At 48.3% G+C, this 234,390-nt stretch overlaps 11 protein-coding genes across 16 annotated transcripts; 6 read left to right on the top strand and 5 right to left on the bottom strand.

Moving 5' to 3' along the window:
• The first annotated feature begins 7,222 nt into the window (after window positions 1–7,222).
• Ltbp4 (latent transforming growth factor beta binding protein 4) lies at window positions 7,223–29,568 on the top strand. Its single transcript, XM_076839538.2, has 30 exons — window positions 7,223–7,497; window positions 10,795–10,986; window positions 11,163–11,410; window positions 11,487–11,589; window positions 11,955–12,029; window positions 12,117–12,239; window positions 12,770–12,934; window positions 13,610–13,759; window positions 13,878–13,997; window positions 14,698–14,829; window positions 14,915–15,040; window positions 15,766–15,891; window positions 16,367–16,609; window positions 17,071–17,196; window positions 17,285–17,404; window positions 18,217–18,345; window positions 18,765–18,890; window positions 19,280–19,402; window positions 19,593–19,724; window positions 20,743–20,874; window positions 20,956–21,081; window positions 22,424–22,570; window positions 23,729–23,998; window positions 24,287–24,358; window positions 24,656–24,784; window positions 24,996–25,142; window positions 26,276–26,428; window positions 27,211–27,591; window positions 27,942–28,094; window positions 29,160–29,568. Exons 1-30 carry the CDS (start codon window positions 7,248–7,250, stop codon window positions 29,312–29,314), a joined length of 4,674 nt encoding a protein of 1,557 aa, XP_076695653.1. The 5' UTR covers window positions 7,223–7,247; the 3' UTR covers window positions 29,315–29,568.
• A 16,674-nt stretch (window positions 29,569–46,242) lies between these two features.
• Window positions 46,243–71,386, bottom strand: Numbl (NUMB like endocytic adaptor protein). Its single transcript, XM_076838149.2, has 10 exons — window positions 71,311–71,386; window positions 67,803–67,887; window positions 65,765–65,904; window positions 64,512–64,586; window positions 64,349–64,423; window positions 63,159–63,299; window positions 53,753–53,942; window positions 51,513–51,818; window positions 48,283–48,405; window positions 46,243–47,409 (listed from the first exon to the last, which is right to left on the bottom strand). The coding sequence occupies exons 1-10, from the start codon at window positions 71,332–71,334 to the stop codon at window positions 46,766–46,768; spliced, it is 1,803 nt and encodes a 600-aa protein (XP_076694264.2). The 5' UTR covers window positions 71,335–71,386; the 3' UTR covers window positions 46,243–46,765.
• A 944-nt stretch (window positions 71,387–72,330) lies between these two features.
• Window positions 72,331–88,708, bottom strand: Coq8b (coenzyme Q8B). Of its 4 annotated transcripts, none has more exons than XM_076838228.2 (15): window positions 88,546–88,708; window positions 87,070–87,174; window positions 86,713–86,832; window positions 86,514–86,580; window positions 84,788–84,865; window positions 83,804–83,926; window positions 83,580–83,665; window positions 82,506–82,646; window positions 82,340–82,421; window positions 81,235–81,328; window positions 77,560–77,701; window positions 77,343–77,450; window positions 76,361–76,426; window positions 73,758–73,844; window positions 72,331–73,153 (listed from the first exon to the last, which is right to left on the bottom strand). In XM_076838228.2, exons 2-15 carry the CDS (start codon window positions 87,169–87,171, stop codon window positions 72,851–72,853), a joined length of 1,599 nt encoding a protein of 532 aa, XP_076694343.2. In that variant the 5' UTR covers window positions 87,172–87,174; window positions 88,546–88,708; the 3' UTR covers window positions 72,331–72,850. The 4 variants fall into 4 exon arrangements, with proteins under 4 accessions (XP_076694343.2, XP_076694344.2, XP_076694341.2 ...); XM_076838229.2 differs by lacking the exon at window positions 88,546–88,708 and adding an exon at window positions 87,712–87,776; XM_076838226.2 differs by lacking the exon at window positions 88,546–88,708 and adding an exon at window positions 87,732–87,769.
• Window positions 88,709–89,598: 890 nt separating this feature from the next.
• Window positions 89,599–105,590, top strand: Itpkc (inositol-trisphosphate 3-kinase C). The gene is made up of 7 exons (XM_076839463.1): window positions 89,599–90,807; window positions 95,301–95,400; window positions 96,742–96,955; window positions 99,023–99,227; window positions 101,804–101,905; window positions 102,459–102,530; window positions 104,118–105,590. Exons 1-7 carry the CDS (start codon window positions 89,701–89,703, stop codon window positions 104,319–104,321), a joined length of 2,004 nt encoding a protein of 667 aa, XP_076695578.1. The 5' UTR covers window positions 89,599–89,700; the 3' UTR covers window positions 104,322–105,590.
• On the bottom strand, window positions 105,582–112,805 carry Actmap (actin maturation protease). The gene is made up of 6 exons (XM_076839464.1): window positions 111,723–112,805; window positions 110,232–110,300; window positions 109,663–109,787; window positions 109,239–109,368; window positions 109,078–109,148; window positions 105,582–108,217 (listed from the first exon to the last, which is right to left on the bottom strand). The coding sequence occupies exons 1-6, from the start codon at window positions 112,037–112,039 to the stop codon at window positions 107,880–107,882; spliced, it is 1,050 nt and encodes a 349-aa protein (XP_076695579.1). The 5' UTR covers window positions 112,040–112,805; the 3' UTR covers window positions 105,582–107,879.
• On the top strand, window positions 111,951–124,646 carry Snrpa (small nuclear ribonucleoprotein polypeptide A). 2 transcript variants are annotated; one of them, XM_076839465.1, is made up of 8 exons: window positions 111,951–112,288; window positions 113,027–113,129; window positions 113,595–113,689; window positions 117,739–117,911; window positions 119,789–119,968; window positions 122,344–122,517; window positions 123,026–123,114; window positions 124,269–124,646. In XM_076839465.1, the coding sequence occupies exons 3-8, from the start codon at window positions 113,617–113,619 to the stop codon at window positions 124,426–124,428; spliced, it is 849 nt and encodes a 282-aa protein (XP_076695580.1). In that variant the 5' UTR covers window positions 111,951–112,288; window positions 113,027–113,129; window positions 113,595–113,616; the 3' UTR covers window positions 124,429–124,646. The 2 variants fall into 2 exon arrangements, with proteins under 2 accessions (XP_076695580.1, XP_076695581.1); XM_076839466.1 differs by lacking the exon at window positions 111,951–112,288 and adding an exon at window positions 112,719–112,805.
• Window positions 124,647–131,018: 6,372 nt separating this feature from the next.
• Window positions 131,019–132,278, top strand: Mia (MIA SH3 domain containing). Its single transcript, XM_076837520.1, has 4 exons — window positions 131,019–131,147; window positions 131,244–131,377; window positions 131,824–131,934; window positions 132,255–132,278. The coding sequence occupies exons 1-4, from the start codon at window positions 131,021–131,023 to the stop codon at window positions 132,276–132,278; spliced, it is 396 nt and encodes a 131-aa protein (XP_076693635.1). The 5' UTR covers window positions 131,019–131,020.
• Window positions 132,279–133,107: 829 nt separating this feature from the next.
• Rab4b (RAB4B, member RAS oncogene family) lies at window positions 133,108–143,496 on the top strand. Its single transcript, XM_076837830.1, has 8 exons — window positions 133,108–133,248; window positions 135,102–135,182; window positions 135,416–135,530; window positions 137,313–137,375; window positions 137,472–137,626; window positions 139,298–139,393; window positions 139,482–139,612; window positions 143,111–143,496. Exons 1-7 carry the CDS (start codon window positions 133,233–133,235, stop codon window positions 139,595–139,597), a joined length of 642 nt encoding a protein of 213 aa, XP_076693945.1. The 5' UTR covers window positions 133,108–133,232; the 3' UTR covers window positions 139,598–139,612; window positions 143,111–143,496.
• A 1,616-nt stretch (window positions 143,497–145,112) lies between these two features.
• Window positions 145,113–153,902, top strand: Egln2 (egl-9 family hypoxia inducible factor 2). The gene is made up of 6 exons (XM_076837599.1): window positions 145,113–145,191; window positions 146,159–147,243; window positions 151,844–151,963; window positions 152,379–152,515; window positions 152,731–152,798; window positions 153,294–153,902. The coding sequence occupies exons 2-6, from the start codon at window positions 146,389–146,391 to the stop codon at window positions 153,347–153,349; spliced, it is 1,236 nt and encodes a 411-aa protein (XP_076693714.1). The 5' UTR covers window positions 145,113–145,191; window positions 146,159–146,388; the 3' UTR covers window positions 153,350–153,902.
• Window positions 153,903–153,942: 40 nt separating this feature from the next.
• On the bottom strand, window positions 153,943–158,096 carry LOC143383265 (cytochrome P450 2F2-like). 2 transcript variants are annotated; one of them, XM_076837597.1, is made up of 9 exons: window positions 157,816–158,096; window positions 157,362–157,524; window positions 156,290–156,439; window positions 155,805–155,965; window positions 155,455–155,631; window positions 155,228–155,369; window positions 154,952–155,139; window positions 154,282–154,423; window positions 153,943–154,196 (listed from the first exon to the last, which is right to left on the bottom strand). In XM_076837597.1, the coding sequence occupies exons 1-9, from the start codon at window positions 157,996–157,998 to the stop codon at window positions 154,015–154,017; spliced, it is 1,488 nt and encodes a 495-aa protein (XP_076693712.1). In that variant the 5' UTR covers window positions 157,999–158,096; the 3' UTR covers window positions 153,943–154,014. The 2 variants fall into 2 exon arrangements, with proteins under 2 accessions (XP_076693712.1, XP_076693713.1); XM_076837598.1 differs by having other exon boundaries at window positions 156,362–156,439.
• Window positions 158,097–160,994: 2,898 nt separating this feature from the next.
• LOC143383907 (cytochrome P450 2F5) lies at window positions 160,995–172,634 on the bottom strand. Its single transcript, XM_076838915.1, has 9 exons — window positions 172,464–172,634; window positions 172,227–172,389; window positions 168,996–169,145; window positions 165,209–165,369; window positions 164,693–164,869; window positions 164,141–164,282; window positions 163,275–163,462; window positions 162,361–162,502; window positions 160,995–161,176 (listed from the first exon to the last, which is right to left on the bottom strand). Exons 1-9 carry the CDS (start codon window positions 172,632–172,634, stop codon window positions 160,995–160,997), a joined length of 1,476 nt encoding a protein of 491 aa, XP_076695030.1.
• Between the last annotated feature and the right edge of the window lie 61,756 nt (window positions 172,635–234,390).

Genomic DNA, 234,390 nt, shown 5'->3' with positions numbered 1-234,390 from the left:
AATCAGAATCACAGGATAGATTCTTATTGGTTGAATTGAATCAGATAAGTATTCCCAAGCCAATCACCCTGGCCAGTGTGAGGAAGGCCTTCTGTTGTCCCAGCCTGGGTCAAGAACCCTCATGAGCTAGGAGGTGAGATCAGCCCCACGTAAGCAGAGCAGAAAAGCAGTTCCTGAAAAGAGAATTAGGGCAATGTTACTTCAGAAAAGGAAGGATGGCTACAGGCAGTCAGAAACACTGATGGCAGCTGTCATTGCTGTGTCCTTAACATTCGTACCCCAGATCTCGACACTCCAAACATCTTGTCCAACATCCCTGGATGCCCAGTCCCTTTCCTGTGTGGAAGACAGTTTCAGCTCAACCTACCTGATGTTTTTAATTTTCCCTCCAAAATCTTGCCTGTTCCTCTGGTCACATCCTCAGGGAGGTTTTCTGCATCTTAAAGAAGAGAGAATGTGGGCCAGACTAGGAGCAAGGAATTTTAGAATATGCTAATCCAGAATTTCTGGAATATTAGAGTTTCTGAAATATACTGGAGAGAGGTCTAGAATGCTAGGGAATCTAGAACCTAGGGTTATCCTGGAGTGCTAGTGGATTAATATTAACCCTAATATTAGGGTTCTCAACTGCATATTAGGGAATCTAGACTGGTGATGTTTCTGACAAAAAGACCTGGAAGAAAGTCAATGATTCTAGAATAGGAAAGTATCAAGAAATGCCTGTGACTCTCCACTAGTAGAAATATTTCGCTTGGATTCTAGCATGCTATGAATTATTATAGGATACAGAAAAAAGTCTGAGTTAATAGGGCATCTTGAGAATGGGAGAAGCTGTTAAGCCTTCCACAGCATTAGAGCGTTAGTTTGCATTCCAGGAAATCTCTATGGCATGAGGTTCTAGAGTGTCAGAGAATTTAGAACACAAAGGGAGACCTCAAAGGTGAGTGATTCTAAAACCTGGGTGTTCCAGAATGCCTATGCATCTCAAGGTCAACTTTTTTTTTTTTCATGTGCCAGGATATTCAAAACACTGGGAGATGTTTGAATGTTACGAATTTCTTGAGTGTGTGTGTGTGTGTGTGTGTGTGTGTGTGTGTTGGCGGGGGGTGGGGCTTAGAATGTCAGGGAATATCAAATGATGTTTGCAGATCTAGAATATTGAGGTCATTTTTCCCATGCAAGGGAACTCTTGTATTTCCGGAATGCTCGTGATTCTAGAAGTAATAGAGCTATGGAGTGTGGTCAAATATAGAACACTGAAGAGTTTTTTTTTTTTTTTTTAAATATATTAAGGATAAAACAGTGTGTGGATAGGAAGAAGCTTCTGGAATGCCAGGGATGTAGAACTTTGAGGACTTCTAAAGGGTTGAGATCAGATCAGGATCCAGGGACAATATAGACACAAACCCAGGAGATAGTGAGAGATTGGGAAACGGGGACTCCAAATTCTGGGGGGAAGGGAAGCTGATTCCATCCCCGGAAGTTGCAGTGGTGAGCCAGAGGCTGTTGCCTAGCAATGAGCATTGAAGATGCCCTGGATCCCAGGCAGAAGGGAGAAATTTCAGCAGCGCCCCCAGCAAATGCTCCAGCCACAGGGTAGGAGGTGGGGAGGGAGGAAAAGGTGAGGGATACTATGTCCCTCAGGGCCACGTGAGCAGGGATCTTGAGGCCAAACAAAGGCAGGGGAGACGGAGCACAGTCAGTGGGCAGAGCGGAGCACTCCATCATCGCACTGGGTCAGTCCACGAATGACCGTGAGTGAGGCTTGACTGCACCTTTACTGCTCTAGGGGGCTGTGTGTCTGGACGGTGGGTGGGCCCAGATTTCTAGGTGTCAGTGTGGGATGGAGGCGTGGATTGCTGTAGGTGGCAGTGACAGGTCTAAGCGTGGCTATGTGAGTCATGTGTGTGCTGCTTCACGGGGGAGGGGGTGGCAAAGGGATCTCCTGTCCGCGTTGGTCCTGCACACCTTCCATTGGAAGGAGCAGAGTAGCGGGTGGGAGCGAAGCTGAATCATTTTCTGTTATTCTGAGATGAGCCCTGCTGTCAGGGTGTGTGGCCTACTACCTGGTTTGGGCACTGGTGTACCGGGCTAACTCTATAGATGTAGAAACCTTAAAAATTAAACTGCTTTGAAGAAATGAGGCCTGGAACTGAGAAGTGGGACAAACAGGGAAAGGGGGGGGGGCTTGGGATCCTAAGTGTGGGACTGTGTCCCAGTTCTCGGTGAGAAGGGGTGTGGCTTGGAGCTCAAAAAAGGTGACTAGGGGGCGGGGTCTGAACGTCTAGGGCTGTGCCCTGGGGGAAGGGGCGGGGCTTGTAGTTTGGAGAAAAGCGCGCGAGTACCTTGAATTTTATAAAGGAAGGAACTGAACTTGAGACGCTGTGCGTTTGGAGGCTGTGAGCAGGACTTGAAGCCTGTTATTCAACTAAAGAGGGTGTGAACCGGGCCTACGGCTCCTTATGGCTTGGGATTTTCTAACAGTGGAGGTCCTGAGGCCTGGAACTCTGGAAGGAAAAAGTCTGCAATTCTGGGAATGGGAGTATGCTCTTGGGAGACTTTAAGGATTCGGGCAGGAAAGGGGGTCTGGTATCTTCTAGGGGCAGGAATGGAGATGGGTGCAGGAGGGTTCAGAGCTGGGAGTCCCCTGGGAGCAGATTTGTGGGTCAGGGATGGAGTCTGGGTCGACTGAAGAGCAGAGGTTTGGAGGAACAAGTTTTCACGGGTGGTGAGTCTGGAACCACGAAGGATAGGTCCTTGGAAAGGCCCAATGTGGATGTGGACCTGAGCCGTTCATATCAGCCAGACCTGGGGCCTAGTGCAGGATTGGCATTCATTCCCAGAACCTTAAGCGTGGGAGGGGGGCTCACAGGGGAGCTTCTACCCTTTACAGCAGCGAGAGAGCTCAGTTCCGACCAAGTTGCCCCAGAACTGTGAGTGAGGGATGACGCCTGCCAGCAGGAGTGTTGCTTAGGGGTCCTTGCTCCGCCCTCTTACCCCTACCAATTGTAAGCACCCCTCATTTGGGGCCCCTGCTCCAGGAGAAGGTTCACAGAGTCAGTACCTAACTCTTGACTTCCTCCCACCTCCGGGCGAACCCGAGACCGCAGAGCCCCCGCCGGCACCTGTCAGTCTATCCGCTCCCTGGCCACCTCGGGATTGGCGGCGCCGGGAGCGCTAGCAGTGCAGGGTTCTGATTGGCGGGAAGTTCGCAGCCCCCGGCGCGGATTATGGAGAAAGTGAGTCGGCCGGGGGCGGGGGCGGGGGCGGGGCTGCGAGGAGCCGACCCGCTGGACAGATCGCCAGCCAGGACCCGGGACTCCGCGCCGGACAAGATGCGGCGCCCTGGCCTCAGAGGCCGCCGCCCCCTCCTGCTGGTGCTGCTGCTGCCGCTCCTCTCAGCCACCGCTGCCACCGTGGGCCCCAGCCCCAGCCCCAGCCAGGCCGTCCAGGTCCCGTTGGTTTCGAGTCGCCCGGCCGGGTAAGCCGCGCTGCAGACCCTTCTTCCTTGTGGCCCCAGTACTCCAAAGTCTGGTGATCTGGGGGAACCAGAGACTCAGATTTAGGGGAACACGAACCCACTGCTTCAGTGAGAGGATGCGAAGACCGTGATTCTTGGATCTATTTCCGACCCCTATTTTGTAAGAGTGAGGATCCGGAGGGTACTGAGACTCTAAGAGGAGGGTCTCCTCCCATGGTGTGGAGATGGATACGGCTCCAGGGAATCCTGGGTTTATTGGGGAAAGGGAAAATTTTAGAATAAGAGAGATGGGTGGGGCTCTCGAGCTAGAATGGAGTTCCCCAAGGTTTTTTTAGGTGCTCAAAAAGGAAGGGTATTAATTATGAGGTCCCAAAGGTTCTTTATGCGGAGTTGAGATGTTCTGGATTTCTAAGGTGGGGGGCACTGTATTAATTTAAAAGGACCTTTGGATTTTTCTAATAGAGTAAGAAGACGTGGACGCTTGGGTGGATGGCGGAGGGACTTGAGGAGAGGGGTGTGTGTGTGTGTTGGAAGGGGAGTTCTTCAGGTTTTATTAAGGCTGGGGATGCTCTATTTCCCAGAATTAGAGAACTCTAGGTACCAGTGATTTCGCGGCAAGAGATCTGGGTTATCCTGCAGACTGTAGATTGGGGGGATTAGAGTCACCCCTACTGTTTGCGGGTGACGAGTTCGAAGGAAAATCTGCCCAACACCCTCACCCCCCGCCCGGCGGCCTTGCGCTCAGTTACAAAGGCTCTGGGCTCTGCTCCCGCCTAGGTCTCTGCGAATGCGTTTAGTAACCCGAGCCGCGCGGGGGGCGGGGCCGGGAAGGGGTTAACCCGGAGAAAACACGGGAGGGATGACGGCGGGATTGGGGGTCTCGGAGGCTTCCCCCACTCTGGCGGCCTCCACCACCGGGCCCCACTCGTGTAAAAGGATTCCACATGGTGGATATCCCTTTCTCAGAATCCTCCATTGATTTCCCAGGGCCTGAACCGGCTCACTTGTCCCACTCCCCCCCCCTTAGCCTAGGAATAATGGATTTGTCTGGGGGGCCCTGGCGACGCACTTTTGCTGGAGTTGGAGGCTGAGCCACCGAGACGCGCTGCGCGCGGAGATGTTTCCAGGAAAGACCCCTTCTTCCCGGTCAATCAGAAAACAGGCCCAAAGATCAGGAGACGCTGGTTGCAGGACACCCAGCGTGCAAGAACAGGAATGGGCTAGAAGTCGGTTCCTGGGATTCTTAGTCCTGAGCTGTGACTTCTTCAGTATCGCGTTCCACCTCAGCACTCTGATGAACCCACAGTCGAAAGGGATGCCGCTGAGGTCTGTGGACGTGGCGCCACCTGCCGACCAGACTCAGGATGACGGCTGAGTCCCAGCTAGGGACGTAAGGGAGGGAGGAGTTCTAGACCCAGACAGCAGAGGCTTGGAAATGCACTTAGAAACGTTCTTTTGTTATTTTTTTAAAAACATTTAAAAAATATTTTAAAATATATTTCTCAATAAGGCCTAAGTGCCAAACCTACTTCATAAGACACATAAAAGTAAGTTTTCTCCACTGCTGGAGAATCTAAGCCAATATTCCTCTTAACATTGTATAGATGGGAAACTTAGACATGCAGAGAAGTGCCCCATGTTAGTCACAATTATTCTGAGATTCCCTCAAGCCTTGGTTCCCCCCCAGACCTCCTTTGGGGAGTTCTGGGGTGCTAGGAGTCTGAGTAACTTCCATGCCCCTATTGATAGCGTTGCTGCTTGTCGCTGCTGCCTAGGCCAGACACCCAGGAGGAGCCGCTGCAGCCGAGGTGGGTTCTGAATGAGTGGAGTATATCAGGGGGTGAAAGGAGGTAGCAGCAGAGGGGCAGGGGAGGGAGCTCCCTTTTTCAGCCCTCATCCCAGTTGGAGAGCTGGATGCACTTGATGGAGGGAGAGACTCAACCCCCTCTTTCCCACTTAGTCCCTGGCTGTCTCCAAAGCCTCCTGCAGGGTCCGAAGCTGCCCGCCTGAAAAGTGCAGAGACCCTCAGCGGTGCCTCTCCCCAATACCTCCCGTGCCAAGTCCCAGCCCCAGCACAAGGAAGAGACAGGTGTCCCTTAACTGGCAGCCACTGACGTGAGTCTGAGATTCCTCCTCTATTAGATCCTCCCTTAGGAAATGCTAGCTTTGCCACCATTTCCTCTCTCCTTCTCTTCTCCTTCTCTCTTTTCTGTCTTTCATAGTTTTTGTCTCAGTTTCTTCTCCAAGAGTCTGAAGAACACTCAAGGCCTGTTCCCCATAAACCGGTTGCCGGGAGAGTATTGGACAGAGCCGCTACTGGGAGACCTTCTCCTAGTGTGGGATGCCCTTTCCTTGCGGGTGGGGGTCGGCTTAACTGCGGTGACTGTCGCTTCTCCTCCCCTTCCCACCCAGACTGCAGGAGGCCCGAGATCTGCTGAGCCGACGGCGGACAGGGAGCCGGGCACTGCAGAAAAGGAGGCCCCCACAGCGCGCCCCTGCCGGCCAGACCCAGGGTAAGAACATCCGCCCTTCCTCCGCCTAGGGGACTGGGGGTTCCGGGCCAGATAAAGCCGTCTGGTTCCCACGGTCTAGCCGCCGCCTACCCGTACCCCCCCCCCACACACCCTTCAGCATTGTAGCTGAGACCACCCCACCCCCCAGCACGCGGCCACCTCTACGGACCCCCCGCGTCCGGCTGTGCGAGGTGAGCCCGGGACAGGACTAGATTCAGGCCAGAGGTGCTGACCCGTCGGGGTGGAGATGGGTGGGGCCGGGAAGCCAGGCGTCCGGGCTCCCGAAGAGAAGGGCGCTGGCCCAGAAGGGAGCGAGGCCGAACCAGTCCAGACAACAAAAGCGATTGTGCGGGTTGGCGCCTGCCAGAGCACCTAATGCCCAAGCTTGCGGGGAGTCTGGGGGCGACAGGCTCCCCCGCCCCCGCACCTCTTCCCGGGACCCTCCCCTGCTCCTTCTCTGCTTCTTCTATAGCTCCAGACCCCCAGGCTAGAACACACTCTAGTCTCAACCACCCTCAAAAGTCCTCCTCCTGCTGTGGCCTTCAGCCCAGATGTGTCCCCTCCTCCCTAAAGTCTTCCAGATGTGGGCCCCGAGCCAGATGTGAGGACCCGCGCCCACAGCCTCAATCCATGTCTTCCCTTTATCCATTTTCACTTCGTCTACCAGGTGTGGGGGTCTTGGCCAGATTTGGCTGCACCTTCAAGTGTGTCCCACCCTCATAGCTTCCTCTCCAGGATCCGGACTCCTAATTCCTTCACGTGCCCATGTGCACAGACCCTTCTCCCTCAGATGTGCCACCTGGCTGCCCAGATGCGCCATAATAGCCCTCTCTCTAGAGAAGTCTCTCTGTGTGCCTAGGGTAGAGAATCAGCCTTTAGCTGTCTCCCCAGATGCGGCCCCCACTACTCTTCATGAGTTTCCCCTTTATGGATTCAGCTCTGTCTGGGGGGAAAACCTGCCCGCCCCCACCTGTTCCCTTCCCCGCCACTCCCCTGCGGGCCCCATCCACTTGTTGAAGCACGGGTGGGGAGAGAGGGGGGCGCCCCCTCCCCCTTGTGAGTCTAGCGCCCAGCCTTTGCGCCTCTGGCTAAGCGCCCAGCCCCACGCGCCCCCGCGCGGCCGGCGGGGAGGGAGTGGTGGGGAGGGGGGGCCTGAGCGGGGGCGCGGCCGCCCTCCCCCGCGGGCGGGCGGGCGCGGCCGGGCCCCTCGGGCGGGCTGGGGCGGCGTCGCGGCGGAGCGCGGCGCTGCAGCCATGGCGGGCGGCGCGCGGCTGCTCTGGGTGCCGCTATTGGTGCTGCTGGCGCAGCTCGGGCCGCAGCCCGGGCTGGGCCGTCCCCGAGAGCGTCTCCGCGTGCGCTTCACCCCGGCGGTGTGCGGCCTGCGCTGCATCCATGGGCCCACCGGCTCCCACTGTACCCCGACCTGCGCGCCCCGCAACGCCACCAGCGTGGACAGCGGCGCGCCCGGCGGGGCGGCCCCCGGGGGACCGGGCTTCCGCGCCTGTGAGTGCGAGGTGGTGCTCCCCGAGGGAGGGTTTCCTCAAGGGAGAAGGATCCCCAGAGATGGGGAGACAATCCCCCTGGGAGAAGGAGTTCAGACTCCGTGTGCTGTCGTGCTGGGGAAGCTCTGGGAACTTACGGAAGGGGGCTCCTAATTCCTGTCTGGGGGAGTGGGTCCGGAGGGTCCTGCTTTTGCAAGCAATGCGTGTTCTCAGGGACCTGTGGTGTCCCACCTGAGGGGGTAGGGGACAGTTTCCTGCCTTCGAGTCAAAGTGGGGATCTCAGAATTGAGGAACTTAGGAGCTTTGAAAAAGGAGCCCAAATTCTGAGCCTCTGCGTAATGGTACCTCAGAGATCAAAGGAGAGTTTCAGGGTTGCCCGGGGGAGTCTCAGTCTCTTTGTAAGGGTGGGAAGGATTCGGAGAGTCCGCATGGGATGCCTGTGAGGGAAGGACTTGGGGTGAGAAGAGCTGAAAGGGAAAGGGCCCAGGGAAAATGTGTGTGGGAGGGTGTCTCTCAAGACCTGAGTTGCAGGGAACCCACGTGCGACCGAAATCTAGAAAGGAGATCTGTGGAGGGGGCGCCCCCTGGGGGAAGAGGAGACCAGAGAAGTGTGCACCCGGCACCCCTAAACATGGGGAGCCATCAAGAGGTTCAGGTGAGGTGGGGAGGGCGTGCCACCTGTTGTCCCAGTGTGCTGGAGTAGGTAGGCTCTCCAGGATCGGGTCCTCCCTGCCCCCTCCCTACCCCTTAGGCCCTCTGAAGTGGGGAGTAGGGGCCCCTGGCGCCGAGAACTCGCCCAGCCTGGCCCCCAGCCAGCCCAACCTCGGCCCGGCCGGCGTGAGCTCATCTCCCGCCTGAGACCCCGCCCGCTGCCACTCCCTCTCTCCTCCCCTTCCTCCCTCCTTCCTTTACTCCCTCCCGGCCCAGCCCCAACGTGCCCGTGCCAGGCGCCTTGCCCAGGCGTGTGCCAAGCCCTTGGAGGCGCAAGGAGGGGCATGTGAAGGGGGACTGACCTCAGCAGGACCTCAGTGTCCTCAACTCTCTGTTCTTCCAGGGTTTGGGGACATGGTGTTGGCCTGACCATTCTGTTAGCACCCTGGGGTGTGGGCACTCTCAAAGAACTGGGCTAGAGGCCTGCATTCAGGCTAAGAGAAGACAGAGAAATGCCTTCCAAAGCTAGGAAATACTCCTAGACCTGGCTCGGTTGCTACCACCCCATCAGAGACTTTTCCGATTTTAGATTCTTGCTTCCTAGGCCCAGAGCTCCAGGACCCCATTAGAATACCTGAAGTTCTGGTCTGACTCTCCAAACTAGGGGAGCCCAGATCCCAAGCTTCCTCCCCACCGTGTCAGAAGATTCCAGACACCAGTTCCTCCAGTAAAGTTCCCTCCCAGTCTTTTGAGGCAATGTCCCCAAACTGTGCACCTCATCAGACAACCCTAATATTGTTCCTCCACTACTTCTCCCCACCTCCAGGAGAAACTCTACAAGCCTTATGCAGTGATAACTCCACTCCCCAGCAGAATTCTCTTCCTAACAAAAGGCTCCCATTTCCTTATATTTCCAGCTGAGCCTTCCCCAGTTCCATCACATTCCTGATTTCTGTCTAAGTCCTGTACTTTCAGCTGATATTCTCCCCAGGAACTTTAAATCTCATGTATTCTCAAAAGAACCCTAGAATTGGTCTGTATCAGGGATTCTCCCAATAGGACTCCAAACTTTGTGCTTCCCCCATGCAGCCATTAATAAAAAGATTTGGGCATCTAATCCCTTAGCTGTGAGGAGAGGTGGTTTCCCCAGTATCATAGGGTCCCAGCCAGTTGAGTCTTATGTTCTGGAAACATCCAGGAATTCCATTTCTTCATCTAAACCCTGTTCTCAGCACCCTCAAACGCCATCCCCTAGAAGGCACTGGAGTCCTGTTCTCTAGGTGACTCTCCCCAAAAGGACTTGAAAGACTCCTTTGGATGAGAGCCTCAGTTTCCTCTAAGCTAGCCTTTCCCTGATCCATCCCAGAATCCGTGAACCATCTTTGAACCCCAGAGAACTGCCCTCTAGTTGATCTCTTCCAGAACTCCTGTCCCCTGACCCTTCTAAATTGAAGAGTCTTCCCCTGTGTCTTCCTCTCTAGAGTTGTGGCTCAGAATCCCATACTCGCCTCCCTGGACAGCCTGGCCGCCTGCCCCCTCCCCTGCGCACAGCTGTCTCCAGCTGTTTTCGGCAACCCCGGGGGGAGAAAGGGAGGGGGTGCCCTCGAAAGACACGTCCGGCCTCCTTTGGCTCAACGGTCCCGGGGCTCCCCAAGGGTTCGGAATGCGGAGCCGCCGCCCTGCCCCCGCCGCACCCCTCTCTTTGTTTACCCCGCCGCACAGCTGGCAGTGCCCCGCCCAAAGGTGGCCTGGGGCCCAACGAGGACGCGCAGAGGGGAGAGGAGGCGCGTTCCCGCGTGCTGCCCCGCCCGGTGCTACCGGAGGCGGGAAGGCAGAGCTAGAACTTTGGAACCCGAGTCCAAGGGGAAGTGGGCGGAGACAAGGGCGGTGGGAGGGACCAAGACGCCAGCCAGCCTAGAGGTGGAGCGGGAGGGGCGTAAGCGAGCCCGGGCAAATCAGAGTGAGGAAAGGGGGTGGGCGGGGCTAAAGGTATCAGGTTAGACGCCTTGATTAGGCGGGGTTTAGAATCAGGCTGGTGGAAGGTGATGTGGGCGGGATTAGAAGGGGGGCCTGACCAATGGGTATAGCTGGACCCTTGTGCACAGCTTCTGAGAATGGGGGCGGGCATAGAGTGCAAAGGGGACAGAGTTGGAAGCGGGGAATTATGCCAAGGAGTAACTAAAATGAGGTTTGAGTTGATGGAAGATACCAGAACTGGCTTGGAGGGATTGAAATAGCAGAGGACCTAGCCAGACGACGGGAGGCAGGGCTAAATGCTAAGGAAGAGCTAGCGTGGGCTATGGGAGGCTGAGCCAATCGGCGGGAATGGAGCTGTCTGGGCGGAGCTGTAACGCCGTGTACTCCGCTAGGAAGAAAGTGGTTCCGTGGAACTCGAAAACAAATGGAAGGAAAGTGAATGAAGAGCCAGAGGGCGTGGGGATACCACCTACTGGGTGGAGCTATATCATAGATGGACGGAGTTGGGGCGGGACCACAGGACCGCTAAGGCAGAGAGATTTAGAATGAGTGATGTCTTGAGGGACTGCTTATAATGTTGGGGTCTGAGCTAGCTTGGATGCACTGACCTCAGGGGTATCTGCCAGGCATAGTGCTCACTTTGAGTGTCCTCACTTTCTCCCCGTCCCAGTTTTGTGTCCACTAATCTGTCACAACGGCGGCGTATGCGTGAAGCCTGACCGCTGCCTCTGTCCCCCGGACTTCGCTGGCAAATTCTGCCAGTTGCACTCTTCGGGCGCCCGACCCCCGGCCCCAGCCATGCCAGGCCTCACCCGCTCCGTGTACACCATGCCATTGGCCAACCATCGCGACGACGAACACGGTGAGGAGAGTGTGGCCAAAGTCCTCTGGATCCCTCTGTAAACCGTCTCATTCATTGTTCCTCGGACCCAAATCTTGCTGTCTTCTCAAGTACTTTTCACCAGCTCACCCATCCATTTCTAGCCCCAGTCTAAGAACCCTTGTGGACATTCTTTTGCCCGCTCTGACTCCTTCCAGGCGTGGCGTCTATGGTGAGCGTGCATGTGGAACACCCACAAGAGGCCTCAGTGGTGGTGCACCAGGTGGAGCGTGTGTCTGGGCCGTGGGAAGAGACGGACGCCGAAGCGGTGGCTAGGGCTGAGGCGGTGGCGCGAGCGGAGGCGGCGGCGCCCTACACGGTGTTGGCACAGAGCGCGCCACGAGAGGACGGCTACTCCGACGCTTCAGGCTACGGTTACTGTTTTCGGGAGCTGCGCGGAAGCGAAGTGAGAGTAGGCCGGTGGGGAGGGGTCCCAAGCCTGCCACCGCACGGGGGCGCGCTCACCCAACACTTCCCCACAGTGTGCGTCACCGCTTCCCGGACTCCGGACTCAAGAGGTCTGCTGTCGAGAGACCGGCTTGGCCTGGGGGATTCATGACTGTCAGCCTTGCTCAGAGCACCTGGGTAAGCCCCAAGAGGTCTCCGAGGTGCTCGGAACCAAGGAGGGAGGCGAACTTCTCTCTCCTCTCCGTACTCTGCCCATTGATAAATCCTGTTCACAAATTCTAGCTACCTCTAGCCCGTTGTGGGGATCGTTTTAAGTCTAGATCTATCCATACCTTTCTGTGTCAACCACCCCATTTTCTAACTCTGGCAACTTCTTTTCTCAACCTGCTTTTGTCACTATACATTCACCTCTGGAGCCTCGGTATTTACCTTCTCAGTGCCAATTTAAGGCGCTTCAAACTACACCCAACACCCTTCAGTCCCTCCCACCACTTAGGCCCCGCTCACATACCACCCAGCCCACCTCTAGCCTTTTTCCACAGGGAACTCCAACCGAGTTGGTGTCCCAGATGGGCCTTGTCCAGCCGGCTTTGAGAGGGTTAATGGGTCCTGCGAAGGTGAGGAGCATGGGAGAGAGGGTCTTGGCTCTAAGGACGGGGCTGAATCAAGTCCCCGACTTAGGATGATTTCCCCAACCTTTACAGATGTGGATGAGTGCGCCACAGGTGGGCGCTGCCAGCATGGGGAGTGTGCCAACACGCGCGGCGGGTACACGTGTGTGTGCCCCGATGGCTTTCTGCTCGACTCATCCCGCAGCAGTTGCATCTGTAAGCTGCCAGTATGGGGCTGAAGCAGGGTCCCAAACTACCCCCATCCCTGACCTCAAACCACATCTCAGATCATTCCTGAATGCTTAATTCCCTCAGACCCCCCAGGTCCTTCCAACCCATGTCCCTCCTCTATTCGTCTTAGATCACACTCAGAACCTATCAGATTCTCCTATACCTTCAGATGACTTCCTGTGAGTCTTCAAACTCTCCATCAGTTTCTCAAATCCAAAGCTTTTGGATCCAGATCCCTTAAGATTTCCAAACTGTCTTGAGTTCCTCTTAGACCTCCAAATCCAGCCTTTCCCTTCGACTACTACATCACCTTCAGATCCTGAGATCCTTCTCAGATTCTCTCTTTGACCCCTCAAACTCATCCCAGAGCCCCCAGAGCCCTCAGCTTTTCTTCAGACCCTTTAGACTTACCCAAATGCCAAACACCCCCACCTAACCCCTCTTTGGACCAATCCCCTACCTCCCAAATCTGAAGCATTCCCTAGCCCCTGAAGAATTTCCTCCCCCTCCCCCAGCCCAACACGTGATCTCAGAGGCTAAGGGGCCCTGCTTCCGTGTGCTCCGAGAGGGCGGCTGCTCACTGCCCATTCTGCGCAACATCACCAAGCAGATCTGCTGCTGTAGCCGTGTGGGTAAGGCCTGGGGTCGAGGCTGCCAGCTCTGCCCACCTTTTGGCTCAGGTGAGTACCTTCTGATGAGCCTAGCCCCACTCACAGAGTGCTCAGTCTAAGCTCTGCCCTCTAATTCTGAGACTCACTACCATTCTAACCCCACTGGGCCCTATCATTGGCCAGGCCCTCAACCTCTGAGGCCCGCTGGACTCCACTGAGGACTTCCCCTCCATCCTTAGCCACACCTGCTCCGTCACCCTGAGGCTCACCATCCTGCAACTGGACTGTCTCCTGATAGTCATCCTCAGTCCCTGAAATACGCAATCCTACCCCAGAGCTTTGGCCCAGTCCCAGGCTCCTGAGACACTGCCTTCAGCTTGGGCTCCCCTTTTAGGGCCCCCTAAGACATGACCCTTCCTGGCATTCTAACTTCTGCTAAAACAGCCTCACAAGAGCTGTTTTCTGATGTTCAACTTGGTCCCTACAGGCCACAAACCAAACTCTGCCCTCAACCCCACTCCCTGCCTATCCCAAATGGGGAAAAGCTCTCATGGGCCCACCGTAAGCCTCTGAGATGTTGAATTCTTCTGCTAGGGCACCATGCCATTGTAGCATCCAAGCCAAACCCCTGGCGCACTCTCAGACTAAACCCCACACCCAGCCAAGGCCCACCTTTAGATTCCCTCTTTCTCATATACCCACCTCTTGGGCCCTCTTCTAACTCTCCCCCTTTCCTGTTCCCAGAGGGTTTTCGAGAGATCTGTCCAGCTGGCCCTGGTTACCACTACTCAGCCTCTGACCTTCGCTACAACACCAGACCCTTGGGCCAGGAGCCACCTAGAGTGTCCCTCAGCCAACCACGTGCCCCACAAGTCACCCTTCGGCCTCCCATAGGTGAGGTGGCTTCTGAAGGAGGGGGTGTCATTTTCAAGGTGTTTCCTCAGGGAAAGGAAGAGAGAAGCCAGGACACCCAAATTCAGGTCTTCACTTCCTGATATCCCTTCCTTACCAGGCTCTCTGCCCACACATAGACCTGAGCCCCGGCCTGAGCCTCGGCCTGAGCCCCGGCCTATCCCTGAGCTTCCCCTGCCCAGCATTCCTGCCTGGACTGGTCCTGAGATTCCTGAATCAGGTGCGGCAGAAAGATTTGAGGGTGTTGATGGGGATGGGACAGGTGAGATTCTGGGGGAAGAGGCTCCAAGGTAAAGATACTAAGAAAAAAAACAGAGAAATAAGAAATGGGGGGGGGGGGCTGGGGTTGTGACTCAGTGGTAGAGTCTTGCCTAGCACATGTGAGGCACTGGGTTCCATCCTCAGCATCACATAAAAATAAAAATGAATAAAAAAGGAAGAAAAGAAATGGGTCAGAAAGATAAGAATGCAAAGGGTTGGATGGCAGTTAGATCAGGTGCTGGAGTATAAATTGGGCTCAATTCTGTTAGTTGAGCAAGTCATTTAAACCCTGTGTGAGTCAGTTTTTTGTTCTGTAAAATGGGAATCACTGTGAAATTTTCCATGAGAAATTGCTGATGTGTTGGACACATAGTAACTGCCCTGTTACTGTTAAATAAGTCATTATTTTTTGGAAAGTAAACTATTCAAAGATCGAAACCTTTGGGTGGCATTGTGGGCAGAGGATTCTGGCAAGGACCTGATGAGAACGTCCTACGTTAAAGGAGAGCAGATTCCCATCCAACACTGAGCTTGGGGAGGAGACATGCAAGAAGGTGTTTTAGGCAAAAGGACTTGAGGGGATTGTACTGGGATAGAAAGGACAAAGAGTTCAGAATTGCGGGAACCTGGCCTGACTTCGCTTCCCCACCCCCGCCCAGGTCCCTCCTCAATCGTGTGTCAGCGCAATCCCCAGGTCTGTGGCCCAGGACGCTGCATACCACGGCCCAGTGGTTACACTTGCGCGTGTGACACGGGTTTCCGGCTCAGCCCCCAGGGCACCCGCTGCATCGGTAAGCTGGGCTGAAGGGCGGAGGCTGGACCGGGAGGGCGCTCTACCCTGTCACCTCGTGACCAGTCCTCCCTCCGTGCCCTCAGACGTGGATGAATGTCGCCGCATACCCCCGCCTTGTGCTCCCGGGCGCTGCGAGAACACGCCAGGCAGTTTTCGCTGCGTGTGCGGCCCGGGCTTCCGAGCCGGCCCGCGGGCTACGGAGTGCCTGGGTGAGAAATCCGTGCTGCCCAGCTCCAGGCCCCACCCAGCCTGGGTGTGGCTTCTGCTCGCGGTCCAGAACCACCCCCTCCCTCCTTCGCCTCCCCACAGCAGTCTAGTCCTTCTACTGCCCTGTCCTGCCGTGGCCCCAGCCCGCCTTGGATCAGCTCTCTCTTGGCGATACGACAGCCCGGCAGCCAAATGGGCTCTTCCTTTCGAGGCCCAGTCGGGGTTCTACTGCCCAGCCCGGCTCCGCCCCCCGTTGGCTCCGCCCCTTTTCATCTCCTGCGAGCTCCCCGCCCTCAGGCCCCGCCTCTGTCCTACAACTGCTGCATCCAGTTCCCTGACCACGACCCCTGATTCCACCCTTGTCACACCAGAGCCTCATCCCCAAACTGCCGCTCCCTTCTCTTGCTCCGCTCCTGCCTTTCCTTTCTTTGCTGGGTCCCCAAAGCTGCTCTTCCCACCCTTACCTTTCCCAGGCTCCACCCTCCCCCAATTTGCCTCCTCTCCGGTTCTCCCTTTCCGTCTCTGTGCTGGAGGGGTCCCCAGACCGTGCCCTGCCCTCCCGGCTCAATCACGGTCTTAGTTTAAAGCCCGCTCGCCCCAAGCCCCGCCCGCCGCCCTGGCCCGCCCCTATTTTCCCCAACTACCTACGCCTGGCCACACTCCCCTCCCGCCACGCCTCGAGTCTCCGCGGACTGTCTCAGTCCCAGCTGCCCGGTTCTGCCCACAGACGTGGATGAGTGCCAGCGCGTGCCGCCGCCGTGTGACCGCGGGCGCTGCGAGAACACGCCAGGCAGCTTCCTCTGCGTGTGCCCCGCTGGGTACCAGGCAGCACCGCACGGAGCCAGCTGCCAGGGTGAGGAACTGAGAGGGGCAGAAGGAAAGGGGGCCCAAGGAGAAGGGTATAGGGGTAGTAATGAAGATTGGGGAGGCTGAGCAATGGGGCGAAGGGAGGCTGACTACAGGGAGATTGAGGCTGGGTTCTGAGAACCAGACGTGTGGCTTAGAGTGACCCAGGCATGGAAAAGGCCAAGTGATGAGAAACAGAAAGACTGAATCTGGAAGGTGGAGAAGCACAATAGGAGAGATGGAGAGGTCAGTAATTGGGAAGGGGAGCAGAATTATGGAGGCTAGCTAGAGAGGAGGCTGGAGAGGCAGAGTTCTAGGAGCCAGCCAGCCAGCTTAATAGGGATTGATGGAGAATGGAGAGGAGGAACGATGGAGGGTGTAAAGTCAGTGATGGAGGCCAGGTACACTGGGTGGATCATGGGACAGGAAGGGGGCAGGGGACAAAGAAAAGCAGTGATGGGGGGTCCCCTTGCCCCACACAGATGTGGACGAGTGCACGCAGAGCCCAGGCCTATGTGGCCGCGGAGTGTGTGAGAACCTGTCCGGCTCTTTCCGCTGTGTTTGCCCGGCTGGCTTCCGGGGTTCGGCGTGTGAAGAGGATGTGGATGAGTGTGCCCAGGAGCCGCCACCGTGTGGGCCAGGCCGCTGTGACAACACAGCTGGCTCCTTTCACTGTGCCTGCCCAGCTGGCTTCCGCTCCAGAGGGCCTGGGGCCCCCTGCCAAGGTGAGGTGCTAGGTCCAACCCTGCAGCACTGCTACTTGCTGTGGGGACTAGATAGTCATTGTGGGGGGGGGTCAGAGAAACCAAGTGATATACTCTGTGATGGAGGCCGGGGGCAGAAAGGTGGTATACTGAGAAGGCAGGAGGATATGACTCTTGTCTTCTCTTTCTTAAAATAAGAATGCTCCCCATCCCTCTTCCTTTTTGAAGGATATGCTTGTGCTTATGGGAACCCTGAAGAGGGGAAACTGAGGCAGGGAAGGCAACACAGAGGAGCTGGTGCCTTAGCTTCTGTATCAGCCAGAGAGGCCATAAATAGGGAAATAAGGAATGGCTTTGTCCTGAGAGGAGGGGGCAGTCTGGCAACGTTCAGCAGGCTGGGTCAAGACAGGAATGTTGGGGTGGGCAGGGATGGCAGGGGATCCAGGCCCCTTCCCTCCCCTGACTGATCTCCCCTGCCCCAGATGTGGATGAGTGTGCCCGTAGCCCCTCGCCTTGTGCCTATGGCCGGTGTGAGAACACAGAGGGCAGCTTCCAGTGTGTCTGCCCCACAGGCTTCCAACCCAACGCTGCTGGCTCTGAGTGCGAGGGTGAGGCCGGGGAGGGAGGGAGGTATGGGGGTGGGCGAGGTTGGCGTGGGATTGTTCCTTCAAGACCACTTTCTCCCCTGTTCCTCAGATGTGGATGAATGTGAGAACCACCTGGCATGTCCTGGACAGGAGTGTGTGAACTCACCTGGCTCTTTCCAGTGCAGGGCCTGTCCTTCTGGCCACCATCTGCACCGTGGCAGATGCACTGGTAAGATCAGGCCTTGACTGTGACCTGCAACCTGTATCATGACCCCCTGACCCAGATGGTGACCCTGACCTGAGCTGTAACCCCCTGACCAGGAACTCAATCACCTTACCTGGACTACAACTCTCACAACCTGATTGTGACCTGTCTAGACCCCTGAACAGGCTGTAATCCCTTACCTGGTCCATGACTCTCAACCCTGAATGTGATCTCCTGACTCTGAACACTAAACTTGACTGTGACTTTTCATCCTAATCTTTATTGATAACCCATGACAACTTTGATAGCAGTTAATCTCCTGACCCTGACTGACCTCTGACCATGAATGGTACCTGTGACCCTAACCATAACCCTGCCAAGAACCCTGTCCCTTGATCCTGTCTCCCTTACTGCCCCTGTTCTATCTCAGACTCTCTTCCCTGGAACCTAGTTAGGTCATTATCCCTGACCCTGACTCCTGATTTGGGCAGAATCCTGGACTCTCATGGTAGCCTGTGATCCTAATGAATTTTCCAGTCATTCATTGACTCTGATCCATTATTCAGCAGAATCCCATAGATGGTCTTGATTTATGATCCATGTGCCATTTCAGAGTCCCTTTGCCTAACCCCAGAATACTGGCACAGGGAATTTCCAGACACCCAAACCCACAGGAATTGAATCCCAGGCCCCAGGACTGACATCTGTCATAGAGTCCTCATCCTGTTTTCTTACTCAAGGCACTTTCCATCACTTCCCCCAGACCCCTCTGCTCCAAGGGCATGTGTTCAGTGTGCCCCTAGACTGGACCCCTTCTAAAACCCCTGTTCCCACAGATGTGGACGAATGCAGTTCAGGCGCCCCCTGCGGTCTCCATGGTCACTGCACTAACACCGAAGGCTCCTTCCGCTGCAGCTGCGCACCAGGGTACCGGGCGCCATCGGGTCTGCCCGGGCCCTGTGCAGGTGGGCAGGATGGGGACAACAGGAGAGCCTGTCAGTACTGAGATATGCCTACTGGGGACATAGAAGTTGCAGTAAAGGACTGTGGGATCTGGGCGAGATGAGTGCACTCGTGTAATCTCAGCGATTTGGATGCCTGAGGCAGGAGAATCCCAAGTTCAAGATCAGCCTCAGCAATTTTTTTTAATTTTTTGAGACAGGGTCTCAAAATAAAAAATAAAAAGGGATTGGGATGTGGATCAGTGGTAGAGCGCCCCAGGGTTCAATCCCCAGTACCAAATAAATGAACAAACAAAAAAAAGTGGGGCTGTGGGAAGAGTTTAGGCTTGAGTTGTGTGGGGTGCTGTTTGGGGGCGGGGCCTAGTTCTGGAGGACCGGGTCAGGTGACCCCGCAGCCCAGCTGTAGCTCGAGCCTTCCTTAGACGTAAACGAGTGTCTGGAGGGCGACTTCTGCTTCCCCCACGGAGAGTGCCTCAACACCGATGGTTCCTTTGCCTGTACTTGTGCCCCCGGCTACCGGCCCGGACCCCGCGGAGCGTCTTGTCTCGGTCGGTACTCAGGCTGGTCCTGGACAAGGAGTGGGTGGCCTTCTAGCAGGAAGAGGCGGGACAGGGAGAAGAAGGTGGAATCCCGGGGTCTGAACTTTCTGTCCGAGTCTCCCTAAATCGGGGGGCGGGGCTATGGGGAGTCTCCAGGTGGTGACGGGGAGGGGCGGGGCATGGGAAAGGGCGGAGTCTGTGAAGTTGGGCAGTGATTGGAAAGGACTGTCCTAAAGCCCCAGGTTCGGGGCTTGCAGGGAAGGAGGGTGCTTGAGGCGGGTGGGGGAGGGCGTTAAAGGCTTGGGGCGTGGAGGGGCGGGGAAAGGGCGGTGGAGGGGTGTGGCCTGGATGTAGGCAGAGGAGGAGGTGGGTCTGGGTTTTCTATGATTGATCCGCAGATGTGGATGAGTGCAGCGAGGAGGACCTTTGCCAGAGCGGCCTCTGTACCAACACCGACGGCTCCTTCGAGTGCGTCTGTCCTCCGGGACACCGGGCCGGCCCAGACCTCGCCTCCTGCCTTGGTGAGGGGCCGCGCCCCGACTTGATCCCTCCCCACCACTCCTTTGTGCCATGCACCCGGGCCTCTTCCTCACCGCTTCTTCACTGCCCCTCTCCGCTCCCTGGCATTCTCCTTCCTGCTGCTTCCTTGACTCCCTTAACTTGCTTGCCTCCTTTGCTTCTCCGGTCTGACCTCCTTGCCTCCCTCTTCAGATATTGATGAATGTCGTGAGCGGGGCCCCGCCCTGTGCGGATCTCAGCGCTGTGAGAACTCCCCTGGCTCCTACCGCTGTGTCCGGGACTGCGATCCGGGCTATCACGCGGGACCCGAGGGCACCTGTGATGGTGAGACGAATCCCCCATCTCCATCCCCCAAGAGAGGTTCCTGGAATCCACTCCCATGGGGACCGAGGAAGGACATCTTGCCCTATAAACTTGGAGAAAGGGGGCGCTGGGGTTGTGGCTCAGTGGTAGAGCGCTCGCCTAGCATGCTTGAGGCACTGTTTTCAATCCTCAGCACCACATAAAAATAAAATAAAGATATTGTGTCCACCAAAAATTTAAAAATAAATATTGAAAAAAAACTTGGAGAAAGGGAAGGGGCCCCTAACCAATGCACCCTTTACCCCATCTGGCCATATCTCTGGGGGCAGAAATAAGCCACCATTGTGTCCTTGTATTTTCTTATAGAGGCAGGGGATGGAGGAGATACTCCTATCCCCAACCAGGGCAAGCCAGAGCCACCTGTGCCCCCTCTGTAGTTTGAGCCTAGTCTATTTTTTAAGGAAATAACCCACAAAGATATCTCTTGCCAGAACTGTTGGGACCTGCCCCTTCCAGTGGACCTATGGATTAAAACTTCTTCAGGCCACTTTTCCTCCTAACATAAACAGGGACATGCCTTCTTCCCACCCTCTACCACTCTTCCGCTCCTACCTGTCCTTCCAAAAAGGCCCCGCCCTGGCTGTCATCCTTTGCTCATGTGAAATTCCCCCAGATTTCTTCAAGCACTAGGTTTTGCCCCTTTAAGCTCTGGCCCTTCCATCCATCCCTCTTGACTGTTCTTTCCCATTCCACAGACTTCTGCAGCCCTTGGAAACACATAGGCCCACACCTCCCCATCTCTCCTCTGCCTTCAGAACTACCCCTTGAGTACTCTTCTATTTTGCAGGTCTTCCCCCTAACTCTCCTCCACCCCTCATTCCTCTCTGGCTCCCATCCCCCCTTCAGACCCTGGCAGAGGACTGATGGGGGCAGGAGGAGCTGGGCTAATCACATATGTGTGTGTGTGTGTATGTGTGTGTGTATGTGTGTGTGTGTATGTGTGTGTGTGTGTGTCTGATTCCTCCTTGTTTTCTTGCAGATGTGGATGAATGCCAAGAATATGGCCCTGCAATTTGTGGAGCTCAGCGCTGTGAGAACACCCCTGGATCGTACCGCTGCACACCAGCCTGTGACCCCGGCTATCAGCCCATGCCAGGGGGTGGATGCCAGGGTGGGTACCCACCGGATGTTGGCTGAGATGTGTGGAAGGGGTGGAAGGTTCAGAAATGGCCTAACCGTCTGGTGATTACAGATGTGGATGAGTGCCGGAACCGGTCCTTCTGTGGTGCCCATGCTGTGTGCCAGAACCTGCCTGGATCCTTCCAGTGCCTCTGTGACCAGGGCTACGAGGGGGCGCGGGACGGGCGTCACTGCGTGGGTACGGGGCTCCAGGGGGTGGGCACGAGCAAAGGGTAGGGGGAGAGGTAGAGCAGGTCCTGCTCCTGTCTGTGTATCTGGAGAAACATGAACTTAGGGTTGTAGAATTTAGCTCTTGCAACAGAAGATCAGCTCCATATCAGTCAAAACTCTGCTAGTGGCAAGTGACAGAAACTTGTTCATTTTTATTTTTTTCTGAGAACTTTTAAAAAATATATCTTTTTCTAATATGTTACGAAGAAAATTACTAAGCATAACAAATTGAAAGAACTGACAAATGTACACCTGTACGCCTGTGATCTAGATTCTCTTTTTTTAAATCATTTTCTTTATAATTGCTTTCTCACACACCTATCCATGAAGCCATCTTAATTTTGGGGGGCAAATTTGAGTAAATTGTAAACTTGGCATGGTGGTGCACACCTGTAATTGCAGTGACTTAGGAGGCTGAGTCAGGAAGATCACAAGTTCAAGACCAGTGGGCAACTTGGTGGGACCTCAGTCTCAAAATAAAACGAAAAAGGGCTGGGGATGTAGCTCTATGGTAGAGCACTTGCATAGCATGTGCCATGCCCTGGGTTCAATCCCTAGTACCACACACACACACACACACAAAATGATAAACTGTAGGCATCAATACATTTCCTCCTTGATTCTTCAGTCTTCACATCATGAACTAGAGTTCAATGTGTGTTTACGCATATTTTCATTTGAGGTCCAATGTACATACAGAAATGTGCATGAATCTTAATTATATATTCTGTGGGTTTTAAAAAACAGGTTTTATTTCTTTTAAAAAAGAATTAAAATTGCAAAGTTCTGTGATATATTGGAGTATATCTGGGTATAACTGGATCTAAGAATATACCAAGGCTATCTCTGTCTCTGTGTCCCTCTCTCAGCTCTGCTGTCCTCTATGGGGTTTATTTTTAGGCAGACTCTCTCTTCATAGTGACCAGGATGGCCCTAGCAAGTCTGGGCTAGCATCCTTAGTTGAACTGTGCTAGATCTAAAGGGGAAGGTTCCTTTTCAACATTTCCAGTGAAGGTCCCAAAACTGAGTTTAACTGGCCCAGTGTGGGTCTGAACCAGAGAAATGCAGTAATCTGGTTGATTCTGCCTCAGAGTAGAATTAGTCCTATTCAAAATAAATTAGTTGAAATTGGAGAAGCACAGAGTTCCCAAGGGAAAATCAGGATCTGTTACCAAAAGGAAAGTAGAGGTGGGATCTGGGCCGTTAAAGAAATTCATTATATTTATTTGAAAGCTCACACTTTCAAATTTTTTGAACCACAGAAGTTCATAACCATTGATTCTCTTTCCCTTGTTATTTCCTGCTTACAGATGTGAATGAGTGTGAAACACTACAGGGTGTCTGTGGAGCTGCCCTGTGTGAAAATGTTGAAGGTTCCTTCCTCTGTGTCTGTCCTACCAGCCCTGAGGAGTTTGACCCCATGACTGGACGCTGTGTTCCCCCACGGACTTCTGCTGGTAAGACTAACATGTCTATTTAACTGGTGGTAGCTGGTTGTACAGGAAAATTGTTGTACAGCTGCCACCAGTTAAATGCTACCATGATGAACTAGATGAACTAGATTCTGGTCCCAACTCTGTCACATTCCTTCACTCAACAATGTTCACAGGGCATACGCTGTTTTCAGGTCCTATTCTGGGCACTGAGGACAGCAATGACTGAGAAAGATAATTCTCTGTTCATAAGGGGCTCACAATCCAATGGGGCAGAGAGAGAGATCACCAGATAGTGATAATCCAGAGGCATCAGGACTGGGAGAAAGGAAGCAAGGCCAGCAGGAATACACAGGCTGTGATGGGGAAAGCCTAGGGACTTTTGGAGGAGGTGCCTGACCTGAGAAAGGAGGAGGGAGGGCTTCCTGGAGGAGACAATGTCTGAACTGAGAGCAGGAGGACAAGTGGAAAGGAGCAGGTGTGAGAGGGGGTATTGGGCAGAGGACACAGCAAAAGGAAGGGCCTACGAAGGCAGGAAAGGACCTGACATGCTGAAGGAGCAGCAGAAGCTCACATGGCATGAGGTGGAGAGCAAAGGAAGGCGGGGAGACAGGTGCCAGAACACACTGGCTCACCCAGGAGGTTGGACTTTGCCCCAGGGCATAGTGGCACCTGTTTTAAGCAGGAAAGGTGCATAACAGAGGGGTGACACTGGAGGCTGGGACAGGGATCCCGAGAGAAGAGGACAGGGCTGGATCAAGGCAGGGGCCAGGGAAGGGGAGGGAGAGAAGGTGGGAGAGAAACCCAAGAGGCTGTAGGGACAAGCCGTGGGGCTGCCTGGTGGGGCGACTACCCAGGAGGAAGCCTAGGTCTGGGGATGAAGACTGGGAGCCAGTTTGTTAGATGTGCAGAGGGTGGGGCACTCAGACCAGGGGAATGTCCTCCCCCATAGTGATGGGCGAGACACCCGGGGAAGTGTAAGGCCGGGATGCAAAAGATGTAGACACACAGGTGAGAGTGGTAGAAAGAGAACGTTAGGTGGTGAGAGGTGTGGAGTCTGATTCTGCCACTGATGTCTGGCACCCTCTGGGCCTCAGTTTCCCCACCTCTGACATCCGGGGCCTGGGGGTGGGGTACTGAGACTCAACCCATCCTAAGTGAAGCCCCTCGGTGATTCCCCAGGTACATTTCCAGGTTCACAGCCCCAAGCACCTGCCAGCCCTAACCTGCCACCGGCCAGGCCTCCCCCACCATCCCCACCCCGCAGACCCAGCACACCCAGGCAGGGTCCTGTGGGCAGTGGGCGCCGGGAGTGCTACTTTGACACAGCAGCCCCAGATGCATGTGACAACATTCTGGCACGGAACGTGACGTGGCAGGAGTGCTGCTGTACTGTGGGTGAGGGCTGGGGCAGCGGCTGCCGCATCCAGCAGTGCCCAAGCACCGAGACAGGTGAGTGGTAGGCTGGTGGGTGGACACAGGGCAGAAGGGTTGGGTGGGAATAGAGGGGCATGAGAGTAGGAAGGTGGGCACATTTGGACATGCCATTGGGTACTGATACTGCCAGGGAAAAGAATGAACCACCAGCTACCAGGTGGTTGTGGTTGGGCATGCAGCTGAGAAGTGGTCACTAACAGGCAGAGGCCTGAACATATGGGCAGGGGGTAAAGGTAAGCACAGGCGCCCCAGGGCAGGGGCTGGGATTCTGAGGTCCTGGCTCAGCCTTTTCTCTGTTTGCAGCTGAATACCAGTCATTGTGCCCCCACGGCAGGGGCTACCTGGCACCCAGTGGAGACCTAAGTCTACGGAGAGGTGAGGCCATACTTCATCCCCCACCCCCAACAGACCCAGATCTGTCCCACCTTGTCTATGTCTCTTCCTGTTTCTCTCTGTCTTTGGCCTTGTTTCTCTGTATCCATCTCCAACCCCACGCCCATCCCCACCCCCTCCGGTCTCCAGCTCTCCAGGTCTCTACTTCTGGGTTTCTACTGCCCTCTCCTCTGCCTTGGTTTGTCTTTCCTGGTCATACTAAGCTGCTGTCATATACTCCCCTCACCCAGCTGATCCCACACCCGGGCCTTCCCCCATCTCTCCTCACCCTTCCTGCAGATGTGGACGAATGCCAGCTCTTCCGAGACCAAGTATGCAAGAGCGGAGTCTGCGTGAACACAGCCCCAGGCTACTCGTGTTACTGCAGCAACGGATACTACTACCACGCTCAGAGGCTGGAGTGCGTTGGTATGAGCCCCACCTCTACCATCTTCCTCCCTCTCCCCAACCCCTGGCCAAGCCAGCCCCAACTCGGAATGCGGCCATCACAGCGGGAAGTCCTTCCTGGAGTCTAGACTCCCTCTATCACAGTGTCAGTGCCTGGGGAGAAAGAGAAATTGGAAGGGGATGGGTAGGTGGAGAAGGCCGCCTCTTAACCACTCCCTCTGTGGCTCCCTAGATAATGACGAATGCGCCGACGAGGAGCCAGCTTGTGAAGGAGGCCGCTGTGTCAACACGGTGGGCTCTTATCACTGCACATGCGAGCCCCCACTTGTGCTGGACGGCTCGCGGCGCCGCTGCGTCTCCAACGAGAGCCAGAGCCTGGGTAATTCCGTCCCGGCCGCCCCCACGTGTTCCTGCCCCCTGGCTCCGCCCCCGCCCGGGGGCCAATCTCCTTTGGCTCCACCCCACGGGCCACGCCTTCGTCGGGTCACGCCCCTCGCGCTCCTGTAGAAGGCCACGCCCCCTGGGCCCTGCAGGCTGTCTTTGTGTGGATCTGAGAGGCGAGCTTGCCTGGTGGTTAAAGTTTTTAGAGGCAGTCTGCCACTTACTGGCACGTTGCATATCTCCTCTTGAACCTAGTTTCCCGCTTGCGTGTTGGGTGACTAGCTCTTACCTTACAGTGTAGAATTTTATTTTATTTGTAATGACAGAAGGGATCCTAGCCTTACTGAGTGCTAAATGATTGCTACCTGTTAGTATTTTTCTGTGTGTCTGTCTCCAATTCTCTCTGCGTTTCTATCCTTTGGATTTGTAACTTTATTTTTAATATAGTGCTGGGAATTGAACCCAGGGCCTTGTGCATGCGAGGCGAGCACACTACCAACTGAGCTATATCCCCAGCTATCTTTTGGATTTTATATGCATATCTGACACTCTCTCAATCTGTCTTTGTTTCCAGGTCTCTCTTTCTCTTGGTCTCTCTATCTCATTTGGTCCTTTCTTTCTCCCTTTTGATCTCTGTGCATTTCCTCCCTCTCTTTGTAGACCTCTGTCAATCTTTCTTGAGTTTTTCTCGGATAGGCTCTCTGTGTCTCCCCATCTCTGTTTTTGCCCTCTGGCCCAAAGTCTCCTCTCTCATTTTCAAGTGAAACCTGAAAATTCAAACAATTCCTGTGTTGCTACAACATCCCCCTCACCATGAGACTTCAAACAATGCCCAGAGAAGGGAAGCAAGGGCCCCAAGTTCACAAAGCTCTCTAGAGGCTGGAATTGGGTAGCAGCTCTCAGATCCCATCTCCCAGGCCTCTTCTTCTGTCCTCTCCTCCTACACAACAGTCTCCTGCCAAAACAAGTCCTGTCCTTAATGCAGAACCCTGGACCTACCTCAAAGGGCTTCTGAGAGTCACATCACAGCTGAGAAGAATCTGTTGATAGGCAGGAGGTGGCTGGGCTCCAGCAGGGGAGGGGGCTCAGCAAGTGCCTTTCCACCCTGATACATCCTGTCACCACCTGCAGATGACAATCTGGGAGTTTGCTGGCAGGAAGTGGGGCCTGACCTTGTTTGTAGTCGCCCACGGCTGGACCGTCAGGCCACCTACACAGAGTGCTGTTGTCTCTATGGAGAAGCCTGGGGCATGGACTGTGCCCTCTGCCCTGCCCAGGACTCAGGTACTGCCACTGGACTAGGCTGCACTCCGAACCCTGCCCCTTAGGTTTCTAATCCAGCCAGGCCTTTGGACTTCCCAGTCTTGGAACCACAGATCCCCCCAGTTGGCACCTTAACCCCCTTATCACAGCCCATGCCCAAATCTTAGTTCCCAAATAAAATCCCAAAGACTTCCAAGTCTCAGTGACACAAACCCTAAGGCCAGATTCAGCACATCCCAGAAGTTCCAGCACCATAGGCTCCTGGGGTCCGATCTCTTGTACCCTCACCTCCTGGTCTCTAAACCCCAAGGCACAACCGTTGAGTTGCCCCCTCCCAAATCCTGGACCCTAGACCCATACACCAGTTGTACAGACCCCCTAACCCTGGCCCACAGACAGCTAGGTCTTCAGATTTCCAGGTCTCGGTGGCTGAGACCCCTCCCATGCAATCCTGGCCTAATCCACAAAACACCTTTATCTCATTGCTCCCGGTCCCTAGTTCTAACTCCCATGGACCCTCTAAACTCTAGCACCTTGGACTCTAATTCTTAGCTGTAGTATTCAGTACCTGATCCCAGTACCTCGGAATTACAATTTCAGCCTCCAGACCCTCAATCCTGACACCAGAAACCCCTAATCCTACTCCTCCAATCCAGCACCCTCCTTTCAAGTGCTTCCCACCCAGGCCTCAGCCCAGGGCCCTTCCAATCCTCTGGGCTTCTCTTCCCAGGGTCTGGGCTGGGGGGAAGCGGTGGGTGCAGATGCACACAGAGCTGATTGTGTGGCTTTGCTTCTGTTCACAGATGACTTTGAGGCCCTGTGCAATGTGCTGCGTCCCCCTGCATATGGCCCCCCTCGGCCAGGTGGCTTTGGGCTGCCCTATGAGTATGGCCCAGACATAGGCCCCCCTTACCAGGGCCTCCCCTACGGACCTGAGTTGTACCCACCACCTGTGCTACCCTATGACCCCTACCCACCACCCCCTGGACCCTTTGCCCGCCGGGAAGCCCCTTACGGGGCACCACCCTTTGACATGCCGGACTTTGAGGATGATGGTGGCCCCTATGGTGAATCTGAGGCTCCTGCGCCACCCAGCCGGGGCATGGGCTGGCCCTATCGGTCCCGCGACACCCGCGGCTCCTTCCCAGAGCCTGAGGAGTCCTCTGAAGGTCGAGGCTACACGGGTGAGCGCTGTGGGCCAGTGATGAGGAGTGGGGCCAATAGAGGTGAGAGAGACGAGGGAGGGAGGGAGAAGCTGAAAAAGAAGATAGGCGGAGAGACCGGGCAGAGATGGGAGCGATAAAGAGGACCAGAGAAAGACTCCTAGACCAACCGAGGGAAGGGGACGGAAAAGCTAGGAGAGCCAAATGAGGTGGAGCTCATGGCGCCCAGCGCCCCTGAGCTCTGGAGCAGGAGGGACAGTTTAGAATGAGACCCACGGAGGAGCCAGGGGCACCAACACTGGGACATTCAGGTAGAGTGGTTGGGTGGGGGAATGAGGAGACCAAAGCCCCAATTCCTGGGGTCTCCACAGACGCCCTGGCTGAGCCCTATGAGGGGCTGGAGGCCGAGGAGTGTGGGATCCTGGATGGCTGTGCCCACGGCCGCTGCGTGCGTGTTCCTGAAGGCTTCACCTGCGACTGCTTCGATGGCTACCGCCTGGACATAACCCGCATGGCCTGTGTCGGTGAGGGGCGGTGGGGAGAGGCAGGGCTCGCCCAGAGAGGGTGGGGACTCTGGAGGTGGCCAAGAATACCTGAGAAAAACCAGCTCCAAGGGGGTGATTCTTAATTAGGGGTGAGACAGGGCTGGAGGAAGGCAGGACTTGACCACAGGGTGGGTGGGGCTGGGCTTAGAAGCAGAACGAAGAGTAGAGTCCTGCAGATGTGATTTCTAAGGACCACCAATGGTACCTTGGATGATTTGCCTGACCTCTTTGGAAAGCCTAGGTCTTTCCATCTGTAAAATGGGAATATTAATCATGTCTGTCAAGGCAAGGGTAAAGCCAAGTGATGACAATCTGGAACTCTAGGGGACTCTGACAGACCTCAGGCTCAGTCCAGCAACTTGCTTTGTGACCCTTGAGAGGTCACTGTCCCTTGCTTAGCTTTTCTCATCTGGAAAATGGGTATAGTCAAAGAACCCAGTTTACAGAAGAGTTGTGAACATCATCAACACTTTCCTAATAACTGAGACCTATATGTAAACTGAGGCTCAGAGAAGAGAATTGAGTCCTCTGAGGTCTCACAGCCAAGAAATAGCAGGGGGCTGGGCACCCAGAGACTGGGAGACTGGCCTGAGAACCTGCCTGGTGTAGGCTTGCTGTGAGACGCTGGGCAAAGGGATTTCCCACACTGGGCCTTGGTTTATACATCCGGGTCAAACAGGATCACAGGAGCTTCCTCATAGGGGTATTAGGAAGATAAGTTTAATACAGGTGACGTATTTGCAATAATATCTGGTATAAGGTAAGTGTTTACTGTTGTTGATATTATCAGTATTATTTTCCTAGCAAAAATCTAGTGATGTAGCTCCCATACCCATCTTGGAAAGCTCAAATTGAGGCACAGAGCAGTTAAGCCACCTGCCAAGGCTCACACAGCCAGCAGGTGGAAGTGGTCGGATTTAAGTCCAAACCAGACAGGCTCAACATCCCACATCCATACTTCTGCCCCACTGCGTCCCAGGGACCAGGGAGGCCAGATGCTGGGTCCTCAGCCTTGAGCAGCACTCCTTCAACCCCCCTCCCCAGACATCAACGAGTGCGATGAGGCAGAGGCAGCCTCCCCACTCTGTGTCAACGCGCGCTGTGTCAACACCGATGGCTCCTTTCGCTGTATTTGCCGCCCGGGATTTGCACCCACACACCAGCCACACCACTGTGCGCCTGCGCGGCCCCGCGCTTGAATCCTACCCACGCCTGCACTTGGGACGGTGCCCGGCACACCTGCAGCCTGTTAGTGCGCATGCACACGGGGCATCAGCTGGGATTGAGATGATGGACACAGGATTAATAGACTCTAGGAGCAAGGTCTTCACTCTTCCCGCCACCCCCAGCCCCAGCCCCTCTTGCCCGTGCCCTGGGCCTGGTCTATTCCTAGGTTCCCTTCACATTTCCTTTCTGTTTTATAAAATGTTCCATTAAAAACACCTATTTTGTACCTTTGCCTCTGCCTTTCTTTTTCTCAAAATCTGGCTCCAGAGTTTGTTCTTTAGTCACTAAATTACATCCACAAACTGATGACATGTCTGACTCAATTTCCGTGACTCTGAATCTACAATTTGATGTATGTGGTGCTGGAGATTGAACGCAGGGCCTCACACATGCCAGCGAGCCTTCTGCCAACTCAGCCACACCCCCTGCCCTCTGTCTTCTCCCCCACCCCTCTCTCTCCTACCGGGCAGACCCAAGGGCACTGAACCACTCAGCCACATCCCCAGCCCTTGTTTATTTGGAGACAGGGTCTTGCTAAGTTGCTGAGGCTGGCTTTGAACTTAAAGTCTGCCCGCCTCAACCTCCTGAGTGGCCACTACCTGCCATCAGAGCCTCTGTCTCTTGAACTGTCTGGGTCCTTGCCTCTCTCCTAGCTATATTTCTCTCTCTTTTTGCCTCATTTTCTCTGCCCAACTCTCTGACTTTACATCTCTCCCTGTCTATCATTCTCTTTCTTTGTTTCTCCCTAATATCCAGAAAGATCTTGCCTCTGGGTTTTTAGTGCCTCCTCCTGGCCCTGCTGGTAAACCCCCTGGAGCCTCTTCCATGTCTGGAACCTGAGGCAGGGAGAGAAGGGAGCAGCCCCACATCCTGCTTTCTCAATTGGATGAGGGCCCAGATTCCTCTACTCCCCAAGGACATCTGAAGCCATTCTGGGACAAGTGGGGTACAGAGGGGACAGGAGTCCCAGGAGAGGTGAACCTGACCCTCCAGCTGGGAACTGGCTGTGGACAGATGAGGGAGCGGCAGTCCTGGCCTGTGGCCTGTGCTCGGACACGTGGAGGCAGGAAGGAGCTGTGTGTGATGGTCAAGTCCCGGCAGTCCTTGTCCCCTGCCTACTTCTTGTCCATGTGGCGACTCTGAAAAAACAAAAACAGCTTGATCTCTCGAAAGCTCAGGGCAGGGATGGGGGGTATGGGGTAGGGGAGTGCAGGGGCCCCTGGCACGGGGACAGGCTGAACCTAAGAGTTCACCCACCTGTGAGTGCCTCTTTCCCCAAGGTTTCAAACTCAGATGCCTGAGGGTCCTCACAAGTGATATGACCAAGCTGGATGGGAAAATCAAAGTATAATGAAGGACATTCCGCCTAGGGATAGGGGCGGAGCAGAAAGGGAAATCTCATTTTAAATAATAATGTATTTTTTACAACAATCTGGCCTGTGAGGCACCAGTTTTAATGCTAGTGTCTAACTCAGTTTGCATAAGTGGAAAGGGGGCTCCTTCTGAACCCCACCCCCTGCCCACCTCCCCAACTTTTGGGAGGGGTTGAATTCCTAAGAGACCCCAGTGACTACAAAGCTCTACTCTCCAGGATGGTTGGCGATGACTAAATGAATGGTTATATATGTTAAGAGCCCAGAATGTCACCCAGTACAGAGCAAGGGCTCCGTCACTGTTGTAACCCTGGGTGTTGTAACCCTGAGTTCTGCCACTGGTCAGATGGTGAGGGCAGATGGCTAGGTCTTGTTCTTTACCAATTATCCCTCCCAGGGTGGAGGAGGAGGCCAGACTCTATCTCCTCCAACAGAACAGTGAGAAACACCAAGCACAGGGACAGAGGTGGGAGGGGTGTCAGGACACAAGAGCTCAAGGCTCCACAAAGTGGGGTACACAAGCCGGTACTAAAAATCATGGAATCCTACACGTCAAATGAGTGAGTTGTGCCGTGTGTGAATTATAACTCAATAAAACTGGGGAAAGAAAAAAAAAAAAAAAACACTCTACAAAGGGGGCCAGGAAGTGACTGCAGCTGACAGGGGGAAGCCAACCCAAACACTAACCCTCGCTCATTCATTCAACAAATATTTTCCATAATACTTGCTTTGTGAGTGTTGGGAACATAAACAAACTCTAACCCAACCCTAGGGGGTGGGAGCTAGGGAGGGTTCCTGGAGGGGATGTCTGGGCTGAGACCTAAGCAAGGTTGGGAAAGGAGCCAGATGAAGGGGTGGGGGAAGGTGTTCCAGTGGTGTGACCAGAGTCAACAGAGACCTGGAGGTAAGAAAGGCCAATAAATGCCTCTCTTTGGGTGCCTCTGTCCTGGGTTGGACAATGCTGGTAAGTGACATCTGGGATGTCTAAGCCATCCTTGGCCACTGCTTTTATGGAGCTCCAGTTGGGGACGCAGGCACATGGCCACATATAACCTGTGCTGTGAAGGCAGAGGCTCAGGTAGAGAGGTCAGGGCTGTGTGGGGAAGGTCAGAGGCAACTGGTGCTGGGAGGAGGTAGCTGATCTCCTCTGACCCATTTCTTCAGTCTGGGGTCCTTGATTTCTTTGGGAATCCGTGGAAAGCTCTGGACATTCACGGAAGAAAATCTCGAATGAATGTTGTAGGTAATTTCCAAATAAATATTCCCATTCCCTCCCAGGGAAACTCCCGTGGCCATCCCATTTCCCACACAACTTGTTGTATGGATGCCCCAGGAACCGCACCGGTGACCAACGGAGCTAGAAAATTTCTGAGCTCTCATTTCAGCCTCCTGGGGATGGATGCAGAGGTGGGAGCCGACTGCTGAGCCACACATCCCTCACACCCCTCGCTGGGCCTGGAGGTTGTGCCAAGGGTCTAGTTTTTCTCCTGCCTACGTCCCCCACATTAATCTCCAGCCCTGGCCCTGAGGCTTTTGGCACTGGCCGGGATCGACGCGTACTCCTCTGGAATGTCCAAAGGGAACTGGTCCAGCCGGTCACTGCGCCCGCGGGACGAGCTCCACAGCTCCCCCTGATGGTCGCAACACGCTGTGGCATTCCAAGCCCGCAGCGGCCCCTACTGGCCGATGCTCTTACAGTCATCAGCGAGCGTTAAGCTGGACGACCCTTTGGTCTACAGAATGGGGTCCTTCTCGTGGTCGTGGTCATCGTCACCAGCATCTTTAAAAACGAACACATAAAAACGCTTTCTACGTGCCAGGCACTATGCTGCTTTAAAATATCATCTCATTAGGGGCTGGGGTTGTGGCTCGATGGTAGAGCGCTTGCCTAGCATGTGTGAGGCACTGAGTTCGATTCTCAGCATCACATAAAAATAAATAAGATAAAGATATTGTGTCAAACTAAAAGATAAATATTTTAAAAATCATCTCATTTAGTCCTCACATTAGCCATAGGTGAGGGATGATGGTACTCTTGTCATCCCTAGTTTGCTCATTTGGCGCACAGAAAGATAAGGAAATTTACCCAGGGTCACACAGCTACTAAGCAGTAAAGCATGAATTGAACTTAGGCAGAGTCATTTATTGAAATATTCAAAAGTAATCGTGAACAATGGGTGGGGTGCTGCGTATCTGTAGTCCCTGCACTGGAGAGGCTGAGGCAGGAGTGTCTCTTGAGTGGGGGACTGAGTTTAAGACCAGCCTGGGCAACACAGCAACATCTCATCTTTAAAAAGAAAATCCTCTGGAATAGCTGAGCCTCAAGAGAGAAAGAGCCCGAGTCCCTGGATGCCCACATGGCCAGCCTGAATCATTCACCCTGGAGTATCATGGGAGAGAGAAATTAACTTTTTAATTTGACTCATCATGTTTTGAAATCTTTGTTACAGCAGCCGATTCCCTAAATGAGTATACTAGACTCACCTGCAGGACTGTGAAGCCAGATTTTTGGCTCCAACCCCAGTGGCTCCCAGGTGAGGACTGAGAATTTGTATTTCAATAAACTCCCAGGTGTTGGGAGATGATGTGAGAGGCTTGTACTTGACACATGTCATCAGCACCTGTGGGTCCAGCCATCCCCCAGAACTTGTTAGGAATGTGACATTTTTCTTCACATGAAATCCGATAGCAAATTTTGTCAGTATTACCTACAAAAAATCAAGTCCTATGAGACTGTAAATTCGTGCAACCACTCTGGAAAGCAATATGGATTCCTCAGGAAACTGGAAATGGACCCATCGTTTGACTCGGTTATCCCACTCCTTGGTATACACCCAGAGGACTTAAAATCAGCATGCTTGGGCTGGGGATGTGGCTCAAGCAGTAACGCGCTTGCCTGGCATGCGTGCGGCCCAGGTTCGATCCTCAGCACCACATACAAAAAACAAAGATGTTGTGTCTGCTGAAAACTAAAAAATAAATATTAAAATTCTTTCTCTCTCTCTCTTAAAAAAAAAAAAAAATCAGCATACTACAGTGATGCAGCCGCAGGGCACGGTGGTGCATACCTGTAATCCCAGAGACTAGGAGGCTGAGGCAGGAGGATTGCAAGTTCAAAGCCAGCCTCGTCAACTTAGTGAGGCCCTAAGCAACTCAGAGAGACCCTGTCTCTAAATAAAATATTTTAAAAATAGAATAAAAAATAAAATATTAAAAAGGAGCTGGGATGTGGCTCAGAGTGCCCCTGGATTCAATCCCTGGTACCAAAAAAAAAAAAAAAAGAAGAAGTTGTAAAGAAGTTGGGAGTGTGACTCTGTGGGAGAACACTTGCCGAGATGGCCTTGGGTTTGATTCCCAGAACGGCCAAAGAGCAAGCAAGCAAAGAAATAAAAATGATGAGAAATCAAAAAATAAAATATATCACTGATCACATACACTAAACCTGGATTCTGGGTCCAAACACTTCTCACCACCTCTACTGCTTCTACCCTTGTTTGCCCCTCCTCCTGGGCTTCTGGCTGCCACCCCCACCCCTCATGCAGCTAGAAGATGTGCACAGAAGAGCATCCAACTTGAAGCAGTTCCTCCCCTGCTTGGAAACTTCCCATGGCTCCATCTCACTCAGAGAGAAAGCCAAAGTCCCTATAAGACTGCACCATCCCTAGCACTGCCAAAAAAAAAAAAAAAAAAAAGGAAGCAAAGAAAAAGACTGCACCATCTGCTTCTTGTTCCCTCTCTGACCTCATCTCGCCCCACATCCTTCCTTGCTCACTCCTCTCCAGTCACATGGATCTAAAATACCAGACATGTTCCTACCTCAGGACCTTTGCACTAGCTGTTGCCTCTGTGGCAGATGGTGGAGGGACTCTCTTCCCTTGGCTCACTTCCTCACCACCAACAGGAGAATGGATAAATAAGCTGGGTACAGTCCTACTGAAGAATTGCATGAGGCAATGAGAATACCTATAAGAACACACAATAACCAGGATGAATTTTTTCACTTTGTTGAGTTTTGAGAAAAGCCAGACACTATAGAGGACATATTTTCTGATTCTGTTTATATAAAATTCAAAACAGCCACAACCTATGCTGTCAGAAGTCCAAATGACAGTGACCTTGGAGGGAGGAGAGAGGACTCAAAGGAGCCAGGAGGAGAGTTCTGGAAATGTTTCTGGGTCTGGGAACTAGGGTCACAGGTACCTTCAGTGGTCAAGTTCCCTCCAGCGGTAACACGAATGGTCTGTGCTCTTGCATGTGAATTGAACAGTTGCAAAACCAGAAGCTGTTCCCACCAGCTGACAGAACAGTGTGCCTTCCTATCAGTGAGGACCCCATGGGCCTCCCCTCCACATGCTCAGCAGTCACTCCACCTTGCGGATCGCTCCATGGAGGTCCAGGAGAGACCTGGGCGGTGGAAGAACTCAGGCGGCAGCCCTTGGGGTGGGGGGACTGGGCTTCCCCCTGGAACTGGGGCAGGGGATTTATGTGCCCTGAGCTAAGTTCTGATAAGGGGTGGAGAACTGCACAGGCTGCCCTCAAGTGCCCAGGGCCCAGTGTCCGAGGGTCTTACCCTGATCTCTCAAAAAACAAAAACAAAAAACCCTCACAGTGATTTACATAAAGTTTTGTTACATTAGACTATAACCAAAGGCTCCAAGTCCAGACTTTGAAATTTTCAATAAACTTTGGATTTTGATGTTGATGATGATGGTGATGATGATTTGGGTACAGTAATGCTGATTTTAAAATTCTCTTTTACTGGCACAGCTTTGCATCCATGAGGTTCAAGAACAGAAAATGCTCACTGTTTGCCTTTCTCTGCCAGACAGTAATATTGTCCATTTTATTTTCTGGTCATCATGGGAAACGGTTTTGTCATGTAAGGAGGGAGGCACTTGGCAGCCCTCTGGGTCACCCTTTGGGAGACGGAGAATGAAGTCAGATTTGGGAAGCCCAGGCCTGGAGCTAGGTGGGATGGTATTGAAGGCAGAAAAGGTGGAACTGTCAGATTGAGGGTGGGGAAGGGGAGGGGCGGAGCTTGCCCTGAACCAAGAGAGGACGCCACATCAGGGTCGATTAATAAAGAAGGAAATGCACCTGAGACCACCTGCTGCTGTAATCAAGAATTTCCTGGGTGCCTTTCCTGACTCCCCTGGGCCCCACAGCACCCACCTGACAGATGTGGAAACTGAGACTCAGTGAAAGTAAGGCCCCTGCGGCTCCTCCTGCCCAATTCTGGGTTCTTCTGCTGGACTCTGGATCTTGACCCTTCAGGCCCCAAACAATCTGCTGTGATCATTTTTTCTCCCATTGGAAAAAGAAATACAGGGTTAAAAAAAAAAAATACACTTGACTACAAAGCCTGAGGGAATTTTTGAGGCAATAGAACTGCCAGAAACCCTGATGTGGCTGGTGATCGCATAATTCTGTGTGTGTCAAAACTCTAGAACCCGGCATGCACATGGGTGCATGCACACACACACACACTTGAAATGTACTGTTTGTAATAATAATAGTAATAATAATAATAATAATAATGATAATTGAAACCCAGTAAGATGAATGTGCTTTGTCTGGATCCCAATTTAAATAAAACAATTGCAAAAGTTTGTTTCTGAGACAATTGGAAAAATTTGAACACTGACTGGCTGTTAGATGATATTAAGGAATTTCTGTCAGTTTTGTTAGATTTGAGAATGTCTTGTGGTTATGTAAGGAAACAAACCTCTTCTTCTTCTTTTTTTTTTTTTTTCTTAGGTGCTCATTAAAATATTCTGAAACAAAACAGGGGCTGTGGTGTAGTTCAGTGGAAGAATTCTAGCTTAGCATGCATGAGGCCTTGGGTTCAATCCTCAGCTCCACAAAAACAAACGAAGAGAGTTTGGTGTTCATTAAGCACAACTTAGAAACTGCAGGCAACTAAAAAGACAACATGTGCCCTTCTCCCACACCATTCTCCATCTCTATTATTGTTAAAATTTTGATGTATTTCCATTCAGCCTTTTCTATGCTATGTGAGCTTTTTCTATGTGCACGTGTGTGAGTGTGTGTGTGTGCTTTACATAACTGTGAGCCAATTGTTTATAAAACCCTGTTTTTTCCCCTCTTAAAATGTAAGCTGTTCCCGTGTTAAAATCTCTCTGTGTAAACACGAGCTCTAATGTTTGCACTATGTTTACTCAATAGGGCAGCGTTGCCAGACATTGAAGCTGTTCCCAATTTCCTCCCATTATAAATAATGCCCCAATGCACATCCTTGTGGGTCCCAGAGGCGGGATTCATGGGCCAAAGGGTGCGGACGCTTTGGCAGCACAAGACCAAAATCTCAGCAGAGTCTCTGCCTGACCTGAAGCTAAAGTGACCTCATACAGTTAAAGTGAGATTACACTGCTATTTGTTATTTCCATCTTTGATTCATGACTCAGGTTCATGAAAGGATGTCTTTTCTTTTCTTCCTTCCTTCCTTTCTTTCTTTCTGGATGTGCTCAATTGCAAGAAACAGACACTCATTCACACTAGATCATGTCAAAAGGGAGTTGTGTTTATTAGCAAGCAACACTGATACAGTAGAGTCCCTTATCCACTAGGGACAAGTTTTAATTCCTTCCAGAAATGCCTGAAATTGCAGCTAGTAACAGACCCTATATACAATACTGCAATACCAGGACAACTGATTTGATAACAGAGATGGTTACTAAGTGAGTAACGGGCAGGTAGTGTATACAGGGTAGATACATTGGATAGAGGGGGGTGTTACTGTCCAGATTCAAGGGAACATGAGAATTTTGTGAGATTCATTATGCTACTCAGAACATCATGAAGTTTAAAACTTATGAATTGTTTATATCTGGAATTTTTAATATAATATCTTGTTGACCATAGGTAACAAAACCAAGAAAAGTGAAACTGCAGATAAGGGGCAACTCCTGTATTCAGCTTGGATAAGCTATCTTGTCTATGTTGATTACTGAAACATTAAAGTATTCCTGTATTGACTGATGAAACATGCTGGCTCAAACCCTTCACGTGTCTCCCACCATGACCAAGCTATCCTGGTCCCTGTCCCAGGACTTCCCAGCAACCCCCCCACACACACACACACCATTACCACAGTTCAGCGAGAAAAGGGCAAATGTTTGGCACATGGTGAATCATTCTAATTGTTCAATGCCCGAAGTACTCGTTGTTAAATATTTTGATGATTTGTCTAGATGCAAATAACAGAAAAGCTGACTCAAAGGGCTTAAATTGTAAAGGGAGTTTGCAACCGGAAAATCCACACTTAGGCTGACTTCCGCCAAAGTTGACACAACAGCTCAGCAATGTCACTAAACACCCCATTTGTTTTCATCTCTCCGCTTCATCTTTTCCAGTAGGAGCTCTCGGGATGACTGCCACCAGCCTTCTGCCACAGGCAACCTCTTTCGTTCTCCCACAGTCAAAGGAGGGCGTTTGGGGCAAAGATTTGCCCAAGTAATGAGGCTGGCTCTGATTGGGCAGCTGAGGTCACGTGCCCATGCCAGAGCCAATCACCGTGGTCCGGAGTGGACTCCCCTAGTAAGGGGCATAGTTGACCGAGGACTGCTGAAGCCACGCCTGGGTTCCAGTTCCATTCTTGGCCTGTTCCTAGCTGTCCTTTCTGCCCCGTTTCCTGTCAGTAAAGCAGAGATAATGACACTTGCCTTCTGAGTGTCTGTGAGGACAACTGCATTCGTCCAGGCGGAGCACCTAGGATGGTGTTCAGACATGGCCAAGTGTCCAAAGGGTAGCTGCTGCGATCGCCTTATATGGTCATCCTCAGTTCTCCAGGCTACTTTTCTCTGCAAGCTCCTGGTTTTCTGCATCCCACTCTCTTTCTAGATACTTTGTTGGGTAACAGATCACTCCCAAACATGGTAGCCTAAAAGAACCACCACCATCCTGTTCTCTCTCAGCAAGGCTATGATCAGATATTTGGGATGGCCCCAGATGGGAAGTTCAGGCTTGGAATTTTATGATTGCAATTAGTTAGTGGAGGGAACTAGACAAGGAAGAGGCTGGTTTCCGAGTGGACCACCTCCCTCCATGCTGTCTCAGGGTTTCCCCATGTGGTCTCTCCGTGTGGACTGATTCGGGCTCCCTCACATCATGGTGGCCTCTGTCAGGACAGTCAAATTCCTTACTTGGGGCTCAGGCCCCCAGTGCAAGTGGTTCACAAGAAGCAGGGTCATCTCTTCCAATCCAACCTTGGGAACCATCACTTATCACCTCTGCCACATGCGGTTGGGTACAGGCCAGTCACAAGCCCATTTTGACCCAAGGGGAGGGCACACAGACACCACTGCTCTGGAGTAAGGGTGGAGGTTCTAGAAGAAATGAGATGGGAGACGTTGTTCCAGTCATCTTTGGAAACTGCAATCTGGCTCCTGCTTGCACCGATTAAATCTCAGCCATACAATTCAACTCCATCCACCTGGGGCTGAGCCAAGTCCCAACTGTAAAAGGAAAAAGTTTATTGAGCAGTCTGGATTCCTTTGGATCAAAAACATGTTCCCAAGTTTCCTTTTGTTTTTTAGTGATTGCCCTCCCCCTCCCACCTGCCATTCATTCTCATTTCCTTTTTCCTGCTGGATAAAGACTACAGGGAGGGCTGGGATTGTGGCTCAGTGGTAGAGTGCTCACCTAGCATGTGACAGTCCCTGGGAAATAAATGAAATAAAGGTATTGTTTCCAACTACAAAATATGTATATGTTGTAAAGACAATTTCACCAATTTGTCTAATGTCTCTTTCATTATTCATTCATTTAAAAGTACAGTCTGGGGTTGGGTGTACAGCTCAGTGGTAGACTACTTGCCTAGCAGGCATGAGGTCCCAGGAATGAAAAAAAAAAAATCTTAGCTGGTCACCCAGGCCAGGAGTCCCAGCCACTCAGTAAGCTGAGGTAGGAGGATCTCTTGGGGCCAGGAGTTTGAGGGCAACATAATGAGATCCCATTAAAAATTAAAAGACCTGGTGGTTCACACTTGTAATCCCAGTGGCCCAGAAGACTGAGGCAGGAGGATTGAGAGTTCAAGGCCAGTCTCAGCAACTTAGTGAGGCACTTAGCAACTCAGCAAGTCCCTGTTTCTAAATAAAATATTTTAAAAAGGGTGTGGGGATGCGGCTTAGTGGTTAGGTGTTCCTGGGTTCAATCCCAGGTACCAAAAAATAAAATAAATACAAATATAGTCTTGGATACTAGATCATAATGCAGAGCTGCCACTCACTTTTTTTTAAGTGTAATGGTGGTACTGTGGTTCTTTCTATATGAGAATGTCCTGTTGTTATTATTTTGGTACCAGTCCTGGGAAAAACCCAGTTTAACATCTTAGAACAGAAGCCTGAACTCCAGAGTCTGGTGTGTGATTCCCACCCAAGGGCTGTGGCTGGGGCAATATGTAGAAGTGTATGGGGTCCTGGTGATTGTCACAGTGATTTGCAAAAGGACTGCTATCTAGAGGTGACTGTTCTGAACTTTTGGGATGTAGATTGAACCAAGGACCTCATGCCTGCTAGGCAGGTGCTCCACCTACCACAGAACTACAACCTGTACTCAGTTCTAGAACCTTTTGGTCTTTGGAATCTTTTGTTTTGTTTTTGAACACAGGGATGCTTTACCATAGAGACACATCCCCAGCCCTTTTTATTTTGAGACAATGTCTCACTAAATTGATTAGGGCCTCTTTAAGTTTTTGAGGCTGCGCTTGAACTTGCAATTCTCCTGCCTCAGCCTCCAGAGTCACTGGGATTACAGGGGTGCACCATCACGCCTGGCTCTTTTACAACATATCGAGGACTCCAAAGAGCTTTTATTCATATGGGCTAAAACTATTGATATTGAAAATCACTGGTGATTTAATTTTCTTATTTTTATATTTTTAATTTTTTTTGTAGCTGTGGTTTCAACTAGCAGGCCTTTATTTTATTTGTTTATTTTTATGCAGTGCTAAGGATCGGACCCAGGGCCTCACACATGAGAGGCAAATTCTCTGCCACTGAGCCACAACTCCAGCCCCAAACGGGTGATTTTAAATACCAGAATTGACATGACATGTTGCATCAGCCAGTAGAGCAATGACATCATTGCATGTCACGGGGTCTCTGGAAAGCTCCACTGTGCACTTGTGAGAAAATGAGAATGAAATAGGAATTTCAAAAAGTCCTGGTTTTGTTATGAAAAGAGTTTCACCTTTGTGGACAAAGGGTCTTAGTGATCCCCAAGGGAGCCTAGACCAAACTTCAATAGCTTCTGTTAAGACACTTATAACCCTAGGGTAACAGGGCCTGCTCCATGAGTTGGAATGCAGAGGAGAGGGGACAGCACAGCTCCAAAGCTCAAAAGCACAGTGAGTGATATACTTTGGCCCAGTTCCCTGTGGCCTGGAGGGGTCTCTTATGCACAAAGAGGGCTGAGGGTGGGAAAGGAGTGCAGGAATCTGGAGACTCTGGAGCTGCTGCTGGGTTCTGATCCTCATCCATTGCTTTGTAGCTGTGTGACTTTGGTACTCTGAGACTCAGTTTCTTATCTGAAAAGTGGGGAATAAAGTGTCTTAGCTGGGTGTAATGGTGCATGCCTGTAATCCCAGTGACCTGGGAGGCTGAGGCAGAAAAATAGCAAGTTTGAGGCCAGCCTCAGCAACTTAGCAAGACCCTGTCTCAAAATAAAAAGAATTGGGGATGCGGCTCAGTAGTAAAGCTTCTCTGGGTTCAATCCCCAGTACCAAAAAAAAAAAAAAAAAAAAAAAAGAAAGAAAGAAAGAGTAATGTCTACCTCTCTACCTCCCAGGATAGTTGTTACTACATCTTTGCTCTGAGCATTGCTGTCACTTTGGTGCTCACTTAAATCCCAGAGGCCATTGTGGTGAGATGCATAATACTTCTGATCACCAAGAAAGGGAAACCTATCAATTAAACTGTGACACATGATTGTTTATAAAACAGTCCTGATTTCAGGGGTGCTAAAAAGTGGGGGGAATGGGAGCCTAAAAATGGTTTTATTTTGTCTACAGAAGAACTTAGCAACACAATCTCCACCTATATCATTATTATTTTTTATTTGAGATACTGGGGATTGAACTCAGGGGCACTTAACCACTGAGCCACATCCCCAGCCCTATTTTGTATTTTATTTAGAGACAGGGTCTCACTGAGTTGCTTGGCGCCTCACCATTGCTGAGGCTGGCTTTGAACTCGAAATCCTCTTGTGTCAGCCTCCTGAGTCACTGAGGTTACAGGTGTGTGCCACCGCACCTGGCAACCACTATTTCACTCTTATAATAGCAAATCATGCAAAAACCCCAATCATCACGGAGTCATTACACAGGTTATAGTGCAGCCATGAAGTGTTGTAAATGTAGGTATTTTCAAATTGTCTATGAAGATCCTGGAGGTCCTCAAGAATGAATAAGTGAATGAGTTTCTCTCTCGTGTGTGTGGCAGGCGCAAAAACCACATAGTGGGTAGTGAGCAGGAGATGCGTATGAAGAAAGAGCACTGGAAAATATGGCCAACCCCAGCCTAGTGCTTTCTGGCCCCATTGCTCAGAGAATGAAGCCTGTGCTCCACGCTCACCCACTCCTCTGCTGAAACCTTGCCAGGGCTTCTCATTTGTGGATCAGAAGGCAAACCCAGACTCTTACCATGGTGTCCAAGGCCCTACCTGATATGGCTCACTGTGCATGCTCACTTCAACTCTGATTGCCCTCCCTGTCCCTCATGACACTCCAGAACACCGACCTTTTGCTTGTTCCTACCTCAGGCCATTGGCACTGGCTGTTCCCCTGCCAGGGACACCATTTCCCAGACACGGTCTTGACCCCTCACTTCAATCCAGCTTGATTAAATGCATTCTTCTCAGGGACATGCCCACTTACCACCCTGTCTAAAATCTCACTTCGTTCTTTCTCCTTCTTTGTCTTCATAATGTTCATCACAAGCTGTCATTATATTATATATTTTTTCCTTCATTTTCTGTCCTCCTGTTAGAATATCAACTCCAGTTAAACAGAGACTTATCTTTTTTTTATCCCCCACTGCTATATCCTCAAGGCCTAGAATAGTGCCTGGCAGATGGTAAATGCCCTCTCTCTCTCTCATATATATATATATATATGATTTTATTTTATCATATATATATATATATATATATATGAGAGACAGAATTGTGTATATATATGTGTGTGTATATATGTGTATATATGTATATGTGTGTGTATATATATATATATATATATATATATATATATTACACACACACTTTTTTTTGTACCAGGGATTAAGCCCAGGAGTGCTCAACCACTGAACCATATCCCCAGTCCTTTTTATTTTTTGAGATGAGTTGCTTAGGGCTTCGCTAAGTTGAGGAATCTGGTTTTAAATCTGCAATCCTCCTGCCTCAGCCTGTGGAGTAGCTGGGATTGCAGGCTGGGCCACCACCCGTGCCTGGCCCTGTAAATCTTTTTTGAATGAATGAATAAATGAATAAATGAGTTATTGGACATATTTCCCCATTAGCTGTGGCCTCAATCAGAATTTGAGTGCCCTGAGGGGCAAGGTCTGTGTGTCATTGTGTATCCTCAGCACTGAACAGCTGAGAAAAATAAGATTTGGAAAAGGCTTGTAAGAAGAAAAGAACAGTAAGTGAGAGAAAGTGGATCAGCGGTTGCCTGGGGCTGGGGGCGGGAGGGAGAGTGACTGCGCATGGGCAGAAGAGATCTTTTTAGAGCGACGTTAATGTTCTAAAATGAATCATGGTGACGGTTTCTCAACTGTGAAATCACCCAGAGTCGTTCAAAAATGAGAGCATTTTACAAGTAGATCATACCTTAATAAAGCTGTAAACACACAAAATAAAATATGCGATGAGGGGGTCATACTCCCCAGGGTGTGCGCCGCCTCTCCGTGACTGGTGCTGGGAGATGCTGGGGACACAGTGACTGAGACAGCCCTTGCCCCTGTACGCATGGGCCTTGCTATGGCAGGGTGAAGATCCAACTCTTGGTGACAGTGACAGGCTAGAGGCATGGGGGAGGGAGGGCGAGGTCAGGGATGCTGTGGGGAGGCCAGGGCAGGCATGTTGGAACATGAGAGCCCAAAGGAGTCAAATGGGGGGATTTAGGGAGGACTTCCCCGAGGAGGGGACGGCTGAGATAGGGCCTGAAGGATAATGTTCTTCATGGCTCCGATGCCCATCCTGGGTCCCCAGGCCCGGCCGCCCACGATTTTCCGCCTTGGCGGCCTCTGGTGGGGCTCTAGCTCGGAGCCAAGAGCCGGGCGCCTGGGCCACCGCGAGGGGGCGCTGTCCCGTGGCCACCGCGAGCGCCCCAGGAATCACGCGGCCCCGCAAGGCTGGGCGTGCGTGTCGCGGGTGGGATGTCGTCTCCCAATCGCAGCAGCTGGGGTGGGGGTGGCCACGCTGGAGGCGGTGGAAGCGGCGGGTCAGAGGGCGCAGGGGAGGCCAGAAACACAGGCATCGCGCGTAGCTGGGTCCCCGGGACCGAGTCCAAGCAGCCCGCGCAGTCCCTGGCGGCTCCGAGGAGAAGGGGACACGAGGGGAGAGGTTTTCCAAAGAGCCCAGAAACGTTGCCGGACCTGGCCGGGAGAACGTCGCTCCAAGACCATAGGAGGGTGCAGCACCAGGCGTTTGCGGGGCGACGAGGCCATCCTTGTCAGTTGGAGCCTTAAGTCGGGTTTCTTGGTTCTATTCTCAGGGCCTAAGCCTGGAGGGGGCACGGGAGGTTATCCCCAGATCTGCGGCCTCTGCAGAGCTGCGTTGTGAAGAGCGAGGGTCTCTGCCTAGGGCGTGAGGGGCAAGATCAGGAGCACGTGGGAGGTCCTCGGGAAACAGGTCTGTGCGGTGCCCAGCGCTGTCCCCCATCCCTCCTGCACCTGTGGGCTCTGGGAAAGCTCACCCCGCACCCAGGAAGAATGGTTCCTGTGATTAGTGGGGGCCTGATGGCCAGGTGCTGCAGTCCTCCCTTCCCCATCTGGCCCATAGCTCCATTTCTGATCTACTTTTAGGTCCTTTCTAGCCCACCCAGTTCCTAGTGACTGGCATGGGTGTGTACCTGAGACTGCATTTTCTGTGCCTGTCCCTGTGCTGGGACACAGCAGAGACTGGGACAGCCAGGACCCTCCCCTCTCCACAGTCCTGTGGGACAAACCATCAGACAGTGAGGGACAGCCTAGAGTGAGTCAGGTCCTGGATGGGGGAGGTACAAGTAAAGGGGTCACAGTGGGAATGGAGGAAGCACAAGGGAGTGGTCAGTTGGGATGGGGGAGGCACAGGGCCTAAAGGGCACTCCTGATACAGCCTGAAGAGTTAAGGACTGTCTGAACCCAGGCTCAAAGGAGGGGATGGGGCACCAGGCCTTGGAAGAGATATTTGAATTGAGCCTGAAGTGTTTTTTCACAGAAATGGTACAGTGTGGGGAAAGGGTGTCCAGGCAGAGAAAAGAAAGGGTGGGGTGGGGAGGCAAATTCTAAGGCTGCTTCCTTAGTCAAGTGGCTGATGTGCGTCAAGGTCAGCCAGAGGCTGGGTTTGAATTCCAGCTCATGAGACCTTAGGCCACTTACTCCACTTATCTATCTCTCAAATGGGGATAAGATATTGAGTTGCACAATCAATCACCCCATTTTAAAGAGCTATAATTAAACATATAGTTTCATGTTTTTTTTTAATCTATTTTATAGATTATATCAAGGAACCCAGGAGACAAGAGACTTAAAAATAAAAATGCTGCCATGTCAGGTGAAAAGTTTGGCTCTAAGTATGGAAAATGCAACTGACAAAATAAGAATTTGCCAGTAAGATCAAAGAAATATTATTACAAACCAGTTAGTTATTTAGGTGGGTTTTTTTTTTTTTTTTTTTTTTTTTTTTGAGACAGGGTCTCTCTATGTTGCCCAGGCTGAACCTGAACATCGGGCTCAAGGGATCCTCCTGCTTCGGCCTCCCAAGTAATTGGGCCTACAAGGCGGGTGCCACCATGCCCAGCTCTAGAATATTTATACTGAAGCAATTAGCAGTGTTCAGAACTTGTGTTTTTTATACCTTGGTCTAGAAATAGGGTGATTAATTCCGGGCTTCCCTTAGCACCCCCGTGGAGGGTACTGCGTCCGTGGTACCTGATCCCTACCTATGACTGAGAGGCTATTGCTCAGGGAGACCCTTTTCCTCCCTCCTGTTTGACGATGACTCAGGAGGAATGGCTCTGTGGCCACATCATTCCCCTACACACACACCCTGCCTTCCCGAGGGGCACCATTATATTCTTCCTTTATTGGCTGTCCTTGTATAATACAAATCTGCAAGTTTAGATACAAAAAAAATCTGGAAATAAAAGATAGAAAAGTACCCGCCAGGCACCCCTTCCCATTCTTCCAGGACCCCACCCCAGCGGGTACCAACATGAGGTAACTGAGCATCTTCCCTCCCCCCTCCCCCACCTCTGGGCCCCCAGCTTGGCCTTGCCCCCGTGAGACCTTGGCCCCCCTGGAAGACAGATGTGGGCCCCGAGTAGGGGTGAGCACAGCATTGGCAGTGAACGCAGCGAGGGCAGAGGGAAGCCCTTACTTGTGCTGTGTGTGGGGGAGGAGATGAGCAGATTTGGGGTGGGCACTCTTGTGGGGCCTAGGAGAGCCCCTATGAGGGCCTCCCTCCTTCATCCTGCCCAACACTAGAAGGTGAAAGGTCAGCAACAGAAACTGGGGATTGGAACTTGAACCATGGACATCCTTGGGACTGAGGCCGTCCCCCTGTGTCTGGGGCAGGAGAGAGTGCATTGCCAGCCTACATCTGGCAGTGACATGGCTCCCTTAGCCAGGCTGGGTCCGTCCCTGAATTTCGTCCTGTCGCAACCTGGGCTTCACAATGTTGGTTCTGTAGAGGTTTGGGAGTGGCAGAGAGGACTCAGGGGGAATTGAGGGGCGCAGCCCCAAGGAGCAGGACTACGGGAGAGGTTGTGCCTCCATTCCCAGGTGTGGTGCACCTGGGGGTGACAGGGTGATGGGGTGGGCAGGGCAGCTTGAGCTACAGTTCAATCTCGAAGGTCTTCTGCAGGTCTCCGGAGAAGGGATTGGAGGGCTTCTCCACAGTGGGTTTGCCTTCTAATGCTGCCCACTGGGCCTCAAAGGGGTCCAACTCAGGGGCAGGGGCCGGTGCAGGCTCTGGGGGCCAGGAGGCCCCATTGGGGCGTGGACGGGCCTGGCCCCCAGGGGCATTGGGTGCGGCAGGGGGTGGGAAGACCCCAGCTTTCCCAAGTAGGGTGGCAGGCTGGGGCTGGGCAGCTGAGCAGAAGGCGTTGGCCACCATCTGCGAGGGTGTGATGCCCACCACAGGCACCCGGGGCATGGGCGGGTAGCCCAGGCCTGGGTAGGCAGGTATGAATGGGGGTTGCATGTGTGGGGGTGGCAAAAACACGGCCACCTGGGCAGGTGCTGTGTCAAAGGGCCCCATAGGGGCAGGGAAGGGCTGCAGGGCAGGGGGGATGGTGGACACTGGGGGCACTGAGGCCGCTTGCTGCTGCTGCTGCTGCTGCTGCTGCTGCTGCTGCTGGGCCTTGGCCACCTGGGACACCTCCTCCAGCCATCGCTCAGCCTCCGAAGGGGTCCGCTTGTGCCCAGGCTGGAAGGTAGGTGCAGGGGGCACAGAGGGCTCACCCCAGGCAGAAGTCCCTAGAGAGAGGAGAGGAGCAGGTGAGGGACAAAGGCTGCAGTGGAAGAATCGCAGGCTGGGAACAGGGATGGCCTGGGATGAGAGCATGGGTTCTAGAGCCAGTTGTCTGCCTTCGAGTGCCAGCTCAGCTCCTTACTGGCTGTGCTGACATTGGGAAAGTGACTTAACCACTCTGGACCACATAACAGGTCTGTTTCTACATAATTCTGAGGCTCTGTGGCCCCATGCTCACCCAGATCCACTGCTCTTCTCATTGATCAGCGCCATACCTGGTAGTAACTTTGAACATCACCTTGGATTCCAATCATTTGAGAATGTAGTATATATCCTGAGGCTAAGATTCCAAGGTTGCACGGATCTTTCTCAGAGTTTACTGTTCTAACACAGAAGATTCGATTGTTTTAAGTCTGTATTTTCTAAGGGTCTAGAGGTCTACAATTATACTATTTGAAATCCTGAGGTTCTCGCCTGCTTCAAGGAGGAGCCCATGGATTTGAGTGTCAGTGTCACTGGCATCCATGGTTCTAAGACAGTCCTAGAGGACTAAGCTGATCGACGGTTCTAAGCCAATCCCATGGCTCTAAATTGATCCATGGCTCTAAGCTGATCTGTGGCTTTGAGCTGATCCACAGCTCTGAGCTGATCCCATGGCTCCAAGTTGACCCATGGTTCTAAGCTGATCCCATGGTTCTAGGTTGATCCATGGCTCTGAGCTGATCCTTGGCTCTGAGCTGATCCATGGCTCTGAGCTGATTCTAACCCTTGACCATTTCAGGATCCCTGGAGTTTCCAAGGTAGCCCTGAAATGAGAAGAGGAATGCAGGAGGGCACTTTAGGGGATCTGTCCTGATGGAAGACACCAAAGGACTTACCTGTTGTGGCAGATGGGGGCCCTGATGCTGCTGTCCCAGCACTGGCGAAAGATGAGCTGATCTGTGTACACAGAGCATTGATGCCATCGCTGTCACTGACACCAGGAGGCTCCATCTCAGGTACTGGGAAGTCAGGAAGGGCAGAGGTCAACAAATAGCCCTGGGCACTGCTGCAGCCCTGCCCTTTCCCTGCACCAGGGCCACTCTATAGTCACTAGATGACTATGGCCACCAAAATAACTGTGTGGGTGAGAGAGAAACATCTGAGTGGTAAACAGACAGGTCAGTATGTGACATCTGATGACTGGCAGTGGCAGAGACCCCAAACCAAGGACCCAAGAGCTATGAGTGGCCACAAACCACAAGTGATGTTTAAAATGTTTAACAAGCTGGGCACAGTAAAACACCTGTAATCCCAGCTACTCCCAAGTTTGTGGCCAGCCCCAGCAACTTAGTGAGACCCTGTCTCTAAATTAAAAAAATAAAAAGGTCTGGGGATGCAGCTCATAGCAGAATGCCCCTGGGTTCGATCCCCAGTGTGCCTTCCTCCCATGAAATACATAAAATGTTTAAAGACATATTAATTTAGAAAACGCATTCCACTGCCTATATGGCAAGAGCATGGGCTGGTCAGCATGAAGGCGGGCCACACGCTGTTCGTCGGCTGGGGATCATGCATCCTACTTGGGTAAAGATGCGACTCCCCTGCCACCCAAGCAGCCGGCCTATCACATATGTCATGAGGGCAGTGGTGCACCTATGCCGGCAAGACAGGAGGCGTGGAGCAGGCATGGTGGCCTTGTGAGGGCTTGGGAGGAATGCAGGTACCATCCAAATAAGCAAATAGCTGCCATATGTGATGTGTGACAAGCATCTGTGACATTTTAGTAAGTGACTATCTCCAGGGGGGCATGTGGGATGCTCTAGGGAGCATTGGAAAGAAGCGACTGTGGGAGTCAGCATGTGTGACATAGGGTCCCAGGTGGGGGCCGTGTGGTTTCCAGGTCAATGTCCATGAAGACTGTGTGTTCGTGGAAACAGGCATGTGGCGCCTGAGGGTAGAGCCTCTGAGTGGGACTGAAGTTCAAGTGTGAGGCATTCTGACGTGCCATTCCCAAGTGTGAATGTGAGTGATTTCGCTTGTGTGATGGAGAGGTGTGTGTGTGTGTGTGAGAGAGAGAGAGAGAGAGAGAGAGAGAGAGAGAGTGTTTGCACAAATCTACATGGTAGCTACCAAGTTTGTGTGGATTTAGATGTGTATTTGTGTCATCTGGGTATGTGACTTCTGAGCATGTGAGATTTCTGCACATATGTAACTCTAAGTCTGTGACCTCTAAGTGTGTGTGACATTGGTGTCTGAAATTTCTATGGGGCAAGTTCAAGTCAGTGTGCAGCTGGCCGCAGGAGTGTGAGGCTCCTGGACAGAGCCCGGGAGCCTGCTGCTCCTCAGGGCGCCGGTGTGAGGGACCTGGGTGGCGTTTAATGTCAGGCTGTGCGAGGACAGCCTATGTGAGGGTGTGTGACAGTCTGGGAATGCTGCAGGACGTGGAGAAGTGTGCGTCATTCTCAATGTGCGCTGGCATCTGCTCAACAGTGGATACAAATCAACACCCTCCCACACCAATCCCCAAGCCATAAGGGACAGAAGTCCCAGATTTGACATATGGAAGCAAGAGAGTGGGCCAGAGTGCATGGCTTCCCAGACTGCTAGGAGGGCAAGTAGACCGCCTGCCTGTCTCTCTTGAGCAAAAACATGGTACCCTGCCACCTCTCTCCTTTCCCTGGCCCATGGCAGGCAACAACAGAATACAAGGCCATTTTCCCTCACGGAGTTCTTTGTTCACCTTACCTCTTACCTGGCCAGACCTCAAGGCTCCACTGACCAAATTCTGGGAGTTTTTCCTTTGGGCAAAGGCATAACACCCAGCTTCTCTCTCTTCTCCCCTGCCCACGGCAAACTTTGCTAATTAATCATACAGCAAACAGGCCCACTCTCTTTTTCTTGCTCATGGCAGACACTGTCAGGAGTTCATGATGTATGCCACCATGCCTCTATTCTTCCTGCCTCAGGCACACAGTGCAAATCTATCACAATCCTCCTCTGCTGCGATCCTGAGGACCTTTATCCTTCACCTGGCCAGATCTCATGGCTCTACTGGCCACATGCTTGGGAAGGGCATTAGACCATGATGCTTTAGCCTACTCCTGAGCAAAAGAGGACACCTATGCTGCTTCTCTTCTTTCCCTTGCCCATGGTAGACTTCTCTGCCTATAGCAGATTTTTCTTTTTTTTCCCTTTTACACACACACACACACACACACACACACACACATATATATATATATTTTTTTCTTTGTGTGTGTGTGGGTGTGAGTTTTGCTGGAGATCAAACCCAGGGCCTTGTGCATGCAAGGCAAGCACTCTCCCAACTGAGCTATTTCCCCAGTCCCCTTTTTTACATATTTTTATTGATGTATTATATTTGTACATAATGGTGGGATCATGGTTATATATTCATATGTGCACAATATAATTTGGCCAATATAATTCCCCAGTTTTCCCCTTTTCCTTAACCTCCCTCCCTTTCCTCTGGTCTATTGATCTCCATTTAGTTTTCCTCCACTCTACTAATCCCTCTTTATCTTTCTTTTCTTTTTCCTCTCTAGCTTCCACATATGAGGAAAAAAAATAGAATCTTTGACTTTCTGAGTTTGGCTTATTTCACTTAACACAATGTTCTTGAGTTCCATTCATTGTTCTGCAAATGTCATAATTTCATTTTTCTTTATGGTTGAATACAACTCCGTTGGGTATATGTACCACGTTTTCTTTATCCATTTACCCATTGACAGACATCTAGGCTAGTTCCACAGTTTAGCTATTGTGAATGTGCTCTAGCTGATTTTCTAACCAATCGTGGTTGCGCCATTTTGCTCCCTTCCCTTAACCACAGCAGACACCGCTAACTGATCATGACCGGTGATACCTCTTTGCTACCCCTTCCCATAGCAGCTATGTCTAAACAATCATGATCTGTGCTACGCATCTTCTGTTCCTTGCCCATGGCAGACACTGTTAATTGATCATGATGCGTTCCACCTGCCTAGCCGTTTGCTTCTGGCAGACAGTGCTAATCAGGAAGGAACGATGAGTACCACTTCTCCTCTAGCCCTGCCCACACCAAATACTGCTGATGCTGAAGCCCCTTTCCACTGAGCCCAGGGCTCACCTGTGCCCTTCACCTGGAAGTCAGTGCGGCGCTGCAGCGTGGATGGCAGCTCATTCAGGCGTAGGCTCAGCTGCCGTTTGAAAGGCGAGTTCTTCTGACTGAGCGCTGGGAACCCACGAAAGGAGCCCTGGCGAACCAGCTGCTCCAGAGGGGCGTGGCGCCGGGGGATGGCAGCTGCAGTGGTGCCTGTGGCCACAGGGGTGCCTGCCTCACCCTTCTCACCAGGGGATGTGGTGGCTGGTGTCGGGGACACATGCCCAGGCTGGGCAGGGCCGGGAGCCACAGTGGGGGCAGCTGCTGCCTCTGCTGGAGACATGGGAAGACAGCAGGTTAGACATCTCACCTTGCAGCTCGGACCTCTCCCGCCAGTCCTCTTGACCATTCCCCGGGATCTATTCTGCCCTCAAGACAGAGCCCTGAAACGTCCCTAACCCCCACCCAAGTTAAGATCACCTTTCCTAGGAGGCCCTTGGAGAACTGTCCCCCACATAGTGACTCTCTGGGTCTCTCCAGATTTCTGTCCCTGATGTGTTTTCTTCCCCTGCTCTGGCCATTTCTCCCTCGGAGTTATCTTCCTTTTTAATAACTTACAAACACTTATTTGGTGTGCAAACAACCTATCAGGCATTGTTCCTGGGGCTCCACAAGAATTAATTTGCTCCACCCACATGACCACCCACCAGGTTAAGACCATTGTCATTTTACAGAGATGGAAACCGAGGTCCAACGAAAGCCAGTGATTTGCCCGAGTGACACCACCATGACAGGGCAGGCTGCCCCTGGAGTCTGTTTCACCTGCCTGCCCTCACGGGCCATTGCATGTCTGGGCTTGGTCTGTCCTCAGTTTGCTGTTTTTCTGTCCCTCTCCCTGTTTCCCTACTTCCCACCATTCTTCCCACTTCAAGGGACCCTCTTCCTTCCCTCAGTCGTGACCAGTCATTCTAGTCAGGGTTTGGCAGGATTCATCCTCTGGGAAGCTTTCCAGGTTGTTCCAGCCCCTCCCCCTGAGCTCCCTCTACTCTGGGATTGTCGTTTGGGGACACCTGGCTTCCCACTTGGCACCACAGGCAGTGTTCTCGGGGCAGGTTCCCACTCTCCACACCAATCCACAGACACATACTCTTCCTCCAAATACGACCCCATCAGAGCTATGTCCCCTGGAGGGATGTCACCCAGGGCATTTCTTCCATCATGAGGTGACAAGCCTACCCAGACAGGGCCCAGGGCCATGGAAACAGCCCAGGACAGGTTGGACTGGGAATCCACCTCTCTTCACCATCTCACTCTATGACCTCAGGAAGTCCCTTCCCCTCTCTGGGCTCCAGTTTCCCGACTAGAAACCTGGGATAAACATCCCTAGGCTACCTCCCCAAGCCTCCTGGAAAGGTCAGTTAAGGTAGTGAATGTTCAGTGCTCTGGAATCCGACAAAAGCTTCATAAACAACTCTGCTGTGGCCAGTGCATTGCTCCCCAGCGCTGAGAAAACGTAGTGCCTCCAGGCTGTGATTCAGCGCAGCCGCAAAAGCAGCAGCAGCAGCACACTGTGAGATGTGCAGCAAATCAGACTTCACTGTAAACTCCTATTTGGCTGTGCAAACAGTGAAGTGCCTTCAGCAATGCAAAGTCCTTGAAAATTAGCATATCCTTTGGGAACAAACTCTCTGCAAATTCAAAAGCACTTGTAACAGAGTTTGCACCTGACAACATTCTTTGTTAAGTTCTAACATCCTATGTAAATGCTAAGAGAAATGTTGGTAAATGGAAGCACTGCATACTTGATCATTGCTTTTATTATTTTTGTCACATGCCCTGCCCTCATTCTTTCTGGATAGCAGCTCCAAATAAGATGCATCTTTTAAGTGTGAAGCCATCACACACACACTGAAATAAATGTATCATTATATTATACTTCACAGTCAATGTACTCTGATATTTTCTATTCTATTTCATTTTTTAAAATCCTGGCCATAATTCGGCCAACCATCTTTGCAAGTCTTGATACACAGGGCAGAAAACCCTGGGGCACCCGGACTTGGTGAACTTTGTCTGGTTCCTGGCCGGCAGCACTTTGCTCCAATAAACTCTTTATAGACTGAAGATTTTTGGTTTTATAAACTAAAACCAAACTCTGCAGCCAGCAGCAGGGTCTCTGTGTCCCTGTGTTTCATTACTCACCCTCACCCAATCGCCCGCAAAATGGGGAGCCCACTTGCATCCGCCGAATGTCAGGCAGCACCCACCTTTCTTCTTGTCCGCAGCCTCGCGCTCTGTGGGTCGCCCGCTCCCCGACAGGCGGAAGGAGCCCTCGCGCGCGAAGCTGGTGCGACTGGCATCGAAGGCGGCTGTGACCCCACATTCCTTCTCTCGTCGCTGTTTGCGCTCCAGGCATGCAGCGAAAGCGCAACCCACTGCGTGGCTCAGCCTCTCACCCTGTGCGGAGAGGTCCCAGGGTTAGAGATACTATCCCACAGGCTGAAGGACTGGAAGCCAGGAGTAGAGTTCCTGCCACTAGGTGCTGGAGCTCATCTGCCCCTCACATAAGTCCCTCTCCCTCTCTGGGCCCCGTGCTCAACTGCACCAGGATTACAAACAGCAGTCCTTTGGGTTGGCGGTTTAGATCATTGGTAGAACACTAGCCTAATGCTTGTCAAGGCGCTGGGTTCCATCCCCAGCACCACAAAAAGAATAAAAGAAAAAAAAAATGTTGGAGAGGGTAGTCCCAGCGACTCAGGAGGCTGAGGCAGGAAGATCACTTGAGCCTGGGAATTCCAGACCAGCTTGAGCAACAGAGAAACCACCTCTAAAAATCAAAGAACAGCCAGGGCATGTCTGTAATCCCAGCGGCTGGGGAGGCTGAGGCAGGAGGAAGGTGAGTTCAAAGCCAGCCTCAGCAATGCAAGGTGCTAAGCAACTCAGTGAGACCCTGACTTTAAATAAAACACAAAATAGGGCTGGGGGTGTGGCTCAGAGGTCAAGTACCCCTGAGTTCAATCACCATACCCCCTAAACTTTTTTTAAAAGCGGGGGGTGGTGCTGGAAATGCAGCTCAGTGCTGAAGCACCCCCTGGGTTTAATCCCTGGTATCCCCCAATATCAAACAAACAACAAAAACATTAGGTGGGGCTGGGGTTATGGCTCAGTGGCAGAGCACTTGCCTGGCATGTGTGAGGCACTGGGTTGGATCCTCAGCACCACATAAAAATAAATAAATAAAATAAAGGTGTTGTGTCCAACTTCAACTAAAAAATATTAAAAAAAAAAAACATATTGAGTATATCCCAGGTACTCTGGTGTCTATGCTATCTTAAGTTCAAGGCCAGCCTCAGCTCAAAATAATAATAAAACAAGTGCTGGGGGTGTAGTTCAATGGTAGAGTGCCAAATGACAGGGGCCCCTTCCAGAGCCGGCAGGGGCAGGAGCATTTGTTCTGGGTGGTGGCAGTGTTCTAGACCTTGTAGGGGCTGGAGTTTCACAGATGTATGCAGTTGTCAGAACTCAGCAAATATGCACAGTGTTGCTATGAACTGATGTCTGTGTTCCCTTCCAGATTCATCTGTTGAAGCCCTAATACCTCAATGCAATGGTACTTGGAGGTGGGGTCCCTGTGATAAGATTAGTGGCCTTAGAAAAAGAAAAAGAGATACAAGATCCACCCACCCCCTCGGAGCGGGGACATAGCAAGGAGTCCATGTGCAAACCAGGAATAGAACCCTCACCACACTGGCACTCTGATCTGGGCTTCCAGGCTCCAGGCCTGTGAGAAATAAAAGCTTGTTTTTTTAAGCCACCCAGTCTGTGGTATTGGGTTACAGCAGCCTGAACTTATCAAGACGAACATGAATTTTACTTTGAAAGAAAAATATGAATTCTACAATATGGAACACATGCCAAAGTGTTTAGGGTGAAGATTTTGATGTCTGCAACATTCAAATGCATCCTCCAAATAAGACGGATAGATATGTGGTAAAGCAAGCCCAGGCAAATGTTAACAGTAATATTTGGGGTGAGCCAGCCACGGTAGTGCATGCCTGTAATTCCAGTGGCTCAGGAGGCTGAGGCAGGTGGATAGTGAATTCAAAGCCAGCCTCAGCAACTTAGCAAGGTGCTAAGCATCTCAGTGAGACCCTATTAAAAAAAAAAAAAAAAGATCTGGGTATGTGGTTCATTGGTTAAGTAAGTGCCCCTGAGTTCAATCCCTGGTATCAAAAAAAAAAAAAAAAAAAAAGATCTGGGGGATGGGTGACTGTACAAGTCCATCAACTTTGTTGCATGCTTGGAAAAACTTTACAATAAAATATTGGGGAGAGACGATGACCACTGTTCTTGAGAACCATTTGTAGGGCTGGGGATGTGGCTCAAGCGGTAGCGCGCTTGCCTGGCATGCGTGTGGCCCGGGTTCGATCCTCAGCACCACATACAAACAAAGATGTTGTGTCTGTCGAAAACTAAAAAATAAATAAAAAATTTAAAAAAAAAAAAGAGAACCATTTGTGAGGTTCTAAGCCCAGCGGCCTGGGATTGACACTGGCTTCCCACTTCCCAAGATTTTCTCAAGGAAATCACTTCACCTTCCAATATTGGAGTCTCCTTCTGGTAAAATGTGGGTGCTAACAGTACCTATTCCACAGGGTTGCAGCAAGAATTAGGTGAACTAATATATGTCAGGCATTCAGAACAAAGCTGGGCACAGAAAGTATCATACATATGTCAGCATCAATCTTTCCAGCCCTGGGTTGAACCCCGATATGCATCCTCTCATGGGATCCTCCCAACAGTGCCAGGCAGGGAACCCTCTTGTGAACCCACTTTACACAGGAGGAAACTGGGGCTCAGATGGGACATCAACACATCCTTGCAATTACTACAGTGGCAGAGTTGGGGTTCACATGCATTTTATCTGACTTTGATTTCCTAACTAAGAGGCTCAGCCATCTCTGAAAGTTAAATTTGAAAACAAAATCCTCAACAAAATAATAGTAAATTGGACCCAGCAGCATATTAAAAGGGGGGTTTATCCTGGCAATGCAAGGTTAGTTCAACATGAGAAAGTCCATCAATGTAATGCGCCACATTAAGAGGAAGAAAACCACATGAGGGGAAAGAAAGGTAACTATCTCAATTGATGAGGAAAAAAAAAAAAACACTTGACAAAACTCAATGTCCTTTTATGATAGACACTCAACAAGGTAGGAATAGAAGGAAACTTCCTCAACCCCATGAGGGATATCTATAAAAAACTCACAGCCAGATGCGGTGGCCCCGCCTGTAATCCCAGCAGCTCAGGAGGCTGAGATAGGAGGATCTTGAGTTCAAAGCCAGCCATCAGCAATGGCTTAGTGCTAAGCAACTCAATGAGACCCTGTCTTTAAATGAAATACATAATGGGGCTGGGGATGTGGCTCAGTGGTTGAGTGCCTCTGAGTTCAATCTGTGGTATAAACAAAACAAAACAAAATAAAAAACCCAACTGACAATATATATCACACTCCAGGGTGAAAGACTAAGAACTTTCTATCTGGGCTGGGGACATGGCTCAGTTGGTAGAGTGCGTGCCTAGCATGCACAAGGCCCTGGGCTCAATCCCCAGCATCACATGAAAAAAAAAAAAAATAGACCTGCACCTGGGGTGGACTCAGCAAACATTAAAAAGGCAATAAATGCTTTAAAAAAAAATCCTTTCCATCTAAGATTGAGAACAAGACTAGATGCCCTCTCCCAACCCACTTTTTAAAGGTCTCACGGACTGGCCGTGAACTCCTGGGCTCAAGTGGTTCTCTGACTCAGCCCCTGGAGTAGCTTGGACTATAATCGCTTGCCACCCACCATGCCCAGCTCTGATTTTCTCACTCTATTTGTTATTAAGTTCTGCTAAGAGCAATTAGAGGGAGCCATGAGTAGTTAATCCCAGTGACTTGGGAGGTTAAGGCAGGAGGATCACAAGTTTGAGGCTAACCTGAGCATCTTAGTGAGACCCTATCTCAAAAATAAAGCTTAAAAAGGCTGCGGATGTAGCCTAGTGGTAAGTACTCGTCCAGCATGTGTGAAGCACTGGGCTCAGTCTCCAGTACTGCAAGGGGGGGAATAAAGAAGAGTAACTTGATAAGAAAAGGAAAAGGCATCCAAACTGGAAAGGGAGAAGTAAAATGATCCCCGTTTGCAGATGACATGGTATTATACAGAAAATCCTGAAAATTCCATAATTATTGCTAATAAATTTAGCAACACTGCAGAATATAAGATCTACACACAAAACTCAGTTGTGTCTCTACATTAGCAATGAACAATCCAAAAATGAAATTAAGACAATTTCATTTATAATAATATTTAAAAGAATAAAATGGTTATGAATAAATATATTTTCAATGTATATGTTTTTCACTTGAAAACTATAAAACATTGCTGAAAGAAACTAAAGATGATCTAAATAAATAGAAAAATATCCTATGCTCATAAATTAAAAGGTTTAATATGGTTAAGATGGCAATATTCCCCAAAGTGATCTACAGATTTAATGAAATCTCTATCAAAATTCCAATGGGAGCTGGGCACGGTGGCACATGCCTGTAATCCCACTGGGTCAGGAGGCTGAGGCGGGAGGATTGCAAGGTCAAAGCCAGTCTCACAGCACCTTATCAAGGCCCTAAGCAATAGTGAGACTCTGTCTCAAAATAAAAAATAAAAATGGGGCCAGGAGATGGCTCAGTGGTTAAGTGTCCCTGGGTTCACTCCTCAGTACCAGAAACAAAAACACCTCAATCGTCTCTTTTCAGAAATGGAAAAGTTGATTCTAAAGTTCATATGGAATTCCAAAGAATCCAGAATAGCCAAAATAATTTGGAAAAAAAATAAAGCAGAAGAATCACACTTCCTGATTTCAAAACTTACTACATAGAACTATCTTAGGCAAACAGTACAGACTGGCATCAGGACAGACACACAAACAAATGAAATAGAGTTGAGAGCCCAGAAATAAGCCCATCTGTGTATGGTCAATTGATTTTCAACAGGAGTACCAAGACCATTCAATGGGGAAAAAAATAGTTTCTTCAACAAATGGTGCTTGGAAAATTGGATATCCATATGAAAAAAAAAATGAAGTTGAACCCATAACTGACATCATATGCAAAAATTAATTCTAAGGGCTAGAGATATAGCTGAGTGGTAGAGCGTTTGCCTAGCACGCATGAGGCCCTGAGTTCAATCCCCAGTGCAAAACAAAAATGAACTCAAAATGGATCACAGACCTAAATGTAAGAAAACAACAGACAAGTTTTAATTTGAGCAATATTAAAAACCTTTATGTATTAAAGGATACTCAAGGAAGTAAAAATAAAATGGCAAAATGGGGTGAAATATTTGCAAGTCATATGTCTGATAAGGGTCTAGTATCCAAATATATAAAGAACTCTTACAATTGAACGGCAAAATGAAATTGACCCAGGCTGGGGTTGTGGCTCAGCGGTAGAGCGCTTGCCTAGCACATGTGAGGTGCTGGGTTTAATCCTTAGCACCATATAAAAATAAATATAATAAAGGTATTGTGTCCAATTACAACTAAAATTATTTTTTAAAAAATGAAATCGACCCAATTTAAAAATGAGTGAAGGACTGCAATAGACCCTTCTCCAGAGAAGATATGATAGCCAATAAACACACAAAAAAGATGCTCAACATCATTAACCATCATAGAAATGCAAATCAAACTACAATGAGATGCTACTTCACACCTCGTAGAATGGTTATAATTTTTAATTTTTTGTAGTTGTTGATAGACTTTTATTTTATTTATTTATACATGGTGCTGAGAGTCGAACCCAGTGCCTCACACATGCCAGGCAAATGCGCTACCGCTCAGCCCCAGCCCCAGCCCTGAATGGTTATAATTTTATAAAAGGAAAATAACAAGTATCAGCGAGGATGCAGAGAAACTGGAACTCTCATTTACTGTAAATGTGGATGCAAAATGGTGTAGCTACTGTGGAAAATAATTTGACCATTTCTCGAGAAGTTACACAGGGAGTTCTCATATAACCATCAATTCCACTACTAGGTACATACCCAAAAGACCTGAACAGATATTCAAACAAATACTCGCACACAAATGTCCAGAGCGGCAATGCTCACAATAGTCAAAAGGCAAAGGCACACACAATGTCCATGGAGGGATGAATCAATAAACAAAATGGGTCCATATACACACAATGCAATGTTACTTAGCAATAAAAGGACTGGGCTCTTGACTCATACCATAACATGGATGAACCTGGAAACCGTGCTAAGTGAAGGAAGCCAGGCTCAAAAGGTCACATGGTACATGATTCCACTAAATGGCATAACCTGAATAGGTAAATCCACAGAGGAAGCCAGCAGATGAGCAGTTTCCAGGGGCTTCATCGGTAGGTGTGGGGACAGGAAGTAAGTATTTAATGGGCATGGGGTCTCCCTCAGGGGTGAGGAAAATGTTTTGGAACTAGACAGAGTTGACAGTTAAACATCATTGTGAATGTGCTAAATGCCACTGCACTGTACAATTTTAAATGACTGGCTTTATATGAATTTCACCTAAAAAAAAAAATAAGTTGAACTTGAGGAATCTTGGGGATTCCACTGCTAATATTTAAAACCTGAAGCTTGGAAGTAGGAAGAATTCGCCCACAGTCACATTCTCTACCCACAGCAGATGGCCCCGCTCTTCTCCAGCTTTGACTCTCATCCCCAAATAGCTTGAGTCTCATTGCTAAACAATTCCAACTTATTGAACACTTGCTTCTGGACTCTGCTTAGAACTTTCTGCGTGTGATCTTAACGAAGGCTTCCACAGTGAACCCGTGAGGAACCACGGCTGTTATCCCCAGAGGGGAGACGTCATTTGTGCCCATTGTCCCACGCATGGCCAGGTGCTTGGACACTGAATGCACACCACTAACATGTGGCAGTGGGTTTTCCAAAAATAGCCATGACAAATTTCTGGCTTCACATGTTCTTCCAGAACCTTTCACTCCCCCATCAGAAGTGAAGTCTGTGTCCTTTTCCCCTTAACCTGGGAAGACCTCTGTGATTGACTGGACGAATGGAGTACCATGGGAGCCATGCCAGGTGATGTCCAAGACGGGGTCCAGTGGCCACTTGGCTTCCTCCTCATGCTCTCTAAGTCTCTCTCTCCCCCAACCTCCTCTCTCCCACCCACTTCCTCTTTCTCCCTCTCTTGAGACTCACATTGGAGCCCTGAGCTCTTCTGAATGCTCCATGCTGGAAAGACTCCCTGGCCCACCAATGATCCTAACAACTCAGGAGGCTGAGGTAGGAGGACCACAAGTTCAAGTCCAGCCCAGGCAACTAAGCAAGATCTTGTCTCAAAAAGGGCTGGGAATGTAGCTCAGTGGTAGAGCATCCCTGGATTCAAAAAAGGAAAAGAAAAGGAAGACCTGTGGAAAAGTCCTGAGAACACAGGAAGAGAGAAAAATGTCTGGTATTACAGCCCCAGACACTGTCTGAAACAGTGACCTCAGAGAGCCTGGATCCAGAGCCACCCAGCTGGACTTTCCCCCAAATTCCTGACCTATCAGGTATTCAAGCAAATATTTGTCCCTAAATGTCCATAGCAGCATTGTTCGCAAAGGCCAAAAGGCAAAAACAATCCAAATGTCCATGGAGGGCTGAAAAGATCAATAAAACATAGTACGTGTCCATTCAATGGAATATTATTCAGCTATAAAAAGGATGGAAGCTCTGACTCATGCCACAGGACGGATGAACTTTGAAAACACTATATGAAGTAAAAGAAGCCAGACATGAAAGGTCACATACTCATGATTCCATTAAGTGAAATATCCAGAATAGGTGAATCCACAGTGAAAGATGCAGATTAGCAGCTGCCAGGGGCTTCGGGGGTGGGGGTGGGGACAAGGAGTGAGAACTTGATGGGTATGGGATTTCTCTTAGGGGTGAGGAAAATGTTTTGGAATGAGATTTATTTCAGAAACCATGAAAGATAACAACTGAGTGTAAGTTTAAGCCATAATGTTTCCAAGCAATCAATAGCTGATATGACCACTATTTGCTCTGCTGGGCTCAGCAAATAGCAGTTGCCATGGTCTCTGGGTTTCTGATATCTCCATACCAGCCCCCAGTAGGCACCACTCCATACCAATACCAACTAATCAATACTGATATTCTCAAATTTGTTTTCCACTCTGATTTCAGTGCTGAACTTATGTGCGTATCTGGGAGGGCAGGGGCTTAAAGCTATTTAGGTTGGAGATTTCTAAAATATGAAGGGAAGGAAAACGGAGAATACTTGAGTGGAGAGTGCTAGGGTCTGTGATGGGCGGGTGTTGCATCACTCAGCAGCATCCACTCCTCGGCTTTTGGTAACAGCTCCCAGTTTCCCTTTGGGGACCTCCTCTTCACACTGTATATGCCAATCCAGGTGCTCCACCCTCCCTGGGCCAAAGGGAAGACTATAACCCAAGCTAGGCCAATTCCAAGTTCTCTCATTAGAATTAGAACCCAGAATGTTGTAGATTTCTTTCACCATGGCACCCTGAAGGAACTTCCCGCTGGGACAGCATCCCTCTGCTCTCTACCTTTCTGACACGTGCTGCTTCTGAGTATCCTTCAATTTTGTGTGGTTCCTCATACCCTTCCATGAATCTCATTCTGGGTTTTAATTAGCCAGATTAGTTTTTATTGCTAGCAACCAAGTAATACTGGCTAATGTAGGAGAAAGAGAGTGGGGCTTCTTACAAGGATTGTGTAGGGTTTGAAGTCAGGGACCAGGGGATAGGATATAATAAAGACTAAATTTTCCACCATCTTTTGCAGCTAGGAATTTCCACGTGACCAGGTACTGTCCAGTGGGATGTCATTGGAAGGGCTATGCCTCCTACAAAGAAGAAGGCGTGCCATCCTCAGGCCCCTCTCCTTTGTGCTGACTGGAATGAAGATGTGAAGGCTGGAGCATATGTATCCACCTTGGATCACAAAGCAGGAGCCACACTCTGGAGGAGCAGCAAGATGAGCCCAGAGAAGCCATATCAGTGCTGCTCTCCCCGTGTGGGGATGTCCCTCACGTGACACAGAAACAAACGTCTATTTGCTGAAATCATAGTATCTGAGAGTCTTCTGTCATAAGCCTCAGTAGCCTAACTCTGGAGAATACTTCTAAAAAGAGGATTCATTTCTTGCTGTCATCAAATTTTCAGAGGGGACTTAAAATATGAAGAATCCCAGGGTGAATGTATTGAGGCTGAATGAAGAGCAGATGCCCTGGGGTATTGTTTGAGAAGGACCCAAGAGAGCGTCTGGGGGCAGGAAACTATAACTTGATCTGGGCCAGGTTTATACATAAGCAAAAATCCACAGCTGTGCACCGGCCATCTGTGCACTTCACGACATACATAAAGAACTAGTGATGACAAGGGTGATGATAATGTTTTCCTAGGCACTTGGATGTGCTAGGCACTGTTCCCAGTGCTTTGTATTAACCCACTCAAGTCCCACAAGAATCCTCTAAAACTGTGAGGACACCCCAACTCCAGATGAGGGAACCTGGCACAGAGCGAATTGGCTGTCCTGGCTGCCTGCTGGGACTCCAGGACACCCCAGAGCAAAGGGGGAGGAGTCGACGGCCTTGGCCATACTCACGGAGTCCTTGAGCGCCAAGAAACAGTGGCAGATCCAGCGGCGGGTGGTGCCATCCCGGCAGATATAGGAGAAGGCCTTGTCCAGGTTGCGGTCAGGAGCACAAAAGGAGACCTTCTCAATGGTCTGGTCTACCAGCAGATCCTAGGAGGGACCGGGAGGCCCGGAGAGGGTGTGAACTGTCTTTCACATATTCGTTCAAAACTCCCTTAGCGTCTGCACTGAATCATCCTGAACAGGGTGGGGGGACCCAGCAGTCACTGAGATAGCTGTGGGCCCTGCCAGGTGGAGACTCGCACTTCAGTGGGGAAGTCAGATGGAGATGGCCCGGCCCACAGTTACAGCCAAACTATAATGAGGGAGGCACAGACAGGTGGGTCAGCCCGGATGGGAGGCACAGGGTCCTGCAGGAGCCAAGAACAGGTGCTTGTGGGGAGTTAGGCAGAATTTCCTGGGGGAGGTATTAATGAGGCAAAAAGGCAGGGAACAGTATTCAGTCTGTGCAAAACTGTTCTGTCAGTAACTCAACTCCCAGAATATCCTGGGTACCTCCCCGGTAGTCTTTGGCCTGGAAGCAGTGGATTCAATGGAAAGCAAAAGATACCCAGGACTAGGGGTGGAGCTCAGTGGTAGAGCCCTTGTCTAGCATACAAGAGGCCCTGGGTTCTACCCCCAGCTCCATAAAAACAGTGAAAAAGAAACAAAGCCAGATACCGAGTTCCTGGCCCCATGATGCTCCTGTCTGGCTGGGCAGACTGACAACACATAGCAGCTAACATTTATGGGCATGAGCAGTTACAGAGCACCAGGCAGTGTTTTAAACAGTTTGCACATACTTCTCATTTGAAGGAGGGGTCTGTTAGGAGCCCCACTTTTGAGATGAGGCAATGGAGGCCCAGAACAGTTCAATCTCCTGCCCAGGGTCCCCCAGCTGGTGCGTGGGAGGTCTGGTGCTGAGGTGGCTGCTCTGGTCCATGCTCTCACCCACTCTGGATACCAACTCACAAATAACCATAGCCCTCATTCCTAAATTAGGACTGTGACGAGAGCCAAGTCGTTGCAGGAACACATGGTGTAGTCTAGGAGACTCCTGAGGGAGGGACATCCCAGAGTGGGTGGGAAGGTGTCCTCAGCCCCAATATGAGCAGGAGAGGTGCCCACTGGTGCCCACTCGACCCCCACGGGCCTCCTACCTTGGTCTTGTCATCCACCACTCGTAGTCCATCGGCGGACACCCACAGGACAGACTTCACGGACTTCCGGCCCATCTGGAGTGGGGTGGGGGACAGAGGGGCCTGGTTAGGTCTGCCTCTTCCCATCAGGCTGTCCCCTCCCTGGCTCCAGCCCCTCACTCACCGCCTTCAGCTTCTTCACAGCATCTTCACACACGTGCATCCCCCGGGACTCCTCCACCTCCACGTGGCCCAGGTACTTGGGTGGGGGATGGGAGAACATGAGATAAGCACAGTAATCAATAATTCCCAGTGTTCGCTGAGCATCTGCCACGCATCAGGCAGTGTTCTAAGCACGTCACAAGTTAATTCACTCTGTACTTCAACTCTACAAGGAGGACATCCTATTCCTACCCAGATAAGCAGACCAGAAACTATAGCACCTTTTATGGTCATGGTTCCTGTCCTTGTATGTCCCTGGGCCTTAACACTTCAGTGTTGAACTGAGTGTAAGTATTTGCATCTCTGTGCCTGAGGACATCAGGCTGCTGGCCCCTGGCCGGTCAGGCAGGTGGAAAGAGCCTGGGCCAGTGCCCTCTCCCTGTGCAGTGAGTGATGGGAGGTGGGGCACATGTCCCAGCTCCCTCCTGAGCAGGTGGAGTGGCTGCTTCTCAGGTTCCCCAGGGGGATTAAGTTCAGCTGCCCAGACTGGCCCAGAGATGTGCTAATCCCAGTGATTTGAGAGGCCAAGGCAGGAGGTTCACAAGTTTGAGGCCAGCCTTCTCAATTTAGCAAAACCCTGTCTCAAAATATAAAAAGGGCTAGGGGTGAAGCTCAGTGGTAGAGTGCCCCTGGGTTTAACCCCAGTGCAGAGGGAGAGGAGGGAAGCTGAGCTGCCCCAGCTACAGTTCAGTAGCACAGCTTTTACCGCCCTCCATCCTTCTCACCAGCACTTCCTGCACCTCCCAGATGAGCCTCTCACACTCAGGGCCTGCTTCTGGGGAAAAGAAAATCAGGCAAGGGAGAAAGATATCAGCTCCCGCCAGAAGAGGCTGAGCTCCATAGCCCATGCCCTGAATCTTGCTGTCTACCTTACAAAAGTATAAAGGACTGAGGCTGTCTAACCCAGAAAGCTCCTCAAAAGCAGGAAGCTTTGCAAATGCCACAAAACTGTGACATTCCAGTAGTGGAAGTTACTCCCCTGGAAATCATGAGCCCCCACTGAATAGGATGACACCCAGCAGGAGGTCCTGGCTTTTAATACCAGCTTCGAAGGATCCAGGATCCCACTCCAATGGGCTCCACAGTTAATTGAAAACGTAAAGTTTCCTGCTCATAGCACAGGGCCTTTGGTGATCTTGCTTAGAACCCCAGGTTACAAAAGTGCGCATGTGCGCAGCAGCAAGCCCCGCCCTTCGTGGTGCCCCGCCCACTCACCCTGACTGGGAAGCTGCAGGTGCCCTTGCGCACTGCGTCCTCATCTGCCTGCCACTGGTGCGGGCGCGACGCCTCAGGCACATAGGCTGGCTTCCTCCGCCGCAGGCTCTGCCGTAACTTGTTCATGGTGCCTGCCCCGTCTAATGACGTGGGGCAGCAGTATGGGTCAAGGAAGGAGGTTAGAACATAAATAGGATCAGATAACATAAGAGTGGGGTTAAGGGGCTAGGGGATCACTGGGTTGAAGGACATGGCATTTAGGGACATTCGACTAGCAGCTCCAGTCAGGGAACAGGAGAAAGGCAGAGGAATTTGAGAGTGGTGCAATAGGGATTCAAAAATGTGGGACTAAGGGGCACAGAGATCTGGGGTAGGGGGTTGGAGGTCACAGACTTGGGTTTGGAGTTTGGGAATGTGACTGGCACAAGAATCCAAAGGAAGGGAGGTCAAGGCGTTGGAGAGTATGGGGGTTAGAAGGCATGGGGTCAGGGGTCACAAGGTGATGGGGTGATCAGAGGGCCCGGGAGTGGGGTTGCATGGTTCAGGGGTGCAGGAGTCAAGTGTGTGAGGTGTGAGAGTCTGGAGGCTCAGAAGGTCTGGGGTGTGGGTGGGGAGATGGGGGCCTGTCTGTGTGCCTCTGAGACACAGCTCCTCCTAGGCAACTGTGTCAAGATGAGGCAAGGCCTCTGGGGTGGTGCGTGCCTGCAACAGTCAGAGGTAAGACTGTGTGTATGTGGGGTGCAGGTGATGAGGGTGGAGGTGGCCAGCTGCTGGGACAATATTCACTGCTGATAAGCCACACTGACAGTTGCAGGAGGAGGGTGAGGAGACACCCAGGACTGGAAACACCAATGGCAGGCAGATGGGGACTCTATGCATATGACTGCAAGTGGATGATGGTATATCTGGAATGGCATCCATGAGGTGTCTGTATCTGCGCAGGCAGCCACGACTGTGTATGTGTTCACACTGTACAGAAGGCTGTACGGAAGCATCCATGTCTGCAGGTGGATGTTTTGTAAAGGTGTATGTCTGTCTGTGAATACCGTCTGTGAGGGGTTCTGTATCCAATGGTTGGTTCTATTGTCCTTGGGAACTGTAGCTTATGAATACGGATGTGTGATGGTTATTCACAAGACTGCCATTTCTAAGAGGACAGTGGTTGTTGGTGAGGCTGTATAGCTGTGGCTATGGTTTTTAAGGGTGTGTTTGTGTCAAAGTATGTGGCTGTTGTCTTATTAGAGAGTGTGGGTACATGAATGTTGTTCTGAGGATGTATCTGTAATTCAGTGGGGCTTGTGTGAAGGTGTGCATGAACACTTTTGAGACTGTGTTCATAACCCAGTTGTGACTATTATCCATGAGAGTGCTAAGTGTTGTTTGTGAGACTCTCTGCTTAAGTGTAGCTTTTTTGGAGAGCCTGGGTCTGCGAGTGCTATTTGTGAGGCTGTGTGTCTCTAAAAGTGTAGTTGTTGTCTATAAACTGTGGGTCTGTGTGTGTTTTCTGGGGGACTGTGTCCATGTACCACTCTCAAGAGTACGCATCAGAGAGTATGTGTCACGCAGCAGAGAGTTGCGGCTGGCAAGTGCCTGTAGCTGCCGTGTGTCTTGCTGTTGCCTGGGGATGTATGTGCAGATCCATCCATGTGAACATGTGCCTGCACGCTAGTGTGAACAAAGAGCTCCCTAATCATATCTTCAGGTGTGCCTGTCACTGTGTAAACATGTTTGTGGATTTGAAGAGATCGTTGCCTCTGTGTGTGTGTGTGTGTGCACGCGCGCACCTTTGGACATGTGATTCTGTGACTGTGATCCTGAACACACTCACAGTGAGCGTGAAGATGCCAGAGGGTGTATGTGAGAGAGTTTAGGGCTGAGTCTGTGATGGGGGCTTTGGTGAGCGTGCAGGGGTGATGTTTGAGGGTGTCCACTCATGCTTGCAGTTAAACCTGTGTGGCTGCAGGGACAGTTCCTCTGGTTCTGATAGTTCACCCAGGAACCCAACCAGTCCCTGCCCTTTCCCAAACTGGGCACTCACCTGACTCCGTCCTGAAGGTTTCAGGGGGCCCCAGGGCCCCACAGGGGGCTGGGGGCAAATGCTGCTCAGGCCTCCTGGGTCCGCTCTGCCCAAGGGAGAGAGGAGAAGGTGAGAAGTTTGTTTGGGGTGGGGTTCAGTCCCCTCCTCACCCTGCCTTGGACTTCAGCCAACCCCCTCCATCTCAGGCTCCCTGGTGAGAGCCCTGGTTGTCAAGGCAACTGTTACCAGGGAGATCAGCCACCTGGTTCTAAGGGCCCAGGAATGAGTAGGTGGGCACCGTTGGGGATGTGCTGGCCTCAGGAGGCCCTTGATACCCAAGGGGATGGTGCTGGGGGAGTGGCTTTGTCCTAGACACATATCTAGGGCTACGCACAAACATACAGTCAGACATGCAGCCAACTCATGTCTACACTTGTCCTTAGCACCTGGTCACAATTCTGTACATTCAATTATACGCAGACATCATCCATCACAGCTACACACCTCCAGTCACAGAGATACACCGTAATAGTCACGGCCACAGCTGCCACTGTGAATATCTGGTCACATGTTCATGTTCACAGATACATAGAGCTCTACCCTGGACACTTGTCTACATATGTGGTGATGGGCTCCACCACAGACACTGGTTACACCAGTGACTGATAATGGTCACTCCTATTTTTCAGCCCGTACAAAGAGCTGGGCCTAGGCACACCCATGAGGGAGACACATGTACAACCACACCCAGTGACACTTGTGTTTCCTCAGGCACCCACCCAAGAAACCCACATCACAGGCCCCCCCACAGAATCACACCCAGCCAGAGTTCAGCATTTGGTCACCTGTAAGTAGTCAATCACACACTGACACCATCACAACCATGCACACTGTCTCCACTGATGCACACTGACATCTGGGTGCACTGAAACAGGCTGACGCACATTTGATCTTGAAAAGCCCACACTCACACACGTCCCACACAGCCACAGCTGCACACGGACACTCAAGCCCTACTGTGTCCATCACGCCAACACACCTTTTTTATTTTTTATTTTTTGTTACACACTGTCACACAGTCACTCATATACACTCTTGGATGCTCACACTTGGTCCCCGTATCTGTCAGTCTTCTGTGATGGCCTCTCTTATACAATGGTCCTCTCTAAGTAACCACACACTGAGATAATGATGGCTACAGCCGGTACACTACAGAGAAACAGACATACACACACAAGGCATGGCATGCAACCACCCAGAAACAAATATCACCAAGGACAGCCACCCTCAGACAGAGCCACACACATTCCAGAAATGGTGGTATACGCATAGTATCCAAGTTACTCAGCCATCTGTCATGGTCAGTGTCCCACACATAGATGTATCATGTCACATCATCATGAACACAGTCTCTCTTCATGCAGACACACAGTTACACAGACAAGTATGTGGCCACATATCATTGCAGCCCCATGAGAATAGGCACACAGAGTCACAACCTCACCTACATACACAGTATCTCACACATAGGGACAAGAACACAGTTTCAATTTCCTACATCACACGAACACTGTTGAGTGTATACAGAGAAATACAGTGACCCAGACATACATTCATAAGTGGCTTTACATAAAAGTCACGGTTCTTGACAGAGCCATGTACACAGTCAGGGTCCAGTTGCTTTATAACCAAACCACAGGTGATCCACCACACGCATGTGCACACACACACATATATATACAGTTACAGACACAAACATTCTCACAGACTAGGATACAAGAACATATAGTCACCTGGGGTAACAGACGTACAAGTTACATGCATAGAGGAAAACAAGCCACAGTCACATACACACCCACTGAACATCCACACAGGTATCTGACACCAGCATACACAGACACATCCACACAATTAAATGCCCCTTCACAATAGCCTGTGTTTTAGACACCAAGTCAAATGCATAATCAAAATCATAATGCAAGACTGTAAGTACACAATCAGTTTTACACACACAGCTAGATGTAGTCACTAATACTACCTCAGTCACACAGACATGGCTAGGAACATACAACCACTGTCACGCACAGTGCCATCACACAATCCTAGTCACACAGGCACAATGTGACTTCAGATGTATGGCTGTCACACACATAGTACTGTGTTTCATATGTACATAAAATCAGTTATAGTCCTAACCATAACATTCTCAGTCACTGGAAGAGTCACACATCGATATGGGGTCATAGACACAACTCCACTTACACAGTCACAACTCCACCCACCTCTTCAGTCAGTCACACGTATGCCCAACCCAAGACAACACATATGCTGTCACATACCAAGGCAAACAAATACAGAGTCACAAAAGACATAACCACAGCCACAACTCTACAATCACAACCATGCACCCACCCAAATACCAACAGACTAAAAAGCAGAGGATTTTACACAGTGAACCGCTGTCATTCACACATAGTCACACAAATACTGGGGTCACACACAGACACCACTACATATAAGCACAAGGATACAGACATACGACACTGATTCTTCAGTCACCAACTGCAGCGCATACACACACAGCCACAGTCACACAAACATGGGGTCACACTTCTAGCCACCTCCCCATCCCTTGCTTCCCCCCTTCCCCCCAGGTACCACACACAAAGCCGCCCTCACACCGCAGAAGCTGCAGACAGACAGGGTTTCACCCGGTCCCAGGGGAGCCGCCCCCAGCCCAGCCTGAATCCTTGGAGCCTGGGGGGGCCCCGGTCTGGGAGGGGGAGGCCACGCATTGTCTGCAGGTGGGGCCTCTCTTGGACAGCTAGCTGGGCAGCCTTAGGGACAAAGGGGATGGCCTAGGGGACCTTGTTCAAGCGGGGGTGGGAGGATGCCTGAAATTCTCCTTATTTTATTTAGGGTGGGGTGGGGTGGGATGGAGTCCCAGGCACAGGGACCTTGTTTTGAGAAGGGATGTGCTGGGACGCTGTCCAAGTCCTGGGGGGAGTCTGTGCCCAGGAAGCCTCTGAGGCCAGTGGGGCAGTCTGTGCTTGGAATCCCCCAGGCCTTGGCTTGGTGGGGAAGCCGTAACCTGGGACCCCATCCTCAAGACCTTGCCTAGCGGGTGGCTGTGCTCAGAGACCCCCCTTTGGCAAGGAGGGGTAGGGATTATGTCTACAATTGCCTCCTGGAGGCTTTGGCTTGATATGGGGTCTGTGTCCCAGACCCCAACCCCAAAACCTTGCCTAGGGAGTTGTACCTAGATTCTCGGTACCCCTGCCCTTGATTTGGGGTGATCTGTGTCCAGAATCCCCATTTCCACAGCCTTGCCAAGAAAGAGCCTGTGCCCAAGCCCCCCATCTTCCCGGGTTTGATTTAGTGGGGTTCTCTTCTTAGACCCCCACCCAGGATCACCCTCTCTAGCCTTGACATCCTCACTCCATCCGGGCGCCGCGGCCGCCTCCCACCCTCCGCCACATCAGCAGCGGCGCCGCCCCCGACCCAAGCCCCCCTCGCCCGCCCTTCTCACGCTGGCCGCCGCGCTGCGGGACATCCAGGGCCCGGGCGCCCCCGCCTCCCGCGGCCCCAGCTGGGCCCGGCTTCCCCAGTGCTGCTGCTGCTGTGGCGGCGGCGGCAACGGCAGCTCGGTCTGACGCGGGCCCGGCCAGGGGTCGGGGGATGGTGCGGGATGCACGCGCGCGAGCCAGCTCGGCTCCCCGGAGGATTCCGTTCCGGGGGCGGGGAGCGTCCCTCCCGCCTCGGCCCCGCCCATTGGCCGGCCGCCTGCTGTATATGCAAAAAAGACCCCGCCCCACCCACAGGCCACGCCCAAGCCCGAACAACCCCGCCTTCTCCAGTGCAGCCACCGCCCCGCCACGCCCACTGGCCGGCCCGGCAGAGTCTCTCCCGCAGGTCCGTTTAGGCCTGGATTCTCTTGCCTTCTGTGACCTCTGACTCAGATCCCCTTCAGTTCTGCGTCCGAAAGAATTGCTATAGGAGGCGACTTGCCGCCCCCTGTCCCCAAATCTTGCTAACCCTACGATTCTCCCATCACGGCGGGGGCGGGCAGAAGCGGTGACGAGGCACTTTTTGCATGAAGGGGAGGGGGAATGAACAGACCCCGGCATCTAGGAGCGCGATCAGTTTGGCTTGCGGGGCTGGGGCACGGAGCTGGGACCTGGGCGCGGTTCTGGCCGCCTCTGCGTCCCCACTCCCACCCCCACCCAGTGCGCTTGGCAAAGCAGCTGGCAGGGGCATTAGGGCCCATTAGCAAAGGCGAGGTTGCTGGAAGCAAGGGAGGGAGCCTGAAGCTGGGAGGGCAAGAGATGGTGTGTGTGTGTGTGTGTTGGGAGGGGCGCTTCTCAGCTGCCACAGCCCTTGAGCAGGTGGTCAGCACGTGTGGGGGTAGGGGGGAGAAGGAGGTTCCCAGCAACAGATGGCCTAGGCAGGGCTGGGGCTTTCAGACAAGGGGTTTTGGGGGGGTGACCATCTGCACCTGGAGGCCGCCTGTGAGCGCCTCCCCTTCAACGCAGAGAAAAGAGCTGGGGAAAGGGGAGGGCTGCTTTTATTTGGAGGGAAGTTTCACCCCCGGCCCCCCCCCACTCCCACCCTCCAATACACACGCTGGGATGGAGAGAAGGCAGCTGGTGGAGGCGTGAGGGAGGCAAAGGTGAGGAGAGCTCAACCATCTCTCCACCACTGGATCTTGGGAGTCCCAAGTGGAGATGAGGAGCACCCCCTCTAGATGAGTCTGGTTTCCTTGAAAGGCATGCAAGGGCCACGGGCTCCCTCAGATGTGGGCTGAAATCAGTTAAAGGGTTCCCTGGCCTAGAGTTCCTGGGTGCTCAGTTCAGACCTGGGAAGAGCTATGAAGTTGGGAGTTCCCTAGCCCCAGTGTCCGGGAGTTCCCGAGCCAACAAGGGGAGCCAGGCAAGATTAGAAGCTCAGGGGGAGCTCCCCAGTCCTGGACAGAGGGAAAAGGGGTGGATAAAGGGGAAAAGGATGGCCTGCTGTGGAGCTGGAACCCTAGATGGAGGCTGTCATAGGGTCTGCAAGGAGGTCCCCTTTGGTCAGGAGGCTGCTGGCAGTGGCTGTGCCTGGCGACTGGCCCAGTATCGGTGGTAGGTGTCCTGGAAGAGGTCCCGGCAGGCAATGTGGGCGTGGAGACGGGCACAGGCCAGAAAGGCCCCTGCCAGTTTGCGATGCAGGGCGTAGGTCTCTTCGGGTGGTGGGCGCAGCCGGTGCTGCAGCAGGACAGGGATGAGACCCTGTATACGGCGGGCAGTGTCCCCAGCCCCAAAATCATAGGGACCAGGGGCAGCAAAGGGCTCCCCGAGGATCATCACTGCCTCCACATGGGCGTCGGAGAATGCCTAGGGGTGGGGACAGCAGATGCACCCAAATGGACACAGTGCCTTCTGCTCACTTATCTCAGAAGAGACCACCTCAACTCCCTGCAGTCTCAGGTATAAACAAGCCCCCAACTCCCCCAAGAGTATTAAGCAGCTTCCACCCCTTCCAGCAGCCCACTTTCACTCTACTTGACCTTAATTTATTTATTTATATGAGGTGCTGAGAATTGAACCCAGTGCCTCACGTCTGCTAGGCAAGCACTCTACCACTGAGCCACAACCCCAGCCAGCCCCCCTTTACTCTAAACAAACAATCCTGACCTCTTCTCAGAGCCTCCTAAATAAGCAGCCCTCCATTTCCTGCCCCTGTATTAGCAGCAACCCCAGAACAGAGAAGGGGTTCCCGAGTAGTCAGGCAGCTGTATCCTCCACTCTTCCCCAGACCTCCCCATATCGATAGGCATCCCCTAAAGTTGTCCAGTCCCCTAGACATATAATCTCCATTCTCCCCAGGATAGACCCCCTCCCCTCCCCACCATCCCCAGTTCCTCAGTAGGGACAGGCTGATCCCCATTACTTGTTCCCCAACAGACACCAACCCTCTATAACTCCTATGTCTCCCAACCTTGGTTTCGAATCCTGTGAGGAATTTGAGGTCCTGGGATTTCTGCAGGACCTGGTCTCGGTTTCCCTCTGCGGCAGCCTTCACCACCTGGAAAGATGGGGGTGGGGCAGGGAACAGAGGCCAATGGGGGATTCAGGGAGTTCTAGAGAAAAGGTACCACCTGGTTCAGCCTGGCCAACCAAGGTCTACCTCTTTTCTCACCTTCCTGGGCCTTCCCTCTCACCTGAAAGCTTCTCCCTCCCAACTCTGCCCTTTGGTGTCTCCTTCAAGACTGTTCTAGAACCTGGCAGGTAGTTGATTAGGGGTTCTGCCCACCTGGCTGGGAGTGCAGAGCTGCCTGGAGTCCACCGTAGTGAAATGGCACAGGGGAGAGTGTCATGGGTCCAAATACAACTGGACAAGGATGTGACTGTGACCCCAAACTGTGTCCAAGGTTGCCAGGATGCCATCTCTACATCTCTTGCACTAGATTTTAAGCCCAGTGAGCACAGGGATCCCGGCTGGGTGTAGCTGCACTGGACGTGGGGCCTGGTACTCAGGCTGCCTTGGTGAACCTTGCTTTAGCAAATCAGTGTGTGGAGCTAAGGCCCTGTCCAGCCACGTGCTCACACAGGGAGGCCAAGAATCCCCCAGCCCCACCAGGACCAGCCTGCTTGGGCTCACTCCCAGCTCTGCCTATGGGTCACCTGCTGGAGGCCACTTTGCCCTTAGGCCTCTGCTTCCTCACCTGAGATGGGGATGGGGAGTTTCTTCCTCATGGGGTTGTTGTGAGGTCAAGGACTGTTCCTCCTGTGCAGTGCTCGGCTCAGCACTGTGCCTGCACAGAGGACGCATCATACAGATCCTGAGCTAGTCTTCTTATTAGGAGCTGGCTGCGAGGGTCCCTGCTATATAGAAGATGGACCCTGGGTTCAGCCCTCCCCTGCTGGGTTGCTTTCTTGCAGGGAGGAGGAACATGGGATTCATCTGGCTGTTCTATTCTGTCTCAGCTCCCCTTGCCCATGCCTGTCTGACCATCTGTCAGGTCCTGGTCTTCAGGGGCCCATGTGACAGGGCTTTTGTAAACTGGAAAAGGCTAAGTAGGCCTGGGGGGCAGCGGCAGGTGTTGGTGGGAAGCGGGATATTCCAACTACACAGAGAGGCCTTGGCTTGGGGCCTCAAGTGACCTGCAGAGAGGGCCCCAAGAGGCCTGGTGGGGGAGTGTTTACCAGCTCAAGGGTGGCCTCAGGAGTTCCCAAGGCAGTGCCATGGGCTGGTCACAGTCACCTCCCTCTCCGGACTTCCAGCTGGTTGGCTCCCATGGACTGTCCATTAGGCAGCCCTCCCAGTGGCTCCTCTGCCCCTCTCCCCATCCTCCTGGGCTCACAGCACTGTCTTAGAGACCCCTTGTTAGTGGGAGTTCTCCGATTCTGACTGTGGCCCTCCTGCTCAGAGTCTCTCCCAGCTCCCCGGGGCACAGGCCTAAAGTATAAGCTGCAAAACTGGCTTGAGACCCGGAGTAATTTGCCTCCACACCCCCACCCCCAACCAACCAGACCTGAGTTCCCTTTGGTCCTCTAGGGCCTGCCACGCAAAATGAAGTCCCTGTACAGGCAACATTGACACCATCTGGAAGCTTGTGGGAGATGCAGCATCTTACATCTAAATCCAGACCACAAGCTGCATTTCACAGGACCGCCAGGGTTTAACTGGATCGCTACCTGCACATTGATGTCCAGAAGCACTGTCCCAGTGGAGCTATGCTTTGCTGCCTCTTGACTGTGCACATGTGTATCTGGAATACCCAGCCTCTTCCTGATTGGCTGTCCTCATCCCCAGGCCTCCAATTCCAAAGTCTCCTCCTCCAGGAAGCCTTCCCTGATTCCCCCATAGCAGGTCAGACGCCCCCTCTGGGGCACCCACAGTTCTCTGCACTTCCTCCAGCTCAGCCCTGATCCCTTTGAGTCCTTACTGTCTGGTCAGTGAACAGTAAACTCTGTGAAGATGGGGACCTAAGTTGGACCTGGGTGGCTGTTGTGTCTAGTATCATCCCTGAGCATAGAGAAGGTGCCAGAGAATGTTTGAATTGATGGTTAGATGATTCCAAGACCCAGGCTGAATGTTCAACTCAACTAATTAATGAGACGGTGTTCTCTGTGGCCTCTGAGACAAACTGACCATCAGCAAGAGATAGGCAACATAGATGAGGGGCACAGGCTACCAGGGAGTTCTGGGACTGCAGGCTGGGCACTGAGGGTGTGGACCAGATGGCCATCATGGACCCTTCTCCTAAGGAGGCTAGGTACAGGTTGGGAACATGGGCTCTGAACCCAGACCATCTGAGTGTGACTCCCAGGTCTGTTGGGATCTTCAGCCAGTTCTCTAATGGGGCTAAAAGTGGTCTTGATCATAGAATTGCTGTATGGTTTCTAATCAGTCTACTACGTAAAATCCTTAAAATAGTGCCTGATGTAAAATTATGGGCTTGGTACTTATTAGCTGCTCTTAATAGTATCATTATTTCTTCATTCTAGACCCCCTATTTCTCCTTCTTACCCCTTTGCCTCAGTGGCTGGGTTGAACCTTGAACCTTCAGAGGCCCCAGGGTCAGGGCAACTCCTCACCTCAATATAATGATCTGTGAACTCTGTCCCAAATTCTCGGCTTGCACCAAAGTCCAACAAGGTCACCTGGGAATGAAGAGTGGTAAGAGGAACACTGGAGCCCACCAACACCCCCACGGGGGCAGGTAGGACCCATCTCTCCCTCCCGCAGACCTCCTGGCTCCTGCTAGGGTCCCTGCCCAGCTGCCTCCAGGGCTCTTTGCCTCTGGACTCCATACTTCCAAGCCACCTCTGCATGGTAGCTGAAAAGATCTGCCTTTTATTTTTTTGGTCCACAGGATGTTCAGTAAAGGGCTAAGTCTTGATCTGGAGGGCCCTGGGGCCTGAGGAAGAGAAACTGTGGCTAGATTTGTATTTGGAAAAGATCCCTCTGGGGACAGACCACTTTGGAGAGTCAACTGGGCAACTTCTAGTGAAAGCAAAGATGAGTCCACAAACAGAAAAATCCTGCAGGTCTAAACTCTCGCCTTGAAGCCTTTTTATACCCCCCTGCTCCCTGCATGGCTGTCTTTTTCTCTCTCTGGTCTCAGAATTAATGGCACTTCCTTCATGAAACCTTGCCTTACCCCTTGCTGGGTCAGGCATATCCCTGGAGTCCCACATCTCCCTCCCTAGTCCTCGTCATTCCAGCCCTGACCACCACTAGTGTCCTTGTGGTCACTCTGCTTCCCCATTGTGGCACTAATTCCTCTAGGGCATCACCAATGGAATGGCAGAGGAAATGCCATGTCACTTGGCCAAGGCAGGCAGGCAGGAGGTTAGACTCTCAACCCCCTCCTTCCACTGGAAGCAGAACACGGCAAGGCCTGGCAGAAGGCACGGCCACAAAAGGGGAGAAGCGTGGCCTGAATCACTGTGCTCAGAAGGACCATCCCAGCCTGCTGCGTGAGCAATGAACTACAAGTGTGTTCATTGGCTGAAATATCAGGGAATATTTGTTATGGCAGCTAATGTACGCCCACTCTCACCAGAAGGAACCAACCTGGTGGCTGGAGGCATCATACAGGAAGTTGGCCCAGTTGGGGTCCGTCTGCATGAATCTGAACTCAAACAGCTCCCGAAGACACAGCCTCAGGAGCTGGAAGCAGATCTGGGGTAGGGAGAAGACACCTCAAGGGATGTGACCCTGTGCAAAGTCCTCCCTGGCCTGAAGAGGGAGCGAGGGCCTGGCCCTCCCTACTGCCCCACAAGGCAATTACCTGGTTCCGGACATCCTGACTCAGTCCCTGGCACTGATCCAGAGGGACACCTCCGGCCAGCTCCATGCCCAGCACCCGCCTCGTGCACAGCTCCTTAACCACAGCTGGCACCCGGAAGAAGGGGTCATCTGCCAACAGCTGCCTATGGCAGGAGGAAGGGAAGGAATGAAGTTTTTTTTTGCTTAGAACCCCAAGGCCTGGTTTGAGCAGGCCTCCGAGATGTCCTTCATGAAGCCCTTCTCTCAGCTTTTCCTTCTCTCCTGGGCTACTCTGGCCTTGGTCTGCCCTGGGTGACAGCCAATACCTGACCAGACTGACATTTAGCAAATACCTCTGTAGCCTAATAGCTTGTCCTTTAACCGGGTATTGCTGGAGATCATCTACCACTTCCGTACTGGAAACCCTTCTTTGACTTCTGGTTGTCCCAGGATAAACTCAGTGTATTTAGCTTATATATTACTATTTAAAAATCATTTTATTAATTCATCCCCAAGATTGTCACTGAATATCTACCGTCACTGAATATCTATCTTCTAAGACTACTGAGTATCTTTAGTGATACTCATAGGTCACTCCTTAAGAGTCACTACAGGAGTGCCCCCTAATGTTGGTGGTACTAGGGGATTGAACCCAGGGACAATCTTCTACTGAGCCATATCCCAGTCCTTTTGTTCAATTTTGATACAAAGTCTCGTTAAGTTGCCCAGGCTGGCCTGGAACTTGCAATCCTCAGGTGTCAGCCTCCAGAGCTGCTGGGATTACAGGTGTGCACCATCGCGACTGGCAGGAGTCCCTCCTTAATTTGTGGTTTAATTTCCCAGGGTTTCAGTTACTTGCAGTCAACTATGGTCTGAATGAAAAATTCCATAAGTAAACAATTCACAAGTTTCAAACTGCATACCATTCTGATTAGTGTGATAAAATCTCACTCCATCCTGCCTGGGACATGAATCATCATCTTGTCTAGGATATACACACTGTATATACTACCCACCCGTTAGTCACTTAGTAACCATCTCAGTTATCAGATTGATTTTCATGGTATCCCAATGCTTATGTTCAAGTAACACTTAACAATGGCCCCACAGCAGGAGTGATAATGGCATTTCAGATATGCCAAAGAGAAGTATAAAGTGCTTTTCTCTGAGCCAAAAGCAGAAAGTTCTTGATTTAATAAGGAAAGAAAAAAAAATCGTAGGTTGAAATTGCTAAGATCTATGGTAAGATCAAATCTGTGAAACTGTGAAGAAGAAAAAAGAAATTCATGTTAGTTTTGCTGTAACACCTCAAACTGTAAAAGTTGTGGCCACAGTGCATGATAAGTAGTTAGTTAAGATGGAAAAGGCATAAATTTGTGGGTGGAAGATTTGAATAGAAGTGTTTTGACTAATGGCTCCATGTTGCTTCAGAAAGTGCTGCGCCTAAGCTAGACTTTACCATAGGTGTGCACAGCTGATGTAGGGTTTGGGACTATCCAGTTTCAGGCATCCACTGGGGGTCTTGGAATATGTCCCCTGTGGATATGAGGTGGGGTTGCACTCTGAATATTGGTAAATAAAGGGAAGGAATCCTTCTCTTCTTTTGTGCTGCCCAGTGCTGGGGGACAGTGACTGAGCCAGTGCTGGCCTGCCCAACCAGAGCTCGAAACCTAAAAGACAACTATAGATTGAGAAAAGTGTGTCAAATTAAGAGTTGGGAGGCAAATATGAGTGAAGCCTCTCATTGAAGACACGTGGTTTGGTGGAGAGTGAGGAAGGACCAGGCAGATGGGCAGAGGCCAGGGGAATGAGGTGGATTTTTCCCCTAAGGGCCCTGGGGATTCCTGTGGGAGAAGGGTATTCTCAGATCCCACAGGGGTGTGCTTTGCCTCCTCCTCCTGCTTTGCATGCCCTTCTTCAAGGCCCTGCTTCAAGCTGATATGTTTGTCCTTGTTTGTAAGATTTCTGATATTTGAACCACTTCTGAAGAGTCAGGCCCTGTGCTGAGCAGTTAATCAGCACAAGTCCATTTTTTTTTTTTTTGGTCCTGGGGATTGAACCCAGAGGAACTTTACCTCTGTGCCACATCCCCAGCCCTTTTTATTTTTATTTGCTTAGGGTCTTGCTAAGTTGCTAAGGCTTGCCTTGAACTTGTGATCCTTCTGCCTCAGCATCCTGAGTCACTGGAATTACAGGTGTGTGCCACCGCACCTGGCTAGGACAAATCCCTTTTATTATTACCATCCAGTGAGGACACTTTTCTGAGGTCCTGTATAGAAGAAGCCCAGTCTGGTAGGGCTTACCCAAGACTGGATCCCATTCCTGTTTGTCTGGGGCACATGTCCCAAAACACTGCCTTCTGCTGACTCCTGCCTACTAAGCTTGGTACATTGTAGACCTTCAGTAAATGTGTGAGCCCCACTGTGTGTGTGGGGGGGTATCATTAATTGTTGCACATCACCAAACTTCCAAGATATAGCCACACTGTCCTATATAACTGTAGTTTGTTCATGTTCACTGTTATCTATGCCATTGATGAATACATCATAATTTGTTTATCTGCCCTGCTGAATAGATTCAATATTTGGATTGTTTCCAGTTTGGGAATCTTAGAAACTATGCTGCTCTAAGTGTTCTAGAAAAGTCTGATAGTGGGGAACTTAGAAACTATGCTGCTCTAAGCGTTCTAGAAAAGTCTGATAGTGTATAATGGCATGAGTATCCCTATAATATTCCAGAAGAAGCAATAGATAGGTTGAAGGTGTGAAATCAAAGGTTTATTGGATGGTGCCAAAGTGTTCTCCAAAATGGCTGTTTCAAGTAGGGTGCACACCTCTATCTCAGTGATCTGGGAGGCTGAGATAGGAGGACTGCAAACTTGAGGTCAGACTTAGCAACTTAACAATGCTCTGTCTCAAAATACAAAATAAAAAGGGCTGGGGATTGGGCTAGTGATATAGCTCAGTTGGTAGAGTGCTCACCTTGCATTCACAAGGCCCTGGGTTCAATCCCCAGTACCACACAAACAAAAGGGACTGGGGATGTAGTAAGGGCTTTGTGGTAAAATGCCCTGGGTTCAATCCCTTGTCCAAAAATGAAAACAAAATGCTTGTATCAATATCTCCTCCTGCCCACAGTGGGTAAGGGAGGCTCTGAAGTCCAATCCTCTCCAATGTTGATGCTGCCAAATGGTTCAATATTGGTCAGTCCGGCAAGACGCCATGGCATACACCTGCAATCTCAGTGACCCAGGAGGCTGAGGCAACAGAATCACAAGTTCGAGGCCTACCTTAGCAGTGTAGCGAGGCCCTCAGCAATTTAGCAATTTAACTCAAAATTAAAAGGGGGGGTGGCAGGGGACATGGTTCAGTGGTAAAGCACCCCTGGGTTTAATCTCCAGTACCAAAACCAAGAAAACTTTGGTAGTCTAGTGGGTATGTTAAATACCTATGTCAGACCACAGTGGATCCACATCCTGACACTCAGCAAGAAGCGATCTGTTCACACTCACAGAGGACACAAGGGAACATGTGAAGGAGCAATAGAAGAAAAAGAAAAAGAGTTTGCTGGTCAAATCCCAGGGCTCCAGCTGCCAGAGGCTAGGGGACATCCATCTCTGGCTCATGTTGGGCAGGAATAAAGGAAGGAAAAAGGATGGAGGAAAGGGGCGCCCGGGGCCTTCAGAGGAGTAGCTCACCTGAAGTTCTGGGCACAAGCCGCCTCCCGACGATAGTCACACTCCCACGTCAGCTCCTGCTGCAGGGCCTGTAAGCTCTGCTCCACAAACAGGCCTGAGAGGCAGCCATGTCAGTCAGGAAAGGCCACAGCCTGCGCCCCTGCCTGAGCCCTGGGGCTCCCAGGAACAGGTGCCTTCCCTGGCCAGTTATGCCACCCTCCCTCTGTCCCTCTCTCTGTCCCTCACACCTTCTATCCCAGATCTTTCACCTACATCACTTTCTGGACACTTTTTCCTATCTTTCCCACAATTGTGGTCTGTGTGTGTGTGTGTGTGCGCGTGCGTGTGTGTGTGTTTGTGTGTGCGTGTGTGTGTGTTTGTGTGTGCAGGCGCGCGCATGTGCTCTGCAGAAAAAACCCAAGGCCTTGCTCCTGGCACAAAATAGGCAAATGCTCTATCATTAAGTCATATCCTTTTTTTGCAGATTGAACCCAGGGGCACTTACCTCTGCGCTACATCCCCAGTCCTTTTTATTTTGAGACTGGGTCTCACTAAGTTGCCCAGGTTGGCCTCAAACTTGCAATCCTCCTGTCTCAGCCTCCAGAGTGGCATGCGCCACCACACCACTTCTGGTCTACCCTGGGTACAAAATGTACCCATGTACACCCCAATTCCACGGCAGCTCCTCTACGGTCCCGCAGTGCACTGTGCTCACACACCCACATTTCTCCTTGCCTCTCCCTTCTAGACCTGCCTCCTGCACTCCCTCTCTCACACGAGCCTCCTGCTCTGTCTTCTGCAGGCACCATCTCATGTGCTCCAACAACAAGCTGTCCCACTCGCTCTACCTTTCTGCTTCTGCGGCTTTTCTGTGCCTACAGCTGGTGTCCCCACACTGATCACCCTGTGTGTGTACTTCTGGGATTTTGGTCCGGGCTTCGTTTCTTTGTGGCTGTGCCACATACTCTGCTCTCTGGACTCTCCCTGCTCAGCATCCTCCTTCCTGTTGTTTACACACTAGTGTGCACACCACACCCCCACCCTCCCCGTGCTCGCCCTCTGGCCAGCCCCGTTTTCTCTCTTCGGGCATCTCTCCCTTGGTCAGGAGATAGAGTGGGCACCTCACCCTCTGGCAGGGCCGTGCTCATCTTGAGCACAGCCAGCAGGTTCTGCACGTCACTCTGGATGCTCTGGGCAACACCTGGGTACTGTGAGGGGAGGAAGGGGGATTGGCAGTCACTGCGCTGGGACAGCAGGGTGACCACCCCACCCTGCCCAGCCTCCCCACTCACCTGGATCTTCACAGCCACCTCTGTCCCATCCCTCAGCAAACCCCGGTGCACCTGCCCGATTGAGGCAGCAGCAAATGGTACCTCCTCCAGGGAGGTCACCTTGGCCTGCCAATCCTTGCCCAGCTCCTCTTCGAGAACTCTCTGTGGGGAGTGGTCAAAACAATCATTTCACATTTCTGGGTGGCTGAGGGTCACTCCCCATGCTGAGGGCCTGGTGTATTCACAACCTTGGGGAAGCTCTTGGCTGCTACCCCTCTGTGCAGGTGTGGAAACTGAAACTCAGAGAGAAGCCAGCCCAGCTGCTCTCCTGAGCCCACACTTCCTAAGCTGTGCAGGTAGTTTTGGGAATCGCTTTGATTTTAGTTAAGATTGATAATAATTGTTCATTATACTCCTAACTATATATTATTACCTGAATATTAACATGATCAAGAAGAGTGTCCTGTGGGCCAAGTCCTATTCAGAGAGGCAACAGTTACCAAGGATCGCACAGTAGTGACCAGAACAGAGACTGAAGACTGGCAATAGCTAGACTCTGGAGTCCACAGAACAGCTCGTGCCCTGGGCACTGACTCAGTGTCAGGTGGCACAATAAACTGTGCCAGCCTAGCTACAGATATTTCATTACAAAAAAAAAGTAGTAATCACAGCTAAAACTTGTCTACCACTCAGGGTGTGACAGGGGTAGTTCTAAGTGCTCTAGTATACAAATTACATACTAATTTATGTAACCCCATGACACAGATGTGCCTATCACTATTGTTATCTCCCAGATAAGGTAAACTGAGGCACAGAGAGATCAAAGCACATGTCTGACTGGCAGAGATGGGCTCTGAACCCTAACTATTGTGCTTTGCTGCCTTGACAGGGTTGAGTCCCGCCTGGGACTGAATAAAGTGCTCTGCATCCTCTCACGTAATCACAATGGTGTGTGTATGAGGTGTGTACTTTGGTGACACCCATTTTACATATGGGGAGACTGAGGCCCAGGGACAGGGAGTAGAGCAATTAAGGGAGGGTCAGGTATGTGCTGAGCATCGAGCCCCCTTGCCAGCCCCTCCCACAGGCACTCACCAGCATTTGCCAGCGGGGCATGAAGTCAGCACTCTGGCGGACCCGCTCGAAAATGCGCTGCAGCTGAGGGCTGATGAAGCTGTTGTCTTGGGAGACAGCAGGACCAGGGGACAGTGAGGAGAGAGGAGGAGGGGTCCATGTGAGTATCTGAATTTGGGCTTGTTGGTGGGTGGGGATGGGGTGGAGGTCAAGTCAGAGGTCGGGAGCTGCCAGTCAAGCTGTACCCTGGATGCTGAGCATTTGGCCAACCTTGAGGGCAGCCCCCCGGACTGTACACAAGGTCTGCACGATCCGTTCAGCGTTGGCCTCTGACAGGAAAGGGCTGGAGTCCAGCTTGGAGCCGCCCTCTGGGGAGGAGAGAATAACCATTAGTATTACAATCAAAAAAATAATCAATAAGCACAGCACATGGTTATTAGAACGGCTAATATGAATTTATTATTATGGAGATACCAAGTGCTCACAAAGACAGGTTACACTGCTTACGGGAGGGTGCTGGCTCGGATTCTGGAAAATAGTTGGGACGTTTCTAATAAGGCACATACCTAAACTCAATGTGCTTCCCCTCCTAGACGCTCACAGACACCTCTCACAAAAGAAGCCAGACACATGAGAATACACTGTCTGATTATATTGGTATTGTTTTCTTTTGGTTTTCTGTGATACTGGGAATTGAATCCAAGAGCATTCTACCACTGACCTACATCCCCAGACCTTTATTATACTGTATTTTGAGATAGAGGCTTGCTAAATTGTGGAGGCTAGCCTGGAACTTTTAATCCTCCTGCCTCAGCCTCCTAAATTGCTGGGATTAGAGGCGTGTACCACCACACCTGGCTTCAGTCTTGTTCTAAACTGAATATGTACCCTCGCTTTTGTTTCAGGGCCCTGATTTGTTGAGGCATCTCACCCAAAAATGTTATACATCTAGTTCCACAGATCCGACAGGCATTCCTACTCTTTTTAGCTTTTCTCTCCTGCTTAAAGTTAGGAACTCCCAATGGTTAACACCTTTTCTTGGATGGTGTGCTCCTATTTATCAAAGCCCTGACTGTGGCTTTAGCCCTGTTCTGAGCACAATGACCCTAAGAGGGAAGAATATTATCATGACCCTTACTTTCAGATGAGGAAATTGCAGCTCCGGGGTGGCACCACTTACCCCAGGTCACTTAGCAAGGACCTGAACCCAGACAGTATGGCTCACTCACCTGACTGTTGATGTCCTCCTGGCAGGGACTTCTTGGCTACTTCAGCCAGTGCTCCTAGCCCCAAGCTCACGGCCAGTCCTGGACAGGGAGAAAGGAGCCATAGTGCCTGCTTGCCTGAGGCCTCCCCTCCCTCTCTGCTCTAGGTCTTTCTTGAATGCTTGTCTCCTGACCCTTTATTGAGCTCTCTGCATCTCTGTCTCCAACTGAGGTTCTGACTCTCTCTTTGCTTGGGTATGCCTTCTAGGTGATGCTCTCCCTTTCTTTTATCCTTCTCTGCCAAGTCTCTACCTCCCTCCTAGCAACTGGGAGCCCTGACTGCACGTCAGAGTCATCTGCAGGGTTTTTGTACATTGGAGGCCCAGATTTACCTACCCCTGAGATTCTGATTAAACTGGTCTGAGATGCGGTCTGGGAATTTGCAGTTTTTTAAGCACCCCAGCTGATTCTAGTGTCCACCTAGGGTTAAGAATGCCCTGGAATGATGGCGACTCCTGTTTCATCGCCCACACCTCTTCACGTTTGTCTCCCCTTTACTGTGGCAGTTATTTCTCCATCTCTACCCCTTCCTCCACATCTTTCTAGATCTCTTCTCTGTTCCTCCCTTTCATGTTCTCTCTCCAGCTCTGATTTCTTCTGCTTCCTCTCCTTATCTACATGACATCTTGAATCTCTGTGCCTCTTTAACTGTCACCATTACTGTAAATCATTGCGGATGGCATTTTCTGAGTGCTTACTACACACCAAGTACTGTTTTCAGTACCTCATATGCATTAAATCATTTCATCCTCTCACCTTTGGAAAAATGTTTTACAGAAAAACTTCTGTTTTACGGAAAAGCTCTGTTTTACAGAAAAGGGAATTGAAGCTCAGAGAAGTTAAGTAACTTGCCCAAAGTGACAAGGTGAGGATGCAGAAGAATCACTCTTGGAACCGTTGGTAGCCTGGTGCCAAAACTCTAATCAGTGCACTTGACTGCCTTTTTCAACTGAATTTTTTTTTTCTCTCCCAGTACTGGGAATTGAACACAGGGACACTCTACCACTGAGCTCTACCCCCAGCCCTTTTTATTTTGTATTTTAAGACAGGATCTTGCTAAACTGCTGAGGCTAGCCTTAAAATTGTGATCCTCCTGTTCCAGATTCCCAAATTGCTGGGATTACAGTGTGTGTAACCTCACCTGGCCTTTACTTGTGTGTGTGTGTGTGTGTGTGTGTGAGAGAGAGAGAGTGAGAGAGAGAGAGAGAGAGAGAGAGAGAGAGGGAGGGAGAGGGAGGGAGAGAAAAAGAGAGAAGCAATCCTCCCACCTCAGCCTCCCAATTAGCTGGGACTAAAGGCATGAACCACCATGCCTGGCTTTATTCTTTTTAAAGAATGTTAGTTGCAACCCACTAAATTATTTTGTGCAGGTTTGAACAACCCTGTAGCATGACCCAGAGTCAAGGCAATCTCCTCTCTTAGCTGCTATTTCCTCATCTATGGAATGGAAATAAATTACTCATCAACTCAGTACAGGAGTTCACTGTGTAGGGGACCTTGTACATTAAAGGTTCTCAATAAATATTACCATCATTTCATTCCTCTATTTCTCTTGGCTTGCAGGCCTTGGCCTTTGTCATTCATTCCCTGTCTCTCTGTCCTCTTCATTTCTGATTCATCTTTCCCTTTCTTCATTCATGTTGCCTCTTCTGAGCTAAGTCATATCCAGATCCCCAAAAGTCACACCTACCCCCAAAGCTCGCCAGTCGACTGATGCGGGAGACAGGTACCTTGCGTTCTTGAGAGCGATTGCTCAGCTGGGAAATGGAGGAAAGGTCCGAGGGTGAGAAGGTGGCCGCAGAGCTGGGGGAGTCCACCCAACCTGCCACCAACCATGTCCTGGGAGCCAGCAGCCTTCATGGGTGTTACAGGATGAAGGGCAATGGTACCTGGGGCCGGGGTGTCTTTCTGAGACGGGCCTCCCGTGCTCTGCGAATATCCTCCTCACGCAGGCCTCTTCCAGGCCCATCCTGATAAAACTTTTGGGCCCAAGAACCCCTACATGGTCCCTGCAAGAGATGCGGACTTTGGTAAGAAGTGGAGGACATAGGGTCTGCCTGGACCTTTGGGTCCCTTCCCTGTTTTGTTTTTACTTTTTTGGAGTGCTGGGAATCGAACCTAGGGCTTCATGCATGCTAGGCAAGCACTCTACCACTGAACCACCCTCAGTCCTCCTCCCTGTTCTTTTACCTTTTGAACCCTCCTCAGGCCCCCTCCCCCTGGGGACCATCTCTCCAGTCTCTTACCCACCAGTGGGGCCTAGGCACCCGGCCCCAACAAGGCAGACCAACAGTCCGGCCCAGTTGTCCACAGGTCCCATGCAGAACACCAACCACCTCTAGCCACATTGCCTAAGAGACAAGAGGAGGGATTATTATTATTGGTACCAGGGATTGAATCCAGGAGCGCTTAACCACTGAGCCACACCCCCAGCCCTTTTTTGTATTTTATTTAGAGATAGGGTCTCACTGAATTGCTTAGGGCCTCAGTAAGTTGCTGAGGCTGGCTTTGAACTCAGATCAAGAGGATGGATTATATATATATGAGTTCTTGGACTGGCCTCTCGGCTTTGCCCTTCTTTGCAGGGCCCCCCACGTTCCCGTGTCCACCTTCTCTAAGACTGCCATCTACCAAAGACCTCCTCCTTTGCTAATAGATGCCCACAGTTTCTCCTGGTTACCCCCGCTGGTTGGCAGGAACCCACAGTTCTCCCCTGGTGCCTTCCCACCCCCGCCGTTGCTAGGGTCCTCCCCCGTTGCTAGACACCCACAGATCCTCCAGGGCTACCTCTCTACCTTTCTGAGCCCCTCGTTGCTAGGCACCACCTTACCCTCTGTTGCTAGGCACCCACAATTCCTCCCGAGTCCCCCCACCGCGTTACTGGGCACCTCCCCCAGTTGCTAAGCACCAACGGTTCAGCTCCAGGCCCGAGACGCATGGGGCTTGCTCTGCTTCCGGGAACATCTGCATGCCCGCCCCCTCCGGTCAGTTAGCCAATGGCGGAACAGTGAATTGCAGACAGGCACGAAGCGCATCCCGCTGTGCGCAGGAGGCGGGGCTAGGGGCGGGACCCAGGCGCTGGGCTAGCGGGGATTGCTGGGGCGCTGTTGGGCGCTCACCAGCCCTTTTGCCTTTCCACCCACTTAAAAGTGCTTATAAGCGGCGGACCTTTCAGTTCCCTATACTGTCTTTCTTGGAAACTTCACTTTTCCTTACAAACGTCACACCTCTTTGCTGGAACATCTTGCCAACCTCCCTTCTTATTTTTCCTCCTGGCAGGCCCAACGTCTCTCCTTTGAAAGGCATTTCTACCAAGCAAACATTTTCCTGTACATAGAGCCCCTCCACTTTGCACAAACACCCACATCCTGGCACCCATCCTCCTTCCGTGAGCTTATAAATCCTCTGCCTTGCTCGCCAAATGTCTCCGACTCACAACCTCAATTCTGCCGTGTACATAAACCCCCTCATTTGCACACTGAGCCTCTGTTCCCTCACACACCCTGCTCTCTCTGCTCCCCACCCACCCGCGGGATGGCGCGAGTGGGAGTCCTCTGTTTCCTGTAGGCCTGACATTTCCCAGAACACACTCAGCCAAGATTCCCAGTGCTGAGTCAGGAAACTTGGCGTCCCAGAAAATCAACTCCCAGTCCATCTGCGTGTGTGTGTGTGTGTGTGTGTGTGTGTGTGTGTGCGCGCGCGCGCGCTGGGGGCTGACTCACCCCTCTTCTCACTGTCTGGAATAGAAACAGCTGGCGGAGGCATCTCCCACTGGGAGAAGGGGGAATGCCGATGTGTCTCCCACAGCAATAGGCTCTCCCATCCAACCGTCTTTGTCGGGAATCAGGTCTCCCAGTCTCTATCCCCTCTGCTGTGTGACCTCAGAAGAACCCTGCTCCTGCTCTGGACCTCAATTCCCCAACGTGTATCATGTACCAGGTGGGATCCTGCCTCTGACTTTTCATTGGTCTGTAAAGAGATGACTCATTCTAGAGCCTTGGGTCTATGCCCATTGTTCCTCCCCAGGGTGACTCAATTTCAAGATTGAAACTACCTCCTGTCCCCCTCTAATAGTGAGGAACTGACTCAGGAGCTGGGGGCAGTTCACCTTTGGGGGCAAACTATGTAAAAAACACCAATGACAACTAACCCTACAGGGCTGTGGCTGACAGTGCCAAGTCTGACACCATATGCTTCACGTACATGAGGTCATACCAAATAGCTCTGGGGCTAAAAAAGACTAGAAACTGGCAGAACTCGGAGCCTCAGCTTCCTCATTTGTCAACTGGGCATCCCTTCCTGCTTAGTTTTAGCGACAGAGAAAAGCAGTGAAATAGTGTCAGGGCCTGGTACAGAACAAGTGCTTTTTATGCGTGAGATTTCTTACGGAAAATTCAATGGAGCGTTTAAGTCACGGAGGCGGGTCTCGAACCCACGTCTGTGAAATCCCCAAGTTTTTGAAAAGTCCGTCCTGCTTGTGCATGAAGAAGCATGCACGTGCGATCGGATTCGTCCACGGGTCACCTGGTATAAGGAGACTGGGTTGGTCACGGGGGCTGAGGTGGGGACCCACAGGAATACAACCAGACAGTAGCGGTGCAGACCTGACTTAGTCTGGCGTCCAGCACTTGGAGACAACCTTCTCTGTTGCAGATGGGCGGGGCCACAAAAGACCTCTCCCGTTTACGTCACGTCCTGTGGGCGGGCCTTAGGGGCTTTTCCCTGGAGGTAGAGTATCGGTTAACCCCTGCGTGGCGGGGCAGGCCGGAGCTCTGTGGGCCGGAACCGCGAGTCGGGGCTCCCGAGCCACACCCCTCGTAGGATTTAAAGGGGAAGGAGGTGCCCGGCCGGCCGAAGCCCCAATCCAGGGAGCGGGCATGAGGCGCTGCCCGTGTAGGGGAAGCCTGAACGAGGCGGAGGCCGGGGCGCTGCCCGCGGCGGCCCGCATGGGGTTGGAGGCGCCACGAGGGGGGCGGCGGCGGCAGCCAGGACAACAGCGACCGGGGCCGGGTGCTGGAGGCCCGGCGGGGAGGCCGGAGGGGGGCGGACCCGGGGCCTGGACTGAGGGGTCCAGCCTGCACCCCGAGCCCGACAGGATGGGCCTTGTGCCTGAACTAGGGACAGATGGCCCGCAGACAAAATCCTGGACAGACGGACAGGCTGAGCCTGAAGCAGCTGGCCTAGGAGCAGAGACCGAAAGGCCCAGCCAAAACACGGAGCCAGACCGGTCGGGCTCCCGGACACATCCAGAAAGGAGGAGCCATTGGTCAAGGCTGGAGACCGCTGGTCCCTGGAGTGAGACAGATGGCTTTTGGACTGATCCTCACAGATCCGACCTCCAGTCTCAGCCAGAGAAAGCCAGCCTCTGGTCACAGCCAAAGGCTGATAAGCCCTGGACAGAGCTAGAAATACTTGGATGGCAGACCCAGCCAGAGAGGGTCAAGCCCTGGGCTGATAACCTCTGGACCCATAAGAGCAGGTCCGACCTCCGGACTCACTCAGAGGGAACCTGTCCCTCAACAGAACCAAGTGCTGATGGCTCTTGGAAAGAATTGTACACTGGTGTACAATTCAGAGCACCAGAGGATACCGAAGGCTCCTGGACAGAGCCACAGACTCATGACTCTCGGATACAACAGAACACCGAATCAGCCTGGACACAGCCTTGCACTGATGGTCTCCAAACAGTACCTGGAGCAGAATGTCTTTTGGGGGGATCCAACCAACATGACTCATTAGAGGAACCAGAACCTGGGGAGTTGGTGACTCACCTGTACCCTCACTTGGAGTGTAGCTCCCTGTGCCCTGTGCCCCGCCTCATCATCACCCCTGAAACCCCTGAACCTGAAGCTCAGCCAATGGGACCCTCCTCCCGAATTGAGGGGGGCAGTGGTGGCTTCTCCTCTGCCTCTTCTTTCGACGAGTCTGAGGATGACTTGGTGGCCGGGGGTGGAGGTACCAGCGATCCTGAGGATAGGTCTGGGGTGAGTGGGATCCATTCTGCTCCTGAGCCACATCCCTCAGTCTTTGCTTGGGACATTCTCTACCTGTCAGCAACTTCCTCTCCAGGCACCTCTTCTATCCACTGATCTTCCTCTGATGCCAAGTTACTAACCCACTCTGGGCATCCCTACTCCGTATTTTTTCCTTTCCCCTTCCTCCTTTGTCTCTAGATCTGGGGTCAACAATGACTGACTTCATGGGGCTCAGCAACTCCTGAAATTGTATGGTTATTTGTGCACACATAATTTTGCAGCAGGATTCTATGATTTCTGTTGAATCTTCCAGGGGAGTCTGTGACCTCCCAAATCTGAAGAACACCGGAATAGAGAGAGTGCACTTTCTTCCCCAAATGTCTTAGTCTGGGTTCTGTGACTCCCTTAAGGGGTCATGAACCTCCCCTACCCTGGGGACTGCACTGAGCTTTCCAGCTTTCATCAGATTCTCCAAGGGCTGTTCCAACCCCAAATGCTCAGGAATCCTTGTCCCAGCCAGGGACCCACCTGGTCTCCTGTTGCCCTGCAACTCCCCAAGGAGCTCCTGCAGACTCTTATTTACATTCTCCACCCTCACCCCCAGCTTGGGTGGGGTTCTCCCCTGGTGAATCAGAAGGGCTGGCTGGGCAGGTTCAGGGAGGGAGGGTCAGATGAGGCACAGATGTGAAGCTGGAGCTTCACCTGGGGCTGGGAATGCAGTCCATAGTCTACCCGCTGGTTCGTCAGCTTCCCTGCTGGGTCCTCCCATGGAGCTGGGGCCACTGACTTGGAGTCTGCCCTGAGCCTCCCTCACCCCACATGCCTCTCCTAGGGACATGTTCACACACGTGTGTGTCGACAGCTGTAAGAAAACAGACCTGCCTGGACGTGCTGGTGCTTATGCCAAAGGGCTGAGCCCCCTGCCGGGCTTTCTGCCATTGCTCTTGTCTACTTGCCCTCTCATCTCCTTGGCATTCAGCACAGCTGAGCTGGAAGTGGGAGACTGATAATAATAATATCAACAAAAATGACAGTAGCTAGCTGTCACTCATGCCCAACCCCCTGCTAGGCTCTTTGGTCCTGTTAAATCATTTACTCCTCACAGCAACCTTCTGTGTTACTGATACTATTGTCCCCCAGATGAGGAAACTGAGGCACAGAGAGGGAAAGTCATTTGTCCAAGGAGATCACATACTGTATAGATTCAAGTCCTTTCTGTGTACCAGCCGTTATTATTATTATTATTATTATTATTTAAGAGAGAGAGAGAGAGAATTTTAATATTTTTTTTTAGTTTTCGGCAGATACAACATCTTTGTTTGTATGTGGTGCTGAGGATCGAACCCGGGCCACACGCATGCCAGGCGAGCGCACTACCGCTTGAGCCACATCCCCAGCCCCTATTATTTTTATTTATTTATTTATTTATTAATTTAGTACCAGGGATTGAGCCACTGAGCCACATTCCCCAGCCCCCCTTTTCAATTTTTTAAAAAAATATTTTGAAACAGGTTCTCATTAAGTTGCTTAGGGCTTTGCTAAATTGCAAGGTTGGCCTCAGACTTGGGATCCTGCCTTAGCCTCCAGAGTAGGTGGGATTACAGGTGTGCACCACCATACCCAGCTCTACCAGGCACTATTCTAAGTGCTTTATTTGTGTTGCCTCTTTGAATCCTCACAACAGCACTAGAAGATTGGGATTGTTATTGTCTCCCTTTTGCAGATGAAGAAACTGACACACAGAGAGGTGACATCACTTGCCTAGGGTTTGCTAAGTCAAATCAAAGCTAGTGTCTAACTCGGTTCTAGCTGAATTTCCAACCTGTCATTGTAACCCTGTGGTGTGGAGATCTGTTCCTAACATGCCTTCTTTCTAGACCTCCCTATGTCCAGTTTTCCTTATCTTTCCAGAAGCTGCCTCTGGGGCCCATCTCTGACCAGATACTTTCCCTGCCTGTGTCTGCTGGGGCTCCCTGGGGCTCCCCAGAACCTTCAATAGCTCAGTTGTGCATTCAGAGCCTCCTGTCTCAGACTTGTTCCCCTGTTCGCATCCCTTTCCCCTCCTGACCCTTCTGCTGTAACTAAGCCTAAGCACACAGTGTCCCCTGAGCACCCTGCTGCTTTCCTGCTCCACACATTGCTCAAGCTGTTCCCACTGCCCAGAATGCCCTTGCTTCCTTCTCGCTCAATTTTGAAGTCCCATCAGACCTTAAAGGCATCCTTCCTTCCTTCCAATAATCCTGTTTTCCTAATCTGATGGCAGTTTTTCCCTGATATCCTGCTATATGTCTAGTCCTCTGTTGCCTGTGCAGGGGACACAGAAGTGACCAAGATACTTCTTTCATGGGGCTCCCATGGCCAGGCCAGTGGGGGAAACAGACTGATCTCTGGATGATAGAGTGATCAGAGCTGGGATGGCAGAAGCCCAGGGGAGTGTGGGTACCCAGAGAACATGTCTGGCCAGACCTGAAGCATCAGAGGGCTTCCTGGAGCAGGGTATGTGAGCTGAGATGTCATGAAACCTCTGAGAAAGCCCAGATTAGCCCTTGGACCTAAGAGAAAAAGAAAGAGGGCTGGCTGGGTATGTGACTTCTGGTAGAGCACTGGTTCCATGCCCTGCACTGCAAAAAAAAAAAAAAAAAAAGAGTGTGTGTGTGTGTGTGTGTGTGTGTGTGTGTGTGTGTATGTGTGGAGAAGAAAGAAGAAAAGAGAGAAGATGCTTAATCTATTTGTAATAAAACAAAACACAAAAGCAGTCTCAACTAACCTCCAAGTGATACTTGTTTTTGGAGTGCCTGCTGTGTGCCATGCCATGTGCTGGAGACAGTCATGGCCATGGCGCCCTGCCCCCTGCCCTCATGAGCTTGTCCAGCAGGAGTGCAGTGAATAAGCTAGAGGAGTGAGGTCAGATCAGAGCCAGATCGCCAGCACTGTGCTGGGTGATGTTAGGTAATTGGTTTCACCTCTCTGAGCGTCTGTTTCCTCCTCTGTGACACAGACAATGATCTTCCTGGGGTTGTGTTTTTAGGATTAAATAGGGTATGGCACACTGAGTCTTTGTTTGTGCCTGGAATGTTCCAGGTGCTTAGTAAACAGGAACTTTGATTAATCACCTCCTCCACAGCAGAGGGAATAGGCCTTCCTGGATCCCAAGGTCCAACACCCTGACTTGCTGTTTGCCCTCCTGCTGTCAGATGTCTGCTAGGTAGCTGGGCTCCTAGGGTGGGGCGAACATGCCCTTCCTTGACTCTGAGATGGGAGGGGAATGAGCCATATAACTGCCTTCTCTGGAGGCAACCCATTCTCCCAGTACTTGCTAAGGACTGATATGTACCTGGGGTAGAGAGTGTTTATGGGGTGTGTGTGTGTGTGTGTGTGTGTGAGTGAGAGAGAGAGAGAGAGAGAGAGAGAGAGAGAGTGAGTTTGGTTAAGGCAGTGTGATACAACTAAATCCTGTTTTCTATTTGCTTCTTTTTTGAAGTGCTGGGGATCAAACCCAGGGCCCTGTGCATATGTCACACTGCCTGTACCACTGAACTAAACCGCTAGACCTTCTCTGGTTTTCTATTGCTTCCTCTCTCTCTCTCACACTTGCTCTTCCTTTCTCTGCCATCTTTTTCTTTCTCTGGCATTTGTATCTGTGTTTCTCTTTTTGCCTTTCCATATTTCTTTCTCTTTTCGCCATGCTATACCTGTCTCCGAGTTAGTCAGGTAAATCAGGATGCTGCAGTAACAAATAGTTCCCAATCTGAGTAACTTAGAAAAAGAAGAGTTTTCTTGTCCATACTCTGCAATGCCACAGGTTAATGGTGGGCGAGGGGCTCTGACCCATGCTGTCTTCACTTAGGGGTCCAGGTTGAGGGAGCTTTTCCTTTCTACTCTTTGCCCCTCTTCCCTTCAATAGGAGACTGAACACAGACAGTCGTGAACTGCATCTGAAGTTTTCCATCCAAAATGATAATTCTCCTCACCATTTATTGGCCAAAGCAAGTCAATAACCTCAATTCAAGAGGGCAGGGACATATCTGGAAGGGGAAGTACTGGAGCCACTCGTGAACAGCTCCCATGACTGCAGTCTCTGTTTCTGTCATCACTTTGTCATCTGCCACTGTTTCTTTGTCTCTGTGGTCATCCGAATCTGTTCACTCCACTTCTATCATTTGACCTGATTTAGGGGGCAGAGATGGGGCTTCCTTGTTTTGGGGCAGGGAAGAGATTTGGCAGTTGTTAGAGTGACAAAACCCAGCCTGTTCTTACTCATAAGACAAGGACAAAGAAAGTGGTGACGGAGAGACAAGGGGTTTCCCCTACCTTTGTTGAGGCCTCTGGAGATCTCACGCTTGCTGAATTGAGTGGGGTTCACCCCAGCAAGCCTGGGAAGAGTGATTCCAGAAAGCTGCCGGGCCCTGGCAAGACCCCAGGTCCACCTTGGCTGCTCATCTCTTGCAGCCCGTCCTCTGCTTAGCTTTGCCCTGACCCCACCCTTGCTCTGCTCCACACAGAGCAAACCATGGAAGAAGCTGAAGACGGTTCTGAAGTACTCACCCTTCGTGGTCTCCTTCCGTAAACATTACCCTTGGGTCCAGCTTTCCGGACACGCTGGTGAGAGTGGGTTGGTGGGCTGGCAGGGCTGGGTAGAGGTGCGTGGTAGTTTTATAGGTAGTTTTTCTACCTATCAAATGGGCTTGGTGATAGTATCCACCTCATGGGGTTGTTACCAAAAACCCTTGGGTCTGGGACTGGGCATTTGTATGTCAGGGCGAAGTGATTCCCTATTGTTCTGGTGGGTGGTGGAACCTCAATTCTGGGATAGGTGGGCCTGGTTTAAATCTTAGTTATGTTCTTTATTCATAGGTGACCCTGGGCATGTTACTTTATTTTATTGGGCCTCAATTTCCCTATTGGTTAATATGGAGGCTCCCTTGCAAGGTTAACTGAAGAGTTAAAACCCAAACATGCTAGGTGCAGTGGCACATGCATGTAATCCCAGCAACTTGGAGGCTGAGGCAGGAGAATCACAAGTTTGAGTCCAGCCTCAGCAACTTAGCAAGGCTCTAAGCAACTTAGTTAGACCCCATCTCAAAATAAAAAATAGGAGGGGCTAGGAATATAGCTCAGTGATTAAGTGCCCCCGGGTTCACTGCCCAGTACCAAAAACAAAAACAAAATATATAGAGAGATGGGGATACAGACTCCTCACAAACGCAAATTATCATTCCTGGCCCTGTCCCCATGGTCAGAGGATGGTGGGCTCTCAGTAAATAGCAATCGCATGGTTTTCTCCCAGGACTTAGCAAATTCTTGCAGCACATAGAAACTCAGTGCCTACTACATAGTACTTTTAATAAAGGGCCAGATAGAAAAATATCTTAGGCAGAACAGGAGATATTGTCATGGTCCACTTTGGAAAACATAATCTGAACATACTGTCACAATAAAATTTGGATTTTTTTTTTAATTTGGAATTCTAGCCTATACTATCTATGATACAGGAAACACCAGATTTATAAATTAACTTAAACCAATAAAAACATGTGGGAATAAATAAATAAATTAACTTAAGTAGGTCCTGGTTGTTAGCATCTGGGAACTCTAGGCAGAAGCAACTGTAGATCTCTAGAAAGTCATGCTCTCAACTCAGATCTCACAAAATTCCCACAGAAGATCCTGAACTCACAACCCAAAATTATAAAACAAATGAGGACACACTGTTATAGGACTGTCTTTAAGCAACAGAGAGCAGAAATAGGTCCTTCCCTGACTACTCCTGGCCAAGATTGAAAGAGTCACAGGGAGGAAGAGAGACGGTATTGCAGGAGGGTCACACACACCCTCCTGTGTGTGACCTGGATCTGATGCATACAGGGAGATGGGAGTGGGGGTGGGCAGGGATTTTTTTTCTGAACCAGTTTCTGACCCTCTCATTGGTTCTGCTGCCCATAGGGAATTTCCAGGCAGGAGAGGATGGTCGGATTCTGAAACGTTTCTGTCAATGTGAGCAGCAGAGCCTGGAACAGCTGATGGGAGACCCCCTGAGGCCTTTTGTGCCAGCTTACTATGGCATGGTGCAGAGGGATGGCCAGGCCTTCAACCAGATGGAAGATCTACTGGCAGACTTTGAGGGCCCCTCCATCATGGACTGCAAAATGGGCAGCAGGTGGGGTTGGGACTGCCCTGGGGCAGGAGTAGAGAGTATGTGGTGGGAATTTTTGAAAACAGGGCCAAGTCAGTTTTCAATACCAGGAGGTGTGACGGTTCCAGTTGTTCCATCTTTGTACCAGGACTTGGCATTGCCTTCTGTCTTACTAATTTAAACCTTTTTGATGGGTGTGTACTGGTATTCATTTTGGTTTTAATTTCTATTTTTCTGACGACCAAAGAAATTGAACATCTTTTTATATATTGATTGTCTATTGGAAATCTTCTTTTGAAAAGTGCCTGTCAAATAAGGGGTAGGGGTATAACTTAGTGGAAGAGTGCTTGCCTAGCATGCTCAAGGCCCTGGGTTTGATCCCCAGCACTGCAAAAAAATAAAAATAAAAAAATTAAATAAACAAAAATAAAGTTGGGAAAGGGAAAACATTTTTTAAAAAATAAGAAAAAAAAGAGAGAGAGAGAGAGAGAGAAGTACCTATCAGATCTTTTGCCTATTTCTCTCTCTTCCTTTCTCTTTTGGTACTGGGGATTGAACCCAGGACACTTTGCCACTGAGCCACATCCCCAGCCCTTTTTAGTTTTATTTATTTATTTTTTGGGGGTACTGGGGATTGAACTCATGGGCACTCGACCACTGAGCCACATTGCAGCCCTATTTCATATTTGATTTAGAGACAGAGTCTCACTTAGTTGCTTAGAGCTTCACTTTTGCTGAGGTGGCTTTGAACTCATGATCCTCCTGCCTCAGCCTCCTGAGCCGCTGGGATTACAGGTGTGCTCCACTATGCACAGCCTTAATTTTTATTTTTGAGACAGTGTCTCACCAAGTTGCTTAGGGCCTCACTAAGTTGCTGGGGCTGGTTTGAACTTACGATCCTCCTGCCTCAGTCTCCCAGGTTGCTGGGATTACAGAAATACCACGATTTCCACTCATCTTTTTGATTTATAATTCCTTATATATTCTGGATAGTCTCTTGTTGTATATATACACACAAAAATACATGTGTATATATTCTCCAACTCTCCTGTTTCACTCTCCTGATATTAGCTGAGCATTCCTAATATAAAACTCTGAAATCTGAAATGCTCTGTAAATCTGCAATTTTATGAACATATATCTATGCATATATTAAAAAAAAACAAACTTTGAAATCTGAAACACTTCTGGTCCCAACCATTTGAATATCAAGGCGTATCAAACTTTTGATAAATAGAAGTACATTTTTTTTTTTGGTAGGACTGGAGATTGAACCAGGTGTGTTCTACCACTGAGCTACATCCCCAACCCTTTTTACTTTTTTAAAAATATTTTTTAGTTGTCAATGAACCTTTATTTTATTTATTTACATGCAGTGCTGAGAATCAAACCCAGCGTCTCACACATGCTAGGCAAGGGCTCTACCACTGAGCCACAACCCCAGCCTTTCCACCACCACTTTTTTAAAAAATTATTTTTTGTAGTTGTAGATGGACACCCAATATCTTCATTTTATTTGTTTATTCTTATGTTGTGCTGAGGATCGAACCCAATGCCTCATGCATGGAGGGCAAGCACTCTGTCGCTGAGCCACAGCCACAGCCCCCAGCCCCTTTTTTACTCTTTATTCTGAGATGAGATCTCACTGAATTTCTGAGGCCGGCCTTGAATTTGTGATCCTCCCACCTCAGCATTCTGACTTGTTGGGATTACAGGTGACTTGAGATCCTCATGAAAATATTCTCCTGTCTTCTTCTGCAAGCTTTATTGTTTTTAACTTTCATATTTAGAGCTTCAATCCATTTAGAGTTAATGTCTGTGTGGTGTGAGGCAGAAGCTGGGGTTCATCATTTTTAGAATGTGGACATTCTGTTGACCCAGCACCATTAATTACAGGGATTTCCCTTTTCCCACTAAATTGCTGTGGCTTCTTTCATAAACTGGGTGAATATGTGCGTGTGTCTGTTTGTGGACCTGTTCTGTCCTGTCCATTTTTTCGTTTGGTCTTGGGCCATGCTGTCTTAATATCAGGAGCGTGAGCTCCCACTCTGTGCTTCATGATTTCCTTTGCCACATCCTCTCTGTGCTCAGGACCTACCTGGAAGAGGAGTTGGTGAAGGCGCGAGAACGGCCCCGGCCCCGAAAGGACATGTATGAGAAGATGGTGGCTGTGGACCCTGGGGCCCCCACCCCTGAGGAGCATGCCCAGGGTGCGGTCACCAAGCCCCGCTACATGCAGTGGAGGGAAACAATGAGCTCAACTTCCACCCTGGGCTTCCGAATTGAAGGCATCAAGGTGAGGGCCAGGAGATGGCTGGCCTGTCACTAGCGGGCCTAGAATGAATGAGATCTGAGGCTGGATTCTTAGGGAACATGGGTGTCAGGGGACTCAGGAAAGAAGCAGATCTGGAGAGAGAACAGGGAACTTCAGAGGATGGAAAGATCAGCCCTGGACGAGGCCCCACTTCTCCCTGGAACCTGCATCCATCAGAGCCCGTTTTGTGTAGCTGCCTCCTTGAGCGTCTTAGACGCCGTCTTCTCTCCCTTCCCATGGCCATGTTCAAGTCTAGACCCGTTTTCTTCTGCCCTAGCCTTGCTGGGCTCCTGGCCCTGGTCTGACCAGCCATGATCTGTTGTCCAACACAATCGCGAGAGGGATCCTTTCTCCTCTGCTATGAAGGTTTTTCCTTTTTCCTTGTGCATTCCTGTTTTTGCTTTTTTAAATTAATTGTTTGAATAGCTGTTCACATAGTTCAGAAGAGCTTACAGGGAGAACCCTCTCTTCCAGCTCTTTGCTGTGCTCCTCCTGTCCGTGCTCCCTCTCTTCCGCCTGCTTACGCGGAACCACTTTGTCAGTTTCTGTAGTTCTTCCTGAAAATATAAATAAATTGTATATCCTAAATTTTCCTCTGTCCACACACTAAATAGCACTCTGCTTTCCCCCCTTAACAGTAATAATACCCTGGGAAGTCGGGGCTGGGGCTGTAGCTCAGTGGTAGAGCACCTGCCTCACACATGTGAGGCACTGGGTTCGATCCTCAGCACCACATTAAATAAATAAATAAATATATAGATAAGATATTAAGAAAAAAAAATCCTGGGGAGTTTTCTGTATCATCCCATAGAGAGTCTCCCCTTCCCTGCTCCTTCCCTTTTTACAGCTGGGTAATTCTCTCTTTGTGGATATGCGGTTGTTTCCATAAGTGGACACCAGATTGTTTCCATATTTTGTCGTTACGATGCCTTGATGAATCACTTTGTACATAAGACGTTTTGCAGGTGTGTAGATTTAGCTACAGACTAGGTTTCTGGAAGTAGGACTGTTGGGTCAAAGATCATACACATTGACAATTTTGCTAGAGATGACAAAACTCCTTTTACTGTTGCTGTGCATCCTCTGGCCTGAGCTGCCTTTCTAAGTGACAAATATGACCTCACCATCCTTCTGTTCAAAACCTTTCCATGGCTTCTGGGTACCTCAGAAGTGCCATGGCCAGAGTGTTCTCTGGGTCTACACTGAATCTCTTAACTCTCTCTTCCTCTTTATCTGCCTTCAGGCCACAGGGAAGTGCTTTCATTTCCTTGAAATGGTCCTGCTTTTTCCTGCCATGGGGACTCTGTACATGCTGTTCCTTCTGCCAGAAATGCTGTTCCCTCTGTTGTTTTGTCTTTCCTTTTTGTTTTGGAACTGGGATTAAACCCAGGGCTTCGCATGTATGAGGAAAGTGCTTTGCCACTGAGCTACATCCCAGCCCTGTTCCCTCTCTTGGTCCCCTGGTTGACTCTCCATCATTTTCCTGTATTCTTTTAATTTCTACTTCCTCAGAGAAGCCCTCACTAATTTCCATCCCACTACATCAGAGTCCCCTTTTTACCTCCTCTTAGCTCCCTATACTCCTTCCTTTTTCTTTTTTCTTTTTTTGCAGTTCTGCAGGTTGGACTGAGGTGTGCTCTACACTAAACCACATCCCCAGCCCTTTTAATTTATTTATTTATTTTGAGACAGGGTCTTGCTAAGTTGCCCAGTCTGGCCTTAAACTTGCAATCCTGCCTCAACCTCCCAAGTCACTGGGATTACAGGAGTGTGGTGCTGTGCCTGGCTACACTTTCTTTTTTTGGTACCAGGAATTGAACCCAGGGGTGCTTTACCACTAAGCTACATCCCCAGCCATATTTTTTATTTTTTTGAGACGGGGCCTAACTAAGTTATTGAGGCTGGCCTTGAACTTTTGATCTTCCTGTCTTAGCCTCCTGAGGAGCTGGGATTACAGGTGTGCACCACCGCACCCAGCTCACCTTGATTATTCTTTCTTTGTTTTGATACCATTGACTGTCTCCCTCATCTTTGTCTGTCCTCTCACCTTCATGTAGGAGTGCCCACGTAGCACCTGGCTGTGTGGTAGAATGTGCCCCAGTGTGTCTTCTCTGTGACCCTCTCAAATATGAAAAGTAACAATTGCCTCATTCATTATGTGCTGTGTGCTCACATCCAGTCCCCTCTAATTCTTACATCAGCTTTAGGAAGTAGATTGCAACACAATTCCCATTTTCTAGATGAGGAGTCCAGTGCTGACGCAGGTGAACTAATTTACTTAAGACCACCCAGCTAGGCAGTGGCAGGTTCATGACCCTGGATCCCTTCCTCTTAAAAGCTCCTTGTCAGACTGACTCAACCAGGAGTTTCAAGGTTAGACTTGGAAAGACAGATTGCTTGGGAGAGTAACATGGGACTGGGCTGCACTGGCTGGTTTTTCCCAAACATCAGGCAAGCGTGGAGGCAGGCTGGTAGCCAGGGAGGTGCCTGAGGTCGCTTTGTGTCTGGGGTGGGCAGGAAAACAGCCTGACGGTGCCCCTTTACCCCTTGCCCTGCAGAAAGCTGATGGCACCTGCAACACCAACTTCAAGAAGACACAGGCAGTGGAGCAGGTGACAAAGGTGCTGGAGGACTTTGTGGACAGGGACCATGGAATCCTGGTGAGTGGGATGCCCATGTGCCAAAGTATATTGGCTTTGGCTGGGTTTGGTGACCCTGGCCAGCTTTGATCACAGTCTGCGGTGAGCCCATAGCTTGGCTGAAGCCAGCTTGTCCAGTGGCCTGGCCTCTGTTTTAGCTGTGGACTTGGCATCTGTGGCTGCCTCTCTCCATGGAAGCAGGGAGCTAAGAGAATGAGAAAAGTACAAGGCCTCTTGATGCCTGGTCTCAGAATCGCCATGTTGCATTGGCCAAAGCTGGTCATATCATAGAATCAAGCCTCACTCCAAGGGAAGGGGAAAACAGACTCTATCTACCTCTTGGGATTCGTGGGTATTCACGTCATCTGCCTCGCTCTTGTCTGTGCCACCTTAACGCATTCCATCCCTGGCTCCCCTGCCCTTACCCCCATTTCCCCATGGCACTCTGTATTGCCTGCTGGCTAGAGTGTGTCCATTCCTTTGAGGGTACAGGACGAGGTCAGATTTCAAGGTGGCTCACAAAAGGCTCACAGAGTTTCTGTGCTAACCAAGGCACTCTTCCTTTCACACTCAGAAAAAGTATGTGACACGCCTAGAAGAACTTCGCGAAGCTCTGGAGAACTCTCCCTTCTTCAAGACCCATGAGGTGCGAGCCCTGGCTGACATAGGCTTGGGGGTACTGGGGTCCAGGCATGAATGACAAAGTTATAAAAGGGAAGCCCCCACATTGGGACCCAGGAAAAGGGATTTCAGGAGGTGGGACAGTGAGGAGCATGGACTTGTCAGGTGGCCTGGAGATGAAGGCTGTCTCCGCTGTGTGACCCTGGCCACTGACTGACACTCTTAGGCCTCAGTTTCCTCCTCTTTAAGATGGGCAGGAACACTAGTACTTTCCTCCCAGGGCTGTGAAGGTGTGGGAGTACCACAGGACTGGGACATACAAAGGCATGTAACTCCTTGTTCTTACCATCAGTTGATGTCACAGTTTTCTTTTTTTTTTAATATATATTTTTTAGTTGTGGATGGACACAATATTTCTATTTTATATATTTATTTATTTATATGCAGTGCTGAGTATCAAACCCAGTGCCTTACACATGCTAGGCAAATGCTCTACCACTGAGCCCCAGCCCCAGCCGGTGTCACAGTTTTCCATAGTTGTTATTTATGCCTCCTTGTGTGGTGGCTCTTGCCCTCCTCCTGGCTCCCAGCCCCTCTCTCAAGATACATGGATCCTCTGAGGCTGTGCTGGGAAGTCTGTGAAGTGGTGGTGTCACCCATGCCCATCCTTTCCTCTCTCCAGCTCTTCGGTCTGCCCCTCCCACCCTGCTCACCTCTCCTAGCATCCCTGACTCTGCTGAGGGAGCACTGATCTGGGAGTCAGGCTGACTCCAGTTCAGATCCCAGCTCCCGAGGTGCCTCTGCCTGGGCAGCCATTCTAAGAGGCCTCAGTGACCCTACCTATGGGATGAGTGACAGCAGCACTGCCACGTGGATGTTGCACATCTAATGGGTTAATACACTGGAGCCCCGCCCATAGTAAACCATCAGTATGTGCCAGCTGTCATTGTCAGTTTGTTTATCAAATGTCACCCTTGTTTTTGTCATTGCCTTTAGGCTTTACACATCAGTCACAAAGAGGAGCCGTGGGCACCCCATCTCTTCTGTCCTTGTGTTTGGTTTCCCTTGCCTGGTGATTTAACATTTTAAAAACAGAGTTGCCACACTTTAAGATGTAGGACTTCATGCCAAAATTGGGATTTCCAGTTTTTCTTCATTAACCTCAGATTGCAGTATACCCTGTACGTTCATATAGACATATATGTGAAATATGTATACACAGGTGTGAATGTACAGCAGTCTCTGAGACAAATACAATTACTCTCATTTTGTATGAGGAAGCAGCCACAGAGGGTTAAAATACCTGCCCAAGGGGCTGGAATCGTGGCTCAGTGGCAGAGCGCTTGCCTTGCATGTGTGGGGCACTGGGTTCGCTCCTCAGCACCAGATAAAAATAAATAAAATATTGTGCCCATATATAACTTAAAAAGAAACAAAAGAAAAAAAAAAAACTGCCTAAGGGTGCACAGCCATTAAGGAGTGGAGCTGGGCTTTGAATTCTGACAGCCTGGCTCCGCGTTTCATACTGTCACCACCCTGCTCTGCTGCTAGCAGGGAACAGACCCCGGGCAGTGCCTGCTCCTTCCAGCTAACTGTCTTCTCTCCCCTGCAGGTAGTGGGCAGCTCCCTCCTCTTTGTGCACGACCACACTGGCCTGGCCAAGGTCTGGATGATAGACTTTGGCAAGACAGTGGCTCTGCCTGACCACCAGACGCTCAGCCACAGGCTGCCCTGGACTGAAGGCAACCGGGAGGACGGCTATCTCTGGGGCCTGGACAACTTGATCCATCTCCTTCAGGGGCTCACCCAGAGTTGACCCACCCAAGGCTGCCAGGTTTACTGGATGGTGCCAGTGTGGCTGGAGGAGCCCCAAGATGCTGAGGGGGCCTGAGGTTGGCTATGGGAGAGGTTACATTGTAGTGCAAGACCAGTGTAGAAGGTCTGAAGGGCCCTGGGAGACCAGGCTTCCCTGCAATGTGAGGAATGTGACCAGTTAGGGTCATAGTGAGTCAACAGAACCAGAACCAGGTCCCCTGACTAGCCAAGGTGTCTTCCCAGGGGATGCCAGAGGTCACAGCTAAACCACACTGCCTGAGATCACATCAATCATCAAAGGGTACAGGCATGACAGTGCACCTGGCCACGTGAGTGACCTGTAACTGCCTCCTTGTCAATCTCCTCGTGCTTCCAGCTGGCTCCGAGCCCTGGACCTGGTCAGGTTCATCTTTGGTGGTGCCCTTGAGAGCCAGGAAATCACTTATGAAGTACAGGATTTGCCTGTCCATTTGAGGGAGTGATGGCCCAATATCTATCTGGAAGTCATCCAAGTGCTAAGTGACAGAGGCCAAAGGTGTGACACCATGGGACATCTGCTGATGCTGCCCTAGGGCTTACTGCTGGGTGGGGCAGCTTACCTATCCTGCCTTGCCACGGACTCTGTGGGATCCTCCCTATTCCTCAAATGAATTCTGCCAACCTGCTGCAGACCCAAACCACAGCCACATCCAGCCTGGGTGCCAGCACTGTGACCAGCACAACCTTGTTCCTTGGTACACCAGATCCAGCTTCAGGACTTCCTCCTCCTCCTGCCCCTATCTCTGGGCTTTTCTGTTTCCTTTCCTCTAGTGGACTGCAGCAACAGGAAGTGAGTTTCCTCCTTGGGAATAAGTGCTGCCTTGCTCCACAGAGACTTTACCCAATCCAGCCCCCAACCCAGTGAAGCACCAGGTTGGCCCAGAAGCACAAATGGTGCAGCTTCTGGCATGACCTTGGGTTTGCAATTTGGTCAAAACCAAAGACTCCAGAGCCCTGGGGTATTGCAGACAGCTCATGTCCCAGTGCCCCAGCACCTGTGACTTTGGTTTCCTGGCCCATGAGGATGGGCATGGGAGGACAGGTACCTACCTCTTCCTAAGCTGGAGCCCTAATGTCTTCCACGGCTGAGGTTGGTCCTCCTTTTCTACTGACCATCTTTATACTTATTTATACACGAGGTAGTTGTTAGACGGGGTAGTTGTTAGGAGGCAAAGTGGCTTCACCCTGCCCCCCATCCATGACAACACCCCAATAAACAGGACAAAGTAAACACTGTGGTATTCTTCTTTGTATCTGGGAGTGTAGGCTCAAATCCACACACTCTGAGCATAGTGCTGGGTGGGGTAATGACCACTTTGGGACACAGGCAGTCTCTGGGTCAGCTGGTTCATCCACTCAGTGCTGTTCTTATGCCTGGCTCTATGCTAGATAATGCAGGGGACACAGTGGTGATGAAGACAGCTCCCAGCTCTGCTCTCAGGGGCTCCCAGGACAGGCCACTAGAGGGACAGTGCCAACCAAAATATCAGGCTGGGATGGGAATGCACCTCTTCTTTATCCCATTCACTGGTTGGAAACACTGCACTGTAGTTTCCCTAAGTGACTTTGCTGGGTGCTGCAGGGACACTGCAGTTCTTCCCTTTCAGAGTGGAGTTAATAGGTTTTCATTAACCTAAGAATCATAACACTAGGTGGTGCACACCCGTAATCCCAGTGACTCAGGAGGCGGAGGCAGAATTGCCAGTTTAGCAACTCAGCAAGGTCCGGTCTCAAAACAAAAAATAAAAAGGGTTGGGGATTGGGCTGGGATTGTGGCTCAGAGGTAGAGTGCTCACCTAGCACGTTCAAGGTCCTGGGTTTGATCCTCAGAACCACATAAAAAATATTAATAAATAAAGGTATTGTGTCCAACTACAACGTAAAAAAAAAAGGGCTGGGGAGGTAGATGAGTGGTGCAGTACCCCCCCAGCCCCCCCAAAATCACAGCTCTCACTCACTCATGTATGTTTGTACCAATAGAGGAAAGACCAGTTTGTGGTCAGCACCACCATGAGGTTCAAAGAGCTATGAGGCAGCTTAACTGGTGGCTAGACACTACCTGTTTTGAATCTTGATTCTGCCACTTGCCAGCCATGTGAGTTTGGGGTTAGTGACTCCACTTCTTCAGGCCTCAGGGTATTTGTCAAACTGGGGAGGAAGATTTGCTATGATTTGAATATATCCCTCCTAAGTTCATGTGTGAGAAACCTCATCCCCAAATTCCTGTTAATGGCATCTGCAGGTGGGTCCTTTAAGAGATAATTGGAGGGCTGGGGATGTGGCTCAAGCGGTAGCGCGCTCGCCTGGCATGCGTGCGGCCCGGGTTCGATTCTCAGCACCACATACAAACAAATATATTGTGTCCCCCGATAACTAAAAAATAAATATTAAAACATTAAAAAAAAAAAAAAGAGATAATTGGAATTAGATGAGATCTTGAGGCCCCCCTGAGAGCAGCAGCAGCAACTTTTTAAGAGGAAGAGAAACCTGAGCTGAGCTTGCTCTGTCTTGCTGTACGATGCCCTCTACCTTGTTAAAGAAAGAGCAAGGAGCCTGTTGTGGTGGTGCACGCCTGTAATCCCAGAGACCTGGAAGGTTGAGGCAGAAGGATCGTAAGTTCAAAGCCAGCCCCAGCTACTTAGCAAAACCCTAAGCAACTTAGTGAGACCTTGTCTCAAAATAAAGAACAAAAAAGGCTGGGATGTGGGTTGGTGGTTAAATGCCCCTGGGTTTGATCCTTGGTACCAAAAAAAAAAAAAAAAAAGGAGCAAGAAGGCTCTTACCAGGTGCCAGCCACACTCTTGGACTTCCCAGCACTCTAGAGTGCCAAATAAACCCTATTCTTTGCAAAGGTTTCAAGTATTTTGTGTAAAATGGACTGACAGGGAATCTAAGTACTTCCCTTACAGGGCTGGAGAACTTGTGAATTAACACGGGTAAGGGGGTTGGCAGACCTACGTGCTCTCAGGTGGGACTTGAAATACCCAGAAGACATGGTAGGCACCTAGCCTAGGTCCTGGGACTCTCCCCTGAGGAAGTGGTACCTAACACTCTAGGGACTTGAAAGACCAGTAAGGCCAGTAGGCAGAGCATGAGGAACAGCCTAGGACAAGCAGAGGGGAGCTGAGTGGGAAGCATTTAGTTTCTGTTCTGTGAGCAGAAGCAGGGCAGAAGGGTCCAGGAAGGAGGCTCCTGCAGATGTCCAGCAAGGTCATGGTGGCTTAGAAAATGTAGTCCTTGGAGAGAAGGAGGTGGATGGCACACTCAGGTGGGCTGTGCAGGACACAGGATCTGGAGATAGGAATCAATGGGTATTTGATCTGGAAGAGACAGGCTTGGGCTTGAACTTGGGACAATGTCCAGGCTTGAATGGGAAGGGTGGGGGGACCCTGATGAAGGATCTCTAGGTGGAAAGCTCTCAGAGATTCAGCCCAGACCTTTAGGTATCACACAGAAAGAGAAGTTGGGGCACTCTTCAAATGGTGACAGATCCAAGGGGCAGTCAGGCACCCACACCCAGCTAGTTGCTGGACTCTTGTGGTCTGAGCAGCAGGGCCTGGCCACAGAGGCCAGCCCGCACCCCACCAGTGGGCACCACATACACCAGTCCGTCAGTAGCCCTTGAGGGTGAGAAGTCTGTCAGCTGCAGGTTGCTATCCCGGACTTGGTCATAGTCCCACAGCTGGTAGTGCCAACTCTTGCCCTGCTTGGAGAGAAGGAAGACAGCTCCCGGGAAGCCTTCTTCTGGCATGGATGGTGGCCGGCAGGGTACGCCAGGCTCGGGATGGAAAAGGCCAGGCAGCTCAGGGTCCTCAGTGTAGCCGAGGCTTGGCACACTCTGCACACCCAGCAGTACCCCTGGGAGATATGAAGAGATGAGTGGCAGAGCCCTGATTTCTTCTCCCTCCAACCCTCCAAGGAATGTGCTGCCTCAATCCCCACGTAACAGGGAACGGAAAATAGTGGGCACACTGGTGAGCTGGATTGAGACCCGGGGCACTTGGCTTCAAAGCTGCAGACATTTTAAGTCCCACTTCCACAAGCTCAGGGCAGGTGGCATGGTAGCACTTGACAGAGGAAACACCATCATCTCCAGCTGTCTGGGAAAGATAGGTTCAGAGAGAGAAGGTCTCAAGGCCACAGAGTCATGAAGAGGCCCAGCACATCCTCGATCTTGGCGTCCTGACATGCACAAATCTGGTCTTTCACGCAAATGGAATGATGATGACAATAATGGTGACATTTACTGAGACATGTAATGTGCCAAGTGCTACTCTTTGAGTTTTAGGTGGCCTTCCTATAAAGCTGCCTTATGAGGTAGGTTCTACTGTCACCAATTTACAGATGGGAAATAGAGCCCCAGAGAGGTGAAGAAACTTGCCCAGAGTCACAAAGCCTAGAAGTGGCTGGGCTGGGCCCAGAGCCCAGGATGTCTGACCCTTGAGTCTGCACTCTGAGTTCCTGTTTGTGGAAATCCCATGAGGTTCAAAGAGCTATGAGGCAGCTTAACTGGTGGCCAGCAAATGAGTCTGAGGCACCTGCTGCCTGCCAGGTCTTGTGCTCAGAACCCAGTGGGGAAGGGTGGCCCAGCTCCGGTCCATGATGTGAGTGCATGGCCTGGCTGTGTAGATGTCAGCACAGGAGGGAGAATGTGAGAGGGTTAATGGGCCTGGAAGATGCAGGGGGAGGGGCACAGGGGCAAAGGAGGGGACACTCACCTGCACACACTGCCCAGTGGGCCTTGTGGCCCTTCTTCTGACACGGTTCGTGGTTGAAGTCCTCATCGTAGCTGGTGTTGTTGTTAAGGTCAAAACCATGGGACGGTCCTGAGACCCACCCTTGCCATACTTGCCCTGCTCACTCCTAGACCCTGGGATACGGGATAAGCAGGGGATATCCAGTGATAAGGTGCTGCAGGACAAGGTCTCTGTTGGGACCACCCAGGCCGCCACAGAGCAGCTCGGTTTGACAGCTCAATGTCTCCTGGGCCAGCCTGCCCATATCAGCCACTGTAGGTGAAAGCACACACAGAGATGGCTTAGCACGTGCCCGGCCCCCTGTTAACAAGACCCATGTTTCTATCCCTCATCATGCCCATCAGCTCTGAGGCACAAATCCAGAAAGGGGGTCAGCCCCAAGTTCATGGTCACAGAGAGGAGGTGGCAGAAGGCAAAGAGACAGGCCAAGGAAATGGAATGAGACCCCCCCTCACACGTGCCTACAGCAACCCACCAACCTCCTGGTTCCTTCCTAGGGAGAGCCAATGAAGCCGGGGGCTTGGGACCCTTCCCGACCCAACTCACCAGAAAACATCTCTCCCTGGGCAGTGTAGCCTCTCTCCTTGGCTACCTGCACCAGCCTCTCCAGGGGGATGCCGCTGGGGGGTGATAGGAGAGTGCCTGCCATCCACAAAGCCACCAACCCACATCTGGAAGAGACAGATCTTGACCCTCAACCCTTACTTCATGCCATTACTGGGCTCCCTTTATCCCTGGAGTAGGAGTGGGGAACAGGTTTGCTGCTCTGGGGGAGATCTCCTTCCCCTTCCCAGGACAGGTGAGGATACCTGATTCCCTGTTATGACAGAGGATGGCCCAGGCCTGAGCCCAGGGCTAGAGGGTGGGGACAGAGGTCAAGGAGGCTTATTGGGAATAGGGGCCAAAGTAGAATTAGACCAATAGACCAGGTTCATTTGTTCCCTCAATTGGAGCTCACTCGCTTGCTTATGTGTTCCACTGTTCACTAAGCACGCCCCAGGCCCTGCAGGGCAACGTTCTCCTCTCCAAGCTGGGAGTCTTCCATACTCCCAGGTGAGTCCTCAGGAAACCCAGGGAGGGCAGAGCCAGGGCAGGTCCCACACTGGGGCACTTACTGAGGGCCTTCTTGGATGAGGGAGGGCAGGTCACCACAGAAGAGGATCCACTGCAAGTCACTCCGGAACCTGAAGTACAGCCACATGAAGGTCACAAGGGAATAGCTCTGAGGGTTCCCCTTGAGGTCCACCTGGCAGCAGGTGGACAGGGAAGGGATCACAAGGAACAGGCCTGAGGGCTGATCCTGGCTCAGTCACTGACTTTCTTCTCTCCCAATGAGGCACTTAACTTCACTGAGCCTCAGTTTCCTCATCTGTTTGGGGGGAATTGTTCTTTTGCCTGCTCCCTGCCTTCTCCCTAGAGTTGAAGGGCAAAGAGCAGATGTATAAACTTTGCAACTAGGAGTCAGAAAAATTTGAGGGAATGTCTCAAAGAGGTGTCTTATACCAAAATTCTGTGACATTTTCTTTTTTCTTAAAGTCTGTTAAACAAAGTGAAAGTCAAGATGAAAATCTCTAAATTCATCCTTGAATAAAACCGGGTATCACCTTGATAATCAATCTTTGCAGGCCTGACCAGCCCCACCCTGGTTCCCAGTATGGGATGTCTCCTGGCAAAGGCGAATGACACCACAGCAGGATGGTTAGAAGCACCACACCCCCTGCCAAAGTTCAAAGGGGCCTTTCTCTTTGCACCATGGCTAAGTGACTTCACCACTATAAACCTCAGTTTTCTCATCTTGGAAATGAGATGTTCTTATCTTATGGGGTTGCTGAGAGTCACAGTAACTTAATACTTAAAAACACAATAATATCTGATACATACTAATCACGCACATGCACTGACAAGCAGTTTTTGCATTCAATTTGCCTCACAGTGGCTTGGTTAGAAAGGGCTGGAGAGTTCAGGAGTTCCTTTGTGCATCTGGGCAATTTCTTTTTTTCTCTTTTCTAAGTCATGTCCCTAGGAAATGTCTAGCCCCCTTCCCTCCCCTACTGTCAGAGTCCCTGGATGCTCCCTGGGACCCTGAACTCTTCTCATGAGGCAAAGCCTTTCCCTGAATCCCCAGTGTCCTGGAAAGTCCAACTCCCTTCACAAGGCCCACCATATCCCATGTGAGCTGGTTTGCCCACCTTCCCAAGCCCATCTCTGCCCTGTGTCTGTCTGGTTAAGGAGCATTTGCAGTACCTGAAAAAGAACATGTCCTCATTTTACTCTGGGCCTCTGCCCAAGCAGTACACTCTCATCACATCCTTCTTACCTGACTTGCTCAGCTATGCTGGGGTTCCCCCTCTGCAGAAGCCCCCCAGTGACCTCTCAGCCTGGGTCAGGCAGTGTCTTTAGGCTCTGTCATCACAGCCCTGACCATTCTAGGCTATGGAAAGTTCTGCCTCTGGAGTAGGCACTTTGAGAGCAGCTTTCTTCACTGTGGGGGGCGCACCACTGCTGAAGGGCCTAGGCAGGGAACTAGAACCATGAGAAATGGGAAAACTGGAGAGGAGATGGGTGAAGTGACCCTGGGTGGGTAGGGAGGGGCTGGAAGACCCTACCGGTCCTTGTGCAGCCTCAGGAGCCTCTTTACATCTTCTCTGCCGGTGGGGACTGGGCCTGCCTTCTCCAAGGCCTCCTTCAGGAGCTGGCTCTTCTCCAGGCCGAAGACATGAGGGGGAGCACCCCTAGTGGCAGGAGGTGGAGGCAGTGGGGGTGGTGGGGGAATATGGGACAGGAGACTACAAGGTTGGGGTAGAAAGGCCAAGTTCAAGGAACTGGGGGGTAGGGGAGGAGTTGGGACGATGGAGGCTTGAGGTTCAGGAGATTTTCGATGAGGGACTGAGGGTTCTAGGGAAGACGAGCATGGAGAAGTCATTTTGGGGTCAATAAGATGGGCTGAGGGGTGGAGAATGGGAGAGGAGGATCCTCCAAAAGGATCCTAGCTTGGAAAGGTTTTAGAACTGAGTTCCAGAATCTGGGAGCTGAGCAGCAGGTCAGAAAAGACCAGGGCTAAAACCTGGAACCATGGGAGGAAGAACCAGGGTTGACTCAAGCCCTGAGGTATCTCAGGGTCAACAGAGTGGGGTTCATAAATCCAGAAACAGATTTATGGCATGGAACTGAGGTGGGTTGGGCTGTATTTCGAGACTTATTAAGGGAAAATGTGCATGCATTATTTTATTCTCTGGGACTGGATTTAGGGAATTCCTGGGTCAATCTTGAGATATGGGGCGCCTGCACGGTGAGACGTGAGACCTAGAACCTGAGGCTAGAGAATGGAGGAATTAAGACTCTGTCCCCCCTTCACTCCCAAGCCCGAGTTCAGAAGCTTGAAGCTGACCTTTGAGCCAGAGGTCAAGAGGTCAAATCGGACACTGGGTAGGGAAAATGGTCTAGTGCGGAGAAGGTCCTGGAATCAACAATGGGCAAAGTCCGTAAGTTGAGAAGGCTGAGATCGGTGGCTCGACGGAGTCGCAATATCGCTGGGATAGGGAATGGCGTCTGGGAAGCAAAACTCGTCTCCTTGTGCGCGAAATGGCGTCCCGGGACACAGATTTTCCTGTGTCGTAGGGCAAAACGCGCGGCGCGTACCCACCCCTTTGGTGATCACGTGACAGAAGACACGCGGCTGTAGGGAAGAGGTGGGACTTTCAAAGGACTGCCTCCGGAAAAGACTAGGGCACGAGCCGCGTCCCGATTGGCAAAAAGCTCGTGACGTTCGCTGATTGGTCTGTAGGCTCTCCTTGCAGAGGGGCGGGACTTTTCTGTTGAGGCGGGAACCCAAGTGTGGTTTTGATTGGCAAGTTCAGGGCCCAGGGACGACGCTTCCTCCGATTGGTCGAACTACTGAATTTTCCGGCAGGGATTGGATTGCATAAAAGGAAAGGCGGAGCCAGAAGAGGAATCTTTGTGGTCTGGTTTGAAGAACGTACCTGTCGCCACTTGGGGGATTTGAGGGCCTGTCGGTAAGTTTTCTCGGGCCCAAGCGGCTATTGGCGCCAGGAAGGCGGGCGGAGCACTTGGCGTCCGGCCTTCCCGCACCTCGGTTGGGGAAGCGTTCTCGTTGTGCGAGGCCAGGAAGTCCGAAAGCTTCTCTGCTTTCTTAAACTGGCTCTTACATCCGGGTTTCCCCTCGGACCGCCCTTTGGGTGCGTGAGCCAATGGGAATTGCCACTTGGGACGTTCCGCCTCCCGGGCCGCGTAGAGCATCCCGGGATTCGTAGTAAATTTCTCGAGATTTCTCTCAGCACGCGGGCCGAGGAGCGGAATCCCTGGCTCGCATTGTTGCCCAAGCTGTGCCTTCACCCCCAACTCCTGTCTTACCTGACTTCCTCTTGGAAGGAAGATCCCTGAGCAGAGTCTTTTCTCTCCGTTCGGGAGAAAGGATTTGGAAAAACCCAGGTCTTAATTCACCCTTTTCCTTCTTTAAGCCGTACCTCGGTACCTCTCTCCATGGCAGTTCCCGAGACCCGCCCCAACCACACTATTTATATCAACAACCTCAATGAGAAGATCAAGAAGGATGGTGAGTGCTCGCGATGCGCTGGACCGTGGTCTATCGCGCATGAGCTCGTCCCTTTCCACCTCAAGTACCTGCTTCTCTTTCTCCGTCTTCTTCAGACAAACGAATAAGTTAACTCCGTGGTCTTTGTACATACTGCTTCCTGTGTCTTCTGCATACATCTAACACTCTTCCCTGTAACCGGTCGCTGTTGATAATCCGTTAAGATTTTAGCCCTCAGGACTCCCCCTCCAGGAAGCCCTCCTGGATCCATTCTCCCATCACGTGGCTGCCACTGATTTCCCGTAGGTCCCGGGTATGCCCGCTCAAGCTAGGATCACTCTACAGTCATGCTGTCTTCCCTCTGGCCTGTAAGCTCTGTAAGGGCTGATACTGAGGTTGTCTTGGTCATTTGTGGAAATATATATTAGTGATGGTTAACACTCTGAACCAGGGACTAATTTATGTACTTGTGTAATTCTTAATTTTCAAAATAGACCCGTAGGAGGGCACTACTGTCATTCTCATTTCTGAGACTGGGAAAGTGAGACTTAAACTTTGTTTTTAAAAATATTTTTTTAGTTGTGTATGGACTCCGTGCCTTTATTTGTTTTTATGTGGTGCTAGGATTGAACCCAGTGCCTCACCCTTGTGAGGCAGGTGTTCTGCCACTGAGTCACAACCCCAGCCTAGGAATTTAGGTTTTTTGTTTTTCTTTTTTTTTGTACCAGGGATTGAACTCGGGGGAACTCGACCACTGAGCCCCATGCCAGCCCCTCTTAGAGACGGGGTCTCACTGAGTTGCATAATGCCTTGCTTTTTGCTGAGGCTAGTTTTGAACTCACCATCCTTCTGTCTCAGCCTCCAGAGCCACTGGGATTGCAGGTGTGCGCCACCCTGCCGGGGACTGAATTAATCAGTTCTTGAAATCAGAAAGACACTTCCACTTTCTTTAGTAAATTTTCACCTTTATTTATTTATTTTAATCTTTATTTTGTTTATTCATTTTTATGCGGTGCTGAGGATGGAACCCAGTGCCTTACATGTGCAAGGCAAGCCTTCTGCCACTGAATCACAACCCCCCTCCAATTTTCACCTTCTTTGAATCTTATTTCCTATACCTGAAAACTGGGCAAAATCATAACTTTCTTTGAATGAATGTTTTGGGATCAGATTAACTAAACCTTCGCGTAGTGCTTCATTTCATGGTACCCAGCAGTTAGTGGGGGTGGAATAAAAGCTGTTATTAAACGGACTTGGGTGGCACACCGCTGTAATCCCAGCCACTTGGGAAACTGAGGCAGGAGGATTGCCAGGTTTGAGACCAGCCTCAGCAATGTTTAATCCTTGGTACAAACAACAAAAACAAAAAAACAAACTCATGACTTCCAGAAAAATTTTAGGAGAACCAAAGAATGTCACTGGGATTAAATAAGAGATTACCAACAAAATTTTTGTTAAACCAAAACAAGGCCTGGGTGGTGGTGCGTGCCTATAATCTCAGAAACTCTGGAGGCTGGGGGCAGGAGGATTACAAGTTTGAGGCCAACTTGAGCAATTTAGTGAGGCCCTGTCTCAAAACAAATTTTTAGAAAGGACTAGGGATATAATCTCTTTGAAGTACTTGTCTACCTCTGGGTTCAGTCCCCAGTGCTGTAAAACCCACTAAAACCTAGGAATGAGGCTGGGATTTATAGCTCAGTTGGTAGAGTGCTTGCCTCACAAACACAAGGCCCTGGGTTCAATCCTCAGCACCCCCCCGCCCCACACACACACACACACTCTCTCTCTCTCTCAAAACACCTAGGAGTATAAATTCCATGTATACTTTCAGAATGTCATGCTCAGCCTGTACTGCACAGTGCTGTGGACTCACTGGTGACCAGGAGTCCTGGCTCTGCACCACTAGTCTTTGACAGCTCAAAGTTGGGAGGGCCATTATGGGGGTGGGGGACAAAGGCAGAGTGGAAAGCTGGGATTGGAAGCCTAGAAAAGAGGTAGATTCATTTGGCTTGATAGGAAATATTTTGGAAGAACTTTCCAGGTAGAGGAAGTGGTATGTATATTACCATGAGATAGAAGACTGTGTCATATTTGCACCAGGATGTGCAAATGTCTAGGGTGAAAGAGCCTGAAGCAGTCTGGGAATTATAGGTCGTTTGGATCTGAGGCTTAGAGGCCTGTAAATATTGGAGAAACTTCCCAGTGAGCGGCACACTGATGGCTTACAGGGCTCATGGCCGTGGGGAGGGAGGCGTGGAACTTTATTCTGAGGGTGTTGGGAAGCCAGGCTGCTCCTTGTCTTGGTTGTGTCACTTATAGAATGTCTTCCTGACTGGAAGGCAGACTTGAATGGGCAGGAGTAGAGGCAGAAGAGGGAAAGGTCCAGAGGCCAGGGGAATGATGAATGTCTAGACTGCCTCAGGGGATGGAACATGGAGAGGAAAATCAGAAATGTCCCCACCAGGGGAATTTTTGGCAGATTGCTTCAAAACATCCTTGACCCTTGTCTCCCCCAGCACACACACAGCTGTGTCTCTGGCACCTTTTATTTTTTGGCCTAAGATCTTGTTACAGTTTTCACAAGAGGGTTCCTGTGTTTTGTTCAAGTCCCACTTGCTGTAAAGCAAGACAGTTTGCTGGGGAGGTGTTTGGGGGACCTGGTTCAGATGGAATTGGATTGTGGAGCTGGCTCTGTCGTATTCTTAGCACTGTCAGTGTTGCATCCTGTGAGAGCCTGTTTCTTCTTAGTAAAATTGGAAGTCAGTGATGACACCTCCTGGGATTTTTGTGAGGATTTTTATTTTACCTTATTTATTTGTATGAGGGGCTAAATTGAACCCAGTGCCTTCCACATGGTAGGCAAGGCTGTACCACTGAGCCCCCGCCCAGCTCTTTAGTGAGGATTTATGAAGTAATTTCCATGTAACATTTCGCGGTATCTTTTTCTTTTTGGTACCGGGAATTGAACTGAGGGGCACTTGACTAGACCTATTTTGTATCTTATTTAAGAGACAGGGTCTCACTGAGTTGCTAAGTGCCTCGCTTTTGCCAAGGCTGGCTTTGAATTCACAATCCTCCTTCCTCAGCCTCCCAAGCTGCTGGGCTTACAGGCATGTGCCACCATGCCTGGCTTTTTTTTTTTTTTGTACCAGGGATTGAATTGGGACCACTTAACCACTAAGTCAGACCTTTTTTCGACATTAATTAGAGACAGGGTCTTGCTAGTTGCTTAGGGCCTCTCTAAGTTGCCAAGGCTGGCTTTGAACGGGCCATCCTCCTGCTTCAGACTCCCGAGCCACTTGATTATGGGCGTGTGCCATCATGCCCAACATTATATGGTATTTTTACCCATCTATGTTTGTGTGCTAGACGAACTAGGCACGGGGAGACTGCAGCAAACAACTCAGAGTGGCCTGTAGCTGTGAAGACAGTAAGTAAACATTAGGTCAGGAGTTGGAAAATGTCATGAAGTAAAGGCAAATAGGATAAGGTGAGGGGCAGGAGGGGGCACAGAGTGATGTGTTGACATGGTGGTCAGAGAAGGCTTCTAGGAAGTGGCAACATTTCTGTTGAGACCTGAATGACTAGAAGGAGGCATCCGTGGAAACATCTGGAGAAGATGGTTTCTTTCTCCAGCTAGTGCAGATGCCTGGTGGTAGATGGGTGTGTTTGTCTTGAGAAAGGGCTGGGAGACCAGTGTGACTGGAGGCTTGCGGATGAGCTGACATTTGGGCAGACGTGAGTTTGGGAAACTTACCAGGACGCATTGAGAGGGCCTGTGTCAGGATGTGAGTGGCAACGGAAAGAAGTGCCTGTCTTTAAGGAGCACTGTGCACTGGGCATTCGTGTTCCTCCTGGCAGCTCAGCAGGCAGGTGACGTGAGGTCCACTTCTTGTAGAAGAAAGTACTCAGTCACTTGAGTGGCCCTTGGCAGGCTGCTGCTCTTGTTGGGGGGTCTTCAGAGTTTACTGCCTGTGGCATTCTGGGTACCTTCTCAGTTGGCCTTGCGCCTGGGCCGTGCCTCTCTGAAAATAGAAGCTCACCGTCGCTCTTTCTTTTCCTGACTACAGAGCTGAAGAAGTCCCTGTATGCCATTTTCTCCCAGTTTGGCCAGATCCTGGATATTCTGGTGTCGCGGAGCCTCAAGATGAGAGGTCAGGCCTTTGTTATCTTCAAGGAGGTCAGCAGCGCCACCAATGCCCTGCGATCCATGCAGGGTTTCCCCTTCTATGACAAGCCCATGGTGAGCACTCCGGCACAGCAGTTATGTATGTATGGGTTATGTGTGTTTGTGGGTGTGGTAAGTCCAGGCAGATCCTGTGGGAGGCAGTGGGCTCCAGGAACTGGTGGGCTCCTGTTCACTCTGTCTGGAGAGGACAGAGTGTTGAAGCCTACTACTCATAACTTCTGGGTGTGAGCCTGGTGTCACATCTTCTAGTTACTTTCTCAAGCATCTCAGGATTGGGTTGGTTGGTTTGTTTGGTGGTACTAGGGATTGATCCTGGAGCACCTTACTACGGAACTACATCCTTTTTTTTAATTTTGAGCCAGTTGCAAGAATGGCCTCAAATTCGTGATCCTCTTGCTTTGGCCTCCCACATAGCTGGGGTTACAGGAGTGCACCACATCTCAGGCTTAGGAATTGATTTTTGAGGATTTAAAATTATGAATGTTTTTGTGTCATTCCTTCTCTCACATTTTTCCCAAGTCACTACTTGGAGAATATTAAGCACTCGGGTATGTGTGAGTTGTCAGAAAGTGCTGTTGTCTCTATCTTCAAACTACCAGTGGCCTGCTTCTCATCCCTCCCTCCCTGTTGCTGGCCTGTCCTAAACACCCCCTTCCCTCATCCGGACAACAGTGGTGGTCTGCTTACTAAGCTCCCTGCTTTTTTCTTTTTCTTTTTTTTTTTTTTAAATTTTTTATTTTGGTACCAGGGATTGAACTCAGAGCACTGAGCCACATCCCCAGACCAATTTTGTGTTTTATTTAAGGGCAGGGTCTCACTGAGTTGCTTAGCGCCTCTCCCTTTCTGAGGCTGGCTTTGAACTCGCAATCCTCCTGCCTCAGCCTTCCAAGCCGCTGGGATTACAGGTGGGTACCACTGCTTCCGGCTTAGGCTCCCTGCTTTGATCCCTGTTCCCCACAGGCCATTCTCTACCACCACCATCCTTTTTTTGAGGTGCTGGGGATAGAACCCAGGCCTTGCACGTGCTAGGCAAGTTCCCTACCACTGAGCTACATCTCTAGCCCCACAGCCTCTGTTTTATGACAGTGAGGGCTTGTCACTGTCCTTACAATGCTCCTAGCTGTCATCTTTCTAAGAAAACACAAAGCCTTCACTGTGGTCCCCAGTTGACCTTATGTCGTTTCTTCATCTCTTGAGCCTCTTTGCTATTCCTGGAACACACCACAGAGGCCTTAGCTCTTTGTATGGCTGTTTCTTTGCTAGAAGGCTCTATTACCAGATGTTCTTATGGCTCATTCCCTGCCTTCCTTTCTGTCTGTGCACAAGTTAGTGCAATCTTGGTACAGAGGTGGCATTCCTGGCTATCCTCTCTGAAAATTCCCTTTTCAACAATGACAACCCCGTCTCAGTTCGTGTTTGACTCTTCACTGTACCTTCATTCACTGAGAATGCACCATCTGGGCAGGGCTTTTGTCTGCTCTGCTCACCGCTTTGCTCTCAGAGCCTAAAATGGGGCCTGATGTGCAGTGGGTTCTCTGCAGGCAGCAGCATGAATCAGATTTAGCCTGGATGACTGATCCTCCTTGCGGCTAGAACTCCCCTGCATAGTGCTTGTGTCCTAGCTTTGCCTTCTCAGGCTGTCTTTGGCCTGATACTCGGGGCTGTCCCATCTCTCTTTAAAAATACCAATAACTTATTTTCTGAGCAGTTGCTGTGTCTAGTTCTTATAGCAATCCTTCCATGTGGGGAATTCCATAATCCCCATTTTATTGAGGCAATTCTTTTTTTTTTTTTTTTTTTTTTTTTTTAAGTGTTAGATTTCAAACCCTGGGCCTCATGCATGCTAGGCAAGTGCTCTGCTCTTAAAATTGAACCTAGGCAATGTGGCTCTGAAATCCCCGCCCTTAATCTTTCTGTTCTCTGTTTGGTAGCGTATCCAGTATGCCAAGACTGATTCAGATATCATTGCCAAGATGAAGGGCACCTTTGTGGAGAGGGACCGCAAGCGGGAGAAGAGGAAGCCCAAGAGCCAGGAGACCCCAGCTGCTAAGAAGGCTGTGCAGGGTGGGGCAGCTGCTCCCGTGGTGGGAGCTGTCCAGGGGCCTGTCCCGGTAAGCAGGGCACAGAGATGCATCCCTCTCATCACTAGGCCTTTCTCGGCCACATGGCCTGACATGGGGGCAGGGTGGGGTATGTTCTCCCTGTGGGGACTCGGATGCTTCCATTCCATTTTCTTACAGAGATTGTGTGTCTTTTGGTGGGGTTGAAATTCCTAATCTCTCCCTAATTGATTGTTTCTGAAGATCTTTTTCCATGCCTGTCATCTAACTTCTCTCCTTGACCTTGATTTTAATGTCTGTATCTTTTTGGGGGGGGGCAGGGGTAGTATTTGGGGTTGAACTCGGGGTGCTCTACCACTGAGCTACATCCCCACCCTTTTTTATTGAGACAGGATTTTGTTAAGCCCTGAAGCTGGCCTTGAACTCGTTATCCTTCTATCTCAGCCTCCTGAGTTGCTGGGATTGTAGGCCTGTACCACCATGCCTGGCTTTCTCATCCCTTTTTAATTTTTATTCTGAGACAGGGTTTTGCTAAGTTGCTGAATCTGGCCTCAAATTTGATCCTTGTCTCAGTCTCCTGAGTAGCTGGAATTACAACACCACCTATTATGTGTCTTTTTAAGTCACCAGTTATGTAGAAAATCCAAAAGAATCTACTGACTGTTGGGACAAATAAATGAATTTAATTTGGAAAGGTTGCTGGATATAAGATCCATGTAAAATGTTCTGTTTCTATGTGCTTATAACAAAGTTCATATTGAAAAATAGCATCAAGGGAAAAACGCACAAAACTGCTACCTGAAACAACAGAATGTTGCTGGGAGAAATAGGAGACTTCAGCAACAGATGAGAAGACTCAGTGCCATATTGTTAAGAGATTGGTTCTGTCTACACTTGATCTAAGTGTTTTTTGTTGTTGTTGTTGTTTGTTTGTTTGTTTTGGGTACCAGGGATTGAACCCTTGACCATTGAGACACATCTCCAGCCCTATTTTGTGTTTTATTTAGAGACAGGGTCTCACTGAATTACTTGGCGCCTCACTTTTGCTGAGGCTGGCTTTGAACTCACGATCCTCCTGCTTTAGCTTTGCGAGCCGCTTGGATTACTGGTGTGCGCCACTGTGCCCAGCTGATCTAAGAGTATTAAACACAATTGCTGCAGTCCAAATCCCAGTAAGAGGTCAGTAGACAATGCTTGGAAAGGCCAGGCCAAGGCAGGCAAGATTAAAGCTGGGGCAGAAGACTCGTTATGAAGTTGCAGCGATCGAGATGATGTACTGTTGGCAAAATAGTAGAAAGATGGACCAGTGGGTGGAACAAAGTCTAGAAATAGTCACACACGTTGGCCACTTTATGTATGATGAGGGTGCCACTGCAGTTCAATGGAACTTATTTTTTTCCCAGTAAGTGATGCTGGACAGTTGGATCTGTAAGAGAAAAAAATTATTGTCCCCTCATATTGTATATAAAAGGTAGTTTCAGCTGAGTCATAGACCTGAATGTGACAACTAACAGAAGAAGAGTTAAGAAAACAGGAAAATGTCCTCCTGACTTTGAGGCATGAAAAGCGGGAACATCCTGTTTTCTAACAGGATGCCAAAAGTGCTGACATAAAAGAAAGGATGAATGAACCGACCCCTTCTTAGGTTTCCATGTCTCTCTGGCCCTCAGAGTCTTACGGTGCTCAGGCTGTGTCACGTTTTATCTGGAGTTGGTGATGGTGTCTTGAATCTCTGTTGGGCTTTTCCGTTGTTACCAGTCTCTTGGGGGCCTAGCCTTCCCTCCATATTTGACTTCTAAGGTTGGAGGCTTGCTCTGGGCTACACTGTGTGCTGTGCACCCTGGGCTGGCTCCCACATCACCTCTCTGGCAACCATTTGTACCTTCCCTGACCGTCTCTTTCCATTGCTGTCTTCCATGTCCACCCCACCTTTCTTTTTCTGTGGTGCTGGGGATGCATGCCGGAGCCTGTTGATGCTAAAGCAAAGGCTCTACCACTGAGCCACATTCCAGCCCTCCATTATCTCTGTTACTCCCCACGTCTCTGGGTCTGTTTCTTTATTTAGTTTTTGTTTCTTAGAAGCGAAAGTACAGGATGCTGCTTAGCATGTTTCTACACCTTTGAGTTCACAGTTGTTTGCATTTCCACCTCCGTCTTTTTTTCTATTTATATATCTGTAAACAAGGTTGGGTCCCACTAATTTTTATACCTTAAAAATTCTTTTAGAAAATTTGTTTTCTGATGTACTGTTGCCCTTGAGCCCAGGTCCCTTTTGTTCCATCTGGTATCTTGGTGCCTTTTTTTGGCCTCCTTCTCTTTTGTTTCTTACCTACAGGGTTTCTTCTAACAGCCTTTACTCCTTTGTCTCCTGCGGGCACTGTAGCCGCGCCTTCTCCTGTCCTCAGTCCTGCTCTCTGTCTCCACAGGGCATGCCTCCGATGACTCAGGCACCCCGCATCATGCACCACATGCCAGGCCAGCCTCCCTACATGCCACCCCCTGGCATGATCCCGCCACCAGGCCTTGCACCAGGCCAGATCCCACCAGGGGCCATGCCCCCACAACAGCTTATGCCAGGGCAGATGCCACCTGCCCAACCTGTAAGTGTTCAGTCCCTCCAGGGTTTCTTATGAAATATAGGATAGAAGGGGACCGTGTAGGGGCTGCTTTAGATTGGGTGGTTTGGGCAGACTCTCAAGGGGTTGGTACTGAAGCAGAGATACCTCAGTAGTGAGCTCATAGCAATGGGCTTGGACCCTGGGGTAGAGAGGAATTGGCATGTTTGGTGGAGGTCTAGTAGGGCAGGTCGAGGCTGGAGCGGTGCTGAGCATCTAGGTTCATTTTGTGAACTTCTATTGAGCACCTGCTCGTGTACCAGCGCTTATGCTATACTCAAGGGATAGGTCAGTGGCCAAAACAAAAACCTCTGCTGTTTTATGGCCTGCAGTTTGTAGGGGTACAGGGTGTGGGTAGAGGGGCAACAGCATGTTTCAGAGGTGCTAGACAGAATTCAAGCAGTGGGAAGGGTGGTGTGTAGAGGGCAACGCCGTGGATCCCTCCAGTCCACTCAGCACTTCATACTCATGGGCTTCCTTTCCTCTCCTGCAGCTTTCCGAGAATCCACCAAATCACATCTTGTTCCTTACCAATCTGCCAGAGGAGACCAACGAGCTCATGCTGTCCATGCTTTTCAACCAGTAAGTAGGGCTAGTAGCTGGGCTAGAGCTAGAGAGTGATGGCCAGAAGGTGTCACCAGGGGAGTGAGCCTTGGAATTCTGCTGGCAGAGCCCCAAACCAGCTCAGGCTTGGCAGTAGGGATAGCAACTGAAGGTGGAGGAGGAGGAGGAGGAAGCCAAAGCTGGTGATGAGACAGATTGGGTAACCACGGCCAGCGCACGCTGGCCTTTGTCAGCCCAGGCTTTGGTTCATTTTCTAATCTTTAAAATGGAAAAATGGATGAGATCTGTGTTCAGCCGTGCAAGGTGTATATAAAACAATAGCAAGACCTCATTGATCACTGGCTAGCTGGCAAAAACTGTGGAGGTGGAGGTGTGTGAACCCTGGTGCCATGCTGAGGAGGACAAGACTGTGTGGCCATCAGGTGGAGTGACTGTTCAATGGGTGTTGTAGATGTGGGCGAGTTCACCTAGTGGTTCTGCTTCGTGTTGTCCCACAGAAAGTCTTAAAACAAGTCAGTTCCAAGTAGCTGTGAAAGGGGTAATCGTCACAGTGTCACTGTGGGGAGTAGGAGGCAGCCCTGAAGATGGGATGGCTCATGCCGATACTTACCATGACCTACAGTGTGACCATTTGGAGAAGTGGAGACGGCAATGTAATAGTTGCTTTATGATAATGCTGAGGAATTTTTGAGAACCTGAACAAAATTGAAACAATATCACTTGTATGCCATATCCACAAAACAGTGTGTATTTTGTGAAAATACTGGTGGAAGAAGATGCCTGGTAAACTAAGGAGGGTTTTCTAGCGGAGAAGGCAGTAAGGAATGAGAACAGGGAGATTAAAGCAGCAGCACATCAGCGTATTGGAAAAGTGAGAGTAGCGATTCTTTTCGAAGCTGGAAGTGGGTTGTGGTGGGGGAAGGGTGGGGTTTCGGCATTCGGTGTGGTCATCAAAGTTGTGGTTGCCTGGGTGTCATGTTAAGATTTTTCATTAAGCGGCCTGTTTACATTGGATTTCTCAGCTCAGCGCTGCATGTTCTGTATGGGCTACTCGATTGTCGTGGTGGCCTGTCCTGAGCATTGTAAGATGTTCGGCATCTTCCTGGTCTCTGCACTCTACCTGCCGAAATGTTAGGGGGACATGTCTGAGGTCTGTCATTTCCTTCTTTCAGGTTCCCTGGCTTCAAGGAGGTCCGCTTGGTCCCTGGGCGGCATGACATTGCCTTTGTGGAGTTTGACAACGAGGTGCAGGCAGGGGCAGCTCGGGATGCCCTCCAGGGCTTTAAGATCACCCAGAACAACGCCATGAAGATCTCCTTTGCCAAGAAGTAGCACCTTTTCCCTAGGCCTGTCCTTACCCCTGTTCTGGGGCTGTCCCTTCCCCCTTGGCTCAGCCCCTGAAGGTAAGTCCCCCTTTGGGGGCCTTCTCAGAGCCGTGTGTGAGTGCGTGGTCGCCACACAGCATTGTACCCAGAGTCTGTCCCCAGACATTGCACCTGGCGCTGTAAGGCTGGAATTAAAGTGGTTTTTTGAGGTTTGGTTTTTCGCAACCGTTTGTCTCTTTATTTTCTTGCTTACCATGGTTCCCTTCTCTCCACATCAGCACATCATGGGCTTTTGGACCTCTTGGCATTTGGGGGTTTGCAAACTTGGGGAAACACAATAGTATAATAATGTTATCCAGTACTGCTTTGGCAATTTTCTGTTGTCTCAAGTCAGAGTTCGGGGCAAGAAGTAGAAATGGAGAACTGCCATGTACTGGCAGGTTGTGTATTGCACAAGGATGCATCTCCAGCGACACACCATTTTATCTGGATGTCATCTCCCGTTTAGGCTTTAAGCCTAATTCTGCTCCTGCTTTGCTCTCTCCATTAAAGAGGAATGTTTTCCTGCCTTCACAGGCAGGAAGATTGCAAGATCAAGGCCAGCCTGGGCATCTTAGATGCAAGACTTTGTCTCAAAAATAAAAAAGGGCTGGGGATGTAGCTCAGTTGTAGAGTGCTCCAAAAAAAGTCTGTTAGAAGAGACAAAGTAAGTGGGTGCAGAGGTGCACGCCTGTAATCCTACTTTGGAGACTGAGGCAGGAAGATCCCAGGTTGAAGGCTGGCCGGGGCAACGTAGCAAGACCCTGTCATTAAATAAAAAGGACTAGGATATGGCTCAGTGGTAGAGCATTTGCCTGACAATCGTGAGGCTCCCCAACACTTTAAAAAACAAAAAAAAAATTGAAGTTGTGCATCGTTAAATGCAGAATTTTTCCTGTGTGGTCTGAAGAGGAAGAAGAGAGGGATTGCCATCTTTGTTAAATGATGCAGTGTTACTGCAGCAGGTCAGAGGAGACATCTCACCTACCACTTTGGGCACCAGAGCCTAGTGGCTATGATGCGTGGCTTTTGTGGCCAACCAGGCCTGGTTTCCACTCTGGGAAGTCCCTGTTACCCCATGTGCAATTGATGTCCCTCCCCTGAGCTTCATTTTCTTCCTATGTGAAGAGGAATCCTGTTAATACTGCAATAAGGTTAGTACTCACTCTCCTCCCAAAACCCACACATTCACATACACACTTATGCTACCAGGTACTTAGCAAGCACCCAAATCAGCATTTTTGCTTAGTAGTACCTATTAGGTACTAAATAAACACTTTAGATTCTAGAGTTAGAGAATGTAATGAAATAAGTAGATGAGCTAGTTTCAAGTATTCTAACGGAAGTACAAGTGCTGGGGTGGGGTAGCAGGACTGGGAACAGTTGTGGGTGTCAAGAAAAGGCCCTCTGAGAAGGTGTATCTGAGTAGAAGTGACTTAGGCTCATGGCCTGTGGTGATGGGTGCTGGGTTTGTAGAAATGGCTGAAGCCATTTGACAGACTCCTCCCTGACCACAAGCTTGTTTTATGTCCCGCTCTACCATGCGGCCAGCGCAATGGTTTCATTAATGAGGTTCTTGGCATAAAAGTTAGCTAGTGAGATCGAAATAAACACACAGACTCAGTTACCTTTTTCTATGACCAGGTCCGAGACGGCTCCCCTCTCTGGTTTCCTTCTCTAACCGCCCGGCAGGGCAGCAAGGATTACTCAGGGCTAGCAGGAGAGAGAGAGAGCGAGCACGCCAGGGAGTAGCCTTTTATTGGGGAGCAAGAAATTCAGGGGAGAATTCCATCCAATGAAGGTTGAAGGGGGGCCGCACTCCAAGGTCAGGGTCAGTGATTGGGCCTCCGGGGTCAGTGGTCAGTTACACCCCCACACGGACAGGTTCTCTCAACAGGAGAGGGCCAGGAAAGCTCCGACACAGCCAGAGCGCCTCAGACCCTAACCGGGAGTCACCCAGTCACGTGTGAGAATGGCTTCCGACATCCCGCCTCTGCCCAGCAAAAAAAAAGTTTGGGTCACTCAGTATAGAGTTGAGGGCCCTGGGAGTGGTGTGGATCCTCTGGAGAATGGTCTTCTGCGTGTGGGTCTCTAGTGGAAACAAGTTTACAGGTGAGACATGAGTCAGATCCTCTTCCACCTCATTTTGTTTCTGGCTGGAGACATCTCCAGAGCCTGATTTCTCCTCAGCAAGACCGAAGAGAAAGCTGAGGGGGAAGCATTGCAGAGAGGCGATTTGGGGTCTGAACCCCAAAAGACAAGGAACAGCCTCCCATGTGAATATCTGGAGGCAGTGTGATGGTTCCGTGGTGGGAGTGAGTGTTGGGGACTAGGGAGAAGGAAGACCTCCAGGGAATGCAGTGTGCGTGGTGTTCCATAGACCTGTGCTTTGGTGGCCCTGTTTATGTGGATACAATTGGAGCGAGAAGGATATAGGATGGACTGTGGGGCTTGCCGTGGCTGCCTCTGGGTCATGGATATTCTCACTTTTGTGAAATCCACTCCCCCCACCCACCCTTTTGGGGCCTGGATACTGGGGATTGAACTCGGGGGCACTGAGCCACATCCCTAGCCCTATTTTGTATTTTATTATTATTATTTTTTAATATTTTTATTATTTTTCGGTAGACACAACCTCTTTGTATGTGGTGCTGAGGATCGAACCTGGGCCGCACGCATGCCAGGCAAGCGCTCTACCGCTTGAGCTACATCCCCAGCCCAACTATTTTGTATTTTAGAGACAGGGTCTCCCTGAGTTGCTTAGTGCCTGTCTTTTGCTGAGGCTGGCTTTGAACTGGGATCCACCTATCTCAGCCTCCTGAGCAGCTGGGATTACAGGCATATGCTACTGCACCCAGCTGAAATCCCCTTTTGAGCATTAGCTGGACCTAGTGACCTGCTTCAAGTGAATATAGCAGCCCTGCATTTTTCTGTGAAGAATGCATTCTAAGATCTCCTATACATTCCTGAAGCCAGGAGCTGTACCAAACTGTGCAGTGCTTTTTCCATCTGTAAGTATTTGTCATGCACTGAGGCTGTAACTTGCTGTTTAAGGTGTGATAGCAAAACTCACATGAATTTCCTTTTCCTTTACAATTTCACACAAGAGTCATTCTTAACCATGGATCTTAGCAACCTCATCCTGATTTCATTTCCTTTCTTCATTATCACTTTTTAACTTAAAGCACTTTATGGCCTCTCAGCATCATTGCTGCTTTTTTAATTGCTACATCATAACTACCTAATAGTGAGATTTATCATGATATATTTGTACATGCACATCGCATAATTTGGTGTATTTTCCTGTACTTTTCTTTCCCCTCCTTTTCCCTAGTCTCCATCCTGTACTCTAATGATCTTCCTCTTATTTGTTCCCTTTTTTCTTTATTCTCTCTAGTTTCCACATAGAAGAAAAAATATGACCCTTGACTTTCTGAGTTTGACTCATTTCATTAGCATGATCTCCAGTTTCATCCATTTTCCTGCAAAAGATGTAATTTTGTTCTTTATGGCTGAGTAGAATGCCGTTGTGTGTATATATCAGACATTCATTATTCATTCATCTGTTGAGGCACGTCTACGCTGGTTCTATAACTTGGCTATTCTGAATTATGCTGCTATAAATGTGGGTACGCATGTATCACTATAGTAAGCAGAATCATTACTCTTAAGCTTTGGGGCTACTATTAAACAAAATAAGGGTGACTTGAACACAAGCATGGGGGGTGGGTACCTGACAACCTATGTAGCTACTTAAGTGACTAATGGGCAAGGAGCATGTACAGTGTGTGTCCACTGGACAAAGGGATGATTCCTGTCGGAGCAGGCGGGAGTAGATGGTGTGAGATTTCATCATACTCGGGATAGCATAATTTAAAGTCATTGTTTATTTCTGGAATTTTCTATTTAATATTTTCAGAAAGCTGGTAACTGAAACCACAGAAATAGAAAACTGTTGATGGTGGGGAGTGGACACTACAGCAAAAATAATGGGATGCCACTTCCATGATAAGATTACAAAGACTGACTTTTTGTTGCTAGCTGTCTTTGAAGAGATACATGTGGCAAGAAGCTGAGGGAAGCCTCTAGCCAACAGCTAGTGAGGACAGAGGCCCACAGTCTGGTTTCCACAAGGAACTGAATCCTTCCAACCATTGTCTGAGAGCTTGGAGTCAGATCCTCCCCAGTCCAGCTGTCGATGGACCTGCACCCCTGGCTGACAGATTGATTGTAGCCTTGTAGGCCCATAGGCAACTAGCTAAGCCATGTCTAGACTTCTGACCCAGAGAAATAGCCATAATGTTGGTTTTAAGCTACTACATTTTGGGGTAATTATTATCCAGCAATGGGTAAGTAAATTGGGCTTTGGAAAATAAAGTCATTTCTATAACTTTGTGACTTCATCAGTAATACTGGGGCCACAGTATTGAGCATATTCTCTTTCCTTCCCCCCATCCCCTTTCCTCTTCCTCCCTCTTTCCTCAGCAGTACTGAGAATTGAGCCCAGGGATGCTCTACCACTGAGCTACATCCCCACCCTTTTTATTTTGAGATAGGTTTTCACTAAGTCCCCAGGCGATCCTTGAACTTGTGATTCTTCTGTTTCATTCTCTAGGATTACAGGTGGAGTGTGTTCTAAATACCATTTTTTTGGTGGGGGGAGTGGTGCTAGGTATTGAGTCCCACAAACTGGTATATGCTGAGCATGCTCTGTACCACTGAGCTATACTCTGAACCCCTTTAAATATACTTAGTACACTATCTCGTATACCTGGTAAAAGAAGACATATAAATAGTATAGTGAACTCCCATATTTCCTTCAGATTTGCTTATTTTTTTCAAGCTAGATTCTACTCTATTTCTCAAATTATTTTGAAGCAAATCCCAAATAGTCTATTTGCCCAGTATCAGCTTTGTATTTAAGCATTTTCTAAAATATACAGACCAAATACAACGCCATGATCATGCCTAAATAAGTTTTTAAACCGCACTCAATACCTGATTAGTATTCAGATTTTCAAAATTTGTATACATACTTCTGTATACACTTAGAGTCAGAATTCAGAAGAAGTTTACATATGGTAACTGGTTGATATGCTTCTTAAATCTTTTTAAATGTAGGCCACACAGAGAACAGGGTGTGGTGGCCACATCTGTAATCCCAGTTTGGGAGTCTGAGGCAAATTCAAGGCTAGCCTCACCAATTTGAAACTCAAAATGAAAAGAGGACTGGGGATGTAACTCAGTAACCCCGGGTTCAATCCCCAGTACAATAAAAATAAAATTAAAAAGTTCTAGGCCACTCCTCAGGTACATTCTGTCCCCCCTACTTTCTTTGTTAGTTTATTCCTTGTTAAGATATGATGGTCTGATCCTATGCTTGTATAATTTTATCAAAATTGATTCTTCTGTCATAACTAAGAAGAAGCAATAAGAAAATAAAAACAAAAATGAAAAAGATTTGATGGTCTGGATTTTGTTGACTGCATCTTTATCAGGTCACTCAACATTCTTGGGTTCCCCAAGATCCATTTTGAATTTGGATGAGAGTGTTTAACCCTCACAAGAGCCCTAGGAGGTCGGAGAACAGAGATACCTGTGGGCCTGCAGGCAAATCTTGACTCCTCCAGTCAAGGCTAAGGCTGTGTTGGCTTAGACAAGTCTCTTTTTTGGCACTAGGGATTGAATCCAGGGTGCTTAAGCACTGAGCCACATCTCCAGCCCTTTTTGTTTTTTTGAGACAAGGTCCTCACTAAGTTGTCTAGGCTGACCTTGAACTTGAATCCTCTTGCTTCAGTGAGTTAATAGGAATTACAGATGTGTGCCATCGTTCAGGGGCCAAGTTTCTTAACTTTCTGCACTTCCATTTCCATGCAGATGGGGTTATCACAGTCCTTTCTGAGGTGATGCAGAATATCTGTTTGAGTTAACAAAATAATAAATGTACTTTATGAATGCTCTGTAACTTTTGCTTTTATTCCTATCCCCATTTTATGTATGAGCAAGGTGAGGCTCTATTTCTATAGCTTAGCCCAGGTCATCCAGTCAGGAAGTGGCAGTTGAGGATGAATAGTGAACATGGTGGGACATTACCTAGCCTGAGGCCCAACATAAAGTATTCACTGGGTCATCTGAGAGGTGGGCCTGTCCTGGTAACAAAAGGTTGCCTTGTTCTGCCCCTCAGCACAGGAAATTCCAAGGTGGTTTTCCACATTAGCTCCTCTGGTTCTGTACCTGGAGGGAGAGTAAAGGCGTCCAGTTACCTGAGCTGACTCCAGGGATTCAAATATCTCATACCTGCATGTCTGGGCCTCTGCTGGGGGGTGGCTTGGGTTACTTGGGGCCTATCTGGGCATTTCCTGGGGCCTACAGCCCTCACCCTGTCCTTGAAATGGTTCTGGCTGGATAGCAGCCTCTAGGTGGTGTGGGTAAAATTTGGGACTGGTTTTGGGCGGGGACAAGACTGAGAACACAGGTTTCCTTGTTTCTGGGGAGAGGGAAGGCAGGAAGAAATTGGAGACCCCATCCCCCACCTGGTCACTGTTGTTCCATAGTCCATGATGGCGTGGTCCCCAGTGCTCCTTGGTGTCATCCTCTTGCTGACTGCCTTTCCAGGGTCTACTGTCGCAGGCCATTCCATGCCCAAACTGGCTGATCGGAAGCTGTGTGCTGATGAGGAATGCAGCCGTAAGAGCGGGAAGGGGGGGGGGGGGCTGGGGACTGGGGACTTGGGTTGCAGGTCTGTGGATGGAGTGCTGTTATTCCCTTTTATTTCTTCTCCAGACCCCATATCCATGGCTGTGGCCCTTCAGGACTACGTGGCTCCTGACTGCCGTTTCTTGACCATACACAGGGGTCAAATTGTCTATGTCTTCTCAAAGCTGAAGGGCCGAGGGCGACTTTTCTGGGGAGGCAGTGTGAGTCTTGGGAGAATGGAAGAGGGAGGACTATGGGGTTAGGTGGGAGTTGACCCACTTCACCTAAAGAGCAAATTTGGGGTAAACTGATATCCAGATACTTGGGGAAGGGTACGTTTTGTGACTTAGTTTATTTTTACTTTGTTTAGAAAGCACACCTGCTTTTCTAGACACCTAAAATACTATAAGCGATTCCTTTAATGAAGGGGGATGAGCAATAAGCCATCAAAAATGTCAGCAAATACGTGCTTCTATGAACATTTATATTGAATGAATGGGTGGCTACTTTAAATCACATGCTCTGGGAGGGGTATGAGTAGATGACATTTAAACAGATCCAAATGACAGGGTTAGAGCCAGGTATGTGGGGATCCCATAGGAGGCAGTGCAGAAGCTTCCAGCAGGAATGACGGTTCTCTCAGACCCAGCTTTTAACTCTTTCCCAGGTTCAGGGTGATTACTATGGAGACCTGGCTGCTCGCCTAGGCTATTTCCCCAGTAGCATTGTTCGGGAGGACCAGACTCTGAAACCTGGCAAAATTGATGTGAAGACAGATGTGAGTGTCCTGAGGGGTGGCAAGTTTCCTGGAGGAGGAGAATCCTTGGGTTGTGATGGTGGGCAAATATAACGCCTATGCTCTCTGGTAGCCTTGCTGTGTGTGCTGGGACAAATTCTTTTCTTGCCTCCAATTTCTCACCCGTAACAGGGAGTGATTTCTACACCAGGATCTACTTGAAAGGTGCAAAGATATAGGGCTCTAGGCTAATTTGCATAGCTCCTGTGTGGCCAAACCTGGCCCCTAGGCTGCAGCTTTTGCCTAAACCACTAGATCTGATGCTGGTTTTCTCTTCACTGTTTTCCCTTTCTCTTTTTCAGAAATGGGATTTCTACTGTCACTGAGCTCAACCTACCACGGTTCCTGCTGTTTTTCCCTCCTGGCCGTATGCAAATACATTAGTTAGTGCAAACTGCCGGTCTCTGTGGTTTTGGGGGGTGGAGTGGGGCTGTGCAAAGGAAATGCTTTGCAGGTTTCTGAATCTAGCCAATCAACTCCCTGAATGTGGCATCGTCAATGGTTGCTAGGCAGAGTTTGATGAAAGCCTTTGGCTCCAAGCTTGTACCCTAGGCGGGCTCCTAAGATTAGATCTTGTACACAAGCAAGAGAGAAGACGGAGTCAAACACCCAACTGAGGGACTGTGTCCTCTCCTGACCAATGAGAGGGAGTTGAACTATTGGGAATGCGCCAATCGGACCTGAGAACATAAATCGCAAAGCAGGTGTTTTCTTGGAGAGCATCTGCAAAACCGGGTGGGAAGTAATCTGCGCGTGTCCTCCCAGTTTTCCTTTTTCCTGCTTTTGGGGTTAGAAATTCACCCACCAGCTCAAGATTGCTCCAGTCCTGCCCTTGTCCCTTGTTTGCATCCATATCTCCTCCCCAAGTCTGCTCCTGTCCAATCCGGAGTCTCTACTCTGCCCTCGGACTCCTGACCAAATCCGTTCCTCCGCCGGGCGATGCAGCTCAGAACCGCCCCTTCCCACTTGCTCTGCCAATTGCTCGCCTTGCTCCCGCCCCCTTCGGCTCAGCCCCTCTCAGGCCACCAATCCGCACCCTTTGTCCCGCCCTCTGCCTGCCGAGTCCGCCAATCTCTCCTTTTGGAAAGCGTGGCCTGGTATCCCGCAGCTCTAGCGGGTCGCGCCGGAGCGGGCGGGTGGGGGGGTGGAGGCGGAAGTGGCGGCGCCGGGTCCGGGAGTAGGAAGGAGCCGGGGCTGCAGCCGGAGTGGAGCGGCTGCCAGCCGAGGAGCAGGCGCGGCCGCGGCGCCATATTGCGGCCCTCAGCGGCCGCGACCAAGTCATGGCCGAGACCTACGGTGAGGGTGGTGGGCCGAAGCTGGGGTCTGGGGTCTGGGCCCAAAGAGGATGCGGCCTGTGGGAATGGGGCGGGGCCTTATGTACCTGGGGGCGGGGTCTACCTCTATGGGGGCAGGGCCTAAGTGGATGCTGGGAGGGGTTTCGTGGGTCTAGGGCTGAGCTTAATCGATTTGGGTGGGGCCTGAGGGTCTGGTGCGTGCGTTAAATAGATACGGGACGGGATTCGAGAGAGCGGGTCTCTCTCGAATGGGTTCTGGGTTGGCCTTGAGGGAAGAGGTGGGCCTTCATGTATTGGGGCGGAGCCTGAGTGAGTGGGGCGGGGCTAACCGTGACTGGCAGGGGTCGTGCTCTACTGGCTAGAGGGAACACTGAAGAGCAAGATGCTCTGAGCTGTGAGGCTGAACTGGTTTGAGAGGGCCGGAATGGATTGGGATGCGTTATCCCTAAGTTAAGGTTGGAATGTAATGGCAAAGGATGGGGCTTAAGCTTGAGATTAGGGGCCAAGAATCTGGGAGAGAATGGGAAAAAGAGGTTGGGAATTGAAAAATCAGTATGAGTGTACAATACCAGGTGGTTGAGGGAAAAGGGGCTATAGAAAGCTTTGGGTTAGGATTCAGAGAGAGCTGCATAGTTAGAACATCCACAAAAGCAGAGTTATCAAATGCAAAAATTCAGAAGTGGGAACCAGCTTGTCATTTTGAGGGAATAGACTGAAGGCCAGAGACATGAGTTGAGAGGGTAGGAGGAGAAGTCAAGAGAAACACACATGGCCTATACCTGTAGATCCAGGAAATCATGAAGATGAGGCAGGAGAATCACAAATTGGAGGCCAGCCTCAGCAACTTAGCAAGACCATGTCTCAAAAAAAAAAAAAAAAAAAAAAAAGGCTGGAGATATAACTCAGAGGTAAAGTGCTATTGGGTTTAATTCTGAGTGCCAACCAAAAAAGAGGGACCGAGGCTAGATTTCCTTTGATTAGATGAATTTCAAGAGGAATTAACAATGTAATAGCAAATATCTTAGACTCCAGAGACCTTTGGCCCAGGGTTTCAGTCTCAGTTCTTTCTTAGATGTGTGATCTTGGGCAAGTCAGGTAACCTCTTTGGACTCAGTTACCACATCTGAAAAACATGGATAATTATTAGTATACCTCTCGCCTAGAGTTTTCTCAAAGATTAAGTGAGCTGGTAATCTAAAAATCTTTAGAACTGTGTCTATGGTAAACTCTATAAAGAATAATCTTGGGCCAGGCATGGGATGCAGTCCTAGCAACTTGGGAGGCTAAGGCAGGAGGATTGCAAATTCGAGGCCAACCTCAGCAATTTAGTAAGAACCTGATTAAATTAGTGAGAACCTGTCTCAAAAAATAAATAAATAAATAAATAAAAAGGGAGGCTGGGGTTGTGGCTCAGTGGTAGAGCACTTACCTAGCATGTGCAAGGCACTGTGTTCAATCCTCAGAACCCCATAAATATAAAATAAATAAATGTATTGTGACCAATTATAACTTATATATATATGTATATGTATATGTATGAAGGGTTGGAGATGTGGCTCAATGGTAAAATCCCGGGGTTTAATCCCCAGTAACAACAACAACAACAAAAGATAATCTTCTTGGACTGGGGGTGTGGGTCAGTGGTAGAGCACTTGCTTAGCATGTGCAAGGCCCTGGGTACCATCCCCACCTCACAGAAAGCACCCCAAAAGAAAAAAACAGGTGATCTGTTATAATTATTGTCTATGCTTCTGTTTCTGTGTCTGTTTCTTTCTAACTCTTCTCAATTTCTCCCTTTTTTTCTTTATCTTTCTCTTCCTGTGGGTATCCTTGATTTTGACTCCATCTGCTCAGACTTCCTCTTCAAATTCCTGGTGATTGGCAGTGCAGGAACCGGCAAATCATGTCTCCTTCATCAGTTCATTGAGAATAAGTGTGAGTTTCTGGCAGTGGTCTCAGCAGCACTGAGCTGTGGGTAGGTGGGCAGCTGATGGGTTGGGCATGACCAGCCATAGATCCAACTCCATTGCTGGGCCTTGCCGTGGTGTGCTGTTTGCTAGGTTCACAGTCACCCCAGCAATGAGAATGGGTTTGTAGAGACAAGAGGCCTTGGAGGATGGGGGATCCTCTGAGCCTCTGCATGCCTCCTCTCTCCTTCCCACTCCCAGTCAAACAGGACTCCAACCACACAATCGGTGTGGAGTTTGGATCCCGGGTGGTCAACGTGGGTGGGAAGACTGTGAAGCTACAGATTTGGGACACTGCTGGCCAGGAGCGGTTTCGGTAGGTGGGCCGGGCTTCCAAGGAGGGAGGGAGGGGAGGAGGGGGAGAGAGAGGTATGTGTACTCCAAGACACAGTAATAGGAGTAAAAAGACGCTGAGAAGGCAAGGCAGAGGAGAGAGCTTGCATAAGGTCCTGGGTTCCATCCACAGCACCACAAGAAAGGGAAGGAATGGGAAAGGAAGAGAATGGAAGGGGAAAAAAAGAAAGGAAGACTTGAGGTTGAGGAGTAGAGTTTGAGAGACCCTAAAGCAGAAATAGAAGCAGAAGCATGAAAGAGAGACACACACTCAGAAAAGAAAGGCAGAGAAAGGGAGACTGAGAAATATGAAGATGAAAAGAATGATAAAGCAGGTAAGGAGATGCAAAGAGAAACAGGTCAGAGTGGGAGAAGGACAGGGAGGGTGGACAGTTGTAGCCAGGAAGATGGAGAAATGGACGTCTAAGGGAGAGGGAGATAGATGTGTAAGGCTCAGCACATAGTAGGTCTTCAGAAAAACATCTGCAGAAAAGTTGATAGACATAGAAATTCTGAGAGTCTGAGAAACAGACAGGGCAGAGAGAGAAACAAGGAGTTCAGTCCATGGAGAACATGCTGTCTCGGCAACACTTAATAGGTGCTGAGTGTTGACAGACCGCATGAGCTGCGGAGAGCCCAGAGACAGAGATGGGGAAGGAGAAACAGGTGTGTGATATGGGTTGGACTTACAGTAAGTGCTCAATAAATGTTGTGGAATGATTGCCTGAGTTGCAGAGGGATCTAGATTGATGAGACAGGGAAATAAAGTTGGCCATGGCTGGGGATGTGGCTCAGTGGTAGAGCGCTTCCCTAGCACGTGTGAGGCACTGGGTTTGATTCTCAGCACCACATATAAGCAATTAAATAAATAAATAAAGGTCCATCAATAACTAATTAAAAAAAAAAAAAGAAAAGAGTTGGCCATGCTGGGAAGGAGGTCTCCATCAGACATAGCAGAAGAGGGACAAGTAGATATTGCATCGCATTGGGTAGGGCTGTGCCGCAGTCCGGCTGCAGCAGAATATCCGGGGGGTGATGAACTACTTGTGTAGATTGATGCAGCAGGAATGGAAGCCGTTTATTGTAGAATAAGAGCGGTATTTAAACATTTTACACAGCTTATCTAATTAGCATAAAATAGATACAGCAGTCAACCAATAAGGAATCTCCACACTTAATGGCTCGCTTTTGTTACTTCACAAACCACTCCCTCTGGCATTTTGCCAGGCGCCATCCAGACTTGTTTACAGACTCTAACAGGGCTGGGTAGAGGGGAGATACTCAGAAAATGCTGAATGAATGAGGGCGAAGGCAAAAATAAATATGAGAGCCAGAGTTAGCAAGAGACAGGAGGAAACAGAGTTAAAGGCATATAGCTGGAGTGAAGCTCTGCAGCAGAGTGTTTGCCTAGTGAGGCCCTGAGCCACATCCCCAGCACTGCAAGGAGAAACGCTAGACACTACACACGTAAACCATATGCAGAAAAAGAAACAGACCAATGCACAGGTTCAGAAAGACAGGGACACAGAGACAGGGAGAGACCCACAGAAGTAGGTAGGCAAAGAGCTAAGTGAGAGAGAAGTTGAAAGAGAGAGAGACAGGCAGACAGACTTCCAGGTAGAGAAATTATCTCCACCAAAGCTAGGTTTGGGGGCTGGGCCAGCAGTGAGAGGGTCCTCCGAATCATCAGTCTCTCTGTGCAAAGGGGGGCAGTCTTGGGGCACACCCCAGCCTTGGGGATGACTGGGTCCCCCTGGCCCCACAGGTCGGTGACACGGAGTTATTACCGAGGGGCGGCTGGAGCCCTGCTGGTGTATGACATCACAAGGTGGGTGTGGGCTACTCAGCATGAGCAGTGTGGTTGGGGTGGGACATGGGTGGCCTCTCTCCTGTGCCACCTTCCTTCTCTGTCTCTTCTCCATAGCCGGGAGACATACAATTCACTGGCTGCCTGGCTGACTGATGCCCGCACACTGGCCAGCCCCAACATTGTGGTCATCCTCTGTGGCAACAAGAAGGACCTGGACCCTGAGCGTGAGGTCACTTTCCTGGAGGCTTCCCGCTTTGCCCAGGAGAATGGTGAGGGCTCTGCTGTGGACTGGGTGGGGGAGGAGGGACGGGACTGGTCACTGTGGCCCGTGTGTCTCCTAGCTGTCAATGGCTGTGCCCTATAGGTGAAGGTTCAGAGGTCTGGGTTCAAATGTGAGTGTTGGGCTGTGTGATCACTCTGGTCCTCAACTTCCTCAGCTGTAAAGTGCAGTTAAAATGTTTCTGTCTCATGTGTGCTGGGTAAGGAAGCCACCCACTGTGGAAGGCCCTCAGTATACTCTGGCAGAGTGGGTGCTAGATGAACGATGGCTGCTGGGAAGTTTCCACCACGTGGGAGGCAGCTCATGGTACTTACTGGTTTAAGGTAGAGATTGCACCAGTGACTTGGGAGTCTGAGGCAGGAGAGTCACAAGTTCAAGGCCAGCCTGGGCAAGTTAGTGAGACCCTGTCTCGAAATAAAAAAGACAGGTACTCCGTGGTAGAGCAATCTTGGATTTAATCGCTAGTAACACTAAATAAATAAGTAAATAGAATAAAAATAAGATAGAGATTGAAACCTATGTGGCCTATGGACAGATGCATTTTGTAAATAAGGGAGATGGGCTGGGATGAACCCCAGGGGAAGAGGCACTGGTGCTGAGGGGAATGGAGGGGACTGACAGGCCCAATCAGAAGGTTTGCACGGATCACTGGGTGTGATGGCGCATCACTATAATCCCAGCGCTTTGTTGGGGGGTGGCTAAGGCAGGAGGATCAAGGCCAGCCTCAGAAACTTAGTGAGATACTGTCTCTAAATAGAAAGACATGTAGCTGTGTGCTAAAGTGCCTCTGGGTTCAATCCCTAGTAACAAAAAAAAAAAAAGATTTGCAAGTATAAATTCATTTTTCTGGCCAGATCAAACATATCTGCTGGCCTGGGATCTGCCCATGTTCCCCTATTTTGTGACCTCCAGATTTAGAAGAGATTTTGCCATCAGAGATAGATACTGTTTGCATCCTGGCTGTAACTTCCCCACTGTGAGGTCTTATGATGTAGGTAATAGACTCCTAGTGGGCCCAGGCTGGGCTGGATGGTGCTGAGGACACAGGAAGTCAACCTTAGGTCTGGCCTTCATGGTGCTCACGTTGCAGTCTGTGATGGTTAGGGGACAGACCCATTTGTAGACAATGACATTCCAGAGAGGTCGGAGCCCGGGTAGAGGAGGCATAAGAGCCTGTAGGAGCCCAAGAGAGGCACCTGACCCAGGTGCGGAGGTCAGGAAGGTTTTCTGGGAAGGAGCATTGTGAGCTGATTCTGTAAAGAGGAGCTAGAAGGGTACATGGGGAGGAGGCTGTGTTCTCTGCAAGGGGACGCCATGTGCAGAGGCCTGAGATGAGAGTAAGGGTGGGTGGGACATTTGAAGAACAGATGAGCCAGATGCTGTGATGCATACCTGTCATCCCAACGGCTTGGGATGGACGAGGCAGGAGGATCGTGAGTTCAAGGCAGCCTCAGCAACTGTGAGGCACTAAGCAACTCAGTGAGACCCTGTCTCTAAATAAAGTACAAAATAGGGCTGGGGATGTGGCTCAGTGGTTGAGTGCCCCTGAGTTCAATCCCTGGTGCCCCCTGACCAAAAAAAAAAAAAAAAAAAAGAATGGACTGAGAGGTAGTCGGTGGCTGAATGGAGGATGGGGACTGACAGAGGCCCTGCCCCTCAGAGCTAATGTTCCTGGAGACCAGCGCTCTCACAGGCGAGAACGTGGAGGAGGCCTTCCTGAAGTGTGCCCGCACCATCCTCAACAAGATCGACTCAGGTGCGGCCTGGACTGACCCGAGTGGGAGTGGGAAGCAGGGCTCAAAGGTCCCCAAGGGACCAGTCCTGACTTCTCCCCCTGTCCACAGGTGAGCTAGACCCCGAGAGGATGGGCTCAGGCATTCAGTATGGTGATGCTTCTCTCCGCCAGCTGCGGCAGCCTCGGAGTGCCCAGGCCGTGGCCCCTCAGCCCTGTGGCTGCTGAGACGTGCAGAGCCAGGTGCGACACTGGGTCTTGGGGAGGCAGGGGTGGTCTCCTGGGAAGAGGGGTGTAGAGCAGACGGAAAATGTAACAAGAGGAACAGAAAGATGCAAAAGCACAGGAGCTAAAGGAACCATCTTCTCGGCTTCAAGAAACCCACCTGTCTTCTCCAACCCCAGCCCTCTGCCAGCCCTCAACCCTGGACCTGACCCTCCTGTTCATTGTTCTCACCTATGTATTGAGCACATACTGTATTTTGGGTCCTATATAGGACTCTGGAGAGACAGCAGTGGGTAAAAACAGACAAAAATCCCCGGCCTCATGGAGCCCTCATTCTCTTGGGAGGAGATGAACAAGAAACAAGATATATAAATGTTTTATTCAGCTTTTTCACTGTTGTGACTAAAAGACCTGACTAGAACAATCATACAAGAGGAAAAGTTTATTTGGGAGCTCACAGTTTCAGAGGTCTCAATTGATAGACAGCAGGCTCCATTCCTTAGGGCTCAAGATGAGGCTGAACATCATGGCGGAAGAGTGTGATGGAGGGAAGCAGCTCACTGATGATCAGGCATCAGCAGAGAGATAGACTCCACTTGCCAGATATAACTATATATCCCAAAGGCATGCTCCCAGTGACCCACCTCCTCCAGCCACAACCTCCCTGTCTTCAGTTACCACTTATTTAAAACCATTAGGATTAATTCACTTATTAGGTTAAGGCTCTCATAACCCAGCATTTCTCCTCTAAACCTTCTTGCGTTGTCTCATCCATGAGCTTTTTGGGGATACCTTACATCCAAATCATAACATTAAGTAAATTATATAATAGGGCCATAAGAGCTATGGAGGAACAGTGAGTTGGGTAAAGTGGGCAGAGTGAATACACTTCTAAACAACAATGAGGAACACCTTACCAAGAAGGTGACATTGGAGCCAAAACCGGAAGGATGGAGGGAGAGGGTCCTGTGGGCATCTGAACCAAGAGTGTTCTCAGCAGAGAGAACAGCAAATGCAAAAGCCCTGGCATGGGTGAGGAAGACCAAGGAAGCCAGTGTGGCTGGAATGGAGAGTGTGTGTATATTGTGGGTACAGCCAGAGATGAGAGGGGAGCTGACCAGTTGGTGCCTGTGGCCCTGGGGAGGAGTCTAACTCATACTGGGGGTGGGATGGGAGCCACAGGAAGCTTCCGAGCAGAGCAGGGACTGGAGCCGATTCATAGATTCACAGGGTCACCCTGGCTGCAGATAGGGAAGGGCACAGACATCATTGAGGGGGCTGGGCTGCTGCTAATCTGAGGTGAGAGTGGATGGTGGACAGGTTGTTGAGAAGTAGATAGGTTCTTTTTCCTTGCTAGTCTGTCTCCAGTCTTGTCTCCACCCCACCTCTTTTTCTCTTTCTCTTTTTTGTTACGAGATTGAGCCCAGCACCTTGTGCATAGTAGGCAAGCGTTCTACCACTGAGCTGTATCCCTGTATCCCCAACTCTTTATTTTACTTTGAGCCAGAGTCTTGCTGAGTGCCCCAGGCTGGACTTAAATTCATGATCCTCCTTCCTCAGCCTCCTGAATCACTGGGATTACAGTCATTGAGATTACAGGCACAGACCGCCAAGTCCAGCTTGTCACCTCTTGACGCAGCCATTGGGTCTTTCTGAAACACAATTTGTTTTCTGTTCCTCCCTGTTTAAAACTACCCATGTCTCCCAGGGTCCATTGGACACACCTGAAGCTGCTCAGCCTGGCATTTGACCCTGTGCAGGAATGGCTCCTGCCAGCCTCCCCAGCCTCACCGTGTTCCTCTCCCCACCCCTTAGCTGCTTCAGCCACACTGAAGTTCATTTTGTTTCTCTGACTCTTTTTTTCATGCTGTGCCCTTTGCCTGGAACACCACTCCTTCCCTCTTTGCCCTGGTGAGCACCTCCCCTCTTAGAAAGCCTTGTTTCATTTTCTATGCTTGATCCAAACTCCTTGACAGGCTTGCAGTACCCTGCAGAGTTTGGTCCTGTCCCCATCTCTGTGGGTATGTGTGTGTCTTGCCAATTCTCCCCTTTGTACTTCATGCCCAGCCCCCTTCCATCTCCAGGGTGGCTGGGGGAAATGTTAGACTTTGGATCTGCTTTTTGTTTTTATTTTTGTGGTATGTGGATGGTGTCAGGGCCTCACACATGCTAGGTAAGTGCTCTAGCACTAAGCCCCATTTGTAGCCCTTTGAACCCACTTTGAAGGTAGAACCACTTTCTTTCCTGATGGAATGAATATGGAATTTGAGTGAGGGTGGGGGAGGGAGAGACAGAGAGGAGAGACAAGGATGAGATCTTTGGACATTGCTATCTTATCCTTCCGGGCCTTTACCTGCTGTGCCTGGGCCTCAGTTTCCTTATCTGTAAACTTAGTCCAGGAGTTTGAGAGCAGTCTGGGCAATTAGTAACATAGTAACACCCTATCTCAAAAAAAAAAAAAAAAAAAAGACTATTTATCATAGGGCTGTTCCTTATTTTTCTTCTTATCCTTCTTAAGGAGTCTGGGCTGTGCAGAGGTGTTTGGGAATATATTATTCACCTTGGGGCTTAGCATATTTTCTTTCAGGATTTTCTCTCAGTGGATCAGATGCAATAAGCAATACTTTCACAAACTTTGTTGGCAGCCATTTTATATGTTGATCTAATATAGTCACACCCACATGTAAAACTCCAGCTCATGTTTGCCTGCTATCAGTATTTTTTTTTTAATTGAGGTTAAACCCACATAACATAAATTTAGGCATTTCAAAGTGTACAGTTCATTGGCATTCAGTACATTCACTAGGTTGAGCAACCACCTCCTCTTGTCTAGTTGCAGAACATGTTCATTATCCTGAAAGGAAACTGCACACCCGTTAAGCAGTCATTCCCCATTCCTTTAGCCCCTGGCAACCACAATCTGCTTTCTGTTCCTATTGACCAGTATTCTTACTTCATATGATGTACTCCTATGTTTTCTATTCTATTTTATTTCTATTTGAATAAAAAATAGTAAAGGCCTACCAAATTAATTCCCCCTTACATGCAGTGCTGATATTGGAATCATCTGGAGAGCTTTAAAAGATACCGATTCCCAGGCCCTACCCCAGAGATTCTGAAGTAATTTCAGAATTTCTAGAAGCTGCTAGGTAATATTATGAACAGCCAAAGCAAAACCCACTAATCTAGTATGCCTCTTAGTTTTGGAAACATTAGAATGAGGCCTAAAGCCAGGATGATCAGGGATGTTAAGGGGATACAAATACAGAAATGGAGACATGATATTTAGACACTGAAATGTCCCATTACAGCTTTCTGATGAAAGCAAACAAGGAGATACAGGTGTCTTCGGAGAGAGAGCTCAGAATGACCTGCAGAGGAGAAAGACATCCTTGGTGGGGGAGTGGTATGGGCCACCAGATACAGGTGGGAAGTCAGGAAGATATCCAGGAATGAGAGAGACACAAGCTAGACAGACCCAGGACCTCTCTAGATCATCACACCCTTCTCTTACAGCTCACCTGTTCTCCAGGACCAGCCCTGCCCTTCCGGCTGGGGCCTAGACCCAGGCCCCAGGAGGCCGTGCCCCAACTGCCCCAGCCCTGGAGAAGCTGCCCCGCCACCTGTCCTCCTTCCCTGGCCTGGTGGGGCCTGGCTTTGGGGCAAGACTGAGCCACGGGGGAAGGGGGAACCCATACCTGCTGCTGCTTCCTCTGTCTTGGCTAACCTCTGCCCCCCACCCCCCAACCCCTAACCATACCCCAAGAGCTCCCAAAGCCTGAGACCAGGGCCATTTGGCCCCAACTTCCTGCCTGGCCCTGCTGTTGCGAGTACGTGTTATTTATTACCTGGAGGCCTGTCTCATCCCCATCCTACCCCCATAAAGCATTGTTTACACCTGTGTCTTGGCCTCTGTCATTTTGGGATGTTGGGAAGAGGTCTTGTTGGAAGAATTTTGGGTTGTGATTTTGGGAGCCATGTCTCTGGGTTGGACATGGTGTGGGATACACTGCTTGTACCATGGCTTAGATGTTCATGGTGGAGGGAGTTTGTCATGGCATACTTTGTGATAGTGCTTGAGTATCACGTGTGTAACACTAATGTTGCTGTGATTGTGATGTGTGAGTGAGTCCTGTGTGGAGGACAGCATCTTTGGAATGTGTGACACTGTTGTTTGTGAGTATTCTGTATCTTTGGTGATTATATAGGTGAAGTTGGTATGAGAAACCAAGGCCAAGGTAGGGGATTTGGGGCCTATGAGTGCACCTGGTTTTATATATGCATGTGTGTGTATATATATATATATATATATATGCATGTTTTATATATGCATTATATATATATAATATATATATATGTGTGTGTGTGTGTGTGTGTGTGTGTGCGCGCGCGCGCGCGCAGCACGCCTGGTTTTATATATGCATGCCTGAGGCCTGAAAGTTGGAGGCAGTGACTCCACTGTTTTGTTCCTTGCCACATGAAGTCTGAGTGTGTTTTGGTGTGAATTTAGTTTCTCTTATACACCGTGTGTGTGTCTCTGAGGACCGTGGACCTTTGTGCAACCCTGACTCATGAGCATACTTGATATGGGTGTGTATCCCCCCCTCCCCCGCCCCCCTCCCCGCCCGCTGGGTCCAGATGAATCTCTGACACCGTCTTGTGGCTTGCCAAAGAAAGGTGTAGCCCTCTGAGGACAGTGCCAGCTGCTCTCCCACCTAGTCAGCTTTATCCAGCCTCCCTTGCCCCCACTGGCCCCATGCCTGAGCTCCCCAGTTGCTTTGCCGGGGCGCTGGCGGAGGGGGGTGGAGCATTCAAAATGACCTTATCTGAGTACTCCTCCCGGGAGGTGTGGCCCAATATTATAAAAAAGATGGGGTTGGTTGTACCAATGTCTCCTCTGCATAGCTTTCCCAGATTTCTTTATTCCGACTTTCACAAGTGTTCCGAGAGGGCAGGGCGCAGCGGGTCATGTAAATATACGTTTTGCACATCTGTTTTAATCTACTTAAGGACGTCCCACACTTTCCTCCTCCGATATAAAAAGTGTCTTGCAAATTTACATACATTTTCCAACTAGCTGCACAGCCATTTCTCAGTATCCTCATTCTTAGGCTGTGAGAAGGAGGTATCTACCTGTGTAAGTGAGTTATGTGCATGTCACTGACCAACCCAGCTGCTCCTTTTCCCGCAGTATCTCAGCTGGGAGGGGTGGGCCCTGCCATGTAAATAATTTCATTTGCATGCCCCGCCCATGACTCTGGTTTTAACATGCACAGAAATGCCCCCCTCCCTGATCCAGCCCCTCAGACTGTGTTACTCCTCCCAGGCGAAAGGGGCGAGGCGGAGAATGCAAATGAGTCTGGCGTCGGCGACGGGCCCACTTTTACTTTCTGGAGAGGGGTGTTCTGGATTTTTTCGCATTGCCCCGCGGAGCTTGCGCCTGCGCACGTACCATCTCTTTCGCCGGGGCGCGGTCACGTGCCTACCGGGCGAGACGGGGGCGGAGCGTCGCGGGTGGTGGGGGCGGGGTATGGCGCGCTGTGCGGCGCTGGGCGGCTGGCACAAACGGCGGCGCCGGGGTCGGAGGAAAAAGCTCGGTGAGGAGGTCTCCGGAGAGGAACGGAGAGGAAAGGAGAAGGAGCCGGAGTCGGGGCGTCGGCGCGCGCGGGGCTTGGTGTGGGGGCGCGCGCCGGACACGCGGTGGCGGGTCCCGGCGACCTGGGGAGGGGGAGGGTGGGTGGGGGAGGAAACGCGCGCCGGGCACGTTGGGTGTCGGCCGTTGTGGCGGGGGGCGGCGGGTAATGCGTACGGGGCGTGGGGAGGGGAGGGGTACGGGGTCCGGGTGACTTCTAGGCCTTGCTTTCGTCACCCACTGCCCCGAAGGGCCTCAGGGCTTGCACCCAAGGGGCTTGGGAGCAGGACTCTTTTCCCTTGTCCTGTCTATACCCGAGTGTGTACATTCTTCTCTGTCCTTGCGACTGTCGCTGTGTGGACCCTCCTCGAGGCTCCCTTCGTCCTGTCTCAGGACCTCCCTTCCGTCTGGGTGTGTGTCCGCCCCCAGCAGGCTTCCTCTTAGGCGCAGGTCGACCCCACCACCTTGTTCTGACTGGTCGTCTTGGGCCTTCCTTCCCAGTTTCCCTCCGGTCTGTTTTTCTGCCTCCGGACTCCCCCTTTTCTTTGCCTGTTGATCCCCTGAACTCTTTGAGTTTATCCAGATCCCCTATTCTGTTTCCGTAGACCCCCCACATTTTTGTGTCTCCGAAGCTTCCAGGCTTCTACTCCCCCCTCCACCATTCCTATTCTATCCCGGGTCCCCTCCCTCTTCTCTGATTGTGGATGCTCTTCCTCCCCCAAACCTCCCGCTGCTGTCCTCTCTGGGTCATCTACACTGACTCTCTCGCCTCTCACTGTTCTTTTCCCCAACTTGACCTCAAATTGTTTGGGGGGGGTCTCTGTAGCCAAGTCTCCTGGCATCTTCATTAATGCCCTTAGCATTTCCACCCCTTCCCCAACCTACCTGCCTCTAACTGTCTCACCTCCCTTTTTTTCTCCCTTTCTCTCCAGCCACCCTGACGTGTCCCTTCCCAAGCCTCTAGGGACAACAGTGGACTTGGGGACCAGCGAGCACCCCCAGGGCACAAGAGGAGCCTCTGCTGCCTGCCCTGCCTCACCCTGCCCCACACCAGGCCCAGGGGCCCCCATCTGCATCAAGTGGAGGAGGAGGAGGCAGAGGAGGGTGGCACCATGGGCCCGGGCCGTGCCCTCCATGCCCGGGAGATGAAGACATTGCTGCCATGGACAGCCCGTGCCAGCCGCAGCCCCTGAGTCAGGCTCTCCCTCAGTTGCCGGGGTCTGTGTCAGAGCCCTTGGAGCCCAGCCCGGTCAGGATGGGGGTAGAGAGTTACCTGCCCTGTTCTCTGCTACCCTCTTACCACCGTCCAGGAGCGCCTGTTGAGGCCTCGGCAGGGAGTGGGACCTCCAGAGCCACAGCCACCTCCACCACTGCCAGTCCCTTGCAGGAGGGCTTTGGTGGACATGATGGTGGTGAGCTGTGGCCGCTACAGAGTGAAGGTGCTGCGGCGCTGGTCACCAAGGAGTGCCAGCGACTGGCAGCCCAGGGAGCCCGACCTGAGGCCCCAAAACGGAAATGGGCAGAGGATGGTGGGGATGCCCCTTCACCAGGCAAGCGACCCTGGGCCAGGCAAGAGAACCAGGAGGCAAAGGAGGAGGATGTCAGGGATTGTGGCAGTGGCAGTGGCAGTGGCAGTGGCAATGGCAGCCGTGAGGCAAATGCTAGGATGAGGGAAGAAGCCCTGCCCTCCACACCTGAACGCCTGGCTCTGGACTACATTGTGCCTTGCATGCGGTACTATGGCATCTGCGTCAAGGACAATTTCTTGGGGGCCACACTGGGAGGCCGTGTGCTGGCTGAGGTGGAGGCCCTGAAGTGGGGTGGGCGCCTGCGTGATGGGCAGCTAGTGAGCCAGCGGGCAATCCCACCGCGCAGCATTCGTGGGGACCAGATTGCCTGGGTGGAAGGCCACGAGCCGGGCTGTCGGAGCATCGGTGCCCTGATGTCCCATGTGGATGCTGTAATCCGCCACTGTGCTGGGCGGCTGGGCAGCTACGTCATCAATGGGCGCACCAAGGTAAGGCTAGTTGAACCTTCTGTGGAGGAACTTGATAGCACTTTTGTTTGTTGAATGCCTAGCGCTGTGGCAATGAGTGGATTCGGATACGGACTTCTGGGGACCCTGTAGGTTTAAGCAGCTACAGCAGAAAGGACATACTCACCTGTGGGGAAGACGCCGAGGGGAGGGGTCTCTGCCTTCCCTGTGGGGGCTCGATTTGTGCACTTACCAACCAGAGGTCTGACCTAGCGCCACATGGTTCTTGGTATTCCAGGAATCCTCTGGAGGACCCAATGAGAACTGCTGACACTTGCCGACTCGTACCTGTACTTGGGCCGAGTTGGGGTCCCTGGCCCTTAGCGTCTTACTGTGGGGCCACAGACTGAAAATAATCAGTGTAGACAGTCCCATGTTCCTGCCTTTAGCAGTGTCTGTCCTTATCCTTCCTTGTTGTCCTGTTCTCTCATCTCATCTGTCCCTTTGCTGGCCTGTCTTGTCCATCCTTTCTCCCAGGTGGGAATACCTGAAGATGGAGCTGTAGGGTGGCAGTGGTAAGGTGAACCCTGGCCGAGGAGGGGGCACTACTTGCCATTCTGACAGGCTACCCTGGGTTGCATTATGCCCTGTGAGCCTGCTGCATTGAAGACTCACAGTGCCATCTAATTCTGTAGATGGCATTGGGTGACTGCATGGTGGCCTAGGTGCAGCTCCTGTTACCATTTTTCCCAGCCCTTCCTGCCCTAGTTTCTCTCCCCCATCTCTGTCTTGTGTGTCACTTCATACTTGTCTGTCTCTGGTCTCCTCCTGTGACCCTCTGTCCTTATGTCTCTTTTCTTGCTGTAGTATAGTAGTCCTCTCTTTTGGAAGTCTGAGCGTTTTTGAGAGTCTGCCAAAAGCTCCAGACCCTCCCTTAAGAAAAGTGCCCATTTGGTTGGAGTTTGTGGGCAGTTGTCAGGGCCTCATGGGCCTCTAGCTGCCCATTCAAGACCCAGGGGTCAGGATCCCTGTACAGACAATGGTCCATAGGGCCTTTCTGGCCTGCTGACATGATCATTCTCTCCCTGGAAGGGCATGAGGGCCCTGGCCTTGAGTTCAAGGCTTGGTGTTGTTTGGACAAAGTCTATGGGGAGTGCTCGCTGCTCGGCACTGGCAAATCCTGGCTGATGGCACTGACTGTGTTCTGCCCTGTGAGCGGGAGGCTGTGCTCCTTGAGTCTCCTCTCTCCTCTCATGTCCGTCCCTTCTTGGGTTCTTCCTCTATGGCTTTCTTCTCAGGCTAGAGCTGGCTCAGGGTCCAGGGCTCCCCCGGGGCCCAGGCTTATTTCCTCCCCACCCCAGCTGGAACTTGTCCTACTTCCCTCTCCCTCCCGTTACTTGATAGCTGGAGAGCCAGATTGGCCCCTCCCTGGGCTTGGCTCCTGTGCAGGCCACATCAGTGGGGCCTCCTGTCTCAGCAGCTTCACTCTGGTGTCAGTCCTTGGAGGAGGGAAGTCCAGGAGAGCCCAATTGCCTAGGGTGGGACACTGCTCCAAGCCCCAGTTTACTCAATAGGAAAATCAGGCTAGTCCCCAGGTAGTTTGGGGAAGAAGGTTTGAGGGAACAGGTTGTTTCTCTTTGCCTCTGGAACCCATCTGGATGTGCTTGGGGACAGGACCTCAGCTAGGATTAGGGGGAGGAAGTTGTTGGCCTTTTTAAAGGTTTGGGTGACCCTTATTCCTGGGGAGGTAAGAATAGGCCAAGCTGGTGGGGAAGGAAGGGGAGGAGCCAGCCCAGTGCCTCCAAAGGACCATGTCTGGGCTCCTTTCCCTAGGCTCTGGAGTGAGACTGTGGGGTCCTGAGGTTGGTGGCAATGGGAACATAGATCACCAGTGTGGCTACAGCCAGTAGTAACCTGTTCCTGTGTCATTCCTGAGTAGAACTCCTCTGTCCTACCTTGCCTTCTCTCCTTGGTCCCACTGCTCGGTTGACCTGCAGCTGGGAGAGAGTTGGCTCCTGCTTGCATCACGGGCTACCCAAGGAGACCCTAGGGAAGGTCTAGCTGGCCCCTATTTGCCTATTTAAGAGCAGCTTGGACATGGGACCTGCTGCCATTGGCTAGTTCGTTGCTTTGGACTTTGTGTGCATGCATGTATGTGTGTGTCTCTGTCTATGTGTGTGTCTGGTGGTGGTAGGGCTCTTGTCATCAGTAGTCTTAACTTTTAGTGTCCTGGCTGGGATTATACCTGCTTATTCCCTGGGATGGAAGAGCAAGTTTCCTCACTGCCACTCTGTTGTCCTTGTGGGCAAGGCTTTTCCTCTTGAGGGCAGGATTCAGGGGAGTGCTCCCAGTCAGCAGAACGAGCACTGGGCACCCAGGAGGCAGGCCTGGCCCCAGGGACCTGATGGGGCTGCTTTTCAGATCAGTACTAGGTAAACAGGAACCTGTGCTGCCTTCACGTTGAGAGGAGTGGAATGGACAGTCAGCTAGAGTACTTCAGGTGACTCTCAATCCAGGTCTTGAATAGCCAGGACCACCAGGGGAAGAGTGCTCCAGTCAGGTGGTATACAGGCTTTGTGATGGCGATGAGGTAGATCTGTTGAGGCTTGGGGCAGATAACGGGGATGACGCAGTTTCGTGGCTGTGGAGGTCACAATTGGGAATTTGTTTTTTCTCAGAATACGGTGCAGAGTTGGGGAAAGGGTCTCTGACTGCTGTGTGGGGAAGAGGGTATGCTCTGTCCTCCCCCATCCATCCATGCGCAGAACCAGCATGATCTCTGGTTGGATTCCCAAATGGGCAGGCCTTGTCCATCTCTAATCAGTGACTCACTGATTCCAAGCCACCAGGCCATGGCCACAGCCATGTTCTTTCTTGCCAGTGAGTGGTCACTCATAGTGTCATACTATCTGTAGGGAGTAAGCAGCACAAAAAGGATTCTCTTTGTGGGGCCAGGGTTTTCCTGGGGCCTCTTCTCACTGTGGTACCCCGGTGCTGCCAGAGAGAAGATTGGTTCTCCACTGCTGGGAGCCTTAGGTGGTGGTAGCCCTCCTGCCCCTTTCCCAGGGCAGCATTTGTGGTGGATCAGGTGCACATGTTTGATAAGAGAGTTTATATTCCAGATGAGCCCTGGCAATATTTGAGAAGGGGTCCTGGGAGGAGGAAGTGGGATTGAGTTCATCTGGCCTGTAACGGAGTGCTTGGCAAACCTGTTTTGGCAGCAGATGCTGATCTGTTTGATTATGAGTGTTTATCTCAGGGTTGTCCTTCCGGGTGAGGCCTGTAGGTGTAGCTGAGCATTGGTGGGGTGCCTTAGCCAGCAGAGTTGTATCTGGGTGGTGCGGTCAAGACAGATGGTGCTGACCTGGAAGAAGCTGAAGGGTCTTGTTTTAGCTAGTTCTCCCATTTGCTTAAAACCTCCTCCAATTCTCCCAGTGGAATGGGTTTGGGAAGAGGGTGGGTAGGGACTTTTTTTTTTTTAAGTGGCATTTCACTCTGTACTCTTTAGTTGTTCCATCACGTGGCCACAGGTGCTGAGTGTCTTCCTAGACATTGGTTATCTTATTCCATTCCCACAACAACCTGTGAAGTCAGCTTCATTCCCAGACTGTGTAACCTTAGGCAGAGAAGCTAAGTTACCTTCCTGAAGTCCCAGCCTGTGTGGGACTGAGATTTGAACATGGGAATTGGGTCTGCAGCAGTAGTATGACCCTTTCCTTTATATCACACCTATCTCTTAGCTCCCTAGTGACAAAGATCCCAGGATACTGGCTACAGATGGTGAGGCCTGGGCAAGGGGACTGGTAGCCATCAGGCAGAGGAAGCAAGAACTCTGTAGCTAGACCAGTGCCCTCAGTAGCCAAGACCCAGGGCGAGAGTCCTGTTAGATCTGTGGTCTAGAATTTGCAAAGTTCTGTGTTCAGAGAGATTAATTGTGTTGCTGGAAACAAGGTGTTGATTAACTCCATTTTACGGTTGTAGTTGAGGCCCATTCAGATGGTGGGACTCTCCAGGGTCACTTAGCAAATTTGGAATTGGAATTAGGTCTCATTTTTCTTGAGGTTCAAGGTTTTCGTTCCTGTTCAGATATATGAAACAGATCACTTTAACCAAATTCTTTGTAGTCAAGGGCAGTGGTTCTCAGTGTTGCTGTGTTAAAATTACCCCCAGGAACTTTTAAAATTGCAGGCCCCATCTTAGACCAAACCATCAAAACTTCTGAAATTAGGGCAACCTGGGCCTCTGTCTCAAGGCCTCTGAGGAGGTAGCACTTCACAGCAAAGGGTGAGATGCCATGGCCTAGCGCTGTGAGACTGTGTTTGGGCCCATGTAAAAATGATTAAATTGGTTTTTGCTGTATTGAAATGTCTGAGGTAGGGTTAGAGTATCTTTAAGAAATCATACCATATTTATTTACTGGACTCCATCTGGGTACCACCTCCTGGGTGTGTGTGTGGTGGGGGAACTGAGGCTTTTGATGGACTTGGGAATGCAGTCTTGGCGGAAATAGAAGAAAGTCCTTGGAGCCCAGTACACTCAAGGAATCCAGGGGAAGATAAGGAGCAGGAATGGCATGAACAAGGCTGTTTCCCAAGATGTCCCTGCCTAGTCTGAGTAAACCACCTCCCTCCATCTCTGCTAGGCCATGGTGGCGTGTTACCCAGGCAACGGGCTAGGGTATGTGAGGCACGTTGACAATCCCCACGGCGATGGGCGCTGCATCACCTGTATCTATTACCTGAACCAGAACTGGGATGTTAAGGTAGGATGTGGGGGTGGGACTGTGCTTTCCACTGCGTTCCACTCCCAGCTCAGATTGTAGCCTTCTATTCCTCTTCTCAGCCTACAGGGGGGGTGGTACAATCTGTGGGCTCTTCCTGGGAAATAGCACCTCCTTCCCTAGCTAACAGTGTGGTGGGAACTCCCCCCCTTTCCGGGAATGGTGCTGTCTGCCCAGCCCCACCCAACCTTGTAATGAGCTCTCTCCCCCTTTTCCTGTGTTTAGTAGCTTCCTGCCCATCTCCATGGTGATGCAGACTCTGGGCTGTCATTCTTTTTAAGAGCCTGAGTGGTGGGAGTGATATGTTTTGGCACTATGCCCCCTTGTGGGCACCTGGGTGCAGTGCAAAGTAGAGGTTCCAACTTAGACTAGCCAGCCTGGTCCTCTCCTCCCCCAGGTGCATGGTGGCCTGCTGCAGATCTTTCCTGAGGGCAGGCCTGTGGTAGCCAACATCGAACCTCTCTTTGACCGGTTGCTCATTTTCTGGTCTGATCGACGGAACCCCCATGAGGTGAAACCAGCCTATGCCACCAGGTATGACTCTTACTTATGGGGATATGCCTAGTGCTCCACCTGTACTCCCTTTGTGCCAGTCTTCACTGTCTCTCAGAGTGACCAGGGAGTGATGAATTGCCGAGAGAAGTCCTAGGTGGGAATAGAAGCAGGTGGCTCAAAAGGGTGGACTCCAGCGTCACTGGATATTGTGACTGGAATTGAAGAGAACTGATTTCAACTGCCCTGGTCCCCAGGTACGCCATCACTGTCTGGTATTTTGATGCCAAGGAGCGGGCAGCAGCCAAAGACAAGTATCAGCTAGGTATTTGCTTCCTCTTCCCTCATATCCTTCCTGTTCCCTATACCCCTTGGCCTCAAGCTATCCATATGCCTTCCCAGTTTTTTGCTGCTGGTGGTGATGATACTCGAGGTGGAACCTATGCTTGGTCACTGAGCTGCATCCCCTGCCCCACTAATTTTGAGTCTCATTTATTTATTTATTTATTTTAGTTGTAGTTGGGCACAATACCTTTATTTTAATTATTTTATATTTGGTGCTGAGGAGCAGACCCAGGGCCTCGCACGTGTTAGGCAAGCGCTGTACTTACTGTTGAGCCACCACACCAGCCCAATTTTGAGTCTCTTAAATTTGAGTCTCACCACTCATTCTTCCTCATCTTTCCTTAGCTTGCTTTCCTGGTAACCTCAAAATGTGCCTTATTTCTTCCTGATCCTCTCCCGGTCTTCCAGGGTTTTCCTTGGCCTCTTTGACCCTTCCCTGATGCCTCACATTCTCTTCTCCCCCTGTCACCCTCAGCATCTGGACAGAAAGGTGTTCAAGTACCTGTATCACAGTCAACCACGCCCACCTAGTGGCCGGCCCTAGAGCTGCATGGACCGACCGCTCGCCCGACTTCAGGAGAGCCTGGGCCCCGCGGCAGCCCACAGTCTTAGTGCCTGCTCCTTCCCTACCACTGCTGCTGCTTCTGGCTTGCCTCTGTCCTGCCGGGCATGGAGGGCTCTGTGCATCGCTGAGGACCAAGAAGGAGGAGTGATCTTTGCTGCTCTGTGAGGAGAGCTGGGGTTATGACCTGGGCAGTGGCCAGTGTTGGGGGCTACCATTACTGAAGCTGGAGACCTGTGTCCTGTCCTGTGTGGTCATTACCCTGTTGGGTGTAAGAGCTGGGAAGAGGCAGGATTTGGGGTTGAGGTGAGTCATGGCCTCTCGCTGGCAAAGGTTTGGGGAGGTATCCCCAAGTCCCCCATTCCTCCAGCCTGGAATGTGAAGTGACTCCCCAATCCCTTTGGCCATGGCACCTTTTGGACTGGGCTGCCGCTGCTTGGGCAGGATAAGGTGCCAAGAGGAGCATGGTATGGAAGTCCTGACAGCCAAGAAATAAATAAAAATTTACCTCAGAGCTGCAAATGTCTGACTCCCTCATAATGAGACCGTTTCCATCTGTGATTTGGGCCCTTTATTGACCAAGGTGGGGAAAGAGATGTGAGGGCCAGTGAGGCCAGAGGGATGGAATCTGACTTCAGCGTGCCATCAGGTGGAGCTGGAAGGTTGGGGGGACGTTGCCCAGGCCAGTGCACTGTGGGGTGAGGTTGATGTTGCTGGGGCTCTCCACAGGGAGCAGGCGGAACCTCTGCAGGATGGCCGTAAGGAAGAGGAAGATCTCTGAGCGGGCAAGGCCTGCGCCCAGGCACATGCGCTTTCCTAGGGACATGGGTGCATGGTGAGCATCTCATGCTTCCTAGAGCCTGTCGAGGCTGGTCCCCTCCTGGCCCAGACCCACTCAGACCTGGAGCAAAAGGCATGAAGGCTTCATTGCTCTGGAACTCTCCCTTTTCATCCAGGAAATTGTTGGGGTTGAAACAGTCAGGGTCCTTGAATTGGGTGGAGTCCCGGTGGGCAGAAACAAGCAAGGGAATCACCACCGTGCCCTAGGGGGTACATACGGCTCAGGTTACCAGCAGAATTAGCCACTGCCCTTGCCTCATCCTTTTGCACTCTGCCCCTACTGGGGATGGAACCTAGAGCCTCATGCATGTTAGGCACGTGTTCTACCACAGCTTATACGTACCCAGTCCACAAAAGACCCTTTTATTTTTTAGAGATGGGGGGTCTCCCTGTGTTGCCAAGGCTGGCTTCAGATCCCACCTTAGCCTCCAGATAATCTGGGACTACAGGTACAGGTCACCATGCCTGTCCTAAGGCTGGTTCTAAAAACCCTATTGGGGAGCTGGATATGGCTCTGCGGTAGAGCAATTGTCTGGTGTGCGAGAGTCCCTGAGTTCAGTCCCAGCACCAGCCCCATGAAAACAAGTATGTGGGAAAGCTTGTCTTTTTTTCCTCCTGCTTTTTGGTGTGTCATTTGGCACTACCCTCTGAAAAAAGTCACTCCCACAATAGTCTTGGACAGATGCTTACCCTGCCCAGTCCTGTACAGAATCCCCAAGCTCTGAGCTCACCTTGGGCAGAAAGTGGCTCCGGAGGTGGGTGTCCTGTGTGAGGGCACGAGGCAGCCCCAGGGGCAGCACGCTAATGAAGCGCTGAATCTCATGCAGCACTGCGTTGGTGTAGGGTAGATGCACTCGGTCCTCCAGGCGGGGGGCACGGGCCCGACCTACCACGGCATCCAGCTCCGCCTGCACTTTGGCTGGACAGATGTTTGAGACACACTATCCAGACCCAGAGTCAACCCCCCGCCCCCAGCTTCTCATATTGGGTATCTACAGCTCACAGACCTGCCACCTCTGGGTACTTGAGCAGAATGAGGAGCCCATAGCGCAGGGTGGTGCTAGTGGTCTCCGTGCCACCAAAGAAAAGGTTGTGTGTGGTCATCACCAGGGTTTCCTCCTGGAAATGACTTTCTGGGTCCTGCTGTTTCTGTGGGCACAGAGGAGTGCTGTCATGTGTCAGATATCTGCTGGTGGGCCCTGTGGATAGGGTTTAGGGTAGCTGGGGCCAGCACCTTATCCATCTGATCAAGGAAGCAATCAATGAAGTCCCGGGGCTCCCCAAACTGTCTTGTCTCCTGATGCTGCTGGATTTGCTCAGAAATGAAGACTCGAAGCTCTTCAAAGTTTCGGAAGATTTGATGATGGGGGCCAGGAAGCCAGTCCAGGAGGGAGGGGAAAATGTTGTACATCTGTGGAGACAGGGCTCAACAGGGCTTTGGACAAGGCCGCTAGGCCTTCATTTCCCTTGTGGGGAGATTGGACCAGGACTTTGATGTTAGTAGGTTTCTAGAACTCTTCCAAGAATCTAAGACTCCCATTCTAATGATCCATTGTAGGTAAGGCTATGTGCATTCTTTCTCACCTCACCCCATCTGGAACTCATGATTCGAAAATTGTCATGGAAGAGCTCCAGGAGCCTCAGGAACTCTGGATCCCCATAGCCATAACGCTTTCCGAAGACAACGGAACAGATAACGTTGGATACAGCATTATCCAGTAGCTGGCGGGGGTCGAACGGGGCTCCTGGAGTTGGATGGGAAGAACCATGGGTAATAACTCTGGTGCAGCCACCAGCTAGCTCCTTGGGCCTACAGGAGCTCCTTGAACTTGCTCTACCCAAACCTTTTCTTTTTTTTTTTTTTTTTTAATCTTATTTTTTTTTGGTGGGGTTCTTTTTTTTTTTTGTCTTTTTTGGAACTGGGGGTCGAACCCAGGGCTTTGCGAATGCAAGGCAGACGCTTTGCCACTGAGCTACATCCCAGCCCCCCAAACCTTTTCTTAGCCTTCTTGGCAGTCCATTGGCCACCCCCATTCCCAGGCCCTTCTGCTTTTCCTGTCAGGCCCCACCAATGGTAGCTTGAAATTCTCCAAGCAGACAAGCCGCCTCCTCCAGGATGTGCTCCTCGATGGATCGTGTACCTATCCCAAACTCCTTGAGCGCTCCAAGTGCAAAATTGCGCAGTGTTCGCCAGCGTGGTCCATTGGAAAACGCTATGCCTAAGGTGAAGACAGAAAAGGGGGAGTGGCCGGGCATGATGCAGTTTGTAATCCCAAAGACACAGAAAACTAAGGCAGGAGGATCACAAGTTCGAGACCAGCCTGAGCAAGTTATTGAGAACCTTATTCAAAATTTAAAAAAGGGATGGGGATGAAGCTCAGTGGTAGAGTGCCCCTTGCGTTCAATCTCCAGTACTACAAAAAAGGGGAGTGGGGATGGTGGTGGTGGCCATGCTCCATCTAGGACGCGCCCTGTCACTAGCTACACCCCTTTTGGGGCCTCCAACTCGAGGATAATCCTACTTCCTCATAATACTTCATGGTTCCCCCACTCCTCCCTATAATGGAATCGAACCCAGAGCCTCATGTATTTGTCTTCCCACCTTGGCCTCCTGAGTGGCTGGGATTCCAGGCAAGCGTCCCAGCGCTGATTTAAAAAAAAATATCTTTATTCTATTTATTTTTATATGGTGCTGAGGATCGAATCCAGTGCCTCGCATGTGTGATGCAAATGCTTTGCCACTGAGCCACAACCCCAGCCCGCAGCGCCGATTTTTGAGGTGCTAGGTATGGAACCCAAGGCCTCACAGACGCTAGGAGAGCGCTCTTCACTGAGCTACACCGCCAGGTCTTGCCTTGATTCTGTATCAGACCACTCAGCTGTCAACCTTATGGGCCCTATTTACATATTGATCCCACCTGGATCCTTGATCTGGGTTTGCTCTTTTAAATTTTGACTCGTTGCCTCTTCTCTCCCATTGGCATGAGGAACCTAGATGGGGCCCCTGCGTGTGCCCCACCCTGTCTGCACTGTTGTGGTTACCTTAGTTCTCTATTGGCCCCCGCCCCAATTGCCCGGTTCCACCCTTTATCCACCCAAACTGGCTGGTCCAGGTCTTTACTTCTACCCCGTGGGCCTCACCGTTTCCACGTGTGAAGCGTTGGAAGACCGGCATGGCTCCGCGGCCAGAGAAGGTATCCGCCTGTAGCACCAATGCATCCCGCAGCGCTTCATAGCCACACAGCACCACGGCAGGGCGCGGGCCCAGCCACACAGTGAACACTGGACCCCAGCTTCGGGAGAGCTGCGGGGAATCAGTGCTCAGCGAGACCTGCTCCAGGCTCCTGATCCTCCCCCTCCACCAAGACCCCAGAGCCCCCATCTCTCTCCCTCAGACCCAGAAGTCCCCATTTCAGCCCCTCATTCCGCGGGTCGAGGAGTTCAGCTCCCTAGCTCCCAACTTCCTCCTCCCTCGGATCCAAGAGTCCAGGTCCCCAACCCTTCAGCTGTCTTCATTCAGCCAACCAGGAGTTGCAACCCTCAATCCCACCTCCAAGAATCCAGAATTCTGTTTCACCACCGGCCGTCGGGCTACCTTCATGAGCGCACGGTCCAGGCCTCCGGACTCCAGCTGCAGCAAGTTCCCCAGCAATCCAAGCGGCCTGGGCCCGGGGGGTAAGCCCCTCCCTATTTGAACTCTGCGGACGTCCCAACCCCACCAGGCTAGCGCCAGCACTAGGAGTGATAATAGCAACGTTGCGACTCCAGTGATCAGCATGCCTGAGACCTTTGCCGCCTGCACCTGCCTGAGATCCTTCGCTGCTATTAGGTTGACTCGCTATTAGATTGATTGGCGGTGGGAGGGGCAAGTGTCTGCTGAGAGACAATCCCAGAAAAAACTGAATTAGGACTTGGGACAGGCTGTTCCAGAATGTGGCCCACCTTCCCACCCCTCCTGGTCTTGCCAGATCCAGCCTTCCTTCCTGGCACAGGGCCCAGACCTGGGTGGAGTAAAATGGGCAAGCCTGCAGAGGCTGAGCCCTGGAGTTTTTTCTGGGATTGTCTCTCAGCAGCTGCTCTTTCTAAAGATTTTCCAATCCCCAGTCTCCACTCCACTCCCACCGCCAGCCCTAGCACTAGCTCTTCTGTGTCCTGGCTCCTGCTGATGTGTGTCTCTTTGACTTTTTTTTTTTTTTTAAATGTGGTGCTGGGGATTGAACCCACGGCCTCAAGTATAGGAGGCAAGCACTTGTACAACTGAGCCACACCCCCGCTTCCCCATTTAATGTCTGCCATTCTCATTCAAAACAACTGACCAAGTGCACCCTCTTGAGCCCCTGTCACCTTTGGGCCCATCTTACTTGGCCTGTAGATGTGTACTCCTCAATCCCCTGACCACCTCTGGACCAGTGTCCCGAATGCTGTACATGGTACCTCTTGTTGCTAAATACACTCTTGAATCCAAAATATGTCTCTAAAACCATTCTTGGCCATGTGTCCATTGATCTGACACTCCTTTACCTTGTGCCTGTGATTTTCAAGGACTTACTCTTGAGCCTTTGTCACTTCCATAGCTCTTGGAACCCAGTATGTTGTACCGGTCTCCTTTGCATTTGACTCCTCCAACCTCATGGTGCCCATCAGCTTGGAACTTCTGTGCCTATCATTGTGACTTCTGGGTGCCTTTTCATATGTTGACCCCTTGGTACCCCTACCTATGTCCTGCTCAGAATTCCTGCCATCGTGATGCTCAAAGCTCTGGCCCCCAAATGTCCTGTGACACTGCTGCTGTGCTCCTTGGTGTCCAGTCCCCCAAATCCGTCAGTAGACATCACTGTTTGAGGTCAGGCCATGACAGCAGGCAAACTGAACCCACATCTTCCCCTATGCTTGGGCGGCACAGGCTGGAGGGGTCTGACTCCAGCCTGATGAGTCAGGGAGTCAGGGGTGGGAGTGGGGGTTGAATTAGGACTTGGGACAGGCTGTTCCAGAATGTGGCCCACCTTCCCACCCCTCCTGGTCTTGCCAGATCCAGCCTTCCTGCCTGGCACAGGGCCCAGACCTGGGTGGAGTTAAATGGGGGAAGTCTGCAGAGGCTGAGCCTGGAGTTTTTTCTGGGATTGTCTCTCAGCATCTCTATTTTTGTGTCATTTCTCAGTATCTCCCTCAGTCTGTCTGTTCCCCTGTTCATCTTTCACTCTTTCTGCCTCTATCTCCCTCTCTGTCCCTGCTCGTCTCGTCTCTATGTCTGTGAGCTCTTTCTCTTTCCAGTGTTTGTCTATGTCTCTCTCTGTAGCTCTCTGTCTCTACCTCTGCGGGGTCTTCCTACCTGGCAGGGGCTGAGGGGCAGGACCCCTTCTCAGAGGTGCTAACTCCACTAATGGCTGGGGTGCATCTGCCTGCAGTAAAGTCCATGATGGGTCCTCTGTGTTAGAGTCAGAGCCTTTTCTCTACCCTCTTGATTTTCTTCCAATTCTGTAGGATTGCCCCTGGAATCCCAGCTCTTTAAGAGAGGGATTCCGTCTTGTTCACTTCTGTGCCCTAAAATAGTGCTCAGAACATACTAGGTGCCCAGGAAATGTGTTGAATGAACACGCCCTCTCTTAATTTCTGTTTTAGAATTTCTTGTCCTCCCTCTCTCTGGGTATCTGACTCTTTCTGCTCAGTGCCTCTCTTTGTCTTCCTCTCACTTTCTCTGTCTCACTCCCAGTCTTTGTTTTTCAGGGCTTTTCTCCATCTTTTCAGTAACTCCATGTGTTTCTCTTTGCTGGTTCTCCATCTGCGGGAGAGATCTGACTCTCTCCATCTTTCCCTGTGTTTTTGTCCCTGGTTGGGCCCTGGGGCAGACTCTATGGTTCACCTGTGTGGATTAAAGGGCTGATGTCACATGTGGGTCTATGATGTGTTCAGCACAACCTGTCTCAACTTCTGGATGACCTCTGATTTTTCCAGTAGTGGGGTTATTAAACCAGGGCCCTGTACACACTAGGAAACACTCTTACCTCTGAATGACTTTTGGGGAAATATCATTCAGAGTAGGGCCTCCTAGATTCTGTCTTCATCTGGCTCAATGCAGTTTGTGATGCAAGAAAAACTTTAATTCAGCTTAAAGAGGTTTGACTATTATAAAGATAATTTTCTAGGAAATGATACAAAAAGCCCAGAAAGGGCACATCACAGAACAAATTCTTTGGGTCCAAGACATACAATTCCCATCCCTAATGTCTTTCTTTGTGTGCAGGTCGTTTTAAAATAAGAAAAGTGAGTTACTGGCAGGTAAGCAGGCCCAGGGAAGTGGAGAGAATGTGGCAGCCAGACAGAGGGTGACAGAGAGGGAACAACAAACCAACGGTGAAAGAAAACTGGCACAGGGCTGATGACATAGACACTCACCAAGGACAGAGGCAGAAGCAGATTTATTGTGAGGCCCCTGACAGGCTGCTTGGCGCAGAGAGAGAAAGAGCAGCAACAACTCCCTCTTGAGGATTACCTTTTATAGATCAGAATTATGGCCGCCCCTTAGGGGCCGGTTTAGCCCTTGCAACTGGCATAGCAAGCATCACCTGATTTTGCAGAAGGCAAGTTACTGTTTCTTGGGAAGAGAGATGGGCAAGTATTTATCTCTCAAGGAGAGGACAGAGACCAGCAAGTCTTTATCTCTCAAGGAGACAATAGAGACCGGCAAGTTTCTATTCCTAGAGAATAAGAACAGTATTCATAAAGTCGGGGTGGGGAAAGGAAGATGGCTGTGGTTAATCGTGAAGGGCCGAGGCGTCAGCGCTCCAGCAGGCGGAGCTGGAAAGGCCGTGGCAAATTACCCAGACCTGACCCCAATGGGGTCAGGTCGATGTCCTCGGGTTCCCCCAGCGGCTGCAACGAGAAGCTCTGTAGGATGGCGGTGAGGTAGAGGAAGAGCTCCATGCGTGCCAGCGATTCGCCAAGACACAGTCGGCGCCCTGGGAAGGGTGGGGAAGGAGCAGTGAGATAAAGGGGGCAAGGGGCTGCGCCCCAAATTTTTGAGGAAAACATGAGGACATGAAGATAATGATTGGGGACATCAAAGACCTATGCAGCTAAAAGTTTGGGAAGGATGCCTTAAGTAAACTTCAGAACAGAATGAGCCAGCCAATGCAAGTGCAGCCTCCTGGGTTCAGATCCTGCTCTGTTAAGGCTGGTCTTGTGCTCTTGGAATGCCGCAATTTCTGGGTATTTGAAATGGGGATGATACTTGTAGCTTAGGAGGTTGTTGTGAATGGTAAGTATAGGTATGTACTTACATAATGCTCAAGGTAAACAAAACCAAAAGCAAGCAAACAAAAACCCTTAATGTAACTCTAACCATGTACCATGCACTCTCCAAGCTTTATACTATTCTTAATCAACTTAATCCTCCCAACAACTCCAAGGGGTGGGTTTTAATATTATCTGCATTTTATAGAAGTGGAAATTGAGGGGCTGGGGATATAACTTAGTTGGTAGAGTGCTTGCCTTGCATGCACAAGGCCCTGGGTTCAATGCCCAGCATCAAAAGAATAAAAAAAGGGAAACTTGAATATTGAGGCACAGAAATTCATAACATAACCAAGGTCACACAGCTAGGAGGTGACTGGAGCTGGGGTGCAAACCCTGTGCAATGTGGCTGCAGAATTCAGTCATTACCCTTACAACTATTTTCAGAGGCAGCATCTGGCACACAGTAGGCACTGTGGTAATTTATCTATTATGACCCTCCTCCCGTTTTTCCTGTTACTGAGTAAAGGAGTGCTCCCCCACCCCAAGCAGGGTAACGAAAAACTGGAACCATTTCAACCGCGCCACCTAGTGGAAAGTCTGACAAATGACCACTCCCAAATTAAATTAATAATCTCCCCACCTCCCGCAACAAAGGTTTTTAGTCATTATCTGCCTATAGACGCGGAGTGGTTTTTTTTTTTTTTTTGGTGCTGGGGATTGAATCCAGGGCCTTGTGCATGTGAGGCAAGCACTCTACCAACTGAGCTATAGCCCCAGCCCCAGAAGCAGAGGTAAGGGAAGGAATAAGTGTGTCTGTGCAGCCAAATCTGAGGATGGGGTGAATAAAGAAGTGAGAGGCTTTGGAGAGCTTAATTAGGACTAGGGTTTAAAAGACCGTGGCCCTCACCAGCTGAAAAGGGCATGAAGGCAGGGCTCTTCTTGAAAGACTGATTGGCATCTAGGAAATGCTCGGGATTGAATTCCTGGGGTTTCAGGAACTGGCTGGGGTCATAGTGCACGGTGTTAAGGAGGGTGATGACATCTGTGCCCTGTGTGGGGAAAGGAGAAAGCGGAGTTAGTGGTATAGAAGAGCTGGGAGGTTTCCAAATTAGAGGTCCTGGGGACTGGAAAAAGGGGTGGAAGAGGGCATAGGACCCCATCTGGGGTTTTCTGCTAGAGGCTGTGTTGCTGGGGTCTGAGAAAGGAACGAGCATCCCACCCTTCCTTGCCCTCCTGGTGAAAGCAGATGAGGGATTTCTGGGAAGGCAAGAGGTCTCAGAAGGCAGTATTTGGCTACGGGGGGGGGGGAACCTCAGGATGAAGCCCTATATTCTGGAGATTTTTTTGGGGGGCGGTTACTGGGGATTGAACTCAGGGGCACTGGCCACTGAGCGACATCCCCAGCCCTATTTCGTATTATATTTAGAGACAGGGTCTCACTGAGTTGCTTAGTGCCTTGAAGCTGCTGAGGTTGGCTTTGAACTCGCGATCCTCCTGCCTCAGCCTCCCAAACCGCTGGGATTACAGGCGTGTGCCACCGCGCCCGGCCATACTCGGGAGATTCTTGAGATGGGTCTTGTGGTAGGGAAGGGGCATGAGGTTCAGGAATGGGTCTTGTCCACTATGGTATGGGATGGGGGGCCTGGGAAGGGGCTGAAGTTTTGGATTTATAGTCTCAAATATCTGTTGCTAGGGCTCCTGATGCCAGTTGCTAAGGCTTGGGGAGTTCCCTGCCAGGGACTAAGGTACCCCTTGCTGGTTGCAAGAATGAGATGCCTCTTCCTAGGTTGCCCAAGATCCTCTGCCAGGTGCCCAGCACACCTCAGGTATCAGGAAGCCGCGGAAGGCCGTGTCCCGAACGACGCGGTGCGGCAAGTTCATCGGGATAACGTCTGCGAAACGCTGCACCTCGTGTATCACCGCATCTGTGTACGGCATGGCTGCGCGGTCCTCCAGGGTGGGCAGCCGGGAGCGTCCCACCACGCGGTCAATCTCCTCCTGCACGCGGGCTGGAGGTGCAGAAGGAAGATAGCGGAGGGTATGGGTAGGCGAGACTAAGCTGGGAACTGGCGCGAGCCGGCGCCAATCCTCCCATCGCGAGCCCCGCCCACTGCCGAGGGGCGTGTAAAGATCGGCCAGATCTTTAGGGGGGCGGGGGCAAAACTTTGGTTGGCGCAAGGGCTCCGGAGGGTGAGATTATGTGGTCAGGGCTTCAGGGATCTCAGTAGCTCAGGTCCCTGATGGGATTTCGGAAGAGGTGACAAGGACCTGGATGACTGATTGTTGGATCCAGTGGGCAACGGGCTGGAGATCAGGGGCGGGGACACATCATCCAGAGGAGGGGCTGGAGGAGGTGGAACGGCGGAAGGTGCTGTGTGGGCAGGTCAGTCTGTATAGGAGGGGTTGGGGTCTTGGGCAAATCAAGTGGCTGGAGCTTGGGGAGTGGCTCTGGGTGGGACTTCAAGGAAGAGCTCTGGGGCTGGATGCCAGCGGTGCAGGCAGGGTCATAACTATGCGGGAGGGATCTGGAGGAGGATTGGGCACGCTGTGTGGACCCTAAGGGGTATGTGGTTGGGGTCGAGCTATGTGTGAGTTTCATTTTCCCACCTAGACTCTGACCGACCCTCTGGATCGGGCCGGTTGGCGCGGTGTGGGCAGGTCTCAGGGCTAGGTAGCTGCGGGCGCACCTTGAATTTGGGGGTATTTCATGAGGGCGAGGAAGGCGTGGCGCAGCGTGGTGCCCACCGTCTCTGTGCCTCCGAAGATCAGGTTTTGTGTGGTCATCAACAGGGTGTCCATATGGAAGTGGCTCAGCGGGTTCTCTTTCTCCTACCCGGGTTGAGCGGTGGGGATATGAACCGGGACCAGAGGCGTATTGTGGACTCAAAGTCCGTGCGACCCGTTCACCCCAGACTTGCGCAACTGAGACTGGGTGCCAGTTCGGTCCCTCCTCTGTTTAACTTCCTTTCCTCAGGGGAGCTGGGGAGCATGGAATGGCGGGGTAGGGAAAAATCTCTGCCGCAGAGCGGACAAATAACATTTTAGCACTTTAACAATCACTTCAAGAGCTGATGATTGGTGGTGGCTCCGGGCAACAAGCCTGAGCAGCCAGGTGCCCCAGCTTCTCCCGGAGAAACTCCCCCCAGTCCTGCCCAATCTGGGATCCCTGTGAGTTTGAGATAGGAGCAGCAGGAGGCATTCAGGTCAGGCCAGAGGTGCAATTTCCAGGCAGAGTTTACCTGGGCTATTTTGGTGAGGAAGCAATCTATGAAGTCCCGGGGAGAGTTGGGGTCTAGGGTGGCCTGATGTTCGCGGACGCTGCAGGAGATGAGATCTCTCAGGTTCCCGAAGTTCTGGAAGATGCGTTGGTGCGGCCCAGGCACCCAGTCCAAGAGGCTCGGGAAGAGGTTGTACAGCTGGAGAGCGGGCAGAGTTGGAGGGGCTTGGAAGAGCAGGCAGGGTATGTGTTCGGGGCTAATTAGGGTAAGGCAAGTGAATTCGGTAGGCAAGGACCGGGCATTGAAGGGCAATCGAGTTCTGGAGAGGCTGGAGGGGAGTGGGACGGAGGAGCAGGGGAAGGGGGCTGGGTGCCTTCTTGAATGCTGTAACTCGGGGTGGGGGGCGGGCAGGGTCTGAAGGAAAACGCATGACCAGTCAGGACCTACTGACATCCCAGGTACCCCTAGACCCTGTTGGCCACGCCCCCCTCCTGCCCCGCTGCCACCCTGTCTCCCACAGGACTCAGTCTTGCTGACCTCGCCCCAGGGGCTGCTCATGATTTGAAAGTTGTCGTTGATGACGTGGATGATGGTGAGCAGACGCTCATCGTCGTAGTCAAAACGTTTGCCGAAGATCACCGAACAGATAATGTTGGACACCGAGCGGCTCAGCATAAACAGGGGGTTGAAGGGTTCTCCTGAGGTCGAGGGTGGAATGGGTCAGGGGCTCAGCTCTGGGGACTCAAATGCACCAGACCGTGGTGCAGCAGACACAGCTCTAATTTGCATATCATCTGACCCAACCTTGATCCCGTCTTGTAGCCTAACACCTCAAGTACTTCATAACGCAACAGCTAGCAAAGAACCTACAACATCCTGCAGTTCAGCAACCACTACAATACTCAGCAACAGAACAGGTTATTCCACGTGACAGTACACCACACACATAACACAGCACAGTGCAATCATCAGGCATCACAGAAAACATAAACACTGCCACAAAACACCCAGTAAATACAACCACAATACATGCCAACACACACAACTACACATAGCGATTTAGAAACTACACACGGCCCACTCAGAAACATTCCAAGACAGGTAACAATATACTTAAACACATAATACCAGCTGACAGCTAAATCTTCCTTTGACACAATGCACAACAATAAAACACAGCAACCCAGCAGACAGTAGAGAACACAGGATGTGACATCACAACATACATAACCAGGCAATCAAAGAGATGGCACACTATGCACACCAACACAACATCTTTGGCAGCACAGCAGATAATACTGCAATACCACATATCAATCATGGCATGATAACACTACAATCTTATCCAGAAATAACCCAAAGAATCACACCTAACACCCCATAATCCAACAACCAGACTACAGAAAACATTATACAGGCAGTACATTTCAACAAAGCAGCCAAGACACAATAGGACAGGCCAGAAAACCAGGGCTGGGATTAGATAGACTTAGTTTGAAACTGGCTTCTTAGTCTTGATGTGACCTAGGCCAACTAATTCCTGTTTCTGAGCCTCAATTTTCACATCTATACAATGGGCTCAATGACAGTCCTCATAGGGTTGTTATAAGTTAGTGACTGGGAAGTCCTTAAGTCCTTAAGCTAAGGTCTGGCCCATTATGAGGCTGTTACAAACTGTGGTGCTATGATGGATTGACTAATAATCATCCCAAAGATGTCCACATTCCTGTTCCTAGAACCTGTGAATAGAAACTTACTTTACTTGGAAAAACAAGGCTTTTTTTTTTAACTGGGAATTGAATCCAGGGCAGTTTATTACTGAGCCAAATCCCAGCCCTTTTAATTTTGAGACAGAGCCTTGCTAAGTTGCAGAGGCTGACCTGACTCAGCCACCCAAGTCACTTGGATTACAGGTGGGCACCACTGCACCATAAATTAAGGATTTTGCAGCCATAAATTAAGGATTTTGAGATGAGAAGATGACTCTGGATTCCCCAGGTGGGCCCAAGGTTATTACCAGGCTCCTTAGAAGAGGAAAGTAGGTGCATCTAAATAAATAAGGGTAATGTGATGAGAGAGAGATTGGAAGCTGCTACTACCTTTTATGGCTTTGAATATAGAGGAAGGTCCTAGTAATTCAGAAACTAGAAAAGGCCAGGACACAAATGCTATCCAAAACTTTCTCAAGGAATGCAGCCCTGCTGACCCAATGTCTACTTCAGACCTACAGAAATATAAGAGAATGAATGTGTATTGTTTTAAGCCACTACATTTGTGGCAATTTGTTACAGCAGTAATAAGAAATTAATATGGAGCTGGGCATGGGTGGCCCACCCAGTATTTCTAGCAACTCAGGAGGCTGAGACAGGAGGATCATGAGTTCAAAGCCAGCCTCAGCAATTTAGTGAGTCCCTAAGCAACTTAGCAAGACCCTGTCTCTAAATAAAATATAAAAAAGGTCTGGGAATGTGACTCAGTGGTTAAGTGCCCCTGGGTCAAGCCCTGATACCAAAAAAAGAAGAGAGAAATTAATATGTCCTTAGCTAAAGTTCTAGCCTGGAGCAGGAGGAGAGAGGAGGACAAGACAGGGCAGAAGAGAAGGTAGATATGAGTAAAGCAGGATATATGTGTGCACAGAAATGTCACAGTGGAACCCATCAAGATGTACAATGAGTGTGTTAATAATTATAATAAAATAAATTAATAAGGCAGTTATTGTGATTTCACTTACATTGTATCATTTAATTCCTTAACTATCACCTGCCACATTATTATTTTTGCCCAAAGCCAGTAAGACTTGGAAATCAGGGTAGAGGGCTATTTAACAATCTGTGCCTCAGTTTTCTCTCCTGCAAAATGGGGCTGATTACAGGACCTGCTTCCTAAGCTTGACTGATTTTTTTTTTTTTTTTTGTACTGAGGATTGAACCTCGTAATATTTTACCTCTGAACTATATTCCTGGCCCTTTAAATTAAAAAAAGTTTTGGCACTAGGGATTGAACCCAGGGACACTTTATCACTGAGCTAAGTCCCTGGCCTTTTCTTTTTTTGGTATTTTTTATTTTCAGGGAGGTTCTTACTAAATTGCTTAGGACCTTGATAAAGTTGCTGAGGCTGGCCTTGAACTTGTGATTCTCTTGGCTCAGCCTCCCAAGACTCTGGGGATATAGGTGTGCAACAACTTGGCTTTTAAACAGTTTTGAGACAGAGCCTCACTGGATTGTGTAGGCTGGTCTTGAACTTGAAATCCTCCTGTCTCAGCCTCTCTCACAAGAAACTGGGATTACATTTGTGAACATTGCACTTGGCCCCTTGACTGATTTTTCAAAGAGATATTCAAAGTTTTTGCAAAAGTCCTGGCATATGGTGGGCATTGTGTAAGTGTTGGTTATTTATGTTATTTTATTTATTTATTTATCTTTTTTGTGGTACTGGGATGGAACCCAGGGCATGCTTGATAAGTGTGCTATCGCATCTCCAGATCTCTGTTGTTGTAGGTTTTTTTTTTTTTTTTTAGTAACTTTGTTTCATAGGTCAGAGGCATCAGCCTGGGTTCTATCCCAACTCACTCTCTGGGCATGTGACTTAACCTTTCTGGGCCTCTTCTTCTTCACTTGGAATAACACTGATTTTGTATGGTTGCTGGGGGGTGAAGTACCTAAAGAGTTATCAGAATGCTTGGTATCCAGTAAGCACTCAAAAAATGACATTAGTTTATTGAATATGGACTCAAGTGTCAGACATAGACTAGCTTGGTTACTCCAAGGTACTTGCTTAACCGCTCTGTGCCTCTATTTCCTCATATGCAAAATGGATTATTCTAAAGCTTACAGGGTTTATGTGTGAAAATGTGCTAGCATACAACTCTGTAGATTAGTTCTTAAGAATGTCATCATCAGCTGGGTGTGGTGGTGCACTCCTAGCAGCTCAGGAGGCTGAGGAAGGGGGATTGCATTCAAACCAGCCTCAGCAAAAGCGAGGCATAAAGCAACTCAATGAGACCCTGTCTTTAAATTACATAAAATACAAAAAAGGGCTGAGGATGTGGCTCAGTGGCCTGAGTTCAATCTATGGTACCCACCTCCCCCCAAAAACAATGTCATCATCATCGTCGTCTACCAGGATTATACAAACTGGGCTCAGGAATACCACCATACCTAGAGGAACACAGAGCCACAAGCAGACCCACCTCCAGTGAGCATCATGCTCATTGTGGGCCAAGTGAAGGAGCTCTGGGTTCACATCATGCTCTGGTACCTGGCAGCCCTGCCCACCCGTGATGGGTGGGAACTGGGAGTGCAGACTGCATTCAGGGACCCTGACCTTCAGTTTTCCGTAGTTCCTCCAGCAGGAAGCCACCTTCCTCCAGGATCCGCTCCTCAATGCTCCTCTTCCCCATCCCGAAGTTCCGCAGAATCTGGACAGAGAACCTTCTCAGGACCTTCCATCGTTCGCCATTGGAGAAGGCGATGCCTGGGGAGAAGAGGAAGGGCCAGCTCCACTGGTAACTCGTCTCCAAGATGACTGTCAGCCGACCCCTTCCTGATGTTTGGAATTTCCCCTGCCCCTTCCAGCCAGCCCTCCCTGACCCTTCAGGCTGGGTCAGGTGCCTCCCTTGAACTTCCATGGGCTCTGGGCTTGCCTCTCCATGGTCCTGATCTCTCTACCTCTGTTTCCCTCTTTAAGGGATCTGGTCCCTTTGGGGGACCAGTGACAGCACTGTCAGTTGATGAGGTCATCTTCTTCATTGAACTGGGAGGGAAGGATGAGGGCCCGTGTTAGTCACCAGCGTGACCTTGACATTGCCCAGTGCACATTCTGTTACATGGGCAGTGCTGGGATTGCTTATTGCTCATTGAATGTGCAAATAAGAGAGTTAAGCAAGAACAGTGAACCCTAGGGCACCAGGAACATCGCAGAATGAGCCTGAACTCTGGGTCCCTGCCCTGTTCTTGTAAGTCCTCTGGTCTTCCTCGAACACTCTGTCCCTGGTCTTCTTCTGGTTCTTCATCTTCATTGTTCGGATCTCAGGTTTTGGTTCCCTTCCTCCAGGAAGCCTTCCCTGGCTCCTCTCTCCCTGGTCAGGTCAGGTACTTACTTCCGGCCTCCCCAGCTCCCAGGCTGCCCTGATATCTGCCCTGACCACTCTGGGATGTCATAGTCTAGTGATGGCCTGTGTTTCCTTCTGGTCTGGAAGCTGCAAGATAAGGACTTGGAGTTTTTTTCACCCCCTTTATCTCTGATTTTTCTGGACATAGCAGAGAACTAGAACTAGAAGAAAGAGAGAGGGACTGGGCCTGGGGCTCAGGGGAGACACTCTTGCCTGGTATGTGTGAGGCACTGGGTTTGATCCTTAGCACCACATAAAAATAAATAAATCAATCAAATCAAGTCAAGGTATTGTGTCCTTGAATTTCACTTACAGTGTATCATTTAATTCTTTAACTATCACCTGCCACATTATTATTATTTTTGCCCAAAGCCAGTCAGATTTGGAAATCAGGGTAGAGGGTTATTTAGTATTCTGTGCCTCAGTTTTCTCTCCTGCAAATGGGGCTGATTAAAAAAAACACTTTTTTTTTAAAAAAAAGGTCTATCAAAAACTAAAAAAAAAAAAATTAAGAAAGAGAGAAACCCTATTGTATATTTCTTTGCATTGTATACATTGTCTCATTGATTCTTTGTAACAATTTTCTCTTTGTAGCAGACTGAGAGTCAGGAGGGAGGCCACTTTCCCAAGGCTTGAACTCAGCTAATAAGTAGCAGAACCCTGCTGTCCTGTTCTGTGCTGTGTATTGTCTGATTGCTTGGTGGCTATTTTTTTTTTTTTTTTTTTTTTTTTTTTAGTAACAAATGGTGTATGCATCCAGAAGTTTTCTGTACAGAAGCAGTAAGATGACTTTCTCAAGTGCCCTGTCTGCCACCTCCTTGCATCTGGTGTACCTTGACAGGTGAAAAGATTAAGCCCAGGCTGGGTGCAGTGGTGCACACCTGGAATCCCAGTGGCTCAGGAGGCTAAGGCAGGAGAACTGAAGGTTTAAAGCCAGCCTCAGCAACTTAAGGAGACCCTAAGCAACTTAGTGAGAACTTGTGTCAAAAGAAAAAATAAAAAGGACTGGGGTTGTGGTTCAGTGATTAACCTGGGTTCAATCCCTGTTTTTTTTTTTTTTTTAAATCAAGCCCAGGGAAGGGGAATGAAAAGTAGAAAATGTATTTAATACATGGTAGTTGAATTTTATCAGAGCTCTCTGATTCCAAGTTTGGGTCATCTGGGATTCATCCTGTGCAGGGGGAGCTTTAGGCATTCTTTAGGGGGAGTGTAGTAGAGGATGCAAGCCTCCAGGACCCCTTCTCAATTGGAGAAGCTTCCCCCCTCATTTATAGTGCCTTCATAGTTTCCTTTTTTGGGGTGGTAACTTGGGGATTGAACTCAGGGGCACTCTACCACTGAGCCACATCCCCAGCCCTATTTTATATTTTATTTAGAGACAGGGTCTCACTGAGTTGTTCAGGGCCTCTCTAAATTGCTGAGGCTGGCTTTGAACTCATGATTCTCCTGCTAAACTGCTGGGATTACAGGTATGTACCACTGTGCCTGACTAGTTTCCTTAAAAAAATTTTTTTTTTCCTTACTATTTTTGGTTCTGGGGATTGAATCTGGGGGTGCTTAACCACTGAGCAACATCCCCAACCCTTTAAGATCTTTAAGACAAGATCTTGCTAAGTTTGCTTGGGGCCTCACTAAGTTGCTGAGGCTGGCTTTGAACTTTCGATCTTCCTATCTCAGACTCCCAAGTCACTAGGATTATAGGTTGTACCACCATGCCCAGCACATAGAGATTTTTGTTTAAAAAAGAAGATTGAAAACTATAAACATAAATGATTTCAAAGCCTAAGGAGGGCAGAATATTGACACAGGAGAGGTTTGGAGAAAATGGTGTAGGTGCTGGTTGGGTGGGGACAGAGCTGGGCATGGGTTGGAATGAAGGTGACAATGGTATATGAGGGGAGATTATGAGACTGATGATAAATTGGCTTTGAGGCTGGTGATGGAGATGGAGTTGGGGGAAATGAGAAGGACCAGTAGATTAGTCATGAGTTAGAGCTGGGGTAGAACTGTGACGGGGTTGGTTTTGGTGAAGGTAGAGGGATGAAGGTTAAGAATGGGGACTGGGGATGGGGTTAATGGGGATTGGGACTGGGATAAATTGGATCCTGGGGACTGGGCCCAGATGACTTGGCTGCTTGACTGGTTGGAAACTAGGTGATGTGGTCTGAATAGAGGTAGGGATTTGGATGAGAATGGGGTTGGGTTAGATGAACATGGGCACTGGTATGGAGATATAATTCAAGATGGTGGAGGGATTTGGATGTGGGGAAGGTGGGACAAACTTCACCCTAAAGAAGGACTGTCTGGCTCCATACTACTTGGTGTCATCAGTGAAATCCATGACCCTGAGTGTCACCAAAATTAGGATCAGAGTCGTGTACGCTTATTTCTTCCCTAAATGTGGAAGAGGTGGGAGGAGAGGAGGAGATGGGAAGCAGGCTTACCATTGCCCTTAGTGAAGTTGAAAAAAACAGGGTATTCGCCTCGGCCGCTGAACTCCTCCCCTTGATCCACAAGGGCTTCCTTCACGGCTTCGTACCCGCTGAGGACTACCACCCGCCTGGGCCCCAGGTACACTGTGTATACCGAGCCATACTTCTTGCTCAGCTGGGGCAGAAAGCAGAGGTTATGGGAGGCTCTAGGGCCATGGAACCCCCTCCGCCCACGGCAGGCCTCTGCACCTTGGTGAGGGAGGTCAGCAAGTCTTGGGAGCGAAGCTGCAGCAGGTTTCCCAGGAGAGGGAGGGGTCTGGGTCCGGGGGGCAGTTTCCCTTTGCCTCTTGAGCTGTGGGTCAGGAAGAGACAGACGAGAGCCAGGAGCAGGAGCAGGACGGCTGTGCTCATACTGTCCATGGTGAAGGCAGCCATGGATGTCCGGAGGGGCAGAGCTAGGGAGAGAGTAGGGTCCCTTCACTCTTCATCTCCTTCTGGAATTTTCCTCCCTCCCCCAGGTCCTGGAAATGGGGGCAGGTAGAGAAAAGACAGGAAGAAGAAAGAGAGCAGGGAGAGATGGAGGGATGAAGACGAAGGAGAAAGAAAGGGGATGAAGATGGGCAGGGAGACCCAAAATATATAGATAGATGACAGACAGACAATAGACAACAGATGGCAAGAGAGACAGAGACAGAGCAAGAGATATAGAGACAGAGACCGAGAGAGATACCGAGAGATACACACAGGTAGTGAGGGACACAGAAAAACAGAGAGTCATATCTTTATATCCTTAGATGAAAAGACAGAGTTGTGCACTCACCGGCTGACTCAGGTGGAGGCTGCAGGGATAGAAACAGGAGGGAGGGAGGGGGTGCACGCAGAAGAGAGAGCAACAGGCACAGGAATACGTGCACACACACACACCCGTGGACTCCCTAGAGGCTCCCAGTGTCCTCTACTCAGGGCCCTTTACCTGTTGTGGGACAGCTGAAGTGTGTTCTCGAGCTCTGGGTGTGCTTGGAGAAGCTGCTCTTAAGTTGCCTCTGTCCACACCCCTCCTTTGCTCCACCCCCTTCCCTGGTCCTCCGGGGGAGGTGGACCTTTCCATCTTTCCACCTTCCCACCTTCTCACTCTACCCTTCACGTGGCCCCTGGGCTCCCGGCCAGTGGGCGGGGGCTGCACCTTGGGAACCCTCCTCCTCCTGCGGGGCCTCTGGCCTCAGGCTGACCTCAGCTTCCCTCACTGTCGCCAGTGGTGGTTGTTTGCCCTGGAATGGAGCAAAGGTTCCCTTCGGGGGCCAGGAAGGGTGGGGTGAGGTTGCGGGGCTTTGGCAAAATGATGGGTCTGGTGTTTTGGGTGCTTGGTTCTGTTTCTCTGGGTTCAAGTCCAACTCTGGCACTGACTGGTCATGAGACACTGGGCAAACACCTTACCTTCTCTGGAGTTTTCTCAGGTCTGGGGGTGGGGTCTATTTTTTAGAGCTCTCTCTCTCTCTCTCTTTGTTGCCCCCCAGTTCTCCACCTCTTAGGTTTTATCTCTGAGATTGTGTATGTCTCACTTTGCCGTTGTCTCTAAGATCTCTGCCACCGTGTCTTTTTGTCTCAGTGTCTCTGTCTCTATTCCCTCTCCCTGTGTGCCTCCCTGTCTTCCCTTCTTTCTTTCTTACCTCATCTCTTTCTCGATTAGTAAGTCCCTCTCCCGTCTCTCCCGTGGTGTCTCTCTCATGCTTCCATGACTCAGACTGCAGCCAGGATGGAGTTGAAGGACAGTTAGAGGGACAGGCAGCTGGAAGCCACGGGGAGGAAGGCCTTAGACTTGAATGACTGGCCTCCCCCTTCTCTCCTCCAAGTTCATACACTGTCTTCCTGCCCTTCTCAGCTCCCCTCATCCATGTCTATTCTTGGCTCCTGTCTTAGAAACTGGTCCTCGTTACCCAACCCATGTTCATGTCAGAAGGGCGGATTGTCAAAAGCAGAGCTGGGGTGGGGTGGGAGAAAGAGGCCAAGGGTCTGGGAGTCCTAGTGGAGGTGTGGGTGGCTCCCTGGGCCTCTGGGTGTGCACAGAATCTGCTGTTCCTATGGGGTGGGGGAGGAAGTACCAGGAGGGCCTGGGGAATTTGACACCCTGGTCCCAGGCACATGGTGAGATGCTGTGCGGGCAATGCTATTGTTCAAGTCCAGCACAGGCCGGTTAGGGCAGGTTCTGGGAGAGGCGAGAAGGCTTGGTTATGGAATTACACACCTTCAATTTCCCTTGGCATCACCTCTTACTTCTGAGAAGGTGCAGGGCTGGATCTATTCCAGCCCCACGAACAGCTTTTCCCTGACCCTGGAGCTGGGCTGAGAGGTGCCTGATGAAACTGCCTCATTGGGGAAACCAGAAACTCACCAGAAGGAGATTTTTTGGGGGCTTTCAGTTCTTAGAGTCTGACTTGCTCCCCGCTACAGAGGGAATGGGGCCAAGGAGGAGTGTAATGCAGTTTCTCAACCATTGACATCTGGGGCCTGATAATTCAAGTGGGAGGCTGTGCCCTGCAGGGTCGCGTGTTTAGCACCATCCCTGGCTTCCAGAAGCCCTTTCACCAACTCTCTCTCAAGCTGTGGCAACTAAAAATGGCTCCCTACATTATTGAATGTCACTTTAGGGGAAAAAATTAACCCAGTTGAGAACAATTGTTATACTAGACCCAAACAAAGCAGACCCAAAGGTGGCTCTTTTTTCCCCCCCCCAGAAGATTTTATCCATTTAAATTTTATTTTTGTGATTTATGAAGAGTACTTTATTTGGAAATACTTTTTTTTTTAAATTAATTTTTATTGTTGGTTGTTCAAAACATTACATAGTTCTTGATATATCATATTTCACACTTTGATTCAAGTGGGATATGAACTCCCATTTTTACCCCATATACAGATTGCAGAATCACATCAGTTGCACAACCATTGATTTACATATTGCCATTCTGGTGTCTGTTGTATTCTGCTGCCTTTCCTATCCTCTACTATCCCCCCTCCCCCCTCCCCTCCCCTCTTCTCTCTCTACCCCCTCTACTGTAATTCATTTCTCCCCCTTATATTTTTCCCCCTTTCCCCTCACTTCCTCTTGTATGTAATTTTGTATACCCCTGAGGGTCTCCTTCCATTTACATGCAATTTACCTTCCCTCTCCCTTTCCCTCCCACCTCTCATCCCTGTTTAATGTTAATCTTCTTCTCATGCTCTTCCTCCCTACTCTGTTCTTAGTTACTCTCCTTATATCAAAGAAGACATTTGGCATTTGTTTTTAAGGGATTGGCTAGCTTCTCTTAGCATAATCTGCTCTAATGCCATCCATTTCCCTCCAAATTCTATGATTTTGTCATTTCTTAATGCAGAGTAATACTCCATTGTGTATAAATGCCACATTTTTTTATCCATTCGTCTATTGAAGGGCATCTAGGTTGGTTCCACAGTCTTGCTATTGTAATTTGTGCTGCTATGAACATGGATGTAGCAGTGTCCCTATAGTGTGCTCTTTTTAAGTCTTTAGGGAATAGACCGAGTAGGGGAATAGCTGGATCAAATGGTGGTTCCATTCCGAGCTTTCCAAGAAATCTCCATACTGCTTTCCAAATTGGCCGCACCAATTTGCAGTCCCACCAGCAATGTACAAGAGTACCCTTTTCCCCACATCCTCGCCAGCACTTGTTGTTGTTTGACTTCCTAATGGCTGCCAATCTTACTGGAGTGAGATGGTATCTTAGGGTGGTTTTGATTTGCATTTCTCTGACTGCTAGAGATGGTGAGCATTTTTTCATATACTTGTTGATTGATTGTATGTCCTCCTCTGAGAAATTTCTGTTCAGGTCCTTGGCCCATTTGTTGATTGGGTTATTTGTTATCTTATTGTCTAATTTTTTTAGTTCTTTGTATATTCTGGATATTAGGGCTCTGTCTGAAGTGTGAGGAGTAAAGATTTGTTCCCAGGACGTAGGCTCCCTATTTACCTCTCTTATTGTTTCTTTTGCTGAGAAAAAACTTTTTAGTTTAAGTAAGTCCCATTTGTTGATTATAGTTATTAACACTTGTGCTATGGGTGTCCTATTGAGGAATTTGGAGCCCGACCCCACAGTATGTAGATCATAGCCAACTTTTTCTTCTATCAGACACCATGTCTCTGATTTGATATCAAGTTCCTTGATCCACTTTGAGTTAACTTTTGTGCATGGCGAGAGAAAGGGATTCAGTTTCATTTTGTTGCATATGGATTTCCAGTTTTCCCAACACCATTTGTTGAAGATGCTATCCTTCTTCCATTGCATGCTTTTAGCCCCTTTATCGAATATAAGATAGTTGTAGTTTTGTGGATTGGTTTCTGTGTCCTCTATTCTGTACCATTGGTCCACCCGCCTGTTTTGGTACCAGTACCATGCTGTTTTTGTTACTATGCTCTGTAGTATAGTTTGAAGTCTGGTATAGCTATACTGCCTGATTCACACTTCCTGCTTAGCATTGTTTTTGCTATTCTGGGTCTTTTATTTTTCCATATGAATTTCATGATTGCTTTCTCTATTTCTACAAGAAATGCCGTTGGGATTTTGATTGGCATTGCATTAAACCTATAGAGAACTTTTGGTAATATCGCCATTTTGATGATGTTACTTCTACCTATCCATGAACAGGGTATATTTTTCCATCTTCTAAGATCTTCTTCTATTTCTCTCTTTAGGGTTCTGTAGTTTTCATTGTATAAGTCTTTCACCTCTTTTGTTAGGTTGATTCCCAAGTATTTTATTTTTTTTGAGGATATTGTGAATGGGGTGGTTGTCCTCATTTCCATTTCAGAGGATTTGTCGCTGATATACAGGAATGCCTTTGATTTATGCGTGTTGATTTTATAGCCTGCCACTTTGCTGAATTCATTTATTAGCTCTAATAGTTTCTTTGTAGACCCTTTTGGGTCTGCTAGGTATAGAATCATGTCATCTGCAAATAGTGATAATTTGAGTTCTTCTTTTCCTATTTTTATGCCTTTAATTTCTTTTGTCTGTCTAATTGCTCTGGCCAGTGATTCAAGAACTATGTTGAACAGAAGTGGTGAGAGAGGGCATCCCTGTCTTGTTCCAGATTTTAGAGGGAATGCCTTCAGTTTTTCTCCATTCAGAATGATGCTAGCCTGAGGCTTAGCATAGATTGCTTTTACAATATTGAGGTATGTTCCTGTTTTCCCTAGTTTTTCTAGAGTTTTGAACATAAAGGGATGCTGTACTTTGTCGAATGCTTTTTCTGCATCTATCGAGATGATCATATGGTTCTTATTTTTAAGCCTATTGATGTGGTGAATAACATTTATTGATTTCCGTATATTGAACCAACCTTGCATCCCAGGGATAAATCCTACCTGATCATGGTGCACAATTTTTTTGATATGTTTTTGTATACGGTTCGCCAGAAGTTTATTGAGGATTTTTGCATCTAGGTTCATTAGAGATATTGGTCTGTAGTTTTCTTTCTTTGAAGTGTCTTGTCTGGTTTAGGAATCAGGGTGATGTTGGCCTCATAGAATGAATTTGGAAGTTCTCCCTCTTTTTCTATTTCCTGAAATAGCTTGAAAAGTATTGGTATTACTTCCTCTTTAAAGGTTTTGTAAAACTCTGCTGTATACCCATCCGGTTCTGGGCTTTTCTTAGTTGGTAGTCCTTTGATGGTTTCTTCTATTTCCTCAATTGATATTGGTGTGTTTAGGTTGTCAATATCCTCCTGACTCAATCTGGGCAAATCATATGACTTAAGAAATTTATCGATGCCTTCACTATCTTCTATTTTATTGGAGTATAAGGATTCAAAATAATTTCTGATAATCTTCTGTATTTCTGAAGTGTCTGTTGTGATATTGCCTTTTTCATCCCGTATGCTAGTAATTTGAGTTCTCTCTCTTCTTCTCTTCGTTAGCGTGGCTAAGGGTCTGTAGATTTTATTTATTTTTTCAAAGAACCAACTTTTAGTTTTGTCAATTTTTTCAATTGTTTCTTTTGTTTCGATTTCATTAATTTCAGCTCTGATTTTAATTATTTCTTGTCTTCTACTTCTTTTGCTGTTGTTTTGCTCTTCTTTTTCTAGGATTTTGAGTTGAAATATTAGATCATTTATTTGTTGGTTTTTTTCTTTTTTTAAGGAATGAACTCCAAGCAATAAATTTTCCTCTTAGAACTCCTTTCAATGTGTCCCATAGATTCCGATATGTTGTGTCTGTGTTTTCATTTATCTCTAAGAATTTTTTAATTTCCTCCTTGATGTCTTCTATAACCCATTGATCATTCAGTAACCTATTGTTCATTCTCCAAGTGATGCATGATTTTTCCTTACTTCTTTTATCGTTGATTTTCAATTTCATTCCATTATGATCAGATAAGATGCATGGTATTATCTCTACTCCTTTATATTGTCTAAGAGTTGCCCTGTGACATAATATATGATTTATTTTTGAGAAGGATCCATGTGCTGCTGAGAAAAAAGTGTAACTGCTTGATCTTAGGTGGTATATTCTATATATGTCAATTAAGTCTAGGTTATTAATTATGTTATTGAGTTCTATAGTTTCCTTATTCAACTTTTGTTTGGAAGATCTGTCCAGTGGTGAGAGAGGTGTGTTGAAGTCTCCCATGATTATTGTATGGTGATCTATTAGACTCTTGAACTTGAGAAGAGTTTGTTTGATGAACATAGCTGCACCATTGTTTGGGGCATATATATTTATGATTGTTATGTCTTGTTGGTGTATGGTTCCCTTGAGCAGTATGTAGTGTCCCTCTTCATCCCTTTTGATTAACTTTGGCTTGAAATCTATTTTATTTGATATGAGTATGGACACTCCTGCTTGTTTCCGAAGTCCATATGAGTGATATGATTTTTCCCAACCTTTCACCTTCAGTCTATGTATGTCTTTTCCTATCAAATGCATCTCCTGAAGGCAGCATATTGTTGGGTCTTGTTTTGTGATCCATTCTACTAGCCTGTCTCTCTTAATTGGTGAGTTTAAGCCATTAACATTTAGGGTTATTATTGAGATATGGGTTGTTCTTCCAGCCATATTTGTTTATTTATGTTACTAAACATGGTTTGTTTTCCTCTTTGATTATTCCCCCCCGCCTTTACTGTACTACCTCCCGCTGTTGGTTTTCATTGATATTTTCCATTTCCTCTTCCTGTAATATTTTGCCAAGGATGTTTTGAAGAGATGGTTTTCTAGCTGCAAATTCTTTTAACTTTTGTTTATCATGGAAGGTTTTAATTTCATCTTCCATCCTGAAGCTTAATTTCGCTGGATACACAATTCTTGGTTGGAACCCATTTTCTTTCAGTGTTTGAAATATGTTATTCCAGGATCTTCTAGCTTTCAGAGTCTGTGTTGAAAGATCAGCTGTTATCCTGATTGGTTTACCCCTAAATGTAATCTGCTTCCTTTCTCTTGTAGCTTTTAAAATTCTCTCCTTATTCTGTATGTTGGGCATCTTCATTATAATGTGTCTAGGTGTGGATCTCTTATGATTTTGCACATTCGGCGTCCTGTAGGCTTCTAGGATTTGGGATTATGTCTCATTCTTCAAGTCTGGGAAGTTTTCTCGTATTATTTCGTTGAATAGATTGCTCATTCCTTTGGTTTGGACCTCTATACCTTCCTGTATCCCAATGACTCTTAAGTTTGGTCTCTTTATGTTATCCCATATTTCTTGAATGTTCTGCTCATGGTTTCTTAACAGCTTTGCTGAGCTGTCTATGTTCTTCTCCAGTTGAAATACTTTGTGTTCATTGTCTGATGTTCTATCTTCTAAGTGTTCTACTCTGCTGGTAGTATTCTCAATTGAGTTTTTAAGTTGGTTTATTGTTTCCTGCATTTCCAGGATTTCTGTTTGTTTGTTTTTTATAACCTCTATCTCCCTGTATAATTGATCTTTTGCTTCTTGGATTTGTTTATGTAATTCATTGTCGAAGTGGTCGAAGTGGTCTTTCATTGTCTGATTTTGCTGTCTAATGTCTTCCTTGAGACTCCAGATCATCTGAAGCATGTATATCCTGAATTCTTTATCTGACATTCCATCTGCTGCAGATATTACCTCTTCTAAAGTTGAGTTGACCTGCATTGCTTGTGGTCCTTTCTTTCCTTGTCTTTTCATACTGATCGCGTTTCTTTCTGCTTGGTGAAACTGTTGTGTTACTGATTTTTCCCCCTATATATTTATATTGCTCTTGTATAGTTGCAAAGTCTCCCTCGCAGGCTTTGGCAGTGGTTCTGCCCCTCCTCCAATTGGGGCAATGTGCCTACCACGCCGGCAGGCCGCTGGGCCTGTACTTTTGGTGGGCCTGTTCTTTCGGTGGTCACAGGTCCGCCTACCTTGCAGGCGTGAGCAGCGGCTCTGCCCCTCTGCTGGCCACTAGGCCTGTTCTGTCTGTCGGTTGCAGGTCTGTCTACCTAACAGGCGCTGGTGGCGGCTCTGCTCCTCCCCCAACTGGGGCGATGTGTCTGGCGGGCCACTGGGCCTGTTTTGTCAATGGTCACGGTTCCACCTACCTTGCAGGCGCATGGGGCAGCTGTGCCCCTCTGCAGGTTGCTGGGCCTGACCTGCCGGTGGGTCGCGGGTCTGCCTACCTTGCAGGCTCGGGGGGTGGCTCTGCGGCTTTGCGGATTGCTGTGCCTGTTCTGCTTGTGGGTCGCGGGTCCGCCTACCTTGCAGACGCCCGGCGGCTCTGCCCCTCCCCCAACCGGGGCGGGGCGATGTGTCTGGCGGGCCACTGGGCCTGTTTTGTCGGTGGTCACGGTTCCGCCTACCTTGCACGCGCTTGGAGCAGCTGTGTCCCTCCGAGAGTTGCTAGGCCTGACCTGCCGGTGGGTGGCAAGTGCACCTACCTTGCAGGCGCGGGGGTGGCTCTGCTGCTCCGCGGGTTGCTGGGCCTGATCTGCTGGTGAGTCGCAGGTCTGCCTACCTTGCAGGTGCCCGGCGGCTCTCTGGAAATACTTTTTTAAAAGTATATATTTTAGTTGTAGATGGACACAAATCATTTATTTTATTTTTACATGGTGCTGAGGCTGGAACCCAGTTCATAACATGTGCCAGGTGAGCGCTCCACCCTTGAGCTACAGCCCCACGCTCTTTATTTTTTTTATTTTTTATTTTTTTTAAAGAGAGAGAGAGAGAGAGAGAGAGAGAGAGAATTTTTAAATATTTATTTATTTTTTTAGTTTTCGGCGGATACATCTTTGTTTGTATGTGGTGCTGAGGATGGAACCTGGGCCGCACGCATGCCAGGCGAGCAGCTACCACTTGAGCCACATCCCCAGCCCCGCTGTGCTCTTTATTTGGATCTTGATTCTAGAGGCTGGGAAGCCCAAGAACATTGTATTTGGCATCAGCTGATGAGGTTTTCCCCATATCTTTTTATTGGTGCATTATAATCATGCATTGTGGGGGTTGTAGTTATATATTCACACATGTGTGCAATATAAAGATATAATTGGGTCAAAATCGATTGCCAGTATTTTCCCTTTTCCTCTCCTTCCTCTTACTGGTCCCCTTCCTCCATCCTTTGGGTCTCCCTCTTATTTTTGTGGGATCACCTCTTCACCTCCTACTGATTTTTTTCCTCCTTTTCCTCTCTAGTTTCCAGATATGAGTGAAAACCTATGATCCTTGATTTTCTGAGTTTGGCTTAGTTTGCTTACCACAATTTGCTAAAGTTTCATCCTTTTTCCAGCAAATAATATCATTTCATTCTTCTTTATGACTGAATAAAACTCCATTGTGCATATATTCCACATTTTCCTTAACCCATTCATCCATTGGTGGACACTTAGGCTGGTTCCATGTCTGACTATTGTGAATTGTGCTGCCATAAACCTGGGTATGCAGGTATCACTATAGTATGTTGACGTCAATTCTTTTTTTTTTTTTATTTTTTAGTTGTAGTTGAACACAATACCTTTATTTTATTAATTTATTTTTATGTGGTGCTGAGGATCAAACCCAGGGTCTCGCACGTGCAAGGCGAGCACTCTACTGGTGAGCCACAACCCCGGCCCTAATTCTTTTTTTAAAAATACTTTTTAGTTATACATGGACACAATGTCTTTATTTTGTTTATTTTTATGTGGTGCTGAAGATCAAACCCAGGTGCCTCACATGTGCAAGGCAAACACTCTGCACTGAGCCACAACCCAAGCCTGACTTTAATTCTTTATGATTATACTGAGGAGTGGTCTAGCTGGGTCATATGGTGTTTCCATTCCTAATCTTTTGAGGAGCCTCCATACTGACTTCCACAGTGGTTATACTAATTTATAATCCCACCAACAATGTAAAGGTGTTCCTCTTCTCCATATCCTCTGCCGTATTTATTATTGTTTATATTCTTTTTCAAATACCTTTATTTTATTTGTTTATTTTTGTCTGTGGTGCTGGAGATCAAACCCAGTGCCCCATATGTGCAAGCTCTCCATCACTGAGCCACAACCTCAGCCTTTATTGTTTGTATTCTTAATGGCTGCCATTCATCTGGAGTGAGATGAAATCTCACTATTATTTTGATTTGCTTTTCCTAACTGCTAACTATGTTGAATATTTTTTCATATATTTGTTGACCATTTGTATTTTTTCTTTTCTTTTTTTAAGAGAGAGAGAGAGAGAGAGAGAGAGAGAGAATTTATATATATATATATATATATATATATATATATATATATATATATATATATATTTTTTTTTTTTTAGTTTTCAGTGGACACAACATCTTTGTTTGTATGTGTGCTGAGGAGCGAACCTGGGCCCCACGCATGCCAGGCGAGCACGCTACCGCTTGAGCCACATCTCCAGCCCCTCTATTTTTTCTTTGGAAAAATATCTTTTTGCTTCATTTTCCCATTTATTAATTGGATTATTTATTTTTGCTATTGAGGATTATTATTATTGTTATTATTTTGGTACCGGGGATTGAACCCAGTGGTGCCTAAACTCTGAGCCACATACCCAGCCCTTCTTATTTTTTATTTTGAGACAAGATCTCACAAACTTGCTTAGAGCTTCACTAAATTGCTGAGGCTGTCTTTGAATTTTCGACCCTCCTGCCTCAGCCTCCTGAACTGCTGGGATTTACAGGTGTCTGCCACCATACCCAGCAAATTTTTTGAGTTCTTTTTATACTCCGGATATCAATTCTTTGTCAAAAAAGTAGCTAGCAAAGATTCTCTCCCATTATGGAGGTTCTGTCTTCACGTTCTTGTTTCCTTTCCTGTGTAGAAGCTTTAACATTTGATGCCATCCCATTTACTAACTCCTGATATTATTTTCTGAGTTTTAGGGGTCTCATAGAGAAATTCTTTGCCTGTGCCAGTTTCTGGTCTAATTCCTAGGTCTTTGATCCATTTGAGTTGACTTTTGTGCAAGGTGAGAAGATAGGGATCTAGTCTTAATTCTTCTGCATATGGACTAGCTTCCCCAGGACTTTTAAAAAGTCTTTTTTTTCCCCCCTCCAACATATGTTTTTGGTGCTTTCCCTCAGACTCTTCTTGGCCCCTCAACTCTTACACCTCTCAGACACTCTCTTCCCACCTCCCTCTTGGTTGATGATCCCATTTCTTATTTCTCAGAGACAATAGCAGCAATCCATCAATCTATCTCACCCCACCTGCCTCCTACCAGCATCTGGGTGACATATGAGGCCTTCCTTCCAGTTTCCACCTTGACTGAGCCCCTCCCTGCTCCAACCCCACCCCACCAGCCAGAGGACTTTCTTCCCTTGACTTTTCTTATGCTTTGTGTGGATGAGTTATTGTCTGTATATATGTTTTTTGGAGGTAGAATGTACATAATGATGAAATACATAAATCTTAAGCAAACACTTCCTGAATTTTGAGTGCATATGAGTGTGTAGTTCAAATCCCTAGGAAGATAATAGAATTCTACAATGTTGACTGTATCATCATTTTTTTTTTTTTCATTTTACCTGTGAACGGGATTTTTTTTTTTCCCTCCAGTTTTTGGCCCTAAGCTGCTCTGAACAGCTTTCTACAGATCCTTCTGAAATTGTGCGTTTAGTTTTTTTGGGGTACAAAGTAGGATTATTGGATGACAGGTTATGTTTTAGCCTTAGAAGGGCCTGAGTAGGGGTCTACCAGCTGCTGCTGCTTTCCTTCTATGGCTTCCTGGAAAAGCACCCCCTCACTGTGACTCCACCAGCTGCATGTTTTTATGGCAGCTCCAAGTTCAAACTGGGGCTTTGAGCATTCCAAGACACTGATAAAATCTGGGCACTTAGCTTGTTGCCCAAACACTGACAGAATCTGGTTGAGGCTTTGAGCCAATTTGCTGAAACCGTCAGATAAACCCCACACACTGACCCCAAGGAGTCACATAGCTGTCAGAGTATGGAATACCTGAGGATATCTAAGGAGGACATCTTTCTCTTGCTGTCCTTGATGAGGGCACTGTAGCCCACTCTGTAAGTAAGTTCCCCTAACGCATGCTTTGGACGGATCCCCTGTCTTTGGAATCTTGATCACCTGTATTGGATGGTTTAGGGCACTGCCTGGTGGGAACACTCCTTTGCCCCTCTTCTGGGGTGACTCTGACTGTGGTGTGTGTGGGGGGAATGAGATAACTGATGTAGATGCCAGGATGCCAAAGAAAGGAACTGGGGAAAAGAGGAATGGGCCAGAGAGACCTGGGGAGGCTGCAGGGTCTATGTGGGGGCTCTGTGACCTGCTTGCTAGGTGACTACAGGCTGCCTGGGGAATGTGGAGGTGCTCCAAGCGCCACAGCAGGCTTGTCAGATGCTCATCTGGCGACTGAGAGAGAGGTGCTCAAGTTAAAGGGAGAATTAGTATTTCTTCTAAAAGAATTTTACCTGCGATGTTGGCTGTAGCTCTTTGGCATGGAAATGCTTCGACCATGAAAAAACAGACAAACCGTTATCAAAACATATTTGTATCCTTGGGATGGGGATAGTTGGATAAAGTCTATTGGCTGTACTTCAAAGGGCCCAAAAGAAGACGTCTGTATCCTTGTGAGCTATGTCATCATGGCTTACCAGGATTAAGTTTAGGACATATTTGCATTTTAAATATACCTTCTGAGCAATTCCTGAAAGGGCTTCCAGTAATACTGTTTACTCTAAGCAATCATTTGGTCTGGGTTCCAATGAATGAAGTCATGTATGTTTTTTTTTGTACCAGGGATTACACCCAGGGGCACTTAACCACCGAGCCACATCCCCAGCTTTTTTATATATTTTATTTAGAGACAGGGCTCACTGAGTTGCTTAGGGCTTCATTAAGTTGCCGAGGCTGGCTTTGAACTCGAGATCTTCCTGCCTCAGCTTCCCAAGCTGGGATTATAGGTGTGTGCCACTGCACTGGGCATGGTATAAATTATATATATATATATTTCTGGTACTGGGGATTGGACCCAGGCATTGTGCATGCAAGGTAAGCACTCTGCCAACTGAGCTATATCCCCAGCTCTCATGTATGTTTTGATGAAGGTTGTTTGTGTCCCTCTGAGAGGACAGGTAAGCCCTTTGGGCCATACCAAATGTCTTTTCCTTTGGAAAAAAAAATCTACCCTTGACTTGCCCAGTGCTTTTCTTCCTTTTTTGAGGCTGCTGCCTGAGCCCCCCTTTAGCAGATCCTGTAAGGAGGGCTGAAACTGGTAAATGCTTTACAGAAAAACCAAAAGACTTGTAATCCCAGTGGCTCGGGAGGTTGAGGCAGGAGGATTGCAGGTTCAAAGCCAGCCTCAGCAATAATGAGGTGCTATGCAACTCAGTGAGACCCTGTCTCTAAATAAAATACAAAAGGGGCTGGGGATGTGATTGAGTGTCCCTGAGTTCAACCCCCAGTACCAAAAAACAAAAACAAAAACAAACAACAAACAAACAAACAAACAACCCGCTCCCCCCCCAAAGAGTTAGATGTGGGTCTCAGGGTCACCTTTTTAGCAGAGTTATCAACAAAATAATTAACTGTGTTTTCTGGTATGTTTGATTTGGAATGTCCAAGGAAATTTTATGGTGCTCAGAGTTTTTGTCTCCTAAATAGTTACTAATGTTCTAAAACTCATTGGTTGTTTTTAATAGATTGTTCATAGAGGTTAAAAATCCTTGCTGTTTCTATAATGTTCTGAAATCATGTGGCTGTACCAAAAGCCTATCTGCTATCTGTATAATGTTAGCAGATTTTGCTTTTGCCAACTGACATGCCTTGTGAGAGCCAGCCATTCAGCCCTTTGAACTGATTAGGTTTCTGGGAGAGGGGTACTTTCAATTATTTCTTTCAAAGGGACAGTGGCATATTCTGTGCCATCCTTAAGATTAAGCCCATTGGTAAACCAAATTATCTTAGCATTATCTATAGGCATCTCTTGTAAATCCTATCTTGGAATGAGAAGTTGGTTAGTCGGAGTAATACAGTCACGTGGAGTCTCATCCGAAGGCAAGGCCAAGAGTTTCAGGGTTAAGGCCAGCTGTTAAGGACAGATGACAACATTAGAAGATGACAGGAGGGTTTCACAAGAGGCTGCTCAGCTGACAGAGAAATGCTGGGTCTGATGAGAATTGGGAGGGCTTCTGCTCAATGGGGAACATCAATGTTAAGGGCGACCCCATGGCAAATTCCTGAGTGGCTTTCAGGGGGCTGTGGAGGCTGAGGTAGCTCTCATGCATGGGAGTGGATCCCGAGAAACAGTATCCAGTTGTTGACTATAGAATCCTGTTGGTCTATTTTGACCTCTGTGCTAGGACCTCTAGATATTTCCCTTTTGCTCATGTACAATAGAAAGAATTGCAATTTATAGCCAAGGTGCCCTATTCCTGGAGTGTTCACAAGATTTTATTTATTTTTTCTTAAATTTGTGACACTACAGAGTGGTCTCCTGGAGTCCATTCAAGGGGATCAGGTTGTTTCTTTCCCCCAACCCCCAGTACCAGGTGTAGAACATGGGTGCTTTACCTCTGAGCTACATCCCCAGCTCTTTTTAATTTTTATTTTGATAGACAGTCTCACTAAATTGCCCACATTGGCCTTGAACTTGCAATCCTCCAGCTTCAATCTCCCAAATCACTGAAATTACAGGTGTGTACAGTCTTGGCCAGCCCAGGTTGTCCCATTTTGAAAAGGGAATACAGTAGTTTAGCCATTAAGAAAAAGTTAGGAATCAGGTTTCTGTAATATCCAATTGGTTTAAAAAATGTAAGAGGGCCAGCCGTGGTGGCTCAGGCCTGTAATTCCAAGGACTAGGGTGGCTGAGGCAGGAGGATCGCGTGTCTGAGGCCAGCCTCAGCAATTTAGTGAGGCCCTAAGCAACTCAGCAAGACCTTGTCTCTCAAGAAGATAAAAAAGAAGCTAGGGTTATGGCTCAGTGGTTAAATGCCCCTGGGTTCAATCCCTGGTACCAAACACAAAAACAACCCAAGGGGTTGTTTGTTTACTCTTGGGGTTTGGAAAACTAAACTTACTTCCTTAATTATGTCTTGATTAATGAAGACAGTTTGCTGGAATCAAACCCATCGTAGAAGAATATATTAAACAGAGACTAACAATTCCATCCAGTAGGCCCTGTTGCACCCCTGTTCTCCATGTTAAAAAGTTAAATAGCAGAGACGATATTTTGTTGAAGATTTGAGAGCAATTAGCAACATCGTCTATACCCCAGCACCCAGTATAGACCTTGGATCCTCTTATCTGCCATCCCAAAAGACAGCAATCCATTGGCAGCAGGCGATCTACAGAGAGCTCTCTTCAGCAACCTGTGGGCCCAGGTAGCCAGGACCTCCTTGCTTTCACTCTGGATAGCTTTGCAAGCTCAGGACTGTACCCACAACTTCTCTCACTTAAAGATCCATGCTCTTGGAACACGTGTGTGACCTTCTCCTCTATTTATCTCTCTAGAGGATAGCCTCCATGTGTTATGGCACTTAGCATTAAAGGGACACAAGCTCTCCTGAGATAAACTTCAGTTGTACCAGACTCAAGTCAAATATTCGAAACATGTACTATCTTCAGCAAGGGAATTGATTCATTAGAATTAAGGAGAATTAAGGAGACAGTTTTAAGAGAGAAAGAATTAAGGAGAAATTCAGGAGAAAGTTTAGTTTTCCCAAACCCCCTAAACAAAGAAATAAGCCTTGAGTTTTTCAGACTAGCTGGATATTACAGAAACTTGATTCCTAACTTTTCCTTAATGACTCCACCACTGTATTCCTTTTTCAAAATGGAACAACCTGGGCTGGCCATGGTGGCACACACTGTAATCCCAGTGACTCCGGAGGCAGAGGCAGGAGGATCTCAAGTTCAAGGCCAGCCTGGGCAACTTAGTAAGACCCTGTCTCAGAAAATAAAAAGAGCTGTGGTTATGTTCAAGGGTAGAGCATCCCTGGGTTCAACCCCCAATACTGAAAAGAAAAAAAAAACAACACATCCTGACACCTGACCCTCTTGAATGGATTATAGGAGACCACCCTACAATATCTCAGATTTAAGAAAAAAATTACTGGGCATGGTGGCACATGCCTGTAATCTCAGTGGCTCAGGAGGCTAAGGCCGGAGGACTGCAATCACAAAGCCAGCCTCAGCAACTTAGTGAGGCTGTAAGCAACCTAGTGAGACCCTGTCCCCAAATAAAAAATAAAAACGACTGGGGATGTGTCTGAGTGGTTCAGGCCCTTGGGTTCAATCCCTGGCACCAAAAGGAAAAAAAAAATCTTGTTAACACCCAGCAATAGGACAACTCAGCTATACATTGCAATTCTCCCTATTTGTGTGTGAACAAAAGGAAACTGCGTTGAAGGCATACTGTTTAAGACTAAGAAGGACTTTGGACAGATGAACTCCTCTCTTAGTTGGGGCCGCTGAGTGAATTCTCCCACTATCTGTAAAAGATTGGAATTGCAAACGATCTGTCAAGTACCATCTTCTGACATTTTGACAGAAGCTCTTGGACATGGACAGCAGTCTGAGGAAGGGATCTTTTTTTGTGGCTCATAGTTTAATTCTAGGTGCTTTGTTTGCTGTCCTGCTTGTTCAAGATTTAAAAACATTTCTCCTTTTGAGAGAGGGAGATCTTGCATTACGAATCTCTAAAAAAGTCTCTTCCAAGGAGAGGTGTCCTGTGGAAGGAGCCAGCAAAAAGGAGTGGGAGGCCACAAGGGGCCCTGCTTGGAATGTCATGGGCTGAGATTTACAAATGGTTACGGGGTGATTAGAGACCCCACCATGGGAATAGTTTCAGTACTTGGAGGAAGGGGATGTTTTAAGGTGGTGGGGTGGAGAACAGAGTGGCTGTTAGAGTCTGTTTTTAACAAACATGTCAATCTCTTCTAAGGTATAAGGAGAAGACAGAGACTTTCCTTTTCATTTATTTATTTATTTGATTTTAGGAAGTCCCCTTTAGATCCCTGGGCACCCTGGGGTGTTTTGGTGGGACTGAGAAGGGACTTTAGCTGTCTTTGCCCTGGCTGCTATTTAAGCCAACAGCTGTCCTTCTTAAAGTAGCAAAGGTGTTTGCAATAAGAGCAGCCTCTCCCTTTGATTTATGTCCCTTGGAAAGGACAGGAGATTTAGCCTGACGTAAATTGTTGGAGTTTACAAATTCATAATCCGAATGGCTTGTTTCTTTGCTATCTTTGGAGGTTTGTACAAAGTTTGTCAGCCAGATGAACAAGACAGGGGTTTTTTCAGTGGCCCAGTTTAATGCTGTCACTTTACAAGTGTAGCAAGTTCTTGGTCTAGCTCGTTTAAGAAGGTGGTATTAAAAAGAGAGATGTTGTGAGTGTTTGGAAATTTATGCCTTGCACTCCTGAAGAGCGTTTAAAGACCTTCTGAAATAGTTACGAACACATTCATCAGGTTCTTGAGCACACCACTAAATTAAAAAAAAAAATTAGGTGTTGATGGACCTTTATTTTATTCATTTATTTATATGTGGTGCTGAGAATCAAACTCCGTGCCTTACACATGCTAGGCAAGTGCTTTACCACTGAGCCACAACCCCCAGCCCCAAACAACTGAATTTAATCCAATCAATTACTTTAGGAAAAATTTGAGAGCGACCTGGTAGAGTCTGGGCTAGATCTTGGGCTTCAGTTCAATCCTTGGGTGTATATTTATTAAAATCCTCCCATGGGATTTACCTATTTAGCTTTTCCATTTAGCCATTCATTTGCTCTGTCTTCAGTTACCAGCATAGGGACAAAGTAAAAAAGGTCAGAGAAACTCCCTCCATGGGTCTGTATTACCGGATTAAATTCTTTAGCTCTCTCTGTTGGGGTGTGTAACAGCACTGGGGAATTCTTTAGTATGCCCTGAGCTCAGCTTTTGTCCAAGGAGTACACACAATAGGAGCTTCGCCTCAGCTATTACCAGCTTGACTTTGAAAAGCTCTGCAAGGATGGAGGAATCAGGGGCATCTTTGATTCTGGGTGTGGTGGTGCAGGCCTGTAATCCCCACAGCTCTGAAGCCTGAGGAGGGGATCTCAAGTTCAAAGTCAGCCACAGCAACTTAGCAAGGCCCAAAGCAACTTAGTAAGACTCTGTCTCAAAATAAAAAATGAAAAGGGCTGGGGATATGGTGTGGTGGTAAAACACCCCTGGGTGCAACCTCCAGTATCAGGAAAAAACAAAAAAAGGGAGGGGCCATCTTTGAGTTGTCCTTCAAGACATTATTGGGTGGACAAGACTGTTAGGGTGGGTTTGGTATTGGAATGTGGGGTCCAGAGATGACAGTATTGGTGGAAGTTTTGGGGGAGAAGGCAAAGAAGCTGCAAAACAGAGGGGCACAGCAGGGCAGTAGGAAGAGGAGGAGACTGGGTGGTAGGAGGAAGGGGCAGGCTACGAGGTGCCCCCAACGAAGGGGACAGAGGGAATGCTGAGGCCCCAGAATATCTCTTTAACTCGAAATAGCCTCAATTAATTTTTGATTTTCCTACTTGGAGAGAGAAGCAATTTTATCTGTCCTGGGTTTTGAAGCTTCTAAGTACAACTGCAAGTAACACTCCAATTCAATTTGTGTGATTCTAAAATCTCATTTCTCTGGATTGTGCATGCAAATAAGCAAACTTGGGGAGATAAAAATCCCCTGTTTTGGTCCACTGTAATTTTAAATTGTCCCAGGTTATTTGGGTCCCTCTCCTTATGATTTTGCAGGAAGAAGCCCCGTAGGTGTTATGCATAAGACCAGTAGTTTTCTGGGGGGGCCAGGCTGGTTCTCAGCATTCTTAGTTTGATGCATCACAAGTTTTATTTTTTATTTTTTTAGTTATAATTGGACACAATACCTTTACTTTATTTATTTTTTATGTGCTGCTGAGGATCAAACCCAGTGCCTCACATGTGCTAGGCAAGTGCTCCACTGCCTCCAACCCACATCACAAGTTTTAAAACAGTAAGTACCTTAGTTCATCAGTGCCCACAACCTGAATATCCTCTTGGGAGTTGGAAGTCAGCCTTTTACCCAAACGTTCTGCTGTAGAGATAGACTCTCTACCCTAATGGAATAGCCCTAGAAAGCCTGAGTCAAATATAGAAATCTAGACTGGGAGGCCCATATCCAAGAGGAATTTCCTGGGGAACTGGAGAGACTCAGAGAGTCTTAGCTGGCTCTAAGTAGGGTTGGAGAATTGATTGATTGAGAAATAGAGGGGGCTGGGGATGTTGCTCAGTGGTAGAGCTCTTGCCTAGCATGCATAAGGCCCTGGGTTTGATCCCCAGCACCACAAAATGAAACAAACAAACAACAACAACAACAACAACAACAACAACAAATCCAGTGAAGTTTATCTGGGCTGATAAAGAGTTGCAACTTGGAAGACAAAAATTTCAAGCAGGCTGAAATGTCCTCTGGGGTCTTTCAAATTTAAAACAAGTTTTAAAAGGCAAATATTACAAATGGGGAAGAGGATTATATCAGTTATTGTTTTTTATTTGATTAGTGCATTATATTTATGCATAATAATTGGGTTTATTTTGACAAACTCACACAGGCATGGAAGTTGATTTACTCCATTTCAGTCTCCAGGGCCTCACCTCCCCCTCTCCCAACCCCCATTCTTCCTCTGGTATTTATTTATTTATTTATTGATGGTACTGGGGGGATCAAACTCAGGGGTTCTTAACCACTGAGCCATATCCCCAGCCCTTTTTATTTTGAGACTTCTTGCTAAATTGCTCAGAGCCTTGCTAAGTTGCTGAGGTTGGCTTTGAACTTTTGATCCTCCTTCCTCAGCCTCCGAAGTCATTAGGATTACAAGCATGAACCACCATGCACATATAGAAATATGTGTTTGTATGTTTGTTTGTTTATTAATTTCTATATTTTTTTGGTACTGTGAATTAAACACAGATACTTGGGAAGTTGAGGCAGGGGGATTGCTGGAGCCCAGGAGTTTTTTTTTTGGTATGGGATATTGAATCCAGGGGTACTTAAGAGAGTCATATCACCAGCCCTTTTATGTATTTTACTTGAGACAGAGCCTCACTGAGTTGCTTAGGGCCTTGCTAAGTTGCCAAAGCTGGCTTTGAACTTGAGATCCTCCTGCTTCAGCCTCCCAAGCCACTGGGATTACAGGCATAGATCATTATGCCCAGTGAGCCTGGGAGTTTAAAACTGGTCTGAGCAACATAGTAAAACCCTGTCTCAAAAAAAACCAAAAACAAAAAAACATGGCTGAGGTTGTGGCTCAGAGGTAAAGCACTTGCCTGCCATGTGTGAGGCACTGGGTTTGATTCTCAGCACCACGTATAAATAAATAAAATAAAGATCCATTGACAACTAAAAAAATATTAAAAAATAATTGAATCAATATGCATGGGATTGCAAAAGAATCAATACAATTTAATTATTTATACATATAGAGAAAAAATAATCTAATATAAAATAACAAAACTCAATATTTTATTATTACGGGACAAATATATATTTGTGTTTGAATCAAAATAAAGCAGTCAGGGGTTTGTCCCTGAATATAGATACATCATGAATGAGACCATTATAAATGCAGACCCCTGTGGGCGTGCCATGTGAGTAACATGAGCAACCATAAATGACCTTTATAATGCTGCCATTTTTTTGTGTGTGTGGGGGTACTGGGGATTGAACTTGGGGGGCACTCGACCACTGAGTCACATCCCCAGCCTTTTTTTGTATTTTATTTAGAGACAGGGTCTCACTGAGTTGCTTAGCGCCTCCCTTTGGCTGAGGTTGGTTTGAACTTGCAATTCTTCCTGTGTCAGCTTCCGAGCCCCTGGGATTACAGGCGTGTGCCACCATGCCCGGCTGCCATTTTTTCATTTGTTTTTGTATGCATGTATATTTTATTATTTTCTTCCTGATATTCATTTTTGCAATGGTTAATGATGCTTGAGAAAATTCCAAACAGAACAAAACGTGAATTTCTTTGTTTTTACACTGAAGCTGCAAATAAAAATCATAAAAAGGATGGACAAAGACAAAGAAATTCTTGGGAAAAGAAGGAAGTGAGGGGTGATGTGATGCCGGTGACTGCCTGTGGGACTGGACTGTTTGCTCTAATGGAAACTAGGGCTCTCAGCACAGAAATGACAGGATGTACAACTTGCACAGGGTCAGAAATTTAATTCAGAGGTGGCCATGGCTGATGCCTGGTTGCAGGTCCTCTTGGCCTGGTATTTTGGGGTGCCTCCTCTGCCTTTACCTGTTTGATTTTGATTGTTCCCACAGGCTCAGTGCTGCTACCTGGGGATTTTTGGGGTGCAGCAGCAGCTGCAGGTCTCAGGTGATGATTGGTTCCTGGGAACTGAAAAAAGTGACTTTCATCATTCTTGCTATTGTCCCAAAGGTGGCTCAAATTCTTGAAAGACTTGACAACTTGTTTAGGTTCTTGGTTCACTGTCCTGGATCTGGAAAATGCTCTCTGCAGTGTACTCTTAGTCCCGAAGTCCCAGGACACTTACCAAGTTGAACCTATGCAACCCCATTATTTGTTAAGATTTAGTGGTAAGAGACCTGGCCACTTGGAGTGACTTGCCTGAAATTCATTGGGGACATTATGTGGGTGATATTTTGCTCATCTCTACATATTTAAGTCTTCAGAAGAAACTTATCCAGAAAGTCCTAAAGCATCTGCCATCCAAGATGAATGAGCAACGCACAGAATGTCCTGGACAAGGGAGTACAATAAAATGATGGGTTTGGTCTGGTAGGATAAGACCTGACAGTGTGACTGGAAAGATACAGGCCTACCCATGACCTCAAATGGTTAAGGAAGAACAAACCTTTTCAGGTTTGCAATGCTTACAGCTAATATGTGGTATTACCTGTAATCAAGAAACACATTTCGTAGGCTTTCTAATCCAAGGTTGGGCAAAAAAGGAAGGTCTTCCATGGCAATTTCATCTACCTACAGCCCACAGATAGCAGGATTTACAGAGGGGAAGAATGACCTCTTAAAGGATCAAATTAAGACCTTGACAGGAATCTCCCCATTGATGGATTGGGCTGTGGTTTAATGGAAGCCGTATGTGCCTTGAATGAGGCTATGACTATGGAGGAAAGTCAGAACTCAGTTCCACAGGGGACACTTGATTTTGTACTCCTTTCTCCTATAATATGTGGGCTGGGAACTCTGAGAGATTCTTGGATAAATGATTCCACAGAGCTGGATTCAGGCAGGAAGCCACCACCACCCTGGGCATGACCCCACATTCCTTGTTGATAAAGGGCCCAGGGAGACGCTTTGGCCATGGGCAGACAATGTCCCCACACCCACAGGTGGATTTCACCCAGTTCTTCATTTGGGGTGGAAGGGCTGGTACAGTCCTCCCAGGAAGATTCACATGGCGACAAGATTATTGCAGAGGAGTGGAGAGGTATTAAATACCAGTTTTATTATACAAGGGGGACAAGGGGCTCCACTTTTTTATGCGCTCTTAATGAATTTTTGCCTCTTGCTAACATGAGCTGCGTTCTCCTTTGTTGTTAAAACATTCCCACTAGCAACTGTATATCTATGGAGAAGATCTTGCTGGCCTTGGGCCCATCACACAACTTGTCTGTAAGGCTGATCTCAAGTCTTCATGACTTCCTGATTGACTGAGCCGCTACTGGGCAATGACTGGATCTCTTTGCAAACCTGGATAAGGTACCCAGGGTCCCTTCTAAGCCCAGCGTCAGTACATAATTACACTTCATGACGTAGATTGGTTTGCCACAGTCTGGTCTCATGGTCCAGGTATATACTAGTTTGCCCCACTTGGCACTGAGTAACTCTGTGGTCCTCTGGGTGGCTTGTATAGTGCACCTTTAGCTTCCTGTGAGTAATTCTAGAGCCTTTGACACCATCCCTGTCCCCCTCTAATGAGCCCTTCTGGAGGGGTGGGCACATTAGGTCTGATATTTCTTATTCATTCTATCTGTGCCTCTGGGTCACTCATCGATATCATGCAAAAGGTGGAAAGCCCTTCAGAGATTTGTCTCCACAACTGTGAGTGGCAGTGAGCCTGGTTTGGAGGCCTTGGACATTCAAAGAGCTGTAGTGAGGAAAGTTCTACAGAATCAGAGCGCTCTGGCCATGCTGACTGCTGCTTAAGGGGGAACCTGGGCCCTTCTGAAAACTGAATGTTGTGTATATATCCCAGATAAAGAAGCTGAACTTAACCGATTCCTCTTTTATTTGTCAAAGCAGTTAGAGTTAATTGATCCACAGGGGTGGGGGTGGGGTTGATTCCTGAGAGTCTACAGTAAAACCGTGGTTTTTGGTAGGGGTTCTTCATGGAAGCTCTGCTGGTAAGGCTTTTAGATATTGTGATTTCAGGTCTTGCACTGTGCACCTGTATTGACAGTAGGTGTGGGCTTTGTTTGCAGTGTTTCGTAAGATGGGGAAAAGAACTTTGCAAGCGACCCCACCCTTACTTGCCCACTGGGATCATGGAGGAAGAGGTGGGCATGTGCAATTACAAAAGCCAGTCAGGGAAGTGGATGGAGGGTCCCTCGGTTTACCCTGCTTTCTCTCTTTCTTCTTTACTCCCCCGCCCTTTCTATCTTTTTGTACTGGGGATGGAACCTAGGGGTTCGCGCATGCAAGCATGTGCTCTATCACTGAGCTGCACCCTGTCCCTTGCCCTGCTTTATTTCTGTGACCAAAAGTCAGAGTGCTTTGACTGCTCTGTGACCTGCCAGTGGAATGTTTTTTTTCCTGGCTGTTTAGAGCCCAACCTGGGGCCTTAACACCCAAGCATTGATAAAAGAATTTAGATAGTTGCCCAAAGCACGGAAAGAAATTGTTCCTGACCCTGAGCCAAAGTCCTTAAGCCTTTATACAAATGCTGTCTGTACACTGACACTCGCTGTGACCCTGTTAGGTGCAGGGCAGGCTGAACTAAGTTGTTTGCTGGGTGGGCAGAACAAATGTTAGCTGCAGGATAACCCACACACTCAAACCCCACTCTGTCTGGTCCTTTATCACCTGTTTGCGTCCTGAACACTCAATCCCACTGAAGGCTGAACACTTGACCCCCACCGGTTTGGTGCAACGGAAACCCACATCTTACCCCTACCTGGTCTGCTTGAAGGTAGAAGATGATACCCTTAGCAACTACTGTATGATCCAATCACTGTATGCCAACAAGGCAGCTTGCAGACCCAGAGACCCCATTGGACTTTGGCTATAAAAACTCCCTCCTGCCAGACCCCTCTCTCTTGTTTTTGTTCTCTCTTGCGCGCTGGCTCTCTCTCACTCTCTCTCTCACTCTCTCTCTCACTCTCTCTCTCACTCTCTCTCTCATGCTTTCTTTTTTAAAAAATATTTATTCTTTGGTTGTAGATGGACACATGTCTTTATTTTTATGTGGTGCTGAGGATCGAACCCAGGGCCTCAGATATGCTAGGTGAGTGCTCTACCCCTGAGCCACAACCCCAGCTCCTCTCTCGCGCTTTCACTCTCTCTCTCTCCCTCTCACCCTCTCTCTTGCTCTTTGTTCTCTCACTTTCTCTCTCTCTCTCTCTCTCTCTCTCTCTCTCTCTCTCTCTCTCTTCTCCTCCTTCTCACTGCTGCAATAAAGATCTCTTGGTCGCTCCGAGTGTTGTGGTCACTTTCCTTTCAGACCCACGTAGGTACAATATCCCTTTCTCTTGCTGTTGGTGGTGAGGACATCTTAGCTCACTTGTAAATGAGTTTCCTAAGAAGGCTTTGCAAGAATCGCCCTGGTATGGAGGGCTTCTTTCTTTGGAATCCGAATGGGCCCTATCTTGGGATGGTTTGGGGCACTCCTTATGGGAATCTCCCTTCCTCTGCCTTTGGGGCAGCTCCAATTCCAAAGGGATAAAACATACTGCCAAATGGTTCTTCAAAGTGGCTTACCAATTTACAAGACCCTCTCCTGATCTGGTACCATCCTTTAGTTGCTGCTGAGTTCTCTCATCTTTTTTTATTTATAAATCTTCAGATTTTTTCTTTTTCTTTTTTAAAAATTTTTATATATATTTTTAGTTGTTGATGGACCTTTATTTTATTCATTTATTTATATGTGGTGCTGAGAATTTTATTCATTTATTTATATGTGGTGCTGAGAATTGAACCCAGTGCCTCACACATGCCAGGCAAGTGCTCTACCAATGAGCCACAGTCCCAGCCCAGCTTTTTTCTTTTTTCTTTTTCTTTTTTTTTTTTAATATTTATTCTTAAGTTTAAGGTGGACACGATATCTTTATTTTATATTTATGTGGTGCTGAGGATCGAACCCAGTGCCTTGTGCGTGCTAGGTGAGTGCTTGCTTTACCACTGAGCCACAACCCCAGCCCTTTTCCAGCTTTTTTCTATTACATTTTCAAAGCCATACAAAGGCAGGAAAAAACTTAACAAATGCCCACGAACCAATCCATCCCTTATTTTTCAAGGTGCAACCGATCTGCTTTCATTTCTTCATCTACTTCTTCCCTGCCCTCCCCAACATTTTTTTGGTACTAGGGTTGAACCCAGGGGTGCTTAACTACTAAGCCACATCCCCAGTCCTTTTTACTTTTTAATTTTATTTTATTTATGAGACAGGGCCTCATTAAATTGCTGAGGCTGGTATGAAATTGTGATCTTCCTGCCTCAGCCTCCCAAGCCACTGGGATTACTGGTGTGCACCACAGCACCAGGATACATCTTCACCATCTTAAAGTGTGCAGTTGCATAGTGTTTATTACCTGCACAGTGTGTACAGACAATCTCCAGAACTCTTTTTACTGTCAAAGCTGAAACTCAATACCCATCAAACACAGCTCCCATATCTTCTTCTTTGCAGCCCTTGGAAAACCGCCAGTCTACTTTCTGTCTTGATGAATTTGACTAAACAACGTTCCTCATACAAGTAGATCATCAGTATTTGTGACTGATTATTTCACGTAGTGTAATGTCCTCAAGGTTTACCCACGTTCTAGCCTGTTTAGAATTTCTTTTGAAGGCTGAATCATATTGCATTGTATGTACATGACACAATTTGCTTACCTGTCATCTGCTGATAAGACACTTGGGCTGCTTCTGCCTGCTGGCTATTGTGAACAGTGCTACCATGAACATGGTATACACACACCTTCCTTTGAAACTATCACCGAAATATCCATTATCCACAAAAGTTTCCTCATGCTCCTTTTGTAATCCCTCCCTCAGCCACTTCTCTGTGCTCTCCCCCACCCCAAGAAACCACAGATATGCTTTTTGTTGCTTGGTTTGCATTTTCTAGAGTTTTATGTAAATGAAGGTATACAGTAGGTACTCTCTCTTTGCTGTTTCTTCTTCTTCTTCTTTGATATCAGGGATTAAATCCAGGGATGCTTAACCACTGAGTCACATCCCCAGCCCTTTTTATATTTTATTTGAAATAGGGTCTTGCTAGGTTGCTTACAGCATTGCTAAGTGGTTGAGGATGGCTTTAAACTTGCAATCCTCTTACCTCAGCCTCCTGAACCACTGAGGTTATAGGCATTTGCCACCACGTCTGGCTCTTTGCTTTTTTCTCACTTTGTTCCTGATCTTAGGAGCAAGTTATTTAGCCTTTTACCATAAAATGTTAGTGATTGATTTTTCATACATGCTTTTTCACCAGGTTGAGAAAGTTCCCTTCTATTTGAGAGTTTTTTTTTTAGTTGTAGATAAACACAATACCTTTATTTATTTTCTCCAACAAAACCCTGTCTCTAAATAAACTAAAAAGGGCTGGTGCTGAGTATCAAACCCAGTGCCTCACATGTGTTAGGCAAGTGCTCTATCACTGAGCCACAGCCCCAGCCCTAGTTTGAGAGTTTGGATGTTGGATTTTTGTCAGAGAAACATCCACCTGCATTTATTTAGATGTTCACAATTTATTTTTAGTATTCATTTATTTATTGTGATATTTGGGATTGAACCCAGGTGTATCCTACCACTGAGCTACATCCCCAGTACTTTTTTATTTTTTACTTTGAGTCAGGGTCTCAAAAAATTGCCCAGGTTGGCTTTGAATTTGTGATCCTCCTGCCTCAGCCTCCAGAGCCGCTGGGATTACAGGTGTGTACCACCACACCCAGCTCTTCTATCGGGTTTATCTGAATTATTTTTTCATAGTTAAATTCAGATGATGCAATTTGGGTAGGAAAAAATCACAGAAGTGCTGGGTTCTCCTCCATGCATCCTATTGGAAGGTTTGATCAATTACTGGTGATGTCAACTTTGATCACATGGCTAAGGTGGAGACTGCCAAGATTCTTCAGTGTAAAGTGGGTTGTACGCTTTTTTTTTGAACACAATTCCCTCCTGCTTGGTTCACTTTGTGCCTGGCCCTTATTCTTCTACATCAGTACTGCCCCTTATCCTCGTTCCCTCATCTTCCTGACCTCCAAATGTTGAAGTTCAGCCCTTGAATCTTCTCTTCCCAAGAATATTCATTCCTTGGTTGCTCTATTCCAGGCCTATGACTTTAAGTGAACTTAAAGTCAGAACTCCCCATGCCTCACCTACCACTTCCCCTTCCTCTTCCCCTTCCCCAGGTTTCTTCTCAGTGATGGAACCCACAAGGCCTTTCATCATCTGGGTCCTCTCAAGTTCTTTGGATTTGTGTCTATCCTCTTTTGTTTGCTTCTTCCACATGAAATTCCTATTCTTTCTCCAATGTGTGAAGCTGATTCAAGCCCAGGGCCTTTCCAATAGTTGTTTCCACATTCTTCCCCCTGATATTGGCAGTTTGCTCCCTCACATCATCTGAGCCTCATTTCAAACACCTCCTCTTCAGAAAAGCTTTCCTGGTGACGCTGCCTAAATGATCAGTCTCTGTTGTTGTCCCTCCCCTTACCCTGCTTCTTTTATTTTTTCTTCATAATAATTGTTACTATGTTATTTGTGTTATTAATAACATTTTAAAATTTTATTATAAGCATTATTTTTGAATGACATCATAACTGCATATATATAGGGGTACTCAGAAGACATTATGCTAAGTGAAAATAATAATGCCATATGATCTCAATTATATGTGAAATCTAATAAAGTTGAATGCATAGAAGTAAAGACTAAGGGCTGGGGATGTGGCTCAAGCGGTAGCGCGCTCGCCTGGCATGCGTGCTGCCCGGGTTCAATCCTCAGCACCACATACAAACAAAGATGTTGTGTCCGCCGAGAACTAAAAAATAAATATTAAAAAATTCTCTCTTTCTCCCTCCCCCTCTCTCTCTCTCTCTCTTTCTCCCTCCCCCACTCTCTCTCTCTCCCACTCTCTTAAAAAAAAAAAAAAAAAAAAATATATATATATATATATATATATATATATAAAAAAAAAAGGAGTAAAGACTAGTGTTTTTCTTTTTTCTTTGTTTTTGGTGCTGGGGATCAAATCCAGGGCTTCGTGCAAGCTGGGCAAGTGTCCTGCCACTGAGCTACATTCCCAGGCAAAAATAGAGGGTGGAATGATGGTTATCTGATGCTGGGCAGGGGTGAGGAGTGAGAGAATAGGGAATTGTTGATCAAAGGGTACTAACTTTCAGATAGGAGGAATAGATTTTGCCCTCTCTTGCATAGCAGGGTGACTATAGCCAATGGTAATGTATTATATATTTTAAAATAACTAAGACAGTAAATTCCAAGCACATTAAAATATTAACTCCCTGAGGATGGATTACCCCCCTTTGTGTACCAGGGATTGAACTCAGGGGCACTGAACCACTGAGCCACATCCCCAACCCAATTTTGTATTTTATTAGAGACAGGGTCTCACTGAGTTGCTTATCGTCTCGCTGTTGCGGAGGCTGGGTTTGAACTTTTGATCCTCCTGCCTCAGCCTCCCAGCAACGGGGAGGATGGATGTTTTTTATCTGTTTTGCTCACAGGGCAAGAACACGAAGTAGATGACCAGTAACTACATTGAGTTACCATCTAAGCAAGTGAGTGGAATGAGTTCAGAGGATGGTCTGCTTAAAAATTTAGAGTCTTGCTGGGTGTGGTGGTGCAAGCCTGTAATCCCAGTGACTTGTGAGGGTGAGGCAGGAGGATGGTAAGTTCAAAGTCAGTGTGGGCAATTTAGTGATACCCTGTCTCAAAATAAACTAAAAAGGGCTGGGGATTGGTCCGAAGATAGAGCACCCCTGGATTCAATTCCTGGTACTGGGGTGGGAGTGGGGGAACAAACAACAAAAGCTTGGAATTTTAGGGAATTTCAAAAATCACCATAGTGGTTCCTTCATCAGGGGTGACAGAGGAGGGGTGTAAGAAAACTTTCTGGGGGTTGAAAATGCTTTATGGATTGATTTGTGAAATGATTTTGTAGGGGGTGTATACATATGCACATATTCATTAAGCTGAAAACTTAATGGTATATTTATTACATATATGTGTACTTCAATTTAAAAAGTACAAATGTGCATCTTCAGATATAACTAGACTTTCCTGGTGCAGTTAAGAACCAAGGAGTGGGGCTGAGATTGTGGCTCAGCAGTAGATGGCTGTGGCCTAGCAGGGGCGGGATCCGGGTTCATCCTCAGCACCACATAAAAATGAAGGCATTGTGTTGTGTCCATCTACACCTAAAAAACAAACAAACAAACAAACAAACAAGCAAAAAACCAAGGAGTATGGCTTAGGGTGGGTGATTAATGACAGATGTGACTTTACTTAGCTTTGGAAGTCCTTTTTATTGTCCAATTAAAAGCATCCACGTAGTGTGAAGTATTATAAATACTACTGAGGTGACACAGAAACCAAACACCTGCTTGAAAGTGGGTGGGCAAGGTGAACTTCTACTTCTGAAGAAAACCATGCTACACAATCCCTTGCAGGCCGCTGTCCCCTATTTATATACCTAACTGCAGCACCGCCCTTTGCCCTGATTGGAGGACTCACGGGTACAATGTACGCGATTGGCTAATTTTAAAATTAGGGCGGGCAAAAGGGAAGGGCTACAGTTAAAAGAGCTACCAAGGGATCTAATTACGGCTGAAAGTGGACCCCGGGAATTTATTTCTCACAGAAGGGCTGAGGGAAGATTAAAAATGACAGGTGTTTGGACAGTTCTTTTTCCCCCCAATTTTTTTTAACCCCCTAAACATGTACACTTAAAAATAATCTTGATGGGGGGCTGGGGGAAGGATAAGCCTCAACTCAACCCTCGCGCCGTTTTACCAGTGCCCATTTCTTCCTGAAGAATCTAGAAAAAGGAAGATGGCCGAGTGTACAAAGGAAGCTCCTCAGCACGGGACGCAGGGAGCTGCAGGCCGGGAAGGCTCCTCCGTGAGGTGAGTAGCTGAGGAACCGCCTGAGACAAAACATTGAGGCCTCTCCCCCGCCCGCCCGCCAAAAAAAAAAAAAAAAAAAAACCACCAAAGAAACCCAACCAACCAACCAACCAATCAACACACAAACCAATTCCCAGAGCTGCCGAAAGTGGGTAACTGGAGCAGAAGGACAACCCTGGGGAAGCCCTGGCGCCTGTCGCCAGCGGAGCCTGCGGGAGCGCGGGCATGAGGCGCCTGGCTGGAGGACCAAGAAATTAAAAAATGAGGAAAAATCGACTTGGGGAAGGTTGTGGTTTACAGAGGAAGAAGAAGATTTTTTTTTTTTTTGTACCAGGGATTGAACCCAGGGGTACTTAATCACTATGCCACATCCCCAGCCCTTTTTCGTATTTTATTTGAAGACAGGGTCTTGCTAAGTTGCTGAGGCTGGCTTTGAACTCGCGATCCTCCTGCCTTAGCCTCCTGAGCCGCTGGGACTACAGGCATGCGCCATCGTGCCTTGCAAGGAAGGCTGATTTTAATGGACACAGAGTTGGTAGGGGAAGTGTTCTGAGGGTAGGTGAGGAAAGCTGAAAGCTGTTCCCTGCAAAGCTTGGGCAGCTGCTAACAAAGTGGGGATTGGGATTTCATAAAGGAAGTTACCAGCAGACCACACACACACACACACACACACACACACACACACACACATACACACACACACACACACACACACACACACACAAAAGCCTGGAGGATGTCTGAATTATTGAGAGTGAAACAGGCACAAAGAACATTTTACCTGGACCATTCAGTCTTTACGTGTGACCTGATGTTTCTCTTGCAGTTTTTTAATATTCTTTCCTTATTTTCTATGTTAGGTGTTCTGATTAGGATGTGTCTTGGAGGACTTCTCATTTGTTTAGGGCTATTTGGGGTCCTGTATGCCTTATGGATGTGGATGTTTATAAAGTAACTAACTCATTAAAAATGTTCTTAGTGGCCTGTAATTCCTGTGGCTCTGGAGGCTGAGGCAAGAGGATCTCAAGTTTGAGGCCAGCTTGGGCAATTTAGTGTGGCCCTAAGCAACTTAGCAAGATCCAGTCTCAAAAAAATAAAAGGGATTGGGGATGTAGCTCAGGGTTAAATGTTCCTGGATTCAATCTTCAGTATAAAAAAAAATTATTAAAGCTTTTAGCTTGTAACTCCATGTTCACTTCTATCCTGATGATTCTCAGGTTTGGTTTGATCTCTTGATATTATCCCAGAGTTTTTATATATTCTCTCATTTTTTCCCTTTATTGCAGTCTGTGTATTCAAGTTCATATATCCTGTCTCCAAGTCCTGAAGTTCTGTCTTCAAGGACTGAAGCATTAAAATTTTTCTGTATTTTCAAACTTTTCAGCAGCCTATTTCCTATAAATTGAGAGATTTCTTTAAGTTATCACTTATATATATTATCTTTATCTTTTTCCTGAACGATTGTGTTTTTATTTGCATGCAACTAAATTACAGAATGGGATTGTAAAAGGTTCAATTTATCCTTGAAGATTAGTCTTTTTTTTTTTTTTTTTTTTAAATAGCACTGGGGATGGAACCTAGGGCTTCACACATGCTAAGGAAGTGCTTTACCACTGAACTACATTCCTAGTCCTTTTTAGAAAAAATTGAGACAGGGTCTCACTAAGTTGCCCAGGCTGGCCTCAAACTTGCAATCCTTTTGCCTCAGCCTCTGGAGTTGCTGGGATTAAGGTGTGCACCATTGTGTCTCATTCCTTTTGCATTTATTAATTGGAATCCTTCTGTAAGATATAATTGTCTCTTCTTCTGTGTTTATTTCTTTATACAATTATTTATTTTTATTTATTTATTTGGTACTGGGGATTGAACCCAGGGGTGCTCTACCTCTGACCTACATGCCCAGCCATTTTTGTTTTTTATTTTCAGACAGGATCTGGCTATGTTGCTGAGTCTGACCTTGAATTTGTAATCCTCCCGCCTCAGCCTCCTGAGTTGCGGAGATTACAGGTATGCTGACCACTGCTCCCAGTTTATCCAGTTATATCACTGTGGTCTCATGGGTATTCATTTATGTATTTTAAGGTGTGCATTATGGTTTGGATATGAGTTATCCCCACAAATTTCCTGTGTTAATATAAGAATATTCAGAAGTAAAATGATCAAATTATGAGAGCTGTACCTAATCAGTTCATCCTAGTTTGAGCGGACTAACTGGGTGGTAACTGTTAGGTGGGGAGTGACTGGAGGAGGTGGTCACTGGGGGCAAGCCCTGGAAGGGTGCATATTTCCTGAAGCCCCTTCCTTTCTCTTTCTGCTTCCTGGCTACCTGAGTGGAGCAGTGCCCCTTGTCACATCCTTCCTCCATGATGTTCTGCCTCACTTGGCCCAGAGCAATGGAATTGGCTGACCATGGATTAAATCTCTGAAACCATGAGTCAAAATAAACTTTTCCTCCTCTAAGTTGCCCTTGTCCAGTATTTGGTCACAGCAATGAAAAGTTAACGGATAGTGTAAGATTTATTTATTAAAAAATGGATAAAGTTGTATGCATTTTCAGGTATAGCATATTGTTTTGAAGAATATATTGTTGAATGACTAAATCTAGATCACTATTGTATGTACTGCCTTACAATTATCATTTTTGTATGGATATTTCTTTTATTTCAAGAGTTATAATCCAATACTATCTTTTTTTTTTTTTTTTTTTTTTTTGCTCAGGTTATTATAGCTTTGACCATGAGGAGTCCTTCTAATGATTCTTATGTCCTTTTGATGTACCCCATCCTTTTTTGACCACTAATTTGTAAGACTATAGGATATTTCTGGATCATCTTTTTTTTTTTTTTTTTTTAACCTGTAGTTGGGACATAATACCTTTATTTTATTTATTTATTTTTATGTGGAACCACAGTCCCTGGATCATCTTAGTTTTTTCTGCTCCTGCCCTTGATTATCTGCACTTGACCACTGAGCCACACCCCCAGCCCTATTTTGTATTTGATTTAGAGATGGGGTCTCACTGAGTTGCTTAGTGCCTTGCCATTACTGATGCTGGCTTTGAACTTGGGATCCTCCTGTCTCAGCCTCCCAAGCTGCTGGGATTACAGGCGTGAGCCACTGTGCCCAGCTAAGAAACACATTTTTATCAGCACTTGAGATGCCCAAGTGCCCCCCTCCCCACCCTGCCACTGCAGAAGCCCCATTCTTGGCTTCAGGCATCATTCATTAGTTTAACCAGTTCTGTCCTTTATATAATGGGATCATGCAGAATATCCTCTTGTGTCTTGCTTCTTTTGCTCAGTATTGTCTTAGGATAGCATAATGGGTAAGAGCATGCCTCTGGAGCCAGACTACATCAGATAGTAGGTTAGTTGATTTCTCTTTGCCTCAGTTTACTCATCTGTACAATGAGGATAAGAGCAGCATCTAACTTGTGAGGTGGTTGTAAGAATTAAATCAATTGAAAAATGTAAAGTGCTTAGAGCAGGGTTTGACCTATGAGGAGCATTCAGCGCAGGCCAACTGTTGCAACCTTTGCAGCCCCTGACCATTTCCAAGCTCTCGTCCACGTGTCCTGTTGGCTTTTGTAGTGTACCTATGAATGAGTGAGCCACAGCCATCACCATTCCCACAATGATGTCCAGAATTGGGCAGAGAATCCCACTCCCTGCCTCTCCCGGATCCTAAAGACGCCTCTCAGTTGAGAGCTGAGTTTGGCTTGGTTGCTGAGTGGGAAGCGATCCTTTCAGAATCCGGGGTGGGGATTCAACAACATGGGTTTGGACAAGTGAAACCGGGAAGTTGGCAGATGGAGATTCCTGTTGTTGTCTCTGGTACTGTTTGTAGCCAGGCCTGTTTTCTCTGTTAGCTTTGTGATTATGGAGATTAACCTTCATTCCACCTCTGTCACTTCTCTGTGTGGCAGTCTGCCCCCATCACGCCCTCCCCCTGGAGGAACTGTTTACTCCAAATAAAACAAACCTAAAACAAGCTAGTTCTTTCTCACAAGCTGTGGCTGGGGTGACTGACAATTACTGGTGGAAAGAAGTTTCGCCCTCTCAGGGTGGCCTTGTTGCCATGGGGTAGCTGAGGATGCCAGCCATAGCATGCAGAAGAATCTCATATTTAAAATTTTGTGGTGTCGCTGATTTTTAAGATTTGGGGAGTCTGAGATTCTCATATTCGTATCCTAGTTAAACGATGCTATTTGCGGAATTGTTCAAGGGATGGGCTGCAATCATGTCTGCAGTGTATTGTGAAATGCTTCAAAACCCAGATGGATTATAGGATGGACAGGTGGATTCACAGGTAACAAAGCAAGGACAGTCGTGCGTCACTTAATGACAGGGACACATTCTGAGAAATGCGTTTTGAGGTGAGTCTATCATTGTGGGGACATCACAGCCTAGGTGCTGTAGGTCAATCATTCAGTGCAGCCTCTTGATACATCAAAGGACATGATAAACACTAGATGTGTAAGGCTTCTGCCTGTGTGACACGCCTAGTGTTTTACAGTGAACTTTTAAAAAAATAAGTAGAAGGCGTTCACTCTAAGATAACATAGCATCCCAAGTCTACAAACATGTTGCTGATCACCATTATCAAATGTTATCCATGATACTTGTATGTGTGACTGCTATCTGCAGTAGGTGTGATTACACCAGCATTACCATAAGCCTGGGAGGAATTCTTTGTGCTGTGACTTTAGGATGACCACAGTGTCCCGGAACTTTTCAGCGTGCTGGTAATTTATGGGATCACAGTTGTGTATGTGGCCCCTCATTGACTGCTGTGTCCCCAAGCATCACTGTACAGTAAATGCTCATGATAAAACTTAGGGGGTGGTTTTCCAGACAATTCTTTCAATGTTTCTATACGTTTCCAAATCACCACAATTCGACACTGGGGAAATAGGATGTTTCCATGTCTCTTAGTGGGGCTAGCCGATTCCTTTGGGAGAATCCAAACGTGGGCCGAGTCACCACACAAGTCTGGTGGGAGGGTGTGACAGAGCTTGAGGAGGCTTTCTCTCCAACATTCCTGGGTTAGGACTTCTGCTTTTGAAGTGGTGGGAGTCTAGCTCAAACTAGTTTAAATGGGAATCTACTTTTGGGAGCCGGTGGGCAGGCCAAGGCGGAAATGCTAGATTCAGCTGTTAAATGATGATGTTAGAACAATTTCTCTCAATCTGTTTGTTCTCCTTTTTTCTTTTAACCCTCTCTCTGTCTTTCTTTGTGCTGTGGTTCAACCCAGGGCACATGCTAGGTAAGCTGTCTACCACTGAGCAACAAACCTAGCCTATGGTTTTATTCTTTGACATGATTTTGTTATAGGAGAATATAACTATATTCATAGTTACAGGAGGGTTGCTGAAAGTCTGTGTTGACCTTGTCTGTGGTGGGTTCAATTGTTCAAAAAATATTTCCTTTTCCCCTTGGTCCTTTCCTTAGGATTACACTTCCTCCCTCCCCAGGGACAGGCTTGGCTGTACAATGGCTTTGGCCAGGACTCCTCTTTTAAACCTACGGGTCTCACTGGGTTCCAGAAACTGCTTCCTCCCTGGGTAACTGCTGTCCTTTCCAGGGGTAGGGGTGGCAACTGAATCACAATGCTGCTAGCTCCTAGGCATGACCATCCCCTCTTGGATTTCCCTTAACCTGGCCTTCAAAAAATTTTTTTTATATATATATTTTTTAGTTTTAGATGGACACAATACCTTTATTTGTTTATTTTTTATGTGGTGCTGGGGATTGAACCTAGTGCCTCACACATGCTAGGCAAGTGCTGTACCACTGAGCCACAACCCTGGCCCCCCTCAACTTTTTTTAAACTCTCAATTATCCCATTTGTGCATATGTTATTTTTTTTCTGCTGGGATCCTAACGGGTACCACTTTGTACTGTATGCACAAACCACTATTTACTCATCTATCATGAACATGTGGGTTACATCCAATTTTTCACTGTTTAAGCTGCAGTGAATAGCTTGTATGTAGGGCATTTAACTTTTTTACATTTACTTGCTCGAGCACATCTATAGGATGGATTATTATCAGTGGGATTGCTGAGTCAAATGACACATTTCCTTTATAATTTTGACCCTAGTGTCAAATCACACTATACCAATTTCCAGCCCCACCAGAGCTGGGTAAGAGTGAGGATTGATCCTTTGGAATAACCCAGAGCCCTCAATGTTCCAACAACCACACGTGAGGGCTGCCAAGAGAGTTCAAGACCAGAGAACCAGATTTCTGGCTGATAGGTTTAGGAGAGTGTACCTTGAAAAATTAAATAAATACATGAGATGTGTGATTTTATTTGTTTTCCATCTTGGAATCTCTGATCATAAGAGTTATAGAAGTTTTTAAAGGTTCATATTAGAAAGTTTTGATTCTCAAAGTTTTGAGACCATGATTCTACATACTGGGATTGTAATATTGTAATATTTCAGATCTTTGATACTGGTTTCCAAGAGTGCATGAATCTTTATTATGTAAGTCAAAGATTTTCAGCCTTCTCCCGAGGGGTGGCACCCATGGATGGCTGGAGTCTGATTGTGCACTTGCTATTAATATGTCTGCTATGAAACATGACAAGTGACTTTTGGGTTCGCCATTGTCCTTCCATACCTCCCTGCAGCTAGAAAAAAGCAGCCAGTAGTGGAATCTAAGCTGTCAACACAAATCTGAAAGTGTTTGGAACTTGATTACGGTGGCATATTATGAAATACACAGGGCTTTATGGATTAAATTACTTCACATTTGTTTTTGGTACTGGAGGTTGAACTAGGAGGCATTTTACCACTGAGTTACATCTCTAGTCCTTTTTAAATTTTTTTTTTTTAGTTGTTGATGGACCTTTATTTTATTCATTTATTTATATTCGGTGCTGAGAATCTAAACTGGTGCCTCACATATGCAAGGCAAATGCTCTACCACTAAGCCATAACCCCAGGTTCCCAGCCCTTTTTTTTTGGTTTATACTGAGACAGGGTCTTGTTCAGTTGCTTAGGGCTTTGTTAAGTTGCTGAGGCTGGCTTTTGAACTTGTGATCCTCCTGCCTCAGCCTCCTGAGTCGCCTGGCTACTTCACATTTGATTTTATTACCCTGTCAGTAGAATGGGGGAAAAGCAGGAAAGAGTCAGGCATACATGGTTCAGCTCTGAGTGCTGCTTTACTTCTTTAGCTGTGTAACTGTGGACATGTCTATCAATGCCTCTGAGACTTAGCTTCCTTATCTGAAAGGTGGGAATAATGATAATAACAATGATAGTAGAAGTGGATTATAGTGGCTGTTTCTGATGTATTTAAGGATTATAGGAAGAAAAAGCGAAGTTCAGCTTTAAGTTCCCAGTTGAAGTCAGTGAACCAGGCAGCTTCTATCTAACCCTATAGGAATCTCTTATTTCTTCTTGTTACAGGGTGAAAATTAGACACAGAACTTAATTGTGTGGGTACAAGAATTATACCAGAAGTTGAGAGTACATCCTCATCAAATCTTTTTTTTTTCTTTTTAAATAAAAATTTTAATTGGTACATAATAGTTATACATGTTTGCGTGGTATATTGTGACATTTCATTGAATTTGTACAATGTGTAATGATCAGATCAGAGTAATCAGTATATCTTATCAATTAGAAAAATATATTTTTTAGTTGTAGGTAAACGTAATACCTTTGTTTTATTTTTATGTGGTGCTAAGGATCGAACCCAGTGCCTCACACATGCTAGGCGAGTGCTCTACCACTGAGCCACAACCCCAGCCCCATATCTTATCAGTATTTTCGGGTAAATTTTGATGCTTTATTCTGTTAATTCTTTGGTGAAGTAGCATGATTTAAACAAGTAGTAGAGCTTGTTTCCCATAACGTATCTACCAATTTAAACATTTATCATTTTTTTGTGTGTTAGGAAAATTCAAAATCTTCTCTACTAGCTATTTTGAAATATACAATTAATTATATGCAGTATTTTAAACAAAAAAATTTTTTTTGTAGTTGTAGATGGACAAAATGCCTTTATTTATTTATTATTTTGGTGCTAGGGATTGAACCCAGGGTCTTATGCATGCAAGGCAAGCACTCTACCAACTCATTCATATCCCCCAGAATGCCTTTATTTTCTTTGTTACATGGTGCTGAGGCTTGAACCTGGTGCCTCACACATGCTAGGCAAGCACTCTGCCACTAAGCCACAACCCCAGCCCAACATGCAGTATTTTTAAATTTTAAATTTTTGGGCTGGGGATGTGGCTCAAGTGGTAGCACGCTCGCCTTGCATGCGTGCGGCCCGGGTTTGATTCTCAGCACCACGTACAAACAAAGATGTTGTGTCCGCCAATAACTAAAAAATAAATACTAAAAAATTCTCTCTCTCTCTCTCTCCTCTCTCACTCTCTCTTTAAAAAAAAAAATAAATTTTTGTACTGGGGATTGAACCCAGGGGCACTTAACCACTGAGCTACATCCCCAGGCCTTTTTTTATTTTTTATTTTGAGACAGGGCCTTGCTAAGTTGTAGAGGCTGGCTTGGAACTCACCATCCTGCTGCCTCAACCTCACAAGTCACTGGGATTACAAGTATACATTACTGTGTCTGGCAGGGACCAATATTTTTAAACTAGAATTGTCATTATTAATATATTCTCCCAACAGGGATCCAGGGATCCAGGAACTATGGTGCTGTAAGACTGGAAAAGGAGATCCAAGGCATCTCAGGTTGCCAGAGTTCCCTGGAAATGCCCTCCTATCTTTCTATCTTCCCAGGTTGTTACGAGTTCCTAGGCAGGCTGACCAAGACATCGACATTAACTGTGGGGAAAATAGCCTGGGCGGGGGTTAGGATTAGGGTTAGGCTTTGTCCCCCCTCTACTGACACTTGTGACATTCCACAGCAGCTCTAACCAGTGCCTGCTGAAAAGGACTGGCCACCCTGAGGTTGAGTCATGGCCCCTCGCCTCAACTAGGGTCATGCCATGTCACCATGACTTGGAAAAGCCATCCTACCCTCTCTTACCCTGTTCATTTCGACTAACATTTCAAAAAGGCACTGCCTCGCCACCTCTCCCTGCTCACCCAGCCTCAAAGGCGTTTACTAAGAGAGCCTTTCAAGTCCACTTAGTTGGCAGGACAGCACAATTGGTCAGAGGTTGGCTCTGGCATCAGAATGGTTGGGTGTGAACCTTGGCCGGTTCTACCACTTGTTCTATGTTCGACCTTGAATATGTGATTTTGCTTGTTTGAGTTCCAGTGTCCTCATCTGTTGAATGGGACTCATGATATGACTATCATGAGGATTAAATGAGATCATGTCTGAAATAGTGTTTATTAAAAAATTAATGCGTAGGAAATAAAATTGACCAAATTATATTATGTGCATGTATCAGTATGTCATAATGAATCCCAGTCCTGTGTATAATTATGCACACACACATACAAAGAGTACCTAGCACAGTCAGTGCTCAAAAATGCTACCTAGTATTACTAATGCTTTGCATGCCTTGCAACAGGAGTATGTCTTTTTTTGTGGTACTGGGGTGAAACAAAACTACCTCCCCATCCACTTTTTTTTTTTTAATTATAGTACTAGGGACTGAATCCAGGGCACTGTACCACTGAGCCACATCTCCAGCCTTTTTCATTTTGAAACAGGGTCTCACTAAATTGCTGAGGCTGGCCTCAAATTTGCGATTCTCTTGCCTCAGCTTCCTAAGTCTCTGGGATTACAGGCACATGCCATTGCGTTTTGTTCCCAACTCCCACTTTTTAAACCTTGCGATAGGTCTCACTAGGTTGCCAAATAGCTTTGAGCTTGCAATTCTCCTACCTCAGTGTCCGAAGTAGCTGGGTAGAAGGGCATATGTCCCTGCCTCTCCAGGGCCCAGCTCTGCAGTGCCCCCCTACTATTTGAGCTCTGGCGTGAGTGGTAGGAGAGCTCTTGCTGGGTATATAAAAGCAAGACTAAAATAAGAAATTGAACAGATATGACAGCCACACACTGTGAGAAAAACAGACTCCATAGATTAATCCAGACCATAGGTAAACAAATAAAACTGTAGCTGAGGGAAAACCTAGGTAAGCCCTCTATGTTCACTTGCACTTAATTTGACTTTAAGTGACACTAATTTTGGAGGCTGTACAACCGAGAAATATAATTTTAATCTCCCACTAGCTTTATTGTAAATATCACAAGTGATTGAATCATATATAGGCTTAAAACTTCTCTAACAGAAGTTGCTTTCTGCTTTCCTCCCTAGTTTTGTATATTGAACTTCAAGGTTAGCTCTTCCTGGGAAAATAAACTATAAAGACATGAGTCATAGAAACTACTGTTAGGTTGGGATGTGAGGTGACCCCAAAAACTCATGTGTGTGATACAATGTAAGAAGGTTCAGAGGAGAAATGCTTGGTTTGTGAGAGTCTTAACCCAATCACTGAATTAACCCCCTGCTAGGGATTAACTGAGTGTTAACTGAAATGGTAGGGTATGACTGGAGGAGGTAGGAATTGGGGGCATGGCTTTGGGTTATATATTTTGTAACTGCCAAGTGGAGACCTCTCTTTCTGCTTTCTGCTCATCATGTGAGCTGCTTCCCTCATACACTGCCATGATGTTCAGCCTTACCTGGAGCCCCAAGGAATGGAGCCTGTTATCCATGGACTGAGACCTCTGAAACTGTGACTCCCCAAATAAGCTTTTCCTCTACTTCAATTGTTCTGCTCAGGTCTTTTAGTCACAGCAGTGAAAAAGTTGACTAAAACAACTACCAATAGTAAAAACTCAGAACATCTGATGATCTTCCGATAACACCAGAATGTGCATCACCTAACACATGATACACAACACGCCAATTCTGTTCTTTAATTGAAAGAGGAAGTATAAATAATGGTTAACTGGGCTTTTGATCATCATCTGAAAGGTTTCCACCTACTTAAGCCCTGAAATTCTGTATTAATGCTCTCAGTTGGAATATTTGTGTTTAGATATGTAGCCACCTAAGTTGAGTGTTTGAGGTAGAACCCTTCCCTATAGTGATATTTTTTGTACATTACAAGAATACATGAGAGTTCACTTCTAAAATTGCTGTTAGGCTAGTTCCTAATCCTTTTGCCTTGACCCCTGAATTCAGCAAATGTTCCCTGTGAAACACTGATTTTATGTTTGTGTTCCCCCAGATTTCTAACTTGTCATACCATCTCTGTGTTTCTAAGGAAGCATTGCTGTTTTTTTTTCCTAATAGAGATCCTCTGCATGGATCCATGGGCCAAGTCTGATCCTGAATTCTAGATAGATTTGAAAAACACCAAGAAAAAAAGACAATTTGTAATTGGAACACTCCACCTCGGGAATCCCTATTCATTTTGTTCTTATTTTCTTCCACAGTTTGTCATTTCTCAAAAAAAGAAAAATGTCGTGTGGACTTTTACTACTGGTTGAAGTAGGAGTGTTGCACTGTCTCTACCTGCTACATCCTGTTCAGAATTGAAATTCTAGCTTCTACTTTTTGAAGCTCACTGTTTTTAAAACTTCTGTTGTCACTTAAAATGATAGGGCGTAGTTCTGAATGTAGAAAGAATTCCCTTAAAAAAAAGGGCTTGAGAGTTAGTGAGAAAAAATGCTGGCATAGACAAAGGCTGAGGCTGAGGTTGAAAATCTTCAGACCCAAGCTTACTTTTGTGCTAAGGTCATGGGTTTGGGAACCATAGCTAAAGATATGGGAATACACCAACCTTGGAAGTGCAAGATTGGAAACTTCTGCAAGAAAGATGCTGGTGGGGGGCAGGTATCACTTGAAAGTGTTTGGGGGGCTTGGGGGAGATGAAAAAATAGTAGTTAAGGGCTGAGCTTCTGGAACCAAGCTGCTTAGGTCACCACTTGCTAGCTGAGTGAACTTGGGCAAATTGATCTCTGTACTGGAATGTCATTATTTGGAAGATGGATGTAAGAGTATTTACTTTAGAGGGATATTGACAGGATTGGCTGGACAAACACATTAAAGGTACACACTTCAAGTTCTGTGAATATTAGTTATTCTCAGATAAACATGACTCTCACTATCACTGTGACTAAGTGTCCCTCAGCCTGTGTGAGTGGAAAGTGTCCCTTAGCCTGTGTGAGTGGAAACTTAAGCTGTGACAGATACATGTCAATACTGTGCTGGACATGCCCTGCTGATCTCCTGGCTTAAATTTGGAAGCAGATTTAGATTCCCTTTCTACCAGGCTTAACTCCCCTCCCCACTCTCTTTTCTCAAATAGGTAAGGCATTCACATGATCCAAAATTCCAAAAGTACAAAGTGATTTAAAGTGAAAAGTGTTCCACCCACTAACCCTGCCCAGGGGGAATTAATGTTTTCCGTTTCCAGTTTTGCTTTTGTCAGCAGAGGTTGATTTTTTTTTAAAGAGAGAGAGAGAGAGAGAGAGAGAGAGAGAGAGAGAGAGAGAGAGAGTTTTTTAATATTTATTTTTTAGTTTTTGGCGGACACAACATCTTTGTTTGTATGTGGTGCTGAGGATCGAACCCGGGCCGCACGCATGCCAGGCGAGTGCGCTACCGCTTGAGCCACATCCCAGGCCAAAAAGGTTGAATTTTTGTCTAACAACAAAAGTTAATTACTCAAACTGAAGTGTGTGGTCCATGACTGCTCGTGATTACCTAGGCTCCATCTGATCACGTACTGCCATGGTCACCTCCACAGGAGCAAGAGGATGCTGGAAGGTCTTAGGTCAGCAGTTAAATTCTCTGGCTCAAAATGCACACATTACTACTCACTACCCACCAACCAGAAATAGCCCTATGGCCTTATTAAATGACACAGATCCAGGAAGTTCAGTTTCCTGTACGCCTCAAAGGAGAGGAGAATCAGATTGGATGAATGGTATTACGGACTGTGCATTGCTTTTCTGCCTCTGGCTTTGTTCACTGGGTAGAATATTTTGGAAAAGGCATCCTTTCTGCAATCATTTTTGCAGTTGCTTGGCATTTGCGTTGGGTACTTTATTTGTTCTGCTCTCTCCACTCTCCACCAAGGTCTGACTTTTTGAAGGGTGAAATGAATGCTATCACCCCAGCTCCCTTGAGCTCTGCTCTTATTTGAATTTGGCCAATAGATGGTTGAGAGGAGAGCAATAGCAGATTATTTGTTCTGTAGCTTCCTTTTTGCTGGACTATGAAGTGGTGGTAGTTGAAGTCCTCTGCCAGAACAGACTGCAAATGGGGGACTTTCTTTTACCTCTACAGAGCCAGTCTCAGTTTCAGAAATTGCCCCCTCTCACTACACCTTAAGGCCTAGGATGGCAATGTCTCCTTGTAAGTCACAAAGTGCTTTGACATCTTGTAGATGTCCTTCAACACTGTCCTCAAATTTGTAAATAGTTCCTTCCTTAAATTCTCATATTTTTGGCTGATATTCTGATGAACATATTTCATTGAATGGATGGATCATAATTTACTTAACCAGTATCCTTTGATAAGCATTTTGGTTGTTTCATAGTTTACTATGTGAACAACAACCCTGTGATGAATAACTACACATAAATCATTTTGCACATTTTTAAGTATATCATAGGAGATGTGACTAGAAGCAATGAAGTTACACAGTCATGAAATTTAGGCAAATATGGTTGTGTTGTTGTCTTCTGAACTTGTACCAGTTTGCAGTTCTGTTATTCATGATTGCAAGCAAGGATTGCTCTTTGGAAATAAATATAAAGTCCTACATTCCAGGACCTCTGGAGTAGGTGTTGCAGAAAGGGGTACGAGAGAGAAACATGGATAGGGTATAAGGCCGGGGAGGGGGGGTGAGATAGAGAGAAAGAGAAAGAGAGCATGTGAGCGAGCACTGGTGAATTTATCTCTGGATTTTGAGAAACTGATTGACAAATAATCAGTGACTGTATTTTTTTCCTCACCTCATAACACTTACATAAGATTTTTGGTATTTCTATTTGATTTAAAGAGATCACAATTCTGGGCCCAGTGATCTTCAAAGCTAAAGTTTTGATCCTAGGACTATGGTCCTAATATTCATGAAATTTCTGATCAGTAACATAGTAAAACTCTGTCTCAAAATAAAAATAAAAAGCACTGGGATGTGGCTCAGTGATAGAGCACTCCTGGGTTCAATCCCTGGTACCCCCCACCCCACCAAAACAAAACAAAACAAAACAAAACAAAACAACAACAACAACAAAGTTTTTGGTCTCTTTCCAAGAGAAAGTACACATGGATGGTTACCATCCAACCTGAATATTTCTTGATTTATGTGCTAGTTTCAAAACATGACATGCTTTAGCATTTCCCAATACTTCCCTCCCCCATTGCTACTGGGTAGAAGACAGCCAACAAACGACATGTAAGCTGCTAACACATATTGGGAAATGTTTGCAACTTGAGATCTGTGTCGGGGAAAGTACCTTGGAGTTTGAATTTCTTACCTCTGTGCCCTCATTGTCCATCTGTAGATCGGGGAAAGGGCAAGGAAGGTGAGCAAGGGTGGTCGTTAAGAACAGCCCCTAAACATCTGGGTAATAGATGTGCTGTTATCAGAGTTCTATGCTTAAGACCTGACTCTGGGGGTGTTGACAAACCAGGTCTGGCTACTTGCTCCCAAAACCAAACAGATAAAAGAATGATAAAAAGCAAGCAAGGCACTTTAATCAATATGGTCTTACTGGGAAGGCAAAGCGAGACTCAGCATCTCAACCCTGTCTTCAGGGTACTTAAAGGAGCTATAGAATAAAGGATTGACTGGGGCAGGGGGTGAGAGCTATGTAGAATTAAGCCGTCTTGCCATGTTTCTCTAAGGTGGCTCTGGAGAAGTCCTTAATGCTTGAGGAGCTGATCTCCATTAGCTGCTTAGGACTTCTGTCCATCAAAACTGTGATCCTGAGAAAGAGACAAATTGGTTCCTAGGATATGATTGTTTCTGCTGAGGGTGGGAGCAGTCTCATCATGGGGACATTCCTGAAAGACTCCCCTGTTCCTGGAAAGTGTAGGGCAATGACTGGGGACTTTTAGGGCCACTCCAGGGGTTTGGAACAAGACCCCTGTTAAAGCTATCAGTTGAATGTCCTTGAGAATCTTGAAAACACCTTAGTCTCTCTCTCTCTCTCTCTCTCTCTCTCTCTCTCTCTCTTAAACTGGGGATTGAACCCAGGGGCACTTAACCCCTGACTTACATCCCCAGTCCTTTTTATTTTTGATTTAGAGACAAAGTCTCCCTGAGTTGCTTCAGTTTTTGATTCTTTGGGACCATGCTGAGAGTGTTATTTAGCACAGCAAACCATTGTGAAGCATGGACTTATATTGCAGATTCTAAGGGAATATGGATTTTTCTTTATCCAGATTCAATGGCAGGCATTGCTGGTAGCCAGATATACTTGTATTTCCACAGGTAGTCTTAAGCCTCATTATGGAATGCAGTTAAGTTATGCAGAAATATTTGTTCCTTTTTAGGTGTTCAAGAAGGCTTTGTGAGGTTTTGTAAAGAGGTTAGAATATCCAGTAATCTAGGGATAATTTTAGATAAGTACTGAAGCAATACCCTTTGGAATTTTTTGCCCTGTGTCCTGCAGGGTGAGGGTTACAACATGGATGAGGGACAAGTGGACTCTCTGTAGCCTGAGTGAGTTATGACAATTGCATGGTTCCAGGAGCCTGGGACAACCCATCACTGTGTTTGTTCCTCACCAAGTCCAGGTCCTACTAACAGAAGGGTGACTATTGGCAGACAGCTGGGAGTGTGGGGAGATACCAGGCCATCCTACTAGACAATCCAAATGTCAAGTTTAAAACTGTGTCCACCTTAAATCCAGGAACCCTGTAGCCAGCAGATGACAAGGAGCCAATACAGCACTACTGCTCAGAGATCCTGAAGACTGTCTACTCCGTTGGATTCTCTGATCAGCCTATCACATGGCCAGACTGGGACCTTTTCATCAATGGGAGCAGCTTCATGAACAATGGCCAGCAGAACTGGATATGCTGTGATCACGAAACAACAGATACTAGAAGCTGGAGCTTTACTACTGGAAACATCAGCCCAGAAAGCTGAAAGAATTTTTCTGACATGAGTTCTCAGACTGACCAAATGAAAGAAGGTAACATTTAAGTTGACTCAAAATATGCTTTCAGGATATTACATGCACACAGAGCTATGTGGAAAGAAAGAGGGCTCTTCACCTCTGAAAACAAGGACATTAAACAAGTCCTTAAAATGTTGACATTGATACAGGCTGTGGTTAAATCAGATCATACATTATCCAGGTCTTCAGGAGACGGCCACTAGGTGGTGAGGGAAAATCAGGTGACTGATAGGCAGCCAAAAGGGAAGCAAAATTTAAAATAAATTTTTATATATTAGGGGCCCTAATATCTCAACCTGTAATAGACCTAAAGCTCTTTATACCGAGGAGGGTGAGAAACAGTCCGGAGTGGAGTTCTGACTCCTGGGAGAGCACTGCAAAGTGAAGAGAGAATTCCAAGGGGCTAATCCTTCCATCTGAACACTGGTCTGACCCTTGGGGAAAAAATCTATTTGAGAGTACTCACTATGAGAGGGACACCTTTGTAAAGTTCACCAAGCCCCACTTGTGGGGACCACACTGCCAAAAGACTATTCAGCACAGAACTCAAAACTGTGTCCTGTACACCCAAAACATGCCAAAGACTGAAAGGTAACCAGCCTACTAGGAAAGAAACACAATATGTAGAAATGCAGGCTCCTAATGACCCTCATATTCCATGCCATGGGAAACTTCAGATAACTGCTTGTAATAGTAGACATCTTTGCAGGGTGAACTGAGATTTATTCCACCAGAACAGAAAAAGCTTCAAAGTTAACTAAGCCCTCTTCAAGGAACTAATCCCAATGGGCTCCCCTCCTTGATGCAGACTGACAACAGACTATGGCTCATTACAATAGTGACCCAGGAAGTGAGCAAAACATAGGATATCCCATGGACATGCATGCATCCTAAAGGCCCCAATCTACAGAAAAAAGAAAAAAAAAGATTACAGGATCATACCTTAAAGAAAACAGTGACTACGTTGTGCCAAGAAATTCATCTGCAATGGGATAAGTTGATGGGTTGTCCTAGAGTGGATCTCGCAAGCTCTTGGAGTGAATCACAAGAGGCAGCTGCTGCCCAAAGGCCAGGGGGTGATCTTTTTCTGTGTGGTCAAACTGTTTTGACAATAGGCTATTGGTAATGATATGTCTCCCAATGCTTATAAGAATGGCACGGGCTGGACCTTGTTTCTTCTGCACACATAAGTGCAGGAGGGACTATGGCAGGGACTTGAGGCTTTGTTTTGACTTTTCAAAGGCAGCTTAAGATTCTGAGGTCCAAATCCAAGGTTTTATTTCTGTTTCTTTTGAGGTCTCATAGAGAGGTTAAAATTAGGAATCCAAATAGGACAGAATCCTACAATTTCCAGAAACACACATAACTGCCTCCAGTGCTGGGTTCTCTCTGTCACATGCACTCTCTCTCTTTTTTGGTACTGGGGATTGAATGTACTTTACCACTGAGCTACATCCCAATACCATTTTATTTTTTATTTTGAAATAATGTAGTATTACTATGTTGCTGAGGCTGGCCTTGAGTTTGCTATCCTTCTGCTCAGCCTCCTGTGTCTCTAGGATCACAGGTATGCACCACACTATCTCTGGCAGTGCCTGGGTTCAGTAAGGCTCAAGATGGTCTGCTTCCAATCTGACATCAGACTTTGGGTTCTACGGCTAATCTGGAACCTCAGACAAGTGATTTGTTGTTTATAAATAGGAGTTTTTTCCAGTAGACACCTTATATTCACATGAGACAAAGTAATAGTATTTGAAAGTGAGGGTTTACAGCTATAAGCATTGCCATAGCTATCCGCAGGTCACCACATATTGCAAAGGGTTTCCTTGATCCAGCCTTAATCCTCACAGGTCTTTTTCGAGGCTTGCATTAAACATATCCCTTTCCTGATACATGTTTGGAGAAATGGAATTTGTAAATTCCTTACACACAGAAGCCCTCTCTGACCTTTAGGATGAATCAGGCTTCTTCTATGGGTTCTTGCAGCATTTAGGATTCTCACATCACAACTCTGAGGAGTCTGAAATATCACAGCCTGTTGACAAGGCTGTTTTTTTCCATTGGACTGAGAACCTCTAGAAGGACAAGGTCCAATGATCTTTGACTCTACTGATCTCAAAACAAAGCGCACTATTTCACTGAACTTCAGTCAGTCCTCCCAAAAGCAAGTTGAGGGTCAGACTGGGAGACCAGGATTATACAGCTATTAAGTGAAAGATTCAGGCTCTTTCCTTTGAACTGCATGTGGAATAATTAAATAGAGGCTATTTTAAACAACACATTACACATTTAGTTCACAGATTTCCCCAGTCCAAATTTAATCAGGTCTCCTTATATTCATGTCTTCCCCTCCCAGGCATACCTGGATTGTTGAAGCCATAAGCTGAAGCCAGAGGGCTGGAAAGGAAGTTGAGGAACTGACTTATCTTCTTCTGTTTTGTGTGGCTATAGCAAAATATCACAGATATTTATAATAAACAGAAATTTAGTTTCTCTCTATTCTGGAGGCTGGAAAGTCCAAGATCAAGGGATTCACATCTGGTGAGGGCTTTCTTGCTGAATCATCCTGTTGTGCGAGGCAGAAGGGCAAGAGAGAACAAGAGGCCAAACTCACCCTCTAGTAATGGTACCAATACCACCCATGAGATGGAGTCCTCATGGCTTAATTACCTCTTAAAGGTCCTGCCTCTTAGTACTGTGACAATGGCAACTAATTTTTCAACATACATTTTGTAGGGGACAAACATTCAAATCACAGTTTGACTTCATTATTAGTAAAAAGCTTTTTATCCCCAGACATCTCTGGTACTCATCTCATGGTAGGGACAGGGCGTTCCCATGAGACTATACAGGGTTGAAAAGGGAAGCCTCAGATGTAGTTTTCCAGGTCATGACATGTTCACCCAGGCTTGTTTTCTCAGTCTCATATTAAACTTCATCATATATATTTATATATTTATTTATTTATTTTGGGTACTGGGGATTGAACTCAGGGGCACTCAACCACTGAGCCACATCCCCAGCCTTGTTTTGTATTTATTTAGAGACACAGTCTCACTGAATTGCTTAGCACCTTGCCATTGCTAAGGCTGGCTTTGAACTTGAGATCCTCCTGCTTCAGCCTCCAGAGCTGGTGGGATTACAGGCATGTGCCACCAAGCTTGCTCATATATTTTGAATAAAGATTTTAAAGAGTTTGAAAATTGACGCAGTCGGGCTGGGCACAAATCACGAGCCACTGAAGCAGGAACAAACTTGATTTCTGAACTCCACCAGCACACTCCACACACGCTCCCAGGAAAAATGACGAATGCCACGCCACTCAGCTCCTCCTGGGACACACTACTCCAACAGGAAATCCTTCCTCCAGAATTCCCTTCTACCGCACTTCCCCAATCAATGGAAACTCTCCAGGAGTCCCAGAGAGCTCCAAAGTAGCAGGCCTAGGCAGACAGCAGGGGTCTAATCTCCAATTGAATGCACATCTTAACATAATCATTATCATCTCAATGGCTTGCTGGGGTCACCTTTCAACCAAAAATGCCATGCGTCATTCCTACTTGGCTATTGCTCTCAGCATCTCCCCCCTTCTGTTTAATTAAACAACAAGCAATGTGGCTTAGGGACCGTGCCTGTTAGGTTGTCCAATACAACATATGGTCCTTACCCGTCATCGGATGAGCTGACCTCTAGGCGTCAGCCTCCTGTCTTAGGTTGGTACCACTGCAATTGGATCATACCCGTCACTGACTACTGGTCCAGCATACAGCCATACTTGTGGATAGGCCTATGCACCAGTGGGGGGGTAAGGTTCTTTGCCTCACCTCTGTTGGCCCCCAAATTTGGCCTTTGCACCAGTGGGGGGGTGAGGTTCTTTGCCTCACCTCTGTTGGCCCCCCAATTTTAGACCATCACTAGCAGAAGGGAGGAGGATACAGAAATGCCACGACGCCAAGTCAATTGATGGCTGCTTTGGAAAAATTGTATCACCGGTGACACCATCAGTAAAGATACTCCAGCATTACCACAATTCGCTGTACCAACAGATAGTTCACAATGTATACAAGTGATACATAGTCCAGGCAAGTTCTGCAAGCAGTTCAAAGCAGAGGAATCTATCAATATGTCCATTTCCTCCCAAAGAAAATTGACTCCTTGATTGAGCATTACTTGTTGAGTTATTATTCATTGATGCATCAGTTTATACAGTTTGTTGTGATAACTATCAAAGAAACTGTAGTTTGGTTTTATCTTTTTCTTCACTGGCACTGGGATGAAGATAGGAATTCTGGCAATGATGCTAAAAAAAAATTATGTAACATTCCAACAGGTACTAAGAAAACAATTTTCTGAACAATTTACATTATCCTGAACAGAATTATTAAATATAATGAAAAGGAAAGGTGAAAGTAAACAAACAGATCTGTTAACCTCCTTATTTGTACACATATTAAAACAATCCTCAACAGCTGTTTACCCAATTTAAATGAAACCATTACAATCACGTGAATAAAAAAAAATTCGGATCCATTTTTTCATGAGCGCTCCTCATATATGATATATGGACATACGCACACACAGACATACAACACAAAACACAAGTGTGCACACATAATGTACAACACATAAGACAATAGTAAAGGCCTTGTAGCTTTACACAGGTGAAATCTCCATTGTAATGTTCAAAAACTCCACAGTCAAAAAATAAAACTGATCAGAAAAACATTAACCTAGGTCTGTATGAGCTCAAAAAATAAAATAGAACTTTATGATGTGGGAAAAGGCAATAATAAAATAGATATTGAAAAAAGCATCCTGGTTAATCACTGTCGCAGATAATAAGAATAGCCAAGCTGGAGCTCTGGATATCAGCTGTTATGGATTTGAGTCAAATCATCTTCTCTTTGGTCTGTAGAAATTGCTTTGGTTAGTCTCTTTGGAATCCAAATTGGCTGTTGTTCTCCCTGTGGAAACACACAAACAGAACCCCGACTCCAGACAATCACTGAGTCAGGACCTTTCCATTGTCCTGTTGGAATATCCTTCCAAAGTACCTTAGTCTTATGTACATTTTTTGGACTCATATGCCTTTCCGTAGCACTAAGCCCTGATGAATCCAAATTTAAAAAGTTTAGAGTAAAAAGGGTTATTTTAAGTTTATCTTTGGGGGATATATACCCCTTTCAAATTCCCTCTTTTTGCTTTAATAAGTACATTTTAATAGTTTGATGAGCTCTTTCAACTATGCCTTGTCCCTGAGGATTGTATGGAATTCCTGTTATGTGAGTAATGCCAAATGATGAGCAAAATTGTTTAAAAGAGGTAGAGGTATAGCCAGGACCATTATCTGTTTTTAACTGTTTTGGAATGCCCACAGTGGCAAAATTTTGTAAGCAATGAGCTATAATATCTTTAGTTTTTTCTCTGGCATAAAGGGAGCCCATCAAAAATCCGGAAGAAGCATCAACTGTAACATGCAAATATTTTATTTTATTTTACTTATTTATTTATTTTTTTAAATATTTATTTTTTAGTTCTTGGCGGACAAAACATCTTTGTATGTGGTGCAGAGGATTGAACCCGGGCCGCACGCATGCCAGGCGAGCGCGCTACTGCTTGTGCCACATCCCCAGCCCCACATGCAAATATTTTAATTTTCCAAATTCTGGCAAGTGTGTGACATCCATCTGCCAAATATGGTTAGGTATCAATCCTCTAGGATTGACTCCAAGATTAACTTGTGGTAAAAAGGTCACATAATTTTGACATTGTTTTATTATATGTCTGGCTTGTTCCTTAGTTATTTTAAATCACTTTTGTAAAGTATTTGCATTGACATGGAACCTTTTATGAAAATTTGTAGCTTCTTTAGTGTAGAAAAAATATGTATATCATGTGTAGTTTTAGCTGCTAAATCATTGCCCAAACTAAGGGCTCCAGGCAATCCTGTATGTGCCCTGATATGTCCTATAAAGAATGGATCTTTTCTGTCCCAGATTAGACTTTGTATAGTGGAAAACAAAGAGAAAACAGTAGAGGAAGGAGAAATCCTACCAACATCTTCAAGGGATACTATAGCATTAACTATATACTGACTATCAGAAAATAAATTAAATACAGAATCTTTAATCATCACAAAAGCTTGTAATAGTGCATTAAGCTCTACCTTTTGAGCTGATTGTTTTGGGTACTAAAAATGTAAAAGTTTGATCAGGGGTAACTACTGCTGTTGTACCATTATTTGACCCATCAGTGAATATATTTGGAGCATTCATGATAGGTGTTTTTCTTGTCATTTTTGGAAAAACTACAGGATGCGAGGACCAAAAAGACAACAAAGGATTAGATGGTAAGTGATTATCAAATGAAACATTAGATTTACACATGATTATTGCCCAAGTATTTAACTCATTAGCTAACTCATCAATTTGATCCATAGTATATGGAGTAATAATTTTATTGGGAGAAACACTCCCTTTGCTGCTTTTATTCCTTTGAGTATTAATTGTCCTACAGCCTCAGGATACCTAGTAAGAATAGTGTTAGGAGAATAAGATAAATGTATCCACAATAATGGACCTTCTTGTCAAAATACTCCTGTAGGAATATTTTTTGTTGGTAGTACAATAAATAATAAAGGCAAACTTAGATCATTTCTATCCAAATGCATATTTTCCATATATATTTCAATAATTTTTAATGCCTTTCTTGCTTCAGGCGTTAACATGCGGGGTGAATTTGGATCTGATGGACCTTTTAGGATATCAAATAAAGGTCCCAACTCTCCTGTTGGTATGCCTAGATAAGGCCTTATCCAATTTATTTCTCCCAATAACTTTTGAAAGTCGTTAAGTGATTTGAGTTGATCTACTCCTATTTTAATTTTTGGTGGGCAGACCATGGTTGAGGATAATGGAACTCCTAAATAATTAATTGGAAAATTTAATTGTACTTTATCTATTGCTATCTCTAGATTATAATTTTTTAATAAATTTGTAAGTGTGGCATAACATTCTAGCAATGTGTTTTTATCTTTGTGTGCTAATAATACATCATCCATATAGTGAAATATTTGTAGTTCAGGATTTTGATTTCTAAGTGGCTGGATTGCTTTGTTAACATAAATTTGACACACAATTGGGCTGTTAGCCATCCCTTGAGGGAGTACTTTCCAATCATATCTCTGATCAGGACCTTCATGATTCAGTGCAGGGATAGTAAATGCAAAACGTGGACTATCCTCAGGATGAATTGGAATTGAAAAAAAAACAATTTTTAATATCTATAGCTAAAACGTACCAGGTTTTTGGCAAAGTGGACAATTGAGGAATCCCTGATTGAGCAGGTCCCATAATAACCATCTCATTATTAATGGCTTTTAAATCTTGCAGTAATCACCATTTACCAGATTTCTTTTTGATGACAAAAATGGGAGTATTATGGGGAGATACATAAGGTTGTATGTGTCCCTCCGCTAATTGTTGTTTGACCAGGTCATGGGCTACTTGTATCTTTTCTTTAGTCAGGGGCCACTGAGGAACCCATACTGGTCTTTCTGATTTCCAAGTAATTTTGATTGTCTCAGTGGCCCCTTCTGAAAACCCAATCCATGTCTATTTATTCCTTGATCTATTTGAATTGGTGCTGCTATACCTTGTTCTTGTTCTCCTAATCTTTTTTCTTTCCTAAAACCTTGTCTAGCCCTAGTAGTGGGCGCATTAGGATTGATGTTATTTGTTAATGTCAAACCTAATTAATCTAGGACATCTCATCCCCATAAATTTATAGGAAGATGATCCAATACATATGGCTGTATAGTTCCTTCACATCCTTCAGGATCCTTCCAATATAATACCATTGCACTTCTATGGGGATTAGTTGCCACTCCTAGGCCTCAAAGCGTTTGAGTGGCTTGTTGTAATGGCCAATGTTCTGGCCATTCCTGACGAGATATGATGCTAAGGTCAGCACCTGTATCAAGTACCCCATTAAATTCATGTCCTTGAATATTTAGTTTTAGCATTGGGTGAGAATCTAAATTTAAAGACAGCATAGCCCAATCTACACCTGTGGAGCCTAATCCCCTGGAACCTCTTTCTACAGTATGACGGGAAAATTTATCATGCAGGCTGGGTATTATTAATAACTGTGCTATTTTATCTCCTGGTGAAATTACTGATATACCTCTTGGAGAACTAGCTATAATTTTTATTTCACCTACATAATCGGGATCAATTACCCCAGGACTTATCATAAGTCCTTTTAGTGTAGAAGAACTGCGTCCCAATAATAAGCCTTCTGTTCCTTGGGGAAGAGGTCCTTTTACTCCTGTGGGAATGATTTGAACTCCCATCTCTGGAGTTAGTACTGCTCTGGTGGAGGCACAGATGTCCAACCCTGTGGTCCCTCTGGTTTGTCTGATGAGGGATTTAATGGATAATGTGTCCTGGGCACTACCCTGATGGTGTTGCTGGGTTCCTCCATTGCCCCGTATATTTGTGCTTGTGGGCCCTGGAGTATTGGGCCCCCAGTCTGTTTTTTGTCAATGGAGCCTGATGCCTTTCTCTATGATATCGTGGGTAAACACCTGGTTCTTGTCCGTTTTTTTGGTAAAGGAGTACCCTCTATGGTGGTTTGAGAACGGCAGTCAATAGCCCAATGTCTCCCTCTACGGCATCGTGGGCAAATACCCAGTATTCTATTCCTTTGATACCTAGTTTTGTTAAACCCTTTTCCTATGGGGCAATTCCTTTTAAAATGTCCTGTTTGTTCACAATTGTAGCATGTTTTTGGCCTGGCATCTAAAGCCTGTTGTACTGCAGCTGCCAAGATTTGCCCTTGTTCATTAATGCCGCTATGTAATTTAATATATGTGTTTAAATCTTCATGTTTCCATAGTCTGATAACTCTCTGCAGCAACGATTTGCTTGGTCATAAGCCAGTTGTTTTATTAATGGCATTGCTTGTTCTGTATCCCCTAAAACTCTGGCAGCTGTTTGAATAAGCCTATCTACAAATTCAGCGTAAGGTTCATTAGCTCTCTGTATTACCTTAGATAATTGACCTTGTAAATCTCCATGTCCTTGTAAAGTCTTCCATGCCCTAACTGCGTCTGCAGCAATTTGTGCATATATAGCAGGATCATATTCAATTTGTTGCCGTTGACCCTCATAAGGTCCTTTTCCTAACAACATATCTAGATTTCTTTGAGGGTAACCGGCTGCTGCATTTTGCCTAGCTGTCTCCATGCAAAATTCCTCATTGGCAACCTTCCATAACAAATATTGTCCTCCATTTAGCACAGATTTACACATGCTAGCCCAATCTGCCGATGTCATGTCCAAGTTGGTAATGGATTCGACCATGCTTACCGTGAAGGGTGCTTGGGGACCATAGGTTGTTACAGCCTCCTTTATCTGCTTCACTGTTTTGAAATATAGAGCATGGTGAATTCGCTGCCCTCCTGCCTGCTCAAGTACAGGGCATGCTAATCTTTGAGGTCCTGTCTCAGGATTCCATCTATCAACTCTGGGGGTTGAGGGCCACTCAGCTGTCTCTAGATGGAGCTGTTGGTTGAATTACGCCCTCTGGTGATAGAACGGAGTTAGTAGCAGCCTCCTGTTGTAGCTTCCCCCCTGATAGCTGTTTCTCCTCTAAGCTTTCTTCCTTTAAATTTTCATTCTCTATCTGACTAGCTTGAGCGACCTTCTCTTTTGATTGATCTAACATGTTTTCTACCATAGTCTGGACCTCTAACAATTTATTTAACACTCTTTCAGTTTGTTTTTTACTAATTTCTAATCTACTGTAAAGATAATGCAACCCAATAAGATAACACAAAACAAAACCGAAACAGAATGAAACAAAAACAGAACAAAAAATCGTTGTATCAATTTTCTCTTCCTCAGGGCCAAACAACTTCAAACCTTGAGCCAACCATTTTTCTCAGTTTGCCTGAGAAAGTTCTAGGGATAGGCAGCTTGAAACAAAAACAAAATAAATCAAAACCAGAACACATTGTTTTTTGAAATGGTCACCCATTCTCTTGCCTTCCCTCAGGGGTGAGCAATTTCACTTACCTCCAAGCTTCAGGTGTTCCCCGTATGGGCCACCAAATGCCGCAGTCTGGCTGGGCACAAATCAAGAGCCACTGAAGCAGGAACAAACTTTATTTTTGAACTCCACCAGCACACTCCACACATGCTCCCAGGAAAAATGCCAAATGCCACGCCACGTGGCTCCTCCCTGGACACACTACTCCAACAGGAAATTCCTCCCCCGGAATTCCCTCCTACTGCACTTCCCCAACCAATGGGAACTCTCCAGGAGTCCTGTGAGAGCTCCAAAGTAGCAGGCCTAGGCAGACAGCAGGGGTCTAATCTCCAATTGAATGCACATCTCAACATAATCATTATCATCTCAATGGCTTGCTGGGGTCACCTTTCAACCAAAAATGCCATGCATCATTCCTACTTGGCAATGGCTCTCAGCAGAAAATCCCAGTGATAGTTGACTTTTCTGAGTTGAAATAGGACAAGCCATTGACTTTTCAGTGAAGCTTGGAGTTATGGTTCAAGATGGACATGTTTGGAGTTTACCAATTGATTGATAAGTTGTATTGTTATCTAATGAGATTAGATTGAGTATGAGGTTAGATCAAGTATGCAGTTGATAATGGGAATGGATTTGGGTGGATGGAGTTGAAAACATAATGAGGATGGGTAGGATAGAATATTAAAGCATATTCATTATAAGGGACAAAATCATAAATGATAAAGTTAGATTAATTTATTTGATACATGGTAGAGTGCAATACAGAGGCACTGTGGGGTGGCAGTCAACAAGTGGAATGAGAAAAATGCCTTGTGTAAGATTTAGGTTCCTGCTAAAGAATTCAAAGGAGAGCCTAAGATATGTAGGGATAAATTCTAGATTGGCTGGTCTTTCCAAAGAAGAACTAAGAAGTGGGGACTAACTAGGGATTGAATTGTGAGCCATGATATATGGTGATTTAACAATTGAGTGTTACCTATACTACCTGGGTGCAATAAAGCAGTCTGGGGGAGTCATTAGTGAGAAATCAGTATTCAGTCCATATAGGGTATTCCTATAGTGTTTATAATTGCCACATGACTTTGGAAGGAAAAATGCATCCTGTTAACTTTGTAGCTAGCTTTATCTGCATCTCTATTTGCAGCCTGATTAACGACAGGACTCTTTTTTTTTTTTTTCCTTTTTGAATCCAAGCTGATTTTCATTCTTCCAGAATTGTACTTTTTCAAAAAGAGAATGGGGTATGGGATGACTTTGATATATTAGTGTTGGGTTTGGGTTGATGTTAGGTTGTTACATGATGGGTTAAATTTGGTGATTGGATTTGTAGGCTGTATGGAAACTAGTTGGGGACTGGCAAAATTGGAAAGTGTTTGGGATAGAAGAGATAGGCATTGGAATTGGGGAGAAATCATAAATTTATTTAACCAATGGTAGTAGCATTAGCTTGGTTATGGAAATTTACAATGGGTAACAAGTTGGGGTTGAGGTGGACAGTAAGGTTCAGTGCTGATTAATTGACTTGTTAATTGAGGTGGAATTTGGGTGTAATATTGATGTTAAAATGAAAATTGGTTTGAGAATAGGATTAGGCTTGAAATGGAAATTGGGACTGAACAAAAGTGCAATTTAAGGTGGTGATGGTGTTTAGGGTTGGTGACGTTTGGACAGCTTCATTCCATGTCCTGGATTGTGCATTTTCCCTGCCATGTATGATGGGTCAAGGACTGCATGAGACATCAAGAACTGGAGGACTATTGCTGCAGTCTGGCTGGGCACAAATAACCGAGCCGCCACGAAACACTTGTAGGTTCAAAACAGCAACTCTTTATTGCCGAACTCCACCAGCACGCCACACACGCTCCCCAGGAACTCTCTTGAACCACCCATGCGGCCCCTCTCCGGCACACTACACCAACTGGAACTCCTTCTCCCGGAACTTCCCCAACCAACTCGAACTCCCTAGGCAATCCTCGTGAGAACTCCAAAGTAGCGGACGCCCCAGCTGGACAATAAAGGTCTAATATACAATTGAAACAATCCAGCATCAATCTTAATGGCTCGCCTCTCAACCATTACTTCTGGCAAAATGTCAGGGGCCATTCCGGCTCACTGTGGCTCTCAACAGACTATGTTGTGCAATCACAATGGGGAAGGACTTTTCAGCAGTGGAGAATAAAGGGGCAAGCTTGTCACTTTCCTTGAAAAATAAGAGGCAGCCACTGCAGACACTGAGGTTCTTACCACACACCACAAGGGCCTCCTTCACAGCTTGGTACACACTGAAGATTACCACTAGCCTTCTGCCTGTGGGCAGAAGGATAGAGCTTATGTTTGTCATTTTTATCCCCTACCTCCCAAGTTGAAGGGACATACACCTCTGTGAAGATCAGTGTATTTTGGGAGGGAAGCTGTAGCATGTTTCCCAGGAGTGGTAAGGGCCTAGGTATGGGAGTCTGTCCTTGCTCCTTGAGCTGAGGTCAGGCATAGACAGAGAAGAGCCAGGGGCAGGAGTTAGATGACTGCATTGAAATGTCCTGGTGAAGAATGTTTTAGGTAACAACTGAGAAGAAAAGTGGGAGGACTTGTGTCTGGGAAGGGACATGCTGCATTTTTCATCTCCACCTGGATCATGTCTTTCCTAGACCTTAGAAACGGGATAAGATGAGGCAAGGAGAAGACAAAGAAAGGAATAGAGACAGGAAGAATCAAACATGGGAGCGAAAGGGAAGAATGGGGAAGGGAAGAGGAGAGGAAAATAAAGCAGATGGAGGGAGGGAGGGAGGGAGAGAGAGGGAGGGAGGGAGAGAGAGAGAGGGAGGGAGAGAGGAAGAAGAAAAATTAGGTGGAGAGTGATGGAAACAAAGAGGGCGTGAGAGAAGGGAAGAGCTAGAGAAATTGAGAGGTAGAGACAGAAATAGCTAAACAGTGAGTGACTTCTATAGAGAGGTAGAAATAGAGATGGAGACGGAGACTCACAGACTGCAGACCCACAGAGACATGGAGAGGATAAGGAAAAGATCTCTCTCTTTTCTCCCTCCTGCCCTCTTCTCCTCCCTGTCTTTGTCTTTTCCATCTTATTTCATCTTTCCACCTTTTCTCCTCTCTGTCTTTTTTACTTTCTGGGTCTTTTTTACTTTCCCCATATGATCCTGATTGGTGCATCTGTGGTTGTTCAACAGGTGTCTCAAGGTTGGTGTGTGGACTAGGGCAGTGTTTAGGTAAGAAGTTTCCTCAGCTTTCCCACATTGCCATAGTTCATCATCTGTATATCAGGGAAGTCCCCTGGCCACCAAATGGCTGAGCAGGTTGAGGACCCAGGATGACATCTCTAGGGGCAGGTTGTCCCTCTCTTCCTCATTGTTCCTGAACTCCTGTGTTATAGATGATGTGAATGAGAGAGTTAGAGATCCCTAAATAGTATATTCACAGAATCACTGTTTCTGTGGGTAACAGGCTGAGAGTCATGGAAATGTTTACTCTTAGATGTAATCTGATTTAGAATCATGAAACTTTAGGATCATAAGCTCTTTTTTTAATCTTCAATTTTTATGTGGTGCTGAGGATTGAACTTAGTGCCTCATGTGTATGAGGCAAGTGTTCTACCACTGAGCCCCAGGCCCAGCCCCAGCCCTGGATTATAAGCTCTTTAATTCACTAGAATTTTTATTTATTTATTTATTTAGTTTTTAGTTGTAGGTGGGCACAATACCTTTATTTTATTTATTTATTTTTATGTGGTGCTGAGGATTGAACCCAGGGCCTCTCACGTACTAGGCGAGTGCTTTACCACTGAGCCACAGCCCCAGCTCCTTCACTGAATTTAATCTCCATGAGGTCTGGGATTTGTGTTTGTGTTTTGATCTATCAATTTCCAACTGCCTGGGCTCCATTGGCATTGAGTAAATGATTATTCACTTTGTGAATAACAAACCATATAATAGCTAAGAAAGCATTCAGGTAGCAAATTTGCACTTCTGTTACCTATGGTAGACATAGCTACTCGTGGCACTCTTCACAGTTCTAAGTCTCTTTCACAAAATAGCCTGGCAGACATCATCAGTTGATGGGTTTGACACTACAGATGAAACCTCCTTACCACATCTTCTTGAGCTCAGACTCAGAGAAAAGAAGGGAGTTGTGAAATGGAACTAGAATCCGAGTTTTCTGGTCTAGGTACTCTCTACTGCACTCTCCTTTCTTCTTGTCTCCATCTGTACCTACACTTTCTCCTGAAGACAGGCATCCATCCCAAACAGACTAACATAACTCAGCATAATACCTGCAGCAATGACTCGGCTGGGTTGAACCCAGGACCTCCTGCTTCAGCATCCTCTTGGGTACTGTTGTAAGAGGACAGGGACCTGATAAGACCTGTGAGCAGCTGGCAGTGCTGATTAAAGAGGACCTGCAAAGAGCCTCCTCCTGTCTGTGGCCTACTTCTCTAGCATTTTCTGAGTTACTTTCATGTACTCTATTTCTCTTGCCAGATTGTGCTCCCAATTCTGCTTCCATTCTAGGTTCAGTTGCTCAGAAAAATGACCTCAGAGCTGAATGAACTAACAGTGTGCTGAACTTTGTGACAGAATGCCGTATGGAGGGGCTACAGGAACAGCATCTCTGTAATCTTGCAGAGGAAGTTCTCAAGGGACAGGGTTTTTTTCCCTCCCCCTAGTACCTCCTTGTACCTAGGAATAGAGAAAAAGTTTTGAGCAATAAGTTGGATAAGAGACTCTGGAAGAACTTGGTAGATGTGGTGCCATTTCTGCTTCTGTCTTCTGGGACAGTTGATTTCATGAGGCTTTTTGGACAAGACTTTATGGATTATAGAATTGTCAAATGCCACAAGATTGATCAGAACTACCTCAAGCTAGCAGGACATTTTTAGGTCATCTTTATAAGTCTGCCCATCAATTTGGTTCACTTAAAAAATTCCATTTACTTTTCAAAAAAAAACAAAAAAAACCCACACTGTTTTATAATAATTAAAACATTTAAAATTGTCGTTAAAAACAGATAATAAAATTTATCATTTTAACCATAGAGAATTCTTTGATGTTTTATAAATGCATGAGTACCCCACCACTTCTGGACAACTGGAACACCTCAGAGAATTAACTTGTATTTCTTGCTTTGTATTGAGATTCTCCCAGACTCTGAACTCCTGCCATCCAAGGATCTGTTCTCTGCTTTAATATTTTTGCATTTTTTGGAATGTTATATAAATGTTTACAAAGTATGGAATCTTTTAAGACTGAGCTCTTTCATCCAGAGTGATTCCTTTCAGAGTCATCCATGTTCTAACA

Source organism: Callospermophilus lateralis, chromosome 18, assembly GCF_048772815.1.
Source record: "Callospermophilus lateralis isolate mCalLat2 chromosome 18, mCalLat2.hap1, whole genome shotgun sequence".
NCBI lineage: Eukaryota > Metazoa > Chordata > Mammalia > Rodentia > Sciuridae > Callospermophilus > Callospermophilus lateralis.
The sequence above is the reverse complement of the archived record's forward strand: the minus strand, read 5'-3'. Positions and strand labels throughout refer to the sequence as shown.

What these genes read in the sequence shown, in the direction of transcription:
- Ltbp4 (XM_076839538.2), top strand. Translation starts at nt 7,248, where the DNA reads ATGGCGGGCGGCGCGCGGCTGCTCTGGGTGCCGCTATTGGTGCTGCTG. An exon ending in CTGCCCACCTTTTGGCTCAG is followed by an intron (nt 12,935 to 13,609) that starts GTGAGTACCTTC and finishes TCCTGTTCCCAG; the next exon opens with AGGGTTTTCGAGAGATCTGT. An exon ending in GTGCCCAAGCACCGAGACAG is followed by an intron (nt 23,999 to 24,286) that starts GTGAGTGGTAGG and finishes CTCTGTTTGCAG; the next exon opens with CTGAATACCAGTCATTGTGC.
- Numbl (XM_076838149.2), bottom strand. Translation starts at nt 71,334, where the DNA reads ATGTCCCGCAGCGCGGCGGCCAGC. An exon ending in TGGTGGATGACAAGACCAAG is followed by an intron (nt 63,300 to 64,348) that starts GTAGGAGGCCCG and finishes GGTCCCTCCTAG; the next exon opens with GATCTGCTGGTAGACCAGAC. An exon ending in CTTCCAGGTGAAGGGCACAG is followed by an intron (nt 48,406 to 51,512) that starts GTGAGCCCTGGG and finishes CTGACTTCCCAG; the next exon opens with TACCTGAGATGGAGCCTCCT.
- Coq8b (XM_076838226.2), bottom strand. Translation starts at nt 87,761, where the DNA reads ATGCGTCTCGGGCCTGGAGCTGAACCGTTG. An exon ending in TGCCCCGCTGGCAAATGCTG is followed by an intron (nt 82,647 to 83,579) that starts GTGAGTGCCTGT and finishes CACTCCCCACAG; the next exon opens with AGAGTTCTCGAAGAGGAGCT. An exon ending in GAGCACGGCCCTGCCAGAGG is followed by an intron (nt 81,329 to 82,339) that starts GTGAGGTGCCCA and finishes GCTGCCTCTCAG; the next exon opens with GCCTGTTTGTGGAGCAGAGC.
- Itpkc (XM_076839463.1), top strand. Translation starts at nt 89,701, where the DNA reads ATGAGGCGCTGCCCGTGTAGGGGAAGCCTGAACGAGGCGGAGGCCGGG. An exon ending in ATCCTGAGGATAGGTCTGGG is followed by an intron (nt 90,808 to 95,300) that starts GTGAGTGGGATC and finishes TGCTCCACACAG; the next exon opens with AGCAAACCATGGAAGAAGCT. An exon ending in GACTGCAAAATGGGCAGCAG is followed by an intron (nt 96,956 to 99,022) that starts GTGGGGTTGGGA and finishes CTCTGTGCTCAG; the next exon opens with GACCTACCTGGAAGAGGAGT.
- Actmap (XM_076839464.1), bottom strand. Translation starts at nt 112,039, where the DNA reads ATGACTTCTCCATGCTCGTCTTCCCTAGAACCCTCAGTCCCTCATCGA. An exon ending in CTGAGGCTGCACAAGGACCG is followed by an intron (nt 110,301 to 111,722) that starts GTAGGGTCTTCC and finishes GCTGTACTTCAG; the next exon opens with GTTCCGGAGTGACTTGCAGT. An exon ending in CTCATCCAAGAAGGCCCTCA is followed by an intron (nt 109,788 to 110,231) that starts GTAAGTGCCCCA and finishes TGTCTCTTCCAG; the next exon opens with ATGTGGGTTGGTGGCTTTGT.
- Snrpa (XM_076839465.1), top strand. Translation starts at nt 113,617, where the DNA reads ATGGCAGTTCCCGAGACCCGCCCCAACCACACTATTTATATCAACAAC. An exon ending in CCTTCTATGACAAGCCCATG is followed by an intron (nt 117,912 to 119,788) that starts GTGAGCACTCCG and finishes TCTGTTTGGTAG; the next exon opens with CGTATCCAGTATGCCAAGAC. An exon ending in CTGTCCAGGGGCCTGTCCCG is followed by an intron (nt 119,969 to 122,343) that starts GTAAGCAGGGCA and finishes CTGTCTCCACAG; the next exon opens with GGCATGCCTCCGATGACTCA.
- Mia (XM_076837520.1), top strand. Translation starts at nt 131,021, where the DNA reads ATGGCGTGGTCCCCAGTGCTCCTTGGTGTCATCCTCTTGCTGACTGCC. An exon ending in TGCTGATGAGGAATGCAGCC is followed by an intron (nt 131,148 to 131,243) that starts GTAAGAGCGGGA and finishes TTTCTTCTCCAG; the next exon opens with ACCCCATATCCATGGCTGTG. An exon ending in GACTTTTCTGGGGAGGCAGT is followed by an intron (nt 131,378 to 131,823) that starts GTGAGTCTTGGG and finishes ACTCTTTCCCAG; the next exon opens with GTTCAGGGTGATTACTATGG.
- Rab4b (XM_076837830.1), top strand. An exon ending in CCGCTTTGCCCAGGAGAATG is followed by an intron (nt 137,627 to 139,297) that starts GTGAGGGCTCTG and finishes CCTGCCCCTCAG; the next exon opens with AGCTAATGTTCCTGGAGACC. An exon ending in CCTCAACAAGATCGACTCAG is followed by an intron (nt 139,394 to 139,481) that starts GTGCGGCCTGGA and finishes CCCTGTCCACAG; the next exon opens with GTGAGCTAGACCCCGAGAGG.
- Egln2 (XM_076837599.1), top strand. Translation starts at nt 146,389, where the DNA reads ATGGACAGCCCGTGCCAGCCGCAGCCCCTGAGTCAGGCTCTCCCTCAG. An exon ending in ACCAGAACTGGGATGTTAAG is followed by an intron (nt 151,964 to 152,378) that starts GTAGGATGTGGG and finishes CTCCTCCCCCAG; the next exon opens with GTGCATGGTGGCCTGCTGCA. An exon ending in AAACCAGCCTATGCCACCAG is followed by an intron (nt 152,516 to 152,730) that starts GTATGACTCTTA and finishes CCTGGTCCCCAG; the next exon opens with GTACGCCATCACTGTCTGGT.
- LOC143383265 (XM_076837597.1), bottom strand. Translation starts at nt 157,998, where the DNA reads ATGCTGATCACTGGAGTCGCAACGTTGCTATTATCACTCCTAGTGCTG. An exon ending in ACGCTTCACACGTGGAAACG is followed by an intron (nt 156,440 to 157,361) that starts GTGAGGCCCACG and finishes TCTTCACCTTAG; the next exon opens with GCATAGCGTTTTCCAATGGA. An exon ending in TCCTTGATCAGATGGATAAG is followed by an intron (nt 155,370 to 155,454) that starts GTGCTGGCCCCA and finishes CTGTGCCCACAG; the next exon opens with AAACAGCAGGACCCAGAAAG.
- LOC143383907 (XM_076838915.1), bottom strand. Translation starts at nt 172,634, where the DNA reads ATGGACAGTATGAGCACAGCCGTCCTGCTCCTGCTCCTGGCTCTCGTC. An exon ending in TGAGCAGCCCCTGGGGCGAG is followed by an intron (nt 164,870 to 165,208) that starts GTCAGCAAGACT and finishes CCCGCTCTCCAG; the next exon opens with CTGTACAACCTCTTCCCGAG. An exon ending in CTTCATGCCCTTTTCAGCTG is followed by an intron (nt 161,177 to 162,360) that starts GTGAGGGCCACG and finishes CACCCTTCCCAG; the next exon opens with GGCGCCGACTGTGTCTTGGC.